We start from the raw sequence: 288,358 nt of genomic DNA on the forward strand, positions 1-288,358 counted from the left end.
TACAATTTGATTTATTTCCGGGCTATTCTTATTTCTCCGGTCAATTATCATCATTTTGGTATTTTCCGCGTTGATTTCAAGGTAAAATTTATTGCGAGAATTTTCTAGTAAAGAGAGAAGTTTGCCAAAGATGGCATCTTCATTATTGGCAAAGAGAGTAATGTAAATGTAATGTCATCTGGATATCTCAAATTCGATATTCGTCTTCCATTTATAGAGATGCCCTTGTCCCAATTCTCCAATAGGTACTATTATCATTATGTAGGTATTCTGTATAAATACGGGATACTCAGGGTGACAAAGTATATGTCTGACGAACTCCAGAGCTGGTATTCTGAATGGCGAAGTGATCGCTCTGTTAGCGTATATTTAGTATGTTAAATACGCTTTGAAAGTGCGTTTTCTAGGTGCGCGTTTGCGTTCAGAATACCACCCCTAAACTGGAGATGGGCGTTTTTGTTATTTTAAAGGAGTAGCAGTAACAGCTACTGTTTCACAAATTAAACTGTTGTGTGAAACGGTTTCTAAATAACTGTTTCGAGCAGTGTATGCTCGCATATCGAAATTTGAGACTAGGCCCCTCTGAATAATATCCTGACTAGTTGTTCTTTACAATATCATTTTTTTTGTGAATCTGTTTCAGCTGTTTCAAGAGAATAACTGTTTCATTTTTTACGACCTCTTATTTGAATGACCGTGAAATCTAAGAAATTTGATTATATCCCGTGTATGGCGCAAACCGGTCGCGAACAAAAATTTTGGTAAGCAATATTTATAATTACCTACTTACAAAGATCCAAGGCTCAACCCCCGCTCTGCCACAACTCGATTTCCATTTTGCAGCACAAGTTGTTTTTGACTTTTGGAAAATGACTTTAAGATTAAAATATTTTAGAAATAAAGAGAAAATAGAGACCCAGCTACCCATAAAATCTTCCGAGTGAAACTCAAAAGCGTGGCAGTTTTTCAATAATGCCATGTGACTAGTGCATCAAGTACTGACATTATATTGGAATACGTTGAAACGTATTCCGGTCAGTTACTACACGAAGACAAAATGAGCAGTCTTACTTACGCTTCAATTGCTAATCTTTGGATTTAGTATCGACCTTGTCGGGAATCGAACCCGGCTCCTTTTCCACTAGTTTCATATATGAGTATATTATTGTATGTATTTTATATAAAATATACAAAAATATTCATCGTTTCTCTATCTATACCCTGTGGTGCATATGACACCAAATTAGTTATCCAATTGTAGCGTATCTTGATTATTTTGTTACCTGAAAGGTAAGGCGATCAGTCTTACGCTTCCGGTTCCAGCCCAGGAACTATGGAATATTGCAGTGTAGAACCACTTTAAAATCGAATCGAACCCACGGCCTTAAGAATGGTAATCGAATGCGCCCAGGGTTTTTATCCGAGATTAGCCATCGAGTCAAATTTTATACATATAATTGAATTCTCCATCCGCCTAGACGTGGGCAATTTTAAACACAAATCTTTAAAATATTATCAAGTAAAATATGATTCCGATTAGCCGACTAATCTTACGGAAATTTTTTTTTTCACATTATTTTCTAATAAGTAGCCATATTATAGGTACATACCTACAACATGATAAATACAATCAGTATTATTATTATTGAGCTAATAAATTCACGAAATACTCAACTTGCGTTCTTTTTTACGATTCATCTGTAGTAGGTACCTATTAATTAACCTGATCTTACTTTATCGTATAACTTGTTATGCAACAATAGTTATTTGAGTAGTATAAAAAAAGTTACACAAAATTTACAATCCGCTACTTGTGAAAACCTGTAATTGGCTTATTTGTCATTTATTTTGTTTTATGTATAAAATAGTTGTTGGTTATCCAAATTACGATTAAAATTAAAAAAATAAACTATATATTTATATAAGAGTTCTCAAACAAACGATACATTTTATTGGGGGTGAAGCTTTTATTAAACTAAATACGCATACTGTGAAGTCAACCCTAAAACACAAAAAAACAAAATTAATACCTACCTAATGTTTACTTTATCACTCCAGCGCCAGCGCGCTCCATAACACGATATTGGTATATTCCATTAATACATTTTTGTGATGATTTATAATTATTGCATATTGTAAAATTTTATTCCTTACAGGATAAAACATATAGGAGTCCACTGTTTACATTTAAAAAAAAGCAGAAAGTATCGCAATAAGCTATTTTATACGTAAATGAAACATCAAAGATCACTTTCATAGTAAAAATGTTTTTTTAGGTTCATATAAAAATCTGAAGTCCACTTTATTTTAGAGGAAAAAACATCAGAAGTCCCAGATACGCTATTTCAATATGCACTACATACTATACTATTTTATGTTGAAAGTTCTTCATATATTATATTGAAATGATTTTATTTGGTTCAAAAATTATCATGTTTTGGAAATCGCACAATCACAAAATTTTTGTTTCCTAAACATTTCGTTAAATATGACTCCCGTAGTTTACCCTTTAAGGTACATAATATTTTATTAAATATTTAAATTCTTTGTGCATTATTCTTATTCACTTTTGTGGACCCAAAAGTGTTCAATGTTCTAGATGAACATGTTAAGTTCTCCAAAACGAAAGCCATTTTCAAGAGCAGTGTACACGTCTGGATTTTGTCTAAGGGAAGAGACCATTGCAGGAGACTGCTGCGAGATATTGCATAGATTTATATACTTTTAAGATAAATACTATTTACTATATATATAGCTATATAATATTAAGCATATACTATTAAGCCCTTTGAAATATATGCATGTTTATGTACTAATATAAAAAAAATATTTTTGCTATTATTTAATTATAAACGTGCTTCCACTTTCTATTGTGTGGTATTCCAACTCAAAACAGGGCCCTTGGCTTCATAGAGTTTGGGATACGTTATTATAGTATTTGTATAAATGAATAAATAAATCGAATAAAAAACTTAATCGATTTCAATGGACCAATTACAAAATAAAAAAAGGATTCGTAGAGTGAAAATTTAACATTAGAAGTTTGATCCGAAATCTGAGATGCGTATTCACAACTCACTGATTTATATTTGTTCATGTCAAAATCAAATTAATGTTCTTTCATAGTGTTGTTTCAAATGTTAATCAAATTGGGGATTTAAAAAATTAGGTGCATTTGTTCGGTTCAGTTTTTTTTATGTTGGTGTTTAGAATACAAACGTTTATGACGGAACCTCGCTATGTCCATGGTTTTTAATGTTTTTACAAAAATTGTATTTTTTTTGTTTTTTCCCATATTCTTTAAATTTTAAATTATTTGGCACAACTATGACAGTTTATCGGGAAGGAAAAATTGATATTGTTTATGGAAATTAAATCGATTTTGCACATGGCAACATTATTTACCTCTACATTCCCTCTACTCTATGGCAATTGAGAAATGTCAAATTAAGCACAAAGTAGTGTATTGTGAATTTATCTGTCAGAGATGAAATTACAAATCTAAAATAATATTTCTTTAAATTCAAGTCGCTCTGTAAAACTTTGTAAACGGAGATTTTTTGTTAATTTAACGAATATTCTCAAGTCGATTCTTAGTTGTGTCGCTGATAATTGCTTTTACAGGTACCTATGTTTTTTTTTTTTTTTACCATATTGATTTACCACTTTTCAAAAATAAGTTTTATCTTTCGCCAATATGCTTGCTAGTATACCTCTTATTTTAATATTTCGTTCAATGTTTTCAGTATGAAAACAATAATACTTTGTTTATATGCTGATCATTAAATAGATGTATAAAAAATAATTTTACCTATAGGTATATACAATCCTTATGTTTCCTTAACCCTACGTAGTAACAATTGAAACACGATATATCAATAGAATTGGCAAGAAAAATACGAAAAGTTATATTATGCTGAAAACAAGAATACCAAACACCAATGATGTACAATTAAATACACATTACAAGCTTGTAATACATGGTATTTTAATTAGTTGATAATTGGCTTCCTTGCCTTCATTCTTTGAAGAACTTTCATCGAGATAAAATGTGACACATGAAAACTGCCATTGTGTGTAGTGAAAAAAAAATGTTTTCATTATACTACAACTTTAAAAACTATATCGAATACATAGTTTAATTAATTAATACAATCCAATTTATTGAACAACTAGACAATTAGTTATAATTTTAAGTACATTTTTCACAATTTTAAAGTACATAAATAACAACAGTGACAGCTAGTGTCTTAGCTATGCTAAATAAGTACCCTTTCTCATGCAAATATTTGGATGTGTAATGAGATTTTAAATTCCTGTGGCAATATTTGTTAAATCTTAGAGCAATGTCGACAGAAACCAGCTGATTTCAATTGACAGTTCTTACTGCACCAAATCAATCTGCCTAATATTATTAATTTTTTACCGATCCATCATTGATCGATGACCAACAGCTCTCGCGTGGGCCTCACCTTGCACCGTGCTGATGGTTGATCAGTTGTCGATCGATGATTGATTATTTTACAGACCTGTATCTGTTGATCAGCTAATGCTAACTCACCAATCAATTCACATCAATTTATGACATTAATCGACATCAGTCAGGTGAACGTGGTAACACCCTTAGATGCACCTTGTAAGGGAATAATGTGTTTATTAATAATTATACATCAATAATTACACATTAATATAAACAGCCCAATGTTGCTTTAGCATATACAATAAAGACTACATAAATTAGGATGTTAATAATTCAAACTCAAAAAGGTTCTCCTTTGGAAAGAAATCCAGCACTTGTCTATAAAGATTTGGAAATAAGTAGCAAAATATTGTTGATTAAAATTAATCAACTTTATCTTTATTTAAAGTATTATGATAAATGAATTGCTTTCAGTGGAAATGGTTGATGGTACACCATTGAGCGTAATTAAAGTAAGTGCTAATTATTTCATGTGCCTGATAATATTATTCAGTGTAAACCATATGTGTTATGTGTATATAGTAACATTATTATTGCGGGGCTATAAATTTGAACATACATAATTTATCTACTGCATAAATAATATAAATTCATTTTCTTTTTTTATCGGATTAGTAAAAAATGATAGCAAGTATTTTGTCAGATAATTTTTTCTTGTATATACTAAGTATGTTTGTACTTGTACAACAGTTGTATCTTAAAATTTTCTTTGTTAAGAAGAGATTAAAAAAATAATTTAAATCACTATTTAAATAACATTTGCATTTTAGGTGTAACTATACATTTTATAATACATAAACGATCGTAATATATACTTTATTTTTCTGATTGTTATTCTGTTAAATCACATGTTATTATAATTTAATTCATTGTACTACAGTTGAACCTGGATATAAGAGAAACCTCTTTATAAGAGACCTGGCTTAAGGTCCTGTCATTTTACCCCCAAAAACCTTTGTAAAAGAAAGCGGGTAAAACTCTATATAAAAGAGTCATTCTATTTGAACTGACCTCTATGAAAGAGTTTTTGGTTTATAGATGTAGCCGCAGCGTCACTGCTTGTGTATGTGCTGAAAAGTTCTGACAGTTTGTACATGCACCTGAGCATAGAACCTCAGTACAGCTTGTGTGATGTATGTAAGTGTATCTCTTTACTTAACACATACCTAGTCCTGCCATAAATACTGTTACAAACTGTTTTTATTATAAAAAGAAAGCAATTAATTTTACAAAGGTTTTTTATTACAAGGCCAACATGCATATTCCACTAATTGAAAAAAAATATTTGATTCAAAATGTCCTCCTCTTGCCTTCACACAGGCCTTTAAACGTGACGGCCAATCGTCAATGGCAGCACGCACGAAAATTGGCCACTGCTTTTTTCAAAGACCGTTTCAAGCTCTCCAAATTTGGATGTCGTCTGCTACAGACCTTGATCTCCAACACTTACTACAATTTGTAGTCCAGCGGATTTAAATCTGGGCTTCCAGAAGGCCAATCTTCAGCTCTAATAAACTCCGGTATGTGATTTTTCAGCCATTGCTGGGTAGATTTTGCCTTATGAGCTGGAGCAGAATCTTGCTGGAAGATCCAATGACTCAAATTGAACATTGTGTCATTGAGAGGCTTAACAACCTTCTCTAGAATGTCATCTTGGTATGCTTTCGCACTTGTCTTCACACCCTGCGCACAAAAATGAAGTTCAGAAACCCCTACGTAGGAGACACCCCACCAAATCATCACTGCTGCTTGATGATGACCTCTTTGAACTTTAGGAATGACTTAAGCGGCTTCTTGAGAGCTATGGAAGTTTTCTTTGATGTTAAATATTTTTTCATCAGAAAACAGAATTTTGCGATGCAAATTATTCGCGTATTGTGAAATAAGTTTTTTGCTCTAGTCTTCCTAATGTCCCTTAAAGGTAGAGTAAGCAAATGACCAATGCTTCTTCGGTAAGCCCTCATCTTTAGGTCAGATTTGATGATGCGAAACGTACTTCAAGTCGATATATTCATCTCCCTGGATAAGATTTTTTATTTACGGAGCAGATTTCTATGAATTCTGCTTCTGACAGCCTTAATAGCTCCTGGAGTCCGCACAGTTCGAGGACGTCCAGATCTTTGTCGGTCTTCAGCACTTTAAATATTCTTGAACCAATTTATAGTTGGATACACAAACTGGCGACTTATACCTAAAAGTTTTAGGGTTTTAAAAATGTCTCCCGGCTTCTTCCCAAAATTGTGTTACGCGATTACAGCGATTCGGTTTTCTTTAACACCCCACTCCATGTTTACTCGTTGACGTTTAACAACTGACTAATTATAGCAATAGCATAAGGTTCAGTACTTTACCTGAAAAAAAGGTTACGGGTCTCTACCTGCTATTGTTTACATTTTATGAATTTTTGAACTCGTGTAACAGTATTTATGGCAGGACTAGGTACATATGTCATGTTCTTGCGTTTTTTTGTACCTGCTGTACATATGTACATAGTAGTACATACATAATAGGAATAGGAAGCCTAGTTATGTTTGTATACCTCTGTAAAAGAAAGCATGGATATATAAGAGACCTGTTTATAAGAGAAAAATGTACTGGCCCTTGGGCTCTCTTATATCCAGGTTCGACTGTATGTAATTTTTTTGTTAATTATTATGGTGTAATACGGGCAAAGCCTAAAAAGACATAATAAGCGCATGAATTTATAAGCAAATGTAATTTAAAATTAATAAATAAATTCTTACAATTTATTATTGAACTTTAAAACATGTGAACATACATAAACAGCAAATTAAAAAAAAATACCCTGGGAATTTTAACAGTAATACCAAGATCTGTTATGTCTTTTCCAAGTATGCAAATATCCAAGGAACTAAAATACCAATCGCCTGTACTCTGCAGCTGCAAGACATGTTTATTATTATGCAATGCCCCAGTTCATTTGAACAAAAAAGGCGCTTTATAAATTACCCTACCTTATAATAAATGTGACATTTTGAAAATTTGTACCAACACCTGTCTATTATAATGTATTTCCCATTTCTATTGTCATTAAAAATATTTTTTCTTAACTCCTATAGATATTTCAGAGAGCATAAATAACCTATTTTAGAGCATAAAAGTCATTTGCAGGGCTTATGAGCTATCTTTGGCTGAAGAAAATATAAGAAGAATGTTAAATGTTACATAGTTTGTAAACTGATTAATTAAACCATCCAATGGCAGGTCATAAACCCTGTAAATGCCTAGACTATATTCCCTCATCAAGGAGATTCTCCATATCTTGAAATACCGGTCAATTCGTATAAATTCACTAGTGTATTGAATCCAGTATTTGTTTATAAAGGTTTTGACATAATATATTGTTATTTTTGTATGATTACCTTGATAGAATATTGTGGTAGTAAAATATTTTTTTGTAGTAGTTCCACTATGAAATGTTTGTAGAATAATTCAATCCATTAAATGAAATTGTGTTAATGCATGTACCCTCAATACCTATAAGTTATATTTTATGTCTTCTGTTCCTGATTATCATGTAACAATTTAAATTATAAGCAAAGCATTTTACTAAAAATGTGTATGTTTTCAGTGAATTTGCATGATTGTTCTGTGTCTGTGTATGTAAAAAATATGTCAAATATTTTGTTGACTTATCGCATATTATCTTTTAAAAGTATTTTTGCCATGTGTAATTTCCGTACTGTATTGATCCTTACCCAATCTGAAGTTGTAAGCATAAAATTATCATTAAACTTGGAAATTAAGATTCTTGTTGTAAGACCTTTTTTAGCAGCAAATCTTGTTTTAGGAAAATGTCTGTGAATATTGATATGTTTATGTACATAGTTTCTGTAAAGAAGCATGATTTATGTGCATATTTATGGTGTTTTATTCAATTATTCTGTAATAATCTACATCCACCATTTATCAAATATTTTTAGGACTTACTTTGTAAAAGTATATGTACTTTGTATACATATAAATGCTTGGCAATCGCGATTGGAATCTTCCCCTTCAGGGAGCGTAACCTTTCTTTTTTCCCCTCAATCTGTTAGCGCCTAAGTCTCCTAAAATTATCCCCAATCACTGGACTACCCAGTTTTTATCATGGTAAATTGAATGAAAAATCATTTACTTTTAGTATTGTTGATTCCCCGTCATGCTGCTGCAGATATCCTAATCAATATTTTTTACACCCTGTGGTCTTATCACTTTCCCTCTCTATTATCTTTATATATTCTCACTTCTATCTGTGGCTCTTTTATAAATCCTGTTGGATATACAGATCTGGTGGCTTCCAAAAATAATTTCATGGCTTTTAAAAAAGTGTTGTAATCATTTCGGCGAAATGATCTTGTCCAATCAATTTAATCCCAGTTAGTGAAGAAATCACTTCCTTCTTTTCGTCAATCCAGTGAAGCTTCTGGATTACCATCTTTCAACACAACAACTGATGCCAAGGCTACCAGATTACAGAGAGCTCCTTCGAGTAGCTTTTCTTGTTTGGCAACAAGCAAATTTTCCTTGTATGTGAACACTGTCTAGGAAACTTACGTCCACAGATGCGTTGTGCGGTATATGGTAGAAAAGCTGTACTTCTTTCACGTCGCAGCGGAGTGACCGATTGACGTGATTGTTTGCATAGGGATAGCCAGAGAGCTGGAGCAAGTGCAACAAACATGTCACAAGCTACTTTTCATCCAGAAAAAAATCACTTCCTCAGGAAAAATGAATTCTTAGTGGGAAATGAATTAATATTAAAACAGATTAACGATGCTACGTCGCTATTGACTAACAAATCATTATTTTTTTTGCATAGCGTTAGTTGGAAGAGCAGCAATCAATACAGGCTATTTTTATCCCAAAAAATATATTGGAACATTCTTATTGTTTAATGGAAAAACTAATTAAATAACTAATTTCTCCATATTACCACACAAACGAAGCCGCAGGTAAAAGTTCGTAGATGATGAATGATAATGTCATGTAATAAACCTGCTGGAAGTCACAAATATTTTTATTTATTTTATAAATAAAACATTTTTTGGTTGACTAACAGTCTATATGAACTGAAGAATCATACTAATATTTGATATACAGTAGAACTTGGTTGTTATGAGGAAGATAGAACTGACTGAATTTGCTCGTTATATCAGAGAAAGGTTTTTTTTAATACAATCGCCATTGCATATTGTCACTAAGTAAACAAATAAATTTACTTATAATTCATACAGATAATAAAAATTAAAAGAAACTGTTAAGAAAAATTATAATTAATGCATACAATTACAATCATACCAGTTTCTCAATATCATCTTGTTAGTGGACATGTATAAAATTCAGGGATTAGTTTTTAACTGATCTGAAATCACTCACTTATAATGTTTATTGTGCATTGACCATAGAACATTGAAAAAACTGGAAAACCCCCGAAACAAGGGTGTCATTTATAAACTACAAAAGAAGTTGTAAATTATTATAACGTGGTGCTGAGCCGGTATTTACTGAGTTTACAAAGCTTGGATTTTTTACCCGCAATTTCAACCATATGTTTGATACTTTTTATTGATGTAGTTGACGAAAACACTAATTGGGTACTTAGACACTTTCATAGTGTCGCCCAGGGCCCAGCGGCATTGGTCCTAAGTTAGCCGACACGATGTTATTTTATTACTTAAGTTTTTATTTTCAAAATTATGTTTTTAACAATTGCTCAATTGTTGGCAGTATTTTTTTTCGGTATGTCTGAGAAGTATTATAGCTCGTTATGGATAATTTTGGATAATATGGATAATTTTTATAGCGCCATTTTTGTGAAAATCACCTCAAGGGCGCTGTACAATAAATAAATATCCCACCACGTCTTGCAGCTACAGAGCAGATGGACGGTTAAGATTCTTGTTCCTTGTCTCCAATTATGATATACAGGAGCTAGATTACAGCACGTCTTGTAGCTACAGAGCGCATAGACAATAAGAAATCTAGCCCCTATTCACATTTTTTATTTGACAATAAAGTTTAGAGATTTCGTGATATTTAAAAAAAAATAATAAAAAACAAATTTATAAAAATAGAAGTTAGATAACAACAAGTCTTGCAGCTACTGAGCGCATGGATGGTTGGAATTCTAGACCTCACTTACTAAATTTGGATATTTGATAGTTGATAACATTTACCTATTGAAGCTAGATTACTAATCGTCTTGCAGCTACAAAGTGCATGGACGAGTGAAATTCTGGCAACTTAAAATTATCAATAAATTTACAAAAACAAACATTGAGCATAATAGTAAATTTGCAAAGTGTTCATGCTAAAAAGTAAACAATAAAAAACTAAACAGATGAAGCACTTCAACACTGTGGATAACATTACATATAAAAATATCCGAAGGGTAGCTTTTGTAGTCACTGTCGCAGTATCGCACATGTGCAAACACATGTTTTTGCTGAATTCCTAGAAGATGGTCCGGTCCACGTGTAGTTGCCGGAGGGGTGGGGAGTTTTGAGAGTAGCACATCTAGAACACGTGTGCAAAAAATCAGCTGGTTATGAAGCATTTTTTATTTATTGCTATTTTTGGTCTAATATTCCTGGGCTAGTTGCAATTCTATTTAGTAATTAATATTTATAATAAAAATAATATTCGATTTATATGGTATAATATTTTATTTTAATGATCAATTAACTGTCACCAGCCAATAACAGGTCATAAACCTTGTACTTGTACATGCTCCCATAATACATATTCTCTTTTCAAGGAGATTCTCCATCTCTGTTGATGTAATGTCTGTGAAAATGAACTTTTAAAAATAAAATTATACTGTAGTTACGTATGTTTGTGATATTTTTATTTTATTTTCTCTTTTATTTTTTAAATAAAACTATTTATGTTTCACCACAAAATAAACAATACTTTTAACATTGAAAAAATAAATAAAAATATCAATTCTTATAATAATAATTAAATTCATATGAATTCTTTCACAGTTTTTATCTGACCCAATAAATTTTCCATTGCACTAAGATATTGACTTAGTGACCAATAGCTATACGCTTTACTATAACGGGTCACTGTTTAATCTAACATTTATGAATTTTTGTCACTGATTATGTCATTTGTAGTTGGTCTGTTAATACAAACACATTCTCCGGTAGCATTGAAATTATAAAGCATCGAATATTATTAGCAATTAAAAATGGGGTTTTCTGTGGTATGTTATTACTTATTTTCTTAAAACATATTTTTATCATTCTTTATTAAAACTTTAGTAGTATGTTTATTTAAATATCAATATTGTATGCAATTTTAAAATGTATTATTCACTTAGATGATGGAATGAGTAATGTTATTATTTTTACTTTCATTGTGACTAAGGGTCTACCAATGAACAAAATGACTCGCCTACAATCTGTATTGAATGCCGCAGCTAGACTTATTTTCGGAATCTCTAAGTTCAGTCATATCACTCCACTACTTCGGGAACTACACTGGCTACGTTTTCCACAAAGGGTCGAATACAAACTCTGTTGGCTTATGTATAAGTCACTGCACAACTCGGCTCCGGAATATCTAAGGGAACTATGCATTCCAGATGAACTAGCTGACAGGCGTCTCACGCTTAGATCAGCTACGTCTATGGCGAGAGGAAATGTTATTATACCTCTACTCTCGGAATGCTCTCCCAGCAGAGGTGCGAGGCTGTGAAAGTGAAGTGATGTTTCGGAAAAAACTTAAAACCCACTTGTTCTCTAAATCATTTGAATAAATCCGTAGCACGTGACAACAAAATAAATTATTTTAATTAAATTACAAATTTAAAAGCTTTAATTAAATTAACTTAACAATAGAATCACCATGTAAAGCGCCCTTGAGGTATTTTATTATGAAAATGGCGCTATATAAGTTATCCATAATAATAATAAGGGTTTTGTTTCATTTTTCATTATTATGTTTTTCTTTAACATAAATTTATTTTTAAATAATAATGTCTGAAATTTCCATGATTTCATGCATATTGCATGCTTGAGTATCGTTGAATTAATAGTTTTCTCTTGCGCTAAATTATACCAATTAAAACGAATTTATTTTTGTGATAAGATAAACTCTTTAACTCGTATTTTAAAATTGGTTGATTGTTAATAACTTATGTGCTGTAATTTGCACGTAAACAATGCTTTGAGATAAATCGTAACAAAAAAGTGAGTACAAAATCTGTAATTTTTTGCAGAGGCATTTAAAATTTCAGTCTTCTCATAAATGATAAAACTGGCAATCATAATTTAGGATAAATATTTTAGAACATGACATTATACTTGTTTGATAAGGAAGATTTTCTATAAACATTACCTATTTTTAATTCATCAGCAAATAAATGCAATATGTTTTAAATAATTCAGTATTTGTATTGTGAATCTTATTGTGGTCTGAAGATGCATATAAAAATACTTTTGCAAATTCCACATTCCATCATTTTTGTTGTTGGGGTACGAAAAATGATATCTCAAATTTTGGATACAGCTGTTTTAAGATATGCATTCATACATATTAGCAGCGCTTTTGGTTAAATGTTTAATACGCTTAAGATTCTGGATTCGATTCTCGGTGAGGTTAAAATGAATTAAAATATTTTTTTATTTTAAACCTGGGTGTTTTTTGCAGTTATTCAAATTAGCTCAAAAATAAAATATATTAATTAAAAAAACTGTACTCATTTTAGCTTCATAATACCTGTTAAAATTGATGATAATACATTTTATGTTTTATTTGTTCATATTCCTGTATAAATGTTACTTCCATAGTAAATTGGCCAAAAATGTAAAAATAAATCGTGCTGTGAAAAATAATTTCATGTTCATAATTTAGTGTTTTTCGACAGAGCAAAATGAAGGAAGAAAGACAACCCTTGCTTATTGGTCCAGGAGATCCCGAAAATCCAGAGGTTCAACCGTTTGATGGAATAGTTACCAATGATTCAACGACCGAGGAAAAGAAGCAGATTGGTGATTCCGATTCCGAGGCGTTCCAGAGCACATGTAAAAACAACTATAATCCAATATTGGATCGAAACTTGGAACATCCCACATCCAATTTGGATACTCTCATACATCTGCTGAAAGGAAATGTTGGAACAGGTATCTTGGCTATGCCGGATGCTTTCAAAAATGCAGGATTGGCTGTAGGTAAGTTACAAACATTTGAATTTTTTCCCAAGTCTTCAGAAAGTATAAATAGTCAAAAGTCGCAAATATGTGCTCTTTACCTAATCGACATTTTGTTATGATATTCTGTTATATTCTTAATGATGGGGTTCAGTGCTAAATAAAATCCTGATGTCACTGCAACCTGTGTAGATCAATTGTACATATAAATTAATCTTTACCCTCCAAGCCTAAATCGAGCCAGGCTACTGAGTGAATGCTCTCATCTCTATTCCTAAATCTCCTCCAAGACTAGGTCTTGAGTCTTTTTTATGGTAGTAATAATATGTGTTATCAATTTAAAAAAGAATAAATTCTGTTTTGTTGACATGAAATTGGTCTGTGTTAAATAAACTCTTGCCTGCAGATGGTTAATATGCAATAACTAGCAAATCGATACAATAATGAAGTCATGTTCATATAAATTTAAATCTCAAATTTGGTCAGGATAATCAAAGGGTATGATTGCCAAGATGCATGAAAGTAAAAGAAGTTAGGGTTGTGTGTCGAGATATTCATATTCCACTCTTACTACTTGCTGGTAGCAGAAGTAGAAAAGGGACATGTAGAGTAGTAAAAAATTGTGTCATTTTTTCGCTGGTCTTCTCGTCAGTAAACCGAATTTTTTGAAAAACAAATATTGAGTTTGTTTTGGACTATTCATACTCTAACACTGAAGGATTCCTGAAGTCATGCTCTTAGTTTCGAAGCTGATGCAAAATGATGTTTTAGGAAACGATAGTCACATTCTGAAGTGCAGCTTTTTAATCCAGTACCCGCTTTTCAATTTAAAGTACCACTTTCTTGAAATTTAAAAAAAAAAATCCTCACAGATGATTCATTGCACTGAATCTGATTTGCTTTATCAGTATTAGAATTTTTTTGTTTGGATAATGAAACAATCACAGATATTTTTATATAACGTTGAAGTTTTGTAGACATTTTTACAAAATAAATTTGAACACTGAGAAAATAACTACAAACAAACAAACAAACCATCACGCCGTTTCCTCGTAAGGGTAGGCAAAGAGGATAGAACGCCAAATCACTTTATCTTTGCATACAGATCTAGCTTCCTCTACATTTATACATCTTCTCATGCATGAGCGCTGATTATTCCGACTTTTAACATGTCCATCTTCAAATATTCGTTTGATTTGGTCGTGCCATGTCTTTCTCGGTCTTCCTCTATTTCTGCATCCATCAACATTTGCATCGTAAATATTTTTAGCCGTTCTTTCGCTGTCCATTCGCTCTACATGTCCAAACCAATGCCGAGCTCCTTTCTTGATTTTTTCAACCTCTCATCCCAGATACCTAAGTTTAGTCTAAATTTGAAATGGCGTAATCTGCGGGTCTTAAAGTAATTATATTTTAGTTACATAAAACTTTTAAGTAAATTTTTTAACAGAAATACCTTTAAAAAATATTGTTTTTATCTAATTTATGTTTTTTTATTATTGCGCTATTTAAAAAAACATTCTTTTTAAAATGACAAAATCATATGATTTCCTAATTTTACGTTCGTTTTACTAGACTACAGCCTTAATGGGGATTTTTGTATCTAATTATCAATTTGTTTTTTTATTATAGCCTGGCTGTATGTATAGAATATTATTCTTTATAAAACTAGTTCTAGGACATCTTTGAAGCTAATGATTTCAACAATGTTTTTATATTTAGTTCTATAAATAATAAATATAAAAGGAATGTAAACTTGGCCTACTTCAATAATTTCTTATCTAATTTTTTTTTTTTTTTAATGCATGATTAGATCATGGTCGCTTTGTCAAGTAATGTCAGTTTTACATTATGTAATACTGTTAGGTCACACAATATTCAACTAATTTATAATTCTTTATCACATGTATTTGGTAAAATATTGCATTTATTATACATGGCTTTTTATGAATAATCCAGAAGTTCTGAACAGAAAAAGAGCACTGAACAGACAGTAACCTGAAATAGCTATCAGATTTTTAAAAATTATTATACACTACACCTCGCCGTGCATATAGTTGAACTGTAGATAGGGGTGGCTCTGCAGCTGCTATTCCCGCTATATCGGATGAGATAGACTTCTCTGGCTGGGTCGGCGGTGATGTCCTCCAAAAGGGCAGGCGACGGAGTCGATGGCGGAGAGGGCGAAATTAAAATAAAACACACTTTATTAATAAAAAACAAACAGGTTTTATTAAACTATTTGTACCATGTCGCGGTTGGACACGGTGCGAGACAGCATAGATAAGCCGCAGAAGAGAGCTAGAGGGGGTCGGACTGTCCCGAATTAACTTGTAGCGCGCTCTCTCATTGGCGTAACATTTTTACATTTTGTTTCTTCAATCTATTTTAGAAACGGAATAACTCTGTTGGTAGAGTGTACATATGAATTAAGTATGTAGGCATCTTTCCCGTGTCTCAATTGACACAAAAATAACAAGGGGATTGATCCTACATACTTGGTAAAAGGGTAATAAAAGTTTTAGTGGGATCTGTGAGGCCTAATACCTCACAATCCTGTACATATTTGTGGCTGGAGTCTCAATATTCTAATGTCTGCCTCCGCAAGTGACATAATTAACGATCTTTATTTAAGGGGCAGCTTATTAGATTACAAAATCGAGACTCATAGCTGAAATAAACAAGAAAATCAACATATAAATTATTACAAAAAAACACTCGTATAGTTCTTTACGTTATAGCACAAAGCTCCAGCCGCTGCCGGGGGGTCGAGCTCTTTTCCAGGTGCAGCTATCATCTCCGAAACTCTCGCATCTACGAGCCCGAACAAGGGCCGCTAGGCTTGACATAATATTTCATGTTCGGCGCGCGTCGCTGCGCTGTAGGCAGCATTTCGCCTCCTTTCTCTATACAAGTGGCAATGTCCGATACAATTATTAATTTTTGTATGACTAGCTCGTACTTATTATTATGTTTATTACTTGAAAAATCTAGTGCTGTGTTCTAGCAAAAGCAATTCTAGAATTGGTTTAAAAATTTGTGTATTAGTCAGACATCTTTATATTACAAGTTTAGATATATGTTTGTATTGAGATCATCCCCTAAAGCCCTAAAATATTAATAGTAAAATTGTTGATGTGTGCCTGAAATTTATGTATGTTACCAAAGATTTAATAACATTGGCAAATTGTCTGATTTATTAGTAAGATATTTAGGAAATATTTTGAATTGACCCTAGCAATATCATTATTCTTAATTATAATATTATATTATAAATTTTATTCTTAATTATATAACTTCAAATTACCAAATAACTATAACAGTGTAAGTCACTCTCCAAGCACAAGAGCTAGTCTTACTTACTTATTGACTTACTCAAGCGAACTCTTAGTTTTGTTCAAGCATTGGGTACAAGTGATAATGAACTATAATTTTGATTTTTACAACTTTATTTTTTTCTTATGATAATTCATTCTTTTTTTCTTTCCTTACCATTTGTTTATTTTCATTTAATTTAAATTTATTATCATAGTTTAAATTCTTTAGGAACATTTTTTATTTTATTTATATAGGTCAGTTATTACTTTGGATACTGTTTCATGAAAATATTTTTTTTGTTGTTATATAGTAAAATTGGCTTTGCACTATTCAGCCTTATTACTGGAATAAAAAATATTATTGCTATTATTATGACTACAATAATAATGTATTATACATAGAATTAAGAATAGTTCAGAAACCGCACACGCACATCAAACAGAAGGCGACTAAACTACTCATAAGTGAGCAGATTTACGTTTTGACCCATTAGTTTCTTTGTAGACGTCGCTCAGTACGCAACTCCTGATTTGAATTCAACTATGCCGTGTTGTGTCCTTTTAAAGTGTAGAAATACAGCTAGGATCTTAAAGAAACAGAATGCAATCACATTTCATGTGTAATTAGCAAATGAATGTGTATGTAACAAATGCATTACTTAAAAATGGAATTATTTTTCCATCTGATAGATTGTCGAAGAAACAAAATGAACATTTTGTTAGTGTTGCCAGGGTAGTAAATTTTTTTTTACCCTACTTTGCTCATTTAATGAGAGAACTAATCGAAATTGGATCTCGGATTAAACAACTCTATCGTGGACATTTGACCGACATTATCTTTAAAACATCAAATATTATGTAACATGATATAAAAATATCAGTTTTATGTAAAATAAAATTTGTTTTAAGTTTAAAGTTTATTAATTTAATTACTCTTATTAAATGACCATTTACTTATCTACTCTGTTGTGTCAATCAATATTTCCGCGTGCACAATAAAACTTTAGAGAAATTAACAGATTGCTTTTTTTTAACCTTACATTTGTGTTATAATTATATTTTTTCCCATCGTGCAACATTACGCGACGGCATCATGAATGCGCGCGGCGAAAGTGAGGCATAGTGGGGGAATTATTGGACACAGTCCGATGTTTTCAAATATGATTCTACGCTTTCTAGACTATTCTTAATTCTATGGTATAATTTATCAACTGTGTTTAGGACAAAGGCTTCATACTACAATTTCCGCCAAAGTTGTTATTAGTTTTAATGTGTTTTTTTACCAATTACGTGAGTCTTATACACATTCTGGAAAAACAATTGTGCCAATAAGTGTTCGCAGTTTTTTTTTTTTTCTAGAATATATCTACAATATCTACATAATTAGCTAAAAAACATGTTTAAAATAATGAAACCGCTTTTCTGCAAGACCTACGTAATAAAGGTTAGAAAACACATCAAAAATAATGAAAACCCCTTTTCCATAATTGTGGTTTGAAGCTTTTGCCCTAAACACGGTTGATATGTTTACATTAAAACTTCAAGCTGAGAGCCAAATAATTAATCAAAGTACAACAGGGATGGAGAATACCTTAAAGAAGGGAATATGGAAGTCTAGGCATTTACAGGACTTATGGTTATAAGACTAGACTTCCATATTCCCTTCTTTAAGGTATTCTCCATCCCTGTTGTAATTTGTTAATCTTAACGACTCCCGAGGGGGTGAAATCCAGTCTTTTGTCAACAAACATTTGGACAAACTCAAATATTGTAAATAATTCATCTGTTTTGTTTGGTGGTTTGTCCTCTAGGTTTAATAGGGACCCTATTCATGGGAGTGATATGCACTCACTGCATGCACATGCTGGTAAGGTGCGCTCACGAGCTGTGCATCCGCTGTCAGATACCATCCCTGGGATTCTCTGATGTAGTTGGTGTTGCATTTGAAACGGGTCCTCAGAGCTTGAGAAAATATTCGAAAATAATCAAGTATGTACTTATATATATTTTGAACTTATTTACATACATAATTTGTGCTTTTTGTATATCATTTAATATTATCACTATAATAATAGTAGGTTTATACTTACAGATTTTTTGCTTCCTTGCTGTGTACTTTTATCAAATAATAAAATCACAGGCAGAATGATGAACACGTGTCACATTAGAAAGTGTAACACAAATTAAGCAATAACATGTCATTAACCCAGTAAATGCCTAGATTTTCACATTTCCTTCTCAAAAAAATATCCATCTGTTGAGAATTTATCTTAATCACTTTGTAAAATAGTATATTTATAAGCGGGAGGAACAACCACATAAGTCAAAATGTATTACCTTTCAGGAGACAGTTTTTTGTGTCTCAAACGTTGCGGAAATCAAATCTAACATTGAAAAAATGACACTTTTTTTCTCCATACTTATGGGAATTTGATTATTGCTCATAATTGGGAATATATAGTAAGGTGATAACTCTTCAATGTTACGTCGTTTAAGGCATGACGTTAGAAAATATTCTTCTTTGAGAAATCTTTTTTGTAGCAGATAACTAATAAATTTATTTTGTGCAATAAAGTACTTTGATAATATTATCCTTAATAACCTTATTTGACTTACGAGTTTTGGAACATGTGTGAATATAGTTGCATACTACAAGATTAGCAAATAAAAAAATAATTGAAAAAGTTGACTTATGTGATTGTTCCCTCCGCCCTTAGATATTATCATTGGAACAAAGTCCTGTGTTGAATTGGGATGAATAATATACTTAAATCTTTGAAGCTCAGTGGTATAAAAAACATACCACATATACAATGATTTTTTTTGGTACTAAAAGAGTTGTTCACCTTCTCACTGGCATGGTGGTAGTCAAATTTATATCACCTAGAAAAGCGTTTCCATTTTTTTATTTTACACTCAATAATCAATGAAATAATAGTAAGCTGTGCATCAAAGAGTTAATCAATATAGAACAATAAAAATATACGAAACAAGAACATCATAAAAAAAATAACACATGGCACATCAATGTAAAAAAGAACAAACAAAGACAATAAATAAATATTGATTGATAAAGCTAATGCTCCTATTGTTTTTTTGGGTAAAATTGAAATTGTGACATCAAAGTATAGTTAGTAAATAAAAAAAGCTCTATTTAAAAATATAAAAAAATTACATTATGTTATTATTTTATTTTTTAAGTAAATAATCAAGTAATTGAATGTTATTTTGGCCATATAAGATATTACTGAATCATTGATGACTGACTCCATTTCTAATTTGTGTTTTCATTTTCAGAAATGTGATAAATGTATTCTTGTGCGTGACACAACTTGGTTTTTGTTGTGTATATTTCCTATTCGTGGCGGCCAATATACAAGACGTGGCATCGCACTACCTGTCATATGATCTCGGTGTGCATTGGTACCTATTTGTGATATTAATTCCCATGATCTTACTTAATCTCGTGAAAAACCTAAAGTATCTGACTCCCGTATCTCTGGTAGCGGCCATATTGACGGTCTGGGGACTTGCCATCACATTCTACTATATGCTGCAAGATTTGCCAAAAATGAGCAGTGTTAAAGCATTCTCGTCCTGGAGCCAACTGCCTCTTTACTTTGGTACTGCAATGTATGCATTTGAAGGAATCGGCGTGGTAAGTAATTTATATGTAGTATCTATATATTTTTTTTAAGGCTTGTCTAAAAGATTAAATTAATTAATGTAGATGAAATAGATTAACTAGACAGGTGCCACTGTTTTGTAGCAATAATTCACGGACAGTGTATACTTGTAATGCCGTATTGAACAGACTTCATGAACTCGGCAATAGTTATTCTCACGTATCGGATATATTTAGTGTAGGGTATTGTTCCTATAGAACAAACCTTTTGAACTTTTTCAAAGACGGTGAATGGTAATTATATTTATTTATTTATACATTTCATAATATATACAATTTTTTGTTCACTTTGCCCAGCTGTATGAAACAGTACTTACGATTACTTTAAAATATTTTATTATTTAATTTGTTTTTTTACATTTATTCTTAAATTGTTTATACTTTCTACTGAATATGTTTTTAGGTTAATTTTTTTAAATAATTTTTTTTATAAATCTTGTATATTTTTTAGGTTTATTTTTTTTATAAATCTTAAGTAAAAGGAAATTTATGTTTTTAAAAATAAAAAAATTAAGCCAAATATGTTAATATGTATTGTAATTTTTTGTAAAATGCAGATTTGCCGTTTATGTTAATAAAATAAAATAAATAATTCAACTAGATGAATCTCACCCGCATAAATAAAGGTTTCCGCTGTTTTGCTTCACAAACATTAACAGATGAAAAATTTAAGGAATATAGATGTTCAAATATGAACAGAATGGTGAATGTTACACAGTGTGTAAAGTGGCCACTTAAACCAGCCAATGACAGGTCATAAGCCTTGTAGATGCCTAGACTTCTACATTACCTTCTCTAAAATGTTCTTTATCTCTGTTGTAATATGTTAATAAAAGATTAATACAATATCAATGTTTTTTTTAAATTTTCAATATGTTGTTCTTCCAAATGTTTATTTGAAAATATATCTATTTACTGCATATTTGAACTTGCAATTAGCTTTTGTATTTGTGCTCTTTTCATGCGATATTTTGGTGATTTTGCGTGGAAATGTTTTCTCAAAACGAATATAGAAATCTTAAAATAAAAGAAAAATATTTAAAATCGCTATAATTTGTTTGATTGTTAGTTAAAAAACTCTTCAAAAAAAATTGATTTTATTACGAAGCATTATTTTTTTATATTAAAACCATCTCAATACTTGGAATTAACCTGTTTTGTCAAAAATTTCAGCATTCAATAAAATAAATAATTATTCAGCATGTACTATAAATATAACAATTTTCAGGTCCTACCGTTGGAAAATAACATGAAGACTCCGCAAGACTTTGGTGGTTGGAATGGCGTCCTAAATACAGGAATGGTTATTGTTGCTTGCCTTTATACAGCTGTTGGATTTTTCGGTTACTTGAAATATGGAAATGCTGTGAAAGGAAGCATCACACTCAACTTACCTCCTGGAGATTTGTAAGTCAAATAATTTTCTTCGACAAAATATAAGTCCTGTCATACAATAACTATTTAGGTTCGGTTGTTTGACCATTAGAATATTATGTAGTTAAAAATCAAAAGCTAGTGACAATTTTAAAAACATAATACCTTTTCAAATTTAAACTACATATTATTGATCAAACAACTTTAAAATAAAGTTAATACCTTGATATTTATGGAATCGTAAATCAGTGGGTGGTTTCTCTGTGAAAACTCCACTACATTATGTTCTTATGACGAATATATATTATATAATTCCAAAAAAATAGTTAAATAAACTTTAAATGGTACACTTACTTTGAATGTAGGTATCTAGTGCCTTATTATATTACTATAGTGAAACTGTTAGAAGAAATAAAGAAGATAGTATGTGTGTATATTCGAATAGTTAAACATTGTAGTATTCATTTTAATTATAATAAATCAAGTTATTTGAATTATTATATAAAACAGATAAAAAATCTTTTTTTTCTGCTTTCAAACAAAATACAATAAGTGTACCGAGTACATAATTATGTAGCATAAAAAAGATAACTTTGCACATGCCTATAAGATTCAAGAAATTTTTATGATAAATTAATACTAACTAATTTACCCACTTTATGTTTGAAAATGAGTAGTAAAATAATGTATTGTATTTCAGTATGGCTCAAAGTGTTCGTGCAATAATGGCTGTGGCAATCTTCATGTCATATTGTTTGCAGTTTTATGTTCCCATGAATATAATGTGGCCTCTCTTAAAACCAAGGTTTGAATCTGAAAAATCTCAGAAATTAGGAGAAAATGTTTTGAGAATATCACTGGTATTATTTACATGTAAGTTTTTTTATTTAATTTAATTGTTTGCACACGCATCAATCTTAGCATGCAATTTTAGCTCCTTTCACATTTAAAATACATAATATTCTCAATTATATATCTATTTATATTTATGTATGCTATGCTTAAAGGTTTATCAATATTTAGCGCTCACAATATTTATTTTTAATTAATTAAATTTCCCTTGTTTCTATTTGTCTCACTAGGCAAGCCTGTATCAAAGGAGAAATTGACATATTATGAAATAATAATTTATATAACATTTAATTTGTGGAATGTGTAAAACTAGAAAAGAAGAAGTCTCGCATCAAATATATTAGAATATAAAAAGACAATTTATGTTTTTAGTTGTTTTGGCCGCTATGATTCCCAATCTCGGAGCTGTGATCTCTCTAGTGGGAGCTGTCAGCAGTTCAGCTCTCGCCCTCATATTCCCGCCGATCATCGAAATCATTACGTTCTGGCCGGACCGACTCGGGAAGTATGACTGGGTTCTATGGAAGGATATTGCTATTGTCATTTTTGGTCTAGCAGGATTCGGTTTTGGTACTTACGCTAGTCTTGCCAACATTTTGTACCCAGAAGTATAAAAAATGTTGCTTACATTTATCGTACAAATATATTTTTGTTTTTATGCTTACTAACTACCATTATGCACTGATTGGATTCATATTTTTTATGTTTCTTGTAATTTACACTAGCCAAGACTCTAAGCCATGTAATATTGTAAAAATCTATAGTTTATACGTGGAAAAATAAAGAATGAACAAAAATAGTAATCACAATACAATGAGCTAGTAGGACAAATTTTGTTAAAAAATTATCTGTGGCATTTAGGTAAAAAGATATATAGTCACTATTAGCTGATTGTGCAGAGGAGCCACTTTTCCAAGTTTCTTATTGATTTAATTCTAAGGAATCTAAAGTTAAGACTTTAGAATAAATTAGTTGAAGAGATACAAGTCATATTAAGTTTCTTCTCATATTTGCTGTTTCCATATGTTGTTGAAGGCAATTTTGATACAAGTTACATGTACTTGTTTACTTAATAGTAGGTACTTTAGAATTATAGGACCTGAACCAATTTTATTATTTGAATAAATACATTTTTCCCACTTGTACCTCTTCACCTCACTTAACTCATTTTCTCAATTTTTATTATATGTATGTAGATACCTCTTTACCTAAATATCACAAATATACCTATATATTTTTAGTTTTAAAAGGAAAAGAACCCTTGTGTGCAATTTGACAATAATTTTCATAAAATAAGGCAATCAATTATATTTTTATGTCAAAGTTTGTGCTTTATTTTCACGAGAATGTAGTAGGTAACAAAATGATGTTAAAATTCTACCCAATGTAACTAATGCCAAATGTGAGAGACAAAAACATAATTGAAAAATTACTTAATTGAAATGTTTAGTTTTATTTTTTTATGTGCTATTTTATTTATTTAAAAACAAAAACATATTATGTTTCATCTGTTTGACAGAATTTACAAAGATTTTTTTAGTTAAGATATTTTATGGTATGATAATTATGCATTTATCTTTATTACTTTAATAAAATTTGACCATATTAAAATTGTTGATATATTTACCAACACAATAAATTTATGTGATTCCGTGATATTTATTTATTTATTATTTGAACATAATTTACTTTGTGATGTTAAGTAGTATTATAGTAGTACCCATTGCCATAGCTTATTTTGAGATCGGAGTTTGGAAAAAAACTCTAGCTCGTAACACGTAAGATCAAAAGTTGTAAAAAAAACTACAAAATTAAGTTTTATGATTAAGTTTATAAAATCTATATAAAAATTAGTATAAATCTGGTCAATTCAGTTTATTCTTAAAATTGTTTGTAAATATTGGCCTAATAACAACATTTTTTAAATTGACAAGTTGCTCTCTTGAAAATATACACACTTGATTGATTTTTAAAGTTGCCACACTTTAAAAAAATACATTCTGTACATAATTAATGTATGAACTCTATAATATATAGCTCTGACCATGAAACTTTCTGTACTATTTATGGTGATGTTCAATGTACAAACATGTTTTTATTTAACCAATCAATAGGTTAAAAACGTATTGATTGGCATAATTTTCTTAGAATTGACTTAATATTTATTAACACATTACATATTAGCTCTCATTTTAAAAGTCATATTATTATCTAATCATATTTTATTATATATTAATACATTGTAATAAAATTTGCACAACTTTGCACCAAAAATATGTAAATTATTATTGTACTAACTATAAAATAGAGCAAACATTTTTGATTTTTTATTGTAGTCTCCAAAGATTATTTAAATAATATATTAAAAGATACCATTACTTTGATAGAAAAACACCACCAAAGTTATATCTGTTAGAAAAAAAAAAAAGTATTTATGAAATACTTAAATGCTACTTTTTGTTGAATTCAAGATTAAACAAAACAGATATGTTTAAAATGTATTATTAATACATATTTGAGTGCTGTAAGGTAAGCCACTATGACAAATTACATAGGTAAGCCAAAACTGATTTTGTTTATTATTTTTTACAATAGTAATTTTTTGCATATAAAAAATATGTTTATGTTAAACAGTTCCTGAAATTAACTCCATTTTTATGAACATTTTAAATTAATAATGAGGGCTTAGTAGATTTTTTCGTTGTGTGTATTTTGTTACAATTTAAACAAAAAAAAAATATAATAAGTTGCGGGTCAACTCTATCGGCATTTTGACAATTGATTTAATCATATTGCGGGCTCAATGTTATCAAATAGACAAGTTGTGCATTAAAGTCATCATAATATGATTTGAACACATTACAATTATTTGAAGCATTCATGGAGGATACAGAGATTTGTTTTTAGTGGTTAACTCAAAAACGCTGATTTTGAGGTTATGATAGTTAAGTTAGTTTGAGCCCAGGATTGTGTAATGTTTATCAATGTATGTTTAACTGTTGTAAATTTAAAATTAACTCAATGTGACTACAAAATGCTTTATGCATCCTCTATCGCATTTTAGTAAAGCATATTTTATTATGTAATAAATTAAAAAAAAAAAATTGACAGTAAATATTCTTCTATTTTAGTATGGACTCACAGAATTGATATATTTTTGCTACATTTGATGTAAATAATACATTATGTGAGTGTAACTTTAAATATTAAAACAAATTACACCTATTCGACACTGTTATTCCAATTTTCTCATTCCTTTATCCAAGTATTGGTCACTTAAACTGTGATAATCTGTCGGAAGTGTTTCCATTGATTGATCTTATTTAGTTTTAATCTTTACTTCCTCTTACATACATCAGTATTCCATTTACATGTGTGTGTTGTCAATATGTAGGCCTTTTTACTAGGCATATAAGGTACCAAACATTCTAAAAACAATTAAAAGAAACCAAATAAAATAAACCAAGTACTTCTGTATTGAACAATAATAATTATTGCTTGATTAGATTAAAAATCATTGTATTTCTTGAAAATATAATGAGGAAGTTCAGTGGTTTTTATATATATATATATTTATGTATTCTATTATCATTGCTATGATTTTTTTAAATTTTGTAACTTTAAGATTACAAAGAAAACTTTTTTTATACCCAATTTCCCGTAGCATTAAACTTCCTCATTGAGCTGATAATGTCCTGTAATTCGTGAGTCTAGGGCTAAAAAAATAAAAGCATTTGCATGTTTTACTGAATAATTTCTTATTTTTAGATATTATCATCAGTAATGAGCATAACCAGTTATGATAATAAATTATTTTCATAGACAATTTTTTTTAATTTTATGTGTATTGGTAATTGTTAGGAAACATTAGTTAATATAAATTATGCGCATAATTAATAATGATAATTTACGAAAACATTTCTTTATTGATTATAACTGCGTATAGTGAAAATAAATTAGGGTAAGTCTATCCTGAATGATCCTAAAAAGAAATATCAGAAAATTTTGAAATTCTTAAAAAGAACACAACTCCGTACAGGAGAAAAATCTGAATGCGTCATATGATTATTTTGTCCAGAGCTATTTATAAATAGATCGATCGGTTATCATTTTATACAGCCATCAATCAATTATGCGTATTACTCTAATCATTACAATGAAATTCCATTCATTGACATATATAATTTGGTATTTAATATAAAATAAGATTTTCAAATCGTATTATATTACAGTCATGATTATGAAGGACGACAAATTAATTCAAGTAAAATTTTCCTGATGAAATCTTGAATATTTGTGTAAAATTATCAAAATATTGCATTTTATTTTATCTTGCTGTTTTTTCATTATATAAACCAAAGAGTCATGTGTGCATAATAATTTCCTAATATTTAAATAAATATGTAGGTATGCCTCCTTTTTAAAGACTAATATTTATTTGTTTGAGAATACTATAGAAATCATTTCAAATATTATAAAATGTTGACAATATTATTAAGACAATAAAATATATATTAAATGTATGTACATGTAATTAGACTGGTGTAACTCCAGCAGGTTCTGTGTAGTTCCAGACATTACTTAATAATGATTATGTTTGTACTGTAAGTTGTTGTCTGCAAAAATATTATCATGTATATGTTTCGCAATAAAACTATTTATCTGCTAATATTATTTTATTTTCAAAAACTTGTCCATAATATCTTACTTCTTAATTAAAGGTGTTACCACACCCACCCGACCAATGTCGATTGATAGAAAAATGAGATCATCTGACATAAATCGACAGTTCTTACTACACCAAATCGATCTGCCCGATTACTTGATTTTTATCAATGTGTCATCAATTGATAACAAACAGCTCTCGCAGGGCCCTGTCGCCCCCCTCATCCCTCTCAACCAACTGACTTAGGTAGTGGCCCGCCAGCAACGGTCGATCAGTTGTCGATCGATGGTTGATTAATTTTCAATCAATTATTTTATCGATCTGTACGTCGATCAATTGACGTCGATCAGGTGAGTGTGGGACACCCTACTTTATTTTATTTCGCATTTACTATTTTAACTTGCAAAACATTAAAATGTGAAATTTTGAGGAAATTAATCATAAAATAGTTGTTACTCTCAGCAAAAGTTTAGTACTTTTTTTTTTACACATATGTATTTATTTTACATGGTGTAACTTTATTAATAAGTTATTTACATTTATTTTTATTATGCATAGGTACCTAACTAACAATATATTATAATCTCTGTGAATGTATTAATTTTTATCACAATCCAGCACAACCTTTAACCTTTCTCCACGAAGAAGGGAAGAAAGAATTAATCTCTTCTGGAACTTTAACCTAATTCTGCAATGTCACTTCACCACACAATGTTCTTATCTGACAAAATATCCTGTAAGATATTTTTTGTAATTATCCTGAAATAAGATATTTTTTATAATTAATAATAAAATAGTAAATCACGTTTTGTTACAGGTTTTGAGGTTTGCTTCAAATTAAATTTCCAGTCTAGGGACTAAGAAATATTACAGTGAAATAAATATTTCATGTCAATCTCGCCAGGAATCGAACCCAGGACCTCGGGCAAGATAGTCGAATGCTCTAATCACTAGACCATAAGGCGACACGTCTGCTATATAGTTAATAGTAATAGCTTTTAATAGTTTTTTTTTTTAAATTAGAAAACGAGACTACCCAATTCAAACCAAGCATTGCCTAATAGAGAAGAATAATGGAAATCTGAATGAAAATTACCTCATTGTGGGCATTGGAACAACCGAAGCATAAAGGACGCAACAAACATTATTGTCTTGTCTGTAGGCGTGACATTTGTGATATTCAGAGCACCAATATGTCTCCATCATATTACCATCTTCTTCCATATTCTTGGACACACTTTCATCAACTGCAAGATCTGGTGTTTCCGATGTTGGTACATCTTCATTCACAATACAGAAATCCTAAAATAAGTTTATATTTTTAAAAAACTATATCCTGCCTATAGTTAAGGCAAATACATATATTGAATTTGTTTTCACAAATTAATGAATTAAAATCACTTTATTGCGCAGCTTAGTGAGTTAGGCAAATAATAAACAAGATTTATAATTTGATTATAGGGTATTTCAATTTATTTGTGATTTTTTATATTTTTTAAATGTTATTAATTTATAATTTTATAAACCCGTTAGGAATAAACATATTATAAGGTGTCGTGTTATATCTCGTGTTGTAAGTATAGTAATCATGGGGTTTTTTTAAATGTTGATTTTAAATCTGTCTCCAATATAATTTTTCAAGTAGTCAGGTAGGTAGTGCATTGACTTGTCATTGTAGCGCATAGTATTTTTTACTGTTCTGCATTTGCCTTTGATTCTCTAATGTGGTAGTTGTTGTCTGGTATTATATTTGTGTATGTTAGCCTTTTTGTTACTTAACAGCAATTGTAATAACTGTCAGCATTTTTGGTTGCCGTTATGTTATTGTTTTGTATGTTTCCCATTGCAATTTTGTGTACAATTTTGACCATCAATTTTAATCAAATATTTTATTATTACCAAGTCAAACTGGTGTATTTTTCCATACGTAGTCATATTTAAACCAAACTTGCCATCAAAATAATTTTTTTCTGCAGAAATTGGAATTTTTTTCTACGACAAATTAATTTTTTTTTTTTTTATCTATGTATGTATTTTAAAATTGTTGTATTGCAATTTGCAATATTTTATTTATTTATGGTGAAGAAACATACATGCATATTTTTTAATCTATTTGATTCCCCAAACAAATTTCTATATTTTTTGTATATTGACAAAGGTGTGAAAAAAAAAAAAACAGTTCGTAACAAATAAAAACAGTTGTTTGCTCAGTTGCGAGGATGATGGTGGGTTCACGGACAACTTATCAATATGTTTCTTTTTTGGGTGATACCGTGTGTGTTGGATTTGTTTCGACGTTTCGGCTACCATTGCAGGAGCCATCTTCAGGGTAAACTGAGTGTTCACAATCCAACACACATGGTATCACCCAAAAAAGAAACATATTGGTATTTTATTGAGTTTGTAAATAAATGTAATTGAATATCTCATTTTGTGCTTTGATGCCTGGCTGTATCACTTTGAATGTACATATTAAATCACATTTACCTAACATTTATAAAATCAAATAGCATTTTGTTGGGGATATTTCAGCTCTTTAGGCACAACTATTACAAATATGTCTGAAATAATTAATGGGAGTTATGTGCAAGAAAGTCAGAAAGAATCAGCTTAAAAATGCAACAATCTTTTTTTTCAAAATACAGTATACATCGTTAAATAGATAATTTGGATTAAGTTTTTTTTACCTGTACAGCCTGCAAGTAGAAGGTCCTTAATATATCCAACCTATGAGCTCCACTAAGGGCACGGCGACCACTGATTGGCTGCACTGATCTTGATATTACATATTTTTTCTCATCACATTGTACTATCATTACTCTGTAAAAATAATAAATATTGGAAACATTTAATAGATTTATAATAATAACTTTACTTGTTAGATTTCTAACGCCTTCACTTTCAAGGAATAATTTATTGAATATAAAAATATTTGCATTTTTAGGATAGTCTAAATATTAAGAAGTCCTGGTCCCGACCCTGACGTATGAGAGCGAAGTATGGACTTGGAAAAACAGGGATGAAAGTAGGCTGAATGCTTTCGAAATGCGATATCTCAGGCGAATGTGTGATAAAGCTATGTACGATAGATGCACAAATGTTGAGATCCGTACATTATGTAAGGCTGAGACAAGCATTATTGACAAAATCAAGAAAGGAGCTCTGCGCTGGTTTGGACATGTAGAACGAATGGACAGCGAAAGATCGGCTAAGAATATTTACAATGCGAATGTTGATGGATGCAGAAATAGAGAAAGACCGAGAAAGACATGGCATGACCAAATCCAACAAATATATGTCAAAAGTCGGAATAATCAGCGCGCGTGCATGAGAAGATGTATGAATGTAGAGGAAGCGAGATCTGTATGCAAAGATAGTGATGTGGCGTTCTATCCTCTCTGCCGACCCTTACGGCGAAACGGCGAGATGGTTTGTTGTTTTTGTTGTTGTGTTCATTTTCAAATATTTGTCAAAAGATAGATGTCGGAAAATCAACATCAAGTTATGATAGAGTGACTGATCCAAAAGTCTACAACACAATGGGACCACAACACGACTCTAACCTTGTTGCTTGATGTAGATAAAATCTTACCCTAAAACACCTGATGGGAATTGTATACTCGGAGGGAAGTTTCTCGGGTAACGCTGGCGAGCGGCTTTCAGAGTATCAGAATGTTGTTGCCAACAGTTAAGGACTATTGCGTCCACCTCAGATAGAATTGGAGTAGGGCCACAAATAATTATCACATGAACATCTGAAAGAAGTTTACAGATAACAGCCCGAAAAGCCACCTAAAACACAATACAGAGTAATTATTATGGTGATATTTTAGCTATTTAATACCATCACCGATTATGAGTTAGTAAATCTAAGTAACCATATTTGTTGGATTATTATATAGGTCAGTTACATAATCATTCCCGTATTTGCACCGAATAGTAGCTGCACGTTGGTACTCCAATCGCAGCGTATCAAGCAACCATTTGTATCAGGCGCCAGTTCAGACTATGAAATATTGAACTGTAATGTCACTTGTCAAATAAATATTTCGCATCGACTGTGCCAGGAGTTAAACTCAGGACATTAGCACAGTAGGCTTACACACTTACTATTAGACCACGAGCGGACTTATCTCAAACCAAAATCCTTTTTGAGGATTTTAATGTAGAAATCGTGTCAAAAAAAACTAGACCACGGTTTTGATTCTCCTTCATACACAGAACTGTATTCTCCATTTTGCCAGACACAAGGAAAAATCAGTTACATTTATTTTTAAATAGGTAATGGAATCTGATGCTGACATTTTTGTATAAAAGCGAAGAATGAAATTGGAAAAAGAATTATGAAAATAGGCAGAATGCTGTCGAAATGTGATCTCTAAAGCATGCAAGTATGGTAAAACTACCTACGAAAGGTGGACAAATGTCGAGATCCTTGCATTATGGAATACGGAGACCAACATTACCAACAAAATCAAGAAAGGCGTGCTGCGTTGATTTGGACATGTAGAGCCAATGGACAGTGAAAGAATGGGATAAAAGGTTTCCGATGCGGATTTTGATGGATGCAGAAAACTTGGAAAACATGGCATGAATAAATATAACAAATACTTAAAGACAGACATGTCAAAAGTCAGAATAATCGGCATGTGTGCATGAGAAGATGAATGAATGTAGAGGAAGTGAGGTCTGTTTGCAAAGACAGACTTGTGTGGCGTTATAACGGCGTAATGGTTTGTTTAAATGCTTCAAAGATTATTTTAAAATATAAAGATATAAAAATAAGGGAAAAACAATTAATAAGAATTGAAAATTTGAACAAAGTCTGGAAAAACATTTGTATTAAAGAAATCAACACGATTGCATGCAAACTTACAGTTTCTTTGGAAACATAAAGGTTGATTGATTCAGTATCTAGAATCTGGGTGATACATACACTAGGACTGCGATGGCATAAATAGACGGGAGTGTCTCTCAGGGATGCTTCAGTGTCTAGAGAAATCAGTCTCAGTAGAAGTTGTCGCTCGTGTGAGGATAGAGATCTCCAGCCAGAAGTTCCACAGGCGTATCGGCCCCACACACATAGGCAACCAAACACACTTCCCATTCGGGCAGTAAACTGCTCAAGAACAGCCTAAAAGAATAAACAAATATTTATTCAACATAGTGGAGTGGAAATAGAAAAAACAAATGATGCCCAAAAACTTTTACAAAATTAAATAGTCATATTTATTTTTATTGTTCAATTTTAGGTTTTTATTACAGTTTGAATACATTAAAATCAATTCTTAAATTTACTCATAATATTTAAATTCACAGTCATTAATTACACTGGGTTATTTAGCTATTATTAATTAAATTACTTGGGTCATTTCAAGAGGACTCTTAAATATCTTGCTAATATAAAGCATATATAACATCTGTTGATAAAATATATCAATTCAGGTAAGAATCAACAATATTTAGCTTTTAGGTGACCATATAACTATTTTTCATTGTTTTAAAAAATTTAATTTGGTGAAGTCATTGAAAACATTTTTTAAATAATATTTTGAGTATGTCCAAATCCAAGCCTTCCACACAATAGCCAGGCGCTTTATAGCCTGGGCTTGGAGGGTGAGAACTATTCACGGGGACCCGTCACAATAGATCTTCACAGGTCGCAGTGACATCAGGATCTTAAAGCATAGCACTGATCCTAACCTCTGAGAATAAGAATAAAAATGGCCAAATATTTGTAGACAAATACTGGATTCAACCCCCAAGGGGGGGGTTACGTTTGTACATGCATATATCAATTTATTAAATTCAAAATTGATATATGCATGTACAAACGTACCTCTATGTTTAAATAAAGAATATATCATTTATACACAGTCAAACTTAAGAATGTTTTGTATAAACATTAAAATCAGAAAAATCATTGTATTAGCAAGTGAAATTAATCTAAATAATGTATAAATGAATACAAATTGTTGTATTAAAAATGTTTATAAAACAGGTAATTTTTTTAGCTAACGAATTTGAAAATGCGGAAACAGAGTGTCATGCATAGTAAGTATCTACGTATGTATTTGAAAACATCTCTGTTCTTCTGGTAACTCAAATCAGTATTATAAAATTAATAATTTACAGTGGTTTGCAATAATCGAGCATTGAATTTAAAACAAACAAAGCAAAGATTTTATTATTATACCTCAAGAACAAGACTTTCCGGACAAAGTATAGCCTCTACAGCATTGAGCAGAAGTGTGGGATGAGCAGCAGATGCACTTTGCGAGTCCAGAGACTCCATTAGCCGGTCCACAAGAGGGTAACATGGTCGCAGTTCCCTCTTCAACCGTTCCAGGTTCCGGGGGTTTTCCAACTCTTCCAGTCCCACAAACATCACCATCGCATTGAAGATTGAGACTAACAATGAGTTCAAGTCACTCTCCAGGCCGCCACTAGCGATGCCTATCAATGTTATGCTTAAAAAAATAACAAATTATAATTCAACAACCAGGTAAATTTTAAAGTAGTATTGAAAAATAGATGGTTAAATAGATGTATGGAGTTAATATGTTTTCACTATAAAAATAAATACGCCAATGTCTCAACTTAATCTCCATTAATTACCATTTATATAATGTTAGTTATACACATCCAAATTCCTCATCATCATCCCCCTTTCTGCACATAGTGCTGCATAGGGCACTACATTGGTAAATCAAATGCAGTGTAGTTCGATCATCTGTTACATGAAGGTAAGGTGATCTGTCTTACGGCTTAGGTGCTAGTCCAGAAACAATGAAATGTTGTAGTTTGAAAAACCATTAAAATCAATATTTCACATATACCTTTACAGGAATTAAACTCAGGACCTTAAAAATGGCAGGCAAATGCGTGGACCACTATACAACAAGGCGGACTTATTTCCACTCGATAACCCTATTCAGGGCATTTAGCTGAGAGCAGACACCGAAGCGAAAACACGCGTCCGGGGTTCTGGTTCTATTTCATACACATAACTGTATTCTTCATCTGCCTGGACACAGAGAAACTAAATCTTATGAGTAAACCTTTTATACGTAATTATCAATATGACAAAACATAGATTAGTAACAATTTTTTTTAAAGATACCATAGTACTGACAAATGGAAGTTTAAGTCTAGGCATTTACAGAGCTTATGATTTGTAATTGGCTGGTTTGAGTGATTACTTTATTTGCTGCGAAACATTTACCATTTTGCCTACGTTTAAACTACAAATTCTCCATTTGTTGATTTTTTAAAACTGTGTTGCATTTTAAATAAAGTGTCTTGATTGATTGGAGGATGGGCCTGCATACCTGGAGTAAGTATTATAGAATTGTTCTAATATCAGCACCACATTTTTACACCTTATACCTAGGTTTAAAAATCCTTGATAAATACCTTCCCAGGAACTCTTTCCAAACAATAATTCCATTTTGGATTTTCGTGTTTTTGAGAATGACATCCTGACATTTACTAAAAAGGCTGACTCCATTCAAGGATGCCATTGATGAAAAGGGTAACTAAAAAAAAATATAAAAAATACACATAAGCATTATAAATTTGCGGAAATGTCTTAAAATATTTCACAATATATATTTGATTTTTTTTTGCATCACTACAGGCCAGGAGAGCCAGGGCTTGTGAAAAATCACTGATCTCACCGGGAAGACAAAACAAACATTGTTTGAACAAAAATAAAACTTAGATAAAATGATTAAGTCAGAATAAACCAAGAACTTTTTTAGAAAATCATTTATTAATTTACAATATTTCGAATTTGTCCGAATGTTTGTAGACAAAAGTCTGGTTTTCACCCCTAAGGGAGTCATTAATATTAAAAAGTTACAACACAGATGAAGAACATTTTAGAGAAGGGAATATGGAAGTCTAGGCATTTACAGGGCTTATGATCTGTCAAGAATAGAATAAATATGGATGTTTAAACACAGGCAAAATGGTGAATGTTACACAGTGTGTTTGTAGACCACTTAAACCAGCCAATGACAGGTCATAAAGCCCTGTAAATGCCTAGACTTCCATATTCCCTTCTCTAAAATATTCTCTATCTCTGTTGTAATTAGTTAATTTATTGATTTGTTACAAAATTTTTAGTCTGCACAAAATCCGTTGAAGCTGTTGAGAAAAATTATTATTTGTAAATGAAGTATATATCATTTTCATTAATATTTAGAAATATACTTAAATAATTAAACACTTAATATACAGTTTACATACATAATGCATAAGGGCGGGCATTGCCTTAAGGCTATTTCTTCCCATCATTCTCTTCCATGTGGAAGTTTAGGCGTTTACAGTCATGGGCTGACTGTGTAACATTCGGAATATGGAATTCAACTACCTGTGTTTTAATACTCACTTACAGATTAAAAACTACTCTTACTCAAATGAAAGACATAACCCCTACAATACATCACATACAAATAATACAATCACTAGATCCTCAACACAAAGACAACTTAAACAAATACAAACTAATACCACTTTCAGACAAGAGGATTTTGAGTATTATTCAATTAAAATCCATAATCTACTTCCACTATCTATTAAAACAATTAGTAACGAGATTTTTTTTTAAAAGGCTATAAAAAATGGATAGTGGAGCTAGGTAGAAGTAAAATGAATTGTCTCATTCGCCCAAACCAATATTGAATCAACTGCTCCACAAGTGTATAGCTTATGTTAGGTTTTTGTTATTTTCATTGTACGTTTTGTAATATAAACAATATAGATGTACATATATACCTTTTTTTTAAACTGTGAATATTTTGTTAATTATCTCTGTTTATTAAGTTAGTCTTCTTTGTTTGTTCTCAAATGTAAAAATATTTCAAAAAAGTATATTGTTAAGTGTCCTCAGCACGGGTAACCTCAGTGAGGTCACATTATCTTTATTATTAATTATAGTTTGTAAGAGAAAAATATGAATAAATAAATAAAATAAAACTAAAATCTCATGAACTGAGTTCATATTTGAAATAAAAAGTTTTCGGTAAATATCAATAAAAGATCATCAGGCTAATCGTAAAGACAAGAATAAATATTTTTATATGCAAAAAATTGTTTTTTATGAAACAATACGAAATAGAAAATTACATTGTTGACAAAGTATTAATACTCACGCTATCGTGGTCACCTTTCTTTCTAGTAAATATAGGGAGACCGCTTGATGTTATTAAAGCTAAAATGTGAATAGTCATGTTGATAGTTGAATTTATACTAGAATACTACCACAAGATGAGGTATAAATCTTTTTTTTGTTCTTTAAACTGTAATTATTTTGAATATCACAACTCTGAACGGTTTTGATTGTCTTGTTTGAAATGCATAACTATCCTTCCAAAACTGAATTAATTTCTACAAACACATTCAGTTATTTCTTTTTCCTACATTTTCATGTTTTTCGTTATCACAACAAACTTAAGTCAAACGCACGTCAGAATGTACTACATAATCTGTGGTCAGAATCAAAAACGACCGAAACTTTAAAAGCACAGAAACAAAAAAACCGTATGATTAAACTATAGTCTCTCGATTAATCTTTGAACGGCATAGACAATCAGAATTTGTAAAAAAAAAATATTTACATTATAGACGCTTCATTATGCGTCAAATACTGGCAACATAACGTCCAAATACGCATTATGGTATTCCGCGCGTAAAAATCAATATATTTCCATTTCCGGTTAGAGTATTATGCAGGCAGTGCATTCTAAATAAAAAAATACATCGAAAAAAACATTTTATTAATACCCAGGATGAGTGAAATTACTATATCTGAAAAACGGAGTTAATAAATCTGATTGTTTATTATATTACATGGTAATTATTTTTTATTTGTTATTGATTCTTTATTTTCTATCAGTAATTTGGTATCAAATTTATTTTTTAAATGTGAACTTAATGCATCTTTTTAAACTAAGATTGACATTTCTTTTAGAAATAATAACAAAATAAGCTACTTTTTTCTTAAATCAATTCAGATAACAAATTGTTTATTTGATTAATATTAACCTTTTTTCCAGTCTCAAGAATTACTACCGATAACAATTTTTACTTTCTTCTGCTTCAGTCTACTTAGAATTTTCCATACCTAGAATTGAATTTCTTTTAAAACGTTTTGACATTAAATTTTCAGTACCTTCTCATTATTGGTTTCCAATAAAAAACATGACATTAAAAAAATAAGACGAGTAAAAAAATACATTTATTCAGATTAACAACTGTTATTATTTGTTTGTTGTAAAATTGTTTTCTGAAAAACTGTTCTAACAGTATCTGTAAAATATATTTTTAAACTAGTTATTATGATCACAACTTTAAGATTAATATTTTAAAGTCTCAAGATCCTAAATTAATTTGAGGATTATTTGTCTGTCCGGGCGAATGAAAAATGCAGTTCTGTGAGCGAAAAAGAACCAGAACCCTGAATGAGTGTTTTGAATTCGATGGCTACAAATACTGTGCTTAAAACTAACACCTTAAAAATATTATATAATTTATATATTCTTCATTAAAAAAAATACACATATTATTACAAAATTAATACATTATAAAGAGAAAAACATAAGGTATCAAAACATAAATGTTGTCCCGATAAACTATTAAATAACAGTTTGTCATTGGGTCCTCAGACATTAGTTTTAATTAAGATTAAAATAAAAGTAAAAGAGTACAGTTATAATTTTGTACTCATATAAAATAATGAACCTATATTATTTTGTTTTAGATGCTTTAGTATTAAGAAGATAGATAGAAAAAAAAACATAATTGAACAAAATAAATAAAGAATTTCAATTTTATAACTAAAAAACAAAAAATTCAAATTTTGGTATAAGTTTAGATATTTGTCTATCTAGATAATTAAATCCAGTAATTTTTTTCCAATATTCGTTTACGAAGCTCCATACATACTTAAAATTAACGTGGTTAAACATTTTGATATTTTTCACTCAGATATTATTTTGATTGTGACTGCGGAGACTTCCCCTGTCAAGGTGGGTGGTCCGGAGGGTGGGGAGTGGGGCGGGGGGAGCGGAGGCTTGGCCCTGAGCAGCAAGGTGCACCCCAGTCCAGGGGCTGCGCGAGGAGTGTGGGCGCTGCCTCCCCCTTGTGACATGGTAGCTGACTCGGAGCGCCTAGCTGCCCACGATGCAGATTGTGCTGAGTCACATCTGTTGGGCTCACAGGCGTCAGAGCTGGTGTTCGACGCTGTAAAAGCAGGGTAAATAATTGTATCTTTATTTTGAATCCAATGAAATTTCTTGTTTAAAAAAATATAAATAAGAGATACTCTGATGAATTTGGAAATCTAGGTATTTTCAAGACTTACATACTGTTATTATTAACATTTTTACCAAAATAATATACACTAGCAACATTATGCTAATGCATGTACATCTAATGCACAATAGTATTTCAAATATAAATATAGAAAATAAAAAACTACATTACACATATAATACAATACGAAACTTTATAAATTTATGTGCTCGTTTAGGCAGTTTTTTAATATATTAACCAAGCAACCACCGATCACATCCCCAGAAAGATTATTCCATCGCTTTATATGTTATTTGCTGGTTTAAATTGATCACTTATCACACTGTAACATTCTTCTATTATGCCTATATCGTACTGTTTCATTAATAAAATTGTAGTGCTTTCACTCTTACTTGTAAGTTACATAAACAGGATATAGTCTAAGTTTTACCGAGTTGCATAGTTTGAACTTCACAAAAATCAACTGATAGAAGAATTTACAAAATATGTCATTATAATTTAAGACAAGTGGCTACCTAAACCAGCTAATGACAAGGCTTGAGCTAGATATATTTATTTTCTGCTCAAAAAAGCTCCTGAGTATCACGAATCATATATTGTGTCTTATACAATTATGGATACTGTATTTAGCGCCATTTTTGTTAAATAATACCTCAAGAAATATTTATTATTTGCTGACATAATTTTTTATTTTTTACATTTCGATCATAATTATGTTGTATTCTAAATAAAATACGTCTTTTATTCCTACTATAGGTAATTTATATAGTGCCAAGATTAATAAATATTGGTTTTAATTAGTATTACGGATAACAAGTTGGAGGCCGATTACATGAGGCCTGAAAGTTCAAATTTTTTAGCATATGACTGCCGGGGATAGCTGACTGTTGCCTGCTAGTGTTATTTTTTAAAAATTTATATTCATTATGCATTATTAAATTCCTCAGCTACCTTTCTAAAGTAGGTAACTGTTTCATCTATAGATGAATTTATTATACATTATGACATAGCTTACAATTAGCACAATAAACGCAATTACAATATGCTTGTCAGAGTGTATTCCCTCTGTTCTCCACCCAACTGAACACCCAAGGAATGAAAGAAAGCGTATCCAAACCAGCCAAAGTCATATGTCAAGACGTTCTTCTCCCCTCTAAAGAATATTTTCACCTTTTTCGAGATGCCTGTTTATTAAGATATATTTTTTTGTAGCGATGTCTCTGAGATGGAGCGGCTGGTGGAGAAGCTGGGGGCGGAGGCGCTGTGCGCACGTGACCGCCACGGCTACACAGCAGCACATTGGGCTGCCCTAGACGGCAGCGTGGGGGTGGTGAGACTGCTGGTGGGCCGCGCCGCCCCCGTGGACCTGTCCTGCCTAGGGACACAAGGCCCCCGGCCCGTGCACTGGGCCTGCCGCAAGGGCCACGCCGCTGTTGTGCAAGTGCTGTTGCAGGCAGGAGTCAACGTCAATGCTGCCGATTTTAAAGGTGTCTCTTGTTCTTGATGAATTAAGAACAGTATTTTTCAGCCTATGGGTCATGACTCGTGACCCCCTGGGGGGCTGCAAAGCCTTGCTTGGGGTGGTCACGGTCGCAAGCAAATCAAAAGAAAAAATCAAGTACTTTTGGCCATACTGTACAATAAAAATACAATAATTTCTGTGCCCTTTTATTTTTTAACAATTTTGTCAAATCGTGATTCCATTTTTAAGATGCAAATAACCAAATTATTTTCTAGTTGGAGTCTATTTATATTTTCTATTTTTTTAAATATTTTTGGACTTTTGTCCTGAATAAGTGTGAACAAGTGGGGATAAGTCCGGCACATTGTATAGTGGATGATGTGTTCGTTTACCATTCTTGAGGTCCTTAGTTCCATTCCTGGTAGAACAAACGTGAAAGATTCATTTAAAAGGTTTTTAGAACTGCAATATTTCATTGTTCCCGGACTGGCACCTGAAACATAAGACCGATTACCTTACCTTCATCTAAAAGTTGATCGAACTAGGCTGCATTTTGGTTTACCAATACAGTACCCTATGCACCACTGGATGAGGAAAAAGGGATAATGATGTACGTTCAAACATATGCAGATTGGTGATAACTTTATCAGCCAAAGGGATAAGCTCTGTAGATGCTCAATTTCCTTTTTTCTTTTTTCCACTTTTCTAAAGGTTCTCTCTCTCTCTCTATCTTTGTCAAAAAATATAAGTACATTTATTAAAAATAATCAATATTTAGATACACAAAAAAACTTTAAAAAACCCAATCTCAAAAATAAGGCTTGAAGTTGGTGGGTTATATTGTTATTTTGAGCATTTCTAAATATTTGTAGGCAAGGCTGGATTCCACCCAAATGTTTGAGGTTGCAATAAATGTAAAATTAATTGATTATATTAAGCATTTTCAAAATAACTTTGTTGATTAGGCGAATATTGTTGTTAAATGTCACAATTCAATGAATAATGTTTTTTTCTCTCTTACAGGTTTGACTCCTCTGATGACTGCGTGCATGTATGGAAGAACTGCTACTGCAGCATATCTCCTTGGTATGGGAGCCCTGACTCACCTAACAGATATTAATGGTGACACAGCCTTACACTGGGCTGCCTACAAAGGTCACGCTGACCTCATCAGGCTCCTTATGTATTCAGGAGTTGATCTGCACAAAACAGATAATTTTGGCTCCACCCCTCTTCATTTGGCATGTCTTAGTGGAAATCTGACATGTGTGAAGTTATTGTGTGAAAAGGTAAAAACTGTAACTATATGCATTTTTTTTTTTTTTCACATTATAAACAATAATTCACAATAAAAATAATGTGACCTCAATGGGGTTACCCGCGGCGATATGATATAAACTATTTGAAATAATCATATTGCCACAGTCAATACAACTGAGCTATAGTTTTTTCTTGCATATAGTATACAAGTTTTTTTATTCAATTAACAAGTTCAGTTTTTATTTTAAGTGTGTTAAGCAGTCAATTTAGATAGTTAAAATATGTTTGTTAAGTTATTGTTCTAATGAAACACTTTCAGATAAAAACAGAACTGGAGCCTAGAGATAAAAATGGTAAAACTCCGCTTATGTTAGCTCAAAGCCACCGTCATACAGAAGTTGTGAAAATGCTTCAATCAGAAATGAAAAAGAAGAGTCGATGGTTTCCACCAATATCAGAGTTATGGGGACTCCTCTTTGGAGGTGCCGGAGACTCCAAAGGACCACTTCTACTCTTTTTAATATCTGTTCTTCTATGGGGTTACCCTATGTATATTATTCGGGTAAGTCACAGTATATATGCTCCTAACGCTTTGGGAACTAAATTATTATTATTTAATTTAACCATCTCGAATGTTATTTTTTATATATTATTTACTCATACATATTTTTATTTTTTCATCTGTTCATTAGTATGTCTACAATAAGTATTATATAGTCGTGAAAAACTTTAATTGGACTCATACACTATATTATAACATGAATTGTTTATAAATTTACTGTTGTTTTTCCAAAAAAATAAATAAAAAATATGACTGGACTCTGTAAATGTTTATACAAAAGTAAAATAATCTATTTATGACTGATGTTTTTATTTTACAGTGCATACCAATAACATGGAATAGCCTCAGGCGGTCGCATTACTGTTTTATTTATTGGAATATTGTCATGTGGTTAAGTTGGATAATAGCTAATCGAAGAGATCCAGGATACATACCTTTAAATTCAGATACATACTACAGAGCAATCAAACAGATCCCCTATTTTGACAAATGGAAGAAAAGGAATGTTACATTATCACGCTTGTGCCACAGCTGTCGATGCTTGAGGCCCTTGAGAGCCAAACATTGCCGAGTTTGTAACCGCTGTGTATCATACTTTGATCACCACTGTCCTTTCATTTACAACTGTGTGGGGTTGCGCAACAGAATGTGGTTCTTCTTATTTGTAATGAGCATAGCCATAAATTGTTCCTTTACAATATATTTTGCTTGCTACTGTGTGATGATTGAAGGATTTGGACTGTTATACATTCTGGGACTCTTCGAAGCAGTCGTTTTTTGTGGATTAGGTTGGATATTGACCTGCACATCTGTAAGTACATATTTGATCCATTCACACATCATAATATGAAAGTACTAATTTTATTAAAAAACTATTAATTTTTATTTTAATATTCCAGATCCTTCATGCCTGTATGAATCTCACAACAAATGAAATGTTTAATTATAAAAGATATCCATACCTGAGAGATAAAAGAGGAAGATATCAAAATCCTTTCTCTAGAGGACCGATCCTCAATTTAATAGAATTTTTTGTTTGTCTTCCGGATAAGTATGAAGAACAGGATGTTCTTAATGAGGACCAACTTTGATGAACCTCACAGTGAAAGTGTGGCTTCATGCAAACATAACGCTTTTCTAGCTACTATATTGCCTCACGCCAATTCTGAGCACAAATTGTGATATTTTAATGATATATATGAGGTTTGTGAAACATAAATTTGGGTTTGAATTACGTGTCTTATAACATAATATTACCATATAGTATAAGTGTTTACATTACACATTTTTTCTATTTAATTATGTACATTTATCGTTACATTATCTAACATACCCTATGTATTCAATATATTAAAAATAATATAAAGTCCAATCGATGTAAAAATGTATTTTTGTTTGAAATTATTGTAAAAGTAAAGAAATTATGTATTGCAAAATATTTTATAAAGTATTTCAATATTATGACCTAACTATGACTTCTTTTTTCTAGAAAATGCTAGTTTTAATTGATATATTTTCTCCCAACACATTGTATTGAATAGGATTTTTGGAAATAATCTCTGTTTTTAAATAAAAATGTAAAACAAGAAATAACTTTTAAGTTGCTTTTCATCAGACAAAGGTGGTTTTTTAAATAATTAGATATTACAAAATTGCTAAAATTATTTCATCCTCAGGTATTTTTGCTAAGCGTCAGCTTACAATTTATGATGATTGATCATTAAATAAAAATGATAACCCAAACATACAGCAATAAATATTTAATTCACTAAATTGAACAAAATCAATTTATTTCAAACAAACCCTAAAAGCTTTACAGTTTCTCGTTCCAGGGATTATTTTGATTGTTCAAATAAAAATAAATAATAGCAGAACCTATAACTCTTGTGCGGGATTTGGATTTTAGAAAAATAGTTAACAGTATTTTTTTGTTTTTCTAACTAAAACTTATGTGTATTATAATAAAAACAGTTTTCATATGCTGTAATATCATTATTTATGTTTCTTTTTCATTCATGTACCAAAACAACGGGCAAAAGTTGAAAAAAACACAAAATCTCCTCACAAGGAAATGTTTATTTTTAATGCTGCAATGCCTTATGTGATTTTTTCAAATTAATGAGTTCACTTATAATATTTTTAATATTTGAAGCACTAACTTTGTGGAACATTATTTTCTAATATATTACAATTAAATAACTTTGTTTTCTGTATGTACCACTTTATTTTTTATAATTTGATAACCAACTAGTTTCGACAAAATACAATGCCTTCTTCTATGTTCCCTCTCCCTAAATCCACACATAAACCCTCAGTTTCTACCCCCTCTCTTTTCCCTTAGCCACACCCACTCTACCCTCACCGTGTAAATTTTATATCATGTTAGTTTGTAATTAACTAGTTGGTTATTAATTTTTTTAAATAGTGCTACATTTAATTTTTTTTAGTTATTTCATTGTAATATATTAGGGTTTACTTTTAATTACATTAAATATGTACAATTAACTAAACCCTAATGGTATACATATCAATTTTTTTTTTTGTTGTTGCATATTTGATTAAAAGAAACTACTTATTGTGTTCCGATTGATTGAATGACCGTATAGATAGACAAATAATAATGAAGATAGAATTTACTAGGGAATTGTTTCTTTGCCTTTATTGTTTTAGTGTCAAGTTGAATGAGAACTGTGATCAGCTCGGTATTATGATAAGATATTAAATGATGGTAGATGTGAAATAATAAAGCTGACAATAAAATGAACCCCATTTTGTTTATTTTATAATTCAAATAAAATATAAAGCTTAACAAAACTCCTTCAGTAAGCTTAGATTATTTGCCTATTTGTTAATGTGAAACATTTTTGTTCAAATGTTTATATAATGCTATCCATCATTACCTTATAATAATAGCAATAAAGTGTATTTTATGCTCACAGATAAATATTTTATTTCTGCAGAAAACCACTCATGTCTCAAAAGATTTAAAGGCTGACGAATATTTCAGCCTCTGGATGGAGAACCTCTAAGAGAAAGGTATATGAAAGTCAATGCAATAAAGGGCTTATGAACTTTCATTGGCTGTGTAAAATTCACTATTCTGTTTATGTTTAAAGATCCATATTTCTTTAATTCTTACATCAGTTGTTTTTTTTTATAGTAAAAGAGCTAAAACCCTCACTGTTCTGGGTGAGACAACAGAATTTTATCACATATTTGTAAATGCCTGAAAATACTTTGAAACGTTTATACTGCTTCTTAGATCAGTTTAATTTATGAAAAATATTTCGAGTAAATATACATACATATATTCAAATCGTTAAAAACAAGTACTGGATTCAACTCTATAGAAAGGATAGATTGAAAGATAATTCAACAAAAACGGAGAACCTCTCAGAGAAGGGAATATAGACTAGGCATTATGACCTATGATGTTTACGGAATTGAAGATTATTGCCTAGTAAAACATATTTAATATCATATGTGTGATCGAATAACTGTTCTGTGATTTTGGCTTTGTGAAACAAAAAATACAAATAAAACACGAAAAATATTTCCAGAAAAAAATTTAATATAAAAATGTATAAAAACTGAATGTGAGAACATAATGATCCGACATTAAATATTATTTATATAATTAGTATACAACATATTTAACTGTAATACTACGTAGGCATATTACATAAATATGTATTATGGTTGGATCGTTATGCCATCAACACCAAAATAATACTATTTATAAATAAGAAAATCCAACCACGTCATACATACAAAGTAAATTAGATGTATAGAAAATGTCTTATAATAATAATACTTCACAACAGTAATGAATACATGATCATTATTTTTTTATGTATTTTAATGAACCTTTCAAAAAAGTTTTGAAAAAACACAAAGAAAAAAAGTGGAATACAATTTTTAAGTGGTTGTACAAAGTACCCAAGCTAAAAAACTAATCGGCGTAAAATATTTTGTAGAAGTTTGAGAAATTTTCCTCAAATAAAACATATTTAAATCACATTTCTATGGTTTCGGACATTTGAAACACATGAATAATGCAGCGCCCTTGAGGTGATTTTCACAAAAACGGCGCTATATAAATTATCTGCGATAATAATAAATACAAATAAAATAAATTATTTCAGTCTTTTTTAATTGGAGAACATAATTCAATAAAACTATAAAGGACACAATATCAAGTAGTGTAAATATACCTATAATAACCTGAAAATAGGATACAACAAAATATAAAAACTCACAGTGACAGTTAAATCATTATTATGTTAGATAATAACTTGATAAATGCATTTTTAATTATTTAATGACAATAATTAATTTCAGCATTATATGTTCCTGGTGCATATGCAATGATTTGCAAGTTATTTGGGTATTTCACTCATGGGCATTTTTTAAAATACTTGTATGATAATAAATGCTCATGTAAATAGTATTTTGCAAACTACTTTCTGTAAATTCACTTTTAACAATAATAAATCAATACCACAAAGTTTACTGTACAGTAAATTTCTAATGCTAAAATATGCACAAATTTCAATCATATTAGTGTATTTTAAAAGAAAATAAATAAGTTATAAAAGTGCCAGAGATTAAATAAAATAAATTTCATTGTGGCAATATAATCTGCATTTTTTTAAGCAATTCATAAGCTGTTATTGAAAGTTAAGCTTTATGAAAATTTAGGTATCTTCTTAATAAATTTATTTATCATTTTACAATTAATAAGTGCATTTAATTATTTGCATACCAATTACTATGATTTTAGGACATAGAATGTTCAATTGATAAGAGAAAACATTTTCCAAAAAAAGAATACCGAAGTATTTTGATAAAAAATAGTTTTCATATTATTTCAATTAAGGAGTATTTTTTAAATATTTTTCAATACAAAAAATATCTCAGTAAAGTACAACACTGCAAGTAGTATTTATTCAAAGGAAATGTAAAGAATATTATTAATTTACGATAAAAAGTTGAAAAATAGTTAATCCCATACAAACAAAAACATGGGTAATATTTTATTATTGGCTCATAATATTATAATATGTACATCATAATTGTGCAGTGTGAACATGTGTATGCAAAAAAAGAAACAATATCAATAATGATTAGTGGATATTGATATACTTGGGCAAGCTTATAAAATTATTGCACATAATGACCTCCTGCTTATTATTCCAAATCTTATATTCAAAGAATACAAAACACCAGCTGTATGATTACACAATACATATTAAACTTATTTTTCATCGCAATTATTTATATGCAAATAGATATTGCAATTAAAATATGGATATGTTGAACTTGAGCAATATTATTCTCTTCACAATATTGTGATATTAATTATATAGCTTCAGAATATTAAAATAAATAAAAACGTACTGTAAATTATTGATTTCCTTAACTATAGAAATAAAAATCATAACAAATTCAAAGATAAGATGGACCTAGTAAGGTTGTTTCTTTATCTTTTAATAAAATAATATTATGATCCCGATAAATATGATTTAGGAGGTATTTTTATGATTTCGAATATTACTAACAACAAACATAAAAGTTGAGGGATGCACATAATTTTTGTTTTATATATTTGTATACTGACAGGACGTGTTTTATGATGATTTTGTACAGGGATGGTGGTACGATATTTGATTAAACTAATCCAGAATGTATGCATCTTATTTTCATTAATTTAATCTCCCTGTTACAAACAATAGCTTATTTTATAAATTAATACTTAAAATAAATAATAATTTAATTAGGATTAATAATACTAACATAAAACACTGAGAATCTGCCTCTCACGAGTTATTTTCGATGGTATTATGGACATCAAATGTCACAAATTTTTGGTTGATTTTTACAATAATTTAAAATGCCCTACAAGTCCAAATAGAATGGCCGGTCTCAGATCTAAGTTTCTACTATATAATCTGGATTAATTTATACGCAATAAATAATGTGACAACAGTTTTTTTATACATTTAAAATCAGTCTTTATGAAAGATCCCTCACGTTGCATTATAAAATGCGCTATGCATATAGACAATTAAGGACTTGTAGGATATTTTCAACATCATATTATAAGATAAGTGATGTAATGATTTGAAGATCAATAACATCGGTCTCATTTCCTAATGAAACAAATTTGCACATAATACGAGATATTGCAAATATTTTTTTAGAAACACGCCCATCAAAATTAGTACTCAGCGCTACAACTCGCACTTTTTTAAAAACATCAAGATGTCTTATTATAATAGCCACAGACTAGTAAAAAACAACCTTTGGATCAAAAGTAGAATACAGGAATAAACTGTATACTCAATATATACAAATAGATATAGGTAATACCTCGGTTTTTATTATTTTTCGCTGACAATCTCTATCAGTCTATTTGATTAGTGTCAAGTTTAGTATGGCTAAGTTTTATTCATGAAATTTAATATAGCCGAGATACATGCTTATAATAAGAAAAAACTTTAGAAACACCAGAATATGGAAAGAAGTATTTAGTAACAAACATGCAAACACTTTTTTGAAGTCTATCAGTATAAATAGTCTCGCAGATACAAAACAACTTCTTTATATATCGTAGGGTTGAGACAATGTCGGTATTTTGACAATGGTATCTTTCTGTCCTCTATCGCCGGATTCCAGAAGAGACCCGCAGCTGGATTTCTTTAATTTGACATTGGACTCACAGTTGTCCGAGCTGGAGGTGACATCGGAACTGGACATCATGAGGCGAGCGGAAGTGTGGCTACGGACGGAGCCAGCGATGCTAAGCTTCCTGGGCAGCGTGGACAGGGAGCCGTTGGAAGAGGAGTGGGCCCCTATGAGGGGGACACGCTCCCGGGGGTCTCCTGGGCAGAGAGCCACACGCTGGCTGGAGGACGAGTCAGAAGTCATGTCACTGTACAGACCACCGTTGGGGCGTAGCCAGCCTGATAATCTGCAGATTTGATTAACGACTTTAAAGAAGTGTCTATTTATGATTAAAAGAAAGCCAAAATACATTTAATTAATTATGCATAAAAGTAGTAACATGCTACATGCTTTATCGTACCCCTATCCGCACCTTATGGTGCATAGGGCGCTGCATTAGTATACTAGATGCTTCGTATTTTGATTATCTGTTACATGAAGGTAAGATGATCAGTTTCAGACTTCAGGTGCCAGTCCAGGGACAGTGAAATATTGCAGCGCAAAACCATTATAAATGCAAATATTTCACGTTGAACCTACCAGAAATCTAACCTGAGACCTCGACCTCAAGCATGGTAGGAAAATGTGCCAACCACTAAACTATGAGGCGGATATACCTCCACTCGATTTCCTTTTCAGTACTGTATTTTTCATCCGCCCGGACACACAAATATTCATCACGATAAATGCTCGAAATCAGTATGTATTTTAATGTAATCTCGAATAGACTTTATGTAGTTGTAGGTATGGAGTTTTTGATATGACAATGAAGATGGTTAAGGTTAAAGCTAAACTCAGAATCTGACTTTATCAATGTGGATTATGTGAATAAAATACACGTATTAAGTAAGGCCACTCTGGCAAGAACTAATAAATTTTGGGATTGCGAACGAAATTAAATTAATGGAAAAGGTATTTTCATTATTTCTTCTTGACATTATTATTACCTTTGTGTTATTAAAGTAAAGTTCGGTCTTTTAGATGGTGTCTGGTGCCAACACTCCCTCATTAGAGCCATGACATTAGGTGGACAATCTGTAGGAGTTTGTAATAGATGTCTTCCTCTAACAAATGATATGACTTCTTGATTACTGTGTCTGAAAATGGTGAAAATATAATACAGCATACTATTATTTTGACTTTTTATACATTAAACTCTCAGAAAGCTTTTACAATATAGGTGGCAGTTATGCCTCTTACACAGTAAAGATTATAAAATATATAAAGATAATCAATTAAAAATATAATAAAGATGAATAGTTTTTAAAAAATACAATAATAAAAAACAACAAAGTTATTTAAGTGTGTAATTCACACACATAACATTTATATACATTACTTATACAAACAAAAAAAAGTACATTGACCAATATACATAACAATTGAGTAGTAAAAGAGTGAGTAATTTTACCATTATTTTTGTTGAATACTAATTATGTTGAACTTGACATAATTTTTTATTTGATTATGGCAGGAAAAGTATTAAATATATGAAAAAGATAATTGAATTTGTTGTCATTTAGGTGAAAAGGCACTAATGGAAAAAACTAAGCGTAGTTTATTTGAAAGGATTTTGTGTAGAAAGTATATCTAAGCCTGGTGGTCTTAAATGGAATCCTAAAGTGTATTTTATTTACCAAGCAAGGACAATTTATAACATTGTTCGCAATATTATGTAGTGTAACATCATCAGCTACGATGCATCTAGTTATTTAAAAGCATGTAAATAATTTTCTTTTCTACCCGCTTACAACTGTGTTAGTATAGCAACACTTTAGTTTGTAAGTTTTTCTTACTGGGTATATTGATTCATTTAAATGTTTTACAATATTTATATACATCATGTCGTCTTTATATTCTTACTAGTTATATGTAGGAATATGTATTTGAATGTATCAAATGCTATATTTTATTCCTTACTTTATATATTTTATCTATACTTGTAACCATACTTGTAAAAACCCTCTGGGCGTTTATATAAATTAAATAAAAATAAAATATGATATCTCAGAAAGGAGTAGACCTATTTTATAGTCAATGTATTGTATGAACTTTCTTTGGACCTCCTCTAAGTTATCTATATTTACATTATAAATAGGTATTTTAAATAGGTATAAATAGGTATATTTGAGATGCATATTCTGAGACCTCACTAGTGAGCAATACAATAATTTAATTAAACTAATTCTGTTAAAATATTTCTTAATCTAATGACAAACTCATTGTTCCAGAATTCGCATTGCCATATTTGAAATCATTTAACATTGCTGTGAAAATGAAAGTTTTCTATCAAATGTGACGTCAAGATCATTAATGAATTGAACCGCAATATTATTTATATAATTGTAAAATACTGGAAAGCGTTCGCGACTAAAAGACATGTGATAGCACTTATTAATATTCAGGTATAATCTATTATTAAATCCAATTATTAAATGTTGTTCATTGAAACAAAATTCACTTAATCGATCGGTATTCGGCTGTAATTTTTAATATCATTACAAGTGCCCCGACTCAACACGGATTTTCTAGCGAGTCGGAGCAAGTTAACAGACATGGGTCGTTCCTGATTGTGTCGCTATAAACTGTGTCTCTGTCCTTAACAAATGTATGTATAATGTAGTTAATAAATATATTTTTTTTAAATCATCAAGTTTTCACCGTTAGAAAATTTTTCAATTTAAATATATATTAAAAAGAAGGAGACCAAGATGACAACTCCGAGGAACTCTCGTATGATGTAATGGAAAACTATTAATTCCTGCATTATTTTATATACCATGTTCTGAATTTTATAAATGAATACGATGAGTGTATTCAGCGGATATTTTATTTAAACTCTCCAAAAAAAATTGTAAAGAAAGAATATCTGTATTCTGAAAAATATTTTCAACATCATAGCAATTTTTTGCTAAAGAAAGACAGATTTAAATTTTATAGTTGAAATATTATACATAGCAGGTAGGTAAATATTTATACATTCTTACCCATAGTATGGTTGAAGACCATAGCTATAAATTTCCCATAAAACGACACCGTACGACCAAACATCACTTTCAGTAGTAAACTTCCCATACAATATAGATTCTGGTGGCATCCAGCGAACAGGAAGAAGCGATTTCGATTGAACCTGAAATTTGCAATTGATGGTATTTTGAGTATATTTGTTTAAAATTATAGTATTTCCTTGGAGAATATTTGAAAACATGATTATATTTGAATAAAAAAATGTTAGTTTTAGATCTCACCCTATAATAATCGGAGCTGTATATATCCCTAGATAGACCAAAGTCTGATATCTTAACAATGAGATTATCAGCCACCAAACAATTTCGGGCAGCTAGGTCTCGGTGCACATAGTGATGAGCTGCTAGGTACTCCATTCCGGAAGCAATGTGCTTAGCAATCAGCAGAAATTGAGTTGGAGAGAGTCCCGATCCCATAGGAGGCGCTTGTTCCATTAAGAACTCGTGCAGATCTCCCTTTGCCATGAATTCAAAAAGCATACATAAAGGCTCTTCTCTTAAAACCACACCCAGAATACAAACAATGTTTTCATGACGCAATTCAGAAATCAGTTCTATCTCCCTTTTGAAATCCTGCTGAGTTTTATGGGATGCGTTTTCTTTTAAGGCCTTGACGGCCACAAAGATTTTTTCATTGTCTTTGGACAGCTCTCCTTTGTAAACTTTTCCAAAAGCGCCTTCGCCCAATTCTTCCACAAATTTAATCTGCGATAACGTAAACTGCGGTACGCGCAATATTCCATTAGATCGAGAATTTGGATTTTGCCCAGCGAGCAATTCATTTAATTCAATGGGTGAGTTTAACCTCGAGTTTCCATATATATTTTTATCAGCATTCGGTAGATTTATGTTTCTGATGGCTGCTGTGTTATGCTTGGAATTTCTCTGCCGACAACAAATAAAGATTAAGCAGAAAAATATTATCGAGGAAACTGCAACCATACTAAAAATGATATACATCCATATTTTTTTAGAACATTTAGGAATATCACATAATTGTTCTTGAATGTTGTCTTTTCCTGTAACATAACACCATGGCTGAGCTTCTTTCCCTCCGGGATTACGACAGTAGTTGTGCCCTCCAGAAAGCTCGGGATGAATGTCCATTTTAAGAATGAATTGGTCGGACCATTTGATGCATTCTTGGCCCGATTTAGAAATACTAATATTTCCACGAAACCGAATTCCTTTTTCCCAGTAACAAGTTTCTGAGCTGATTTCTTTGTCTATTTCAATTTTTAAGCAGTCTTTGGAATCATGAGGAAGGTCTTCGCATTTCTCTAAAGTCAACTTTTGTCCAATCTCAGGATGTCTTTTAGCTATAGCATACTCTTTTTGACAAAGTTCATTTTCTAAATGGTTACAATCCTCTCTGCAGACACGACGAAGAGGAATAGTCGATCGAGAGACTGTGAACTTTTTCGGGGGATCTTGAGGATTCTCAAATTTAACTTCGTGCAGCACTGTTTTTTTAGTTCTCGTGTCGATATGCATTTCCAATTCCGGAAACGCGTGTCGTTTTCCACGAAAACTTGTATCATAATTTCTATTAGATAAGCTCAAAGTAGGTTTGGCCGGACTGAGGTGAGGTGGTAATCCACTAGGAGGCAAATTCTCGAAATTTATTTTGAGTACAGAATCATCATCCTGTTCAATCGTTGGGTAAGTTTTTTTAATTTTATTTTGCGATTCATTTAGCTCTTCAAAATGCTGGAAAAACAAAGTGTTTGTCTCGTTTGGAAATTGGCAGATCGGAAATGTTGAAAAACAAAGACTAGGTAAAGCGTAACGCCTGCAGCTCGAACTTATTTCGTTAGAATAAGTTACTACCTTAAAAGCCATCGATAGTTTTTCTTCAAAGGCAGCTTGAGTAGCGGGATAAGGAATAAACACATACTCTTGGTATAAAAACTGGGCACAAGTGAGACCGGTATATGGCTGGCATATTCCTTGGGGAGGATATGAGATGGTAGCCTGTTTACTTGAATAAGTGTCGATATTTAAAATTTTTGTCATTGCTTCATCGGAATTATCTTCATCAATGGCGTGTGAAGTTAAATTATGCTGTTTTGTAAATTCAAATCCAGAAAATACTCCCGTAACTCCTGAGGGAAATGTTGGTTCTTGATTGGTTTCCATGTTTGTAAATAATGGCTTATATGGTGGAATAGTTTTGTCCTCGTCTTCCAGATTTTCCAGAATATCCAAATACCCATCGGACTGTATTTCATTCTTACCAATGGCAGCGATGCAAGAATACGATGATTTATCAACCATTTCCAGATTGCGAAACCGAAGATAGGAAGAAACTGTGCCATTTTCCACAATCTTTTTCTTAGTGATACGTTTGTTAAACACAATTGGTGAATTATTCTTTAACCACCGAATTTTGACCTTATGCAGCACATTTTCCGTAATATTTTGAATGTCTTCATACCTTAAAGTTGAATTCATCAAATCGGCATAATAATTTGACAGTACGACTTGACATTTGAATGTCAATGATTTAGCCACAAGTTTAGAATAGTTTGTCAACTTTTTGGTGAATTTGAGATAATACTCGGAATCATTACTCGAAACATGTCTTATATCCCTATCACTGCTCTCATTGTAATCCAATTCTGAATTCTCGCAGTAAATAAGATGAATGAATCCAATTATAATCAAAAGATAGTATTTCTTTTTAGTAGTCATAATAACTAGAAATAAATGGATAACGAGACTAGCATAACTTCATAAGATCATAGGGACTACTGATGAAACCCTTAGGAAACCATGATATTTAGAAATTATTACATTATGTATGTATCAAAACATATTGAATTTTCTTTCACAAACTATAGCAACGTTACACCAAAAACAAAAAGCTTCTACTGCTTTAAACGTAATTTCCTGAATATCGAAGCAGAACGAGAAGCACCGAAAACTAAAATAAATCGCTTTCTTTTTCACCTATTTTGTCAATAGAAATAGAAATTAGAAATGCATAGAAATCATAAAGTGAAGTTAGTGAAGGATGGCAGTGGTGGCACAAAAGATAATCAAAGAAGTATCATAGACTAGAATTGCATCATAATATTTTTGCAATAAACGCACATAGAAGTATTTGACCCAAAAAGTCGATCAAAATTATTTTTCATTTACATTTATTTTATTTTAATTTGAACTGACAACTACAAAAATTAACATTCAAATTATTAATCACGAAATAATTGAATTGAAAATAAAAAAGAATCAGGTTGTGGTCCCGTGGCTAGTGTCTCGGACTCTCGGCTCAGAGGTCCATGGTTCAAATGCCACTTTTCAACCCTAATTCCCTGATTCCCATTTTCTAATAGTGAGTTATTTACAACTCTTTGAAAATGGTCCTCAAAATGGAATATTTGAGTAAATAATAAGAACGCAAATATTTATTTTCACATAAAAAAATTTTTTTTAATGAAAAATTCTTCTAAATATTAAAAAAAAACCTTCTTTTTTCAAAAAATATTCAGAAAAACTATAAATGACAGAGCCTCCGTGCTTCATAATAGTGCATTATAAATCGTCATTCACAAAGTCATATTAAAAAATTTTAAAATCTTAAAATGAAACAGAAAAATATGCTAAAATAATATACTCTATTACAAAAATCACTCTCTTCAATCCGTGCCTCATGTCTAAGGATGGTGATCACGCCCGACTCTAGACTACCTCCATCTGGAACAGTCTTGTGCTGTTCTGTAGGCATTTGTCAATGAATTTTTGGATCATTCAGTGACCGAGCCGCTCTATCTTATCGGTTGACGTCCACGCGACCTTGTCCTTACAACATTTCCCAGGAGGCTAGTTTTCTCGAAACTATTAGAGTTCCCCTTAGAAATATGGCCAAAGAACTGCAGGATTCTTTTTTCGCACATTGATATTAATCTTTCTCTTATGTCTAGTTCCTGGATTTGAGATATATTCGTATATTCTGGCTGTCATGCGTCTTGCTTCATACAATTATTAGTTCAAAAGGATTGTTTGCCGAGAATGCGGATACAAAAAAAGGATGGACGTTATTTTTTTGCGTGTAAAAAAATATGGTTTTTGAATGTTTACAAAGAACATTCGTTTTTTTATGGATCCCAGTCAGATTGTTTCATTGAATTCCTTATAACTTTTATCTGTTTATTTCTTTTTACTGGATTTTTAGCTATACTAAAATAATGTCAACTAACATTTTTGTAAATCGCATTCCTGACTAAAATGCATCACTGAGCAGAGTTTGACATTTGTTAAAAGAATTCTTTATTTGAAAATAATAAATTCTTTTATGTTTTGGAATTCAAACATAAAGAATTACTTAGGTACCTACTTAATTTCAGTATTTGAAAATGAATTATTTCAAGCTCTGAATTCAATCATAAACAAGTACCCAGATACCTACTTACCAATGAAAAGTTACAACATCTTTTTCACGTTTATCCGAACGGTTTTTATTAAACATTTTTTAGTAAAGTTTTGGAAGTATACTTAATTATGTTTAATCTTAAAAGCAAACGCGGTCTGTATTTTCTCTCTGAATGGCACTAGAGAAATGCCTTTTTACAATAACAACAACAACAAACTATTACGCCGTTTCCCGTAAGGGTAGGCAGAGAGGATAGAACACCTCATCACTCTATCTTTGCATTCAGATTTCACTTCCTCTACGTCCAAACCAGCGCAGAGCTTTTTTTTTACACATTATAGATATTTACCATTGGCGTGTCCCTATACTGTTTCGTTTTTTAAAAAAATGTTTGCTATGGGAACTAGAACCATTCAAACCCGTAAAAAGCACAGTTTTATCTGCTGTCTTTGGGCACACGGTATACAAGTATAACTTTTTTTGAAAAACGCAAAACATACCGATACAGAAAATTTTATTCTGATACTCTGTCTAAAAAAATAACAAAATCTGTTCAGTTTTGAGGTGCGGAAAACGGTACAACGAAACGTCAATTTTGTCTATTCTGACGAAAGGTCTGAAATGCAGTTGTCTTTTTCGCATAGTATGGGGAGGCATCTGCAAGGCAGTGACAGGAAAACAATGTTCGAGCACGTATTCATCAAAATTCTCTGTTCTCACAATTTATTTAAACCGAAACACAAAAATTATATCATATTACATATCTAATTTCGACTAAATACAATAATTGATATCAAACTTTCGATTGTGTTTATTTAATCTATTTAGCAAGAACTTAAATCTAGCAATAGCAAAGCATTGCCGTGTTCAGCTCGTTTTATATAAAACTGAATAAAGAATCATTTATTGGATGAAATTTTATTCCGCCAGAATAATAATTTTATTGATAGAGGTAAAAAAAAAACACCGTTTTTAACAATCAAGATGTAATAAATATGGCAATTTAAGTTTTATTCTAATTTTATATGTAAATAAATAACTCATTTTTAAGATATGTACCTTGAAATATTCTATAAATACAAAATTATTATTCTTCGATCAAATATTGGTTTTATTTTTACTCGTTTATCTGGTTTGCCACAAAAAATATTGGGCCACTGAGCAAATGACAAAATCAATAAGTAATCGAATGCACTAAAAAATTTCAACCAAAAATATTATTTTATTGAGTTTTTCTACGGACATTTCTTGGTGGAACTGCATTTTAATTATAATAATAAAAATACTTTTATAGTTTTATTCCACTTTTTTCATATATTTTTTTTTACCAGTGACCTTGTTTCATCGTGACCGACATCGTCAGACTGGTGGGAGACGAAACAAATTTCGATGTTATATACAAGTGCAAGCAGGGGTTGTAAATCATGATATTATAAAATTATGGAAATAAAAGAATTTAAATTAAAATCATTAAAGTATAGGGTAAATACAATTATAAGAATATAAGTTTTGTTTGAATGTGTATAATAAAAACTGGTATAATTTTATGAAGTTTTACTGGGAAATTATATTTAAATTATATGTATTTAAATTGAATTAAAGCTATAACAGGGGCCGCTGGTTGGTAGTTCCATCGACAGCTATGTCTCCGGGCCCCGGGGATAATTAAGTGATTCTCTGAAAGTCCATTATTGCGTGCTAATGATTTAATTGTATTTAATTCAATGTTAAAGTTATTATTATTTAAAGGTACACGTAAAAGTCTATGTATAAAACTATGAAATACAGCGAGTTTATGAGAGATGTTATGTTGAGATGTTTTATGAATGAGGTTATCGCTGTATGTGGATATGAATATGATCTTATTGATCGATTAATAAGAAAATAAACAGAAAAAACTAGTCGCATCACAACTCAGTAAAGGACTTATTATAAAAGATTCAAAAGCTCGTAAAAAATGGGCAACGCTATCAGATCTCAGAGATTGTAGTAATTTAATTAGTAAAATAGCTAACAGAGATGAATGTTCTATTGCATTCTATAAAAATTCAAATATGGGGAAAATGTTAATTAATAATAACGATCAAAGGGAAAGGGATACTAACTCAGGCTCATATTTATTACGCTACGGTTCACGCGAAGCCGAGTACGTGGGCCAAACAGGAAGGTCGTTTAAAACTAGGATTAACGAACACTTCCAAAGTTGGAGAAATAACAAGGAAAACTCCACGTTTGCGATCCACTTTATTGAGTCAAATCATGTTTTTGATAAAAATACAAATGTTCAATTCCTTCACACATGCAGCAAAGGCCAAAAATTAGATAAACTTGAAATTTTAGAAATAAACTTATTTAAGAATTAACTGCCGGGAATTTTTTCTTTCAGAGAATCACTAAATTACCCCTGGGGCCCGGAGACATAGCTGTTGATGGAACTACCAACCAGCGCCCCCTGTTATAGCTTTAATTAAATTTAAATACATGTAATGCAAATACGATTTCATTATAAAACTTCATAAAATTATACCAGTTTTTTATTATATGCATTAAAACAAAACTTTTATTCTTATTATTGTAATTACCTTATCCTTAAATGATTTTAATATTTGAATTCTTTTTTTTTTTTTTTTTAAATAAATATTTGCGTTCTTATGATTTACCCAAATATTTAATTTTGAAGGCCATTTTCAACGAGTTATAGATAACTCACTATTAGAAAATGGAATCGAGTTGGGGTCGAGTGGGATTCGAACCACGAGCCTTTGGTCCGTGAGTCCGAGACACTAGCCACAGGACCACAACCCGATTTTAAATTTTAAAAAAAAAATCCTATCATGATTTACAACCCCTGCTTGCACTTGTATATAACATATAAAATTGTTTAGTCTCCCACCAGTCTGACGATATCGGCCACGACAAAACCCGGTCACTGGGAAAAAAATAAAAAAATATATAAATAAAAGTGGAATAAAACTATAAAAGTATGTTTATTATTATAACAAAAATATTATAATATTTCAATTTCACAAAACTTGCATTTAGACCTGACATTAAGAAAATAAATGAAAAACAATTACAAATTTGTTTAAAAAACAATTAAAGCAGGCAACGATTTTATGAATACATATTTATGTTAACAAATTACAACAGGGATGGAGAATACCTTAAATAAGGGAATATGGAAAAATTTATGTCTTTAAAAATATTTTAGAAATTCCCTTCATATTCACCCTAGTATTTTCCAATTGATAGAAATTGTTTTGTAGATGTGCTGATCAAATTCCAAGAAAACGTTAAAATCATTTTTTTTCTGTCTTCGAAATTATAAGTCAAGATAATTAAAATTGCAATTAGTCTCTATATTGTATCAATAAATTTGATGAGTACGAAAAAGATTTAACGTTTAAAGCTTGAATAATAGTAGCACTGATAATTTTTTGTTATACATTTAATACGACGCGGCAACAGAAAAAAACAAATTAATATGAACCGTCTAGGGGCGCTATTCCGAACCACTCTCGCGGCACGAGAAAACAATTTTTCTCGTGTATTTTGTACGTAAATACATGAGATAATAAGGGCGCGAGAGCGATTGAAATACTACCCCAGGTCTAAGTAATCCCTACAATATTTTGAAGATTGAAAAAAAAAGTTATTGAAAATACAGTGAATTGTTCATATAAAATATTTCCGTATAAACACGAAATATTGCTGGTTGCGAATTATGTTGGGATGCATTGTTCAAATTATTGTCACAACTTCAACACCTATAACAACTGTTCACTTCCCACCTTAGTATCCATTGATCATCCGCCACAATAAGACCTCGTGTCGTGAATCACGCGTTTATTTTGTTAAACTTGTGCCGCTTCATAGATTTTGTTTCCACCAACCACCAGCATTCAGCTCCAGATTGGGGGCCTGCTCTAGTGCTGGTGCCGCTCGCAATTGACCAGCCGGATCACCACAATTCCATCAAGAACGAACCAGATTAGTGGTATCCATTCCTAATCCATTTCGTTCGTTGAGGTTGTGACCGATTGACACTGCATACCATAAGTTAATATCCTCGATACATATTTCATTAAAATTAAAATACAATCCACTACGTTAAATAATATCGTAGAAGCCCTAAGACTTCACCCGCCGCAATTTCGCGCCCCGTGGGAATTAGTTTTCCCATTAACTGCGATGAAAAATCCCTTTAAATAAATATTTCATGTCAAACTCATGCACGACAACCAAACGCGTTAGCTAATATATCACAAGTTGGACATAAAAAACGTTAAATTTTTTTTACCAATAATTGAATAAAATATTATATTCAGAAAAGTAACATTCTATTTATTTATTTATTTCTCGTAAAATATATTTTTTATATAAACACCTCACTGGGCATAACCCGCGTCGAGGCATTCATTTATATTATTTTAATTTTATGTTCTAGTACATGAAAAAAATAATATAATATATTAAATAACACTATTGATTTAAACATAAAACATAAATAGCAGACGTGCAACAATAATATACAATATATGTACAAGCTTTAAATTTGTGCGAGTACTGTGATGGCTTCAACTTAAGCTCCGATACAATGTTACTTTTTTTCTCGTCCGAAGAGTAATTGGTTTTATTTTACAAATATTGTCTATTCTTCGAAAGAAAAGTAGAAAAATTAGTTACACATCTTTTTATCATAATTTTCTACTGATCTGTCAAATGTCATTGTCTTTTAATAATTCTCGTCGATTGTCAAATCGTTAAATCTGAATGGTGGTTGCTTGTCTTATTTCTATATAATTGTTATTTATTTAGTTTGTAACTTTTAATAAATTGCTACAAAATTATTGTAATTCTTATCGTCTCTCTTACGTAGCAATGGCGGAATCGATTAATTCTAACGTTTATCACGACAATGAAGAACAATACAATGAAGATTGTGAGATTAGAGAACTTGTGGATAATACGCCTCCTAAATCTGCAAGTGAACCCGTCGATCACTATAAATTGGTTTATTTCCTCTTTTACCTCTATGGAGTAACATCCTTGATGCCCTGGAATTTCTTTGTGACTGCTAATGATGTAAGACGTTTAACACATTATTTAGTCTTATTTTGATTACTCACATTCTACTTATTTAGGAAATTGTGTTCAAGGCAAAAGCTACCGTACATTATTCAAATATTATTTATAAAAAGTATTAAATAAATAAAAAAAAAAAATATTTACGGGAACATATTTATTACAATTTACATATACAATAGGTTTAATGATTAGTAAAGTAAACAAACCTATTTTTTAGTTTTTTGCTGGCGAGACATCTAAACTGCCTAATTAGGAATAGCTTCCCCATTCTAAGACCGTAAATATATTTTTATTAAATCAGTTATTTTTATCATAAATATTATCCACTTCAATTAACATTTTTATCCGTTTTGATAGTTTTCCCATTTTTATAATTAATATTCAAAAGGAGATGAAGTTAATATATAAATGTAAAATAATAAATAAGATAAACTGTTATAATATACAGGATGTTCTTTAAACCCTGTCACATCCGAAACCACGATGATTAGTATGGGCAAGAAGACATATAAGCATATTTTAAAAAATATTTAAAACAAATAAGAATTTAAAAAATAAAATATTGAAAAAAACAAATGGTTGCTTACTTCTGCAGGGGAGAAGTGAGGGGAGCGCGGCGCAGAGTCAGATTCCCCCCTTCCCCCTCCTCGTTTCGGCCCTGCAGAAGTAAGCAACTATTTGCTTTTTTTTTTTTTTTTTTAATTTATTCGTTTTATAACGCTATATACGCCAATATGTCTTCTTGATCATACTGATCATCGTGGTTTTGGATGTGACAGGGTTTAAAGAACACCTGTATACATATATATATATATATTCTGATTTTATGCAGTTGAATCATGAATTGTAATTTTTAATGTAACCTGTTAGAATCTGTTTAGAATCTGAAACATCATGATTTTCTCCAATTGAACAGTTTGGGTAGGTAGGAAGAAATTGCCTTAAGGCAATATGCCTGCCTTTATGTATATGCCCGCCTTTATGTATATGTAGGGTAAACTGTAAATGTGGTAAAGCAGTTTTAACTGAATTTCGTTTACTCGTGTTTTAGTTTATGATAAAAAAATTAGATCATATGTATACTATAGGATATATTGCCAAGAAAAAGGTTAAAATAAAAAAAATATTGGATGCATAAATGAGTGTAATTTGAATGATTTTTTAGTATTTATTTATTGATAGTACATGTATTATTATAATAAATGTAAAATATTTGTAAGGATTATTAAGATAATTCTACCTTAGTATTTTTAGTGTGATGTCTTTCAATAGTCTTATAACCGTACGAATCAATTTTTATTTTTGTTCTATATAATAAAATATTACTTAAATGTAACAGACGCGGCGGATCACTGGCTTCCGTAGCAATCGCGCCAGTCACAAGAACTGTATACTGTAGGTGCTGATGTCAAAGCAGAGTGGCCGGGCGTAGGCGGGCCTCGGCCGACGAATGATAAGCTCCGGGGGAGGTATCGCTGCCTAGAGATCCCTTGCTGGGTCGCTAGTGAGTAGCACTGGCGGCCGCAATCCTGAAGCAGGCAACCGGGTTGTAAGGCCGGTATCTCTCCGTCGGCGGGAACGGCGGGGTGTGTTCCGGGGAAGTAGCCAAGGGTCCAAATTATCCGGGGTCCAAAATCCAATCCAAAGAGTATCCGAGTTCCAAGTCTAGGGGGTAGCGGCGGTCGAATATTCCAGGTGGCGGTGAGGTCCGGTTTGAAGCGAGGCAGGGAGACGGGGTGGAGAGTAAAAGCCCTTAGTAGCGTGACGAGTTGACTGATTTATTATTTGCCCGGCGGGGCTATATATACAATACATTTTTCCGTGCGGCGGCGGTGCTAGGCCAATAGCGGGCGGTACTAGGTTGACCAATCACGTGGCGAGAGAGATAGCGAGCACATTTGCCTGCTCTATCGGTCTCTCTCGCGCCACGTATAAGGACGCCCCCCACCCGCTACCCGGCCGCAGTTCCCCACCGACCGCGCGGCGATCAACATTCAAACAGAATAATGAATAATTTTACACAGTAAATAATTTTATAGGCAGTCAGTAATATTTTATTAAATCCTATTCTATATGCTCTTCAGTATGGCGATGACCACCCCCGAAAGCGACAAATGTTAGTCTTTATTGGGGAGGTAGTACCTCGCATACACATACTGAAGTTCCTGATTAAATATATTAAAAGGCCCCAGGAAGGGCCGCCAAGTTGGCATATGCTGCGTTACGTTGGCAACATTAAATGTTTACAAATTTTGTAAAGTAATTAAAATTATTCATTTCAGTATTGGATGTATAAGTTTCGTGATGTAACGCCACATAATGAAACACTGCGCCTGGGGAAAACACAATTTCAAGCTGAATTCACATCCTACTTAAATGTGGCAGCATCCATTCCTAGTACAATATGCTTGATTGTCAGCTCTCTGTATAGTCACCTGTAAGAAAACATTTTATCTACTAAGTTACTCTCTTTTACTAGCAATGCGCATAGTCAATTATGATTAAACTATTGAATTAATTTCATTTCAATTACCTTGTATGAGTTATTCATTGGCAAATATTTGCTATTCAGTTGGAATAATAACTATGATCATAAACTTTTATTTAATATATTAAAATATTTTATTGTTTGTGTGTAATGGTCAGCGCGTTTGCCTACCATTCAAGAGGTCTCAGGTTCGATTCCCGACATGGTTGATATGAAATATTTATCAAATAGGGTATTTCCACACTAGAACATTTCATTTCATAGTCCCTGGACTGGTACTTGAAGCGTAAGACTGATCATCTTACTGTCATGTAACAAAAACGATTAAGATACACTGAGAGTCGTGTACCAATGCAGTGCCCTATACACCATTAGGTGCGGTAAGGGAATAATAAATAATAATATAATAAGAGTAAATTAATTATTCGGAGTATTCTTTCACAATAATATTTCTAATTATGAAAGGTTCCAATGCATAGTTCACACGAGAACAGGACAATACTGTCTTGTCCCAGCCCTGGACCTATTGTTCTAGTGTAAATAAAAATTTGATGAACAAGACATTGTCCTAGAGATAGATGGGCAGACTATCTCCGCAGAACAACCCACCACCGCACGCGATACCGTGTATCCATTTTTGCAACATTCCGCATCTGAACTACGCTAGGATTTTGTATTGTCTCACTCTTCAGTTATGCGCGATCGAGCCTGTTCACGGAGCTGGGTCAGGACAGTATTGTCTTGTCTGTTGTATTGTGCTCATGTGAACTCTGCTTTAGAGTTCTATGCCATAAAAATTGACAACTTGCTATTGATAAAATCATAAATATTTTTACACACTGCAGTAAGAAATGCATATTATTTGTCTATATAACTAGTGTTTGCACAATTTTGTAGGAATAACAAATACGAAAAGTGAACAGAGCTTTTTAGAGACTTTTATTGTTGTAAAATAGAAATTCATGATAATGAAGAATATAAATATTACTAATAATTCAGTATGTAGGTAACAAATATATAAAAATATACAGTCAAATTATATTGTAATGAAAAATTAAGATAGCTATGAAATAATTAGAATAATGTTATTTCTGTTATTAAAAGTGTAAAATGGTGCCACTGAATATTTGTATGTAATCACTATACAATTTCGTACTTCCAAATGCAACGTGACGTTTGATATATTTTTTTGTTAGTTTAAGACCTAGTTTTTGACCCGCCCCGAGTTTTTGATATTTTTCATTCAAATCTTAAACCATTACTAGAATAAAAATTGCTTTAAGTTTCAATGAATTAACTGTTCATAAATGTTTCAGGATTCCTTTGTCATTGCGTATGGGAGGATCTCTAATTGTCATAACCTTTTTATTTATTCTAACAACAGTGATGGTTCAAGTTGATACTGATGATTGGCAAAATGGATTTTTTATTATAACAATGATTACGGTGGTCGTTATCAATGGTAATTAATTTGTTCCCTTATTAACAATTGTCTGTGTTCAGGCGAATTAAGAATATATTTCTGTGTGTGAAGTAGAACCAGAACCCTGGACGATCATTTTCAATGCGATAGTTACTCTCATGAAAAAGAAAATACAGTGGAAATAAGTCCACCTCTTAGTGTAGTGGTTGACGCATTTGCCAACCATGCTTGAGGTCCCTGGTTTGATTCCCGGTAGGATCAATATGAAATATTTATTTTAAAGATGGTTCAATACAATATTTCGCTGTTCATGGATTGACACCAAAAATGTAAGACTGATTGCCTTACCTTCATGTAACAGATGATTGAAATACGCTATATTTGGTGTACCAATGCAGTGCCCTATACACTACTAGGTGCGGAAAGAGGGATAGCGGTGATGATGAATTAACAATAGGTACAATTTTTTATGCTTAGTAAATAAGTGAATTATGGATTTGTTGATTGACCGCTCTGGTAGCAGCCTTTCGCTAACAAAACAATATATTATGCTGAGTGAGTTTTTAAACTTTTATGAATTGTAAATGGGAAAATAACAAAGAGTCACAAATATTTCATCTATCATTATGCTGTCCGTAAAATTTAAAACTTCTGTAAACACTCGAAATAATTAACTATCAAATATGGTAGTACAAGAGGGATCATTTCATAGATAAATAATAATGTTTTAAAAATGCAGATTTATATTCATGCCTGAATGCTTTTAGGGAATGTTTTGTTAACAGGTTAATGGACTTAAACACTAAATTATTATTAGGAATCTTTTGTATGATTTAATAAACTTTGAGTGATCTGTCTAGCTTAGAAATATTCTTTAGTATTTTAAATTATAGTTATGATTGATTTTTTCATAAATATAAATGAAAAGCGTTATATATAAGTATTTTATTATAATAAATAACCACAAAGTTGGTGCTTCAAATATAAAATTTATTTTAAGGGCAATTTTGTTTCTTAATACTGATAAATATTTTCATGTCTTAATGTTTTTAGGTGCTGGTGCTATATTTGGAGGAAGTTTGTATGGAATAGCCGGAAAATTCTCAACAAAATATATGGCTGCCGTTGTTAATGGTCAGGCTCTTGGCGGTATCATTGCGGCTGTGGCGCAGATTCTTTCACTTACGTTTAAAGTTTCGGCTGTCCACAGCGCCATGATTTACTTCATCATCGGTGACATAATGATAGCAATATCGCTGTTATCATATTTGTTTATATCCAAAGTGGAATTCTTTACTTTCTACATTTATGGAGGTTGCAGGGATTTGGGAATATCAACCAACAACCGCGTCATGTTTATATCCAACACTCAGATATTGAAAAAGATTTGGATTTACTGCGGTTCTGTGGGTCTAGTGTTTCTTGTCACGACTGCAGTGTACCCAGGGGTAACGGTACTTATTGAATCTCATCACAGTGGAGCCGGGGGAGACTGGAACAGTTAGTATACGTTGTCACTTCTGTGAATAATATTAACTGCATTTTTTTTATTTATAAATATTTTTTTGTTCACATTTGAAATTGTTTATTCTCATAAATATGTATTTTTTGTAAGGTAAACTTTTTTTTTTATAGATATTTTCTTTGTACCCGTTGTAAATTATTTAATTTACAACTGTGGTGATTATGCAGGGCGGGTTATGGCAGGAATTCTCCTCAAGGTAATTAATAATATTTCACATCTTTTTTACACACACTGAATACATCACACAGGGAGACCTGGTATAACATCTAATATATTTTTTAACAAAAATATAGGAACTTTTCATTCTCTTTGTTTTTTATGAAAATATTCAATTTTATAAATATTATGTTTTCTTTTTCAATGCAAACACTTATAAAAATAAATGTAGGTAGTGTAGGACACCAAGTTCCTTGTATTTTTTAAAAAACTTCCTTGTTTTTGCTAAGGTATACTGAAATAAATCAATTAAGAAATCTTAGCAATTTTTTTTTTGCAAATAAATTATATTATTTATACTAATATAAACTATCACATCATTTTTTAGTATGTATGTATAAATTCGGATATAATTTTCCTTGCCATTTTAAGGAACCGGTATCTCAACAGAGAAAAAGGAATTATTGGGAATTCATATGACCTGTCATAGGCTTCCTTAAGTGATAATTTTACAAACTGTTAAATTTACCATTCTACTTAATGTTTGATTTTTACATTTCCACAATTTTCAAAAGTTGTTTATATATATCCAGTCAATCGTATATGCTTCCAAATTTCCCCATAGTCTTTATTATTACTTCTGAAAGTTGTGGAGATGTGGAAATCACAAACAATAGTGATCATTTTATACACCGTAATCCAGCTAAAGACAGATAATAAAACCTATAATATAAATGCTGAGTTTTCCACATTCCCCATTGAGATACTGTTTCTTTATATGAAAACCTGAAAAATTTAAATTCTACTATTATTCTAAATAGTATATTGTATTCGAATTTTAGCCTGAAAAGAAGTCTTGGATTATTGGAGCTGTGGCTGTTGTGAGAATATTTGCCGTCCCACTATTTATGATGTGCAATGCCCACCCAAGGACCTACCTTCCAGTTATTATACAGTCAGATTGGGGATTTATTATGTTAATGAGCCTGTTTGCCATGACCAATGGCTACATCGCTAATATATCCATGATAAATGCAGCCAGGTAATGTAAAATCATTTGAAAAAGGAAGTTTTATGATTGACATTTTCTAAGGCATTTTAATAATTTTTCTAATTACATTCGAGGAGATTAAATATCCTAAAACAAAAATTTTGAAATTTCTGATTTTGAGCCAGGAATTGTTATATAAAAATTGTATAAAATATTTATTTTTTACAATCACCAAAATATTGACATATTTCAATATGGATGTATCCCATTGAAAATGTTAGTCTTGGTGCAAATCTGGAACAAAATCAAAACCTTTATTATTATAGTTATATAGGTACTTAACAACTTTGAACATTTTGCATTCTTTGTAAAAAATAAAAATATATTGACTTAAATGCCAATTCATTTGGAAATCCGGATTTAACAGAAAAATCCGAATTGTAGAGTTTTCTGCTATTGGGCTTTACTTAATTTATGGACATATTCATAATTAATAAATATGTAATTAAAAAAAGGGAAACCTAAAACACAATGGATTTTTTTAGGTTTGTTGAACACCATGAAAAGGAAAGGGCTTCTTCTATGATGGCGGCAATGTTGGGAATTGGAATAAGTTTTGGTGCAGCCATTGGAATGCTTTTAGTTAAAGTTCTTTAATTTTTTTGAATAAATTATATTACAATCTCATTGGCGGGAATAAAATCTCCTCCATCAAAGTGATTACTGTCATTCCTATACTCTCCTATATGCAGATAAGCGTTTATTTGTGTATTATTATCAACATATCTATTTTAGAATTATGTACTTTATAATAATTTATCTCATAACAAATATTTCATCTTGTAACAAATACATACCAAAGGAATAAGGGTTATAATGCAAAATTTATCAATGATTTACATATAATATATGATAATGTATAAACACGATGACCATAGATTATTATATCAATAGGCATAATAATTTATATGGATGAAGTATATTTTGTCATATCGGACAATTAATTTTGGTACTAACTAAAGGTGTACATATTTTTATATAAAGTTGGCATCGCAACTCATTTTAATGTAATATTTCAACATATTTCAATGACTTATACCTACTATATAATATATTTTCCCCTCGAAATTATCATAAGGTATGAACTTAGAATTTTTAACCATCATAATATTGTATTATTATGTAAGGCCCTGAATTTGCCTCCAGACTGGATCAACATGAAGTAAAGTTTTTTCTCCATATTTTATATATTATTATACACAAGACAGTAGTTATTTTTACTTTATTTTATAATCAGGATGACACTGCTAGCGCTCTATGATTCATTAGACAGATTAGGGAAATAAAAGACAAGTAGGTTTAAGCCTCTATTTTCTTAACAATTGCATTTTATTAAAGTTACAATGCATTACTGCAGTGATGTATTATTTTGTTTACGTGCCATTGTTAATCATATTTTATCACAGTATAACATTGCACTTGTATGATCTTGAAAAAACCACAGTACAATGTGTTCAGATATACTCAATGTGTTTTTAGCAATTTAGTTTAATTTTTATCGAGTCAAATATTATGTTAGTTGATAAATTAATTAGCAAACTTAAACATGACAAATTTAAATACCCAAATATGACTATTATTGTAATGTATTATACAATTTAATTACTGATACCCAAATGCCACTAACTATTGGTACATGGATACATTTTTAGATCAAATCACACATTTATTTAAGAATATAAATTTTAAAATAAAACTTTTTTAACAAATGATGTTCACACTTAATTGAAAATGTATTCTTTTCTGTCTGGTTATTCACTACCAAGTTCCGACTTTGTATTTCAACTGTATGTGTTCTTTCTTGACAATTTGTATTTAATTCCTAATTTCATCCAGATTGAGTAGTGGGCCTACTTATTTGATTGGGAACTGTCATTATCTTTATATCATTTCTGTAATAAAATATAAAATAAATTGAGTTTTTAATTAACTAATTTAATAATAATTATTCAACATATGTAATGTATTTCATAATTAATCAACAAAATAAAACAAACATTTAATCTGTTGTTTGTAGAAAACATGTGTTGTTATAAAAGTATGTACAGTTCCCGGCATTATATATCGTACATCAGCATTTAGAGTCTGTCGGCCATTTCATCAAACTTGACATTGTAGAGCGTCGTCTCTGTTGCATGATTCAAAATCTAATCAGAGCAGGGCTGTTAAGGTTTTCATACGTAAAATTGTAAGCATTTTAAATTAGATAAATAACTGTAAGCATTTTTATAACTGATGACTTATGCAATGTCAAACATTAGAAAAGAAGTGATTGTTTATTTTTGTTCGATTTACAAATTAACAGGGTATTTTTAGATTTAAAAATTGGTAGGAACAAAAAAATCATTACATTAATATTCAATAAATTTTGGAAATCCCAAAATAAGCAATTATTAAAAAAAATCCCCGTTAAAGCAATTAAAATAAATTAATTTTCAACTAATAAGTCATTACTAAGACCTAGACGGTTCGTCATATTTGCACATAAAATGTTGTACCTAATCTAATAAGTTCTAAACTAAATTAATATTAATTGCTTTAATGCGGATTTTGAAAAATAATAGCTTATTTGGGATTTCCAAAATTGATTGAATAATTAATGTACCCACCTCTTCTATTTGTGAGGTGTTTTCACTTTCCATTTTTACCCTCTAATTAGGTTTTTTTTGTTCCTAACAATTTGTAAATTTAAAAATTTGTAAATCAAACAAAAATAAACGATTACTTCTTCTCTAACGTTTGACATCTCATAAGTCAACAGTTATAAAAATGCTTACAGTTATTTAATTATTGAAACTTTCGATAGTTCATTTTATTTTTTGTTTGATAGTTTTTATTTTTAGTTTGACAGTTTCTATTTTTAGTTTGATAGTTTTTATTTAAGTCTCGTAGTTAATTTAAAATTGTCCCAACTGTCACGTGACACATGTATGACAAAGGCGAAGCTCTACAAAGCCAAATATAGCCGAAGGTCTCTTTCTAAATGCTGACGTACGATATACATATATTGCCGGGTACTGTATACTATTTTACTTAGTCTTGCTAAAGATGTATTTAAGTTGTACATAAAATATTTATTTATACTGTTTACTATAAGATGTTTTTATGTAAGTGCTTTCATTTAGCTAAGAAAACCAATTTAAAAAAATAATACTGTGAAAGATTAAAGATTCAATATAGATGACCTATGTACATAATTTATTTTTTAATATTTTTACACAGTCTGTATATATTTAAATAATGAGATTTTTTTTTTTCTAAAAATAGTGAAGCTTTTTTTATCTTGTTTAGTCACACAATTTGCTTTTAAAATATATAATTTTAGTACATTTTAGCTTTATCAATTTACAAAGAAAATAATTATCGATTAATATTTTAATGAATATCATATCAAGTTACTTTAAAATTCATTTGTTCTTTTTTGTATGTAAGTAGGTAAATGTGTTTTATGAAATATAAGCCAAAAAAGAACAACCGTTCCTCTTACTTATATATATTTTTTTGTGGTCCAACATTATTAAAGGGTAAACTGATCTCATGCTATGAAATAAGATAAATAAATATTTTCATTAATGTACATAATATGAATTTGTATGTGTTTTACTGTAAGAATGTTTATAAATAGAGAATGATAACTTTATTATTTTGTTAGATAATGTTACGATAAGAAATTATAAACTTATCTGGGTCAAATGTAATTGAAAAAAATGTGGATGTTTATTTTTAAGTATTGAATATTCTATTTATAAGATATACTAATGTGTTATTTATAACTAATCGTTTATTAAAAAAATATATAACTAATTTTATCTGACCTATATTACAAAATATAATAAATATATGCATGTACTGAGATGCAAATACATATTATACTGTGTCCAAAATGTTATTCTTTCATTTTATTCTACTTGACAATATTTTATTTAATATTAAGTTTATTACACATAAAAATACTTACATTATGTCAGCGGGGAGATCATCAAAACTGAGTTTATGTTTCAAAACAGTTAGTATATTTAAAGTTTTAAGAGATGGATTATAATCTAATACATGTAGGTCGCTTTTGTCGATCAAGTCATTTCGATCGGGCAAGTTAGGATACGGGCTGTGAAAAATATATTGCATAGTTAAAATTGAATTATTGTTATATCAATATTTATTACAATTATTTAAAAATTGTTTCTTACCCAGTGCCACCGAAAAGATACATTCGATCATTAACCAGAATACAACATTGTCTTCTTCGGTTACATGGAACATTTCCTGGCACATGAAGGCGTGTCCATGTACAAGTTTGGGGAGAAAACTTATACAGGTCATTGAAATGCTCTCCTGTTTTACCATTATATCCGCCAAAAATATAGATTTCATTTTTATAAAGCCCTAAAATATCAAAGTATTAAAAAAAAAAAGAAATAATGATCATAGATATTATTAATATTTAAAGCATTAACTTTGTGGTCAAACATTTTACTAAATGTTATGAAATATTTGTACATAACCACTTACCAATTTTTCTATGTCTACAGTTTCGAGACATACCCGTCTCTTCGTCAGGACACCAATTAAACCAACATGCAAACCAACATTTTAAATCATGACTAATAAAAATACAGGAGTTAAAATCTTACATACAAATAATAAAGGGTTAAAAGTAAATGATATGGAAATATTTCACATTAGGAAAGCTTTAAAAAATAATGTTCCTTTAATCAAACAAACTTCCAATATAGTCCTTTATACGTTGTTCCACTGTAATGGTCACCCTATTAAACCTATTAAGCTTACCCCCTCCCTCCATCCCCACTACATTTTTTTATTAATTCTCAAACAATAGAATATTTTCATAATTTAATCAGTGCATGTTTGTTCTAATCAGTGCACGTGCTTATTAAAATGCATGTCGTGTTGGTTTTATATTTTTGTGCAACAACTATGGTGAAGGTGTATAGTGGGTTTTGCATGTTGATTTAATTGGTGTCCTGACGAAGAGACGGTTACGTCTCGAAACCGGTAGACATAGAAAAGTCGGTAAGTGGTTATACACAAATATTTAATAACATTTAGTAATGATCATAGACTTGAGAATACTGACTAATGATGCTTTGCAAATTAGTGTGCCATGGTTGTTCATCCTTGGCGATGTTTTAAAAATCATTTCGGCGTTTGTCACCTGGGCTGATGTTATTTTTTAAATTTTAATTAAGTCATCCTCATTGGCAGTTTTAATCAAGAATTACAAATGATGGCTATATAATATTTGCAACTATTGGGGTATAAATAAATGTGTTATATACAACAATAGTAGGAGAAAAGTAGATAAGCATCTTCAAATAAAAACTATATAATTTAAACATATTTGAAAACTTACATGCAGAATGACTACGTCTTCCTAGTGGGATATCACCCTTTGTTTCGGGGGAGAACCATTCATTGGTTGTTGTTTCAAGGTAATATACTTGAGGACAGTAGACGGCGTCATCTAATCCAAGAGTACTGCGTCCTCCAAACACATACATCCTCGTACCCACTGCAGTTGCCGAGTGGAAGTCTCTCGGAGAAGGAGGTGTGCCACTCGTGTGCAGAAAACTCCATTGTAAATTCTTAAGATTAAATGTGTGGACTTCCGAAGAGTATTCCACCGAGTAGTTATCGAACCCGCCAAAAACATACATGGTGTCATTTATAATGCAGGAGGAATGTCCATCCACGGGGTATGGAGTACGGCCCGTTGTTTCTAGTTTATCCCATTTCTGGTTCAATGTATCAAAATAATCCAAGTGTCTGAAGGCTGTGATGTTGTCTCGGCCTCCCCACATGAAGATCTACAGAAAATATATTTGAAAAAAAAACAGTTAAGCATACTCCTTTTATCACCTTTTTATGTTGATCTCTGTTACAGTTATGCAATACCTTCTAATTATTAAAATTTTAACAATTTTAAGTTTATTTTTCAGTACACTTTTATTACAGTATCATGTGTATACAGATAATAAATCTAGTGTAAAAAATAATATGATTACACAAAACTGTCATGAAGAATGGCTCGAGTATAGTTAATAACAAATAAAAAATTATATGAATCTAAGGTACAAGAAGCAATTGATATTGAGATATCAAATCGAAGAATTGAAAATCGGCACATTGGATGACTAAAGAACTAATGAAATTGATAACAATAAGAGACAACTTGTTCAGAAAATGGAAAAGCTGTCCAAGAAATGAAAAATATAGACAGATTATTGCAAAATTACTGATATTTATTTATTTATTGATGCCCAAAGGGCTTTTACATGTACAGAGGTTATACAATTTTTGCAGTGTGATAGGTAAAATCAATAATAGTATAATTTATGATAGTTAAAATCAATAAAACGTTTAGTGAGGAGAAAATATTAGGAACAGGAGTTGTTCAATGGTTGATTCTTGGAACAAAAGAGTATCTTATATATACCAATAGTCTCAAAAAGTTGTCTCAAGAATGTAATACATATTTATTTGCAGACAACACGGCCATAATAATATCAAGTGAAAATGTGACAAATGTTGAACATTAACTTCAAAAACATTTTATACAACTCTTAAAACAGTCCCACAATAATGGTCTGATTATAAATGTCAACACAACTAAGGTACTCTATATTGCTTCGTCTTATATTGCGAGAGAAAATAATAGAACTAAAGCCCACACTTATGTATGTCTTCATAATAAACACGAAGGCAGTATATCATGTATATGTGAGACCTTAGAAATTGTAAGCAATTGTAAATACCTTGGCTTAACATTAGATAGAAATTTTAACTATGAAAAACAGATCAACATTATTTGCACGGCTTAGAGTGTGTATGATAAAACTTTATCAGCTGAAGAAAATATAACCTTTTCAATTGGTTAAATTAGTCTACATATAAGTCTTGCAGGATCAATTCTTTTATACGGAATTCTGTCCTGGGGGGAACTCTAAGACATACGTTGATAGAATATACAATCTTCAGAAAAGACTCCTCAAGATAATTATTGTAAGTGATGAAATCAACAAGATTAGCAAAAAGACAATCGTATTTAAGCATTGTAGGAAACTTCCAGTGAACCAACTATACCACTGATAAGTTGATAATGAATTACTTTGGTGAGAAATCACCAACGATGTAACCAAAAAATGTCACCAACATGGTACAAGGTCGATTTCAGCTATGAAACTGGTAGAGTCTAGAGCACAAAACTTCTATGGAAGCAGAACAACATAATTTATTTTGCCAATACTGTTTAACAAGCTTCCCGCCGAGGTAAAGGACTCTACCAGTTTCGAGCAAAGAAGTCAGACTTCCTTATTGAAAATCAAAACTTTAAAGCGTAAAAATGCGTTTAACTTTATTTTTTCTTTTCTGTAAATTCGCAGAATAATTTTTTAGATTTGTGGTCCTTATAGTTTTATTTTTGTGGTTATTTGTTTTTTTATGCTAATTTCCGGTTATTTTTATTTGTATTAGAAACGCCAATTTATTATTAGTTTGGTGTGATCTATATCAATGATTTTTTTCTATAAATTTGAATAAATATATATTATTTTTAATGTGAAAAACTGGAAATATATACAAGTTCGTATAGAGTTTTTCAGCAGAAAATTAATATTATATGCAAAAAAGTATCTAGAACAATTATTTAAAAGAGATAATTCTTTTGAAAGGGAAAGATGGAAATCTGAGAATTTACAGAGGTTTTGACATAGACCACACATGGGCATCCACCGGATATGGATATGTGGAGTTTGATCGTACCAAAATTTGTTCATAGACTCAAAACACTGAACGTGTGGGTGATTTATTAAAGTATTTTTCCTCATAATTCCTAAATAAATAATATTATCTGGAAGCTTGAGGTGATTTTTCACAAAAATAGTTTTTTTTTTCACAAAAATAGTTTAAATATGGAGTTCTACAAAATAAACACCAAATCAATCAATAAAATAGTTCTTAATGAATTATCCTTTAATATTACCAAAAGATATCGTGTCATATTCAATAGTAACAAGATACGGCTTTTAAGTAAGTTTTATTACACATGATTGTTTTTTATCCAAAGAGTGAAATTTGATTTTAGAGGAAATTAGTAAATACAATCGGGACGTTAGAATAATTAGGATGAATAGGATTAATGATAAATAGGTTTTTACTGGACGAAAATTGAAGTTATATATCAAGAAAATGATTTCATTTCATTTATATTTGAAGCACTAACTTTGTGGTTATTTGTTATAAAGAAATACAACAACTTTGTTTATAATTTTGATTTAATTACTGTGATTTATTTTTATACGGTATTGCTGACTACTAGAACCTATACGTTTTTTGTATGTGTGGGTGGTTATTTTGATGTTCTGGCCCTGGAGGAAAATTGGCAATCTGGCCCAGACTAGATAAAGGTTTCACATGGCTGATGTAGAATGAGAAAATGGTTATATTTCTATAAACCCTGTTAAAGGAATTGAGTTTCTGTTGAGTTATCTATCTTTATAAGATTCCTCCAGAGTTAAATCCAGCAATTGCTAAGATTTGATACTCTCAAAATATGGCTAAAAAAACAAAACATTCCACCAAATATTTAAAACAATTTACCTTATCCCCATAGGCAACAACAGTGTGTCCATAGCGTTGCGGAGGATATTCTTTATCATTATCATGATTTATTGTAGACCATCTTAAAGTTTTAGTGTTCAAAACGTAGACAGGAATGGGTAATGGTCGATTTCCGAAGTTTTCCATTGAGCAGTATCCTCCGAACGAGAAAATGTAATCGCCAACACATGTTGCCGCATGATTAACTTTTTGAGGACCGCCTTCTAGATGAACGGTCCAAAGCATGTCGACTGCTCGAAATTTAATCCGATTATATGTAAATATTGAATGTATGAATATTTATAAAAAGCAGGGCGGCACGTATCGAAAAGAATAAAGACAGGGATTGGTTATAGTACAAACACCCTACTTCGTCCACCAAGACGTGAATGGCGTGGAAATAAAGCCAAAATATGAAATTTCAACTTGACTTCACAGCTGACTGACAGCTGACACTTCACGACCGACAAAAACTTTCTCATATATTTTTATTTTTGACAGTTCAGCCATAGATAAAAAAATAAATCTTTTCTAAACTCAACGTAATGCAGAGGCAATTTTTTTTTTTTTTTAATATTATTTTATTTTATTGATTATTACCATTTTGAGCAAATAAAGGAACTAATTTTCAAACAGCTAATGGAAAAAAAAATCTTTAAATTTTTTGTCTAAGAGAAAAACATGACGAAAACTGGTCCAATAATGTAAAAAGTAAGGTTATTAAATTCTAATCAAACGATAAAAGTAATAGAAATATAAGTAGAGTAATGTAAAATTAGGTTTGTCAGTTATTTTTAAGCACAAGACTTTAACGACAAGGTCATTTGAAAATACAAATAGGTATTTTGATTTTGGATAAGAAAAATAGAAAAATTGTTCGTCCCCGAAGTTTAAAATATATCCATTCTGTGATTTAGAAAATCTAAAATTATAAATAATTAAAAAGTCGCAAATTTGGGTGGTGTGAAAATATTTCACAACCTGCCCCGTAAATGTAATAAATAGTTCGCCTTTTCTCTGTTTTAGGATACGCGCTTTTGAACGCTTTGCTAGTGAGAGAATATGTATATCTTTGGAAATGTGTTTACAAAGAAAAGCCGCTCGCGTGTTGTTCGGTCGTGTAGTTCGTTCGCTGTCGGTTTGCCATACCCTCTCGGAGGATTTGACAGATGTCAATACTCTGTTTTGACAAATGTGCAAACTATTGTGAGAGTTTTAAGTGAGATCTGTGTTTTACGTCAATAAAATAACATGCCTAAAAAGTGGTGCTAAATATTTTTTTTGAATTTTGTAAAATGCTTAGGTTTTAATTGATTATCTTCAAAATGGTGGTGAAACGTGTATTTTTTATTGTAGAGATGAGTGCTAAAGAGAGATAACGATAGTATGAGGATGTGATCTCGGATATTTGAGCAACTGTCATTGTATCAGCCATTTCCTCTTCCGAAAGTGAGGTAGCAGCTATAAAGATGGTAGAAAACGGGGCCTCCAGCGGCGGGAGCGAGAGCCCGGGGGGGTCCATCGTGCACTCAGGGCTTCTGGAGACGCTGGTGAGAGGCACGTGGTACAGGGTCCATTGTTCCCTGGAGGACGACTACTTGAGTGTGTGCCTGGACGACAGCTACGACGCGTCCACAACGCTCAACGGGACCCTGAACAACAACGTGGAGACTCCTAACGGCGACTTCACAGAGGTCCCGGACTCGGTCGCTAACCAGAAGAGGTTAGTCCAAGTCATCAAGTCCGACAACAACGGCCTGGGAATATCTATCAAAGGAGGTGTGGAGAATAATATGCCCATTTTGATATCGAAGATATTTAAGGGAATGGCTGCTGATTTAACGGAGCAGCTCTATGTCGGCGACGCCATACTATCCGTTAACGGAGAAGATTTGAAGGACGCGACTCACGAGGAAGCCGTCAAGGCTCTAAAACGGGCTGGAAAAGTCGTACAGTTGGAAGGTGAGTTCATATTGTTTATTTGTGTGTGTTCTTCACGTGTTTAAGCTATTTCTTGGGTCATGTCTGTATCTCTAAAATAATAGAAAGTTGATAGTAGTAGAACCCACAGAATTAACGCTGAACCCGCAGAATTAACGGAGAACCCACAGAATTAACGTAGAACCCAACATTAAATTATAAAAGTAATTATCATCTCACATTTTTTTTAAAAGCGAGTAAACATTATTGAATTCTTTTTGAACTGTGTAGTTATGTTTGGATCTGTATAAAATAAACGTGTACCCAATCAATTAAATAATACTTATTTAAGTAAGTATCTTAAATAATTAGCTGGTCGGTTTTTATTGTCGTCCAGGGTCTGCCCTTCACAAAAAATATTAATTTATGATTTTTACATTATGGTTCATAATGCACTTACGTCTATCGATAAATTCTGCGTTGGTGAAGGGTTGGAACGTTTTATGTTGATAGGTAAATTAGTAAAAAATAGCATTACTAACATTATAAAACAATATACCATATATATATACACATTTATATTTAAGTACTATGCAAATAAATCCATTACAAGTACATACAATTTGAGCACATTTTTAATACCTGTGAAACTCTTTAATCTTAATTATCCTGTTTTCATAATATCAGCATATGTCAATTTTGTTTTTCTTTTCTTTTCATGGTCATGTCATACCATATATATATGCTATAAACTTATTAATAATTAAAAAAGGAATGGCCCACGCTAAGACGCTGAAGTCTTTGTGGGCATTTTTTCCCATTTATGTTATAGCTTAATTTTAAGGTGTATTTTTTAAGTGTATTTATGTAATTAAAATTCTATGTAAACATATGTATGGAAAAATAAACAAATAAGAAATATAAAAAAATTGAACATAAAAATCTGTTTGCCTGCAATTCTTTAGATTGCGCCCTCACTATTCCTTATAAAATACAAACTCATACAAGACATAAAAACTGAACACGAAATTTCATATATCGCACTTCCGATCAAATAGTTTACATAAAAAAGAGTTGAAAAATCCGATTTTGAGTTGAATATACATAATAAACTATGGAAAAAACTCTAATATGCTTAAAAATAGGTATAATTTTAGCTTTAAGGTCTAACCATTTAATTGCTTCATGACACCTCACTTATTTGCACGCGCACATTCTCAAACAGTATCAAGATATTTCAACTATTTAACGATTCTCTTTTAAAAATGTAGGAGCATTTTTGAGACAAAATCTTAATATAAGTTTATGACACATCACAAAGAAAAACAAAACACTAAATAAAGAAAACTATTTCTAGACATGTTATTTTAGTTTTTAGGCTCTCCTGAAAATTGACTTTCGATGGCTCTATTTTATCGGATGTGCGATATATACGAGGGTCAGTCAAAAACTAATGCCTCCTATTTTTTTCTACTTAAATAAAGTTAGTTAAGTGAAAAGTTTGAATTTGGCGCTATTTCTCAAACCTTTTTCTACAATCTACCGCAGTAGTAACTTTCTGCGTCAACAGGTGGCAGCACTGCAGTCGCTTGCAAAATGGCCGATATCGATGCTCGAATTAGACAGCGTTCTGTGATTGAATTCTTGAATGCAGAAGGTGAAACGCCCATTCGGATTCATGAGAGACTGAAACATGTGTACGGTGATGCTACAGTGGATGTCAGCACTGTTAGACGATGGGTTCGTCGCTGTAACGAAGCCGAAGGACAAACACCGTTGGCTCATGAAAAGCGGAGCGGCAGGCCGTTGACTGCAGTGACTCCACGCAACACACAAGCGAGTCGATGACATCATTCGTAGTGACTGCCGGAAAACTACATAAGAATTGTGTCGTATTCTCTCCCTTAGTAAAGGCAGTGTCATGACCATTATTCGGCAATTGGAGTACTCAAAAGTTTGTGCTTTTTACCACAGTGGAATACATGCCCTTTTTAAAGGATGGACCAAAACTATGGAAAAAGATGGAGATTATATTTCAAAGTGATAAATTAATCGTCAATAGTGTGGTTTTCCATCTATGTAATTGCATTTTAATTTCTTGACAATTAAAAGGAGAAAAACATAGGAGGCATTAGTTTTTGACGGACCCTCGTACTTAATTATAATTGCTACCAGTATTTCTATCTGTATACATCATGAAAACATGTAGCAATTGCCGTACCAATGTTGTGCCTCATGCCCCATTTGGTGCGGATAGGGTTAAGAAGAACAAGATGTTTCGTATTTCAGAGATGTCATGAAGCGGACAAACCACTTTGGATGATGGTCGTGTGTAATGTCCATTTTGTACACGTAAAAATGAAGTGTGTGCATGAGAAGATGTATGAATGTAGAGGAAGCGAGGTCTGTATGCCAAGATAGAGTAATATGGAGTTCTATCCTCTCTGCCTACCACTTCGGGGAAACGGCGTGATGTTTTGTTTTGTTTGTTTGAAAAATAATTATTAATATTCGAATTTATACTCATGTATCAGCTTCTGTCGTTTCTCATGTATTTTCCTCAATACATCCTACCCCCAGAAATACACTGTCGTATGTCTAAATCTGGCTGTTTTGAGTTATGAATGCAGTTTAACCATATTTTTTTTCTCTTAGGAGACCACTGACGTATCTCTGCGATTTTTTTGAGCGAGATGTACCACAAACTTCAGTATTCTTTGAAATCAACTGAGTAAAATATTGAGAAGTGCACTCAATAACCATGATGCAAGATGCTACAGTGTTCTTCTCATATCTTTACAGTCAAATAAGCAAATACTACTAATACAGTGTACTTCTGGGAGTGCGGCATACCCAATATTTAGAAATCTATGTCTCTCCCATTCTACCTGCATCTTACGTACTGCAATGTATGTGTATGATTGTACTCAAGCTAAAGCTACATTATTGAACTTATAAAGTATACAAGTCGATTTGATCACTGACTTAGTGCTAACTGCTAGCGCTCAACCCATTTCTTAGCCTTAATTTTGATAAAGAATGTAAACAATCGTTCAGTCAAAAGTGGAAGCATTAATATTAATTCAGAATGTCAGACTGCTAGTTACAGCTGTCATACATACAAACAAACTCATATGTTGTCCGGCGCTGTTGAAGTGAAATCATATTTCACAGATAATTAAAAAGAAAAAAGTGTCAAGCAGTGTCGTCTCGGACGTTTTTATTAATTTACTTAAATGGACCTGAGTCTCCGAGACCCTGTAACTTAATAGTAGAATAAATATTCTTATCGGTTCTTTTATAACTGTTTTAGAACCCGGTTTATTTTAAAGTTGTCAATTTTGATGATGACGTTAATAAATACGATAGTAAAGTATGTAATGTATTTTCAAAAAGTTAACGTGAAAATTCTCAATCGAAAAAATATATATTTTAGAATTTTACTCATTTATCGTCCGCTTCATGGTTTAGTAATTGACACGCTTGATTACCATGCAAAGAGATCTCGAATATTATTCCCAACAGAGTTGATGTGAAATATTTATTTAAAAAGGTATTTTTACGCAGTAATATTTTATAGTCCCTGGACACATAAAGCGAATAACTTTATGTAACAAATGAATTGATTATATTTCCTTTAAATATGTAACAAATTATATGTTGTGATCGCTGTACAAATGAACTGACCTATCAGGGCCCGTGGGAAGTTAACGTTTATCGTCAAATTTACCTAGAAAGTAAAATTGAGTTTTCTGTCTGAAAAATAGGATATGAATACAATTTTTTTTCCAAATATATTTTATTACAAGTTACCGACTAAGATACTTAAAATTTTCATACATAAATATGGATTTTACTTTATACCTATTTATTTTTTGAGTGAAGAAAAAAAACACACATAATATTTTATTTTTTATTTACAAATACGTAGTATAATTACATATGAATTACATTCCCAGGAGTTACTGCAACTTGATTCGGAACTTACATAATATTTTAAATTTTTCAATTCCCAACGATTCGAACGTGTATATCTCAGTTAGTGAGACAAAAAGTTTAAGTATTTTTTTAATATTAAGGGTTTAAAGTCTCGAGGCACAGCGCCCTAAAGTCCGAAGTGAGAACGTTAGAAAACGACTTGATGTCATGTTGTTTCGTTTATTGTTCATTGCATCAGTAGTTCGGGCACATTCGCTCGACAATATTAATGCCTTAGTCTGTTTTCGCGCAGATTTAAGCATTTTTATTTTTAAATATGCCGCGTTTGTTGGATCTGGGCACGGGTAGTACATTTTAATTAAGAGTGAAGCCTTTGAGTTCATGGCGGCCCCTTGCCGCCCGCTCCCCGCTCCGCCCCTGTTCACGCCGAACGCCGACATCAAAGGCGACATCAAGAACTGTTGATCAGAGCCGCTCCATCGGATATCGATGGTGTGTTGAACCATGGGTTGAAAGATCACCCACTATTGTCACGTATTCTGTGCGCTGCCGCTGCCATTGTTTGTTGCGAAAGTACTCCGAAACTTCACCAAAGCGGAAATCTGGAATATTGTTTTTGTTTGGTCGTTCGTTGTACATTTCTAGTCTGTTATTTGATATAACTATATAGTAACTTTGAGTTTGTCTAAATGTTTGTAGACAAGGATTGGATTTCACCCCTCGGAGAATTATTAAGATTAACATATAACAACAGAGATGGATAATATTTTAAAGAAGAGAGTATGGATGTCTCTGTTGTAATATGTTAATGTTATTGATATAGTTTTCCTTATTTTTACATGTAGTGTTTTGAAATGTTTTTGGTACTCCAGTTGCACGCATTTCTATGATATTTAAGTACTGTTATATATATATATGGTTTTAATGTGTGTGTTCAATATTTTGGAAGAGGGTATTAAATTAAGCTCTCAAGGACAAAAACTATTTTCAAGAAAGTAGTTAAGGACTAGATTTTCCTTAGTGGGAGGGGTTTGAGTGGGAAACTCCTTGATGATTTTCCGAATGTTTGAGTTTACTGTTAACCATATTGATGTGCCATATATATATGTATTAAAAAAAATGTTTCTGATTCTATATTTGTGGTGATAAACTCATGTGTCTGTGTCAACTAATTGCTAGTCCCATCTCAACACAGGACTTGTAGTCCCATGGAGTTAGGAACTTATGTACAATATACTTATGTAATGTGATTTTTCTCGTGTGGTTTATGATTGACATATTTGTAGAGTGCTTTGGTTGGATTTAAGTACTCCAGAATAATAGGAAATACTAATATTTATTACGTGGTTTGTCTATTTAAGCAGTTGGTTTTAGGTGTATGTACTTTATTTTTATGGCAGATCTTTCGAATCTCGTAAAATTGAAGAAAATCGCCTATTAGGGTCTATAATGTAATGAAAATAAATGTAATAAATTTAGGAACCTGAAGCTTGAAAAACTCATATCTCGTACGCGAGTAAAATTGTATGTTATCCTAAGTATGATATACTACCCATTGGTACATTTCGATTCGATTTAGAACCCTCAAATGGCCCAAAGTAAGTTAATATTATTGGCAATGAGAATATTGAAAAATGTATTTCGCAGTGTTGAATAAGTCGGCTTTTATCGCTTCTTTCGGTGGCCGAGTTTATAATAAAATTGATGATTCAAACGTGAATATTTCAGTGGATTCGACCCGAAAGATGATTGAAACCAACGGAATATATAGACAAGATTTATGCAAGTCATTTGAAGAGTATTAGCTGTGAAACTAGATAAAGAAATGCTCGCTATCTTTAGGAATTATATACAGCATGCGAAATTCTTACTGGGAAACTTGCGTAATTGATACATCAAAGTGGATTATTAATCATACTTTACATTCTCATACCGCTATATATTGTATGTGTGTCCAATTAGTTGAATGAATGAACAAAGTGCTTTAAATAAATTACATTCATACATTTATTAATATCATAATTAAAAATATAACTAAATTCTCCAGTCCAAATGTATTTAATTTGTCAAGCGGTCTATTGGTATTTTTTAAGACCGAGTGTTACGTACACTACACTCAAAACTGTTTGTTCGTATGTTTTCTGTAGCATTCAGCATTAGTATGAAGCACTATTTATCTACATAAAACACGATTGAAAGTTGTCACTAAAATATCACAAAAATTGCTCTACGAGTAAGTACTTAAGTATGCACTCACCTACTTTCTACAAAACTGAATTTAACAGACGTGAAAAGTCCCAATGCTTGACTTGGTAATGTATGCGTTAACTTCAACAGGCATGTTGACTCAACAAATATTTAATTAGGTGAAATGATTACTTAGGTGTTCATGTTGCTTCAAAGTTTGTACGTCTGTGAAGAAGTTGTATCTCCGTAAATCACCAGAGAGAGTCACACGTTCCGATACTTATTCCAATTATCCGGCCATTTGCTGCAACTTGGCTCCTTTGACCCGATGTAATTAGTGCTGCGAGTGTGACGATAATCTTCCGTGGGTGTGGTGGCTGGTGTCCTGCATAGTAACTAGTGACCAGATAGCACACAGCCTTCGGCGTTCCAATTAAATGGAATTGACTGAATCTTCCCCCCGCCACCGCCGGGTGCATTTGTCGTAGAAACGTCGGCTGTGTTCTCAAGCGTGGGTTGGGAAATCCGCTTTTAATTTGCATTCCGCAATCTTCTTCGAAAAAACTTAAGATTTTCTTCATCGCAATATTTTCGATATTTCTTCTACAGCTAGAGAAAAATTAATTTGCATTTTTCATCTCCAAAAAAATCCTGTGTTTCTTCAATTTGTCTTAATAATAAATATTTCTTAGGATAGTCAAACATAAATAGTTTTTTTTTATTTATTTCTTAAGTTAGCTTATATTAAAACTAATATAAACTATTATGTACATTTACATCATCTATATATATTTACATTTCCTTACAGTAACTTATACATTTATTTTTAAATTCTTTCAGACACTTTTCATTCTTCATACATTCAGGCATCTCATCATACATTTTTAAACCCTTATACATCAAACAATTTTGCGACTCAGCTCTTTTCAATAATGGTAGTCTTATTTTATCCTTTTGTCTAGTAGCATATTCATGACAATTTTTGTTTAAGACAACTTTATCCTTAAAATATTTTGGTAATTTATCGTGAAAAAATTTATGTATAAATATCAACATATTAAATTTAAGTCTCCTTCTTACAGATAACCATTTTAGTTCATCTCTCATTTTTTTTACATTGCCATATTTATTTTTCTTAAGAACTATTCTCATCGCTTTATTTTGTAAAATTTCTAGTTTATTTAAATTTCCTTCGTTTGCTAAAAATAATATTGTTGAGCAGTAATCTATATGTGGAAGAATGATTGTTTTGTAAATTAGTTCTGCAGTATCTTTATTTAATTTATTTCTCAATCTACTAAGGAAAAATATTTTTTTTGATATTTTTTTATTAACGTGTTCAAAATTTGCATTTAATGTCAATTTTGAATCAAGTATTATCCCCAAATATTTCATTTCATTAACCTTTTCTATGGTTTCATTATCAATAAGTACATTCATCCTTGGGTTTGACTTTTTCCTTCGTAACTCCATTGATTCCTTAATTTTCCCCGAAATTTGTTTCATGTAGCTGAGTATTTTTTTAAAACCTGTACTTTGAGTAATATATTTAAAAGGATTATTTTGATAGTTTTTAAATTATTTTGTTTGCATTTAAAAAATGCAATTACTTAATAATAAAATAAAACCATTCACATGTAATATTTTAGCATAATATCACCGTTACACTGAATTATATCATCATCATTCAATGTCCGCTTCCTAGTTGGAGCTTCCGGAGCTCCGCTTCATAGTGTCCACAATGAGCCTCACCGGAGTTTGCTGCGTCCGTTCTCTTATTATTTAATTCCTTACAAAGTCAAACCACCTAAGATTTTTCTGAGACACCTATTCTAAAAACTTAGTATTTTACTGTTTTATACCCAAGTGAGGTGCCACGATTCGCATCCAAAGAGGCTGAATTATATAGCAAGTTTAAATACAGTAAGTCAAATCTATAATATAAATATATATATATATATATATATACTAGCGGACCCTACAGACGTTGTACTGCCCGAACGTTGGCTTTCTTGATATTAGCTGATTGAACAAACGTTTTTTCGTAAATAAGAACACACGTTATTTATTTTGGACTTTTTTGAGCTGTTTATATATTCGTAATAAGGGTTAGTTTTTCGTTTTATCTCCTTATGTGATTGGCTACGAGTCTTCGTCGTGCTCAAATAAAAAATATGCAAAAATCAATGCTCTGGTGCCATAATCCAGGGAGAAAATATGAGAATACGTGTTCATGAAGAAACGTCGGAGCGCGATTTACCCTGAGCCCTCTAAAATTAAGACACTCAACCTATGCCCAACGTGAATTTAGTCATTCTTTAACCGCCAGCCGTGTTTGACATTTAATTCGAAACCAAAATAAATGAAAATAAAAATGTCTGATTGTGTCGTGAAAGCGTGCAAAATCTGTTCGGATAAAAGGAAAAAGACTTTTCATTGATAAGTTGGCACCTAGGTACTTGTTTATGATTGAATTCCAAAACTAAATATTAATAATTTTCCCGAACGTTGGCTTGCCTGCTATGAGCTGGTTCAGCAAACGTTTTTTCGTAAATAAGGACAAACGTTGTTTATTTTTGCCTTTTTAGAGCTATTTATGTATTCGTAATAAGGGTTAGTTTTTCGTTATATCTCCACATATAATGATATGTGGAGATAATAGGCTAGGCTAAGAGGCCTCGTTGTGCTCAAATCAAAATCGTGCAAACATTACTACTCTAGTGTTATAATCCATGTAGAAAATACGGGAATACGTGTCAATGAAGAGAAGTCAGACCGCGTTTTACCCCGAGCATTCTAAAATTATGACTCAACTCATACTTAACGCGAATTTAGTCATTTTTTAACCGCCAGTCGGGTTTTGACGTGAGCTTGATATTTAATTCGAAACCAAAAGAAAAGAAAAATGACTGTGTCGTGAAAGCGTGCAGAAACTGTCCGGATTACAGTAATTTTGACTGAGTTCGATAGGGATCATGTAAGGATCTGTGTTAGAATTTTGCCAGTAGTGTCTTGATAATTTGATGTTCCTTTGTGCTTTGGTATAGTTACGTATTGTTTTTCTTCTGTTACATACACATACATACATACATTTTTTTTTGCACCACAACAGGCCAGGAGGCCTAATTACAGTGGTGAATTACATCACAGAGTACCCAGGCTTGAGAAAAATCACATTTTAATTTTTGTGTTCTCACCGGGAATCGAACCCGGAACCTTCCGTGCGTGAGTCAAGCGTCTTGACCATTACACCACGGAGGCCGCCATGTTGTATAGGGCAAATTATTCTAATGTTTCCTATATGTATTTGGGTTTTGTGTCGTTGTTTAATTTTGTTTGTATTACTACTCGTACTACGCCGTAAACCTTGAGGACGTAAATTAGAAAGTTTTGTAAAAAACCGCACGCAAATTTGTCAAGCCATCTTAGAGTTTTTGCGAGACACGTAACGGCGATTCATTTATATATATATATATAGATTACTGTATTATATGAATGTTTTTTTTTACAGAATTAATTTAAGAGTCCTCCTTACTAAGGAAACCTGTTATAAGGAGGACTGTACAGTGTTCAAAATTTATTTTAACATATTTCACATGTCACTTAATTGTTATATTTTATAAAAACAAATCATTTGGACGTAAATGAAATGGTTGGATTGTGAGTTTAAGTAAACCCACGCTCCAGGTATCAAATAAATTGTGCCTACTTATTTATGTGAACAATTTGTTTTTCTTTGTAAGAAATCGAAACCGGAACATTTAGCACTTTCCTATTTAATCAATTATAAAATATGGTCAATCGTATTTACTTCCTACGTATTTCGTCATATCCGTTAACCGTTCGATTATTGACAATTTATAAATGTCTAACATAATATGAACAGTATGATACGATGTAAGATTGTACTGCCGTCATAAGCAAAAAGGTAATTATTGGCCAAAGTCATATTTTGAGCTACGACACATTAGTATTTGTCTACTTTATGCTAAATAAAAAATGGTAATAATCATAAGTAATAACACAGTATGTCAATTGAACGTAGTTATGTAGAAAGCAGCCAGCCGTAGGAAAGAGAAATTGTAAAGAACCACTTAATAAATTTGTTACACCTTTTTAAAAATGATTTCATTATGTGTTAAAGGAATTTTGGTGATTTTATTATGTCTGGCCGACCACTCAAACTTAAATATGCATTTTGCAGAAAACAGCCAGATCTAATATTGAATGATAGGTACCTCATTCAAACTTTGAATGTATGAGGTGACATTCTGTATTAAAACATATTTTTTAATTACAGGTAATTATAAATTATTGAATTTATATAATTAAAAACCTTTTGTATTTATCCACTTTAATTTATTTAAGAGGACTAGATTTCTGGAGGCATTAATCTTCCCATCAGCATCTATACCGCAAGATTTTTCTAGTGCTGTGGATGTTTTCTGAAAATTGAGAAACGCCGGTTTTGTGATCAACACTATTTTCAGAAGGTGTCGCCGTTTTCCGCAATGAAATATTTTTTTTTTACCGCTCATTGCGATATATCAAATGCTTCGAAATTTCTTGTAGAACATTAGCTTATTTTCTCTTGCTTATGATTATGACCGCAGTGTACATAAAGAAGGCTGTGTTGTAACACGACACTATCCTGAGAGGAAAATTCAGATATCTCGAAAGAAATTGTGTAATACTCGTACAATACTACAATTTATTTTTAATACGTTCTCAGTGAAAAATTTCAATAGTTCTCTTCTTCTTCTTATGGTTCCTCTCCCCGATGGAGGTTGGAAATCATCATTGCGATTCTTACTTTATTGGCAGCTGCCCTGAACAAGGATTGAGTGCTGCAATGGAACTAGTCGCGCAAGTTCTTAAGCCAAAAGATGCGCCTTCTACCTGCACTGCGTCTTCCTTCAATCCTTCCCTGTAGAATGACTTGTAAAATTGTATATTTTTCGCCTCTCATCACATGCCTAAAGTACTTAAGTTTTCTTTTCGTTATGGTCTCCAGTACCTCTTTATATTTTTCGTTCATAGTTCTCTATTTTGGGAAAATTGACTAATTTGTTCTTTGGTAACAACACAGACTTAATTAACGATTTCATATTCCTATCTATGTTTAATTTGATTTTGGCGAATCGGCGACAAGAAAATATGCAACGGAAATAAATAGTGTGGAAATGCGTCCATTACGGAGATAGGGTGAAATATATTAAAGGAAATTCCCAAGAAAAATATACAAAGGGCATCCGTGAAAGGGAATTATAGTCCGTATAAAGGAAAATATAAATAATGCTTCGGTGCCGGTTAATGGCTTAAGCCAAAGGATGTGCATTTTTATAAAGAAATAAATAATAAAAAAATATATCTGTAAGGTCATTTTTCTGAAAAAGAAATGTGATAAAATATCACTAAGCATGATAACTTTAATACCATAGATATAGATAGATAGATAGTTATAGATAGATAAACCATATGATAACTTATATTTAACTATGTCTAGCTATGTATGAAAGAACTATATTAAACTTCAAATCAACAGGTCATGTTATTTATGTCAATCTCTACTTTCTTCTAATTAGTCTAAATTTGAAATATTTATTTTTATATATTATATCCCATGTACATAAATATTGTAAGTCAGCTGTGCCGTGTCAATGACTTAGTTAGTTTTTTTTCGTTTCTCATTATCAAAAATAATTAGATGTAACGTCCTACAATAATTATTTTTATTTAATTAGCTTATTTATTAATATTTTTAATTTTTTTTTTTGTTAAGTATACCTTGATAAAAAAGCTTGTATAGCTTTGAAACTGGTCGGTAGAAAAAATTAAAAATAAGTACTTAAAAACAATATGTTTAATAAGCTTGTTTATAATAAATTGTATTTATTTTTTAGTTAATTGTATTTCTTTAATTCTCTCGAGTTAATTCTCTTAAGTTAATTCGCTTTAATTAATTCTCTTTAGTTCATTTTCTCGTTAATTATGATTAAATTTGTACAAAAAATATAAATTCAGTGTTTTCTAATAAAAATATAGCTTTGAAAAAAAACACAGTTTGACATTAAATTATATTTACACTTCAAATAGCACACCCGAATTACTATGATTATACATTTTTAATATATCTTTATTAATAATATTACTTGTATACAGTTGATGGATGCAGAAAACGAGGAAGACCGAAAAAGACATGGCATGATCAAATCCAACACATACTTGAAGATAGACATGTCAAGAGTAGAAATAATCGGAGTGCGTACACGATAAGATGTATGAATGTGGAAGCGAGGTCTTTATGTAAATACAGAGTGATATGGCGTTCTATCCTCGCTGCCTGCCCCTACGGGGAAATCGTGATGCAAAGCGTGATGGTTTGCTGTTGTTGTTATTGTATAAAATTCAATTTATTATTGTGTAGAAGGCTTAACTGCAACCATTATTCTGTAAATTTTATTTAGTAATTTACTTCTAAGCAAAATGTCATTGTAAAAGCCTTTTGGGCGTTCAATGCACAATATGAAAAAAACGTATTTTTTAGACGTTTTGCTATCCTGATTGTATTATTTATTTATTTCATTCATTTTATTAGATTCGTATCGTATTTTTATGCCAAAGTACCCGTAAAAAATATTTGGTATATACAGGTACTTTAGTCAGATCAATGATGACCGATATAAACCACTTGCTTTCTCATTAAGTATTTTAAAAATGAATTCTTGGACCCGTTTGATTCCTAAGCTATATTCATCCTTAAGGTCAAAACGCACTAGGGCGGCGCGGCGCGTCGCGGCAACACGAAATATTATTTTCACTGTTTCGTCTGAAACAAATTGTCAATATAAATACGTGGCACTCCATACAAAATGTTGTCGCTCCGCCGTAGTGCGGTTTGACCTTTTGATGCAAGAGCATGAATGGAATCATTTAAGAGGATCTTAGTCGAAGAGCGGTTTGATCAATAGACTGATTATGTCTAACTAAGATTGACAAAATCTAGGTCTCGTATTCCCGTTTTCTGCACCTCAAAACTGAGCAAAGATATTTTTTGTGCCGGCACGTTTTGTTTTTTCAAAAAAGTTATCATATTCCGATGACAGAAAATAAAACTAGTCGCTTTTAAAGATATTAGGACGGTCGAAGCACTTATAAAATACAAATAATAAACAAATTAAAAGCTGTAGGGACGCGCCAATGGTGGATATCTGTAGTGTATAAAAACATCATCGCTCTAGTTCCATAATACAAGGAAAATATACGGGAATACGTTTGTATTAAGAAAAGTCTGGTTCGATTCCCGACATGGTATAAAATATTTATTTAAAAAGGTATTTTTACACTAGAATATTTTATAGTCCCTGGAATGGTATCTGAAGCGTAATACTAATCGTTTTTCCTTCATGTAACAAAAATTATCAAGGTACGCTGCGATTGGTGTACCAATTCAGTGCTCTTTGCACCATTGGGTGCGGAAAGTGAATGGTGATGATGATAAAGTGAAAAGTGATTTTCGTTGTTTTTGTTGCAGTAAAATACCTTCGGGAGGTGACGCCTTACTTCCGCGCCGCTAGTATCATCAGCGAGGTCGGCTGGGAGCTGCAGCGCGGTTTCCTCGCCGCCGCGCCGCCGCCGCCGCCGGCCACCGCCGCCGCCCGCGCAGCGCGCCGCCCCGACGCCCGTCACGTGCCGCTCCTGCTGGCCTACGTGGCCAGGGGCCTGAGGCACCCCGACTCAGGTGAGACTTGATTAACTATATTGGTGTAATCAGAATATTTTGAGTATGTCCAAATGTTCGTGGATGCCTGTTATCGCTTAGAATTCTACATTTATTCCACTTTTGTTGTAATGTGTATCGATTTTGATAAAAACGTTTGAATGTACTCTTCTTCTTCGTCTTCTTGTAGATCTGACGATCTGTTCTTTTTAGACTCCCCGGTCTCCAGTGATAAGGCCCAACAATCCTTCCATCGTTTGGGGGTCTTTCAGGTAGGCGCCACGCCGTCCGAAAGGCAATTATTTGACTGCTATGGACACTAGTCTATCGCTGCTCATTTCGTTTATGTGGTCTCTCCAGAATATTCTACGGGATCGGCTCCAGAGTACTAAATCTTCGATTTCTCACGTTTCCCGTATAAAGTCTTTTCTGACCCGGTCGCGCAGTGTTTCCGATAATGGATCTGAGGACCCTGATCTCTGATGTTTTTAGCAGGTTCTTTGTTCTCGTGGCGTCCGTTTGTGTTTCTACAGCATATGTCAAGATAAGTCTCACACATGTCTTATATATTCTAACTTTCCTGTCAATTCGCATGTTTTTTTTTTTCATAAACTCAAAATATTATTTATGCTTTGAACAAAATATTATTTGAAAATTTCGATAAAGACGTTACACGAACAATTTTTAATTATAAAATTTTATTACTTTTTACTATTTATTTTTTTACATCTGCATAGGTATATATTTTTTCAAAAAATATTTTCACTTCCTGTTTTCCATTCTCTCTTCCGTCCTTGTTTTTCCGCCTCTTTTTCTTAAACTCCTGGTGTACTGTATGTTACGGTTTTTATAGATATGACAATATTGTTTTGTCTCAGCTTCTATAGAACGCCGGGAAAGTACAAAAATTCACTCCGCGTTATAATAACTCCGCGTATGTCAAAATATTATTAAGGATGATGGTTGAAATGAAAAGGTGAGAATCATATCCAATCTGTTACAACTTTAATGTCTCGCCAGCTTTGTACCTATTCTTTGAAAAAAAATAAAATAATAATAAATCCAAAATCTGAATCGGCTTGTGGTCCTCACGGATTAAAGGTCCGAGGTCAGCACCCCGCTCTACAACAATTTGATTCCATTAATTTTCGAATAGTTAGTTATTTACAACTCGTTAAAAATGGTCATCAAAATTGAAATATTTGGGTAAATCGCGAGAGCCAAAATATTTATTTTTCCTTAAAAATAAATAAATTTATAAGTGTTACGAGAAAAACGTATTCTTATAATAAAGCATGATATTTATAAATATCTTTCAATATTTTTGGTCCATACAACTTCCTGATTTCAGTGTTCTCAGTGACAGGTGAGCGGTTTATTTGACTTTGAGTAAGGTTCGGATTAAATCACTGTTAGTGGTCTACAATTCTCTTCGCTTTATTAAAGGATCTTTCTTCTGTACATTGTTGGTTTTGTCAGATGTGTTCCTGTTTATATAAATGTATTCATAAAGCGTTTTGTATAAATCAAAATTAATTCAATTAAAAGTGTCAGGTTGTATGTTGTATTGTCGCGGACTTCGGATCGGAAGGTCCGAGGTTCGAAACCTGCTCTTCATTTTCTAACACGGCTATATACGACTAATCATCATCATCCAGTGGTGTAAACTAAATGCGGCGTTTTTCAATTATCTGTTACATGAAGGTAAGGGAATCAGTCCTACGCTTCAGGTGCCAGGATAGAAACAATGAAATATTGGAGTTTAAATAATGTTTGTGAAAGCAAATTATTCTACCAAATCCCAAAAGGAACACTCCCACACTACCAGATGTCAAACTAGAGGATGGGTCATGGGGTCTACCACAAACTCTGAATTCGGGCAAAGAAATGTCAGGTTTCTAGGCCCCAAAATATTCAATATGTTACCCAAACATTGCAAAAGCATGACCCATATTCAATTTAATAAATTTGTAAAAAAATGGTTACTGGGTCGAGAAAAATAAAAAAAAAATACTCAAAAACATTCTTAAATAATAAATGGTATAAATTAATAGTGTATAACTGTATAGAAAATTAACTAGTACGTAGTAATGTTATTGTTTATTTTTGCATAAAAATGTCTGCCTTAAAACAGGTTGTACCTAGTTAGGCAGACTAGACATGATCCAGAGAAATCTATTACCTAAGTGTGTATGTAGTAGATATAGTAATTGTTAATTTTGTTAATAAATCATTATTATTATTATTATAAACCAAAAAACAAAAACAAAACAAACACTAATAAACCTCTTTTAAAATCAATATTTCATGTTTACCCTGCTAGGAATCAAACCAAAAAGACAAAAAAAATGCCTAGACTTCCATATTGCCTTTTCAAAAATGTTTTCCCTCTCTGTTGCAACAAATGTTTATTAATTATTTAAAAATCGTATTTAGGAGCAAACTATAAAATAATGTCTATGAATAAGCAATTTATTTGGAATTTTTCTTGGATACCTAATCAATTTCGCATGTTAATGAAATAAAATATCAATACTACCCCCCCTCACCCTCACCTCTTACACATAACCGAGCTACTCAGCTCCTGTAGGCTTCACTAGTCTCTGCTTTATTGTCCGGCCGCAAACTGACCGATCCTGTGGCGTGAAATCCTCCGGGACCACCTGAAATCCTCTCTATGTCAATTATTTTCGGATTTCATTTGATTTGCCCCTTTACCAATAGGTTTGGGGACCGCCCGCGTCCGCCCGCGCCCCGCAGCCCCGGCCGCCGGTAATAGCCGCGCGCGTGGCCTGTCGCAACGCGACGGCCTTTTATTGAATTGACAGTCGTTAATGGATTTTCTAAATTACTTCTGTTCTATCAATCCTTTCTCGTTGAAGAGGTTTTTTTCAAAATCATCTCTCGACCGAACAAACCACAGCCATTTTTTTCAGATCCATATTTCTTCCCACGGGCGGAGCTTTTACATGGGGCAGGTACCAGATAAATAGGAATCTATTGTTCACTTCGGTGTATTTTGGCATATCTTGTATATAGTATGTAGTTGGATAATTTATATAGCGCCATTTTTGTGAAAATTTTCTCAAGGGCGCTGTTCAATAAATAAATATTCCAGCACGTCTTGCAGTTACAGAGCGTATGGACGGTAAATAATCTAGCCCCCATTTACATTATGCTTTAATTTGACAATACAGTGTTCTGAATATTGAAATAAATGTTTGAAATAAATATTTTTCTAAATAAAAGTTAGATTATAACAAGTCTTGCAGCTACTGAGCGCATGTACTGTTGAAATTCTAGACCTCATTTAAAAAAAAATAAGTATTTTATGGTTTATAACATTTACATATTGTAGCAAGATTATCAATCGTCTTGCAGCTACAAAGTGCATGGCCGAGTGGAATCCAGCAACTCCATAAATCTACAAAAAAATAAACATTGATACAAACAAAAAATATATTTGTTTTGACTTATTAAATAATAAAGAAGTAAGAGAACGGATGCAACAAACTCCTACAACTGTCATCAAGCGAAGGCGATACGGTTGGCTGGGTTTTACAAAAATTACCAATTTCTCCAGTATCTTCCAGTATTCCCCCTCCCCCTTATATACGTCGTTGTTTCTTCTTCAGATTTCGTTTTTTTATGTACATATAAATATTAGCTTATATATTTTATTTTTTAACTTACAGTCTACTTTTTTGTGTCCATCTACGTCTATTTACGGCAATCTTTAAGGGTTAAAATAACATATCAAAGAGATCAGTTGTAGTACTTATCAATATGTACATATTTACTAGATCAACTTATTTATGTTAATAGGTACATATTTTCCCTCCCAGAAAAGGGTACATATTTTTCGATGGAGAAATACTTGAATAAAAAAATAATTTGAATGAAATATTTAAGTAAAATATTTTTATTATAAAGTGCTAATATTAGTATCTCACCTTGTAAAAAAAGCAATTCCTTGATTTCAAACCACTCCATCTACATCAACATTTCATCACAATTTTCGGAAGCCAGTTTAGTAATCTAACCCCTCGTGTACGATCTAAGCAAAGGTAAATAAATGCATGCGCATTATTCCGTATCTTGCGAACGTCAGCCCAATGTAGCTTACATAAGTAAGGGCCCAATAAATGTCCTCGGATATGTGGTGGGTTGATGGTGGCCGCGATAGAGGCCTGCCCCAGAAGGCCAGACCCGCCCCGTGGACTGTATTAATTTACAAAGTTGTCTGTGGAAATGCTGGCGTTTGCTCCGCAAGAGTACTGCGTTTATACCCGGATTGAAAAGGCCGGAAATAAATGGCCGTTTCCAGGCTCGTGATATTTTCTTTTCTCCTTGTAATCGGGAAGAATTCCGACGCGAAATTGCCGATAGGAGTCGCCCTTTATCTAATAAATGGAAGCGCTATGTCAAAGGGTTCGGAGGTTTTGTGTCCGGAGATTGGAGCGCCTCCTTCGTTAATATGCTTCGCAGAGTACGTGTACGAGAATCTGTGGCTCTTCAATCGGCTCCCAAATTAATGAAATTATATCGAACGGTTTTGTTTGTCGCTTGGTATTATGTCGAAACATATTCAATTAGTGGTATAGAATCCATTGGATCATGAAAGGAAACCGTATTGCCAAAAGCAATTTTATTTACATAAGTAGATACTGAAAATTACGTTCCGTTTTGAATGACATTAAACGGAATGACCGCCCCGTTTTTAATAACCTACGTAATGTTATAGCGGTATGGTATTAATCGGCCTCGTGGTGAAGTGGTCAGCGCATTTGCCTAACATACAAGAGGTCTCGGGTTCGATTCCCGACATGGTTGACATAAAATATTTATTTAAAAAGTTATTTTACCCTCGAATATTTCATAGTCCCTGGACTGGCACCTGAAACGTAAGACTGATCATCTTACCTTCATGTTAGCAAAATGATCAAGAAACGCTGCGGATTACCAATGCAGTGCTCTATGCACCATTAGGTGCTGAAAGGGAAGATTCATGATGATATTAATATGTAATTATTACACGTTTTTTTACTGAAATCGATATATATTTCCTCACTTTAAACACATTTAAAAAAAATTCTAGAACCCTAATTTGAAATAATCATTATAATTTAATCTAACTGTACCTACCTAATATTTAATTTTTTGGTACTCTATAATATTGTAATTAATACATTTGTTTGAAAGAAGAAAGGAGGGAGGGCTGATCTGGGGTTACTATGGATCCGCCGGCGAAAGGATTTTCCGATTAAACAAAAAACTTTTTCTTTTATTTTTTTTATTATTTCATTATTATTGTAACATTTTAATTATTTTTTACGTGTTGAATGATGCGGAGTGGCTTTTTAAAGGTACGCTTTTTTCTTCTTTTTTGACATTGTATTTAGTAATATATAGAAAACTATAATTGGCCTATAATTTTGGTTAATTTGTAAATATTTTTTTTTGTTATAATGGCTGTTTTCTTTTAATAAATAAAATAAAATATAAAATGTATTTATTTTTTTATATATACGCCTTCTCTCGTTTGCGAGTGATTAGAAACGAAAAAATCTCTAAAGCATGCGTACCTACAGAAAATACGAAAAATATACAAAGTCGTTTGACTCGATGAATAAATTGTAAATCTTTCCTTAAAATATGATTTACAATATTATTTATAACCATGTTTTTACATTTTGATAAGTTTTTTTTATAAAAAAATGTATGCTATAGAAAGTGAGACGAACTGTACCTTAGTAAATAACAGAAATTATTAATAAAAACCTCAGAGTAATAATGCGTCAAGGTATAGAGGCGCCCAAACGTAGGAAAACCATTCTTTGACTATTGGGTATTAAGTTAGCTACAGTTCGCAGCAAAACAATGGGCCGTATTCAGGTCGAGAATTGCCAAATGGATATTAATTTGCATTGTAAATATTTTAAAATATGTACCTGTGTATTTATTATTCCAGGGTTATTCCAATTTATTTTTCTTTAATTCGCCTATATTTATTTTGTAAAACTGAAAATACACGTGTGTGTTTATTTTTTTATTTATTTATTCATTTTATTCACAATATACTTATGTTACATTTATTGAGACATAAATCCACCTCCGTGGAACCTAAGTCCTGTGTTGAGTTTGTTTGTTTGTCCGTCACATCTCCGAAACAGCGAATCGTAGCGGCCTGAAATTTGGACACGTAATTTTAGATACGATTTAAAGGTTAACATTGCTATTTTCGAGTAAAATTTGAAACGACCTCTACTCGAAAAAAACTCAAACTTTATATGGATGCCTAGTGCGCCCTTCACATATTGCCCATAATTAATTGTCATTAACAACAGTAAACATACTTTAATTCACAAATGTATCCCCTAAATTGAGAAAAAATAGTATCTGAAGTAAATATGTCAATATAAGCAAAGTTTTTAAGCAACATAATACACGTGTCGGGACAATAAATGCCAAAAATCAATGTAAATCATGGGAAAATATTTGAAATCAATTACCTGTGAAAACTGTCTCCTTTAACACCTTTGACGCTCCTACTGCTGCATCTAAACATACTGCAATTCACCATAGTCAATTTTTATTTATTATAACGTAAATATCCAAGTTATTTACAAACAAATCCAAGTACAGCTACAAAAGCATCCAATCGAACCGTTTTGTTTATGTTGTCAAATAAAACAAAATGGCCACCAATTGGTTGTTAACCAACAAACCAACATCGCTTGCGTTCTATGAAACAGGTATAGGGCTTCTCTCTAGGTTACGCATTATGACTCTGAGATAAAAATATTTAGTTTTGTGATAACGAATAATTATTATATTATTGTATCTTATTAAGAATGTAAATTGTAGAAATTACACCTTCTCGCGTTAATGAATTGGCTCGTGTTTCGATGGTCAAGTGAATAATTTTCGTTATTACGAGTACCTGTAAAGATATAGGTAGTTAGCACCGAATGAGATTTAATGTATTTATTAGTAAATCCAATTGTGTAAGCAGAAATTTGATACTGAGAGGATGATCTCTTGGGTGCCGATCAATACACAAAATTACTGTATTTTTATTTCGTGAAACTTCAATATCTGTAAACAAAGCGGTAGGTGTCGTATTACCTTTGTTATCTAATAATAATGATAAAAACATTTCCTGCGTTATTTATCCAGTTCAACCAAACATTTTCTCCTTTCTTGTTGTTTTTTGACGTTAACAATAATCTTGCAGTTTTATTTAAACAAGAAATAGGTAGGAAAGGAAAATCTTCCAGATTTGACATCCATTATAGAAATAGATAGTGGTCAAACATTTTTCTAAATGTTATTATTTTTTTGTATCTAATCAATTACTGACTTTTCTATGTCTACCGGTTTCGAAACGTATCCGCCTCTTCGTCAGTACACCAACTAAACCAACTTGCAAAACTCACTATACACTTTCACCATAGCTGTCGCACAAAAATATAAAACCAACACGACATGCATTTTAATAAGCAACCCTTACATGCACTGATTCGGTCATGAAAATATTTATATTGTGGGAGAAATAGTTGAAAATAGAGGGAAGGGATGAAGGGAGGGGCGTGAGGTTGATTGGTATAGGGTGACCATTACAATAGAATATCGTATAACGGGCTATATTGAAAGATTGTTTGATTATTGATCGAAGGAAGATTCTTATTTAAAGCTTTCCTAATGTAAAATATTTCCATATTTTTTATTTTTTACCCTTTATTATTTGTATGTAAGATTTTAACTCCTGTATCTTTATTAGTCACGATTAAACTGATTAGGTGATTTGCGAATTCTGAGAAATTATTATTGTGAAGACACCTCATATTATGTTCCTTAACACGAAAATCAAAATTTATCGATTCCAACGTAAACTGAAGGACAAGAATAGCATTTTAATTGGTAAATTAGTGATGTAAGGCTTTAAAATGGTCGGCGGCGTAATCGTCGCGTCGTGAGATCGACGCGTTCATTTTGAGAACAGATTGGCCATTTTTTCAGCTTTGTAATCTGGAATACTACAAACTTTAAAAAAAAGACGCCTACTACATTTATTATTATTTTCAGATATTCTGTCAGTATTCATATATCTTGTATTTAATAATAATCACATTCGCTTAGTATTTTTTATCATCTTTTCATCTAATAAATTTTATCATTAACGATCTACGACAAACACCACTTTTTTTCGAACTTTAAAACTCTACATTTATATACAATTAGTGACCTGAACCAAGTGTTTTATAATTCAGTTTATAGCATATTTTAAAATATAGCACAGACGATGCATCATACTTATTTAGATGAAAAGTTATCATTATTCATAATCTTTCAATTGACTAAGAGCGGGGATTACCGTAAGCGTCATCAGATGTCTGAGTTAAGATGTATTTAAGCCGGATGTTAGGTATTAATTTCAATAGATACATATTCAAAACTGTTCGCAATAACAACCACCCATTTTTTAAATAAATAATCATAGCATCTAGCTAAGAATTAAATTAATGAATTGTTTCTTACATAAGTTAGTGTCTAAACGCGATTAATAATGTTGCATAAAAGTAAAGGAATTTTTTTAGAAAGGAGTTCTTCAGATATTAGAAAATTAAATAAATTTGAAATAACTCAAATGGCTTAAATCAATATGAACAATCGTAACAAAATACGAAACAAATATAAAAATAAGCTAATAAGAAAACATCATCATCATCATCATCATTTCCCTTTCCGCACCTAGTGTTGCATAGGGCACTCCATTAGAAAATGAAATGCTGCATATTTGAATTATTTGTTACATGATGTTACGGCTGTAGTCGGGAAAATCAAACGCAAAATTAGGAAATCATACGATTTTGCCTTTTTTAAATGAATGTTTTTTTTTAATCGGGCAATAATAAAAAAACAAAAACACATAAATTAGATAAGAGCAATATGTTTTAAATGTATTTCTGTTAAAAAATATGCTTAAAAATTTTATGTAACTAAAATATAATTACTTTTAGACCGGCAGATTACGCCATTCAAATTTAGACTAAACTTAGGTATCTGGGATCTCAATAAAGACTAAGTATTGAACATAAATTTGTTTCAATAATTTGAAGATAATACATTTAACATAAAAATGGTCGTGGCCAAATTTATTTTTTTTGTTTTTGAAAAAAAATACAAGCATTTAAATCATATACATTTTTGTGACATTTTCCTTTATTTTTACTTAAAATTATGCCTTAGGTATTAGGTACCTTTCAAATCAGTATTTTACGTCCGCCTGCCAGGAATCGAATACAAGACCTCGAAGAGGGTAGGCGAAGACGCCAACTATTACTCTACGAAGCGGAAATAAATCCACTTGATTTCCTTTTTCAGTATTTTTACCCGAGAAAGAGTGGCCATTTAGTAACATTCGTACAGCGTTCTACCGTATATTCACGGAGACTGGACCGCTGCGCCGTGTGCGTGCAAACCACGAGCCCACTGCGTGGATACCGCACGATTGATCCATTTCACACCACGGCATACAATACGGAGGCATACAATACGGAGGATCGATATTTATTGTTTTACAATTATTTACTTATTTAATGCTATACTTGTTATTCTTTCTTTTTTCTCTGCCGCATTGGCATGTTTTTATACTTTTAAACTAATTTTAATTACTTATATTATATATGTATATAAAATCAATATATTGCTGCTCTTACTATAAAGTGTCATAATTTTGAAGATGTTTTTTAAATTGGCTTAAATTTACTGTCTTATATTTCACTTAAATATTCTTCTCATCGTTTCTTTGAATCCCTTAAAATATGTATGTGTCTATTTATGTGTTTCCTCTTTTTAAAAAATGTTATTACTATTTTATTTTATTTTTACATCTGAGCATGTTTTTCATTCTTTATTTCAGTTTCAGTTTCAGTGCTGCAGAGCAGCGTTTATTTTATAATTAAAAAAATACATACAAGAATTTGTTACCCACTAAGTCTAAAGACTTTTCGGTGGGACAATTTTTTTTTATGACAGGTTTATATTACATTTATTTTATTTATATTTTACAAATTTATTTATAAACAGGCACTATAAAGTATCTAGAAGATATTTCTTCAGCTCTTTTTTTTTTCATTTGAAGATCTTCATGTTAATCAATCTTTAACTTTTAATTACTCTTACAAATTTTCTTCATTTTTAATATTATTTCCATTTGTAAATACTCACTACAAACTACAAACTTTAAAATATCTTTTTTTAACTTAAATTTTAATTTTTAAACAACTTTCATTTATGTTTTTTTTTCCTTCTCTTTTTTATACTTTCATAATTAACCTTACATATAATTGCTTTATAATATGGAAACTTCACTGGTCCATTAGAGTTAAGTCTAATTGTGTAAAATATTAAACTTTGCAACTGTACTGTATGTTTCCTAAATAAAAAAATAATAATTAATGCCTGGCAAATGCAATACACCATGAGACCGACTAATCTCCAGTCGATTTACTTTTGCAGGATTATTACCTGAGAGTACTCTGTCAATTTAAAAATGTCATTAAAATCTATTTTGTTAAGTTTTAATCTGATTGTGGTCCAGTGACTAGTGTTGCGAACTAACGGATCAGAGGTCCGAGGTTCGAACCCCACTCTACCCCAACTTGATTCCCATTTTTAAATGGTCACCAAAATTGAAATATTGGGCTAAATTATAAGGACGCTAATATTTTTTCTTTAAAAAATAAACAAATATATAAACCGACGCGTTTTTATTGATATTTTTATTAAAATCGTAGACTATGGAGTTTAATAAAAAAAACGAAAAATATAAATATTATCAAATTTAAGTAAGTACAAACGAATCTAATAAATGTAAATCCACTATAATTTTACTGTGCCGTTTAGATTAAGATGATATGTGTGGAATAGGCTATTCTCCGTCGGATATTTTTATTTTATTTTATTTTATTTTTCTCATAAAAACAAAACACATTATGGAATTTATACAGTGGTTTCAATATGTCGGTAGAAATATATTCATTAAATGTGTCTCAATTACATTATGAGTATAATTTTTATTATAACATAATAATATTTACTCTAAGTACTAGTTTTAGTCACAAAAAATTTAATGTATCCGTTTTATTATTGTACATGTTCGTGAAGGTGAGTATATGTATTTAGGGTGTGTGTATATGTGTATGGGTGTGTGAGTATTGTGTGTATGCGAGAGTGTGTAGTGAATATAAGTGGACTTATTGAACAATGATTATCAAAAAATATATGTTTTAAATATCACGCGGCTGGTTTGTTTATTTGGAAATTCTTGTAATAATGAACTGACTTCGAGTTCTATTTAACTCACAGAAATGTATTCTTCATCCACCGGTCATAGAGAATAAGAAAACAAATCGTCAAAATTTATTAAGCAAAGTTACGTTATTATTTATTTTCTAAGAATTATGATCTCACGGTGCCGGTGCTAATACATTATACGTATTTTAGAATATATTTTATTAGATGAGAATAACAGAGACGTATTGAATAAAACAAGATGAATTATGTTTCGTTGTATATTTCCCGTTCTGTGTAATGAGATATTATCATGAAAATATTATAGTTTCATTAGTTACACAATCTAACAAAATGAATGGGTGAATGAATTTTTCAGGAGAGAAAAGCTTTTTAAACGAAAAAAGAGCAAAACTTTTATTTTATTTTGAATTAATTCCAAAACAATGTAGCCACTTATTTATTTTTAGTTCACAAGCAGTAAAAGATATCGCAATATATAAAATAAAAAAATAATAACACTAAACATCTTTGACCAAATATATGTGAACACCAATAATCTCAAATATTTAATAGACCAAAATGAAATTTATAATTTACTTATATAATTAATGCAATTTATTAAAATTTAGATTAATTTAAAAAAAAAATAATTCACATCTAAATTTGTTGCAACCGAGATGGAAAACATTTTTGAGAAGAGAATATGGAATCTAGGCATTTTCAGGGATTATGACCTGTAATTGGCTGGTTTAAGTGGCCAATTTACACACTGTGTAACATTCACCATTCCGCCTATGTTTAAACATCCATATTCCATCTGTTGACTTTTGTGAAGTAAAAGAGCTGAAACCTTTATCACGCGGGTGAGAATCCTACTAGGCAACGCCTGAAAATAATTTTCTAACTTTTACACTTCTTCTTTTACCATTAAATTTGAAAATTGCTTTCAGGCCAGCTTTTTGCCGAGTAAAATCACCTATTTAATAAATATTTCACGTCGACCTTAGCAAAAATAGAACCGGATACCTCGGACACGTTATGCAAACGCACTTACCAGATTTTTTTATGTGTGATTAGTAGTAGAGAGGAAAGTAAAAATCCTGAAAAAGGAAATCAAAAGGGAATTAGTCCGTCTCGCGAGTTCGGTTAAGTGCGTATACCTACCGTGTCTGAGATCTCAGGTTCGATTTCCGGTAAGGTCGACGTGAGATATTTATTAAATAATTAATGTATCACTGCATAATCCATGAACTTGCACCTCAAGCGTAACAATTATATAATTTCAATTGAAATAATTTTTACGTATTACGATTGTAGATACCCCGCGATTGGTGTATCAATGCACCATTAGGTGTGGATAGGGAAAGTAACGAAAATAATGTTTTTTTTGTATTACACTTAACCAGTGGAAACTTTTCATTACATGCTTACCGGACCTTGCTTGAACTGATAGCCACTTTTATAAAATTGGAATAATTTTTCACAAGGAAAAAAAAAATACTCCGAAGAGTCAGTGAAAAATGTCTTTATAGCATTAAATTTCTCGACTCCCACTTACAGAACTTTTAAAGCGAAGGCATCAATCGAATACCATTAAAATGAAAAAAAACTGTGTGGATAATATTTGACAGCATTTAGATTTTTTTTTCAATAAAAAGAAATATTAGCGTTCTTATAATTTACCCAAATTTTTCAATTTTATGTTTTATTAATTCAATTGCGTACCCGATCAATGTATTTTGGCCGGTGAGTCACACTGTAGTGGACGATCGGGGTCAATTTCACTAATTTTATTTTACAATATCAGATTTCTTAAATATGTACTTTCCCATATTTTTATTCAAATTTTGTTAGTGATAGTTAAAATATTTTAATTTCTAACATTATATTTTTTTTGTTTATCACTCATGCTTAGATGTTCTTTGCTTTATTTTCGTATTTTTTTTTACCCATTGTTATTTAAAAAAAAGTTATCGCGTATGTGATTTCTATAATTAAACATCTGAGAAGACATTTGGGCGTTTGAAAATATATAATTTTTATACAAAAAAATTTGTTAGATTTTTCTATACAAAACGGAAATTTAACAGGTAGGCGGTAAGTACCCAACATCAGGATTTTCTAGATTCACCCAAAGGAAAGCTTTTAAGAAAAGATTTTTAAGAAAATACTGTTTAAATAAATGTTCCATATTTACAATCTATTAATTTTTTGCACCACAACACGCCAGGAGGCTCAAATACAGAACACCGAGCCTTTAGAAAATAAACATTTTTAATTCTGAAGTTCTCACCCCCGGTAATTGAACCCGGGGCCATCTATGTGCGAGGCATCGCCATATCGTTGAAATTCTTAATTAAACCTTGTCGGGAACACAATTCGGGACCTCATGAGTAGCTGGTTGTCAACCACGGTAGTCATTAATTAGGCGGATCGTAAGGTGAACAAATTAAGAGTGTGTTAAGCTTCCCATATTTACGACTCCGGTTCTGAAAAGTAGGTAAATTGGTACATTTTACCTGTACCTACGTACTCATATTAAAGTGGTATCATATTCTGGTTTGATGTTAATTATTAAAAAGGATGATACTTGACTGGAATTCCCCAATACAGGTTTGGGTATAGCTCAAATGTAACGGATTAAAAAGAGAGAAGATTCTCGGATTACCACGAATCTCGCTGGCCACTTGGTTCTAATCAGATAATTAACCTTGAAGGATCTCGGATTCATGTGGGTGACGTGGGTGTAAGTGGATGAACTTTTGTGTTTATTATACCTGCATGACCTAGCAACATGCGAGCCTTTTCATTCTTCGGTTTATTTTTTTTCTGAAGCAAATATTATTACCATTGCTTAGTAAGAATATAATTTATTTTTTCTAAAACAGTATTTGGCTATCATTTCTCATTAACGCTATACAAGTGTTATTTGGTTTTGATATTTATTTGTCTGATTTTTATAAAAATGGACATTAACAGTGTTGACTGTTGTTATGTATTACTTTTTTAAATGATCTGTCATTCGTCAGATAATTAAATACTCGTATAATGAGAAAGATTTATGTTTTTTAAAATAATTAGATTCATTAATTAATCTTTTAAAAGCACTCATAATATTTGGTAGCAAACAAACATGATATATTTTGGTTACAAGTAATAAACCATATTTAAATTCCACCCATAAAATAATGATTTTGTTAATTTACATTGTAAACAATTGTATACAGTTCACTAGTTTTTTTAAATCTGTTTTCTAAAAAAGTTTTTATGGCGTATCAATATGTTTTTATTGATATTTTGGAGTTATTTGTTTGTTATATTTGCTCCAAAACAAATGTATTTTTATAAATGAAATAATATGATCAATTATTATTATTACACCTTTATTCCATATCGGGCGGGTAGGTAAAAACCTAACATCTCATATTTATAATGATAATTAATGTTTCAATTTTGAATATTATATATTTTGTTTTCATACTTTTTTTCGTCATCTCATAAATAAATACGTTCATTGTTTTAACTGTTCATTAATTTAAAAAAGGATATCGTGTTGGTACTTATCTTGAATTTTAGTTTGTAATGTATATGTTATTTAAAATAACGAATTGAATTGAATTTAAAAATACACCTCTTAAATAGAATTTCATAAATAATTAAATATTATTTATGTTTAAAACATTAACTTTGTGGTCAAACATTTTAACGAATGTTAGTTAACATGAGTATATAACCACTTAATGACTTTATATGTCTACTGGCTTCAAAACGTGCCCTTCTCTTTGTCAGGACACTAACCACACCAACATTATTTTTTCACTATCAATTATTTTATTAAAAGCTCGATACGGTGTTCTCTTTCTCAGGATTCAAAGGTGGAAGGGAGATGGGAAGGGTAAGAAAGATATATGATTCTGCCGTACATTCACAGAGACTGGACCGCTCTGCACGTGCAAACCACGAGCCCACTGCGTGATTTCGCATGATTGGCTCATTTCACACCACGGCAAAAATCTACACGGCATGATAAAATCAATACGGTGGATCGATATTTATTGTTTTACAATTATTTACTTACTTAATGCCTGGCAAACGCAATAACCAGTACACCATGAGACCGACTAATCTTCAGTCAATTTCCTTTTGCAATTTTTTTACCTGAGAGTACTTAAGGAGGATTTTAATAATAATTTTATTTATTTATGTATGCTTTATTAAGTGAGTTCATAACATCTTAAGAACTAATATAAACTTTAAATAATATTACATTTTTTTTGTCAAAATTTCTCAATAACATATTTTTTCAAATTATTTTTTAAATATTTAGATTTTTTCTAATTCCTTTATTTCTTCAGGTAACTCATTGTACATTTTGATAAAATTGTCATTAAAATCTCCTTTGTTAAGTTTAATTATATTATTTGAATCGGGTTTTGGTCCTGTGGCTAGTAATGCGGACTCGTGGATCAGAGGTCCGAGGTTCGAACTCCACTCTACCCCAACTTGATTTCCATTTTCTAATAGTGAGTTATTTACAACTCGTTAAAAATTGAAATATTTGGGTAAATTATAAGAACGATTTCTTTAAAAAAATATATATATATTAATCGAAGCGTTTTTATTGATACATATTTTTATTAGTCATTGACTGTGGAGTTTTATATAAAAAAAAGAAAAATATTAATATTATTAAATTTAAATAGGTACTAACGAATCTAATGAATGTCAATCCACTATAATTTTACCGTGCCATATAGATTAAGATGATATGCATGAAATACGCTATTCTCCGTGGGGTATCACGCGGCTGGATTGTTTATTTGGAAACTCTTGTAACAATGAACAGACTTTGAATTCCAACATTGATGGTTTATATTTTGGTACCACACGTATTCAACGTTCAACTATCACTCTAAACCAGACGAATGTGTCAGAAATCAAAACAAGGAATTTTCGCGTATACCAATATTTATATAAATTAATGTGTATTGATAATATGGTATTATCACAAATGATGAATATTGGAAATAGTATATGTATAGGCGGGGTCTATGTTCAAGGCGCACGGAAGAAATGCGATAATGTGTTTTGACGCAGTCCGTTGAATTGGCGCCCCGGTATTCAAGAAAATAATAAATTCGGGAATATCGACTAGCTAATTTTCATCTAAACTCAACCGAACAGCGTCACAACACTCATTCCTTCCGTGTGACTTGAACATAGATTTCGATTATACCTTTTTATAGTCATTTTCGTCTCTACATTTTACTGTTTTTATCTATAAAACTTACAAGTTAAAAAACTCTGTTTTACTATGCAGGTATTGAAAATACTTTACAAGACGTCTTCATTAGGTTGGTCACATTGCACTGTGGCAATATCCTTCCCCTCGCCGCGCCGTTACCCCTCGCCATCTTTGCGGTCTCTCGCAAACATTCGACGGAAGTTATCTCAAGTATTTGATGGTCCATTTCACACCATGGCAAAATTCCACGCGACCCGATAAAATAACTTAGGTTGGGTTGACATTTATTGTATAATAATATTTTTTTATTGTATTTATTTAAAGCCTGTCAAACGCAATAACCGATACACACTGTGAGGCCGACTAATCTCTATTTCCGAATTTTACTCGAGAGTAGCCGCTGAATAAATTTTTAGTATAGACAAAAAAATATAATGAATGTCAATCCAACCTAATTTTACCGTCCCGTATGGATTTGGACAATGCGGGTAAAATAGGCCGATGGCTTACGTACAATATCTACTACTACGTCATACACATAACGTCACCGTGTCTTGCATTTTAGCGCAAATAAAAATGTTCAAAAGAACGTTTAAAATTATTTCGCTTGAACTGATAAAAAAAAAATCTGATGGTTTTAAGATTTGTTGTAATTTATTAGCTTATAAATATGTAGTAATAACACACTGAGATATAGTAAACGCATATATAGAGTATTGTTTAAACCCTGTCACATCCGAAACCACGATGATCAGTATGAGCAAGTAGACATATTGGCACATTAAAATCAATTTTTAGAACGACTAAAATCTTAAAAAATTAAAGATAAATAAAAAACAAATGGTTGCTTACTCCTGTAAGGGAGAAACGAGGAGGGAGGAGGGGGAGTCTGATACACTGTCAACCGCACGGCCGCGCCCCCCTCGCTTATCCCCTGCAGGAGTAAGCAACGATTTGTTTTTTTTAAAATATTTTATTTAAAAAAATTTTCTTCGTTCTAAATAATTTTTTTTTACATGCTAATATGTCTTCTTGCCCATACTGATCATCGTGGTTTCGGATGTGACAGGGTTTAAAGACCACCCTGTAGATAATGAAGGTATAGTAAAGGCATAGGGATAACACGCACAGATCTTGGCAAGATACTCGTAGCAAGCCAGCTTGCTATGCACATAAAGATCTGTATGTTTTATCGGATATATAAGTATCCATTACAAAACTTTATATATTTACTAAAATATTTTTTTATTGAAATACGTATAGGGGATGAAAAACATTTTTCAGTAAATAAAGGACATTAGTTTCCCCTTTTTAATACAAATAAAAAATCCGTACAAAAAATGATCAAAGAAAATTTAATGAAATGTTTGACAATCAATATAGTGTAAAATTGCCGCAAATCAAGTTTTGTAAAATTTCCATTGAAAATAAACGTAAAAATAAAAATTTTAATAAAAAAATACAAAAGCGCCATCTATGAAAAATTAGTTTCATATTTTCGTTTAGAATCCCCTTAATGCTTTAAATATGAATAAAATAGAAATATTAAAAATTGTTCCAGAGGGCCGCACTCTCGAGCTGCACTCCCCCGACGGCGTGCACACGCTGCGGCTGCGCGCCGCCGACGCGGCGGGCGCCGGCCGCTGGCACCGCGCGTTGGCGGCGGCGGCGCGCCGGGCGCAGCGCGCTGCGGCGGCCCACGCGCGCCTCGCGCTCACGCCCACGCTGGGCGACCTGCGCCACATGGGCTGGTTGGCGAGGCGGCACACGGACTCACAGGTCAGCTCCTCGCGTTGTATCCTTAGTCTGTAGGACCCACTCTTAAATACGGCGGTCAGCGTAGAAGCGACGTAACCAAAAAATATGTATAAATTGACTTAAACATTGGAAAGTTTACATAATTATGCGTATAATAAACTAGATTCGTCAATAAATGGACCTGCTTACTCCACTACCAGTTTGTATACTAGGCTATGTACCTACATGACTAAATATTGAATGCGATTATCTCAGTCTTCTGCGCTGACCGCCTCAAATATTAAGCGTTGACGTAAATAAAACACTGTTTCTTTTTATATGTTTTATTTAATTATTATTGTAATATTTGTTTTTTTTACAATTGTAATGGTACGGAGTGGCGTTTCACGGGTGCGATTTTTTCTTATATTTTGGTATTGTGTTTAGTTATCCATATATAAAAAACTATAATTGGCCCCTGCTTTTGGTTTATTTATTTGTTTTATTTTTTTTATTTCAAATACAAACAGATGTACAGGTAAAATGATTATTAATAGAAACTATAAAAAATGTATAAATATAAATAGTAGGGCCTGACGTCTAATAATATGTTTTCACTTAATTATACTAAAATAAAGCGACGACGGTTGTGAACTATATAAATAATAAATATACCATAAGAAATATGGACAAAACAAGAAGGTAGTAAGGAAATTAAGTAGGAAGAAAAAGAAGGAAATTTATAAGGAGTGGTGAAGGATGAATGAAGGAAAGTAGGAGTGGCAAATTGCATTTGATTTAATGATAAAGAGCAAAAAAAGAGACAAAACGTCTATTCTCTGTTATTTTGAAACAAGCCTATTAGTTCTCTTCTGTATATGGAGTGCTTAATATATAAAAACCATTAAAATTCTTGTTAAATGCTTCACGTATACGAGGGATGGTAGAATGTTTCCGATGATTAGTTTTAATGTACGAATATAGAAAATATTTGTAAACATTGTATTGTTTTTGTTACAATGGCTGTTGTTTTCTTTTAATAAATAAAAAATAAATTGTGTCCGTTTTTTTCCAAATTTACAAATAAGCACCAAAAGTATAACAAAATGGTAAAGGTTATATTATGTCACTCGAAAGAAGACCACGGAGGTCGCTTGTGTTTGCTTTAACGTTACATATTTTATTAATGTAGTATTTTGTTTTTGTGAGTGCGGGGGTGAGGGATGAGAGGAGTTGAAATTAGATCATTTATATTTCGGAAACTAGATAGAGTGGACTATAGAAAATATTATTTAAAAAAAATAAATTTTCATCGCTGTTTTTATCAAATATAAAATAGGTGGGTAAAAATCAAAGTCTTTTCATTATAATGAATAACCCCACGAAGTTAGTGTTTCAAATATACATGTGATAAAAAATGGCCTCTAAAATACATTATTATTATATTTTTATTCGTCTGTGTTATGAAGCTAGTTAGTAAATATTTTCATGTTTTTATCTTTTTAAAAAGAGCTAATTATGTTTGTTTTTTACTAGTTGAGATTTCAACGTTTCTTGTGCGCATGAATATTGAGATAAGGCTTAAAACGCAAATTAGCCGACAGGCACGTGCTCATTTTAACCTTAAACACTACTTAAACACATAATTTCCTATGGAAAACACAGGAAACTGTATACGGTAATTGGGTATTTGAGTAGTTTTCCTCGCGAAAACAACATCGCATTCGTGATTATTTAAGTCATTAAATAATAATTTACACAAAACTCTTTGTTTTTTTTTTACAAAGAATGTCAAATAATAGGAAAATGGAACTGTTTGGGTAAACACTATTTAGACTTAGTCTAAATTTTTTTTGCCAAAGGAATTTACAGGATTTATGACCTGTATATATCACAAGACTCTTATTCGCACCAGATGGTGCATATGGCACTGCATTATTTAGTCTGTCTTACGATTCAGTTGCCAGTCCAGGGACAGTGAAATGTTGCCGTGTAAAACTACTTAAAAAACAAATATTTCATGTCGGGATCTCAAGCATGGTAGGCGTATACGCTAACCATTACTCTATTAGGTGGACTTTTACCCGAAAGTAACCATCGAGTCGTAAACAGTCATCTTTTCATCTCTTAAAATATAAATATATCAATATTGACTGGGAAGTGTGGTTCACTAGGGATGAAATGACTGAGAAAGATATTGAAAGTAGGGTGAGTGAACGGCGCATTTAAATCAACCTTAGCAAACAAATGTTTATCGCAAGAGGCAAAATTAGCAGTTCACAATCGAGTCCCGGTGCCGACCCTGATGTATGGGAGCGAAGTATGGACTTGGTAAAACAGGGATGAAAGTAGGCTGATAACTGTCGAAATGTGATCTCTCAGGTGGATGTGTGGTAAAACTATGTACGATGGACGCACAAATGTCGAGATCCGTACATTATCTAAGACTGAGATAAGCATTATGAGAGGACATGGAGAGCGAAAGGACGCCTGAAAAGATTTACGATGCGAATGTTGATGGTTGCAGAAAAAGAGGAAGACAGAGAAAGACATGGCATGACCAAATCCAATAAATATTTGAAGTAGGATATGTCAAAATTGAATTGTGTCGTATTGTAAACTCGAGACAAGATCTGGAATTTTTTGGTGTAAGTCTTTATAGTTTTAAAAACTCACAAAGACAGACCAGATCTTGTCTTGAGTAGTATTTTTTTTTTTTTGTCCTAGCTTTAATTTTATTTTGTTGTATTTGATTTTATTAGTGCCTGTATCTATTATAAGAAATTGTATTCACCATCGTTAGAATGGACTGCATAAGTCCCTGTCAAATAAATAAATAAAAAGTCGGATTAATCGGCGCGCGTGCATGAGATGTATAAATGAAGAGGAAGCGAGATCTGTATGCAAAGACAGAGTGATGTGGCGTGCTATTATCTCTGCCTAACCTTACGGGGAAACGGCGTTATAGTTTGTTTAATTGTGTACGGTCAGTGATCTGTAAACGTTTTACGAAGTATACTTACAAGATACCCACGCCTCATAGCCAAAATTAGGGTTTTCGCCGATGATTTCCTGTTCTTTATTTGGGTGTAATAATTTATAATGAACAATGTATCGCGTGGAACGTTCGGTATTAGAATTTATTATTAATTTGTTCCGTGGGAGTAATCTGTCTTATTCTATGCAAAATTATTTCCCGGTAATTGGTAATGGAGGATGTAGGTCAGCTGGTAAAAACAGCTTACTTTGTAATATCGTGTATTTGATTTAATACACCTTTGTTAAACTTTTGACGTACCAAACTGCAAAGTCATTTGTGTTAAGGCCATATTTAAATATGCGTCATTACTGATTTGATTTTGATTTTGATATAAATAATGCGCCACTTAACAATTTTAAAAATAAATATAAACCCAACGGGGAAGCTTATTGCTTAGGAAATATGCATTTCAATGGTTTCTCAGACGTTATGCGAATATTTTTTTAACGAAACTAAAAAAATGTGGTGTAAAATTAAATACATACTTAAACATGTGTCAATGTTATTTTATTTGGGATTTTTACAGCTATTACATAAACAAAATAAGTAGAAAAATATTAACAATGCTAAAGCCAATTAAAAAAATCCACTGTAAATATAATGACACATGATATTTAAGAAAATAAGTTTCGTAATTGTATTTGTGTGACGTTATCATTATTAATGAATAAGTTCGCCGTTAATAAACGTCCATTTGCAATCCACAGAATTTGCAGTACACATAGACGGAAAGGGTTACGTCACAAGTTAAAACAAAACTTGAGATTTTAAAGATCTAAAAATCACGATGACGTTGATTTCTCACGAAAAAATGTTCTAGCTCAGTTAAATTAAATAGTGTGTATTGACTGACTGAAATAAGTTTTTCCGCCGAAACCGAAACAGAATTTCGGCATCCATTTTAGTTTCGGCCGAAACAGAAAATCTTTAAATAAGTTAGAATCCAGAAATTAGGCGTTTTTATTGTGTGTGTTATAATTACCCTTAGGGGTGAATTAATAAACATTATTTTAAAATAACGAAATAATAGGCATCAACTTAATGAGTCAATTAGTTTATTTTTAGGTCTTTCAGGTTCTTTGTTATGTTATACGTATAACTTACATTATGTAACAGTTCTACAATCTACGTCATATTAGCTTTAACTTTTTAATTAAAAAAGAATTACAAAAATAAAAATATGAAAATTCTTAAAACTACTATCTATAGTCAACAAATCACAAAATCAGTGTAGTTTTTATTTTTTATCTTGGTTACGTAATGGGAAAAGTTAAAATAAGTATGTATTGAATTTATATAAAGAAATTACATTTCGTTGTAATATTATATAAATATTTTTTTTTCTGAACAAAACTAGAAAAATAAAAAAAATATTCGAATGGACAACAATCCAATGCATCAAATTGTGCTCATTTTTTTACTCGAGCTCAGCCGAACATAATTCGACGCATCCCGACTGCAGGTTTCGGCTAAACCAATTTTTCGGCCAATTTTGGTCGAGGGCGAAACCGCTGCCGAAACTGGCCGAAACCGTAACCGAAACCTAAACTTCATCCGGTCACTAACAGAAGGTTAATAAAAAAATACGAAACTTGATAATTGCATTGATGAAATTCAACGCGGAAAAACCGAGTTTTAGAAAAACTAGTACCTACGAGAATTTGGGAATTATGACAAGCGTCTTCGCTAGTACAATTACTTTCTAAATCATCAAATAGACTGGCGGATTAAAATCCTTTCATTTTGTATTGTAGTTAGTAAAGGAAAATAATAATATAAATAATGAAGGAATAAAAGTTTTTTTCAAATAAAATTACAGCCCATCGGTATCTGAATAGCAACGTTATCCTTTGTCGTTGTATTGAAAATGTGCCGTTTATTTTCTTTATCATTTCGGTTATTATCTGAACAAATGCCAATAGTATGGACATAATCGTGAATAGTTCTTTTTTATTTGCGGCGAAATTTTCCCCGCGAGGATTTAATTTCCATTTGGGCACCGGAATGACTTTGTAAAATGTCAAGTCTTTATTGTCAGCGTGACAGTGTAGCTCCAATGCCGGACAGGTGTGGTAGTCTTTTATTAAAATTGCCTAAAATGGCACCCCTTTTGTGTTGGTGTTTCACCCCTACACCGTGGCTTATGAGATCGGGTGTCGAGAGCACCTGTACGGTTAATAATACTTTCTGTCATATTCCCAAAATGTTCAGCACAGCGATGAAGCCGAGTTTTATGAAATCAGTACCCATAAAAGTAATTTATGGCCAGTAATGATTTCGTTGTTCAAATAACTTTCCATACATTTATCACACAATGTTTAATAACGCTTGTAAATGACATGTACGTACCGTTGGGATGTGTGTGATGTATTGTTTAATTAAATTCATACATTTCTTTTTTGGGGCTTTATAAAATAATGAAGCCGAGTTTTGTTCCGTTCAAATTGAATATTTTACGCAGCATAACGCGCAGGTACTACGGAATTCCATTTTCTATTTGAATTGTTACTTTGTTTGGAAAATAAACTATTTTATTTCCTAACTGTCTCTCAATTTTTACTATTTAAATGTATTGCTGATGTTAATGTTATTTATTTCGTAGAATAGTAAAAATGATATTTTTTGTATTCAAATCAAACACTGATTTGAGTCTACTGATTTTTTTTTTAATAAAAAAATATTGGAAAATTGTTTTGCCTCATTAGGGCATTTTCAAACGAATGTGAAGATAAAGTAGACGGAAGGTACACAATTATACAAACCCAGGTACCTACTTGAACAATAATTTGACGCATCATGCTTGGCGTGTACATAGATTATAATTATGGGAAAAATCAATAGTGAAATGTAGGTCAAAGTTGTAACCTACTTAATAATAGGAAATTTATGTATTTATATTTGCATTTTAATGAAATGGGTAGTATTTTTTGAAACTAAACATTTATTGACATTGGAAATAATTATGAATGAATGAATAAACAGATAGATAATGACTTGCGGATTCTCATGCGTAATAAACGAAATTATTCGACTATAATCAGTTTTTGATTTTAATAATAAAATTTTAATATGGATGTCTACAAAATAAATGTTAACTCAATAAAAAAAGTAAAAATAATACTTTACACGCCATTCTATGTACTCATGTGTTAGAAATAATAACCTTTAACGAATATCATACAAATCAGTGCGTTTAAGCAGCCGTTAAAAAGATGGTGCTTAAATACATCAGGGGTGCTATTATGGATCCTATTGCGGGGATAGAGAAGAAAGAAATTTGGGGATTTTTATTTTTTGCATAATTATTAAACTTTAAATGATATTTATAAAAAAACTGTTAAAAAAACTAAAAACAACAAATATGGTTTGGTTAATTCAACCTAACAAGTGTTTTGGGTAATGCTTAAGGTCGCAGTAATGTTCTAAATAAAAATCATCATATTAAAATAAATAAAACAATTTTGTTTTTAACCACTAAGTTTTTTTTTTTTTTTTTAATAAAAATAAAACAAATGAAAAAAATTTTTTGTTAAAAACAAAGCTGTTTTATTTATTTTATTATAATGAATAACCACAAAGTAGTGCTTCAAATATAAAATTTATATTAGAAAATCATCATGTTTGATTCCACGTTTTCACATTTATTTAACGTTTAATTATCAGTGTGGCCATATATGAAGCAAAGTGTAGAATCATGCAAAATATAAAAATTCCAAAATTAATCACTCTAGGGGGTAGAGAAGATTCAGAAAAGCACGCCTGTAGTGTATAGGATACATAGGTTAATAACTTGATTAGGTTATGAACTTATCCAGCTCAAGAGCCCAAAAACTTGAAGGTCACGGGTTTGAATCCCTAAGCAAGGAGATAATTTGTTTTTAATTTAATAATGAAGTTAAGTAGTTTTTAAAATTATTTTTGACTCGGTAAAGACTACCAAACTAATCCATTTTTTCATATTCATATGTAAGTATCGTGTTATCATTGTTACGATTTTTAAAGTAAAGTTTTTTTTTTAAATTACTCCGCGCGTGACGTCACTAGTTTTTCGGTGAGTTGTCCTGATTGGTATGTTGACTTCCTGAAAACGGGAAATCTTTCACAATAATCTATTATTGGTTGATTCGGAAGAACTTGTGACGTCATTCAAAGTAGTGCGTTTTTATTTTTTTTGTAATTTAAAAGGTTTTCATACATTTCGAGAAACTTCGTCGTACAATTGAATTCTCTAATTTTCACCGCGTGAAAGAAAATTTTTTATTTCCAATTTCCTGTAGCACTGAACTTCCTTATTGATAGCTGTTGATTATGTGGTGCTGTCTCTTTACTTTTTAAAATATTTATAGTTTAAAAATACACTCGGTTTTAAAGTATTTTTTATTAGAAATAAGCCAACTATATATTTTTAGAATAATAATGTTTGTGAAAGCAAATTATTCTACCAAATCCCAAAAGAAAGACTCCTACACTTCCAGATGTCAAACTAGAAGATGGGTCATGGGGTCTACCGTGGGTCTACCACAAACTCTGAATTCGGGCGAAGAAATTTCAGGTTTCTGGGCCCCAAAATATTCATTATGTTACCCAAACATTGCAAAACCACGACCCTTATTTAATTGAATAAATTTGTAAAAAAATGGTTACTAGGTTTAGGTCGAGAAAAATTAGAAAATTTACTAAAAAACATTCTTAAATAATATATGGTATAAATTAATATTGTATAACTGTATAGTAAATTAACTAGTAGGTAGTAATGTTATTGTTTATTTTGCATAAAAATGTCTGCCTTAAACAGGTTGTACCTAGTTAGGCAGACTAGATATGATCCAGAGAAACCTTTTACCTAAGTGTGTATGTAGTAGATAAAGTAATTGTTGTTTTTGTTAATAAATCATGATTATTATTATTTCCTTAAAGGTTAAGTCCAATTAATAGTCTTAACTAATAGCTAACCTTTTAAGCAAATATTTGACGCCGGATTCGTATTCATTTAAAGTGATTTCTACGCGTTCTGTAAATAACACATATTGTTTTTACATTTTGAATGTGACCTTACTACGAAGTATATATGATGTTATGTATTAACTGTGAAAAAATAAACAATTCTGTTTTTCCTGTTAGGTTGTTCAATTTATTACGCTCACATTTGCTTTGCATGGCTAGGCACTAGGCATAGATAATTCTCACATTAGGTATACTTCCATAGAAATGGCACGTAAACGTAAACAAACCAACTATTAATATTATCCAATAAAAAAAATTCATTTTAAAAATCCGTCAAGTGTTGTGCGTGTATACCGACGTAAATCTTTTGAAACAAACGTGTTTTTATTGTGTACTTTGGATTAAAGATACTGTGTTTTGATTTTCACCAAGAAGACGACAATAGTTTCTTTTTTTTAAATAGTTCTAGTTAAAATGCAGAAAATGCATAGTATAAAAAAATGCATTAGTTGTATTAATTTCACATCAAAGTTAATATAATCTTTTAAATAAATAAACTATATGTAATAATAAAAAATCGTATTTAAAATATGTTTTAAACTAATAGGTTTATTTCAATACAGGTTTACACAAATAAGAAGGTTTAAGATTTAGACAATTTATCTTTAACTAACAATGTTTTGTGTATGTCTAAATGTTTGTAGACAGGCTAGCTTTCCTCCACAGGTAGTTATTTAGATCTTATTTTATTGCAACAGAGAGGGAAAACATTTTTGAAAAGAGAATATGGAAGTCTAGGTATTATTAGGGCGTATGACCTGCCACTGGCTAAGTAAATTTTCACACACAGAACTGTATTCTTCATCTGCCTGGACACAGAGTACTTAATATCAATAATACTGCTGATCATCAAGCCCTAAAACGCTTTTTATTTGACTGTGAGAATACTTATTCACTACTATAATGACGCTTGAGAGGTTGTGCGATTGGATTGTTTGATTCAGATTATAAAGAATTCTCTATTCATGTGCTGTGCATGTATTGGTAAATTTAGTATGGAGTCCGCAACGTGGGCGGGTTTCTTCGGGAGAGTTTCTAGAAAGGTGAATGCACTGAATTAGATGTTCGCCTAATAGCTTTGTTCTCGTATGGTTTGCAAATTTAAACTGTTAAACTGGTACCGGTACAAACTTTTGAACCAAACAAAAAAAGAGGTAAATACGCCGGTACCTCTTTTTACACGCTTTCGAAATAACACGGCACAAAAATTAAATGAAAGAACATTAATTTAACAATGCCTGACAATATCGGCCTCGCGGTGTAATGGTCAGCGCGTTTGCCTACCGTGCAAGAGGTCTCGGGTTCGATTCCCGACTCCCGTATATTTATGTTTTTACTCTTTGAAATTTTTTTATATCTGAGCATGTTTTTCACTCTTTATTTTAATTCTTACCTTTTAATTGCTTTAACAAAAAAAAATTCTTCATTTTAAATAATATTTCTTTTTGTAAATACTAACTACAAACTTTGAAATAACTTTTTTTACTTTCATTGATAACCTTACATATAATTATTATATAATGTGGAAACTTCACTGGTCGATCAGAGTTAAGTCTAACTGTGTAAAATATAAAACTATGTAACCGTACTGTATGTTTCCTGAATAATATTGAAATCTTATGATTTATGTTACAAAAAAAAGATCAAGATACGATTTGATTGGTGTACCGATTTAGTGCCCTATGAAAAGGAATTATTATGAGTTTAACAATGCATAATAGTAATCTAATATTATACTATAAGTTTTTAGAATTTCACACATCTCGCTTTTACTTATTAGGGGTATGAATATATGTAAATTGTTCTTCCTGGCACAGTCCCAACTCATTGCCTGGGTAGGCTGTTGGAGTCGTTATAAGGCTGTATAATCTTCGGTTCTGGTTGTCACATTCATCTAGGCCGTTTTTCTGCAGGATTTTGAAACATTTAGTCTTCCAAGAATTTTTTGGTCTACCTCTGGATAACTGTCTGAGAAGATCCATAGTCATTGCTTTATTTACTGTATGGTCTGGTGGTCTCCGTCTTATGTGCCTTACCATCTCTGCTGTCTGTCTTCCAGCTTACTGTTTATGCCAGTGTCACGCCTAATGAATTATTTTAATGATACTCCTGCCGATCACCTGAGCATTTTCAAGTTGCCTGGAGTAGGAGTTGTACATAGTCCAGCATTCGTAGCCATACACAATCGCCGGTCTAACAATAGTCTGGTATACTGATATATTCTTAACTGCTCACTAGTTCGACCCCATCTAGAATATGCTTCTCCAATTTAGTCTTCATTCTATAGGACTCATATTGACCATATCGAGTCTGTCCAACACCGTTTTATAAGAAGAATGACATGGTTGCTCGGATTACAAAGGGGTAATTATTCCTATTTTGAAATAGAGCAATCTCTTAATCTCTCTTCATTGGAGAAATGTAGAACTGATATGGACCTTATATGCACATTCAAAATACTTAAGTTTATAAGTAATGTCCCATCTCTGTTGCAATTAATTTCTTTTCATGTTCCTAAATTTCCTTTGACAGGCGCCGTGGCGCAGTTGGTTAGACAGCTAACTGTGAAACTAGCGTCGTGGGTTCGATTCCCGCCAGTTGCAAGAAAAAAATCTTAGAAAGATTTTTTCTCATTTAGTCTGGGTTTTGTTGTACGTTTTTCATAACTTCCTTCCATATTTTATTTTCCACCTGCTGACAAGCCTCTAAAGAAGAGGCTTAGCGGGTTATTCCTTTTAAAAAAATCCATGTCACCAAAAAAATAGGCTATTTATCAAATCTTCCAAGAGAAACTTTTGTTTTTATGCCTCAATGTCCAGAATGCGTAGATTAGTCAATTCGTCACATAACTTAGAATTTCTTGTGATAGATATTCCGGCTTTTCGTAGATCTCTTCGCCACTAAAACACTGTGGGATGAAGATGGATTGGCATGGTTTAGCTTGAATTCTTATAAGTTTATCGTGTTTATGAATATATTGTACACCAATATTTTATAAGCCTTGTTCGTCTTTGTTATATAGTTTTATGTTCTTTTTGTTCAGTTTCTTGTGCATATTTTTATTCGTATAAATGTTGTCATTAGCTTAGGCCGAATATGTAATAAATAAATCGTCATCGTCATCATCATCATCATCATCATCATCATCATGATCATGATCATTCACTTTCTGCACCTAATGGTGCATAGGGCACTGCATTGGTGCAATTAATAAATACCTTTTCTTTTAGCTTCAAAGGTATTTTCGGGTCACAGAAGATTGCTGTAACCGATCTGAATAGGGAAATATCACAAATAACGATTACGGATAAAGATATATGAAATGGATTTAGAATAATTCATTGTATTTTCAAAATCAGTATGGATATTGTGGAGAAATGTTCATACATATATTTAAAAAAGAACTTTAAAAAAATACATCGCTAGAAAAACGCAACTTGTTTGGCCTTGGCAGTGACGTCAAAATTCGTGATTATTAATATTTTAGTTTTTCATTGTGTATTATGTTAATTATAATTAAGTTAATTGGATTAATTACGTTTTTTTATTGTTATTATTATGTTCAAACAAACAAAACAAACAAATCATCAAGCCGTTTCTCCGTAAGGGTAGGAAGAGAGAATAGAACGCCACAACACTCTATCTTTGCATACAGATCTCGCTTCCTCTACATTCATACATCTTCTTATGCACGCGCGCCTATTATTCCGACTTTTGACATGTCCATCTTTAAGTATTTGTTGGATTTGGTTATGCCATGTCTTTCTCGGTCTTCCTCTATTTCTGCATCCATCGAAATTCGCATTGTAAATATTCTTAGCCGTTCTTTCGCTGTCCATTCGTTCTACATGTCCAAACCAGCGCAGAGCTCCTTTCTTGATTTTGTCGATAATGCATGTCTCAGCCTTACATAATGTACGGATCTCAACATTTGTGCATCTATCGTACATAGTTTTACCGCACATTCGCCTGAGAGATCGCATTTCGACAGCATTCAGCCTACTTTCATCCCTGTTTTTCCAAGTCCATACTTCGCTCCCATACATCAGGGACGGGACCAGGAGTCCGTTGTGTACTGCCAATTTTGCCTCTTGTGAAAAACATTTATTTGCCAAGGTCGATTTAAGTGCACCGTTTACTCTGTTCCCGGCACTCACCCTCCTTTCAATATCTTTCTCAGTCATTCCACCCCTTGTGAACATACTTCCCAGTTACGCAAATTCCTCTATTTGTTTTAGTATAGCTCCATTCACAGTGATTTCACATTTAGTCATACTTTCATTTCTTTCAAAAACCATCACATTCGATTTATCGACATTCATCAGCAAATCGCTTCTCTTGCATATATCGTAGACCTTTGTTACCAAGAATTGCAGTTCCTCTTTGTTGTAAGCAAGAAGTACAGCATCTTCAGCATACAAAAGACAATTGACATTTAAATCACCCATTTTTGCTCCTATTCTTAAGCCTTTCAGTTCTTTCATGCAGTTATCGATATACACGTTGAACAGCCATGGTGACATCACACATCCCTGCTTCACTCCTTTATGAATGTCAAACCACGATGTGTATGATCCGTTTACCCTAACACATGCTGTGCTGTCTTTATACAGAGAAGCAATAGCACGTGTTAGATTTCCGCTCATACTCCGATAACACCTTCCATATTTTTTCTCTGTCAACTTTCTGTCTGTTATTATGTTAACTTTGTTAAATATCTAATCTTAGGCATGTTTCACATTTTGTAAAATGTTTCCCTCGGCACGGGACACCCCAGTGAGGGGGAACATTATTCAGTATAAAAAAAAAATACAAACAATGTAAAAGTATAAATAAATAAATAGCAAATTTGAATGGCTGGAACGAATAAACATGAACCGTGACGTATTAAGTGCGCGGCTAATGAAATGACCGTTTTTGCGGAAATTCAAAATTACAAATTAAAAAATATTATTATATTTAAAAATATTATTTATGCTAGGTACTAATAATTAGCAAAAAAAATTTTTTTCCGACAAAAAACTGGACGGTATATCATAGACCTTTATTACTTTAAAAGTGTAAAAAAAAAACAACTTATAGTTCCCTATTGTATACACCCCTAACCTATTTCTATGGCTTACATCCGCTACGCATACTTTCATTATAGTGAATGAGAGAGCCCAGATACTTAAATGAGTCTAGGGTATAAATATATATAATGTTAGTGAAAAATCTTTATTACGATTTTTAGTATTTTGTTTTCATGTTATGTTTTTTAATAATATTAAGGTACAATAAGTAATTAACGATTTTTTTTTAAATTACAATATTATTTTTAAACATAAAAACCTATTCACCAGAGTTTTTTTTTTAGTATACTTTTTTTACACGGTATTGCGTGGAACGTATTACTTGTGTAAAAAGTGGTTTAAGTGTATCTTTTAATATTGTACCCGCCTTAAGGAAATTCACAAAAATGTACGACACAAACATAATTTTAAAAATATAAATACAGTGGTCTTTCCGTAATCTGGCAGAAATCGGACCAGGGTCCGTATTCTAATGGGAAGTAAATATTTATCAAAAATTTTATTAACAAAGTAAAATTAAGTTTTCCGACTGAAAAATTGAGATTTTCCTTTTTTTTCCTAAACATGTTCAATTACAGGTTATCAGTAACATTTTTAGATTTTTTTTCGTGTCCGAGTGGATGAAGAATACATTTCTTATGTGAAATATAACCAGAATCCTGGAGGAAATTTTCGGCTCGATGGCTATTTTTGGTTAAAATATCTTGAAGAGAAAAATCGAGTGCTTCAGGTCCCGGTGTTCGATTCCTGGCACGGTCGACGTTTAATATTTGTTTTGAAGGTTTGACTGGTATATATATATATATATTTTTTATTAAGAAAACATACAATACAATTACATAGTTTTATAGTATATACAGTTAGACTTAACTCTAATGGACCAGTGAAGTTTCCATATTGTATTATCATTATATCTAATCTTAATTCTATGATCTAAAGTTATATATCAACTATTTTTATTTTTTCAAGTGCAAAAAAGGAGGAAATTTTCTTTTCATGAAAGTTGTTAAAAAAGTTATTTTAAAAGTTTGTAGTTAGTATTTACATAAATGTAAATATCAGAACTGTACCTGAAACGTAAGACTTGTGGGATTCATAGTCCATGATCGATGACACACACGTGCTATATAAATTCACCTGAAACATAGAGTCAAGGCTCCAAGAAGCAAGTCAGCGTTTTCTATTGAATGCAATTCATTACATTCTGCGAAACACGAGATCAGCGTCCTGCAGTACATTAACATCGTCCCTACCATGGAGATATGAATAACAAAAGAACGTGGCCTATTTGAGACCGCAGGACGTAGTCAACGCCCAGTCCATTCTAGTAAAGTTCAGTCGCTCAGTTCCAGCATGTAGTTCAAGTGCAGTCTCTTCAACCCATCATCGCTCGCGCTACGCTCGCGCTGCGCTCGCGCTACGTTCGCGCTACACAATCAAGTGCTGTATCTTATTCTCCGTGTAATAAATACGCATGAAACTACAACATCGTTTCTTCTGTCCACCCCAGCTGGGGCAGGATCACTAAAACTCATCATAACTCCCACAGACTGAACACTTTACTCACGTAACAGACGATCGAGATATTATGGTTCACTTGATGTTCCACCGTTAGGTTAGTTGCAATTATATAATGTATTTTATTAATTCAGGAAATTGGAAAAAAATATTTATCATAATGTATTTTTCGTAGCATTATTTCAGACAGGAGTCATCAAAAATGTTTCAAAAGTTAGCTTTTAACACCTTTGACATTACAAACCTGCTCAGTGAGAATACCTACCTTGAAAAGTTTGTGGCTAATTGGACAACTTGAGTCGCGTTGTAACTAAATTTTTTCAAGTATCCTGCCATTTTCAGGTAAACAATGAAATAAAATTTTGATTTATATATCATCGGAGAAAAAAAAATACGGCTAGTAACCTCTCAAAAAATATTATAAACACGTATGTATCATTAAAGAGGTATACTATTATGGACAATAAAGACAGTTAAAGATTTATCGCTGTTTTTGATATATTTAATCGTTAACTTGATAAGTTCTTCATTATCATCAATAAGGTAATATGTTAACAATATTTTAAGTGTATCCAAATGTATGTTGACAAAGCTGGATTTCACTCCCTGGGTCCTTAGAAAGTTAATCAGATTGATATGTTTTATAAAAGAGAGCGAAAATATTTTTGCGAAGGGAATATGGAAGTCTAGGTATAACTCATTAAAGGAGTTAAATCCGATCTTATCTACAAACATTTGGATATACTTATATATTGTTGATTAAACAAACGCGTATAAACATTTAAAAGTATTTTTTCTAAAGTAATCTTACCCCGATTAACAAAGTTTTCAGCTCTTTCACATCAAAAACAGTCAACAGGTGGAAGAGTTGAAGACATGTGGATGTTTAAACGTAGGCAGAACGGTGAATGTTACACAGTATGTTAAATGGCCACGTAAACCAATGGCCAATAACAGGCCATGACCCATTATAAAAGCCTAGACCTCCGTATTCTCTTTTCTAAAGTTCTCCATCTCCGTTGTAATTTTTTTATTTAAATATATTGTGTCGTTTTCAATATTTTCCCAGAGTTATTCCTCCTCGTCGGCCTCGTGGTGTAATGGTCAGCGCGTTAGCCTGCCATGCAAGAGGTCTCGGGTTCGATTCCCGACATGGTTGATATGAAATATTTATTAAAAAGAGTGTTTCACGCTAGAATATTTCATAGTCCCTGGACTGGTACCTGAAGCGTAAGACTGATCATCTTACCTTTATGTTACAAAAATGATCAAGACACGCTGCGATTGGTGTACCAATGCAGTGCCCTATGCAGCATTAGGTGCAAAAAGGGAATGATGATTCCTCATTAAATTAAGAAAAAGTTTAAAAATTCGTTAAGAAGGTACCGTTTACACGGTTTTTAAGGGCCATATCTCGAAACTTCAGGGGAACATTTTTTACTATGTTCTTACTTTTAAAAATATCTCAATAAAATTATAAATATTTAAAAAAATAAAGATATAAAAAAGGGGGGGGGGTAGGGGATTGTATTTTTTTTATTAGGATTTGAAAAAAAAATTACCATGAGATGTTTCTATGACGTTTCGCGGTCTGGCCCTGAAACACTGCGTATAATATGAAAATTGCATTATTTATAACGATAGAATTAATTTTTATCTAAATATGTTGAAGTAGGGAAGGAAAAAAATTTTGAGAAGGGTATAATAGAAGTCTAAGAATTTACAGGGCTTATGGCTGGTTTAAGTGGCCACTTAACACACTGTGTACTATTACCTATGCCTATGTTAATCCGACAATGAGAGATCATAAGCCCTGTAAATGCCTAGACTTCCATATCCCGTTCTCAAAAATGGATTCCCTCTCTGTTACAATAAATTTAGAACTTAATAACGTGTGAAATCCAGCATGTCTACAAACATTTGGACATACACAAAACATTGTAGATTTAAAAAAAATATTTCAACCGTTTTCATTCAAAACATCACGTTAGTTAGGGTCTAAGTATTAAGTTAAACTGCCTTACATCTTGTTACGATAAATTATTAAATTAAACTGTAATTAAGATATTGAGTAAAATTAATTTTGAACATTGTTTTATAACTAACTTTTATACTTTTAAACACAATATCTACCGATCTTTAATCTGCTAAGTACTCTCCTAAAAGTCTTGACTTGAGCATAGTTAATGGTTATTTTGTAATCGCAAGATGAGCAATATTCATTACTTAGCTTAAAAGCTCTGATGCTGTCACTGGGGTTTCTGTTTTAATATCTGAGACACCCTTGGGCTTAAATGGAGATAAAAAGGGCTTGACAGTGCCAGGTGAAATAGTGGACTTATCAGAAAGGATGTAGTTCCTTAATATTAAACAAATTTTGAAATTTGGACGAAAGAGTATTTTTTACTGATTGGAATGAACGTTTGAAATATACAAAATATTTTGAGCGGATTTTTACGGTTTTAACTAAATAACTATCAATGCATAGAAACAAGTTTTTATTACCTTCATAATATGAGGCACCGGGATCCATAAGAGCTTAGGCGACAATTTACATTAATTTAATCCAAGAATGTAGTTAGATGTGAAAAAATCAAATGTTCAAAGTCCAAAACCAATATTAAAGCTGGAAGCTAAATAAACAAAACAAAATCTGTATGGTCAAATAAAAGTTTTACATAAATATTATACCAAATATAACTGCTAAATTTGTATGAGCTGTCAGTTTACATATTTTATTTTCTTTTTATTTATGTTAAGGAAAAATCGTAACATTAGCCATTATTTTTTTATGAAATGATTAAGACTACAATCATTTCATAAAAAAAAACAAGTCATATATGTTTGGGAGCTATTTTGCCAAAAATTGTTAAAATATCGCTTAATTTACTCTGGCTCTATTTTATTTACAATTATAAATAAGTTGTACGTGTGTACTTATTTAATTCCTGAGAGATTATTCGCAAAGGTTGGGAGAGTATCATGAAAACTGACAATTTTGCTATTTCGGCAGTATATATTATATTCCCGACACATGCAGGCCATACGTGTATGGTATGTTGCATTACTTGAAAACAAATGTAGCTTAAATATGTTCCGATGTCTGAGTGTTCTCGATCCCTCATTTATTTTTATTTTATTGAGGTGCTTGATATCTACCTTATAGATAAATTATATATCGAACACAACGCGGCGTTTTGTCAGGAAATCAAAATGAAAAACAGTTAGAAGTTACTCGTTATTTAAATTTGAACGTAGGTTAGAAATTTGGGACTTTATAAAAGGTACTTCAAGAATTTTTTTAAACAGAATCTTTCGAGTTTATATTATTTGACGAATATGTTCTTTATATATATAATTCCTCTGTACGCGTGATGTCACTGAACTCCTTCTAAACGGCTAAACCGATTTACGTGCGGTTTTCAAAGAAGTATAGATCTTTGCGCTGTGCGTGTTCGTAGACAATAAAATCTTCAATCTAATGTGTAAAAAAGAAGTAAACAGCATAAATGTTTCATTCATCGATCTACCAGGGTTGCATTCGAGGAGAATGCATTGACAAAAAAATGGAAAGATTTTGTTTTTTTTGTGTAGAAGAAAGTTTGTTTTTAAATGTTTACAAACAGCATTTGTTTTTTGTGGATCTCAATCAGATTCTTTCCTTGAACTCCTTATAATTTCTTTCCATTTATTTCTTTTTACTTGATTTTTGGTAATACTAAAACGTGTCACTAAATCCGATACTATAAGGCTGTAGAATTTTATATTTTTGTCAAAATGCGCTCAAAAGTCCTTATTTTAATAAGAATGTTAATGATGTTTAATAACCAAAGTGTATTTAATTGATCTGATTGCATGACTCGAGTCTAAAATCGTTTTGACATGTCATAAAAAAATAGCTTTGTCTAAAAAAACGGACCTAACACAAATAAATGTTTTTCTCTAAACGGTCTTTTTTGACTTTGGCCACTTTGAAAAATCACTCTTCAATTGTATGTCAGTGAACTTCTCTTGATATTTTTGATTACTTTCACCTGTGGGATCTCGCAATTTCTCTGCTTTTACCCTTCTGTCGACGAAAACGTTAATTTTGCAAATAATCTTGCAGAAGATGGAATTAACCTGAGTAACGATTTATTATACAACTTTAAGACGGTAAAACTATAGAATAGTAATTCAGTGAAGTATTGATATCTTTGTTTTGGGTATCTTTCTCGTGTAGTCATAAATTATGCAAGATGAATTATTTTGCCTATAAACTGTAATCGCTTAGCTCGAATTTATTAGAAAGTGAATGTTGATGTAGGATGATTATCCAAACGTGTTTTCCTTCGTATACATTCGAGAACATCGATGGCACTGATTGAAACAATACATTTATTAAAAAATGTAATATATTTAAGTAATTTGCATATTACTTAAACAATTAAAAAAATTAAAAAACTTATATTTGACGTGTTGCGGAAAATAACACTTTATAAAACACGCTCTAAATAAAATATAGTGTTTTTGTAAATCTTTAAGAAATATGAATAAATGAATGGTTATTTTATTCATTATATCTGTACCTTAGAGGCAGACGGATGCAAATCCAGACGTCAAATGTTTAACAATAACCTAACGAATCTACATTCTCTAAGTTATTTTTAATAATTTAGAACATTAACTTGTATGTTCAGTTTATTAATACATTGATTTTTTCATTATAAGACTTATATTTCTTCAAAATCAATGAACATGATCATAAACTGGATACGAAAATCGAAATGTCATTTTATCAAATTCTGGATTTGCGTCCGTCTGCCTCTGAGGTACAGATATTATTAATGTGATTAAATTACAAATGTAAAAGCTTCAATTAAATTAATTTAAGAATAGAATCACTATGTAAAGTGCCCTTGAGGTATTTTATTACGAAAATGGCGCTTTATAAGTTATCCATAATAATATTAATAATAACTCAGTGAGGAACTATTATTGTATCAAAATTCTTAAGTAAAAATAAATATACATAATATCTACGGTTCACAAAAATAAGTGTAGTGAGTGTTTTTGTCTCGTTTCAATGTTTCCACTTTTTTAATTGTCAAGGCTGAATTTTTGAGTAAAAGAATCATTTGGTTTCAATGTTTGTCTTATTTATTCCAATTTGTGATTATTCTGGATGAATTACTGTGTATTAGAATGAGTCATTGTTGATTTATTTGTTATCTACTGTACCCGACCTAGAGTGAACAGTGGATCATTCCCATGTTTTAATGAAACCGCCTTAGATCTTTATATCGTTAGTAAATCTGAAAAAAAACAATGTAGTCCGAAAATCATGCTACAGTTCGATTTGAAACCATTACAAAAATACACCCCTCTCGCCACCTTGACCCTTCACATACATTTTATTGTGTAGTAGTACATATAACTATGAATAATTAATGTATTAAAACAAATAATGCTGTAGTAAACCGGGCGTATTCTCTTTTTACCGAAAAAGCGACTGTTTCTTCATTCCAATAAAAGAAAATGCTCAGAAAGTTCGGAAAATACATCAATATTTTAACCAACTTCGGAGTTCATTTCTGGATTCTTTATCGAGTTTTTGCTGTTTCAAATATAATTATCTAACAATTTCGGTAAGCGGAAACGTGGTTGTACTTTCCAGGAAATGAATCAAATGAGAAAAAAATAAGAAACACGAACGTTTTACGTCATATAAAATAATGAAAAATTATATATCCTATTTATTAGGTCGCGTCCGGACGTCAAATTTATTACATGGTTTTACACTTAGGAAAATGCGACTTGTCCTTGCATGTCAGGGTCTCGATGGAAAAACGTGATCATTAAAAATACGCTTTTCTCTCGAGTACAAAGCAAGTGTGTAGAACTTTCAATTAATCGATTAATTTTTTTATATTTTTTAAATGTAAATTTATTTAAAATATTAAAATACGCGAAAAAATGTATTTCTTTTTTGAATGCTTCTTGCTATCTCCTCTCCCGTTAAAATTACAGCTTCTTTCTAGGTAAATATTTGCCTATCTGTAAATATATTATTTTACGGAATATTCTTTTGGGTTAAAAAAAATATTTTAGATCTTTGAGTAAGTTGTTTTTTGTACAAAATCTGTTATACCGTATTTATTTTTCTATATTATATAAATAGGAACTATACCATAAATAGGAACGTATTTATTTTTCTCTCGATTATAATTATATAATTCTTTTAATATAAAAATCAAACACTGATTTGAGTTTACTAAACTCTTTATTTTATTTTTACAATATTTTGTGACAATGAAAAAAAAGAAAAGTTTTCAGTATACTTAAATCAGTGTTTGATTTTTATATTAAAAGTATAAATATAGAGTTTACAAAATAAAAGTCAAATCAATAAATAAATTGCGATTTGACACCATTTCGTAAATTACAAGTCGTTTGGAAACATTATATTCATTAGAGACGTCAGTTGCTTAAGGTATGGTATGTAGTACCTATATATGTTTTGCGTGCAAACTAAAGAAACGGTTCTTCATAGAGCGTTAAAATTTACTGTAAATCCTACTAGCCCCTGTGAGCCTATGCCTTATTATTCTTTATCCGTATTCATACTCTCGGAGCCGCAAAGCCACCGCTGAAAAAGCGTCTTTGCAAATAACTTCAGTCGTTTTTATACTGAAACTTAAAAGGGAAGAGTTTCGTCTTGTGCCCTTTCAATGTATGTTTACTGGAATCGCTAGAAACGGGATTTTCCCGAAGCGCGTCCACAAAACACGGATAAGCATTTTTCTTCATTTTTCAAATCCCCTTCTAGTGAAAATGAGTTTATCGCGGGTTCGGTTTCTCTAGGTATTTGCGGAAGTCGCGAAAAACATAATCGGCACGTTTTGTATTGCAACTGAACGACGATCATCCAACGATTTGCATCATTTGCGAGCCTTAACACGTTATAGGAAGTCATATTTTGCTATAACATGCACTTAAGGGAATTTGATAACAAACGACCTGGTTTATGCCGAATCTACTGTTTTTTAAACCACGAGTTCAAACGTCCATGTTCCAATGTCCAACCCAATATTGATATATGTTTGAATTTTTAACTTTTATCATAATGTTTGCTTCTACTTTATATATTTACACAACTTTATTATACTGTGAACTGGTACATTACTCATGCAACTCGGAGATTCACCGACCAAAAAACAAAGTCTTGTTTTATGTAGGTCGTATTATAACAATAAAAACATAAAAGTACTCTAAAGACAGACATTAATTGATGTTTTCTTCTTGACACCCTTTTAACGTAAAATTTCGAGTGTTTACAAACCTCGTTGATAACCATTTGGAAAATTTAAAAGCACTTTAGTATTCACAGCATTCGACTTCAGTTTATTTTATCTTAAACTCTTACCAGATCTCGATTAATCACATTAAAATATTTATTTATTTATTCTAAAGAAACAAGCAGTCGACAATGATATAGTAACATTAAACAAAATACAGTTTAAAGACAGACCAGCAAAGTTTCTAAATAAGAATCATACATATTATTGAATTGTGTTACAACAAAAGGGTGTGTTTATGTGTATTTGTATGAGAGTAAGTGTATATGTGTGTTTATGTGCATTAGTGTAGGAGTAAGTGTTCAGGTGTGTGTAAGTGTGAGCATCATTAAATAGTAAGTGGGATCGTATCTCAGCCAGAAATAAGGAGTCTTAATTTATTTTTAAATAAATTAAGGGGCATGTAAAATATATCTATAGATGAAAAAAAAGCATTATAGTTAGAGCAAGAACGATAGAGTAAAGAGTGTTGTGCATAGTTAGTGCTACAGACTGGCAGATGGAACAAATACTCATTTCTTGTCACGCGAAAGGAGACATTGAGATTAATTTTGGAGAGTAGGTTAAAAAAGTCTACTTTATTATTTAATAATTTATGTAAATAGCATAATTCAGATGCAGTGCGTCTATTTTCAAGGGTAAAAAATCCATTTTGTTTGGCAGATGTAAGTACTAAGCGGCTGTAAATATTATGTGTTGATTCGATTATACATACAAAGATTAAATTATCAGTAAAATCGAATCTAATCTTCAAACCGTCTTCCATTTTTGATTCGTTTTGTCCTTGTGTTGCATAAAAATCCGCTGTAAATCTCAAATTTTATTGCAAACTTTTTGTACCTGTATAGTATACTATATCAACATGGTAGTAATATTCATTGTTGTTTTTTAATTTTAGACGAGTCTATCAGCAAGCTCCGAGAGTTCCGAGGAGTCCGATCGCTGGCAACCCGTGTTCGCTGCCATTACGGACACTGAGCTCAGGTGAGTGCGCATCACTTCTCTCCTTCATTCCTGTCTCCTACCTTCGTAACCACTTAAGCCGACTACCACAAGGTACTGCTTGCAACTCGACTCGGTGCTTAGTTTTCCCTCTACTCTGTATTGAATGCACTTAACTCACATATCGTTGACAGATTCAGCAAAAATACGGATATCTTTATGTATGCTTTATTAATTTGTTAAGTAAGTAGCACCTTAAGAACCAATATAAACTTTTAATAATATTACATTTATTATCAAGAAAATATTTTTTCAAATTGCATCAAAAATATATTATATGAATAAAAGACGAGTAATACTTTAATCCACAAATTTAGAATATCCAGTGACCGGTTTCATCGCTTTCGCGACATCTTCAGACTCTGTTTTTCTCCTCATTGGTTATCTTGGCTCATCTTGGCTGCTTAAATTTTATTATATTAATCTCAAATTATTTGATGAATAAAAATTACAACAACATTTTTTATTTGTTGTTTTACTGTGAGGAAGACAGTTTTGTTTATAAGTGCGTTCTAGATTAATTCGAATATACGTATTATATTTAATTTGTATTAAGTATTAATCATCATTGCCTTATTCTATAGAATTGAAATGCTTTTGATTTTCCTTTCATTACAAATGAAGGAGAAATCAATCCCAGATGATTGATGTACCGTCGTTACTGGAACAAGTGGCATTATATGTTCCGATCCTCCGGCTGCGAAATATTGATGTACCGTTTCTCGATCAGCAACAAACTATAGCTGGCACGCACCAATGCGCAATGTCCCGATTGCGTCGCACTGTAAACTTAAGACGGAATCTGGACTTTTTTGGTGCAAGTCTTTTTACATTTAAACAATCACTAAAATAGGTCTGATTGTGTCTTTGAGTAGTTTTTTTTTGTCTTAGCTTTAATTTTCTTTGGTTGTATTTTATTTATTTAATTATTTATTTATACATCAATGGTTCAAACAACCTTTGAAAATAAAAAGTTTTGCAGAAATAATTGCAGGAGTGAACAATTCATTCAGATATTCTATTATTTTCTTCTGCTATCGAATGAATGGCCAGAATTTTATGCGGACTTCGAAGGTTAAAGATCTAGGCATCACTTTTGTGAGTTCACTGACATTTCATGATCAGATCGAAACAGTTTATAGTACTTCGTTGAAGGTGTTAGGATTCGTCTTGCGTACAGCCAGGGTTTTTGGTAATACCTACACGAGTACTGAGAATTCTTTATAACTCGTTGTTGCGAAGTAGACTTGAGAGTGGCTCAACTCTGGGGACCGTGTGAGTTGAAGTACTTTCTTATGGTGGAGAGGGTTCAGAAGAATTTTTTTCGGTTTCTCTCCATGAGGGAGTGCGGATATTATCCATGGCTCTATCCCACTGAGTTCCTCCAGGGAATGCTCGGTTATAGCAGTTTGAAGACCAGAAGGACTGTGTATTTAACTACGCTCTTCTTTCGATTGTTGCGCGGTATTAATTGACAACCCTGAAATCATGCGGAGCATTAGCTTTTATATTTCGGATAATTACCTTAGACAGCATCAGAATAGACTCTTTCACATTCCAATATATAGGACCAACCCGCCAATGATTATGCCTGTTGGAAGGTCTATCTCTATGTTGAGCAATATTACTTTGGACATTGACATTTTTCACGTCTCTGAGAGAGTTTTTCGTTACAAGATTTTCTTACTTTTTTAACAGGTTATTCTATGGATATTATGTGGTATTTTTATATACACCTAATTTTACCTTATTATTTTAATTATTTCTATATGTATGAATTAAGATATTCCATTTTGTAATGGGCATATTTATAAATGAATAAATAAAATTGAAATTGAATAATTGAAATATATACCTAATACACAATATGAAATATAACAGAATAATCAAAACTAAACAATTAAGTGAATGAAAAATATTACTAAAAAAAACAAGAAAGTAAAAAGAAACATAACATAATATCTAAGATGACAAATGAAAGATAACAATTGAGGTAAGAAAATCTTATTTTCTAAATATAAATATAACACAGTAAAGTTGAGAATAATTTAACATAAAAATAATGTGGCTGGTATTTAACTAGTTAATAATGAAAAAAAAACAATACTACAATAATACTTTGTAAAAAATAAGTTTTTTAGAGCAATATAAAAACTTAAATTATCGAAATAACACCTATAACACGTCTGGTTATATTTTAAAGATATTTATTGATTCAGTTTATACTTTACAAGCACTAGGAAATCAACTTAATACAATATCGTTGGTTACACGGGTTGACAAGCACTGATTTTACAGATTGAGAGGCAGCGGAATTGTTGTTCACAACAGGGGGTGATCTCGGGTTCCGGGTGGCCAAAACACGTGTGTGCCTCGGACAACTGAACTAGCTCTTCCTAGTAATATGATGTCTCGCACCGTATTCAGAAGTTAGCGAAAGGGCCGAACAGCCAGCATTCGTACTTCACTGAGTAGGTACTCGGGATCAAATCCTAGAATCTCGATTAATCTAATTATATGTCGGACCAAAGAACCCGGATGAGCCAAATAAGGCAAGCAACTAGGTTAGCAGGGGTTGACAGTATAATATGACTGTACAAGATCTCGATTAATCAAATTATATGTCTGACCAAAGAACCCGAAGGTGCCAAACAAGACAAGCAACAAGTTAGCAAGGATTGACAGTATAATATGACTGTACGGGATGAGAGCCAGGGCATACCCTAGTACCAAAGAGTTCCAGAAAAGGAAAGCAAGCTGGTTCGCTAGGAGAGCCCTGAGTGGGTGTCCTTACCAAAAAGTACCAAGAAGTTAGGTAAGCAGAAAGGTTAGAGGACGACCCGGAATACTCTGACTTCTGGGGCTAGAAATCCGCCTTATAAAGGCCAAAATCGAGGGGGGGGTGAGAAATTTAGGGGTTTCGCGGGGCCTGAGGTAAGCGCAGGTGGCTGGAGGGCATCGCATTGGAATGCGGCCGAATATGCAAACCTATACCATATGTTAGAGGAGTTGTTTATACGTAACTATCTCGTAAGAAACGGATAACAATTTGCGAAAAAATGTATAGGGAAAAAGCGGGTGCTATGCACCTTTATTTTGTCAGTTGGTTAGAAGAAGTTGCCATTTGGCAATTAATCCACCAATATACAGTTTATATTCTGTACAAAAATAAAGAAATAAACAAAAATACGCATACGAGGAAACAAAGAAATTCATTAGTTTTCTAAAAAATAACGAGTGAGATTACATTTGAATTCATTACCAGAGTTTGTATTAAAAATATCAAATATTTGTTCAAACTTATTTCCATACCAATGTATCCTGGATTTAGGTGAATGCATTTCGAAGTTGGTTCGAGAATTGTTACAAAAATATTATTTTACTTTTAGTGCACCTAGGTATTTATTTATTTAACAATTTATATACATATACCATATATTATATACATATAAGGGCGGGCATATTGCCTTAAGGCAATTTCTTCCTACCTACCCCAACCGTTCAGTTTGAGAAAATTCCAAATACATGGACATATTGAATCTTACAATTTTACACAAAAAATAAAAACAAAGATTAACAAAATAAAAATATATAAAAAAAAATTAACACTATACTATGAAGGAGAGAGGACGGGAAGGAAAGGAGAAGGATAAAAGAACAATTTAAATATTTAGATAGTAACATTTTAATTTTGACTTAAATGTAAATAAAGAAGGGTCGTTTCTAACATTAGTAAGTAGATTATTCCACAATCGAGCGGCTACTACTGTGAAAAAGGAGGCAAGAAAATTAGAGCGATGACAGGGTATTAAAAGGTATTCGAATTTGAATTAGTTCAAGTAGAGTAGGGCCGTCAGTTATTGATTTCATTATTTTTATTCAGAATAACAAATCAGTTACAACTCCAGTTGTAATTTATTTTAATTGTACCTGTATATAAACAAATAAAATGTATTTTATTGTACAGCTCCTGCATCATAAAAAACCGAATGCATAAAAAATAATTAAATTTAGTGTTTCTGTGTTTTTATATTGAGTATTTCAACTGTGGAAGTATTTAAATGGTATTTGATACTGCAAAACAGTCAATTGTCGTTTAGCATTTATATGTGTATTGTGGGAAGATCTGATGTCACGGGAAAATGCTAAATTAATCTATACACTAAGTTTTTAACACTTACGAATGATATTACGTTTACGAGATAAACTGATTTATGTGACCATTCTGTTGTAATTAATGTGTGTTTGAGTTACGATCTTTCATTTCCACTTCCCGACTGTGCATTTGGTGTAGATGGCGTAATTAAAACTTTTGCGGAGTTTAGTATCGGCGCTCCTACGGGGTGAGACAGGGACGGGGGCCGGAATGGGGTTGTAGCCCCCTCCCTTCTACATAGTTGGCTTAAGTTTTCCGATCACATTTACCGCGACGGATCTGTAAATACCAAGATTAATTGTTTTATCAAAATTATAGAGCAGTTAAAAAAAAACAAATATTTTATTTTTTAAGCCTTGACAATGCAACCGTCATGTTCTAAAACCGGTCGGCAGATGAGGTTATTGAGTAATTTTACACAAAGTAAATACATAGTTATGTTTGCTATTTTTTTCAACTGCTCTATAATTTCAATAACATAATTAATCCTGGTCTCAATTGTAATACATAATATTAAAGCAACGAACAACAGTTATTGCTAGAAAAGTGTTTGCCAGGAATAGAATATCAATATTGTTTAAAAATATAAATTTAAAAACTTGTTATCAATACCGTTATTTGTTTAAATGTATGAACTAAGGAAAATATCTTATAAAAAAAAAATGTGCTTGAATGAAGAGTGAGGTTTTTTCTTATAGATTTAGGTAATGAACTACGAGTATAAATATAAACGATATATTTTCAAATTTTGAAAAATAATTTCTTAAATTTTTGTTCCTCAAATAGTGCACAGCCAATTTCACTGCAGAAAAAAACATATTTTATTTTCTCTAACAAAAATAACTGACATTAAAAAAAGGAAGAAAAAAAATGTTCTTAAAAGATAATATAAATCAATTGAATCGAAATTGAGGAATGTTCAAAAAAATAAAAGGTGGATAGTGAAAAATGAGAATTTTTAAAAAAGCATCCTGACAATATGCTGAAAGAATGAAATAAGTACGATTTCAATTGATAATAATCAAGAAAAATATCTATGAAAAAGTTTTAACTTCAGTTTTTATTTTCATTACTTGCTCTTTAAAGATTGGGGTTTCGATTTGTCGTTTATTCAATGCAAAGTTTCATAATATAATAAAAGACTGGTTAGTTCTCAATAAATTTGGTATATTATTTATGATTTTTATAACAAAATATAAAGTGAAGATACATTTTACAGAGCAAAGCCCCGAAAACACCAAGAAATATAAATGTTAGTTCTTTGTCAAACTATTAGAACTTAAATTAAGTTATAAATTTGTCTGAATAAATGGATAAAATCATTTGTAATTTTATTTATTTATTTGACGGACTTATGCAGTCCACTCTGGACGGTAAATACAATTTCTTATAATAAATACAGGGACTTATAAAATAAAATACAACTAAATAAAATTAAAGCTAGGACAAAAAAAATAAAAATTACTACCTCAAGACAAGATCCGGTCTATCTTAGTGATTTTTTAAATCTATGAAGACTTACACCAAAAAAGTTCAGATCTTGTCTCGAGTTTACAATACGACATAATCAGGACATTGTTGCATGCAATCCATTGTTTGTGCTGTGTTGATCAAGGAACAGCACATTATTATTTCGCAACCGGCAGATTGGAACATTGAATGCCACTTGTTCCAGTAACGATGGTACATCAATTAAGCCATTCAGTAAATTAAACATAAATATGAAGTCAATGTTATTTCTACGTTTTTGTAGACTTGAAATTTTTAACATTGACTCCATTTCTCCGTAAGTGTAGTCTCCCCCTCTCGAGGCCAATCATCCATGATATTTTTCTTAGCAAACGATGTTGCACCGATTTGATATGATTTATCCGGCTTACATAGAAGGTAGACCAGATCACGCATGCATATTCTAAAAGAGGACGAACGAGTGAGAAATGTAGTGTTTTAACCGTGAACATATTAGTAAAGTCACTAGATGTCGTGCTAACAAAACTCAAGAGTTTTAGTGACTTGTTAATCATAGTATCAATATGATATATTTGTAAATAAAATTGTAATTAACTGTGCCTTTATCGATTATGTTTTTATCGTCTTTTTGTGGTCAAGTTTCTGGAAGACTGTGGTACCTACTCCAAGATTATCATTAAATTTCAGTCGAATTCGAAGCACTTAACATTATTTTTTCCGAGAGGGTGAAAAGTAAATAATATTTTTAAGAGCTACTCAAAAGGGTCATTTCAGTACCTAGAGTAGGTACAGAGCACGTACTGTAGCCGAGGTCAATTGTTGCGAGTTCGATCGATCGTCTTGATGACATTTGAGAAGTGTTCTTAGAATTTTGAAGTGATCTTACAACCATAGAATGGAACTTGACATAGATTGGGAAAAATATCCACTGCCTGGTTTTGAAGATTTCATGAAATCATTTTATGCTTTATGTAGGTACTCGTATCTAGTACCAACTTAATTCGAGATATAAAAGCGCCCACCTCTTTTCCGAAACTGTTTTTCAAAAAACTATTGTCTTTATTCAGCTTCGTATACTTTCTATCAATTTTTTAAAACTATTTTAATTGACTGAAAATGATATATTTCTTTAGAATCAAATCGCGAAAATAACAAAGCATTTCGTGGGCATTCTGCAAAAATAGAGAAATTTGAGTTTAAAAGTTTGTTAAGCATAAACAAAAAAATTTATAACTAAACGTTATAAAGCCAATTAAAAGAAATGCTACATTAAAAAAAGGTTTATCAAGTTACATTTACGAAAAAGTTTTCATTAAAAAATAGCGTTTTTATTGTAATATTTTTTACTAAATAAAAAAGTCTCTTTGTGATATGGTTTTATTTGTCACTCTACGTGACTTGTTCAACTATTTTTTATATTCCGATATTTTGCTTTATTAAGTATTTTAAACGTTGGGTTAAATCAATAAAAACAAAGAATAAAAAAAAAACGATTTTCTGTTATTTTTTTTTTAGGATTATCAGTGTCCTCGATAAAAGGGATGCTAACAATATTACCTTATCATTAAGACAAAATAGCAAAATTTTTATGCAAATGCTTTTTCTCAGAATGCCCACGATTATTTATTCATTGTACCCCTCACTGCAGTGTTGTCATTTTAAATTACTAAATAAATGCCTAACTAAATAGGGCGGCCGTACTTCCCGGATCCTGCGTCGAAAGGGAGAACGTAGTACTTATTTGTATATATTGGTAAAGTAATATTTTTCTTCTCAGTCGTTTGTCGGTGCAGTCGTGGTCATAGTGGTGGACGAAGCACATATCCAGGATCTGCCTTCGTCCGCTTCTGTCTTCACCAATTCTCAACGCTTTCTGGCGAGAGACGCCAGTTGCCGTTGTGAGCACGTCTCCTCCTTCCACGAGACTGAAATGTTTCAATCCGTCCTTGTTTTACTAATTTCGCCATTGTTTATATTTGCCTTGTGACGCTGATAAAGTACCTAAGAACGGGAAGAAAGACGCTGTTTAATCCCGAATTCTAAAGAGCTCAAATGTTTGTCATATTAAAAAAAAAATGGTTACTTTACTAGAAGAGTGCATTATCAATTGAACTGGTAAAACCTGTGCCAAAGGACAACATTTTACAATTTTTGTTTAGTTTGGTTTATTTATTTTTGACACAAACCCAAACAAATAAAAACAAAACATCACGCCGTTTCTCAGTAGGGGTAGGCAGAGAAGATATAACGCCATATCACTCTATATTCGCATATATACCTCGCTTTCTCTGCATTCATATATCTCGTGCGCGCACGTCGATTATTACAACCTTTTGACATGTCAATTTTTCAGTATTTGTTAGATTTGGTCATGCCATGTCTTTCTTGGTCTCCCTCGTTTTCTGCATCCATCAACATTCACACCGTAAATCGTTTTAGCCGTTTTCTCGCTGTCCATTCGCTTTGCATGTCAAATCCAACGCAACACTCCTTTCTTGATTTTGTCGATAGTGCCTTACATAATGCATCGTGGGATCTCGACATTTGTGCATCTATTATACATCGTTTTACCACACATTCGCCCGAGAGATCGCATTTCGACAGCATTTCGAATAGTTTTTTACGTATGCAATAAATAATTGATTTGAAATTAAAATACATTGTCATAAATCTCGATTAAATGTAGGTATCCTAGATTATATGGTGGCTGTAGAGTTTTTGGTATCATTTCATTGCATTTCCATCTATCAATGTATATTATTTCTTGCTTGTATTTGGAGTATTTTAATATGTAGGTTGTCCATAAAATCCGGAACATTTTGCGCCAGCACCACATTAACCTTTTATAGGACACCCAGAACAAAGTATCGTAATAACGTACACTGGTAGATCAATCTTCCACTCAGCTTTTTCAAGTGCTTTATGTTTATTATCTTAAAATTAACACATTTTATTAGGTTTTCAAGACATAAATCAACACAAAATATGTGTCCTATAAAGGTTTAACGCGTCTATCTTCCTTCGTTGTCTTTCTATTAAGGTCCAAGTGTTCTCTAATTGAACGTAGTTATGCAGAAATCAGCCAGTCCATAATTTTGAAAAAAATGATATGTTATCGGAAGCAGTAAAGTCAATTCTGTGTCCTGCTGAAAACAGCCAGACCGCTTTCATTCAAAAAAAATATTTAATCATCTTCTGAAAATGGTGTCCATCACAAAAACGGCATTTCTCAATTTGCAGAAAACACCCACAGCACTAGAAAAATCTTGACAAATTTGATAAATCATTAAAACTGGTCAAATATATAATTATATTCTTGTTTGTAATAGTAAAAAAACGAATATAGTCGTGTTTATCATTTGTTAAAGTCAAAAACATTCCAACTGTTGTGAAGATTAGTTTATTCGCTCTTTTCACAGAGGTGCTATTATCTCAGTTTCATTTTTCTCTGATTGGATGCTTTCTACATAACAACGTTCAATTATAGCACACAACCTTTACTTTTAAGCGAGATCTTTTTTTCAGTTCACTTCATTATGTTTAAATAATTGTGAATTTTCTTAAATTAACTTTTTTTTTTAAATCGGCAAATCATTTCAAAATATTTGGACCCTCACACAATGTGCACAACTCGGATAAAATATTGTATTTCAAAAAGTAAGACGTGATATTCTCAACAGCTTCGTCTCTGTTGAAAAAATATCCAATATAAAAAATAATCAATACATGTTATTATATTATTGTAAATACCTAAATCAATCAGAGGGAGAATTGTGAAGAATCTCAAACTTATATCAGAGTTTAATATGAATGCAATTTTTATTTCGTTTTGATAAACCAATTTTAACTGAAACATAAACAAAGCTTTTTTTATAAAAAAGCAAAATTTATTAGTATTCTTTTACCGTAAAAAAACCATGCGTAAAAAACGTGTTAAAAAATACTCTAAAAGGTTGGTTTAATGAAAGTTAATTAAAATGTGTCTTCTCTATCCTCTAAAAAGTTGGGTCGTGTGATATTAATCAACCGGGCTTAATCCGATGCTTAATAATATATAAAGCCTTGCCTTTTGTAAAAACTTTGTGGTACGTACGGTAAACTTATTCTACGGTCGTTGAATATGTACGTTTTGCACGTATGTAAATTACATGTCAAATTATATGTTGTATCTCGCTCCATCGCAAAAAATATATCTATGAAAATACTTGTACCATTTAATTTAATAATAATGTAATAAATTGTTACTTTATATTTTATTTGGTAAACAAACAGTATGTACAAAATACATTATTTCCTTTTTTTGTAGCGTTAGTGTAGGACACTGTAGGACACTCTAATACCCACAAAAAATGTTTACGTCGAAGATATAATAATTACAATTATGATTAAAAAAACAAATATAGAAAACTAGCATATAAATACGTACTTCCTTATATATTACAATAATGACTTAAATATGTACACCTTTAATATTTCTAAGACTTTTGACTTAAATTTCATTGGCCTGAAAAATATCAACCTCGGTAAACCTATACTTATAATATTGCTCGCATGTTCTAGGTATTGTGGGTTGATTGAAATAATTAGTTTATTTATTTATTTTATAAGCTAATTCAACAAAGAAACATAGAATTAAAAAGTATTCGTCGGTTTTTTATTTGTTAATAGAATATTAAACTAAGATATAAAAAAAAATAGGTATCGTATTATCAGTGCTATGATTTTTTTAGGTTTTGTGTTTCTGAAATTAAGCCGCGTGTGACGTCTCAAGTTCTCTTTCGCTTCTTCTCAGTTGGTTCTGCCGATTGGTCCGTTGAAAATAAGTAAACCGGAAATCTTCCGCAACTATCTTATCATTGGTTGATTCATATGAACTAGTGACGTCGTTCAAAGTAGTTCGTTTTTTATAATAATTAAAAACATATATTTTTTCGTACATTTTCAAGAAATTTGGCCGTATAATTTAATGTTCTAATTTTTACCGTGCCTTAGAAATATTTTTTTGTATCCAATATCCCGTAGGGCTGAAGTTCCTCATTAGAGAATTACATAGATAGGATTACATTTGTTGTTTTTAAAAAAAAAAAAAAAATCGCGAGTTGACGCATTATCTGTGTAAAACAAAAGATTTTTTTGGTCTAGCTGGCTCTCGAAATGGAAGTCCTCCAAGGAGATTACGGGAACCTATTTTTTTATGTATTGGTTCATACAAAAATAATTGGTCTAACATATATCTTCCGATTTTTAAGAAATTTATACGCGGGTTTTCAGTGCCATACCGCGAAACTACAGAGGAATATTTTCTGATAGCTTTTTTTAATAAAAAAAAAATGAGATCAAAAACATATATGACCAACGCAACGAAGCGGTACACATCGACGCGGATTAGGGATAAGGCTGGATAGGGGCAGAGTACTTACTAGACAGGGGCTTACTAGACAACGCCTGAAAATACTTTTCAATTTTTATACTTCTTCTTGGACCAGTTGGTTTTATCAACAATATTTTGAGTTTTTCCAAATTTCATATTGTTTACAAGCATCTTAATACATCTTGAAATGTGAATTCTCCTCAAAAACGGCACAAGTACCCAAACGTTTTGTCTTTTTAGTGTCTTTGAAAGCTTTGTGAAAAGTGCATGATTCTGGTTTTTGTACAGAGTTTATCCGCTGTCTCTCTGGAATCCTTTACCAGCTGTTCCATTTGTTGGCAGAAAGCAGAAACAATGGCCTGAGTAGCAGATATTCGTTTCCCCATTGTGAGGGGATAGTCCACTTTTAAAGCTGTCACTGTAGTCGCTTTGTTCGCCCCCTCCAACACCCTGCATCCCGCACCTTCCTACCAATGCCCTTTGTACGGTTTTTACTATCGATGTACATTAGCGTTAGCATTCCGAATTGTGGCGATAGTTATATTTGTAAACTCATTGTTTTGAACTTTTAGGTCACATTTATATAAGTTCTGTCAGAAATTTTTTAACAATTTTTAAAACAAAACAATTTTGTACAAAAAAGGAAAACTTTTCGAAACTTTAACTTATTTTTGATTTTTAACCATTACTAATGATCGAATAACCCGGCCTAAACGATTAAATGATTTCATAATTATGTATGTACACTCCATTCATAAACTTTGCTTATGTGTACGTAACAATTATTTTTCATATTAATCATTTAAATTTGCGTTCTTACACCAGAAACATTGTGAAACTGAGATAATAGTACCTTTGTGAAAAGAGTGAATAATCAAATCTACACAACAATCGGAAAGTTTTTAACTTTATCAAATGATAAATAATTAATTCATTAGTTTCTTTTTAATATTACAAACAAGAATCTCATTATGTATTTGACCAGCTTTAATGATTTTTTAAGTACTGTAAGATTTTTCCAGTGCTGTGGGTGTTTTCTGCCAATTGAGAAATGCCGTTTTTGTGATCGGCACCGATTACAGTAGGTGAATAATACAGTTTTTTGTATGAAAGCGGTCTGGCTGTTTTTAGCAGAATATAGAATTGACCTTACTGCACCCGATAACATCAATATCGCATTTTTTACAAATTGTGGACTGGCTGCTTTCTGCGTTACTGCGTTCATTTGTATTTTTACTTGCCTTATTAAACATCCGAACGCTCTGTAATACTGTTTAGTATAGGCATTGAGTAAAGCAATAATATTTTACTTAACAATAGGTAATTATTTCAACAGTAGTTTTTGTTTGTCCAAATTTTCTTAGACAAGGACTATATTTAACCCCCTAGGGAGATATTAGAATTAATATATTACAGCCGAGATGGAGAACATTTTAGAGAAGGAAATATGAAAGTCTAGTCATTTACAGGGCTTATGACTTGTCGTTGGCTGGTTTGAGTGTACAATTTATACACTAACATTCAGCATTCTACTAAAATAATGACTTTGCTGTAAATTGTAATATTATTAACATTCTTAATTTTGTCGTTGCGCCAGCAATATCTGTCTTGTGATTTTTCTTTCTTAACTCCTTTAATCTGTCAGTCTAAAAAAATATTTGATTTGAAATTAAATAAATTGTTGTTTTTATCCCGTATAGTTTAGAAGTTATTGTTATGTAAGTAACATAGTTTATAAATAGTGTTTTTTTTGTATCACTATAGGAAATAAATACCAGTTGCAATATATAATAAAATACACGTTATTCGATAAAAATAACAATGATAATGATAACCTTTTTTAAAAATACATCAATTTAAACATTGGCCACAGGCCAGTTGGCATTTGACCTTAAATAATGCAAATAATAACGGCGAAAGAAATCAGGCGGTCTAACGAGAGTCTAATTGTCAAATGTGAATGCCATTTTCAGCGGGATTACGAATGGCAACCTACCGCGCAAAAGAAGACGCAGTAGAAAAGATTGCCAGCAATTAAAAAGCAAAAACCCGACAATCCAATTTGATTTATTATTGGAAAAATAAAATCGCAGGGTGAGTGTTCGTTTGAGCACGGTCTTAAAGGGTTAAGATATTACACAATATTTCTCATTAAGATTACACAATTTTGTTTACACGAAATATACTTAAATATGTTTTTAAAGTAAAATTACGAATTTTAATTTTAATTTTTGTTTAAAAAAAAAACATATAAAAACAATTAGTCATCATACGGTACATTGTTTTATTACAATATTTGAACCGGGTTGTGGTCCCGCGGTAGTATTGTGGACTCACGGGCCGAAGGTCCGAGGTTTAAATCCCACTCTACCTCAACTCGATTTCCATTTTTCCAGCACATTTACGACTTTTAGGAAATGGTCAAAAAATTTTAATATTTGTGTAAATAATAAGAACTCAAGTATTTATATTTTTTTACATAAAAAAAAATTATATTGTCACTAAACAGACATTGCCGTCGCAACAACGATTTGAGGGATATTATAGAATTTACAAAATGTATTTGATTAGGAACACCTGTTTCGTCCTTAATTCGCTGTTTCCATAACCGATCTAACAATCGTTTACGATTTCGTGTTCAACATTGAACAGATGATATTCATGTTGCTGTAGGTACCCTGCCTGTATTAAATTTATATTTACCATGCTAAATCAATTAAATGTAGTGCGTTACGAACTTAAGTTGAGATATTACTATTTTTTTATATTTTTTTTAACCAACTTCCGGCAGCCATAAAAAAACTCCACAAGTGCCAATGTATTTAAGAAAAATGTTTGCAATTGGTTGCTGCACATCGATAGGGACGAGATTGTCATTTTTTTTTTAAAGTTCGAGATCAGCAAAAATTTACAAATCTGCTTTCCTTCCTTACTTTAACTTTTATTTGCTTTTTATATATCTTGATATTTTATGTTTTTTTCATTATGTATTTTTGTATAATTTAATTTAGTACGTACTATTATTTGGCATATGATTTATTGCTCCTATTTCTTTATAGTATTGAGTGAGTTTCTAGAAAACATATCTCAATTATCATTTCAATTATGTTTTTATATATATATTCTTTTTCTGTTGATTTCAATGATACTCTTTTTTTTATTTTTTTTTAACTACTATATTTTACTATTATTTTGTTGATTTTAATGATACCATTATTGTGTATATTTGATTATGTGTGATTCTTAATTTGTGTTATTTATATTTTAAAAATAATCTCTGATTATCTTTTTTGCATCATATTCTTTGGAATTTTATTATTTATTACATTTACCTTTTTTTTCTAGATTGTTATTCATTATAATTTGTCATTATAATTTGATCTAATTAATTTTACTATGTATTTTTATTGTTATTTATTGTGGCTTGATACGGGCATAGTTTAAAAAGTCTTAAAAAGTTCATTAATATTTAAACTAGTGTAATTTTGAATGAATAAATAAATAAATTGCGATAAATAAGAAATCAATAGTGGCTGTATTATGACTATGTAAAATGCTGTGTAAGTAAGAAACATATTGTGTACCGTAATTTGAGATGCGAAGACCGGAGAACAATCTAGACAATCTATAGGTTATTGTAGCAAATTTTCTTAATTTTTTATTCTTATAAGTAGTATTTTTTATTCATTTTATTAGTGTATACGGCACAAATGCCTTTTATAAACCTAAACATAAATACACTTAACATAACAGTATTGTATTACAAAAATACAAAATAATACAAACATAATGTTATACATGCACTATCTATATTTTTGAGTTGTTCCTCTCTTACCCGTATTTCCTTCCCATCCCCTCCACTCCTCTCTTCATAGTATAGTGTTAATTTTTTGTTAATTTTTGTTTTAAATTTTTGTATAAAATTAAAAGATTTTGCATAATTACCCCGAATATGCCCATGTACTTGTAATTTTCTCAAACTTAGCGGTTTGAATAGGTAGAAAAAATTGCCAACAAATAAAAAAACTACATAAATATAGTAAAAAAAATAAAAGTAAACAATTTTTTTTTTAAGTTGCGAAAATTTAGTCATTCGTAAATATATTTTATTTCTTTATTTACTTATAAACGGTTTATTACACATTTTTTTGAGACCAAAGTCCTAACTCCATGGGACTAAAACTGTGTTGAGTTGGGACGAGTAATTACAATGTATTTATTTATACATTTCTTTCAATCTAAAAATCAACACAAATATTTTAACAGTAGTTAGATTCCTAAACTATTTCTTAGTTTAGGAATCTAACTACTAGCAAGTTCAAAATTATTTTAACTGGTGTGAAAAATGTCGATACGACTGATCTGGTTCCCTAGGCTATGCAATCTTGGAATAGGTGAATTAATAGGATAATTTCATTACGTTAGTATTTGACAATATTGTGGGATAATTGTATCAAAGGTGGTTTTTAGAGGCGATGCGCTGCGCGACAAAATTTTGTATGGAGTGCCGGGCGTAGTATGGTTTGTTTAATCCAAAAATGTGAAATAGTTTCAAAAATGAAATCATTTTAAATAAAGACTTACGTTTTCTTCTGAAAGTTATTGGTTGGTCAACGTTAATAATACTCGTTTTGTTTATGTAATTTAGAAGATTTCCTTCTTTGAATTTCCCCTTGTATTGTCTGGATCTTTATTTATCTCCGTAAACGACGACATTGTGTGGCAAACTAGGACGACACACGATGCGCGGCCGTTAGCTAAGACGGAGTGTGCACCGCTTGTCCAGGTAAGGGTGGAGGGGGTAAGGTCGCCTTGTGTGTCATCACCTCGGGCTACAGGTGTCCCGACCCTATTATTTATTCCTGCCCCACCACTCTAAGATCGCGTCATCATTTACGCCATCAAAAGGTCGACCCGATCCCCATAAAGATTCTTGCCAGAATAATTCTACTTTCTTTGTAATAAAGGGCGCCCTAAATGAATTCCTATCATCATCTGATGAGATCATGCGGTGTAATTTACACTGAAAAAAGTTTTGTAATTCTAACTTTTTTCCCCCAAATTTACAATACTAGATATTTTTTTAACAGAGATGAAACTGTTGAGAATATGGAAGTCTAAGCATTTAAAGAGCTTATGATCTGTCATCGGATACTGCGTACTATGTATTATTCTGGGTATAGGTAGTTGACTTCCATATTCACGTATGGCATTTTTCTATTCTGTTTATATGGTTTATTGAAATATGTTACGTTTCTATATATGTGGTTTATTATAGAGAATGGAAGTGTGGAGAAAACTAGAGACATCTATTGTTGGAATGGTTAAGTATTGTGCATCTGAAATCTTCATATATCAAATTGGTTTCCTATATAGCCAACGGCGAGAATTATAATTCTCTTTTTTTTACCTAGCCTATTTAAACCAGATGATTTATTCCATAATTAGAAATAATATATATTCGAATTTTGAATTTTATTTGTAAATGTCAAACTTTGCTCTTTTTGCCAACAAGGGTGCACTTAATGTAGGAATACGATTTTCAAAAATGTATTGAATGTCAGTTAATATTATTTTTGTATTATGAAAAATCTAGTAAAAAGAAATAAACGGGTAGAAATTATAATGAATTTAGGAAAATAACCCGACTGGGATCTACAAAAAACGAATGTCGTTCGTAAACGTTCAAATACAAACTTTTTTATATACAAAATGATAACCTACTTCCAATTTTTTAGTATATGCATTCTCGCCGAATGCATCCCTGTAAGTCGATAAATAAAACATTTACGTTCCTAACTTTTTTCTGCTGATTGAATTGAAAATTTTTACAGCTATACAAATGCCCACGGAAACGCTCATCATTATGCGAAAAACCGCACATAAATCGGTCCAGTAGTTATTTAGTCTATCAAGGACACACATACGAAAATTGCCTTTATACTCGTATATACTTGTATAGAAAACGTTTATTTTAATGCAGACAGGGATAATAAAAAATAATATATTATGTAGTAGGCCTATGATTTAACAGACAAAGGAGCTGAATAAATACCGATTACATTAGGCAGAATGGTGAATACGTAACATTTACTAGTGGATTAAGCAATTAGTCGAAAAAAATTTCGCTGATGAAATAATTTCTTATCTTTTTTTAATTGTATAATGTATACACGATTTATTAGTGACCGGTTTTAAATGTCCTAAGTCTTAAAATATCGGATACTCTTTCACCTAATTCTCGAACGTGTGTGGGAATTTTCTCACTATAGGAATATCTTGGCGGGTGAGTGGAGGGAGGTATCATCTGATACTTTTATATTAGAACTACTTGTGAACTTCCCCGGGCGAAGTTCATCTGAAGTATCGTGGAGGAAGGTACTCCGAACTTTAGTTTTTTTATTTGCAAAGGCTGACTGCAATATTTTTGACCCGATAGTAGGCGAGACTTTCAACAAGAATATGACGTCGTTTTATGGATATTTCCTCTGAATATTAAAGATTTTTAATCATAACTCCGCTAACTCTATGAAAAATGAAGCATAAATAAAACGTAATTAAAAATTACCAACTTCGACGTCACACGTTATTGCATCTCGATCAAAAAGTATTGAATACATTAATGTTGTAAAATATGATTACACAATACGAGTATATCAAAGGAAACGTCGAAATTAATTTGGTGACATGAATATCAGAAATAATTTATATTCACGCTATTTAAAGCAATTTACGCTGAATAGTAGAGCACAAAAACCTTTTTATTTTCCTGTAGTAATAATAGTTTTATCGCCTCCATACACCGTTAAAACTGAGAAGTACCAACACAACACTTAACGTTACGTTTTGATGTTTTTGTGCCAGCTTATGATTAATAGGAAAGCGTTAAATTTGTCAGTTTACGAGTTCTTTTTTCTCAGAAACAATGCCCTCCCAGTTTATTTATTATTTCCACCCAGTTATCAGTACTCGCCAGACAGGATCGTTATTTTTTATTTAGGCTTTGCGCCCGTGCTCACATTTCACTTTCATTAAAGAGTTACATTTTTCACGCGCCCAATTTTCTTTTTACGCAAGAGGGTCAGGAATATTACGACTAGAGTTTGGGGTAAATATAGGAATACGGATTCCGCCCGCTCGTGTTAAACTACAATTTCGGAATAAGCTTATTCAATCCACCGAACCGATTTTCTGGAATTCTCTTTTCGTTTAAGGTTTCGATTCGACGCCGACGGTAGTTGGTAGGAGAAATTGACCCGAAATGTGTCTGCACTGATGGCGATATAGGGGGCGCTCCGGGGAGTGTAAGTCAGGGGCGGGAACAAATGGGCTGCTAAACGGGGAAACGGCGCCAGGCGAGCTTTTTGTCCTCGTCTTCTCCTCTCCTGTCTCCTGTACTCCTGTCACATACACTCCTCCGCTACACATTACACGCCACACATTTCCCGAGGAGTGTGACACTTTCGGCTATTCAATCCGAAAATCAATTGCTTTTTAATAACACGATTAAGATTGCGTCTCGAGTAGAGGAAGGCGAATGAGATAATCTATCACATTTTCTTTGGTTCCTTTACCATTTTTATGTCTGTTTTATATTGCAGACGCGTCTACATCAATGTTTAGAACTAAATAAAATATTTATTTCAATGCTATTATATGTTTGGTGTTAGGATCTTTTAACTGGTATGCAGGAGATCTTAGATTCGATTCTCGACATGACGTTGTTTTTTTTTTTTACTACAATAGGATTTTTCTTAGTTTTAACGACATGTATCTAAAGCGTAGGACTGATCATCTTGCCTCAAAGTACCATATGATAGCGTGCAGATACCGATGCGGTGCCTAAGAGAAAGACAATAATAAATCTTTTAAAAAATGTAGACGCACGTAATCTTCTATAATTGTTTATTTTAATTCTTCCCGTCGTTTGTAGCATGGTTATTTTTACGTTTTATGTGCGCTCGGATAAAATCTAAATGATTAATCGTCATCATAAATAAATTCATATTTTTTATCGTTTTTAGTATGCCGGGCAGTCGTCGGTGGACGTGAATTTGTACCGCATTGCTACGTGACAATGTGTGGGATTCGTATATTGAATTAATTATATCTACACACAGAAACTTAAACTTTAGCGCTAGATATGAGGTCGCGATAGGTCAAGGGAATTATGTTTATTTCATATTATATATGCTGTCAGACTATGCGGGTTTGCCAAAAAGCAATTCACGACGGACGTACATTGTATATTGTATATACGTCAGCGTCGATTCGATACAGACATGTATTATTCCATTAAAGTCGATTACTTGTTTTTTTTTTCTAACGATTCTTGTCAGAGCCATTTGCGTCATTCTATACACAGATTGACACTCCTAATATCCACGTCCTTTAATATGACACATCAATTTAAACTCTTTCATCTAAGAATCACATTTCCTCGGCAATTTAGTCTACTTTCATCCATGTTTGCTTTGTAACTCGATGCTTGATTTGATCGGGAAAGATTTCACTCCGATATGTAGTCTATTTCGTTCAGTCGATCATCCTTTTATCAGATATAAAACACCGAATTGGGAAATACCACCGATTGAATGTCGGGGCTGAAGTAAGTATGGCTGGATTTAGAGAATGACTCTCAATTTGTACTCATCGAGCTTTCTAGCTCGCTTAATATAGTTTTTGGCCGCGGGGTCGGGTTCGTGGGTAATTGTCTACCAGCGATATGCACTTTAACTTAAACCCTTAAACCCGAAGCCGAGCCACTTCTCACCCGGTGATAAAATTTGCATTTTAAACTCACGCTATACGGGAATATTGTTTTAGTTTTTCATGGATACGACAGTCGTATTTTTACATTTTTCTTTTCTACGTTTTGGACTACATAAAATAATGAAATATTATTTTTACAAGCATCGCTTTCATATAGTATCATATATTTTTTTGTATTATGTCCACCTACGTATTTACTATAAAATAATATAAATGATCAAAAATAAAATGATTTACCTGGGAAGAAACGTTAATATGCTTATTAACTGTCCAGTTGATTTATACTCGTCGTTGATTCTGTATATTAAAATATTTTTCCTAAAATAAAAACATCTTAGGGTAAATATACGAGGTTCGTACTTGCTAAACCGACTGCTTTCACCTAAAACAAAATAAAATTGTATTTTAAAATGTGATAAATAATTGGCAAGCCCTGTTTTTCATTGTTTTTTAATATGATAATTTACTTTATTATGCTTTATTGTTGAGTATATTTAAATAAACCACATACCTACATTTTTTTTCTATTTGTTTCTTTCGTGATGAAAGCGTGGAACGAAATAAATAATTTTACATTCATTTTGCGCTAATTTTCTTCGCGTGTTCATTTGTCATGTTTCACTGACTTTACAAGATTGTGCCCAGTTAAACGAATGTGAACAAAAGTTTTGTTAGGACACGTATTACTTTTATTTGGTCTTCGATGGCGTTCTGCGTTCTTACGCTATCAGAGATAGAGTTCCACGTTTTTATGCTATCAATGCAACGGTTTATTGGCGATTGTGGTAGAGGGCGTAGGGGTTAACTTCGAGCAAGTCACCTTTTCCCCTTTTGTTTGAAGTGCGAAACCTCAGTTATGGCGCTACTCGTCGGGAACACTTTTTACATTGCTTGTACGTCTGTGACCCCACTCGTTACTTTGAAGTGCGTTTTTTTTTCTTTCGTCGGATGACATTTCCAATTGTTTGTTATAAGATAGAAATGCTGACAGTTTCTCACCTACCACACTCTGAAAACAATATGGCCTTAATTTTTTTCACAATGTTATTAATTGACGGTGTTTTGAGTTTGTCCAAATTTTTGTAGACAAGGACCGGATTCAACTCCCTGGAGAGCTGTTAACATTAACATATTACAACAGAGATGAAGAAGATTTTAGAGAAGGTAATATAGAAGTCTAGGCATCTAGAATGTTACACAGTGTGTCAAGTGGCCACTTAAACCAGCCAATGACAAGTCATAAGCCCTGTAGATGCCTAGACTTATATATTACCTTCTCTAAAATGTTCTTCATCTCTATTGTAATATTTAATGTTAACAGCTCCCATGGGAGTTTAATCCAGTTCTTGTCTACACAAATTTTTACAAACTCTAAAAATTATTGATTAATCCATCTGGTCCTTGTAGAAGTATAGAAATTGAACAAATTCAATTTTCAGGCTTCGCTTAGTGTGTAGAATAATTCAATAAAATGAATCTCACCCGCATAAATAAAGGTTTTACCTCTTTAACTTCACGAGCATCAACAGATGAAAGAATTTAAGGAATATAGATGTTCGAATATGGGCAGAACGGTGAGTGTTACGCAGTGTGTAAAGTGGTCACTTAAACCAGCGAATGACAGGTCGTAAGCCCTGTAGATGCCTAGAATTCTATATAACCTTTTCTAAAATGTTCTTCATCTCTGTTGTAATATGTTATTAATTGAGTAAAGAAGTCAAAATACGAGATTCTTAGGCGAGGTACTAATTAAAAACGAGTTTTATTATTATTAGGCTACCAACATCGCTGTGATAACTTGAAATGTCAACAATTATGTACGATGACCTTCATGAATATATTTGATGTTCCTTTTCGTCTTACCTAAACATTATGACAGTTTTTAAATACCCTATATAAAGAAATATTTATATCCTCTTTGTAGAACTCATATATTTGTAGGATACGATTTTGAAACATCTAATTCCATATTTCTCGGATTTTTTTCATTAAAGGAACCCATACCGTTATTATGGATATTGGCGTTGGGACATATTGACCGAATAAATAAAAATCTTATTAATTTAAACAAGTTTGTCAACTGCAAAGCTTTGGGGCGATTTCTCATTAAAATAAAAGTGAACTAAATACGATTATTTTTCGTATATTTTTCTGATAATAATGGCGATGAACAGACCCGTTTTGTTTGGATACGGAAGAAAATGATGATGAGACGTTCGGATTACTCGAACTAAGTGATATTCAAATTCCTTTGTTTGCAGTATTAATCCCTTGTTAAATAAAAGCGTAACTGTTTGCTTCAATAAATAAACGTAAGAAGCCCACCTTTCTTTATGGTGCATAATTTTCTTGGCAATCCTCTCTCTTTTTGCAACGATTGTCCACGTTTCAATACAGCAAAAATTTTCAAATTTAAACCTAAAATAATTCAAATTCTCTATTGTACGTACAAAAATATTCAATGCGGTACTTAAAGGTGTTTAAAATTCCACAATACTTAAAATATGTGAATAGACATATGTATAATATTTACAATAGCTTAACCGAGGTTGACATTTTTCAAGTCAATCTACTCGTACAAACCTTCAAGTCACGATTGATGGAAATATTGAGATAAAGATTTATTCAGGCTATTAAAAAAATATTGAACATAATTTGTATTAGGTATGTCATAGTGTAACATTTTTTTTAGTGTGCCCAACACATACAATTGTGTTAATTATTGATGCTGTTTGTTTACCTTATAAAATAAAATCAATATAAAATATCGGACTCCGTGGTGAGGTGGCAAGACGCTTGACTTACACACGGAAGGTTTTGGGTTCAATTCCCGGTAAGAACACAAAAAACAATTGTAATTTTTCTCAAGCCTGAGTGTTCTGCGATGTAATTCACCCCTGTAATTGGGCACCTTAGCCTGTTGTAGTGCAAAAATAATAATAATAAAATAAAAATATATATATATATTCGTTGTTCAATAGTAATTATATTCGTTTTGTTATGAGTTTCGATTCGATCAGGTTTTATTTTTTTATAGTTAATTGCCAAAAAAAACTATTTTCAAAACTCATTTTTTCATCGCAAATGCTTCAAGTTTTACATACTCTGTTCCCATCATGATATTTTTAACACAAAACTTTAATACTTCAAGAAAAAAAAGAACTTTTTGAAATACTTTATAACGAGATGGTTTTGCTTGCATGTTACTTCGTTTATCTTTAATTGTAATTCATCAAAATTAAATTCTGAACTATTCCTCTTTTTTACTTTATCTCCTCGACCTCCACCTTCTTGAAGTTCTTTTTTTTTACTGTATCAGTTTTTTATTACAACGTAACATGTTCTACTATTAAACTATTTATATTTGTGAAAAAAAATTACTGGGTGTACCTATATCCACTTTTTATAAAAAAATATTTATTTAAAAAATGAAATATAATTTTTGTTGTTTTTCATAATAAAATAAAATTAGGTATTACTCGGCACTTAGTCTCGTCTCCCGCCCCGATGTCCCGTGTCCTGGGCTGATGGACGTTTGACTAGTGGCAGTGTCGATATTGTTTCGGAATTTTTGCGTCTAGATTAAAGTTGATAATAACACGAAACAGCTGTTTTAAAACAGGTATTCTCACAAAACAGCTGAAACAGTCTCACGAAAATAAATTGAACTTTTTGAAAAAAAAAACGAAAACTATAACACGATTTTAGGTATAAATTAAGTAACATTTTGTGAATTTAAATGTATCTATTTGCAATAAATAAAAGTATTAAACTATAAATTACTTTAATATTATTATTTTGAATTAGGTTCCCATATGTACCGAGTAGTACCTATATTATTCAAAAACATTTTATCAAATTATAAATATCTGTTTTCTTACGATTTACCAAATATTTCAATTTTTGGTGGCATTTTCAATGAGTTGTAAATAACTCACTATTAGAAAATAGGAAATCAAGTTGTACTAGAGACACTAACTATGGGATTAAAACCCGCTTTAAATTGATAATTTTCTGTTTCTTAATAACAAAAATTCACCAACGGTTAAGACGTTTTATTTATTTATTCAGTACACAGAATACAAAGAGAATGAATACAATGAGCACAGCTTATAACGATACAACCAAAAATGACCAATTCCTGAGAATTTGCCCCGACTCACTAGAAAATTCGTGTTAATTCAGGATATTACCCTTAATAGACGGGAAGCCAAAAATAATGGAATTGAGTACTTAAAAAAAGTTACAAGTAAAAAACTAGAATTTAGCCAAACTGTTATTTTTTAAACTGTTTCACAAAACAGCTAAATTTGTGGAACAGCACAACAGATACTTTTTCAAATAACCGAAACGCCCACCTCTACATACCTAGTCCGTATTATTTTTTTCCTCTATAAAGCGACTTGAGCGTCTATTCTCGACTGTTTGTCCGTTATTATGGTTCGATTATTGTCGTCTGCCGGCTGTAAAATAGATTAAGCGTCCCTTAGAATCAATAATCTACTCACTTTTCAGTCTGCTTACGCCCAAACTTGAGATTATCTTAGTCCATATTCAAACTGAAATGAGACCGTTTTACAGCAAGGGTCTTTTTATAGAGGTTTGTATTTCAAATTATAATACTTTATCAACGTATGTCTTAATTCTGATAAATATTTTTTATGAAATATGTACGTAGTAGTTATTGAGCGTTTTTTAATATTATTTTTTATTATAGGTACTATATAAAATATTATTTATACAAAGTTAATTTACCTCTCCTACCTCCTCTGTTCGTACCATTTATATGCCGATGATTTGCAATTGTATATTCATTTCGAACCCGTCGACATTGTTGAAACACATAGAGTAATGTCACTTGCACTCGAGCATATCTCTTCATGGACAAAAAAATATGGACTTCTCATAAATCCAACAAAAACCCAAATTGTACTTGTTGGTTGTAAACAAATGTATTCAAAAGTGAATTTTTCCACACTTTCAAAATAGATGGTACAGAAATTCCATTCATGACTTCAGTCAAAAACTTAGGTATTATCATTCATAAGCATTTAGGGTGGCACGATCAGGTTAACGAAGTTAGTCGTAAACTTTATAACAGTTTGCACTCACTTAAAAGATTACAGAATTTCTTGCCAATTAATGTTAAGCAAACATTAGTCCAGAGCTTACTTCTTCCACTCCTTGACTACGCGGATGTATGTTATCCAGATACTAACTCTGAATTGCTTGATAAGTTAGAACGATTGCAGAATATTTGTATTCGTTATATCTATAATCTTCGCAAATTTGACCACATAACCGAGTATCGCACGCAACTACACTGGCTCAGTATCAGGCATAGAAGAAACATTCACATTATATCACTTCTTCACAATATTTTAAATAATCCCACTTCGCCTGTTTATCTGAGAGAGCTCATCCAACCTCTTTCACAACACGGACTATCTCTTCGTTCTAGTAACGAGAGAACCCCTTTAATACCCTGTCATCGCTCTAATTTTCTTGCCTCCTCTTTTACAGTAGTAGCCGCTCGATTGTGAAATAATATACCCACTAATGTTAGAGACGCCCTTTATTTTATTTTATTTTATTCAAGATTGAAATGTCACTATCTAAATATTTAAATTATTCCTTTATCCTTGTTCTTTCCTTCCCATCCCCTCTCATCTCTTCATAGTATAAAGTTAGTTTTTTTTTATTATTTATGTTAATTTTTGTTAATCTTTGCTTTTAATTTTTGTATAAAATTGTAAGATTTAATATGTCCATGTATTTCTAATTTTCTCAAACTTAACGGTTTGGGTAGGTAGGAAGAAATTGTCTTAAGGCAATATGCCCGCCATTATGTGTATATTTATTGGATATGTATATAAAGTGTCAAATAAATAAATAAATTTAAGAGTCCTCACTAAAGAAACCTGTTCTAAGGAGGACTGTACAGGTACAGTATTTACAGTTTTTTTTTCACATGTCATTTAAATATTTTATTTCTCCTATCCTAATTTTTTTCAGCCAGGTTTTGATTTCTCTTTTGAAATATTGTTTGTTATCAAATAGTTTAATTTTATGTGGAAGCATATTAAACATTTTTGCATGAAAATAATCCTTGGACCTTTGATTTGAAGGAATGAACTTGTTTAGTAACCAATTTTGACACATTATTGACGTTCTGTCATATGGTTTTAGAATACGTTAAATGTTGAATCGGACATTCCTAATTTTGTCGTTTTTTGTAATATAGACGAATAAAATTTAAATAATCTGTAATTACCGTACATCTAATGTAATAAACAATGACACAATTTGCACTTGCAATATAATATTAAACTAAGGTTCGTTATTATTTAAAACAATATTCCTTTAAAAATTAATGAAATAAGTTAAGTGTATCGTTTCCTCTCAATATTTTTTTTATTTTCATAAATACCTATTACGGATTTGGCTATGCTGAAGTTTAATTAAGTATGTATTAGTGTAGTGAGTGTCCTGACGAATATACCTTAAAACCGGTATATCACGTAAAACGCCTAAATATTGACTAGCATTGTGCAAGGGATAAAAAATGCACTAGCTGTTACCTGAAGAAACAAAAGAATTGGAAAGCTTTGAAATATTTAAAAATTATTTGAAAAAATACGTCATTGAGAAATTTTTATATGAAATTGTAAGTTTATTGAAATTATATTAGTTCTTAATATTATGTCATGAACTAATTTAATAAATTAATTAGTTGATAATTTAAGCCGCATCAAATTTGTAACGAAAAAATCGTGAAGTTTTTTATAAATCGCCAGATATTCGTAAGCGAGCGTTGCGTCATTGGTAGTAAGGATCCCATAATGTAAACATAAAATTATTTGAAATCATGTCATTGAAAAATTTTGATATGAAATTGTAACTTTATTAAAATTATATTAGTTCTTAATATTTGGTCATGAAATAATTTAATGAATTATTTAGTTTATAATTAAAGCCGCGTCAAATTTGTAACGAAAAAATCGTAAAGTTTTTTTTAAATCGCCAGATATTCGTGAGCGAGCGTTGCGTCATTGGTAGTAAGGATCCCATAATGTGAACATAACGATCAGGTAATCTACTTTAAATGGTTCTATACCAAAGTTTATCACGTACGATAAAGTTGAGCGTACTCTATCTTAAAAATACCCGTTTCGTAAAAAAAGTGTTCTAGCGACCGACGCGGTCGTTTAATGACTGGATTCCATTTTCCCCCGGTCCCTCCGTGTCCCGCTACGCGATTGGTTCACACGACTGGAATGGCACTGACAAAGAAATGAAAAGCGACTGGCGGGATTAAACCATTTATGGTGCGCATTGTCGTCGGGATTGAAGATTTTCTTTTCATCTCCATTTGCATCACATCCTCCTGTATTTTTGCCCCGTCTTAATGGAAAATCGATGGCGCCTAAACGTGCGGACGCAAAAGGTGTTTTGGACTTTGAGCATGCACGAAGTCGCGAGCTGGCTCTATCGCCGTACCTTTTCTTCGGCTCAGATGCAACACCAAATGAACGTAGTTATGCAGAAAGCAGCCAGCCGTAGAAAAGTGAAACTGAGATAATAGCACCTTTGTGAAAAGAGTGAATTATCAAATCTACACAACAGTCGGAATGTTTTTGACTTTAACAAATGATAAACGATGAATACACTAGTTTTTTTTTTACATTACAAACAAGAATTTAATTATGTACTTGACCAGTTTTAATAATTTTTAAAGTAACGTAAAATTTTTCTAGTGCTATGGGTGTTTTCTGAAAATTGAGAAATGCCATTTTTGTGATTGACACCATATTCAGAAGGTGATTAATACAGTTTTTTTGTATGAAAGCGGTCCGATTGTTTTTAGCAGAACATAGAATTGACCTTACTGCACCCGATAACATCAATATTACATTTTTTGAAATTGTGGACTGGCTGCTTTCTGCATAACTATGTTCAAATGCAATAGCTTGTTGTTTTATAGCTGCTTGCAAAGTGCGAGTTAGAAAAGTGTACTCGACCTTAAGCTCAAGCTTAACTCGAGTACTGAATTTCAAAACTAAATGTTGATGATTTGGTGATACTTCGTTCTACTTCGTTTGATAGACCAAAAATCCCGTTTTCGCTCTGCGATTTGTTTATTTACTTATTTGTTAATGTTGTAAAAGCCGGCCGTTACAGCGTTGAAATAAATAAATAAATTAGTGAAATATCAAACAATGTTGGCGCACTCAGTTTTGTGGGAAAAACACTGAATTATTATCTTGAAAACCACACAAGTAGTCTGACGATGTCGCGAGAGCAATGAAACCGGTTATCGGTTACCAAGCTAAGTGGATTAAAGTGTCACTTTATTATTTATTAAATTAAATATATCGAGGCTATACTGACAGAATGCATCATGTCAACAGTCTTTTTATATTTAAAATATTTTTTAATATAGGTGCAAGATGTTCAAATTTTATGCTATGCCTAGAATAAAGATTACTGTTCTTTGAAAATTGTCGGGGAAATAATGCGTTGAATAATTACAATGAGCTTCTACCAAAAATTTCCACTGACTAATTCAAATGTTTTTAAAATACTTTGGTTGTTTTATGGTTAGTATCATACCGTATGGTTGTAGGTACCTAGCTACATACGATACTTATTTTAAGCACATCTAAATAGAAAGACAAATATTGAATTAAACCCCGAGGGATTTTATCAACATAAAAAAATAAGCTAGACAAAAACCTACAAACATAGACAGAGCGGTAAATGTCACGCAGTCTGTAGAGCGATGACTTAAACAAGACTGACTTTTTTCATTCTTAAATAAACTCTCTTTCTGTTAGAATCAGTCTATCATAACGTTACTAATGTAAGTAAATTATGGAAAATTTAGCCGCTTGGACGATTCGACGTTTTCTGCGTGCTTAAGACCTACAAATACCCGTATAACTAACCACTGAAGTGTCTACTTTTTTGGCAATTTCGCTAATGTCGTTTCTGACGGACTTAAGTGTGCCGGAATAAGGGATAATTGACTTAAATTGGCCGCGCCAGAGCTGCGTTGGTCCATTCATTAATGGAATGCAAATAGCGTCTCGGGAAGGTACTCTGGGAAACCCTTTAGTTTCCCTCTACAAGCGCATGTCGCCACCAGATTACTTTAATGCCTCGTGATATATTTATTACCACTCATACTTTTAATCTAGTTCCTTATTTTACTACACCAACAGATTGATTTAAATATGAAAATATTTTTCTAATCAAGTTTTACCTACATCAAATATAGGCTGGGGGTACTCACTGTTATTCCTGAATCAATTCCGTAGTGGGTATTATTTTATGTTGGTATTGAATGTTGAGTAGGTAGGCCGGCGGTATTATAGTCTTGAAATAATAAAGCTATGGGTATTCTTGTTTAGTTAGTAATGAATTAAACTAATAACCGCTTTGTACCTCCGCAGGATATTATAAATTACGGTAATGGCGTATTTTCCATGTCAGAACGGAGTTTCCATCGGTCAAGAAAATTGTTCCTTTTCTGCACGAATAAATTAATAGCTGGAGTTCCGACACACGCTTATTTTAGCATCGTAACTCAGCCAGTTCACCCTGGATTAGTGCGGTGAATCTCACCTTACTTAACATATAAGGAAAGTATGTAATTATTGGTACTGAAGCTCGAATTTACTAGGAATATTATGTCCGATACTAAAGCACACTAGTGCGCGTGAGTGTATCATGTTATTATAATAAATAAAGCGAGTTCTTTCGACTGAACCACATAAAATATCCGTAGCACGTTTGAATGGCGAAGGTTTTTCTACGTTGAAAGGAAGCGAAGTGAATGAGAGTAAGTTATATGCAGGTTGTTAGCTACACGGCTCTATTTTTCACTCGCCCTAGTTTCGTGAACACGTAAATTTTCTATTTGAAAAGAAAAAAAATGCTGATAAGTCGGTGAATTTCTAAATCACTACCTCATTGCATGTACTTGGGTTGAGTTGTTGAAGCATGACAAATCGAGTTTTAAAAGTATATTACATCTTTATTTCACAAAGATCAACGTATAAAATGGAGTTGGATTCATATATATCAAATAGGTGTCAAGTTGTAATGGTTAGAGGTTATGAGTCACTGCCCTATTCTCCAACTTCCGGAGTTCCCCAAGGGTCTCACCTAGGTCCATTGTTATTTCTAATTTTTATTAACGACCTGTCAAATAAATTAAAATGTATGTCTCTCTTGTATGCTGATGTCCTGAAAATATTTAATAAAACTGATAGAGTGGAGGATTGTGTTAAATTGCAGACTGATTTGCAAACTTTATTGAGTTGGTGCCATAAAAACAATATGCAATTGAACATTAAAAAGTGCTACTCTATCAGTTTTACTCGTAAAATTAACCCAATATTTTTTGACTACTCTCTTGGTGATAAAATATTAAGTAGAGTTAACATTATTAAGAATCTCGGGGTTTATTTTGACACAAAATTAAATTTTGAACATCATATAGATTACATAACTCGTAAGTCACTTAAGCTACTGGGGTTCCTAAAGAGAGTAACCAAACCCTTTAAAAAAACGGAAACTGTTATATGTCTATATATGAGTTTGATTCGCAGTAATCTTGAGTATGCCTCATGCGTATGGAGTCCGCAATATCAAAACCATATAAATTCAATAGAATCTGTTCAAAAAAAGTTCTTAAAGTACCTTTTGTATAAGTTCCGAATTTCTAACCCACGTTCAAATCCAAATTACGAGCAACTACTAACTATTTTTCATTTTAATTCTCTGATAAAACGCCGCGTTGTTTTCGATATAAAATTTCTGTACAAAATATTAAACTACAAAGTAGATACTAACCTTCTAAATAAAATACAAATAAATGCAGGATTGAGAACACTCAGACATCGGGAAATATTTAAACTGCCTTTGTTTTCAAATAATGCTACATACCACACACCTATGGCCCGCATGTGTCGGGAATATAATATATACTGCAGAAACAATAAAATCGTCATTTTTCATGATACTCTCTCAGCTTTTGCGAATAATCTCTTAGGAATAAATCTTATTCAATAAGTACACACGTACAACTTATTTTTTATTGCATTGTATCCTGTATAAACAAAAATATTAAAAAATATGTATTACAACTTAACGTATAAATCTATTTTGTGTAATTCTATAATTGAAGATATATATGCATGTTAAATTATTTCGACGAATGCTTTTAAATTGTATGTTTTCTAGTATGTATCTTTGTTGAATTACCTAATAAAATAAAATAAAATAAAATAAAAATATAAGCGTTTCATATGTATTATAATGTATTAATTGAGTACTGAATTTGTCCAGCTTATGCGAAATAAGTGTGAGGTTTTCAGTTCTTTTTTCTGAAAATATATGAGAAATTGACCCGAGTGTGTTGTGTTTGTGACCAAAAAATATATTTTAACGATGAAATGAAGTTCTGCCTCTGTTTGAATGTTTGCAATGCCCAAAATTAAAACCATTTCCATCCCATTACTCTGTTCATGGTCTAGTGTAGCCTGAAATTGACGCCGGAGGAGATGTGGTCAAGGAACACCCTTCATAACACGGGCGTAGGACGTAGGTGGCGACAGAGAAACGTGAAATGGGAACCTTTTCTATAAAATCTACATATTTAAGTACGCGTACCTACATCGAAATTTTAGTACTCGTATTTTGTATTCAATTTAAATTCACCACACAAATGCTAATAATTACTGAAACACATGTATCATACAGAGATATGTTAAAATGCGCCACTGATAAATTAAATCTATAATTAACAATTTAGGTATTATTTATTTAGATAGCATAAAGATTACGTTATAATATCCATTAGCGTGTAATATAAAATAACCGGAGAAATAAATGAAAAACTATTTTATTAGTTGGAAAAAATGCTGTTTTGCAACAATCCAACGTCTAAATATAATTGTAAAAAAAGATAAATAAATAAATATAAGCAAAAGTCTAAGCTAACTAGATAAAATAAAAGCGCCCGCCCTTTACCAAAACTATTCCTAAAGACTAGTATCTCTCTTCAGATTTGCACATTTACTGTTATTTTTTTATTTACTAATTTAACTAAAATTTTCAATAAGATTCCCAAGCAGATCTTAAAAGAAAATATTGACGAAACTTTTAAGAAAAAAAATAATTATATGGCTTATATGTAACAAGGCTTTATATTGATTATTTTTTTATGTTAACAGTCATCTATTTAATTTTTTGCATATAAATTCTGTATAAAAATACGTATGCTTTTAGTTCTTAATAATGGTTATATTATTTTTTAAATTTATATAATTTCTCTAACGTAAAATAAGAAACCTGCTTACAAGCCGGTTTCGCGGTAAAGTGGGTTTCATTATTTTTTCTCATATATTTTTCTGTTCATGTTTACCTTCTTAAATAAAAATAAATACAAAAAAAGAAAGAACTAAAAAATTAAACTTTTTTACAATCAAACCGCAAAAAATAATAGAACTGGGAACTTTAAAAGCTTTCAGTGTACCCCTCACGGCAAATAAGTTATTTGTTGTCAATCAAACACACATGGTCAGTACATTCACCTTATTTTGTATTGCTGGGAAAGGTTGCGCAACTCCACTAACCTGGTGCTGGAACCTTCTGGTGAAGATGGATGTGTGACGCAGCTTGTTATTTGAGTTGGCGGTCTAGTGGACGCTGGCACAGCTCGGTTGTAGAAAATCTTTTAGCAACACTTTACTTGTTTAATATTAGATGGATATTAGCTATGTATTGTTTTGACAGGCGCTCACTCGCGTGATTATTGTTGCGTGGAGTGACAGTACTGGCAAAAGCCTAACATAGGTTATCCTATCAACCCTAAATTTCCTTTTAATCCCATTTAAAAAACCCTGATCATCCTAACACCATGTAATAAATGACATATAATTGAAATTTCAGATTATACGAAGTCGCTCCGTGGTCGGTAGAGGCGTGGGGCTCCCCCGCCGAGGCGCTGCCGCTGGCCGCGCTGCGCCTCGTGGGCTGGGCGCGCGCGGGCGCCGCCGCCGGGGCGGCCGCCGCGGCGCCCGCCGGCGCGCTCGTGCTCAGCGTGCGCTGCGGCACGGCGCGCGGCGTGGCGCAGCGCGCGCTGCGGGCGGAGACGCACCGCGAGCTGGCGGCGTGGGCGGGCGCGCTCGTCAGCGGCGCGCACGAGGCCGTCATGCAGCAGAAGGAGTTTGTGTTTCGTAAGTACTTTAAACTGTTTTCTTTAAAAAATAAAAATGATCTTTATAATAATGGAAGGAATCATTGAAAAAATATAAGATGCTTAAACTTTGACAGAATGGTGTGGAAAGTGATCACTTCATTAAGTCAATAATAAGGTTATAATAAGTTAGAATATAATAAACAGCGAAATATAAACGGAAAAACACAAAATTGTCTGAAAATGAAAAAAAGGGCTTTTGCGTACACTCAAGATGTCTTTAAATATTTTTTTTCTGGCAAATAAAATGGAGTACATACTTAAATGTTATTGAAAGTTTAAAAAAATATATGTATGCTAATATAATTTTTGGCGTAAACTCTATTACCTTTTTCCATTTACAAATAATGCAATGCAAGCTTTTGTTAGTATTTTCCGCTGATAAGAATGTCAAAACGCATATTTTGAGCCCTGTTTGAACTCGATACTAGAAAAATATCTGTTTTAAGAAGGGTTTCTTACCGGATATCGTCGACGACAATCCATCGTGCCATTTGGCGGTAAACATATTTAAACATTGCTTGTAAAAACAAAACATTAAACGTAACTGTAAAGTAAGATTTCAATCAACAATATTTTGAGTTTGTCCGAATTTTCGTAGACAAGGACTGGATTCAACTCCCTGGGGAGCTGTTTATATTAACATATTACAACAGAGATGAAGAACATTGGAGAGAAGGTAATATAGAAGTCTAGGCATCTACAGGGCTTATGACCTGTCAATGGCTGGTTTAAGTAGCCACTTTACACACTATAACATTCACCATTATGCCCATATTTGAACATCTATATATCTTCAATTCTCTTCAATGTTCTTCATCTCTGTTGTAATATGTTGAGATTTAAATGTTTTAAAAAATTGATTGCCATAATCTTACTGAACACGCATTGAAATTACCGCTATTTATATTTTGTAAAGTGGTCAAATTTAACTTACACGGTAATAGATTTCCGTCGCCAATATATATATATATATATAAATATATATATATGCCTTTATATTTATATTTCTTTTACATAGGTTCTCCTTGTTTGTTGAAATATGTGTGTTATTTTGAGTACGTACTTTTTTGGTCTATAAATATTTGAAGGTATTGCAGCTTTTATCTTTTAAGATATTGTATCGAGTTACGAAGGGTGATTTACTACAAGAGTCAGTTACAAAGTGAGAGTTATTGATATCTTTGAAGACTTGTTTTTTATATTTTATTAACGATATTTCTGCCCGAGCTTCGGGTAATTTTTTCTCATTTTAATTTTTCTTTTCTTTTCCTAGTGCCTCTTTATTTTTATTTGTCTGTGATTTCCATATTTTATTATAATGACAATGATTGCTTTGTAATAACAATGCAGTATATAGTTTTTCAATAAAATTCCAACCTTATATAAGTACCCATTGTATCAAATTAATACCAAAAAGTATATAAATTAATGAAATGAATGCAACGTAAGCATTACTCTTGTTTTGTAAAAAACTGCCTACGTAATAATTTTATAATCGCTAATACATATTAACAAAGTTAACACTGTTTTAATACTGCGGTTTTTATTCTTTTTTTCTTTCAAAAAAATTGGGTTATCCTGCTTTATGAATTGATTCGTTTACAAAAGAAACTAATTGAAAACCGCGATTATTTTTCTGTTAAATGGTTTCCGGAAATGCTTTATTAACGGAAAGGACCTTCCCGGTACCTTATTTCCCCTCCTCATCAATTGATTTATTTACTCACTGGCTCTTCTTATAATGCTCCCGCAGACATATTTTAGTAAACGATTTCCGTGTTTGATACTCAGGGTGTTCATTTCTCTTTGTTCCGTTCTTATCATTCATCCCTTATTATTATTATTAACCAAATTACAATAATAGGGATTCACGAATAAAAGCCTCGCGATCCGATTAATGAAATAGTGTGCTATTTCTTATTTTTATAAGTAATATTTTGATATCCAAATATTCTGATAATGTCTGTTTGATCTAATTTACTGTTGAAATAAAAAAAGCTGTACTTCGATCAAATAATGCACGCATAAGCACGGAAACACCCGTTTTATATTTCTAAAATAAATTATGTGCAAGCACAAAAGTTATGTATGCCTAGGTTTGTTAGTTTAGCAACTAATAAACTACCTACATGCGAAGGACATTGATAACTTATTGGGCCTTACTTATTAGATTTCCTTATACCAGGTTTATATTGAGAAATAACGATACCCGGTTTAACTATTTATAACCGATATAAAAAAAGCTTACTTATTAAAATATTTATTACCTAGAATAACCATTCACAGGTTATTTCATGTTTAATTTTTTTAAACAGTCAATACTGATATGTGCGCGTGCGCAGTAACTTTTATAACAACACAAACAAACGTCAAAGTCAAATCGAGACTGCTGTCAGTGTAATCGAGAACATGGAGAAAACCGTTAGAAAAAGAAATCAAAATTAGGAAGAAGAGGAGAAGTTAAATACGAATTGTATAGTTTATTCTTTATTCTCTTTTTATCACAATTAATTTAAACACATACAAACATTTCAGGTATTATTTAAACAAATAATTGAAAATCACTTGAATCGCATTGAGAAGGTCACAGGACTTCGAAATTGTTTAAAATATTTTTAAAAAACGGATTAACTATCCATTTTGATTACCGAAAAATATGACACTTGACAGATCGCGTGCTTATTCCAGGGTTATACCACATAATGTGCAGGTAAATGGTCGCTATCCCAGATTAAAACCGAGTTTAACTCTATGCGAGGTTTATAAGTAATACTTTCTGCTTTACCATCATTATCGCTTTATTACAGTATTATTTAGTGAATACATATAATTGGATGGCAGGCCCTACTATGTATACATTTTATATATTTTTAAAAAAAAAAATATTCATTTAACCTGTACATCTGTTTGTATTCGAAATAAATAAAATAAAATAAAAAAAATAAAATTATTCTACTATTATTCTCAAGCTTGACTTTATACCCGATTTATAAGTAAGGCCCATTTAGTGCATGTTGTGTGGGAGGATAGCTTCGAAGACAATTAATTGCTGGTGTAACAAGACTAAGCTTACTGTCAATGCCAGCAAAAAATCATAGTCCCAATCACCATTAGGAAGAAGCTAGCCGCTCTTAAGACTTTCTGGCGAGACTGTTTTTTTCTCCGAAGAAGCTAAATTTCTACGAATATAAATAAGTGAGCAAATATTTGTTGTGGTTGCTATTGTAAGTCAACGATGAATTTACAATAGTAATGGTGTTATCGCTATCTTGTTCCCAGGGTGCTCTCATCTGGGGCGGCCTGCCCAGCTGTGGCTGCACTACGAGGGCGGAGCCGCCCTTCGCGCCGGGGGCCGCGTGCTGTGGCGCGCCCCCTTCCACCGCTTGCGCTCCTCGGCTGACGACGGCGAGCGCCTGTTGTGGCTTGACTTCGGCGGAGACGAGGGAGAGATCGTAAGTAATCTAGAAATGTATAAACAATATATTAGGTATGTCTTTGCCTACCACTATGAGGAAATAGCTTTGTATTTTATTTTTTATTTTTTTTATTAGGGATATCAACAGTAATACATGTAACAAAAATATAACAAATAAAATATACGGAGAATAAAACCAATGACAGATATTCACAGAAATACATTAAATACACGTACAATACATACTAGTGTGTTTGTGTGAGTGTAAATGAGTAAGAGGGTGGGTGAGTGGGTGTTATATTGGAATGAGGGTGGACATGTATGTAAATATTGCACAAGTGTCAAGTGTCGAAAATATAACTATATATATAAAATATTAAGAATTAGAGATAAAATAAAATAAAATGAAATAAGATAAAGTAAGACTTTATTATTGAAACTAAGTATAAGACAAAAAAGTATGTTTTAAGACGCGCATTTTAAATGTTATTTTTTTACAATCAAATAGATCAATAAAGGGAAAGTTATATATTTTCGAGCAGAACGTATAAGTGAAGAGTTCTGGGCATAGTTCGTACGAACTGCTGGCACATGAAATAGAGAGCTTGACGTGTGACGGGTGCGGTAGCCGGGGACATTAAATGATAACTACTATCAAGGCGTCCACTAAGTATGTCATGAAGCACCTCTATGTCTAATAGTAGACGGCGATCTTCTAAAGTAAGCAAGTGGTGCTTTTATGGTATCTATATCAGTGATAATAGATTGCTTTATAAAACTTTTACCATCATCGATATAACAATACAATTTAAGCAATTATTTAAATTCAATTTTTTGTTTCCATTGCAAGTACGTGCCTACATTTTTTGCCATTGAAACTGAACTGAAAAACATACATTTATATAAAAAATCTTTTTTAGACATCTGGAACTTTGTTCTGGGTACTTATATCATGTTCACAATACTATAAGTGTTTTAGAGTGATTTGATGGTATCCAGGTTACATAAATCGTCATAAAATATATTTTCTTTTTTTATGACCCGTAGCTGTAAAATGTTATCCCTTGCATCTGGAAATTAGAGAGCCTGGCTTGTTTTGGGGAAAAATCAAAATGGTTGATCGATGTGATGTAGGGAGTAGGGAGCTCGCGGGAAAACTCGCTGAAAATCATGACTTGACGGAAATATAATAGTATTTTAGTATAATTTGTGATTCATTTGAAACGGTATTACCGGTATAAACGTACAATGTTAAAATATAACATTTTAACGCTCATTTTTTATATATATTAACGGTAACGAGCATTTTTTGTTTCTATTAAAATTCTGGTATACCGTTTCACTTGTTTAGTGTGATCAATTTATATTTACATAGCAAATTGAATGAATCTTCATTGAAATATTTGTGATGTTACGATGCTTTACGATTGTATTCTTAGTGGAAATGATGAACAAATAATGTTTAATTATTTATTATTTTACGATTCTTCCCAAACACTTGTAACACGTATTCTAGAAATTTGAATCCCTCATGTATTTACTTCCGTCATATTTATCTTCGTTCGCTTAATAACCTTATTTAATCAAATGGCAGTTGTATTAAAAAAAAAAATTAAATTAATTACGTTGACGCTATATGCTCTCAAAAATTCAAACAATTTATAGAATGATGAAAGACGAATGAAAGATAGTTTTACTAGGGTCAAAGCACCAGTAAATGACCACCCCCCAGTAAATGATCATTGGTTAATAAAACACAATATAATAAGAATTGCTTCATGTGTCCAGTCAAAAAAATTTTAACACTAGAAATTATGACAAAAGCAGTAGGCGGACACATCTTTTGTTAAGAAACAAATCTATCCGTTTTGGACTGTGAGTTGTCAAAAGGTAATAGTGCGTCTTCCCGTTATTGTTCTGAGATTGATAGTGTTTTTATAAGGAAAGGTGTCGTAAGTGTTTTATTTGATGCCATTTCTTATGCAATTATTTGAATATATCCATATTATAATGTGTTAGGGTGTTTTATAATGTTATGATGTAACTAAATCTGAGTATTATTTTTACTGGGGTAGTAGTGTGGTCATTCACTGTTGATTCTGCTATTTTTTTAGAGTTGTATTAATTATAATTGTAATACTCGTATTTCAATAAAAAAGTAAAAGTACTTAGAAAAATTAATGAGTTTTTTATTGTTTTCTTTTATTTTGTACGCTTAAATAATCAAATTTATACCTTTAATGTTGATTTTACTACAAGCTTTACCTTAAACGGCCATTCATTGGTTTTTTGACCCTATATTTATGATAGATATCAAAATGTTTGTCAATGCTTCTTTTCTATTTTTTAAATGTTTTAAACTATTCTTTTATCGTAATATTTAAATCCTATAAATTGTATATATGGACAATGTCCGTTAATGAATAAATAAATAAATGGAAAACTTCTCAAACGGCCAAATTATCAATGCGAACGAAAGGTAGTTTTAAGTTCTGTATCTGATCTGATCTGATCTGATCTGATCTGATTCTGATCTGATCTGATCTGATCTGTATCCACGAGTTCAACGGTTTGTTCGCATCGTTTGTTCGCAGTTTGAAGAGTTTTCTTTATTTGTCACTTGACTCATGTTCTGTAATAAGGTCCTAATACTCCCTAGCTAGTGCTGGGTGGCGTGTGTACAGTACTCCCAGAAAGCAAACATTATGCGGAGCGGACACCATAAAAACTTATTCCGATACATCATTTCCCAGTACTTTGACAGCTTATATAATGGATAAAAATAACGATCCATTTTCGACAGTCATTATGGTGTGGTGTTGCATTCGATGGATCGCAAGCTTACATTGTAAAATAATATCAATCACCTCATATTTATTATTTTCTGTATCACCCTTTTATGAATCAAACATATAATAATATATAAACAAATCTAACTCTCAAATGAACATATTTTGTCTAAAATTAATCCTTTTCATCTCGTACCTAGTTAAAATATTTTTCCTTTGAATTAAATAAAAATGTTCATATTTGTTTTTAAATATAATTAACCGGAGTTTTAATTCAGAGAATTTGTCGGAAATTATTTAAATTTCGTACCTTTCGTAGTCCACATAGACCGACAAGACTAATTTTTTTGTTTTACAGTCATCATCATGGTACTAATTATTCATTGAATTCACCAATTATTCGCATGCAGCGACTTGAATATCAATACAGTGGTGATTTAGATTTATTTTTTACCACGCCGCTGATGATCAAGTCCTATGTTTTGAAAAATAATTAATAATTGAAAATTCAAGGAATGATTAGTTCCTAACTTTTGTTTTAACTCTTTACTCTTGTGTCTTTAATTATTTTAAAAATTTATTATTGTTTAGTGTTAATATTCATATATACCATGATGTAAACTTTTTTACTTTCCTTTTAAAGCACTTTATTTATTTATTTTTATTCGCTTACCTTTTTTAAAAACTGCTATTGTATGTGTATGTTTGTTACAGATGTAATATTTATTTCTTTTTTTTTATAAATGCTGTTTACTATTGTACACTTTTATCGATGGTTTTGTTATTTTTAATATTATGCTTTTTTGTTGTATTTTTTTACTGGTTTCATTGTAATTATGTAAAGGGTTTATAGAACCGTAAATAAATAAATAAATTATAAGACTTTTCTTGACGACCGCGTCCTACTAATTTGACAAAAAACTGCTTATTGTTTTTTTTTTCATAGTCTTTATTCAATAAAATATATACATTATTACAGTATTAATACATTTGAAAGAAAACAAAGTATTAAAATCTATTTATGTGTTTATTGAATTTTAAGGGACGAGTTACAGCTTGTTGAACAAATATAAAATAAAAACTTCATTGTAGGTACTGTTACAGATGTTAATTATAAACGATCATCCCTTTTTAAAATTTTTTCATCAATTATTGTGATTTTGACTAATTTTTAAATATCATTAAAGTGTTTTTTTTAGTGGAATTAAATCGCTGTTATTATACTAAACGTGTTTCACGCTTTACACCATATTATTACGTATAACTGATATGTAGAGATTAGAAGACTTTTCACTTTTGACGTGTTATTCAGTTTTATAACCGCAATCGTTAATTAAAAGTGCACACTCCCGTAGATTTTACGGCAGTCGTAAATAATTTAGTAACACGAATGTACTCGTATATCCCCAGTGTGGTATATTTCCTGTAAGTCCTTTCAGCAGTCTAGAGAGACGGTTTCTCAACAGATATTTACACAGTACGTACCTACGTCAGGATGAAGTGCGTACTTTATCACTCAGCGCCTGATAGAGTAATTTATGTCGTCCCGGGGCTGCGACAGCGCCAGCGCCCCACCTGGCGACGAGACAATTGCTCGTATTGTTACTCCGGATTTCTCCAGTCTCCCGATCTTCACTATCTTCACTGAGACCGCCGCCGCCGCCATTAATTTGTCGTATTCAATTATTATCTCCGTCTGATGCTAGACTTTGCCAGAATCTGCGCGGAAAATGTCGTGAGTTCGGTTCAATCTACTTTATTTGTCGTGCAAGCGCTAAACTTTTATTTTTCTCTACTTGATGCTATTATCCGGCGTTATTATCATTTGAATACGCAGAGCGCTTGCTTGCGCGTTTTGTGCTGTTTAGACTTTATGCTGACTCGTTTTCTACTAAGTATGTTGAGTTTATGCTTAAAATTTACTTCTATTTATAATTTCGCTAAGTTTGTTTGTTTCGCTTGGTACTTTGTTGTATAGTAAATTAATTTTATCTCCGTATCGGCAGGTTATTCCTGTATATTGAAATATGAAACAATCTATGTTGACACTGTCTCAGGTAATAATCTACAAACCAATGGTCACCATAATTCCAGGATTATAGACCATACCGCGCAACAATCGATAAAAATGTGTAGTCAAATACGAATTTCTTCTAGTTTCTGTTGTAGCCAAACATACCCTGGAGAAACTCGGCCGGCTAGAACCAAGGATAATACCCGCACTCTCTCATGTAGAGATATCTTAGAAACTTCTTTTGGATTTTCTCTATCATAAGAGAGTACTTCAGAGAGGCCCCTAAATCATCGAACCACTCTCGAGTTTACTCCGCACCAAGGAGTTGTAAAGAGTTCTCAGCACGCGGGTATTGTTGAAAACCCCGGCAGTACGCAGAACGAATCCTAACATCGTCAATTCTTTACCAGTTGATTGCCTCTATTATGACATGGCACCAAATAAGCCATAAACACAATAAATTAAATTAAATTAGTAAATAAAGTGATGGCATAAAAGAGAATTCACTGCGAGAGCTAAAAGCCAAACCTTTGCAGGCCTATGAAAAGTGCATGGACAATTGGATTGGACAAAGCGTTGGGATCAACGTATCGTCGCAAATGGCGAGTATTTTGCCAAATTCCCATTTATTTTTGATTATAAGGTATACCGATGAAGATAGCCGTTCATAATCGCGGCCCTCAGAGTTTTTGTTTGTTTAATTAACTATTTTATTACTACTACGGAATCGAATATTTTATAAAACGCTTTCTAAGATTGTTTCATCAGTGAAGCGACCAATTATTAAGTAAATTAAACTATTCTTAATTTTCGTTTGACAGCGAATTCGAATTTAACTATATGATAAGGATATAATTTTCAAGCACCTGTCATTAGCTTATTAATATGCACACAATTAAATCCATTTAAACAATTTCTTGAATAAGGCAGTAAGAAGTTATGATATAATGTGAGGCGCTGATAGCCATAGGAGCTTAAGCGACATTTGACGACATCAACTTAATCCGAGTATGTAGTTTAGATGCAAAAAATCCCAAGGTTTATGCCACACGTACTCGAGCTCTAATAAAAGCTGGAAGCTAAATAAACGACAAAAAATCTGTATGGCCAAATTAAAGTTTCACCTAAACATTATAGCCCAGGCAAATTAGACTTTTCGAAGGAAAAAAAGCCCGGAGTTTTGATACTTGGCATGATCGTTTGTCGGTAGCTACTGCATAACATACTTAAAGTCCATGAGGGTTGCGGGTCCGCTAAGGGCAGGGGGGGGAGGTGGGTTAAAGGTTCTTTTTCACGGTTTTTCTCAAATATCTCCGAAACTATCAGTCCTAGCGAAAAATGTTTTACGAATACCCTGTAGTAATTAAAATAATCTATAAAAAAATTCACTTGTATTTTTTTAAAGAAGTAATGTTTCCGGAGATACAAGGCAGACAAAATACAAAAAAATCATGAAAAATCATATATTGAAGATTTTTCGTCCTAGTAGGTACACGGCTAAAACTTACTTTTTACATTAAATAGTAGGTTTATATGAATATAAAAACAATAGTACCCTTTCTTAAAATCTGAATAATTTTAAGTTCAAAATTCATCTGCTGGCAAAAAATCCTCATCGAGTTCCTCGTCTTCTGGTGGAATTCCGTTTGTACAAGTTCCTTGACAGGAAGTTGCCGCAGGCTTAAAAGCATTTTGTCCCGGCCTTTCGACATCCACTTCGTCCTTCACAACCAGACGCACATCCATAAAAAAATGGTGTTCAAGATAGTCAAGTGCGGCATAGTCCTTTGTTGATAGGGGCTCCAGTGTTCCATCGTTACCTGGTATCGACCCCCACTTTTCAGATGGCAGTCGGTTATTCAACCACTGCTGCACTTGCAAAAATACTCTAAAAGCATGCTGCTAGACAATTTTTTTGTAAATACATAGTAAAAAAACATAGTCAAAAATATAGTAAAAAACCATATTTAAAAACTCAGTAAAATACGTAGTAAATACAAAACACATAGTAAGAAACAAAGTAAAACAGTGCTTAAAAAAAAAGCTTAGTGTAAAAAGGTGCTTTTAAAACAAATATTTAACCGGTTGAAAAAATTCAAAAATAAATTATAAAAATTATTTTGAAAAAACCGTATACTTTTCCCACTGTTCAATTATTTAAAAAAAAAGGTTTTAGATATAAAATTGCTATAGAAAAATAATTTTTTGCTTTAAATACATAAAGATAAAATAAATAGTAGTATTTCTAGGTCTCAAAACGTAAGTACGAGACCTAGAACAGGTGGTAATATCTTAATTCCTAAATTAAAAACAACTACTGCACAACATCATTATACTTACAGAGGAATCTTTTTCTTTAATGAAATGAACAAAGATAATAAAAAGTACAGTCAGGAATACAATATATTTAAGAATGAAGTGAAAAAATACATCTATAATTCTTCTCTATGTATCACTGTTTGAAAACATCGTTTATATCTTTTTTGTAATTTATTTATGTTATTCTAAAAATATTATTAATTAAAATAAAATAAACTATTGTAAAACGTCACTCCCCATTATGTACACAAGAATTGTTTATTTATTTTACGTAATGGGAAACGTTAATGTAAATATATGTATTTGATTAATGTAAAAAATTGTATTTAGTTGTTATATTGTATTTTTATTTGTTTTTAATAAAAAATAAAAAAACAAATAAAAAAGACGCAGTACAAAAAAATATATATGTAGCAAAAACCATATAAAAAAAAGATAGCAAAATACCTTGTTCAAATAAAAAAAACATTGTAAAAAACAAAGTAAAAGATTTAATTTAAAAAAAAGTATATATAAATAGTAAAAAAACAAACCTTTAAAAAAACTTAAAATGTATAATTATAGTTACTAGTGCGTTGTTAGTACAGACTTCCCGCGTTATATAAAATGAAAGTTTCGACATCTGTTTTAAAGTGTTTTGTTCCAACATTGTTACTATACTTATCTAGTCTTCCCCGGTCGGCTGTTGAAGACGTTCTTAGCACCATTTACACCAAACTACGGCTCTGCGTATCTCGTACTATGTACTTGCTTCTTGCGAACTCAGCATTTAACGCCTTGTTATCTCGCTCAGAAATATCTCTTAGGGGTTAATGTATAATATTATTTGATGCTCTAATAAACTCGACGTGAAATTATTTCGTTAGTGAATTAACTTCATCAAAGTACTTGAGTATAAAATATTATTCATACTGGTTTTTTATTCACTATTATAGTAAAATGTAAGACGTAACTCACGTAACCATGTTTAAATCGTAATCACGTAACCACTTAAAAATTAACGTAGAAAAGTTAGAATCATTGCACCCAAGAATGAGAAGATTGATAAATGAAGAAATGAAGAAGATTAATAAATTAAGAAATGAAAGTGTGTGTTAAAATAGAGTTGTATGGAAATTAAATTAGTATGTACAAATAATATATTTTTTATTTCAGTAAAAGGCAGTGCAGAGCGAATGTTATTTATTTATTAATATACACGGCACGCAGTGCCTTTTACCTTAAAAAGATACACATTAAAAATAATATAAACATTTCAATATAATGTGAAAAACTTAAATATAAAAGTATTATTTTACATAAATACTATACATATATAACATAGCAGTTTTATATAAAACACATATTTAGATATAAAAAAATAATTAAACAATGTGTGCAAATAAAATTTTAAAAGGAAAATAATTTATGTATGTCATGAATAAAGTAAAAATAACATACTTCAAATATATAAACCAATACCTGTCTTATACGTATATGGGTGACTTATACACGGTGTTATAGGACCAGACCGCGAAACTTCAGAATAACATTTCTCAAAGTAAACTTTTTTTAAATCCTAATTTTTTTGTCCAAAAACTCTTTTTATGTTTTTTTTATAATTTGAAAATGAAGCCTCTAATAAAAATTTCAGATAAAAAACGTATTTGACCAACGTATCGCACCGGACGCGGACAAGGGAAGCGACTGGGTAGGAGAGGAGTAGGGGTTAGTGGATGGGATGCTAGTCAGAGAAATTAAGGATTTACTATGTTTTCAAATAATTAAAACAAAGAGTTTTTGGAAAACAAATATGAGGATTTTTTTTTTCAGTTTATCATGAGGAATGTTCCTCTGAAGTTTTGAGTTCTGGCCCTGAAACACGTGTATATAATATTTTTTTGAATGTTTATAAAAATAAAGACAGAATATGAATAGAAACAAAAAAATTACGCGTACTCGTACAGTGCGTTCGAAGCCTATGTTAGCGTGTTAGTGCCTGTCAGAGAACCAAGTAAACACAAAATCACACATAAGTAAAGTGTAATAAATATTTGAATTGACTGTACGATGCTTGAATGCTTACTATTTTTTGAAATTTCATACTGTTCATAAGTTTATAAAACATCTCAAAATTATGATAGCCTAGTGATTGTAATTTCCATTTATTCATATGTAACATTAATCTATTCCAAAATACTGTCGTCGTAAGTAGGACTAAAGTGCGCAATGAGGAAATTCAGTGTCTTTTTTAAAATTTTTTATATTTGTTAATAGACTATTAAACTAAGACAATTTTTTTTTTCATATATCCTATTATCAGAGTTATGATTTTTTTAAGTTTTGTATTTCTGAAATAACTCCTCATGTGACGTCAGAGGTTGTTCTCTGTTAGTTCTTTCCATTACTTCGTTTACGGTAAGTCAACCGGATATACTTCACAGATTTCACGTGACGTCTATCAAAGTAGTGCGTTTTTATTTAAATATTTTTATTTTTTTTCCTACATTTTTAAGAAACTTTGCCGTACAATTTAATGCTCTAATTTTTACCGCGCGCAAGAAAATATTTATTGTATCCAATTTCCTGTAGGGCCGAAGTTCCTCATTTCCAATTATTCCAAATCAAATTTTAAGAAGACATAAAGAAATATTTTTTGTTCAAATAAATAATATTATTTGGTTAAGTTTTATTTTGTTTGAAGTATTATTAAAAAAATATTTACAAAATATTACGGAGCTTCTTTTCTTATTACAACGGTATTATTTTGGAATAAATATCGAAAGTTATGCCCTTGATAATATTATTCGTGATAATATAACATCATATATCCTTATCGGGTATGCTATTTTTTTATTTTTTGGCATTGTATTAAGTTATATAAAGAAAACTATTATTGGCCTATAATTTTGGTTTATTTGTTAATATTTAATTTTTTTGTTACAATGACTGTTGTTTTCTTTTGATAAATAAACATTAAGTTTTTTAATATGACACCATTTCTTATGAATGATTAATTCATTATTAAACCTTTTTTGAATATCACAAAAGCATTTAAAAATCAATGAAACTGTAGTATCCAAACAAACAGTATTTTGTATCCAATATAGTTAATCCAAACATTTGTTCCGTCAAGTATTTTCATTCTAAATTATAATTATCGACCTATTGCTTTTTTTCACTATCTCAATAATACTATTGCTTTTCTTTATTTTTTCTGTATCTTCTTTTGCTTCTTTTGTTTCTTTGCATTTGATTTTGTAATGTTTCAAAAAACCCTTTAAGGCTCATTAATGTAAAAAGAAAATAAAACATAGTTTTAAAATTACTAAGGCATAATAATTATATTTGTATATATAATATAACGACAGAGCAGTGCGTAATGATTTTCATATTTTATTATATATGTATAATGTATATTTCTACAGGAACTTGACATGGACGGAAGCCCCAAGCCAGCCGTGTTCATCCTCCACAACTTCCTGTCCGCACGTGTGCACGGTCTGCCGCCCTAGGGGCCGGAGGGCGGAGCCTCCCCGCCCCAGCCCCCGTCCCTGCCACTGATGGTGAGACATTGTTCTTTCAATCGAATGTTACAAACTGTTACAGGTTCGACAAACATATAAATCCCCATCCAAATACGTATAATTAAATTGACGCGTTACAAGCGCGAAGTCGATGGCATTTCAATTCGTGGGTAATAGCCTACCTCACTTTTCATATCTAACGGACGACTTTCTCAGCTTTATCAGAAGTGACGCTACGAAGAAAAATTGCGGTCTGTATAATGATAAAATTCTTTAATTATTTATTTATTTATACTTTTACATTGTTTGTATTCTTTTTTTTATACATAATAATGTTCCCTTACTGAGGTGTCCCGTGCTGAGGGAAACATTACAAAATGTGAAACATGTCTAAGATTAGCTATTTAACAAAGTTAACATAATAATAACACAGCTTGCCCACCACATACCGCCCACCGCATCTGAGGACATAATTCTCCTTGGCAGTGCCAACATACACGGAAAATTTGCTCATTGTCAAACGAGAAAAGCTGCCCGAAGAAGCTCTCTGAAATCTGGTAGCCTTAGCATCTTTGTGCTGAAAGAAACTTTTTAAAAGACTTGAAATTCTTTTTGGAAGCCACAAGATCTGTATATCTGTATGCCACGGATAGTAGCGAGAAGCTCCATTCGGTAATCATAGAGAAGGGGAAAGGGACAAGACCAGAGGATGTGTTCAGAAGATTGGTTAGGATATCCGCAACAGCACGAAGAGGAGTCAACAATATTAAAAACAAATAATTTTTGATTAAATTTACCATGACCTGATAAAAACTGCGTAGTCCAGTGATCGGGGATAATAATAACAATAAAAAAACGTAATTAATCCAATTAACCTAATTATAATTAACATAATAAACAATAAAAAACAAAAATATTCCTAAAAAATATAACCAATTTATATAGACCAATTAATTTTTTTTCATAAACAGTGCATACATTTTACCTATTTGGCTTGATCCACTCATCGATCCGTGCGCTACCCACCTCCACCATCCATTTCTTAATAGCAATTTAATATTGTGAGAACTTACTAATTGTCCTTATGAATAATGGAAGTAGATTGTACACTTTTCGAGTAGTAGGTCAATCCTCTTTGACCGAAGGTTGTATTTATTTTTTATTCAATTGCATTGCATTTATGAGTATCAGAATAACAGAACAGAACAGAATGTGTTATTTCAATTTAATGAATAAGTCGCAAACGTGTTATGTTTAAAGTACACTTTAATTTTAAAGTACATAAAGAATAACATTCATCCAGTGTCATAGTTATGGTCACGAGCTACGCAGAAATATGGACTGAGGAACTATGTTTATCTCTCTTTCACACGATTTTTCCATATGTATCGTGATTTGCTATCTCTATTTGAGGGCAACGCGATATTTGCCAAATGAGGGCATTGGAAGCAAAGATAGCAACCTCCAAAAAAATATTTCTTTTGGTTATGACGTCATTCTGTAGTTTATCAACTTTATTTTTATTAAAATCACGAGTTGAGTTGCAAATGTAGTTTAAAATCATACTTCTGATGGTTTGAAAATAGTGTTTGGAAGCACAGCAATATCCATCAGCCATTTTATTTGACCAATGACAGGCTTGAGATTTAAATTTTCAAAATGGCCGTGCCATACAAATATTAAGAAAGTTTTTTGAATTCGTGTTTCTAATAAAGTTTGAGTTCAGTGGAAATAACATTTCTAACATGAAGACTCTCTTTGGCATTAGTGTAGCAGTTTTTATCATTTTTCTCGAAAACACCAAAACGGGAGCTTGCTATCTTTGCTTCCAATGCCCTCAAATATCAGATACGGCTAGGGTTGCCAGATGTCCGGTTTCTGACCAGACAGTCCGTTTTTTTTCCGGTCTGTCCGGTCAACAAAACCTTGGTAAACCGGACAAAAGATGGTTCGGTTTTAAAAAACTCGTGTAATTTTTGGCACTTGGGCTGAAAAAAAACCCGGCGCGGCGCGGCACCGCTAACTCTGGTGCTCGACGAGCAGATGCCCCCCGCCGCCCGCCATCCGTGTTCCGTGTTGAGTTATGGTCATTATCTCCATGGAAGCAGCAAACTCCCCCTGAAAATATTTATGAAGAACTGGCTGCACTTGAAAGTGTTTTTCCTTCACTCGAAGCCGAAGGCACCTCCATTAAAATGTAGTGCAAATTTTTCAATACGGAAGCAGCACCGAATTTGTTGAAAATCGTACAATACGTATGTAGCATACCCATATCGAATGCTTTTGTAGAAAGAATATTCAGCGCGATGAAGACTTTATGGTCAGTTGAAAGAAATCGTTTGGCCGTAAACACCGTTAGAAGTGAACTGTGCATTTTTCTCAATATTAATGCAAGTTGCACTGAATTTAGAGATGCAATCTCGGGCAATAAAATTGTATTAAAAGCAGTGGGCATCGAATGCAAAATACATTGAAAAATAGATTTATATATTAAGATTACTTTTGTGTAGTTTGTTCTTTTGTTTTGTCATTAAATAATATTTTTTTAAATCTTGTCCGGTTTTTTTTGTCAGAGGACAACCCTAGATACGGCTAGTAAGGCAACGCGTCTTTTAATTATACGTCTCTTTCCCTCTTATCCCTAATAAATATTTTAAAATCTCATTCAGAATTGTTTTCAAACATTTGCTGTAATGAAAAAGGGTGAATATTTACTACTTACTACTTAGGATATTATATTTGTTAATGAAAAAATGTTAACTTCACATTTTTTAACCTTTTAAAAAATTTTAAATCCAGAATATTTAAATTAATTCAACTTCTTTGTAAAAGTTAATTGAAATGTATCATGTCAAATTTCATGTCCAAATAAATTGGCAGAAATTCAGTGGATAAAGTATAAAGTTAATTTATTCATCTCATCATAGGCGGCCTCCGTGGTGTAGTGGTCTAGAAGCTTGACTCACATACGAAAGGTTCCGGGTTCGATTCCCGGTGACAGCACAAAAATTAAAATGTGATTTTTCTCATGCCTGGGTGTTCTGGGATGTAATTCACCACTGTAATCGGACCTCCTGGCCTGTTGTGGTGCAAAAATAAACTAATAAATAAATCACTAATTTCATATATGTAAATGATTGTAGATGTTGAAAATATAGGCCAAATTGAATCAACATATTCTAGTATTCAGTAAAGCAAAACCCATAGAAATATCGAATTGTGAAATAAATGTTGTTTTTAAATATTAACTGATATTATATAATAACTTATATTTGAATATAAGTTATAAATTAAAAATACACGGTACACTTCAACGCATTTATTTGACGACAAATAAGCGCTTTCACCCTCTAGTAGGCAACTTCAGACTGAATTCAGAAGATTAAATAAATAAGTGGAGGTGTACCGTGTATTTTTAATTTATAACTTATATTCAAATACAAGTTATTATTGTATACTTTCAATGGAATTCCATCAAGAATCGGCAATAAATAACATAAATCTAATTAACTGATATGTTTTGAATATGAAATAACTTACATCAGTAGATCAACTACTGATAAAAGTTATTTTGATTTCAATTATGATAACCCACCATAACCATTTCTCTTTGCATTTGTTTAAAATGTTTATATTATTTTTTTAGTCACTTGATGGTTTGCAGAACTCTGAAGAAATGGCACCGTGAAAACAAAGAATCTCCAGTTTACTAGTGAAGTAATGAAAACAATGTGATTTACACGATATTAATATTGTAACGAAAAACATTCGAACGGACTTATGATGTTATCCTTAAACACTAACTAATCATATGTGAGTGAATCTCTTTAAACATAATAGCTAATATTGTGGTTTCTCCCTCTCTAGTTTTTCTAATGCAATTTATCACAAATAATAGTCTAATTTAAAGGAATGTGCGCATTCAATGCGCCTGTATATAAAATCTCATGTAAATATGTCGCAACATGTTTCTATTATCTAATACCTTTCTCAGTTAAGTCCTGAAGATGCCAAATAAATGTTTTGCAATAGGTTTTGTAACTTTTTGCGTCTGACATTTTTGAACATGTTTTCGCCTCGCCTCCTTCGCTGTTGTCATTAAAATGTTTAAATTTTTGACATTTCTATCGTTTCACAATTTGATCATTCTTATAGTCTAAGCCATTTTCTATGCATGTAACGAATATAATTTTTCGATGTACTTATTCATTGGAATATTGGACAATAATGAAAACCTAATTATGTATGTTATATGATAAATTAACAGAATTTCATTAGATCCTATTGGTGATGTAGACTAAGGCGATGCCTTCACATATCTTTTCTATAGTAATAATAATCGTGGGAATAATCAAACATTTTCTACTTTCCATACAATGCCCGAACATATCTCATCCATTTTGTATAATAGAATATTATGTCAACAGGAACATTTTTATACATACCTAAATTTATGAAAAATTACATTTCAAAAGTAGTTATCTATTATTTTGTTTATACCATTTAGATTTTTTTTTAAATAGAAAATGATTTTTCCTTAACAGTCCTTTTTTAAAAAGATTTTTGGGCTAAAAGATTTCTACGGAAATAAAAACATTCCATTTTATAAAATTTTAGTAAAATTTAATTTTTATAGATTTCAGTTTCTTGTCTTCCCTTTTATCTCATTTATGGATATATTGATATTATTGAAGTTTTATAAAAATATACATCTATTTTTTAATTCTTGTAGATATGTAATATGTTTTGGTTGGAGGGTGAATATTGTTATAATTGTTTCTAACGTTGTAACCGAACTTGGAATGAACTAATAAAATGTAAATAATAAGAACATACATTGTGTTTTATTTTCCATAAGTTGTGTTCGATAAAATTAAGAAAGAAAGCTGTTGGTCCAGCCTAACAAAATGTATCTGATTATTATAAATGTAAATGTACTTTATATTACATGTCGTATTTTACGCATGTAATTCATTCCTAAGCTCTAGTCTTCCTATACTCTAAAGTAAAGTAAAGTTGCGGGATGCTTTATGGAATAATTTTCCAGAAACATAAATATATATATAAACGTTCCGCAGGTAGCTCCCGCATTCGTCTATAATCTCGAAAAATAATTCGCTTCGGAAATAATTAACTCTCCGCTTACTTATAAAAGAATAAACCAGAAAGGGCCTTCAAACCGTAGATAAAATGTTGATTAAACTTATCAAGCCTTCAGTACACAAGTATCAATTTTCTTCTTTATCGAGTTTTCAAGTTTGAGAATGTTCTTTATGCCAGTCTCCGAGATAGAAAAACATTAACAGGTAGCGACTCGGGAACATTTGGTCGCGAGTTTATTATAAATTGAACAAATAAATTTGCCGTATTTGATTTGAATTCAGCCTTGTGCGAGCTACGAATTTCGAGCGAGTGTCAATATTGATATAAACCAAGTTGGTTTGTAAAACTCCTTGCTTGTTTTATATTGGTATGACGAGTTTCTACAATATTAGCGTGTATTGATATTTCCTAATATTTGACATACGAAAATGATAAAAATTACAAAATTCCAGTTTTCAATGTTGATTTTAAATAGTCTTAATAATGATTTTGAATAGTCTTAATAATAACTTAATAATGATTAGAAAAATGGGATTTTGAAATTAAATTACAAATAAACAATAAAAATGGACGTTTGATTAATGCGTCTCTTATAAAGGTTTAGTTTTTGGAGCCGAAAATCAATTTCGGAGTTTTTTGACTCGTTTAGACTTTACGAAGAAAATGAATAAGTCAAGATTGACAAGTTTCCGACTTCCCCGGAGTTCAGAAGACACTTGTTGTAAGTTATCTGAAATGAGTTCTTCCTCAAGATAGATATATAATTGAGCATCAGAGATATCAGAAATGCTCGTAATCGAAGCGAATCGAAACGCTACTTTGTTTTATCTTTGCAAAGTTTCAGAAGCAGTTCCTACGACTTCATTAGAGTTAATTAGATATTCTGCGACTGTTTCTGGCGTTTCGTGGCTTTGGCGAGCAGAGAAACACATTTCCGGTCTTAAAATGCTTAATTTAATTTGCTCGACAATCAGAACTAATTTCCGCTTACTTGCCTTGTGTTTTGTAGCTACTGCTGTCTTTTACGCAGTCGCGTATCAAAAACAGTGTTCTCTCTAAAATTTGGAGAAATAATGTTTGTTTAATATTTACTTTACAATAATATTATGGTTCCTCGAGCCGGATTTCATATATATACCTAATGCTATACGATTGTGCCCCAAGTTTTGTTCAGTATTATTTTATTCGAGAAAGGATTTGCATTTCGTATAATTAACTTTTAATAACACGTTTTGGAATGTTTTTATGTAATCATTAAAATCAACCAATGTTGGCCACACGGATCATTGATTTAAACCCCTATGGGCCGCGATTACAATGGGCAGTTAAGGACGTTATGCCTTCACCATGACGGTATAGTTGAAGATAAATTCTCCCTAGCGATTACGAAGATACACTACCGATTTTCTACCTTTAAATTTGGGTAGGTACATCGATATGTACCAAGGGGACGTGTACGCCACGGTACATATACCTACACACTAAAGTGACATACCTTCATTATGACGTCATAGTTGAAGATAAATTATTCTTCCGAATGATCACGCATGTACCGAGGGTTCTACGCATTAAAAGTGACAAAAATGTTGTTACACCGAACAATTTTTGCTTAAATTCCGATTTATTTTAATTTTTTGTCGTTCTGAGGTGGCCACTTTTTTTCATAAAAGTCTATTTAAAATACGAAATAGAAATAAGTAAATTTTGAAGGCTAAATAAATTCTGACGTAACTGTCAGTTTTGAAATTAAACGTCTAGATGGAGAGACGTTGTGGCTATATGATGACATTACATATAGCGGCATCTAGCCGTTCTTTTTTTACCTTTAAAATTTGATAAAAAGATTGCCACTATGAAAAATAAATATAATATAATCATTATAATATTTGTTCCTATCTCTTTAAAAGCATCTATTTACATATTGGTAAAGCCGGCTTTATTATACCTCGGTAGATACAAACGGACGAAATGTTAAACTTACAAGTCGTTTAAAAATGAGGACGTTTTGCTTTAATTGTCATTTATTTAAATTTTAAATCGTTTCACAGTGGCTGCTTTTTATCACAAAGAAGCCTATTTTTAATAGGAAAGAGAAATACTATGATTTTAATTAAACATTGAACACGGAGTAAAGTTTTCGCACTTACCTTTTGGTTGAATTTGATCATGACGTAATAAAAACACATACATCCAGGTCGGTAGAGCATATTTAGTTAGAGATAGTAGGAAAGTTGAGATGAAGATAGCGTTTGTAATTGCGGCCCTGGCTTTGTAGTATTGAGTGTGCAGTTTGTTCAATAACTCATTTTAACGTTATGCTCAATTACTTAGCCACAATTATTGCGTGTTAAAATAAATAAACTGTGTGTTAATTTATTGCCAGGACAATAACGTACTGAACTAATACGCCAGTAGATATTGGCTTTTGAAAGTGACTGAAACCGAATTAGTTTGCGATATGATCAATCTTCTGTCAAGCTTACCGAGAAGAAAATGAACGCTAATGGATGGAAACAAAATGATGAAAAATGAAAAAAAATATTTTCAATGGCAAGTTAAATACAGACACAAGGAAGAAAGTCCAAAGGTGATGGCGATATTTGTATTTTCGTCATAGGTTAATAATGATGGATGGTTCTAGAAGTATGTTATTTACGCATATTGCACGTGATCGACTTTATTTTAATAATAGGAATAAACCATACTTTTGTAGTTTAACATGGCGATATATAATATCATAATTATCATCCAAGTGTTTTCAAAAAAATAACTATAAATTATCTTTGTTTTGTATCGATCCCCTTTTAGGGATTCGATTAACTTATACCGGAACAAAGGCAATAAATTAAATTGTGAAATTAATAAATAAGTCACTGAATAATGATTTTCAAGGAAATAATACAATAAACACGATGGAATTCAGTTTCTCGAGAACAATGATAAATTTCATGATTAAACCTAATTGTGGGTTCTGAGAAATCTCGGATTCGAAATAAAGACTCGAAAAGTTTGTAAACTAAAATTTAATAAGAAAAGTTTCACAGAAAATACACAACGTAGTGATGCGCATAGCCAATTTACTGAAATCGTTATTCTAAAACGCTCACGAGAATATCCGCTTAATTTGTTGATAATTGGTATAAAAATAAAAAGCATAAAATTTTTAAAGTATTTTCATGCGTTGCCTAGTAGGTGAAATAATTCAGCCAGATTAATCTCATTCACATCAATAAACTCCGCTGTTTTCCTTCACAAAAGTCAAGAGCTGAGGAAATGTTAGTGTTTTAAACGGCAGCGGCGGCTCGATTGTGGAATCATCTCCCATCCACCATCAATGATGTTACTACAGTATCTCTGTTTAAATCACCTAAAGAAACATCTCCTTTCTCTTCCTTAACTCTTAAAAGACGGTGGTAAATAATCCCTTTGCGCGTGGTGATGTAACATCGTGTTACTACAAGTAAAAGACGGAATATTCTAAAGTTCAGACATTTGAAAAAAAAACACGGAGATATACTGTTAAATAATTCCTTTTCCATAATTTATGCGAATAAACATATGATTTAGCCCTGTTGTAGCAAAATAAATTAAAAATCACAAATACGCCGCTCATGTAACGCGCGCGCGTGCCCATCGCTGTCATCAACCGACCGAAGACTTCATCTGTTTTAGACAACACCCGCCGCAGAACAGCGTCTCTGTCATCCTTGTTATGATTTCTATCTTCGCGCTCTCTCTTGTATAAGGTATCTGTAGAGATGTGTTGCAGAATTAGCGGACATTTATTCTTCGCATAGCAAGGATAAATATTTTTTGTATCAACATATAGCACAGTTATCCAAATCGGGTGTGAAAATGTCAAATTGAAGATTACAAAAAATATGAATTCATCATTTAAAAAAATAAGAGAGATATATAAAGTCTAGTGTCTCATGTCGACTAGTGTAACATCACAGCCACACAAAAGTTAATCTCTCGTCCTTTCCTCTTTTTCCCTTCTTTTTCCCCATTGAGTAATACTATTGATTTAAGATAATTTATTTGCAAAAACGGTTATTTCTATTTTTATATAGTATATCTTAAGTTTTTTGTAACTTGAATTATAAAAATAAAACCTTTATTTTAATGGTTGGTTGAAAGAAATTGCCATGTGCCAAAAAGCCCGCCAATGTACAATTAACATTATGTACAAAAAGTTAAATAAATATTTTAAAAAATACATTTGAAAACCAGCCAGAATATGGAATGTTACACAGTGTGTAAAGCGGCCTCTTAAACCAGTCAATGACAATCCATAAGCCCCGTAAATGCCTAGACTTCTACATCCCTTCTCAAAAATATTTCCCTGTCGGTTGCAATAAATTTTGATTACTATTAATATTATTCCTCATCTCGATTGAGATATTGGTCTATTCAAGTGTAGGTTTGGAAACAACCGAGGAATGGAGCAATGAAGCAGCAGCCGGGTAGCCGTGCGTGACGAGATAGTTCTAGAGATGAAGACGCCGCCAATAATTCAGGTAAAATGAAGATATTCCCCCCTGGCAGTGATAGCGAGTGAAATGTGAAATGGTAAGCGATTTAGGTAAGTCTAGAACAGTCTAGAATGTATGTAGAATCTATTCCCATCCCGGAATTAATCATCCGAGATTTCTTCACGAAATTGCTTTTCACGAAAAATGGATTCTAGTTTTATTTAACTACATTACAGCGATATTTCGAATTCTTCAGTGTCAAATAAAACATTTTAGATTTTTAACAATTTTGTCTGTCTTGTCCGCGCTAAGATACTATGCATTAGATTTCGGGTTTGATTCCAGTAAAGGTGGATGCAAAACATTTATCTTTAAAAGCTCATTTTTATTCATATCTCAATATTTAAAACGAACACTAATTTCAGTCTACTAATTTTATTTATTTTGTTAAAAAAAAAAATTGTTTTGCCCTTTCGGGGCATTTTCAAACGAATACTACCTTTTCACTAAACTTAATCTTTATTATTACTTAAATTGATTTTACACACTTATATTATATAATTTATGAAAGATGGTGGAGTTCTATATTTGAGAATATAAATAAAGAACGTTAGTAATGCTTACTTAAAAAATGTATGTATTTTATGTATTCTTGTTGAACTTCCAAATAAATAAAAAAAAAAAAAATTGATTTTGAAATGAAAAGAAAATTATTTTCTTCCGAATTTATCATACAATAAAAAAAAAAGCATAATGTTTTCATTTTATTATATTAAAACAACAAAAGACCTGCCCACTTGCCCAATTTAATTTGATAAACAGAAAAATCTGTTTGAAAAAACAAAAGATGTACGAGTATCTTATATTTACACTAGTAAAATAATCGGATTGCAACTGGTTTGAATTGTACTTAATTTCAAATTTGGATTGTTGCAACATAAAAGGTAGGTACTTACCACAAAATTGTTTTACGTATTCGGTGGGTATAAACTGTAAAAAATAATTTTGTTGAATTAAGTTTAAAATTAAGAACATATTATTCAGCAGCCTTACTATATAAATATTAAAAAAAAAAGAAAACCACGAAAGTACCAAATCTAAGGAAAATATTTATTTTGTTTATATATTTTGATCGGTTAAAATTGAAATGTGTTTTTGTAGTTTAATTGTTTGAATGGAGATTGGGGAATATCTTAAAAGTTTTATTGAATGCCAACAATAGAGTTTACTTAAGATTATGTTACGTATATTATACGTAGCAAAAGAAAATGCCCTGTTGTTTTCTGTCGGGATGTTTGAAGGTTTCGGAGTTGAAAATGATGGATGGAGAGGCAACTTATTGTTGAGAACAAAGTTCAAAAGCGGCCTTAAGATTTAATAAATAAAGTTGTTTTGTTTATCTAGAAGTTACATTCGCGTTAGCTTCCACTCACAATATAATCGTGCCATTATTCATGGGGTTTCATATGATTATCTCATCATAAACAGGCAAAACTTATATCTTGCTTGCCGAGTGCTTAAACTATGCGATTAATGTGAAATAAAAAAAAACAGTAATTACGTAATGTATTTCAATGCCTACTGAAAAAAAGCGTTTTAAAAGATTTAGAAACCATAATTTATTATATGAATTAATCAAAGTAGACTTAATTAAAGGATGCTTACCTAATATTTCAATAAATCTATCAGAAGAAAAATAAGAAAATGAAGGATCACGTCAACCTGTAAATCTTCTGATTATTGATTTAATAAAATTGTTATTTTTACCGGCAAATAGTCAAACGTATTTTTTTTACAATAATTATTAGGTTATCGAGGCTTATAAACGAAAGATTTAGCCGAAATCAAATTAAAAAGATGGTGTATACGTTTATGATTCATATCAATTGTAGTGCATTCACACTCATATATTACGCAGACAGGGCCGGGTTGTTGACTACCGCCAACAGGCCGGGTTCTTCTGAAGAGTTTTAAGTGGTTTCCTCTCCATATGAGCAAATGCTGAGAAGTTCATGATTGGCCCACATTCGTATATCCCTCCTGATCCCAACAGTTTAGATAAATTTAAAGAAATTTAGTTGCAGAAAAATCCACTTTTGAAATATAAACTTTGTATATTATAAGCAAGGTAAATAATTAAGCGACTCCTCTATAAAAAAAAATATTGAAAAAGTCGTAAAAATGAGAAATGATTTTTTTTTTTTTATGAAAAACTATAGATGTTAAAAAAGTGTAAGGTGTAAATCTTTAGGTACTATTAAAGTAGTTATTATTTGGATGCCATTTTACTGTACAAAGGTAAATGATTCGAATCCTACGCAATACAAATACATGAGAAAAAGGGTAGGGTGGTGTCCCTGGGCATAATTTGAATAAGTCCTATCGCTTAAATTATATTACTTTTACATGTTTTGACAGTAGATTTGTTTATGTTAAATACTGGACGCGTTGGTGTTTTAGAAATGAGTAAAATTTTGGACACTGTGATTTATTTGAAAGATTATCAGACATTTGCGGGAACTTTTCTGACAATAGATGTGTCATATTATTCAAGTTCAGACGGAAGGGACGGAAGAACAAAATTTTGGAATAAATAAAAAAAAACCCTAAAGGCTAACGGATTTAAATTAAAATGGCAAAATAACTGACCTGAATGAATAAAATTAAGCATCGAATACAAATTACTGCTCATTTCAATCCAATTAACCCAGTACAAAAGGCGGGCTCCGTGGTAAGAGGCCAGTAAAGTTGCGCTGCAAAAAGTTAACTTTAAAAAGTTTAGATGATTGTTGCGTTTTCATCAAAATAGGTAACATGAGTCGTTTTATCTTATTTTTTTCCCTAAAACTCATTTCTTCCCTTTTTCAGAAAAGGCAAGAATTAAAGTTAACTTTTTTGGTTTCGTGTAAAAATTTTCTCAAGCTCTCTTTTCAAAGGAAAGCATTTTTTCAGCCGTAGCCAATTTGTACAACATAGTTAAAAGATAAAGTAGAACAAAGTTAAGGGTAATAATAGTTAAAACGTAATAAATGTAAAGATTTGTGATTTCACACACAGAACTGCATTTTTGATCCGCCCGGACACGGCATTCAATGCACATATTGCAAGATGAAATTTATACTTCAACTTGTGCTGTGTGCTGCTATCACCGATAAAATTATATGATCAAATTACAACATAAATGGTGAACCTTTTAGAGAAGGATGTATGGGAGTCTAGCCATTTACTGGACTTATGACCTGTCGTTGCCTGCTTAAGGTTGCCAACCTACACACTGTGTAAATTACATTTAAAAAAATAATTAATTGATAAACCCTTACGGGTTACAGACATTTAATAAAATATTTTCACTTTTGAAATTCACATTCTACTGTTAATGATAATATTTTTAACATCTTTTGTTAAGGTTGTCTGAGTCTTTTGCTTAGTTTTTTCTGGTAGTTTATAACTGGTAGTTTCTGGTAGTTGTATAATTTCAGTCCATGGTTTATTAGACTGTCCTTGTCTCGTTTTAGAAGGTTGTATTTGACATTTTCCTGATATTCTCGTAATGTATCCATGTTAACTACATTTTTTTTCAAGTTTTAGGTCTTCGTCTACAATTATATCAGTGGCTAATTTATGAATATTTTTTTTATTTTAATTTTAAATAAAACTTTCATCATTTTGCCTATATTTTACCATCTATATTTCTTTGATTCTCACACTTGTTAATTTTAGCAGCTTATAAACTTTGTAAATGCCCTAGACTTTTATATTCCTTCTCTAAAATGGTCTCTATCTCTGTTGTAACTCGTTAATCTAAGTAACTCCCTAAGCGGCAAAATCCAGTATTTTTTCTGCAAACATTTGTGTAACCTCAAAAGATTGTAACAAAAATAAATGTACGGCAAATACCAATAACGGCTAAGTGATAAAGTTTTCCGACGCGGTCCGATTTAGCGATATTAAAAATCTTTCAGGCGGGCTCCTCCTTTCCGCCAATTCGCCCTCCGATATTTCTTTACCGATTGAGGCGGCTCATCACGCAAGCCAATACGTCGGCCAATACGCTGGCGCACGTATTGGCAATGAAATCGCTAAACTTGCCGCGCGTTAGCGAGTCGTTCTGCATCAGTATGTCCGTGCGAGCCAATGTGCGGATGTCAAATGCACGAAAAATCAAGTGCTCCCTCTACGGTAGTTCGTATTGTAGTAACAGCTAAAAAGCTGGGTCCTCGTTACAATGGTAAGTCAACATTTTTCTTCAACTTTATATACAATAGTAAAATCAAGTTTTCTGTATAACAAATAGAATACGAGTACATGCCGACGAAAAAACTTTATATTTAATTGTCAAACAAAAATACGTATTATCTTACATAAATATCGATTTCACTTCATATCGTCTCGATATGTACCGATAAAAATAGCGTTTGTAATCTTGGCCCAGGACCAACGTATGGACACGTTCACCACCGTTCCGCCAGCGCTCTTTGATCTGTGTGTGCCAGCGCGTGAACCAGCTTTAGCAGCTACAAATACCCCCTAAATTTGTAGCAACGGAGTGGGAAATCATTTTTAACAAGGAAAAATGGATGTTTAGGCATTTACAGGGCTTTTGACCTGCCATTGGCTGGTTTAAGTAGCCACTTTACACACTATGTATTATTATGGATGGAAACTTCACTAGTTCATTAGAGTTAAGTCTAAATGTGTAAAATATAAAACTATGTAACTGTACTGTATGTTTCCTAAATAAAAGAAAATAAAAATAAAAAAAATCCCCATTTTGTCTATGTTTAAACTTCCACATTTCCTCAACTCTTCCATCTTTTAAATTTTGTTAAGTAAAAGAACTAAAACCTTCATCGCGTGGGTTGACAAATACCCTCCTCTACACGTTTGCCAATACGTATTTGCCAACGTTCTGGCAAGCGTATCGGCCGGCGTGTAGAACCGCCCTTTACCGATTACGTTGCGGTCTGCAGGCTAACTTACTCAGGCCCCTAAACTTGCGACCTCTGATATACAGTTGTTATCAATCAAGGGACATTATCATTTTACGAGCTTTATGATTTATTTTTTATTAAATATCGTAAAATACTTTGTAACGGCTCAACTTTTTCTGCGTCGATACTTAAATTACTCGAAGTTATTACGAAGTTTTAAGTATTGAAATAAATTTATTTTTATTTTTATTCATGAACCACATTTTTTTAATTAAAAATTTTCATTTCTAAATAGAATAGAAATAATAAGATACATGAGCAGAATAAACGTAAAAATAATAAAACCCGCGAAACCGGTAATACTGAAATGATAAGCATCACGCCGTTCCTCCGTAGGGGTAGATAGAGAGCACACGCCATATCACATTCGGACCTCGCTTCTTCTACATTCTTCCCCCTTCTCATGCGCACAGGCCGATTATTTCTACCCTTGACGTGTCCATCTTCAAGTATTTGTTGGATTTGGTCTTGCCAAGTCTCTATTGGTCTTCCTCGTTTTCTACATCTATCAACATTCGCACCGTAGATCCTTCTAGTCGATAATGCTTGTCGTAGCCGTACATAGTGTACGGATTTCGACATTTGTGCACCTATAATACATCGTTTTACCGCACGTTCGCTCGAGAGATCGCATTTCGGAATGTTTTACCCACTAATGTTAGAGACGCCCCTTATTTATGTACATTTAAATCAAGATTGAAATGTCACTATATAAATGTTTGAGTTGTTCCTTTCTCCCCCTTCTTTCCTTCCCATCACCTCATCCTCTCCTCTCGTCATAGTATAGTGTAAATTTTTTGTTGATTTTTGTTTTGAATTTTTGTATAAAATTATGAGATTCTGAATAATTACCTAGAATATGTACATGTGCTTGTAATTTTCTCAAACTGAACGGTTTGGGTAAGCAGGAAGAAATTGCCTTAAGGCAATATACCCGCCTTAATATGTGTATAAAGTGTTAAATAAATAAATAAACCTACTTTCATAATTATTTTTCCAATTCACTCCTATACATTAGGGTTTGCACCATAAGTCAATAAAAATCACCTTTTCTCACAAAAATATGTAAATAGGTACCTACTCAACAATATTTAAAGTGTATTCAAGTTTTTGTAGAAAAGTATTGGAAGTCCCCCTGGGCTTTGATTATAATGAAAAGTTGATATAGTTTTCTAAAAGTTTAGACTGTCTATAAAGTAAAATAGAAATTTATGTACGAAAATGTTTATATTTGTGTGAAAATTTAAAGTATCTTCATCGGTACATCAGAGAAATAACGCTATAGAGCTGCCCATATAAACAATATTCATTCTAGGATAATCATCACGAAAAGAGTTATAGTTTACAGTTAAACAATAAGCCGTATGTACTCAGGTCTGTTGCTAAACCAAAAACGCTTTTTTTCAATGCAGTATTAGTATAGCGATAGAGCGTCTCTACAGCTGCACCGCATTATTACCCTGAGATCAGTAATCTGTAATTGAACATGTTTAGAAAAAAAAAAGACGCGTATTCTATTTTCCATACAGAAAAAAATATTTCACTTAATGGACAAAATAGAATATAACTGTCGACTTCCTACTGTAATACAGACCCAGAGATTTAAAAACTGAAATTAAAAAATGATACTTCACAAAAAGCAAAAGATGGAACAAAGTGTATTGTAAAGTTGAATAAACTGTTTGGATTAAATAATTTTCATCTTTTAAAGTAAATTTGTGGACAAACATTTCGACAAATGTTGGCAAATAAAATAGTATATGTTCAGTAGCTCAATCACAAAAAACTATCAACGTGCTAATAAGCGATGTGATAACAAATTCTCACCATGGTTTATCGTATTCGCAATCACAATCCTACATCCGTGAACATCTAATATTAAATGTCAAAATATTTACGTTTCGCGACGTATAATCCTGCTGCGTAATCACATATTTTAATTTCACCGGTGTAAATATGGAAAATATTCCAATTTGTATTTTTATTTATTTATTTGTTATTTATCATGCTATTTCTTGCATTTAGCCGGCGGTTGGCAAGCCAAATGTTAAGAAAAGCAGTGGTCATAGTGATTGTAATTTAATTTTTCACTTTTGTGTATAAGATACTCGTTACTATTTTGCAAATGCAATATATTGTATTATTTCTTACAGTAAACGCTGATTTTCTGCCAGTGAACTGTATTTATTAACGAGGAAAACAAAAATCAAACTGAAACGAGCGTTGACTTAAGAGATTACACACGCGTTGACTTGTGACTGCAATAACTTAAGCACGTTCATTATTGTTCATTGTAATCGCTCAAATGCTTTGCATGTTTTTAAGCACGTCAATAGTTATTTGTGATTGAGCTACCGATATCGACTTTTCTATGTTTGTTCACCAAGACATTATTTTCAGAAACCCCATAAGTCATTCAAGTAAACTAAATGCCATAAGTCAAGCCACTTTCAAATTCTTTTTTTAAATACGCTATTCTCTTTACCGTCTTAATTTTTGATAAAATAAAAATACCCATTCTTTTTTGTGAAATCTTAATAAAAAATAAATGCTTTCATCGAACAAAAAAGTCAATAAATAGTTTTTTTGTAAACCCTTTAAAAGTATTACGGTTGGCTTCTGAGGTTTCTGAATATTACGATTTATTTTATCTATTATTTCTTTATTTATTCACACACAGATAAACAGTACCAAAAAAAACATATCTCTACATAAGTTCATGAGTCCAAGAGCCCTGTTTTAAGTTGGGATACTACATAATGGTAAGTGGAAGCGTACATATTATCAAAGTATATCAAAAATAAAAATTGTTACACAAACATCAATAATTGTAATCAACAGAATTTAATGACTCGCAGCAGTATCCGGCAATGGTCTCTTTCCTTAGACAAAATCCAAACTTGTACTCTTCTCTTAAAAATGGCTTTCGTTTTGGCAAACTTAATATGTTCATCCAGGACATTGAACACTAATGGGGCCACAAAAGAGAAATTCAATTACACTAACATGAAAATCCTACACATTCGCCATAGTTGTTGCATAAAAATATATAACCATCGTGCTGATGGGACACATGTTATTACAAGCTGACACAAACATTTACTGATTATAATTCGAAAAATGTTTAATCTTGTGGGACGGTTGAATAAAAGCGAAGCAAAGGAATGGAGCAGTGTGAGTTCAATAGATAAAGAATGACCATTACAATTGAACATTGTATGGATTGTTTCTATATATTTTGAAATTATTAGTAAAATGATTTTGTTTTATTATGAACTATATTATGAAACATTGTTTTTTTTTTAAATATGGTAATTAAATAATAGTTAATAAATTTCATCATGCCACAGTTCTGTCGAGATTTAAATGAATTTTTTCGGGAATTATTTTTTTGTGAAGCTTGGGAAGGCCTGATCAGTCGAGTAAACAGCTTTGATGACGTATCAAAATTTACGATCACATACTCGTACCTATAATATTTCCAAATGCCAAACATAGGCTCGATATGGGTATATGTGTGTACGTCGATGTTAATATTATGTTAAGTTTACAGATATACTTTATGACATAAAAATAAACTACACATAAAAAATTATAATATGATGTTAAATCTAAATATCGTGTCAAATCCTACATTAGGTTCAGGGTTCAGGTTCAGGTCAGTTTATTTTCAATGTAGATATATATATATTAGTTTACTTTTTATTGGTCAAAGAATAATAAATTATCTGTGTCATTTATATAATAATGTAAAACTTGCCATATTTTTTTTAAAAGCTGACGTTTATCATACTTTTACATTACCAATCCCATCGCGTTTTCGATCAAAAACTGAAAACTGGTCAAACTTTGACGCTCAGTTCACTTATCAAATGGATCTAGAATGAACATTGGGGTTCAGGAAATAGCGTCATGTATAACTTGTGCAGATAATGCGCTAAGACGAACCTTCCTTCCTCTTTTGACTCGTCACAAATGGTGGAATTCCAATCTTTCGGCATTAAAAACAATTTTCAATCGTGCACGAAGAGCTCTCGAAAGGGGTCGACGAACTGTGATCCTTTAGCATTGTCTTTACTAGATGCAAATTTTAAAATGGCAGATAATAAATACAAAACTACAATAGATAAAGCCAAAAGACTTAGTTGGCGCCACCTAGTAAACTATCTATCAAAATCTGATCCCTGGGGTGCTCTGCTCTATAAAGATTTATTCCCAAAAATAATTTGCAAGATAAGCCTATTACTGGTATTAAACATTCTTTGACTGGTATCATTACACTCACTGCTGTGGACATGGCTTCAGCTCTGCTTGACGCACTTATCCCTACTAAAGACATAGCTTCTGATTCTATTCATCATATTCAGGTTAGAGAACATGCAGTATTAATTCTATTAACTTCGTTGTCACCACCTATATCCTCATTGGATGTTGGAAAAATCGTCTCCAATCTCAACCTAAATAAAACATCTTGTCTAGATCGAATTGATCCTGCGCTTGTAAAAAGGTGCTGGTCTTTAGCCCATTTGAACTCCTTACCATGTTTAATATATGTCTTTCCAAAGGTGTCTTCCCAGATTGCTGGAAAACGGGATTGATAAAAAGTATTCCTAAGCGCTGCGATCGGCTAAGTACTGATGCTAAAGCGTATAGACCAATCGCTATTCTGCCTATTCTGGGGAAAACACTGAAACGACTAATATGTAACAGACTTGCGTCTCACTTAAATGTAACTAAGCCGATAAACACTAAGGAATTTGGGTTCAGATCCAATATTTCTACTAAAAATGCTATCATTTTGACAAGAAATTTTGCTAAAAACACTAACAAAAAAAGAGTCTTCATTATGTAACTTGATATCTCAGGTGCCTTTGACCATGCTTGGTGGCCGATGATTCTTATCAACTAACAACTTCGACAAATACCTGCAAACTTATTTAAAATTATATTAAACTGTTTTTTAAATCGAAACGTTGTGTATCCCGATAAAAGTACACTTATATCACGTGAGATTTCATGTGGCTGTCTTCGAGGCTTTGTTTTGGGACCACTTTTGTGGAATGTGTTGTTCGATGATTTTTTCGAACTTTCCCTTTCTTCAACATGTATGGTTCAAGCTTTTGCTGATAATGGATGTATTTTGATTGAGGGCAATAGCTGAAGATCTCTGGAGGGTGGTGCAGCTTTCTTTCCTTTCTTTTTTTCCTTCAATTCGTCAGCGTATAAATTTTTCTTGGGTTATCCCCGATCACTGGACTACTTAGTTTATATCAGGTCATGGTAAATTTAATGACAAATGATTTATTTGATTGAAACTATTTATTGATAATTTTTTATGGAATTCCATTGTAATGATGTAATAACTTATATATATAAATATAAGTTACTAATTTTAAATACTTGGTACACTTCCACCTATTTGTTTGACCAATTAGCGCGTTCACCCTCTAATGGACTTGATCAAACCAGTGAATATTATACACTTTAAGGATAATTTATATTCATCAGTCTGAAGATGCCATTGGGGCATCTGTAGACTAATTGACAGACTGAAAAGCTAATTGAATTGTTAATTGGTAAAATAAATAAGTGGAAGTGTACCAAGTATTTTCAATTAGTAACTTATGGATAAATTATTTGTTTTCAAAATTGTTGATTCCCCTTCGTGCTGCTGCGGACATCCTATCAATCTTCTGAACAGATTCTGTGATCTTGTCCCTTTCTCCCTCTCTAAGATTACTGAATGAATTTTCTCGGTACTATCCTTGGCTCTGTTATTGGTCCTGTCGGATAAACAGATCTGGTGGCTTCAAAAAAGAAAATCGACGATTTAAAAAAGTTTTGTTATCATTTCGGCGAATTGATCATGTCCAATCAATTTAATCCCAGTCAGTAAAAAATTCACTTCTCTCTTTTCTCAATCCAATGAAGTGCATATTGTGTACTCCTAGATTACCTTCTTTAAGCACAAAGGTGCTTAAGCTACCAGATTACAGAGAGCTCCCTCGGGCAGCTTTTCTCGTTCGGCAACGAGCAACTTTTCCGTGTATGTGGTCACCGCCAAGGAGACTTATGTCCTCAGATGCGGTGTGCTGTATGTGGTGGGCAAGCTGTAATATTTTTTATTTTATAGCATTTCAATACACAGATTTTGTAGAATCTTGAACGAAAAATTTTCACAAACGAAATTGTTTTTAATTTGAGTTTTCTTGTTGAAATAGCGCAGAGGTATTTCACCAATGTTTTATCCTCAGACCTCATTTCCAGGTTAAAAGAGTTCTTTTCATGATCGAGTTTTATCGTTTTTCTGTAGCAACTGTCTTAAACCTTTATAGGATACATATTTTGTGTTGATTTACGACTCGCAAACCTAATAAAACATGTTCTTTTTTAAGGTGAGTGGAAGAGTGATCCACCAGTGCACGTTATTACTTTATTCTTTTGACATAAGACTTAATAATTAGAAAATAAATACTGATTGATTCTGGTGGTATATTTGTAAACCACTTTAGGTGTCCTATAAAGGTACTTGTATAAAGGGTAAATGCTACGCGTTGAACTACGGTACGCGCACCTGACTTGGAAAGACGCACAGAAGCTGGCAGTCAGCTGAGAGGGAGCGGCCATAGAATTATGATGCGGACGATTAAAACATTGTTATTATTGCTATTTTACGAATTGCGCTGTATAAATAATTTATTTTTTAGTATAATGTGAGCGTGGAATCACCACAAATCATCGTATGAATTTGTCCTTGATTCATCGTGTATCTCAGTTTTTTCACATACTTCCAACGGGTTTATTTGGAAAATGGTATTTCCTTGGCTCTATACATATTTCCCCCGAGTTCTAAGAGCTTTACAGGGTTACCCCAATAAGGCCTCTCATTATAGGGGTGTAATAATAAAATGTGGTGGTAATAGCGCTAATATTCAATAACCTCCTCCTTCGAGGCAGACCCACAAATTCAAATATCGGACTACGGACTAACGCGAAATTGTTCAGCCAGATGACGCAGACTAGCATCCATATATTTGCACATTTTATATTTTTATTGAATATGCGAGCGAGTCTCTTTTGTGAAGTACCGAGGGGAGGCATTAAAAGAGACTATAAAATTCCCATAAATTTTATGCAGAAAGGAAAGAATTTAAATCTTCGCATTTGATTTCTTAATATATGTATGAAGGCATATTTATATTACGCTTACTTTCATGAAAGCGCAAGAGGGTAGATAAAAGTCATTTAATGAGGAAATTCAGTGCTACGGGAAATTGGATATAAGAAATGTTCTCTTAAACACAGTAATATTTTGAGTATTTAATTGTATTGTGAAGTTTCCTTAAAATGTATAAAAAAAAAAAAAAAAATGAACTACCAAAGATCACTAGTGACGTCACAAACGGAGTAATGAAAAAAATTGGAAAACTGTGAAAAATCGTAGCAATGATAATACGATACATAAAAATAAAAAACAAAGCGTTCGGCCAAGTTTCATAGTCTATTAAAGAATTAAAAGTTTGAAAAACCATTAAACTTCCTAATTTTTAACAAAAACATACACCGCCATCATATTTTTCACGCGGAGTGGAGACGTATGCTGAAGATTCGTTCGAAAACATTTATTTTTTGTACATACATAATAATAATAATCACGGTCTATTAACATTACAATTTGTCTAGTCTGCTTAACTAGGTATAACCTGTTTTAAGATAGACATTTTTATGCAAAATAAGAATAACATGACTACCTACTAGTTAATTTAATGATACTTTTTATTATTGAAAAATATGTTTTTGTAAGTTTTTCTCTACAAACCCAGTAAATATTTTTTTACAAATTTATTTAATTGAATCCGGGTCACGGTCTTGCAATGTTTAGATAACATATTTAATATTATGGAGCCCAGAAACCTAAAATTTCTTTGCTCGGATTCAAAGTTTGTGGTAGACCCCAGGATCCATCCTCTAATTTGACTTCTGATAGCGTGGGAGTGTTCCTTTTGTAATTTGGTAGAATAATTTGCTTTTACAAACATTAATATTCGAAAGATATATAATTGCCTTATATCTAAGATCCCGAATTCCTCAAACAACTTGACGCTGGGGTACCTGAAGGGCTTTTTAAAAAATATTTTAATGATCGAATTTTGAGCAGATTCAAGAGGTTTTAATATTATTTGTGCCTCCTTTTAATATTATACGGTTTTAAGGTAGGTAGGAGATATTTTAATGAGATAAAAAAAATAAATGTTATCCCGTATTATTTCAGCGCTCTTGATGTGATTTTTACGTAAATGGCGCTGTAAAAGTTATCCCGAATAAATAAACAACGAATTACGTGGTTGCAATGTAAGAGTTGAGCTTTTAGTTAGTTCGTTAATATGTAGTATTTTTAAAACTTTTATTTATTAATACACATTTTTTTGCTTTTTATAATAAATCCTGCTGATAAAAAATACACCATCAAAAAACAAAACAAAAAAACCGACAAAGGCATGACCTGTATGTGGGTTTATGTGTATAAAAAAAATTATTTCAAGACTACTGGAAGAGCACAATAGATATTGAAAATTAAAAAGTGCTAATATAAAAAAAGGTACGATTTGATTTATTTTTGATTTTATTTATATAGTGTGTACGCAGATAATTGGTAGAATTCCATATTAAAATTTGATAAGGTATCCGCAATGAGAGATTTTATTGAGAATTCATTCAACTTTTAATATTTTTTAAAATTACATGTGACGCGTTTCATCTTGACATTATCAAACGTAAACTTTGGTTGACGTAAATTTTTGTTAATATGTTTTAAAAAAAGTTAGTTTACTTCACAAAAAACAACACATGGAAGAGTTGAGGAAATGTTTATGTTAAAACATAGGCAAAATGGTGAATATTACCTAGTGTTGTAAGTGGCCATTAAAACCAGCCAACGACAGGCCCTTTAAATGTCTGGACTTCCATATTTCCTTCTCAGAAATGTTTTCCCTCTCTGTTGCAACAAATTTAAAGGTGTAAATAGCTTATTATTTGAAAACGAGAATCAAGTAGGGGTAGGGATTCGAACCTTGGACCTGTGATCCGTGAGTTCCCAACACCAACCGCCGGACCACAATACGATTCAAAAGGTTCAAATTCTTCTTAAAGAAGTAAAGTCTTTATACTCGGTGTATCCTCCTTTCCCGAGAGAGCTGTGTTGTTATGTTGATGAGAGCAAAGTTTGTATTTTTAATTGTGTTTGTTTTTTCTGTGCGCTTCGTATAATCCGATATTTGTTTCGGTTTGCTGTAAATTCCATTTCGAAGTTTACTCATCAACTGGAAGATTCGTTTATTAAGACAGTTGCTTCAGAAAAACGATAAAACTCGATCTTAAGAGTTCCTCTTTTAACTTAAACAGGAAAACTCTCATTTAAAACCATTTTTGTTTGTTTAGAATTTTCGTTTAAGATTCTAAAAAATCTGGGTATCGTAAATGCCGTAAAATAATAATTATTTAAGCGAACAATTCAATATTTTAAGCTTCTCAAAGTAACAATTTGTATGCGTAATTTTAAGGGCGAGTATTATGAACGAGTTTGTCCCTTTTAAATAACGTTTCATTGAAAATAAAATCTAATGTTAAATACTTCTTTACTCCCAAACAATGCTCGAAATTGCTCTGTTTACACCTTTCAGAGTTTCACAAAGCCGTCCCATTGAAACCTTCCGGAATTTTTAATGACACGAATACTCTACGTTACGCGAGTTCTTATTTTAATGTTTACACTTTACACGTACTACGCGACTAGGGGTTGTTTGCGCGGGTCCACTTCACCCCCGGGGAGGGGGAGGGGAGAGTGATAGAGAGAGAAAGACAGATATAATGGGTTCACATTAGGGTGAGGCGAGGATCAACAGCGATAATGCACATGGAGATTTAATTCATTGTTAAGAAAATTCAAGCTGTCTAGAGAGAACATTGGATTTCGTATTCATAATATGAAACATATATCTCTTGACATGTTTTATAAATACCTTGGTTGGTTTAATTCATTACCTTGTAAACTGTGTTCCACAAGATAAACAATTTTGCCTCCGCTTAAACTTTCACATATTTCTTGTGAAATAAAAAAGCCGAGTAACGTCAAAAAGTGAACACGTCCAATAACAGAATTGAAACCACGGGGAAGTTCAGTACTACGGAAAATTGGATGAAAAAATGTTTTCTTATACGTGGTAAAATTGGAGTATTTTTGTAAGGCGAATTTTCTCGAAAATATATGAAAAAATGGATAAAAATAGTTTAAATAAAAATAAACAACTTTGAACAGCGTTACAAGTTTATCCGAACCAACCACTGATAGAAAGTTATGATTAATTTTAGGTTTCCGGGAAGCCCATTTACCAATCAGCAGAACTCACCGACCAGAACATGTGATGTCACGGGCGGAGTAATTTTAATATTTAAAAACTTTAAAAAATCGTAGTGCTAATAATACGATACATAAAAAAAAAATCAAACTTTTTGTCTTAGTTTTGTAGTCTACTAAGATATAAAAAAAACTACGTAACTTTTGCATTAAAACGAGAGATTTAACAAAACTCATGTAGGTTAAATTAGAATAGTTGTATTATATGAATAAAATGCGAAAAAAACGAAAATTTATTATTTTGAAAATATCAGTGACCGGTTTCATAGCTTTCATGACATCTTCAAAGCTTGTATATTTACTATAAAATTAAATGTCTTTAAAAAAATATTAAGGAAAGTGAACTCAAAATTATATAAAAGTAATTTAATTTAATTATTTGTACGAAATGTTATTGAATATTCGTAAATAAACACTTACCGACTTTTCTATGTCTACCGGTTTAGAGTCGTACCCGTCTCTTCGTCAGGACACCAATCAAACCAACATGCAAATCAACATGCAAAACCCACTATACACCTCTACCATAGCTGTTGCACAAACTTGTTGATCGGGTTGTAGTCCTGTGGCTAGTGTTTCGGACTAACGGACCAAAGGTCTGTGGTTCGAATCCCACTCTACCCCAACTTTATTCCATTTTCTAAAAGTGAGTTATTTACAACTCGCTGAAAATGGCCCTCAAAATGAAATATTTGGGTAAATCATAAGAACGCAAATATTTCTTAAAAAAAAAAAAACGTATAAAACCAACATGGCATGCATTTTAATAAGCACATGCACTGATTAGGACAAAGTTCAAACATGGGCAGAATGGTGAATGTTACACAGTGTGTAAAGTGGCCACTTTAACCAGCTAATGACAGGTCATAAGCTCTGTAAATGCCTAGACTTCCATATCACTTCTCAAAAATGTTTTCCCTCTCTGTTGAAATAATTTTTGATATAAGTTACCGTATTTTTCGGACTTCAAAACGCACTTTTTTACTTTGAAAATTCAACCAAAAATTGTTATGGGTCTTATGGTCCGATGCGTCTCATCGTCCACAAAATACGATTATTTGAAAAATGGAATTTCGTACACCGCAATTTAGATTTGATTTAACTTGACTATTTTCATTGCCCCTTTTACTGTGAGTTTGGCAAATTGTACGGAAGGCTTGTGTCGAAAATTGTCATTCTTACTTATGGCCATATTGCAATTACACGAACATGGAAGACAAGCACGTGCGTACAAATGTAGAAAATGCCTTCGCATTTTAGATCTAGATACTGAATTTACTGAATATAAGGTTCTACTAAATAGTGGACGACGCCGACGTCTAGTTAGAATAATGCACGAACTTTAGCTGAGGGGATGAAAGGTCTGCAAAACATCCTACAATAGGTACACAACAAAGCGTCAAACGGTCCCCCAAACAATGGACGGACGGACGGACGGACGGACCGGACGTTGATAACTTCATAACGTTTTAATGCATTGACATAATATATACGAGTATGTATACTTTCTCTTGGACTTTGCTGTTTGTCTTTTTCAAGATGGCAAATGCATTATCCTCAGTTTACTTTTACCCTTTTGATTGTATTCAGATAATAAGTACATTTATTATACAGTTTAGGTTTCAGCTCTTTACCTTCACAAAATCCAATAAACGTTTTAAAGTTAAAATTATTAAAGTCAACAGAAGGAAATCTAGATGTTTAAACTTAGACAGAATGAAAATAAATGTTACACAGTGTGTAAAGTGGCCACTTAAGCCGGCCAACGACAGGACATAAGCTCTATAAATGCCCAGACTTCCTTATTTCCTTCACGAAAATGTTTTCCCTCTCAGTTATGAATGTTTAAATGAATTGAAATAATAAATGTGTTTAAATATCACATATTTTTCAACCAATAATATTTTTTTTCTTTTATTTGTGTGGTTCGATTGATATATTTTTATTGATTTACTCATCATGGCTTAGGATGTATGTGTGTAATAAAAAAAGTTTTTAAATAAAACGTATTTTTTTTATTTTTGTCGTACGAAAGATGTCATAATCTCTGTAAATGCCCTCAAAATCATGTACATTTTTTTTTATTATGATGATATTCCCTCCTCCAAATAGTTTTTCCTCTCTGCTGCAATGAATTGAAATACATTAATATTAAATAAATATACTTTTAAAGTGTCCATGATGAAATGGCTAGTATATTATCATGTGAATTTTCGTAATTATAATAAATACATAAAAATATTTGAACGTCAAAATTCTTCAGTTGGTAATATTATATTATTAAATTTAAATTGGTTTACGTCCATTATGCGCTTTCTTACTAAGCGAATATGGCTGGTTAAAATTAAAAGTAACGTTTATCATAAAAATACATATTAAAATTTTTGTAATTTTAAAATTACTCCGCCCGTGATGCCACAAATTCTAGTATTAGAGTTTTGCTCATTGGTAAGTTAGCTTCCCGGAAACTGGGAATCTATCACAAAACTAATATTCGTTGATTTGGAAGAACTTGTCACGTCGTTTAAAGTAGTTCTTGTTTATTAAAATCATTTTTATTACTTTTTTTGGTACATTTTCGAGAAACTTCGCCACTTTATGTACCGCGCTTAGGAAAATATTTTTTATATCCAATTTTCCGTAGCATTGAACTTTCTCGCTGGGTTTAGAATACTTTGATTGTTTATTTATTGACATTATTCAACACAAAAAGATTTTTATAGAAAAGAATAAGAAAGTTTAGTAGTTTCAATTTAAAAATTAAAAATTTACAAGACGTGATTTACAATGATCTATGATTGGCTTGTATAAGTAACCACTTAACAAGTAAAATAAAACCTTTATCGATATATTAAGTGAGATCTTTATTCCTAAAATAATTCCTTATTTAGTTAATTTCTTCGTCCTTTTTGAGATATAGATCTGTTTTGATAAAATTGCAGAGGGTTAAAATGAATTTGCCTACATAATTTATTAATATTTAGCTTTAAAAAAAACAGTTTTATGCTTCATCTTTCAGTCTGTTAAGCGATTGAGAAAATTCTGGGTTCTGCGGCGTGAAGTGTGTACAATTTTAGAAATCAAAAATTGAAATACGTATTTGAATAATTGTGTATTCTCAATGAAATATTTCGCAATTTCTGGTCACAAAGGGTTGGCGTAACTAACCGAGGTAAAATTTCTGACGATACAATCTGAATTTCTTTTGAAAATTTACGTGATTTGTACACCACCTAACTCCGATGTATAAAGAGATAAAAAGCTTCAATAATTTAATTAAGCTTCGTTGGTTTCTATATTTCATAAATTAAGAAGAATCAAGAACAAAAAAATTATAAAACACACGTTAAATAAAATATTTCTGGGTTAGTGATCCTTGAGATACACTGTAAAACCATCTTTTAAATGAAAATTTCACGTTCAACTTGCCAGGAGTTTAACCTGGGACCTCGAGCAAACGTGCCAATTAATACGCTACAAGACGGAGTTATCAGCATTCGATTTCTTCTTTCAGGATTTTACCTGAGAGTAGCCATCGGGTCGAAAACGCTGGTTCCATTTCGCACACAGAACTGTATTCTCTTTTGCGCCCGAGCACGGATGGATCAATACTATCTCTCTTATAATACCTGTCTTGGCAAGTTCTTACGACTTGTTGCTAGTATAACATAAATATCCTCTAAATCATCATCTTAGTTTATTATTTCCCTGCGCCTTCAGTTTCTCTCGGAGAATTAGGAGAGTTTCTATCCTAGAAAATCTGAATTTTTAACGTTGGCCAAGGATTCGTATTAAACATTTTATTTGTGGACAAAAATATCAAAATAATTTTAAGGGTAAAATCAAATTACATAAAGTGAGTCAAATCAGATTAAATTTGCTAGGTACTGAATTTCCCCCGTTTTTGTTTCAATTCTGGGAGTTCATTATTAAATTATTTTAATGAATTTACAAAATACAAAGCACCTGTCCATCACGGGCGTGGATTATAATAATTACGATGTCCAACAGTGGTAGGGAGAGTGGCATGTTTGATGTCGCAACTTTGTGGCTAGGGAATTGGATTCATTGTTCTCCCGACTGACATCCGGTGACAGTTTTGCCGTCTTCTGTTACTAATAAACTGTAATTAACCTTCGGCGCGGCGTCTACCGAGAAGCAAAGTGAAATATTTTACCGAATGGTAGGTATGTATTTTACGCAATAATTAAAATTGACTCTTAGATATAAGCTTTTGATCTGCTTATTGAAGATCATATCTATTTTTATCCGTAGAATTTGTGTAAGTTTGTTTAAAAAATCACCTATGCAAGTGCTTTTTAACCCTACCACTTTTAGGTATTTCAGAGGGGATTTAATAGGAAATTATCGACGGCAAAACAATTTTTTAGTCTACTTTTATTTAAAAAAAATTAAGTCTTCAAAATATGTTTACAAAAAATTCAAGTCATTTTTCGGTCATTTTTTTTTCCTCAAAATTGATAGATAAATTTTGGACTGCGTCTGATCATCCGCAAAATACGGTACATCTCAATTAGGTAATTAGTCCAGGTGGATTAAAAAAAAGAAAAAAATCAGTGATATATGTACGCTTATGTATATTTATGCATTTAATTCTAGTTAGACAGCGCAATGAACAGAATTTATCTTTACTAATATGAATTATGCATCTACACAATGACAAACAGATTAAATGAATTGATTGTTTGTTCAACTGTAATTAAATCAATGACTGAATGCGATTTCAGCAAAATTGAGCAATGCATGTGGCTTAACAGTTTTTCAATCGGTGCGATAATTCACGCATTGTAATATCGCATATACCAACAAAAGCAATATAGAATAGTTTAAGTATAATCTATTCAGTGATTTAAAGTATTTCACAAAGTTTCAAATATTACGATGAATATTGAAGGAATCTTGGGGTATTAATTTTGGGCCAGATAACCTTCTGGCATCCCGGTGGTGCGTTGTGATATTTAATTGTGATATTTAATCATGAATGAACGAATAATGCGCACTTATCTTCCTTCAATATGATGGCAAATGAATTGTTTAAAGGGTTCCTAAAAGCGGTTTCCGAAGGTAGTACTCCGCTCGTACGTAGCATGAAAAGGCCGATTTATTTTCCTTCAGCCCCGAGAATACAGAGGGCCGCCGTTCTGGTAATTCATTACTTCCGCAGCAATATTTCATGGGCAATTATTTTCAACAAAACCTTTCAATTATTTATGGTGGACCTGTTATTAGAAGCTTATATATTCTACTTTTATTATGATGTATGACTCAGCGGGTAAAAATGCCACTAAAATGTAATGTTGAAATTACGCCTTCAATAGTCGATTACATTGTGCTATATTATACACTATGGCGTAGGCAAAGCGCCTAGAGTACATATTAATTATTACAGGTAGTTGATAACTTGTAGGTTAAGATTGTTCGCTTGATTTTAACAGTTTAGGTTGTATAATTAATAGAGTTGGGAATTTTATGACGTTTTCCTTCCGAATAGTGGATCATCCGAGATTTACGGTCCCCTAGGAACTCGTCGAGCCCATAACACCAATCGACTTGGTAATTGAATAATACATCTTAATTTGGAGCAAGTTTATAGAAACTTGGTGGAATCCTGTCGAGCCAAGTTAAATCTCTCTATCAGCTTCGTTATCTAACCTCCGCCTCTGGCAGTGTCAATAATATGCTTTAAGCTTGCGGTTCGACTTCAGGAGTTAGATCGTTAAAGAACGTAATTAAACATTTAATAATCAGCCTGATTTCATCTCCGAGAGAAGTTTGCCAGATACGAGATTAATTTCAATGAAAATTGAAACCAAACATTTATATTCTCTTTGAGGAAATAATTTGACTTCCATATCGGCATTTTGTAAAGTGTGTTACATAATCTATGCGAACATGTTAATGGCTGAGTTATTGGTAATGTATTCGAAAAAGTTGATGGAAATATGTCGGCGAATAAAATACATTTTGACTAACCTTTTTATACTCGTCGTGAATTCATATTTAAATCGACATATGTACTGTTGACGTTTTTATACGAATTTAAAAGCCAATTAATATTTAAATACCTACCTGGTTCACAAAGGTAATTAAAAAAGGCGATCAAACGTTTCATTACACGTGCCACTCGACAAATCAAACGTAAAAACAGAATGGCGTTTTATTTGATGTTTAAAAATACGTAATTGAGTTTTTATCGTATTTTTCTATAAAAGCGTATTTTAGGAGTTATTCTGAATCATTGAATTTGGAAAACGACAGAATACATTCGGCATACACGGATTTCATTTCAGTTTCAGTGCCGTCGAAATCTTCATGTTTTGTAATTTTGTAAACTTAAATCTTACAATTGATAAAACAAGTAATAGGGAGAAAATTAATTTAGTAATTGAAAGCATGGTTGCTAAAATAGCTATCTCATTACGGATGTGTGAGACGTGTGTGTTGTAAGTATTTCATTAGGTTACTTTAAACAATGTACAAAAATAAACACACACATCAGTTACGGAACTATCAGTCAACTATCAGTTACGGAATAATAGGATGGGGAGGAACAAGTAAAACCACATTAGAGCCATTAATAAAAGCACAAAAAGCCCTACCAAGAGTAGCCAACAAAAAGCCTTACCAATGCTCTACAGACAAACTTTTTACAGAATTTCCAGTACTAGACATAATACAAATATACATAAAGACGTTTTTAAGACATTTCCATCAAAATCCTGACAGACATAATGACGGAAATCAAATTTAAGACACTAGGCAAAGACAAAAGACAATATTTCTGCTCCCAAAGATAAAAACAAATTACGGACAAAGGCATTATACTTTTCTGCCCCCTAAGCTTTACAACTTTTTAAGCAAGGACTTATTGGTGAACAAAATGAAAAACAATATTTTCAAAGCTAGAGTCCATAAATGGATTGCTAAAAAGACTAGACAGGAAGCTGAGGAATATGTTTCATATATAAGAATATAATTTTAGTTTCTTGAAAGTCCTTTTTCGTTTTATTGTTGTAGGTATGTTTTAATTTTTAATTTCTTTTGAATTTTTCAACAATTGATGTGAAAGTATGTACAATTATGTATAAAATAAATAATTCACTGACACTCCAGAACGTGCCTGTGGGCCAGTGGAGTGGCTACATCCACAAATAAAATAAAAATTATATTGAATGTACCGTACCTATTGTACAAACATTTTTGTAAACTATGTATTTGTATTTTATATTGGATTAAACAAAAAATAAACATATACTCGTATACAAACAACAGTTATTATGAAAGAGGACCATCTAATTATGTTGCAAAAGTCGGTCGATTCCGAAGACAACGTTAATCACATAAAATATTATAAACCAATTTTTAATTTGTACTATTTAGAATTATTGATACCATATATTTATTAATCTTTTATCACATATAAGTATTTGAGAACTTAATGTATTTTTACATGACTGCATTATCCGTTGTTTAAACAAATTCATCATAGTATGTTCGATTTAGATGTATTTTCGTTTTCAGATTTACTGTAGTATTGTTTAAGAAAACGTATTGTAAAATAAATATAAAAATCCCTTAAAGCTGGAGTCTAAATAAAGGACTTCCCTGGGGAACAGAACGGCCGAAACTCGGGTCACTGTGTAGAGGGAAAGTTTAAACGTATTGAGATCATGATCACGTAGCCTTTCCAAAATTTCCATATCAGATTGACCTAAAATATTTGAATGTGACTTTTAAGCCCGCCATTGTAATGGCTTTCTTATGCCTCTGGGAGCGGCTTTCCCGAATACGGAGTGGAGGCGAAGTGGGGATGGAAGTGAGGACTCGTCCTGAGATTGTACCCCCCTGACTGCCAAAACGTACGAGGAAATAGATTTATAGGAAAACTCTAGTATTTGTAAAGATTTATACATTTTTTCAGTCGTTCACAAAGATAAAAGTCAGAGTACGCGTTTGGCGCAAGGAAGCACAGAACCAATCATGGTTTTCGTTTTTCCAATCCGAAATAAAATATGTATTAAAATAAATAGAAATCGTGCATTAATAAAAGTCATACATTTGAACCATTATTTCAATGAGAAAAATTAGACAATTCCGTTCCAAGTTTGTTGTTAAACCAAAAACTAAACCTATATTTTGAAACGCATTTGTTATATCGGTAGTCAGATGGCAGAAGGGACCATCTGTATTTTTGTCTATGTTTTAGTTTTCAAAAGTTTGAATGAATATTTCAGTAAATACACGCTAAAAACAAATAAAAAAATCAGCGTCATTTAAAATGGTAATTTACTATTGAAAAGCAACACTAAAATATTTTAGTTTGTGGATTAAAGTCTTGAAACTGAGACGTATTTCAGCTCTCCTGAACATTTTTGAAAATTACAGATGGTTCCTTCTGACATCTGACTACTGATATGCAAAAGAGCGAAAGGGCTTAAGCAAAATAATTATTACTCTGAGCAACCAATCCAATCTATTAGAAACACGTTTGGTGTATAATACAGACTTTTTTTCAATTAAAAATTAAACACGTGTAATATTTCCACGACTAGCTTGTGAAAGGTTGAAAATAATAAATTAATTGAACAGAGAAAGATATTATTTTAAAATATGAAATTATAAACCTGATGTAGGTACTCCAACCAATCAAATTCTAATTTAGAATTTTAAGGGAAAATAACGTTATTAAATTGAGTTCAAATCCAGATGGTAAAATACTTTATTTTACAAATTAGATAATTTGCAGACCGCTTTGTAAGAGTTTCGTATTTCAGGTAGGCAATTAATATTGCGATATTTCAGTGATTTTTAATTATTCCCGGTAATTATGTATAATATTTATATGTATTCAGGATCGGACCGCTCTTTGGGTAGGGATTGCTATTTTGTTAATTAAATCATGATATTTAAGTGCGGTGGGTCAGATAGAACAAACGTTGTAAAGATGGGTAAGTCTTGACCCGACATTAATGTTTGTAATATAGTTGTATTTTTAAGAAGACATTAAGCGTTAATCAAGCATTTTAAATTTATTGCCAAAAAAACTGTAATTTAACACACAATGTAACAAAAGCGAAATAAGAGAGCGGCTACTCGATCAAAAGTTTACATATGCACAATAAATAGTTATTAAACTGGTTTATGTGTAAAAAAAATATTTCTTGTATATTTACATTATTGTATATAAAAAAACCAAATTAATTTGTATTTTTATTACTGATCTATTCGACTGTTAATTATATCTGTAAATTCATTGTTCTTATAAATTAAGGTAAAATCATAAAACTTAGTATTAATATAAATCTCCACCAACAAGCCGCAGAAAGTGGTTTGGTGGGATCTTATTTACTAAATAATGTTAAAAGTAATAAAAATGATACAAGTGTCAAAATGTTTATTAATGTAAATATTTTTTTTTAAAAGCGTCAGTTTAGTCGGGAATCATTATCGGGTCTTTCTTTCTTGAACTTCAATGTACTAAAAAGAAAATTGTTAGTTTTTTGTTTCTGTACTTATTTATTTTTTACTTTTATATAAATGCCTAATTATCATCAAATTATACATTTATTATTAACATTTCTCAACTATATAAACTCGCAACTTTAACCAACGCACTAAGATGTTAACGAAAACGATTGCAGATTATTATCACTTATAATAATGATCAACAATAATTTGATTATGTTCGTCACTTTATCGAGATTGATAATTTATCAAGTTATATGAAAATTGGACAAAATTTTTAGGTATTTCCTCGTGGATAAAATAATTCATTTAATTGAAAGTTGATTAATTATTCTTAAGAAATAGAAACTTTATGCGGATGAATGAGCTTGAAAATTAAAAGAGAGAATTGAAAAAATATCAATGTTTAAATGTGTGCAGATCGGTGAATGTTATAAGTGATCACTTGAACCAGTCAATGAAGCGACAGCCTTGTGAGTGCAACTTTCCTTCTTGAAGAGGTTCATCACCTCTTTTGCAAATATCTGTTACTCTTGATGAATCCATAGAAACTTGTCTGCAAACATTTGTATATACTAAAAAAATACTCATACTTAGGCAGATTATTGAAAGACGTTCATTTTACGGGCCATATAGAAAGCGGATTACTGCGGAACTAAAGCCGGACCGCATTCCTAGAAACGATGGTTAGAACAACTTTGGACAATTTGCTGAAAACTTTTGGCGTTTCTCAGGCGATAACTTACGATGTACCCAATAGAAAGTTTCCGCCGCCCGCGCCGTTGCTATTATCAGCGGCTCGTTACCGGTTATCGGCTACCGGCTAATAGATACCGGCTGCCTTCGTTTTGTCATTCGTCTCCGGAACTTCGGCTCCATAAAATTGTTTTCGTATGCTAACCCCACACTTATGTTATTTATTTATTTATAAACGCCCTCATGCAGTTCAAAGTAACTAGTTGCAATAATTTATTTTTATTTTGATGCATTTTTATTATTTTATTTTAACACTTTATAAACATATACGTGCAGGCATATTGCCTTGAGGTAATTTCTTCCTACCTACCCGAACCGTTCAGTTTGAGAAAACTACAAGAACATGGACATATTGAATCTTACAGTTTTAGACAAAAATTAAAAACAAAGGTTATGAAAAAAAATACACAAAAAAATTAATACTATACAATGAAGAGAGGAGAGGGGATGAGAAGGAAAGAAGAAAAATAAAGGAACAACTAAAATATTTAGATAGTGACATTTCAATTTTGACTTAAATGTATATAAAGAAGGGGCGGGGCGTCTCTAACATTAGTGGGTAGATTATTCCACAATCGAGCAGCTACTACTCTGAAAGAAGAGGTAAGACAATTAGAGCGATGAAAGGGTATTAAAAGGGTTCTCTCGTCACTAGAACGAAGAGATAGTCCGTGTTGTGATAGAGGTCGGAAGAAACGTACCTACACGTACGAATACAACTAAAAAAATACTGCAACAAACATCAAAATAAAAAATAACGGCCTCGAGACAAGATCTGGTCTATTTGAGTGATAGTTAAAATCGAGAAAGACTCACATAAAAAGTCCAGATCATCTCTCGAGGGAATTTTTTGATAAGAAATGGAAAGTCATTTTGTCGATAAGGCAGCTGCTTACCGGTCACAGGCTGCTGGTTACCGGCTTCTGGTTACCAGCTACCGGCTGCCGGGTCTACACTCCACAGATGCAAGGTTGGACCTCCCCGTTTGTTGCGGTAGGAATTCGGTCTGAAAGGAATTTCAGCCAAGATCGGGAATGTTCGTTTAAACTTTCACGATATTACAATTAGGTACTGAATCGATTCGTTCGGATAAGAATCAACATTATACGGGTCACTGGCTCGGAATAATTACAGTGTCTGCTGTGCATAAATAAATTATATCAATTTGAGCATAGATTTTCCTTTATTTAATATAATTACAACTTTAAGTACAAGCTTAAAAAATATTAAAAAATCAATGCCCTTTAACGCACATAAGTTGCGGATGCCGAAAGTAATTGCAAGTGCTTATAATAAAACAATATATCTTTAAAATGTAATACTTTAAAGGTAAGTATATTAAGAATAAACTATTTTTCTCCATAGTCGTCAAATACACATGATAGAAAATAAATTTTATAGGAAAATCGCAGCGAATCTTGATATTTTTTTGTTACATGAAGGTAAGATGATCACATGATCAGTATTACGCTTCAAGCACCAGTCCAGGAAATACGAAACATTATGGAATGAAAACACCATTTAAATTCATGTTTCATATCAACCATGTCGAGAATCGAACCCGAGACCTCTTGCATGGTAGGCAAACACGCTGACCATTACACCACGAGGCGGACAAATATAATGTATTAGTATCAAAATGTTGAATTTATCCTTCCCTTTCCGCACCTAATGGTGCATAGGACACTGCATTGGTGCACCAATCGCAGGGTATCTTGATAATTTTTTGTTACATGAAGGTAAGATGATCAGTCTTACGCTTCAGGTGCCAGTCCAGGGGCTATGAAATATTCTAGTACGAAAACACCCCTTTAAATAAATATTTCATATCAACCATGTCGGAAATCGAACCTGACACCTCTTGAATGGTAGGCAAACGCGCTGACCATTACACCACGCCGACAAATGTTTGAATTAGCTGGTAGATTTAAAAAAACATATTAAATGCCACACTGTAAGCTTCCTACTTTATAATCATTATCAATTTTACTTTATACGAACTTGAAGATATTGTGGATTTTTATGAATAAATTGTGTTGGCATTAAGAATAATCTTAAAAAAACAACGAATTAAAATTTAGATGAATTTTTATTGGACCAAAATAACACTACAAATAAAACAAAATATTTAAGGATCTAAATTGAGACAACATACCAGGTCAGGAACCCTTGAGCTATGACTTGATATCATAAAGTCATTACACTCTCCGATTGGAAGAGTATTTGTCTTTTAGAAACATACCGATCTCCGAAGTGATCATGTTCAGCTGCCTGACTGTTCTACCTATCGGCGACGAGAGTAAAAGTCAATCTCTTGTACGTATTCAATACAACGAAACAATTTATGAGTAATTATCAAAGTCACCTCTTTAAGCTTAAACATTATAAAAAAAACGGGATTTGAATCATTGACGAACGAATTTCAATTGAAATAAAACAAAATGACGAAATGGGCATTTATATATAATACTAGCGGACCGACAGACGCTGTTCTGCCCAACTTGCATGCTATTAGCTGGTTAAACAAACATTTTTTTCGTAATTAATTACACACGTTATTTATTTTGGACTTTTTTGAGCTATTTATGTATTCGTAATATAAATTTGTTTTTCATTTTATCTCCTCATGAGATTGGCTAAAAGGCTTCGTCGTGTTCAAATCAAAATCGTGCTAAAATCACTACTGAAAAGAAAAATGCCTGATTGTATAGTAAAGCATGCAAAAAATGTCAGGATAAAAGGAAAAAGACTTTTCGTTGATAAGTAGGTACCTAGATACTTGTGTATGATGAATTCCAAAACTTTAAAATATTAATATTCAAATAATGAATCAAAGTAGGTACTTAGGTCCTTATTTATGATTGAATTCCAAAACATAAAATAATTTATTTTTTCAAATAAAGAATTGTCAAACTCTGGGCTACTTACCGACAGTGATGTATTTTGTGTAAGAATTCGTTTTTCAAAAATATACGAGTATCAAATATCGGTTAAAATTATTTAAGCATTACTCAAAATCCATTAAAAATCAGTTTTTATGCAGAAATTACGAATTGTAAGGAAATTATTCAATTTAGTATCCATTAAAAATAAAAGTTGGTTGTAAACGTTTAAAAAAAACCTTTTTTATTAAAAAAACAACATTCTCCAAATTTTTCAATATATGCATTTCAGTCGAATGCAACCCTGGAAACTCGATAAAAACACATATGTGCTTGTATCTTTTTTTCCACTCAATATATTAAAGATATTATTATTTGTGAACCTTGACGTAAATTAGAAAATTTTGCCAAAAACCGCACGTAAATCTGTCAAGCCGTTTTTAAGTTTTTGCGAGACACAACACGGCGATTCATTTATATATATATAGATGTATACACCATATTCGGCACTAAGCACCTGACTTGTGTTCACATAAGTATATCCCTCCTGATCCTAACAGTTTAGATAAATTTAAAGAAATTTTATTGCAGAGAAATCCACAATTTTATATTTAAACCTTGTATATTATAAGCAAGGTAAATAAAAAAGCAACTCCCATATAAAAAAAAACTAAAAATTGAAAAAAACCCGACTTGTGTTCTATTCAACATTGGTTCCAGAGTTAATCTTGTATTTGGAGGGAAATAGTGTTTTTCGTACAGCTTTGAATTCACAGTAAGCGGCATAAACAGTTAGAGCTTTTACTCAATGTTGTTGGATAATTTTTAGAATACGATTTCAAATTGCGTTATACGAAGCGTCATCTTTTTAATTATACCCCAGTGCGTTTTGGTGTGTTTTAACATTCCGGCTTTATTCTGACCAATAAGTTAAACATTCTTTAAAAAGTCTCTAGACAGTTCTAACACTTTTAGGAAAATTACAGGTCATGTTTTGGGTTTCAGTTATTGAACCTACGACAATATCAATTGTCTATTCCATAAAATAAATTTAAACACAAAAGCTACTCCAGTAAGTGAATTACGGTTATTGTTTGATGTGTTCTACTAAGGGAAAATAAATTATTTTACTGTTCACAGAGGCGTTATTTTTTTATGATGCGCTAGTGTCATATCATAAAAATACCAAATGAAAATATTTTACTGTCTACCTACCTACATTCTGTTGACGTAATAAAGTATTTAATATAATAGCGATACAACCATCAACGGATTAAATTTTCCCCATGTCAACAATAAATTAGATTATTTCATTTAAATTATTTATCGACAATTCTTGATGGAATTCCATTGTAATGATGTAATAACTTATATTTACTGACCAGAGGGTGAAAGCGCTAATTGGTCAAAATAAATAAGTAGAAGTGTACAAAGTATTTTTTAAATTAATAACTATATGTAAATATAAGTTATTATATCAATAAATTAGATGATTATTTTGTGAAGAGTCGTGATCGCTTTATATAGTTCAAAAGTATTTATTTCCTTACCTTCATCCGAACCAAAAGACAATTTGTTAGGAAAACAACAAATATTTAAGGTATTGTATGGCGACCATAAAATTAATACAACGCAAAAGAAAAACAAGTACATAAAAAAATATTTAATACTAGAAAAATATATTGTATTTTCAGATATACTGTGATTTACTGTGTTGTTCTATTGATTTTTAATTCTAAATAAATCATCATCATAGTTTCATAAGGACTCCAAATGCCGCTGCAGATACACCTATCTGGATAAATATTATTACATGGAATGTGTTGTGGCCAGCGCGCTGCACTATGGTTCGTCTAGAACATGCTAGCTAGACAAAATTCACTACCGAATTTCCCGGAAATACATTCCTAATATGATAAACAAAACCCATGAACTTCGAATTCCAAGAATTTTACTGCCCTATGGGCCGCGGTAGATGAGGGTAGCAGGTAAGTATATAAAGAAGGGGTAAGTGAACTAGTATTCATTCGCAATTTTGTATTTGATATTCTTGTTACACTGACTTTGATAGTAGTATTTGTTTATCTTAGTAATGAATTTTAGAGGTGAAGGTATGTACTATATTTTATTGTAAAACAAATACACATGTTGCTGCTTGTTTTTTTTTTACGCTATCCCAAAGTTCATTTTCACTTTTTTTTTCTGTAATTTTTACCTATTTTGAACCCGGAAAGACTTGTCAAGACAAGTCAAATGGCTAAAACTTACACAATATTGTAGCTTGAACATTTTTGTTTCTAAAACTGGAACTAAAAGTGGAACTATTTTATAGATTTTTTTTCCAGAGCACCTCTTCTCAATCTCACGATCAGAATTTTTTGAAGAGTGGCTGAAATACGGGAAAGAAAACCGGGATAGCGAATTGTTTGCAAAATATGTTTTTTCCGGTATTACCGAAGATTCTGAGAGGGCTCTAAAAAATACCATAAGAGCATTTTCCACTAATTTATGCCATATAATTTATATATTTTAATAACTTATATGCTGTATAATTTTTAGGTTAATTTTTAAATATAAATCTTGTATAATTTTTGGTTTAATTTTTTTTATCCAATCCAATCAAAAATTTTGACTAGTCCAGTGACAAAATAAAAAGGAGAAAAATTGAAGATCTGTTTAGTACACGCGACACAAATGAGTACGTGGCTGCAGCAGAGTTTTCAGCGCGATCGTCTGTGAACTGGAGCCTTGCTGTTGTTATTAGGAATGCAAATAAAAGTCCCGAAAAGTGCAAATTGATTAAAGATAGTGTCAGTAGTAGTGAAAACAGCAGTCAAAGGTGCTTATCGAGAGAAGCGGCTTTGGCATATTATTTAGACTCGAAGTCGAATTTGTTATTAATCACATCTGACCCTTTGATAAATGGCCTACGAGAGGTTCCCAAAAAAAACTCAGGTAGTCTGAGGTATTAGAATTAATTAGAAAGAGGTTATTAGGTCTAACATTTTAGAAGGTAGTTTACCTGTTTTTATATGTCGACGTTTTTTGTAATTCCTGTCTTGTACCTATTGTTTTTTAACTGTTACACCTTTTTTATAAGAGTTGTCACGTACCTACTACCTATTAAACCTTCTCATTTTCAGGAACCTATCGGTTTAACGTGTTTTCTACCAGTTAGATTTTTTGTAATATTTTAACATCTGTCAAATACCTACCTACCCAATTCAGGTTTATTGTTGTTCTTTGTCGTGTATTTTTTAAATATTATAAAATATTATTATTATTTATATTGTAGAATTTGAGTAAATATACATTTTTACCCACCCAATGAACACACTTCCTCTAATTACCCTAAAGATGCATCATGTAACCATAAAAGGTTACAAGAAAACAAAAATCGCAAAAAATCATTTTGTCTAGCCAGCATGTTCTAAACGAACCATAGTGCGCTGGTTCAATTTTGCGCGATGATTGTCCCTGTTAAAGGATAAATTAAATCGATTCATGATCTCACATTTAATCGAATTCGTGAATTAAATGTGTAGTTGAATTCCTCGCCCAGAGATGGCGGGCAACGTTTCCCTTGGTCGGTATGATCGCGCTCGGGGAAGATCCGGCAGTGGGAACGAAAAAACACGCGGACTTGAAAATTTACGCTTGTGGCCTCTCTGACTTGTTCCTCAAGATTTTCATCGCGCATTGTGCTCATCAGAAACCACACAAATCACCACATTGAAGTGTTCAACAAAATACGGATCAAAGATGCCATTGGATATTCAAAGGTCAGTTTCCTTTATCTGCTGGCAATAAATATTATATGACATTTTCTATTGAATAAAAACAACTAAACGCATCGCTTAAAAAATAAAATACTATTTACACGTACCGGAAGTTATTATACAGAAGGTAAGGTGAACAGTTCTTCGCTTTATGTGCCAGTCCACAATGAAATATTGCAGTGAACCACCTTTAAAAGCAATATTTTACATCCCCCTACCAGGGATCGAGACCGGGATCTCAAGCATGGTAAATGAAGCGACCTTATTTCTTGTCGACTTCCTTTTCCAGGATTTTTACCTAAGAGTAGCGATCAAATTAAAAAAGCTCGTCTAAGGTTCTGCTACCTGGTCACACACATAACTGTAATGAACTGAATAAGATATAATAACACCCAATTTAAAAAAACTCTCGTATTATTTTTATTATTTATTACTTTATATACATATACAATATACATATATACATATAAGGGCGGGCATATTGTCTTAAGGCAATTTCTTCCTACCTACCCAAACCGTTCAAATTGAGAAACTTAAAAATACATGGACATATTGAATCTTACAATTTTATACAAAAATTAAAAGCAAAGATAAAAAAAAAATTAACACTATATTATGAAGAGAGGAGACAGGATGGGAAAGAAAGAAGAAGGATAAAGGAACAATTTAAATATTTAGATAGCGTATGCTAGTTTATTTCATTTGTCACATTTTAAAATTTATTTTTGTTTTTTTTTGAAACGCATTTTGTGCTTAAAAAATATCTTTAGAAAAATATAATTCACATTTATTACAACTCGTATATAATTTTTACAAAATAATTTTACCATTGTACAAAAAAGTCAATAAACAAATAAACAAATAAATCATAAATTTTAAGTGCTTATATTATATAAAGCATCAAATGACCCTTACACCATGTCAATTTAGTTCTATTTGTCCAAATACTTTGTCAATAAGATATTATTTAATAAACATTTTCATAAGCATGGCGCCGTGGCTCAGTTGGTTAGACGGTAACTGTAAAACTGGCGTCGCGAGAAATATTTTTTCTCAATTGGTCTGGGTATTGTGGTGTATTTTTCTTCGACATTCTCTCTTTCCCATCTGCTGATTCTAAAATAGAGGCTAAGTAGGTTATTTTTTTTTTAATTTGACTAGAAACAAGAATAGAGTAAGGCTGCCATTTAAAAAAAAAACAGAATCCTGACATAATATTATGTAGGGGAGACGGTGATTTCGAGAAATCTATGATTGATTTATTGTTTTTTTGACGAGCCACTTAATGTAGTCAGCAACAGCAGTCTACAGGGAATGGTGGTGTGTATACGATATCTGGACGGAAAAAAATACCAAAAGTAAGTTTTTAGCCAGTATTTTGATAGCCTGTTATTTAATACGTATTACGTGAACGCTGAAGTGATATTATTTCCAATATGCACTGACTGTTCATATTTCAAAGCGTGATATTTTTTTATAGCTTGCCTCTAGTTTAGATAGTAAAAGCCATTATTCTGAACAAAGCGTGTTTTTTTGGGCCTAAAAAAGCTGTTTCAACTATCCTCTTTTATATATTATATTACGATAATGTTTTGTCGTGTGAATTTGGACACCGAATTGTTAATTGTTTTTTGTTTAAGAATGCCCAATCAATATGTACGAAATACCCTATTGCTTACTGCAAGGTAAAGCCTAACCAATATATCTTTATTGATGAACATACCAACGGTTGATTGCAGCAGTTAAATTTGTTTCACGCGTATTTTTAAAAATAAATATTAATATTTTTAAAAATGGTTTTGTTTTTATTAAAAATAAATAATTACAATCCCCATTTGAGGACAGAGGTCAAGGTAAGCTGTAACAGTTTAGTATATACCAAACTGTTACAACTTACCTTGACCTCTGTTTCAACTTACCTCGGTTCTAGGATAGTTGTAACGTAGGGAGTTTTTTCAGTTTTGGACAATTTTCTCATTGACCCCGATTATTGTTTCTTATTGTTTTATTTCAATTATACATTGTAAAAAAATTACTACGTTAAAATATAATGTACATTGAGGTAGGTCTATTTTAAGTTGAGATCTACTAAGTAATGTAAAAACTGTTTCAACCCTCCTCGGTCTCCCCTATTAAGGTTTAAAAATGTATGATGAAAAGCCTAAATGTACGAAGAATGAAAACAGTTTGCATGATATTTAAAAATAAATGTTTTATTTACTGTAAGAAGATATAAATATATTCGTTTTTAAAGTAAGTGATTATATTAGTTTATATACAAATTCTAATGTACTCGAACTTAAGAATTAATGATTTAAAACATTGACAAAATCAAATACACAAATGAATGCGCATTGGTGGAATAATAATAAGTTATAACTAAAACAAATATTTTCCAACCAAACGAAAATATAGTTTTTATCTGGATTAATTATAATATTGTTGTAGGAGCCAGATTAGGAGGGCTAAGCCTTATTACAATAGGAACTGAAACAAGAGAATATATTTTTCGTTTGACAAATACAACATTATTTCCACATCAGGTTTAGCTCTCGTTCAATCCATTTAATGGAAGTCGTCTCTCGCCCCCGGGAGCACAGAACTCGAATGACGGGATTTTCACAATTATTGTTGTCTGTGAAACAAGGGTGGCTTGAAAATCTACTCCCTTTAGCCGAGTGAATTAAAAAAGCGCGGAATAAAATTCCTAGTTTACATTTATTTTTTTGTTTGTATGATATTTTTATACATAGGTTTTGTAACTTTTCTTATTAGTTTGAATAGAATACTGCTCAAAACGTTTGTCAACGAGTTAGAAAAATCATAATAAAATACGAATATTTTACTAAAAAAAGTCCATTACACTTTTTATATCGTGGTAGTTATCCCTGAGCCCTGCTTACAGTGGGAATTCAAGTAGAGTTATCTTCAATTGTCTACAAAGTAAAATAATTTTTATAATGGAAATTTAAAGAGTTTTCATCGTCATCGTCATCAAACCCTTATTCACACATGATGGTGCGTAGGGTATTTCATTGTTAAACATAAAGCGTATCTCGATCATCAGGTACAGGAGGGTAAACTGATCAGTCTTACGCTTGAGGTGCTAGTCCAAGGACAGTAAAATAATTAAGTGTATTCAAGAATGATCATTTATTTTTCAAATATGAATATTCAATTTTTCATACTGAAAACAGTTTCGCAGACTTAAGGATCAGAGGTCCTGGGTTTGAATCCCACTCTCAAATAACTAAAATCCTATTTTGTAACGCCTATTTATTTACAACTCGATGTAAATGGCCCCCAAAAATTTAAATGTTTTGGTATATCACGATAATGTGAGTACATTTGTATTTTAATAAATAATTAGGTACAAATAATAATATATTTGAAGGCCTGCTGAATTGTAGGCATGCGTTTTCTCAGCAGGTTTTTACGTATTCTTTTCATATCTGATAATTTTAGGTGCACCAATATTTCAAATGAAATATTATATTTTTTGTAATTATATAGATACGTGCTGATGACAAGTAACTGCAACTACATTCCTAAAACAAGGATAAACGCTGCGTTTTTTATAAGTAGTACCTACCTACATACTCATAATTTGCTGGCGACTATCCAATACAATGAAAACATCCACCTCTTTCCCGAAACTGTTCGTAAAGACTTGTGTCTTTCTTCAGTTTCACATATCACTATCAATTTTTTAAAAACTAACCTTAGCTTACGAAAATGTAATATTTCTTTACAATCAAACCGCGAGAATAACAAAACAAAGAAATTTCAAAAACTTTTATTGTACCCCTCACTGCAGTATTGTCAATTTGTGATCAATCAAATACACATGGTCAGCACAATCACCCTTTTCTAATTTCCCAGTATGAAAGTAAAGGAATACAATGTAAGTTCCAAATTGAGACCGCGGCCGCACGCTCCAGATCCCGCATCGGAAAGAAAGAAGAACGTAGTAATACAAACAAATCAAACAACGACACAAAACCCAAATACATATAGAAAACAGAATAATTTCCCCTTTACAACGTGCACTCAAGCAACAGAAGAAAAACAATACGTATCTATACCAAATCACAGAGGAACATCAAATTATCAAGACACTACTGGCGAAATCCTAACACAGATCCTAACATGACTATCCAATAATATAAAATTAGTTTTTTTGGGTTTTTATTCTGTGTGCCGTTAATCGTCAGGGTCGATGTTGACAACATTATGTGCATCTTAACTTAATTTATCAACTAATAACATCAATTAAATTATTTGAAAATGCATTCACGAATATCGTAATGCTATAATTTTATACGGCGAAGATAACCAATATTCTAAATATATGCTTTTTTAAGAGAATAACTTATTAATTTATATTCATATCTGTTTCATTTCGATTACGCGGGATGAATATGATAGTTTATGGGGAAAGATAATACTAAAATTTAATTCCTTTTGAACTGTTCGTAAATATCAGGGCGATTGTGATTTAGGCAAAATGAGTATCCCCAATAGCCCGCTATTGCCAATGGCCAGGCGCCAATAGCGGAGTCATTACGACCACACAACCGAATCTCTGCACCGGTTTTAGGTTAAAACATCCACACGTACAGGCTTTTATGGCGTTGTTAGGGACTATACTACAGAAATGATAAGTGATGAGACCTTTGCTCTCTATGACGAGCGTATGGTATCCACAAATTATCTTCTGGCCTCCGTGTCAGTGGCTAAATTCCGTGCGTTCACCGAGTCAAGTCCGCGTTCCGCAGTTCAGACGAGAACTGCCTGTAAAATGTCTGCCGTGGGCGTCCAGGATCGCTAGAAAACTAAATACGATACGATAAGCCGCATCCGTAGTCACAAAACAGCCACCTTTGTCGCTTCCGCTTGATGGCAGCTGTCACCGGAGAATAAACAACTGTTAAAATTTTATGTATTTTATGTATTTTTAGTGTATTTGTATTTTGATCTTTATTTTGCTTGTTGTAATATTTTAGTTTTTACAATAATTGTGTGTTTTGTCATGAATGTATATTATAATAAATGTAATTGTATGTATGTGTATGCACATGGGTGTATGTACGTGTGTGTACGTACATGTGTATATATGTGTGTGTATATATATATATGTGTATGTGTGAATGTATACGTATCAAAATGTATATACGAGTAAGTTTATATTTTATTAGTCTGTGCTCTCTATTAATATGTTGACTATGATCATTTATAAGAATGTAATTGCCTAGCTTGGAACGGGGTATGTACCCTTGTTAGCTGGGCAAAGTGAACGTAAAATTGTATTTTTGACAAAAGGTGTAAATAAATAAATAATTATCTTAAGGACCAAAATGAGTTATTGTAACTCATGGGGAATACATGTAATGCATTTTGATATAAATGAAAAACTAATAATCAAAAATATTTATAAATGCCGTAAATGGCATTTTTTATATGTTAAAAACTGTACGTAAGTCGATGCTGGAAAGAAATCAGGCAAACAAGTAAGTTTATAAAGCAATGAAGTTAAATTGCAGTTAAAATAAATATGAAAATATTAAATTGCAAAACATGTAAAGAGTATAATAAATTAGGAACAAATCCGCTAGATTAAAATGAAATTTTAAACTAATGCTTTCAAGAACTAACATGTTATCTAACTACTAGTTTCAAAGTAGGCATGTATGTTATAAGCACATAAATGTAATAAGCATAGAAAGGCTAAAATATCAAAGACATTAAATAAAAAAACATGTTTTTTTCTACTATCCACTTTTTACCCATAGACAATTCTGAATTGCACGCTACATTGCGAAGCGAAAAAAATAAAAACAAAAACCATAATCGTTTTGATTTTTTTTTTCAGTTTTAATCACTTTTAATTCTGAATTCTTTTACCAGTGACCATCATCAAACTGGCAAGAGATAAACAACAGTTTTGCTATTTAAAAACTACATTAAAAGGGTATAACTGTGTAATGTTATAGCCGAGAAAATAAATTAATATATTTTCCAGTTTATCTGTGTTGTTGACATATTTTGACATGCTGATTATATGCGTATTAGGTAAAAGGTTTTCTTTATAAAATTTCAGATTGGAACCCAAAGATAAGACCTCTTTTATGCGATAAAGCCCATTGACAGTTTGTTGTAATATGAAAATAACATTCATAATAAGTAATACCAATATTTTACTCACGGTGAGTATATGAAAATAATAAAAGTTTTAACTTGTTAAACAAGTAAGTAATATCAAATTTAAAAAAACTAATTCCATAATTTCTAAGGATTTAAGTGAACCACCTTTCAAATAAATATTTCACTTTGAGTCTAACATGAATCGTAGCCGGAACCTCGATCATTGTTGACGCACGAGCCACTATACACCACGAGACGGACATATGTCCACTTGATTATTTTTTCATGATTTTTACCTGAGAGTAGCCATCACGATGGTTATGGTTTTCATACAGAAATGTATTCTACATCCTCTCAGACACACGTTGTTTCCAGTTAAGTTCGTCGTCCAGGTGTTTTACAGTTTTAATTTCTCTTTGGGCGATTTTAGTTTTAAGATAAACGTTTTTTCTTCGAAGAAAATAATATTGGCTTTCTCCGGAACGAATTGGAGTCTCACTTTGGAGACCTACTTATGCTCAGTATCTAAACACGATTTCCAATTAAACATTGATTTTTTAATCAGTTGTAATAATAATAACTATAAACCTGCACAAAGACACTCGAATATTTATTTTCCTCAATTGAGTCAAGAGTTTTTACTGGCTTTTGCCATCACGTATTGTCAAATATTCTCTTGATACCGAGAGAAATTTTATGTGAATATTCCTTAACTACTTTTCAAATGGTTAACAATATTATAGATCGCGTCTTCGGTAGGGATTTGAGGTATAAAAACAAAAATTGGATTCTTCCAAGCAAATCCCAGATTAGTCGATTACATAGAATTTTCTCAGAAGTTATCCCAAACACAGGCAAAAGACCAATAATAATAATAATTTTTATTCCAGTTCGATTGAGCGGGTAGTGCAATATACAACCCGCCCTATAACAAAGCATAGAAAAATCTAAAATAAAAAAATATTTATTGTATGATAAAATAATCGATGCAAAACAAATAAAACATTTAACGTAAAACCAAAAGAATTTTAAGATAATAAATCTGAATAAAAAATAAGATTAAAAAAAAAATTCGTAGAATAGGTAACTAAATTAGGAAGAATGGCACTTAAGCGACCTGTTCCAAATCTGCTACAATCTCGATTCCCATGAGTGTTTCACCAATTGGATGATTATGATGTTTGGGCTTTTCCCCAGCCGTTCTCCGAGGCTTGCTTCCAGTATCCCAGCATTTCATCACAGCGAGGAAGACAAGCAGCAGCATATATCCTTCTCGCGCTACAATGTCGGAAGAGCATTGTAGGGTTATATAACCATTGTTAGTACACGTTCATATCGTTGGATGTATTTACACCACAGCTCACTGGTGTTTTGCTGCGTATACTACCTGTAACAACCTGTTCTTCTCTTTCACGGAGCCTTGATAAAAATGAGCGTGGCTAATAAACATATCCTACCCTACGTTGTTGAAGTCATATATCCCTGTTTTTGGAATAATAGTACAAGTGCTGATTGAGATGTTTCACCCCTGACCTATTTTGAAGTGAATAAAAAAAAATATTCTTTATTTTTTGACGAAGACTCCCTGGGCTTGTATGCAATTTTTCCAGTGATGCTCCAATATTTCTATAGTTTCTTGGCAGAACATTTTTCCAACCCCTGCTGACCACCTATTTTTACAGCACGTGACAGGATTGTGTTCCAAAAATTTATATCTCAGTTAATTTCCAATTAATTATGGGAATAGTCGGTATTTACTTGGGGCTAGATTAGGTAAATGTAAGGAGTGATCAACAAATTCAATCCAAGCCTCGTGAATAGCAGCCATTGACACTAACGCCTCGTGTGCAAGAGCATAAGTGGTGTCATGTAAATGAATGGTTAGCACGAGTCGGACAAATGTACTTCCAAGAAGCTATAAAATATAGCGGCATCGCTGGAAGAATTCCATACGCGACTAAGGGCACTGAATCGAAAAATAAGGCACAATTTTTTTTTCTAATACAGGTCGACACAGATAAGGGGTGGAGCCGTATTGCGTATTTGAGTTTAAGTAGAAAATTTTTACTATTTTACTGACTGCAACAATTTTATAAGATGAGGTGAGCAATGTTTAGGAAGTAGAGTTATCTAAGGAGTTTGGAAAGAACTATTCATTAACAATCGAAGAAATGAAAGAATTAAAAAAATTAACACATGTAATTGAAAATTTGTCTTTGAAGATTAACATCAATGGTTCATCGCATCTTCGCAGTATATTTGGGGTCGTTTATTGGGGTCCTCTCATGGGATTCCCCCTGTGACGTGGCAGGGCCGAGGTAATAAATGGCCCCGCAAGACTGGCATAGCTCAGCAGTCCAAGGTGCTGACCGGGCAGCCGGGGGACGGGGCTGTCACGACATTCCCCTACCCTGCTCCCGGCGACTACCGCCCATCCGTTTAAGGGTTAACTCCGACCAATACTTACTCGAGACATCTTGGTAATTGGAAAATAGTTGGGAATTGAGGGTGTTAATCCTGTTTTATAGGCGAATTAAAAATAAGTACTAACCTAACGTTATCCTCAGTAAAATAACAATTGAAATCGTTTTATTTTATAATCGTGTTTATTTTCTAATTTGATAATAAACTTTATTTGCAATTTAAGAGTTTAATCGTATTCAAGCTGATAACTTCCGAGTCATTCAAAATTTTACTCACAATTATTGTTTTGTGAATACGACATTTATGTATTTTTAAATAAAACAGTATTACTTGTTTAATCACAAAACAGATGCTCAATCAAAAGTCTTTATTCGTACGTATTGTGTATAATGAAATCAAATTTTAACATACTGTAATTTATTATTAGTTATGTGATAGAATGTAGAATAACCGAGGGGAAGTAATATTGTGATGCCCAATGGCCCGGATAAATAAAACATGTAATATCGTATAGTCTGTACCAAACAAATAACATTTTTGTACCATAGCAGGCTAAGAGGCTCAAGTACAGTGGTATATTACAGTACAGAACACCCAGGCTAGAGAAAAATCACGTTTTTATTTTTGTTATCTTAGCGGGAATCAAACACGAAACCCTCCATGCGTGGCAAGTGTCTCAGCTACTCCACCACGGGAGCTCTGTATAAATATATGTTTACATATATATATATATATTATAAAACTATTTTCAAGAAAGTAATTAAGGACTGAATTTTCTTTGGGGGGAGGGATTTGAGTAGAAAACTGCTTGATGATTTTACGAATGTTTGAGTTTACTTTTACCATATTGATGTGTCATATATATATGCATTCTTTATAAAATTAGTTTTGATTTTTCTGATCCTATATTTGTGGTGATATATTCATGTGTCTGTGTCAACTAATTGCTAGTCCCATCTCAACACAGAACTTTTAGTCCCATGGAGTTGGGACTTATGTCTCAAATAATGTCCGATAAATTTATGTATGTAAATAAATAAATAAATCAATAAATATATACATGTAAGGGTGTGCAAGGGTGCGTATATGTGCATGTAATGTAATGTATATGTGTATGCATTTTTGTAAAAATGTGCATTAATTTATATGTTTAGGAACGCATTACAAGTGGTCCGTCTCAAAACGGATTTTTTAGCGAGTGAAGGAGAGTTCGCAGGCGTAGGTTGTTTTTGTTTGTGTCACTTTAAGCTGTGTTATTGTTTTAATTTTATTGATGTACCATGAGACTAAATTGGAATAACCCGCTAAGCCTCTGTTTTAGATTCTTGTCAGCAGGTGAGTAAAGCTAGCGGAAATCGAACCTGAGACGCAAGTTTCACAGTTGGTCGTCTAACTAACTGTGCCACGGCGCTTGTCATGATGTATAGATAATAAAAATTCCAATGAAAAAGTATTTTATTGGAATTAATGTCATTTAATTATTCAAATATAGTCAAATATCACTGAAGTTTGAGACAAGTAAAATTAAATATTCTGACTGGCAGGTTGAGAAACAATGAAGTACTGTTGGCTTATAATAAACTATGGCTTTAATTCTCCAATGACCCGTCTTTGTCGTATTGTTAACTTAAGACAAGATCTGGCCTTTTTTGGTTAAAGTTTACAACGATTTAAACGAGCATTAAATAAATAGTCCAGATCTTGTCTTGATGTCCCTTATGTTTGTCAATGCTTCTTTTAAAAAATGTTTTAAACTATTCTTTTTCTGTAATATTCAAACCCCTATAAATTGTATACACGGACAATGTCCGTTAATAAATAAATAGATACGTTTTTGAGAGACAAGATTTGGAACAAATTACAAAATAAAACCGACTCTTTACCATCTTTAAGTAAGCTTTAGTGAAGCAGGAACCTATACTATCTCTAAAACTAGTTTTAATACTAAGATTCAACAGTTCGAATATTTTGTATTTTTTTGGATATTTGTATCACTAACTTTATGGATCGTTGTTATATTTGAGAGATATAAAGAAATAAACAAAATTACTTTGTTTTATGTTTTATGGTTTTATAATAACTAAATATGTGTGTCTAGTTATAACGAAACCCCGAAGAGAGCAACGTGTAGTTGCTGAAACTAGTCGGCTGTGTCCATAAAAAGCAGAGTATAAAACAAAGCGATTTTATTTACATATCCAATAATTTTATATTATTTTTAAAATCAAAAACATTTAAGACATTTTAAACTTGTTTGTTTATAAATTTGTACAAACCACTTAAAACAGGTCGGCAGTAACCTTAAAACAGGTCGGCTGATATAGCTAAAAAACAAGATGGTTTTCAGGAACGAATGATTTTATAAACAATCAATATGTTTTAAAAAATAGTAACAACAAAAGGTTTTTTAAAAGGCCTATTGAGCTTCAAAAAAGAAGCGGAAGTTCATAAAACAATTGTTTTTCAAAAATCTTATGCGATTTAAAGTACAACGTTTTTAAAAACGCAACTTAGCTCATTTACATTGCTTGGATTCATATAAAACTATACGGTTTTATAATATTTTGTAAAAAAATACATATAACGGCGGTCTCCGTGGTGTAGTGGTCAAGACGCTTTAGTCCCGCATGGAAGGTTCCGAGTTCGATTCCCAGTGAAAACACAAACATTTAACGTAATTTTTCTTAAGCCTGGGTGTTCTGTGCTGTAATTTACCACTGTGATTGGGCCTCCTGGCCTATTGTCGTTCAAAAAAACACTCTTTTTTTTTTGTTTTGAGAGGGTCAATAAATTTCGTTTTAAAAATGCGTACACATTCTTTTCAAAGAACAAAGAAAGTAAATAGAAAAAGAAAACATCAAAGGAAGATATTAATAAATCTGGTTCAGATGTAACATGTTACAAACTGTTTGAAAGAATTTGAATTTCCCATTTTTCGTGTATGAAATTTGAGATTCTTTTCTAAAATATTTAAAGATTAAGTGGTAAGACAGATTTTAGGTGAAAACTCACACAAATAGTATTTTCGTGCCATTACTCACCCAAATTGCCACCGTGGAATACAGTCTTTCCTCTATTATTGTGTGAATTTCCTGTTTTCCTTTGCCATTAGCATATCTGGCTGGATAACAGCCGGATCAAAAGCTTCGCTTAGAAAATAAGTCCTGAACTTTGCCAGTAAGCGCGATGTATGGAAACCCTTCACAGTAGGTACAGCCCTTTAGCTATACCGCCATTGAGCCATTTGTTCGAGATTCGTCCGCTCCGCTGACTCTACATTGATGCATAAGGGTGTTATTGAAAACGCTCTTCTTACAAGCGTCAAACGAAGAATGCGAACATTTTGTAATAACTCAACATTGGTTCGGTAGACGTACAGCTACTTCTTTACCCTGTATGTGCTCCGGGGAAGCGCCCGCTGTGAAAATACTCAAATGTCAGACAAAATAAAGAGGATACAAAATAGTTATGAACTCCCGAGAATATCATTGTATGTTTGCGCGTCATTCAACAAATTTATTATTTATATAATTGAAAATAAACAAACTTTCAAAGATATTTTTTCTTCAAGACCTATGTAAAATGGAAAACTTTTTAAAATTGCGTTTTACTTAGTTGCTCACATAATGAGGAAGTTCAATCGTTTTTTATTTAAACAAAATTGTTAATCGACCACCAAAAATAGCAAAAAAAAAAATATAATCAGCGCTACGATTTTTTAAAGTTTTAAAATAATGTAATTATTGCGCCCGTGACGTCGCAGATTCTGGTCGGTGAGTTCTGCTGATTGGTGAATTGGCTTCCCGAAAACTGGAAGTTAATCATAACACTCTATTATTGATGAATTCAGATGAACGTAGTTCAAAGTCGTTATTTTTTTTTAAACTATTTTTTTTTTTTTTTATGCATTTTCGAGAAACTTCATTTTACAATTAAATGCTCTTTTTTATTTTAGAAAACATTTATTATATCCAATTCCCGTAGCACTGATTTTCCTCTGCCAAGGCGTAGGTAGGTATTAGGTAACGCATTAACATAGCTGGTTTCTTCAGCAGTTATAATGTATTTTTTTAAACCATTTTTATTAATAAAAGATTTTCTGTTTTGCAACAACATAATATAACAATTAACAAATGTAAAATTGTTATGTTTTTTAATTATGTTTATTCAAAAAAACAACAGCAATCCAAAAAAATATACTCACTATAATAAACATAAAATAAAACCAAATCAGTTTTCCACATATATACAATTATAAAAATCCAATTCAGTTAGATATTAATTCATGTAGAAGTGCATGTGTGCTAGTTATGTTAATGTTAATGGTTCAAAGTTTATTTTAGTGTTCTATAGGTTGCATATTATTGAAAAACATTTAAGTTTGTAAGTGAAAATTCTTGATGGAAGTTCATTGTAATTTATTATATAAATAAAACATGAGTGATACTTTAATCCACAAATTTGGAATATCCAGCCACTGGATATTCCAAATTTGTGGATTAAAGTATCACTCGTGTTTTATTTATATAATAAATTGCATATTATTGTTTTTTTTAAAAAAAAATTTATATTTGGACCCCTGTATTTAGTAGCCTTACGTGTCATGTACAAGGTTAAGGTACTCGGAAAAAATCGTTTTTTTTTTGTCTTGGAAATGGGATGTTCGATCACTGATTTTGGTTTATTACCTTTATGAGTCCAAACACCATTGTTGCAAAGTTCAAGAACAATGGCGCGTGATAACTACTTTTAACTAGAGTGTTGATATCTGTTACGGATATTCCATCTTTCCTGCACTTTTCTTCAAGATTATGGCGTTTCAAACTGAAAAATGGGCACTGAAATAACAGATGTTCGATACTCTGTGAAGAAATATCATCGCATGGACAATAGTCATCATTCCTTAATTTAAACCTATATGGATAACTTCTCATAGCTCCGTGTCGGGTAAAAATTTGGGTCGTTTCGAAAGTACTGTGGTGATGATGATGGAAGTTTGCTGCATCAGCCAGCGTTGGGAAAAACATTTTAGTGATTTTACCTGCAGAAAAAGTGCGGTAATGATCCTCCCAACGCTGCTGCGTATTTTGTTTTATACAGCGTTTAGCAAAGCTAAGGGGAAATTCTGAGAAGAAAGGTGCCATATTATTGTTATTATTACGCAATGTAAAAGCGGTGCAAAATGAAAATAAATAAAATAGAAATGTTGATTTGAGTCTTTAAAAATTATTACATTTCTTTGTGTATACTATTTTAAATTATTTATACTTTAACATCAGAATAATTTGACTAATCAATCATTTTTCCTTATTCTTAATTGACGTCAATGATCTTACTTAAAATCTTTTTTATTAGTTATTGTTATTGTGCGTAATTTTTTTGTTAATTATTTTAATTATTGATTGTTCTAACATTTAACAACAAAACCAACAAAAAGGTATCTTCACAAGTCAATAATAACGCAAAAAATATAATACACATTTTAAGCGGATTTTTACGGTGCTAATGATGTAACTATGAATGTATTCAAAACGAGTTTTCATTTATAATTTCCTTGTTCAAAAATGAGCTCTCAGCTGGCATTACGTCATTTTGACGTCACGCGTTACGACCGCCGACAAGGCTTCTACAAGTTTGAAGCCAAAACGTCACATGTGCCGTTTGTCCCACAGGGCGCATAACGTCTTGTTTTCGGGTAATTCAAAATATGCATGTTTTAAACCTTTGTGGAAAATTTATTCGACGTCGCACGAAAAAAATGTTAGTACTGTTACCATCGTATTTTTTTTGCTCATTTGAAAATAAAATTAATAAAAAAACGCAAGTAGACCCCATGGAACACCTTGCATGAAGAAGGGAGCAGGCCGAATTGGCAAAAAGTTTGGGAGATTATAAAAATTGTTTAAAAAATTAATCGTCATACCTTAAAATATACTTGATTTTTGCCATTCCTAATTAACTGCTTTATTTTTATTTATCTCAGTATATTAAGTATAATGTATCGCAAAGTATTATAATAAAGTACAATATGTTAATATCATTTTAAAAACGATGTAATATGCATAACTATATTGTTTTTGAATAATTTTATAGTTTCGTAATTGAACACTGTTATATTTAATAAACATTTGTTTTTTTTTCAATATTTTGAGTTTGTCTAAATGTCTGTAGACAAAAGACTGGATTTGTCCCCCTAGGGAGTCATTAAGATTTAAAAAATTGAAAGAGATGGGTAACATTTTAGAGAAGGGAATATGGAAGTCTAGGCATTTACAAGGCTTATGACCAGTCACTGGCTGGTTTGAGTGGCCACTTTACACCCTGTGTATTATTCATCTTTCATCTATATTCCTTAAATTCTGTTCACTACAAATATGGGCAGAATGGTGAATGTTACACAGTGTGTAAAGTGGCCACTTAAACCAGCCAATAACAGGTCATAAGCCCTGTAGATGCCTTGACTTGTATATTACCTTCTCCGAAATGTTCTTCATCTATGTTGTAATTTGTTAATATTAACAGCTCCCCAGGGAGTTGTATCCAGACCTTGTGTACAAAAATTTGGACAAAATTAAAATATTGTTTCTACTTATGTTTATGCGTTATTAGTATGAAACTATTTATTGTGTCCCGACACATTAAACGAGCAATTTTAAGGTGAACCGGGGTAAATGAAGGTAGAAGTGTTTGAAGCCTTAGTAGATGATAAAAATGCTATCTACATGCAAAGGAGGTTCTAGTAAAGGTTAAGGAATTCCTTAGGTGACATTCCACACGCCAAACCTTTTTATAGAGACGTCCTGTGAGCGTTTTACCGGAACATTCCAGAATCTTGAATTTTTACTTGCGAGTGTATCCTTCTCAAAAGAGAATGCTGAAATTTATGAACAACTTTCCTGACACAATATTATTGTTAATGAGCCTTAGACAATAAAAGACATTTGAATTATTTCAAAGATACAGTTAATCTGAAATAAATCCGCAACATTAGATAACATTTTAAAATAAAACCTTAAAGGAGCCTCCGATGAAACCAATGATCAGCCGTGTATCCGTGAATATAAAAAAATACTGTTCATATCAGATGTTTTCTTTTTTATGACAATTGGTCTCAAACTGACAATTAATCGGCAGAGTTCATGAAACAAGTGTTTTTATTTCAAAATAAATGTTTATTTTATTAAATTTGTCGGCCTCGTGGTGCAATGGTCAGCGCGTTTGCCTACCATGCAAAAGTTGGTACGAAATATTTATTGAAAAGGGTGTTTTTACATGTAAGATATTTCATAGTCCCTGGGCTGGTATTTGAAGCGTAAGATGATCATCTTACCTTCATGTAAAAAAAGATCAAGATACGCTGCTATTTATGAATCACTACAGTGCCCTATGCACCATTAGGTACGGAAAGGGAATGATGGTGATGAATAAAATTACATTCTTCTTCAAATGCACTTAAAACCTAAAACAGTCTAAGACGCTCTCCATCCCAAGAGCTAGTCTCTTTTTTGAAAAGTTAAGGCTTTAAAGCAACTAAATAAATTTGAAAGAAGAAATAGAAAAAATAAATAGAAAAAAATATACATTTATTATTTTATGTAAACATATTAATAAAATACATATTTTTTTAAACTGAAAAGAAAATTATATGGACGAAAGGAATTTGTTCCAAATAAAAATATTATCAGATCAGAAGCCAGCTATCCAACTAAAATCGAAATTTTTTGTGTAATGCCGACTACTAACATGACCGAAAAAAAGCAATGTTGTCATGAAAAAATAAATAAAAAAAGGAAAAGTATTTCCTGTTTTTTTAGACTTCTACGGGTGAGTCTGACTGGAACAAAAAAAACCTGTTTTGCAAAGATTTAACTGTTCAATGAATTTCCAAAACATTTAAGGAGAGCGAAAAACATCTCTTCATTTAGAAAATATCATGTATTTTTTACTCTAAACCATTTTATTAATTCGTGTCATGACAAAATACATTGTTTTATTTAAATTTGAGTTTAAATTAAAATAAATATTCACACAGTAAGTTTCGTAAAGCGCCCTTTAGGTTATTTTGAAAAGGGCGTCTAATAAGTTATCCATAAAAATAATAAAATGCGTAATATTGGTTTTTTGAAATTATTATTTTACGACTTAATTACGAAACTAAAAGACGCATCCTAACTTTCAAAAACGTCATGACCCGGCTGACTAAAGTTTGGCGAGATCAAGGCATCTTGAAAGAAACTTAAATATACATAGTGCATACCCTTGTGTTTCCAAAGTTCTCATATGGCGCACAAACGTGGATAGTTAAAGCACGTGAGCAGGAGAAAATAAATGCTTTAGAGATGTAGTTCTGTCGTTAAATGCTGAAAAAAATCATGGGCAGTGTACCAAGAGGAAGAAGCAGAGGGAGAGCTGCGGCTCGATGGATCAACCAGGTGAAAACAATGTCACGGGTGACCTTTTATGGAGCTGTGGAGGCAGCGCAGAGCCGTAAAAGGTGGAGACGCATTGTCAACGGAATGGCTGGGAAAAGCACCAACGATCATGACCCTCAGAACTGAGAAACGAAAGAGAGGAAAGAAAAGTAACATGTAATAATGATAATTAACAATCTTCGCTAACCATAATGTACAGTTGTAATAAATACGAAAAAATAAAGCAAAGGTATACTCGTACATTACTAAAAGACGGACTTTTTGCAGCTGGAAATTTCATAGTCTAACCAATAAAATATTAATTATGTTCAAAGCATTGACTTTATGGTCAAACATTTTAATTGATGTAAGTAAATAAGTATTTAACTACTCACCGACTTTTTATGTCTACCAGTTTCGAAACGTAACAGCTGAGGTATTATTTACTTAAACGCGACGGGTTGGTTGTTGTGATGTCAAGATTTGTGATAATGTTCTAAACCAATTTTAATGGCCAGGAACAAATAAACATGAATCGTTACGTATTAGGAGCGTGGCCAATGGAATGGCCATTTTTGCGGGAATCCAAAATTACAAATTTAAAAATATATTTTATGCAACTAATGAATAGCATAATGTTTTTTTACTGGACAGTATTTCATAGACCTTTGTTAGTTTTAAAATGTAGAAAAAACATAATATTTCCCTATTACAATGCAATACGTGTCCACCAAGGTACCAGTATTTTAGGAAAACGACACTTAGCTTTAATATTCGCATTAAAGAACACATGAGATGTTTAAACAAAAATATTTTTTTAGAGTTTCCCAATCACCTCATAAATTCAAATCACGATTTTAATAAGGATACAGAAGTTAAAAATTTACATTCGAATCGTAAAAGAGGACTTGAATAAAACAACACGGAGGTATTTCACATTGAAAAGGTTGAAAAATAATATTCCCCTAGTAAATAATAAAATATATTTTTAATTTAGTCCACATTTTGATTAAAAATTAACCAATCGAGTAACGTTCAACCGCTTAGCCCCTATTCATTCTGCGACATGTAGCTAAATATTATCAACCTGATTTTAGTGCATGTTCAGACATGGTGGTGGTTGGTGTAATGAGTGTCCTGATGAAGAGGCGGGTACGTCTCAAAACCGGTAGACATAAAAAGTCGGTAAATGGTTAAATACTAATATTCACTAACAATTTTCTGAATTTCATTTAAATTATTTATTGAGAATGTCTGAGCTTAATATTTACCATATTGATGTGCCATGTATTTGTTTTTATATTGTTATAATTATTATTGTTGTGTTTCTGATGCTATTAAATATTTGCGATGATATACTTATGTGTCTGTGTCAACTAATTGCTCGTCTCAATTCAACACATGAATTTTACTCCCATAGAGTTGGGACTTACGTCTGAAATAATGTGTTATAAACTCTTTAAGTAAATATATAAATGAATAAATACAAATTTAAATAACTCATTACCTAATTATAATAAGTAGAAAATCAAAAAAAGGTTTTGAAAAAATAAACGATAAAAATAGAATATTAATAATGGTGCTTAGTGCTTACATTATTTACATAAAATACATTTAAATTTACTATGTGTCATCTTCCAAAAACTCATTTATACCATAGTAACATTTATCGATTAAGAACACTTTTAACACTGGTAATTTTTTTTAAACAACTGATTACCCTTTTCATATATGTATATATATATATGTTTATAAAATATTTCTCTTTAAATAAACAATTTTTTTGTCGATTGAAATCTCAATTTTCTGTTATTTCTAGTGTATGTGTGACTATTTTTCTATTTGTAAAAAAAAAAAGTTATAATAAGACACAGTTCCATGATATAAATAATCTTTAATGTAAATAAATTTAGTCATAAAAACATTAATTATAAAAAAAACATTCCGCTCATTTATAGAGTTACTCAAAAAGATGGGTAGATGATGTGATCCCAGTCGCGGAAAGAAATTGGTCAAGAAAAGCACACGATAAAAAGAATGCAAAATATTAAGAATAACCTATATCCAGCAGTGCAGAAATGGCTAAGTAAGAAGAAAATGTAAGAGTTAGGACTATGAAGTACAACGAACAGAAGTTAGAGGGTGTGTGTGTCTATCCGCTATCTAATTTTGAGCCACTCAAGGGTAGAATAATTTTTAATATTTAACAAATTCAATGTAGTTATGTAAGTATTCATGAAATTGAAAGCATTCCTGATAGTTTCTACACAAAATCTTGTCGAATTAATTTTGCGTTACAACTAATTGAAAAGACTTTATTAACCCCTCAAAATGAAATTAAGTATCTAATATGTAATTCGCTATCATACGTATTTTATTAAAATAACAATTATTTTAGTTGAAATTTAATGCGAGGAAAAATATTTTTCGAAAAGAATATGGAGGTCTAGGGATTTACGTTTATGATCTGTCTTTGGCTGGTTTAAGTAGCCACTATAGTCAGATAAATCTTACACGCATCTATAAAGGTTTTAAAGCTCTTTTACATCATAATTTTTAATTTTTTTTATTTAAATAAGTAAATAATAAAATTGATTCTCCTAACCTACTTAAAAGACTTCCATTCCGTGTGCCATCTAGACCGACAAGACAAAATTTTCTGTTTTACACAGAAAACGCGTCAACAAACTATTTTAAACAATCTAGAATACCTAGAATAAGCGACCAATATAACAATATATTTACCAAGGCTGATATTTTTTGTGACAATGTATGTAAATTAAGGTCAAAAATTGAAGAAATTTCGAGAGAAACAGATATTTAACTTTATTATTATATACATATTTTTTCATTTCGTTTCTTTTACATTTAGCATATTGAACATTATTTAAATTATTGTATCAAGTGTAAACAATTTTTTTGGTGTGTGCATTAGTTTTTTACACTAGTACACAAAGAAATTGGCAATATTTGTGTACATACTGATTGTTTACCTAATAATAATGAAAAAAAAAAAAAATCAACTGTGAAAGTACAAACCTCCTACATTTATTATGCATACGTTCGTCGGCAATTTACGTCAGAACTACCTGACTTCTGAGGACGCACAGGAGCTGGCAGTCGATAGAGATGCACGGAGGCTCTTTGTGGACACCATATGCTCCAACTAGGCAGCGGACATGGAATAATGATGATGATGATGATGATGAGTACTAACATAAATTATTTAATAATTGTTCGCACTTTTAATATTTTTTTATACTTGAGAATTTTTTATTTTTTTTAACAATGGGTCTCAAACTGATAATAAAAAAAATAAATTATTTTAATTTTTGTTATTATCTAATTATATATGTTTATTCGATTTAATTAATTTAGTTTTATTGAAATATTTTTTAAACTGACCTTTATGAGAACGACAAGAATTCGTTCGAAAACAAACAAACCAACCAGAAATTAAAAAATATTTTTTTCGGTATAATCTTGATTATTGACGTATACTAAAAATAATCACGTACTTTTTTTATTTCAGTATTTTTGAATTTCTGTAGGTACGAGAGTAAAAATCACAAAATTCGCACGTATTGGAATGAACACCCGGGCTGAAAGAGTTAAACAGTTTAGGTGAATTTCTAGAGATGTTTTAAACAATTTACTAACTAAACATTTACCGAACATTATATTTAGCTTTCAAGAATGAAAATACAGCGGAAATTCATCAATAATTCATTACTTGAGATCTCGTTGAGTAAGAAAGTAGAAATTCATGTAAACAGAAACTTGCATTAATTTAAGAAGAAAATAAAAAGGTCAAGTTGTATTCATGTATTATTTACATAGTTGTATTTTTATATCATTTTCGAAACTTTCAAAATACTAGATGGTATTTTTCTATGTAGTGAGTTACTGGTATATCTTCATATTGTTTTGCAGAGTACAATGCTTGTATATTTCGCTACCAATACATAGAGAGGCTACAACATGGTTATCGTATACGTACTCAAGAAGCTTCAGCCTCACTTAATCCTAGGATTTGTAAGCCCAAGAGCTGTTTTCTTTTTTTTTTAAGAGGATCTGGATCTCATAAACTCTTGGAAAATGCCAAGCGTAAAATATTGCAAAGCCGAAAAAATCTCGACATTAAATAGCTCATGCTTGATTAGGAAAATAATATTAACAAATAAATATAATCTTATTTTCATAAATAGCACTTAAAGCTTCAGGAATATATTCGGATAAAAAAATGTAATAACCAATTTTGAATGTAATTTAGATATGGTATTAAAAAAAAGGAAATATTTTCGTTCTTATGATTAACCCAAATATTTAATTTTGAAGGCCATTTTCAACGAGTTGTAAATAAGTCACTATTAGAAAATGGGGACCAAGTTGGGGTATAGTGGGATTTGAACGACGGACCTTTGAGCCGTGAGTCCGAGACACTAGCCACGGGACCATAACCCGATTCAATATTCGAAATAATTAAATTTGTTGGTTAGTCTAATTAACTTACAAGTACTTTTTAAAACACAACATGATAATTTAACAATAGTTGTCACACGGATCCAATAGTCTTTTTTTGTAAGTAAGAATTAATATATGATATATCTTGCTGTTTTTTTACGGACTTTATTTTAAGTTTAAAAATAACCAGTTTCACCAACCGCAATGAATTAATATTCTTTTTAAGATTACTTGTACTTAAAGCCTATTAGAATGTACGGATGGGTAGTTAAGTTTGTTTATATTAAGAATATTTTTTTGTTTTATTTGATATTTATCTATTTGATAAAAACAAATATCACGTCAGACCATGAGTTCGTGAGCATTAATTGCATATACGGGATTTCCAATGCCTCACTACGTAGAACAATCTGTTTTCAAACTTGTCAAATCTTATCATCGATTGGTTATTGTATTGCCATATGTATATATATTGAACATCGGATGAAAATAAGTACCTATAGAAAATGAATATCTATAATCAATAAAAGGTGTTGTTAATTAAAATTGAATTTTTTTATTTTTTTATTTTCGTGTGGTTAAACCACCAGATCTGTAGCGAAAAAAATTGACACTGTAGATGGTGAACATAGTAAGGGATACGTTTTTTTTTGTAATATATATATATATATGTATAATGATCTCATTGTACTGTATAAAATTGTAAACTCTTTTTTTGACTACCAAAAATACTTGAATTGATTAATTTTAGAGTACCTGCTGTTTAGGAGTACTTTATTGATTCATTGCTCCAGTACTTCTTCCAACCAACAAAACAATTTATTAATACCGAGACTGCATAGGTTAGGTAACACTTATGGAACGGCTGCAGACATTCTGTCCAATTCTTTACTATCTTATAAGTCCACAATATCAAGTTTATTTGTAGCTGCTCGTCAAACTATTATTGACAATTTAATTCCATAAATTAAAAAAAATACTTGTTCATTTTTATTACCTTATACTTGTTTTTCATTTTTTACTATTATATCAAATTGCATTGTAGTATTGGCAAATACGCATTTCATATTTACATATTTTTATTTCTTCCTTTTTCGCGATAATATATGCTTGTTGGTTTATTAATTCAACTTAAATTTGTCTTTCTTGCTTACCGTAACACTTTATTTACTGTGTTTGCTTTACATAATTTATTTCATAAGCTTTGCATTTTTTGTTTAAATGCTTACTGTTTTTTCTTGCATACCATTGTTATTATTGTTATTTTTTTTACTTTGTAAAACTTTTTATTATATCCTTTCTAACTAATTTCACATATTTTTTCTGTATATTCTGTGTTTATTATTTAGTATGTTGGCATGTTTACCTCTTCGTTCTCATTTTCAAGGCACTCTCTTAATACCCATACACAATTCCTCTTTCTTCTCTAACTCATATAGTGTCCATGCGGCTCGACTGTGGAATCATCTCCCATCCACCATCAAAGATGTTATTACATTATCTCTGTTTAAATCACGTCTGAAGAAACATCTCCTTTCTCTTCCTTAATCTCTCGTCCTTTCCTTTTTCCTCTTTCCGCTTTTTTCCTTTTTCCCATTGAGTAATAGTTTTGATTTAAGGTAATTTATAAAAAAATACGTTTATTTCTATTTTTATATATTTTTAACTTTTTAATATTTTTTTTTTCTTCTATCGAATATGTTCTGTAACTTGAATTATAAAAATAAAACTTTTATTTTATTGGTTGGTTGGAAGAAATTGCCATTTGGCAATAAGCCCGCCAATGTACAAATTACATTATGTACAAAACGTTAAATAAATAAATAAATAAAAAAAATGTATTTTATTTTTATTTTTTGTAAATGCTTTTTGGGCGTTAATGAACAAAATAAATAAATAAATAGTGCCATGCCAAGAAATGGTTTTTAAAAAAAATAAAAAAGGAAAAAGCAGTATTGAAGTTGCTAATGTTATGTGTTAATTTTGACAATAAAGTTCTTTATAGACTTGTGGAGTTAAAGCCACAATTAACCATGGATCAGATTTCAGAAAAGAAGGATTCATCTCATGAAACAGTCTTTCGTCACTTAAAGGAGATCGGGAAAGTAGCTAAGCATGGGAAGTGGGTACCGCATGAGCTATCTAAAGCCAATGGCCAACAGTGAATAAACATCTGAGCTTTATTTTTATCTTACTTTAAACAAGAACCATTTAAGACCGTTTGGGGATGAAAAATGGATTGTTTATCACAATTTTATAAAAAAAAGACAGCAGACAGATAAAGATAAGCAGCCCACTCCAACACCAAAAGTATATTTGCATCCTAAAAAGATACTTATCTCATCTTTCTATTTTGTTGTATCCCGAATTAACACAGGGTTCTTAGCCTCACATAGTTAGGGGTTCGTTATTTTTTTAAATAATATGTATCTTTATATAATTGAATAAATAAAAAATAAATCTTTTTGAAGTATTTGATGAGATATGCATGGTGTTATTTATTATGAACTGTTAAAACCAAGTCAAACCATTAATACAGATGTTTACAGTAAACAACTTTGTTTAAACTCAGAACTGATTAAAAAACATCCGAATATCGAGAAAGCGTTAGTTCATCACGATGATGCTAGGAAAACGCTACTAAAATACTGAATTTAATTGGGAGCTTTTGACACATCTCGCTTACTCCCCAGACATTGTTCCAACTGATTTTCACTAATTTCGTTGGCTACAATTTTTTTACTAGGGAAAAAAAAATCTAAATGTGAAGTACAAAAGGATCTTTCAAGTTTTTTAAAATCAGAGTCTTTCTATGGAATAAAAAATCTACCTTTAATATACGATGGCGAGAAATTGTAGGTTATTCAAGAAAATATATCATTAATTAAATAAATAAAATGTGTATTATTTACATTGCTTAAAAATGCCCACGAACTTTTGAATTGTCCCGATACTTGCGTTCTTATGAATTTCTAGTTGTAAAATCAAGTTGTGATAAAGCGATGTTCAAACCTCGGACCTTTGATCAGTGCGCTCGTGGCAGTATGGTTTAATAACGTTTTTTTGCCCGTTTTTAACGATGAAGGGAAAATGAGAAAATGGCTCATAAGTATCTAATTTAGTCGTCCTTAAGACAAGATAACGTGACGGATAACGCTTATAAAACAGTGTCATAAACGGAGTACGATGAAACATTTTTCAGAAGAAAGTTATTTTATAAATAAATCCATTAAAACTAAGTAAAATAAATTGTAGTTTAAATACGTGCATTAAACTTGTTCATTGAAATTCTTTTTAATGGTGAGTAAAAATAAAAATTTTCAACCATTTTAATTGCTACAGATCGCACTCAACATTTGCGATTAGTATGACAATGACGAACAAAATGTTAAAAGGTTTAACTTGTTTTGTACATGGTACGAACATTACACGGGAATTTACGTTAAAATGGCGTTCAAACAACCCCATTCATCAGTTTGTGTCCGTAACAAGAGCTTTAAACAGATTCCATTAGGTGTGTTGAACGAATGTACTGTAGATTCGAATTTCAGAAAATGTACGGGGTTAATTTTGGATTTAAACATTTTAGGGTCGTCAACGCTCCGCTTAACGGAAATCCACTGGAGCTCTACCATGGTGCTATTCAAAAGAACGAACGTTTGTACGATAGTGAACACAATTTATCGTATTTGCTGCAAAAATAAATTAGTAAGTTTTACTTTAAGACTAAATAGAAAACAAAAAAACTCCTTTCAGGCTTTGGTTAGTCACCGAACATAATTTTACTATTTTAAATAATTTAAGACTGAATTAACCTTAAATTCAAATTCAATTCAAATAATAATCAAAATTTTGTTCAAATTGGCAAGTTATTATTTATGTCGACGAAGTTTAATGTTACAAACCATCATTAGAAGCATAATTGCGCAGTATTTGTCCTGTATATTTTATTAATAACAAGATTTTCACCATTTAGATTGTGGATTTTTAAAAACCTTTTAAGGTCTCTTTCCTTGAACCTTTTACAAAACTAAAACGCATACACTGAAGTCTTAAGTTCAAAAATTTTTAACTGTACGTACAAGATGTTTTTTCAAAGAAGGGAATTGGAATTGGACATTTTCGAAACGAGAAATAAACTTGTGAAAGTTACGGGAAGTATGTTAATAAACTAATGAATGACTTTTAATTTTTCTCTAAACGTTTCTTGGGGGAAATGTAGCCAAGTAAATATACGACCATTTCACAGATCACTTTGGCTCTTAAATAGTAATTATTGAATAGAGCTAGTATTGTTTTACCAGCAATTATTGTACAATGTACATGTTACGCATTGACATGTGGAAAACGGAGACACAAAAACACACGATATCTATTTAGTATTTGTGCTCGGCTTCGGCTCCGCAAACATTATTTTCGAACTAAAGCTCGCATGCTAAGGCAGCACGGATGGAACTCTGCGTTTAATTTAAAGCTTCAATTGACATGTTGTATGAACATTCCATTGAAAAGAGATCATTGGGCGTAGGGGTTGGGACTGCACGTTTACTTCTTTTGTGAGTTTTTTAGCTCACATGCGAGATACAGAAACTCTAGAGCGAAACCTTTTCACGAAGATGGGCTCATTAAAAACAGTGGGTATATCTTTAATTCTGAATGCAGAGAGACTTTTTGAGTTGTGGGTGAACTGCAGTCGCAGTAAGCAGCTTCCATTGAGCCCTGTTAAAAGCTTTTCAATTTTTTTCTCTCTCCTCCATTCATTATGAAGTAAAAAGGAATAAATTACTCGCTTTTTGCTGCGCGCTGAAATAACTCTGAAATATTTTAATGACATAAATCTAAGTGCAGCCGCAATGAGTGCCGTTGATTAATCCCCTGACTGAACTGCTTAATACTGTTGTAATTCAGTTATTACGAAAGCCCCGCGTTGCAGAATTTACGTTAAATGTGATTTATTTTACTTAACCCTTTTGGACCTAAATGAATTCCTGCGGATATAAAAAATATGATGCATTCTGTTTGTAGATACTAAAGGAATCATTTGAAAACTTTTGGTTTATTGGGAAGTGAAATAATACATATCTATATAAAAAAAATACATAAAATGCATATCTATAAAAAACGGGTATCAAACTGATAATAAATTGACAATATTCACGAACAATATCTAGTTATCACCATATGTTTATTGAATCAAATAAGTTTGATTTAAGTGGAATATATTGGCCTAATATTTATTTTATTTTATTTGGGAAATCAACAGTTCTAAATACATATGTATAGTAAACAAACAGATGTAGTGGATAAACTCAGAACTAATAACAGATTTCCACAAAGTATACAAGGTTCGAAAAGAAAATATATTATATATTAAATAAATACATATAAGTTTACATTTATAAAAATGTTATCTTCATGTACTCGTAAATATTTTTCAATAATCAAATAATATATATATATTTTTTTAAAACAGTAAGTTATTGTAAATTGGGCGGGATTAGAACAAGAATTCTTGAAAAGAGGGTGTGGAGAAGAACGATGTAATAACTTATATTTACATATACGTTATTCATTCAAAAATACTTGCTACCAGTCTGAAGAGTACACATTAGAGGCTAATTGGTCAAATAAATAGGTGGAAGTGTACCAAGTATTTTTAATTAAAAACTTATATGTAAATATAAGTTATTACATCATTACAATGGAATTCCACTAAGAATTGTGAATAAATAATTTTAATAAAATATCAATTATAAAGCCTACTGAAATTCGCCCTAAACAAAAAAAACCAGCCAAACTAGCTTGCAAACTAAAAAGCAAACTTTTTTATGTTATGCTGTCTACTTACATACAAAAAATAGAAACTTTCTTATGAACATCAGTAATTAAGAAATTAACTCGCACTTTTTTAATACATGGGCTGAAAGGGTTAAAAAAAGTATTGTAACGGTAAATATAAATTCGTCTTCAAAAATCAAATTTCTATATTTATTTTTGAAGTAATTTATTATTTATTATAAAACAAGTCATTACAAAAAAACACGATATTTACAAATTAACCAAAATTATAGGTCGTCTACTAGTAATAGTATTAAATGTATAAACTATACAAAACTATAGTTTTTTTTATTGGACACATGTAGCCTGTACATATAGACGTTTTAATTTTTATATATTAAGTATTTCATTGACATAAAAATGAAAGAACTTATGTAGTGGAATAGAGTGAATAGTTTAGAAGGGACTACAAATAGGTATTTTTTTATTCTTTTCAGGCGTTGCCTAGTACGTTTGAGATATAATTCAGGCATATGAATCTCACCCACTTTAGTAAAAGTTTTAGCACTTAAAATTCACCATAGTCAAAAGGTCGAAGAATTCAGAAATGTGAATGTTAAAACATGGGTAAAATGATGAATGTTACACAGTGTGTAAAGTGGACACTTAATTGTTTACGTGGAAGATCATCTAATATATAAATAAATGTCCGAAAAAATACTTTTTTAGTACCTTATACGAAATCTAAAATGTTAATAAAAAACCTGTTTTTTTGCGTATATATTTATGGATGTGAAAAAAATAAAGCTGTTTTTTAAACAAATCGAAAAGTCTCTAGACTTGGTGGGCAACTAAAATTATAACAAGTAACAAAATATAGTGATTTTTTGTAATAATATTTTATCTAACATGTTTAATAAGTCACAATTTTTTCACAAAAGCAATACAAGATAAGGAGAAAGTACACATAAAGAAAACAAAACGAAAACCACATAAAACTAAAAAAATAAACGATATTCTGCAGCAATGAAAGTAAAAACTAGCCCCATGATAGCTTCATGAATCTCTTATCATCATCATTATTCCCTTTCCACACCTAATGGTGCATAGAGCACTGCATTGGTACACCAATCGCAGTGTATCTTGACCACTTTTGTTACATGAAGGTAAGATGATCTGAAATATGCTAGTGTAAAAACACCCTTTTTTAAAATAAATATTTCATGTCAACCATGTCAAGAATCGAACCCGAGACCTCTTGCATGGTAGACAAACGCACTGACCACTGCACCACGAGGCTGATATCAATCTCTAGACTTCCATATTCCTTTCTTAAAAATACTTTTTTTTAAATTTTCGTTGCACTACAACAGGCCTGGTGGCCCGGTCACCGTAGTGAATCACAGTACGAATCATCCAAACTTGAGAAAAATCACACTAAATTGAACCCGGAACCTCCCGCACGTGAGTCAATTGTCTTAGCCACTACACGGCGTTGAAAAAATTTTCAATACTTGATTATTTTTAATTATTTATTGAAGGGTTTTATTTGATTAAAGCTTCCAGATTCGAATCATCTCGTTGATGTGGGGTTTGTAAGAGAGTAATCTGTCCGTGTAAGATTATCCTCGGCTGGTTGGGCGCCCCAGGCCACCCAATAAGACCTAAGATCGTTATCTTAATCTGAACTCCACTCAGCGTAAGAAAACGGCTTAAGATAGTGACTCCATACGGCCATCAATTAACCCCGTCAATCTGTATTCCAGGCTTCGATTACAGATCGCCGGAAAAGTTTTTCTCGATGTTTGTCGATAAATTCGATGAAAAATAAAATCATAAATGGCCCGTTTCACACTTATTGTAAAATTAGGGTGGATTAACATTTATTTTATTTTTTTGTATTTATTCGAAATTTATTCTGCGGTAAAACAAAATCGAGTAAGGATTAGTCGACCTCATGGTGTACTGGCTATTGTACTTACTTACTACTTATTACTTCCCCCTTTTCTCAATCTAATGGAGTACATATTATGTACTTCTGGATTTATTTCTTTAAGCACAAAGATGCTAAGGCTACCAGAGTACAGAGCTCCTTTGGACTACTTTTCTCGTGTGATAACAAGCAAATTTTCCGTTTATGTGGGCACCACCAAGGAGACTTATGTCCTCAGATGCGGTGTGCGGTATGTGGTGGGCAAGCTGTAGTGGTTATTGTGTTTAATATAACAAAATAAAATCAATCCACCTGTAATGAACTATTTTCGTGTAATGATGATTATATTGAATTGGACTTACTAGAAGTTTTGTTGAATAAGTTCACTTACTTAATATGTAGAGTTTTATTTACAAATTTCATGACTTAATTAACTATGGCAATAATTGTACTATAATAAATGAGAAATGTAAAAAGTAGTGATTGAATTTTGCCGTGTTTAGAATTGAATTTACGTTTAGGTTGAATGTCGTTAGCTATGTCGCGTCGTGTCAAAGAAATAGTACCAGCGCTAAACGGAGAGTCTGATTTTCGTTTCCGTTTCGCCGCAGTTGGTGACATGTTAGGTATTTAATGTTTCCAGTATCGATACGCCCTATGTATTTTTTTCATGCAGCATGAATTTTTGCCATGGAGTGAAATGAATCAAGCTGTACTTCCGATCAAAATATTCGCTGAAACAGTGGTTTGTGTGCTATTTTGTTGTATTAATTATGATATAATTAAGCTTAACTGTAACAGATAGAGAAAACATTTTTGAGAAGGGAATATAGAAGCTTAGGCTCAGCTACTCAAACTATTGTTAAGATAATAAAACCCCTAAAATAATATAAGTATAAAGTATAAGGTAAAACATATTTGAAAAATCATATTAATTTAAAGCTACCACGGTTTACCTTAGTTCATTGACTTTTTAGTTGCTGTACAAAATCAGTGATTTTTTAAAAATGGGCATTTCGAATTGATTGGCGAATTGATTTTTGAATGATGACAATGTACGTAGGATGGAACACTAAAAATGTATTCAATTTTCAACAATTTCAACATATACATGGATAAATGTATGAAAGAATTGAAAAGTATGGATGTGGGAGCAAAAATGAGTAATCTAACTGTCAGTTGCCTTCTGTACGCCGATGACGCAGTCCTCCTAGCTGACAGCGAAGAGGAACTGCAATCCTTGGTTACAAAGGTTTACGAAGTGTGCAAGGAGAGTGATTTGCTAATGAATGTGCAAAAGTCAAACGTCATGGTCTTTGAAAGAAATGTTACTATGACTGAATGTAAGATTGTAGTAAATGGAGATAGTTTGAAACAGGTGGAAGAATTTGTATATCTGGGTAGTATGTTTACTAGAGATGGAAATATGGACAAGGATATTGAAAGGAGGGTTAGTGCCGGTAACAGAGTTAATGGTGCCTTAAAGTCTGTCGTAGCAAATAAGTGTCTATCGCAAGAGGCTAAATTAGCAGTTCATAATGGAGTTCTGGTACCAACCCTAATGTATGGAAGCGAAGCATGGAGTTGGAAAAAAAGGGACGAAAGTAGACTGAATGCTGTTGAAATGCGATCCCTCAGGCGAATGTGCGGAAAAACAATGTATGATAGGTGCCCTAATGTCGAAATTAGAGCAGAATGCAAGGCTGAGTTAAGCATTATCGACAAAATTAAGAAAGGTCTTTTGCGATGGTTCGGTCATGTGAGGCGAATGAATGATGAAAGAACGGCTAAAAAGATTTATGATGCGAATGTGTCTGGTTGTAGAAGTCGAGGAAGGCCGAGAAAGACATGGCATGATCAAGTACAACAAATTCTTGAAAGCGGTCATGTGAAAAGTCGGAATAATCGACGTGCGTGCATGAGAAGATGTATGAATGTGAAGGAAGCAAAGGAAGTGTGCCAGGACAGAGTGGTGTGGCGTTCTATCCTCTCTGCCTACCCCTCCGGGGAAATGGCGTGATGGTTAGTTAGTTAGTTAGTTAGCTTTCTTTTTATGAAAGTTTTGCAGTCATAAAGGTTGCGTATTGTTATGTTTAGAAAATACAGATATTTTTAAAGTTAAATTTTTGGTAGCATTATAAAATATTTTTAATTTTTAAATAAAAATAAAGAAAACGTAGTACATACGTAAAATTTATGGAGCTTAAAACGGATATTAGAAAATTTCTACATAAAATTAAGTTTGCCTGTATTGTTCCATGTCCGAATGAAATGAAGCATACAATTGTGTTTTAAATAGATCAGAATTCTGACCGAATATTTTTGACTCCAGGGCGCCAGCCATACTCGTAGGTAAAAATACTATCCCAGGTTTAATTCCTGGTAAGGTTTACATGTAATACAGTCTGTCCAGCCTATTTTCTGTGGACTAGCATATCACGTAATAGATGATCGAGATATGCAGCATTTGGTGTACTAATGTAGTGTCCTTTGCATTACTGAGTGCAGGTGGGGAAATAATGATATTGACAAACGTTGACAAATTTCTTATCGTCTCATTGTAATACGGATCCCGGTCACTGTTTGTGAACTGAAGTACTTTCCTTTGAAGCCAATTTAATTCCAAGGCCTTATTGTGTATGGTAAAATGTCGTTTCTTTTTTTGTCTTAACGAGATGCTTTAAAATAATTGAATTCCCTTCAATTTACTAAACTTTTTATAGAAAATTCAAAGCTAGTCAAAAAGCAGATAAATCTTTAGTACCTAATCTGCATGTAATGGATATTCACAGAATGGGTTTAAAAAAGAAAATATTATAATCAAAAGTATTATGTAATCTATCATTGCGTTAGCTTTATAGAATGAGTTGTAATGCAAATAACTTATTAAATAGGTATACTTATCAATAAAAAACTAAAATATCTCAAAATATTACGCAAAAATGTGCATCTAAGTCAAATGTATTACCATACTTAAAAAGCTGACATGAAATGAATAAAAATATTTTTTAATTCTTGTCTTATATGTTTCTGAGAACAAACCCGGCCCTTGAAAAGATCTAAATCTTTGTTAACATAATGCGGAATAAACCAATTTTAAGTGAGTTCGAAAACTATAAACTTACACTGTAAGTTAAGGGTTCATTACAATCAGATTTGAGTTTTAACATATTCTTTCCACAACGGTAGATACAAAAAAACATTTTTTTTTGCTAAAGTTCATGAATATTTTAATCTCGACGGCTACTCTCGGCTAAAATCACAAAAAAAGGAAGTCGAGTAGAGATTACTGCAGTTTGTAGTGTTACGTAATGGGTTTGTCTGCCATTCATGAGGTCTTGGGTTCGATTCCTAGTAAGGTCGACATATATTCTTCTTCTTCCAAGTCAGTCCCTCAATGCTGAGGATCGTGATCACCATGACCACTTCTGATTAGTCTGTTCCACTCCAGTCTGTCCTCAGCCCGAGGAACTGACTCATCAAATTTTAGCCCCGTAGCCACCTTTATTTGGTCAGTCCACCTATATGGGATTCTACCCCGGCTTCTCCTACCTTCAACTCGGCCAGACATTATTGCCTTTTCTAGATTGTCTGGCTCCGTCTAGCAGTATGTCCAAAAAAAGTCAGTATCCTTCTCAAACACACCACTGATAGACGAGTTTTAATATGGAGCTCTTGCAATATCGATGCGTTCGTCCTTCTGGCTGTCTATTCTATATATATATACACAGCAATAATTTTCGTTTTTTCGATTTTTCAATCCATTTTAGCGAGCCAAAGATGATTTGGGAGTTTTTTTTGCTTTTCTTATTGCCATAAATCTAATACAACTTTTGAGACCAAAACGCCAATAACAAAAATATTTTCCATGTCTATTTTTTGTGTATGGACCGTGCCACACCCTAATGCACATATTGAAACATTGGAAGGATGTTATTTTTTTGAATAAACAAAAAAAAAACGTTCTAAATGTTTACAAACAACATTCGTTTTTTATGGATCCCAATCGAATTATTTTTTATTTCTCCACTATAAAGTCCTACCTATTTATCCGGATCTGTTTCAGAGGTCTTGCTGCCTCTTTTCAAATCCAAGCATTGCAAAAAAAAATCTAAGTATGAATAAACTTTAAAAAAACTTATTTTTGTTTATAAAAGAACAATGTTATTTTTATTATCATTTACATTTACTGGTTTCGATGGTGTCACCGTCAGTGCACCTCAAAATATATAGTCGATTTGTTTGTCACCCTCAATCATATTTACCCAATTCTGACGGCGATAGGGTATGTTAGTTCATTAGCTTGTTTGTTAACAGGAAAACCATAGCTGCCACCACTACTTCACTGGTCATTTTTTAACAGTTCGTACAGAGCAACCTTTTCACGTTATTTTACCTGTTTCAAAGACACCTTGATTCAAAAGACAGATTCAAACCTATCAAGCCCAAAAGAAAACCAAAGTGCATAAATTCACTCTATTCTCAGAATCAAAATATTCATAAAAATCACAATTAATTATTGAGTTGTCACCGGGAATCGAACTCGGAACCTGTCGTGCATGGATCATATATATTTTTACAGCGTAATTCCTTGTCACCTCATATCCTCACAATTTATGTAATCCGAAACACTAAAATAATTATGTATATGTACGTATCTAATTTTAAATAAGTACAATAATTGATATCAAACTTTTGATATACGAGTAGGAACTCAACTCTATCAATAGCAAACCGTTGCCAGGTTTAGTTCGTAAAATATAAACTTTAGTGCAAGCGATTATTATTAGGGTAACATATTTTTACTCTGGTAAATTGAGCATAAATTACGGTAAATTTAGGATGGGTACCGTTGAACATCCTATGCAAGCTGAGGTCAGTTTGCTTTACGGCGTTAATTCAAGTATATCGTACCCGTACGTAGCGAGAGGCGAGAGATGATGTGTGGGGGAGTGAGGTACGGTACACGAGTAACCGCGGGGATTTGTCGGCCAACATATTGGAAAACTTCTCGAACTTCGGGCGCTGAGGATATTACAGATTATCGTGAATTGTTTCATAGCTTTGTTCTACCAGCGAAACGATCTTAGCGAGTTCAGAAGTTTCTTGTTTCAGTAATACTCCGTAATAGAAATATGGGACGTATGTTTGCTTTACAGCCATTCTTCGTCAAACCTCACAAAGACTACATACTAGGTCTTACAAGTGTCAAAAAATATTCCAATTTTTTTGAAAACGGAATGCTGACAGTGTACATCATATTTATTCAACGAATTTTCATGTTATTTAAAACAACAATGTTGGAGTATGTCCAAATGCTTGCAGACTGGCTGGATTTTTTTCCCTAGGGAGTAATTCATATTTAAATTTATTAAAATTTATTTCAACAGATAGGGAAAACATTTTTCATTCATCAAAACAAATTCACAGAAAATATGAAATGAATTTTGAAAATAAAAGGATTTGTTATATTTCTCTAGCGATTTGTGTTTAGTAAATTGCAGGAAACAACAAATAAAAGTCACCGCTTACTTGAAAGTAGCTCCTTTGTAACAAACAGTATTGCCATAAATTTAGTAAATAAAATTCACTATCTTACACGATTCGTAATTTCTGTATTTTTAGTTTCCATTGTCTCGCAGAAGACAATTTGTGCCGGAATTAGGTATTTGTGTGAAGTATAGTAGAGAAAAAGGCGGGAAAGATAACATCTTAATAGTAATTACTATGGATTATGGCCGCGGTGGAATTTGCCATTTTATTTGTAAAGGAAGTAATAAAAAAGAATTTTTGACTTAAGAAAATCTTAAACAGTGTAATCTAAATGATGCTTTATGTATTTTTCCATAGTAAGTAATATTTATTTATTTATTTATTTTACTAGGTAAACAAACAATATGTACACATATATTGCCAATTTCTTTGTATATTAGAGTAAGAAACTCATGCACACACCAAAAAAATTGTTTACACTTAATACAATAATTTAAATTATGTTCAATATAATAAATGTAAAAGTAACGAAATGAAAAAATATTTATATAATAATAATGTTAAATGTCTGCTTCTCTCAAAATTTCAATAATTTTTGACCTAAATTTACATACATTGTCACAAAAAATATCAGCCTCGGTAAATATATTGTTATACTGGTCGCATATTCTAGGTATTGTAGATTGTTTAAAATAGTTTGTTGACGCGTTTTCAGTGTAAAACAAAAGATTTTGTCTTGTCGGTCTAGATGGCACACGGAATGGAAGTCTTTCTAGTAGGTTAGGAGAATCAATTTTGTTATTAATTAATTTGAATAAAAATAACTGGTCCAACATTATTCTTCGATTTTTAAGAGAGTTTATTCCATGGTACTGCATACTTTCAGCATGATTAGAAAGGTTAATGTTTAACCGGTAGTCGACCTGCTTAAAAAAATTTTGTTGGACCCTTTCTAGTCTATTAATACTTACATTATAGTAAGGTGACCAAATAGGAGTACAGTATTCTACCTGGGGACGAACAAATGTTTTGTAGAGTTTTTCATATGTCTCCGCATGTTTAAAAGGTTTTGATACTCGCATAATAAGTCCAACCATTTTATATGCTTTTTTTAGGACTGATTCAATATGAATATTAAACATTAGTTTTGAGTCAATAATAACACCTAAGTCGCGAATTTGACTATCTGTTATAGAGATCGGGGTATTATTAAAAGAGTAAGGAAAGCTGATTGTTGTTTGTTTGCGCGAAATACAAAATGAATGACATTTACTAATATTTAATTCCAGTAAATTTTGATTACAATACTGAAAAAGTCTGTCGAGATCTTCTTGCATTTTTGCACAGTCAGTGTGAGATTTAATATAAATATAAATACATAATTTTATTGATTGAACCAAAGTTCACTTCGATTATAAATACTTATAAAACCGTTATAAACTAAATAAATATTTTCTTTTATTTGATTAATTTTTCACGCCCATAAGGTTGAAACAAACATATAAGAGTTATTTTATTAATGTTTCAGGGCTGTTAGGACTTTAAATTTATAACAGTTATATAAAACATGAGTATATTAACTCTTTGTATCCCGGAGCCGTGTAACCACGTGATTATATAACCATGCGTTGTGTCCCGGTCCCGTGTTTTCACGTGTTTTACCAGCTGTTTAATAAAGCGCATTTTATTGACATCTAGTGACTTTTATTAGTACTTTTTTGCTGCCGGTAAACCACGTGAAAAAACGAGACCGGGATACAACGCATGATTATTATTATAATCAAGTGTTTACACGGATCCAGGATACAAATCACAAAAAAAGGAGTAAGGCCCTGTATATGTGCGAACATTGCAATGCGCAATGTGGCTCTCCATAAAGGACAATGTTGGCAAAACTATCATACAAAAATTACTTATTTAATTATTTCAAATAAATCTGTGATAAGTTTCAATTGATTTAACCCAGTATTTTCATAATTATGACACTTTTAAGAAACCCTTCACAGAGCATGCAATTTCATAAAAATGGGCCCAGCAAGGGGTAAATTCTATGTGTATTCGGCCGGTACTAAAAGTGTTAATAACATAAAATTTAAAAAATACAGTATACAGAAAACGTCGTTCCAAAAACGCGACATGTTTGGCCATAACAATTGTGACATCAAGATTCGTGACGATTTTTTATTTAAACTTTTTAAACGGTCACAAACAAAGTTTAAAATTCAACAGAATTTGGCGTTGGCGTTGCCAATGCAATGATCCATTTTCGCAAGTCAATATGTAAAAATTATCAACTTTCAAATACATAAATTTGGTAAACGGAGTCTAGAATTTCAATCGTTGATACGCTCAAGTAGCTGCAAGACCTACTATAATCTAATTTCTTTTAATGTTTTATTTTATTTACCTTAAAATCATTCACACAATAAACTTCATAGTCAAATTGTAAATGAAGGCTTGATTTCTTAAGAAATAAAACTTCGAAGAGTGCTTAGAAATATATTTCGTATTAAAAAAATAAGCAAGGTACTTAATATTACAATACAATAAAAACTATAATATATCATTTCTATTTGATATGCAACATAAATATTCCTACATTGATTTTTTAATTTAAAAGGCTCACGTTAAAGAGACCGATGTTGTTAGCTATATAATATTTAACAATTGTCTGGTCTTATAAGACTTTTTTATTAATCTGTTCATATTCAGTGGTGTATAAAGCACTGCACTGATAAGCCAAATGCAGCGTAGGTACTTCAATCATCTGTCACATAAAGATAAGAAAATCACTCTTACGTTTCAAGTGCTAAGCAGAAGCTGGGAAGTATTGCAATAAACCAACATAAATATTTCACATTGACTCTTGCAGAAACCGAACCCAGGGCCTAAAGCGTGTTTAGCAAACGTGTCAACCATTTTTCCTTACGAGGCGGAATTACTTCCGCTGAATTTTTTTTCGCTGTGAGTAACCATCAGTTTAGTTCAGGGCCGGAAAACGAAGTTTATTAGCAAAAAAAATAAAGTACATACTTGCAACACAAAAATAAAAGTAAGTAAGTATTCGACAAGTAAATTTGCAATAAAATGTTCCTAGCAACACTAGATACAAAAACGCCTTTTCTAAACATACACATCTTTATATATATAATTCCTTGTACGTGTGATGTCACTGAACTCCTTCTAAACAGCTTAACCGATTTACGTGCGGTGTTCAGAGAAATATAGATGTTTTCGCTGTGCGTGTTCGTAGATATTAAAATCTTCAATCTAATATGTAAAAATAAGTAAGGAGCGTAAATATTTTATTCATCAATCTACCAGGGTTGCATTCGAGGAGAATACAATTACAAAAAATGGAAAAATATTGTTTTTTTGTACATAAAAATTTTTTTTTTGAATGTTTACAAACAGCATTTGTTTTTTGTGGACCTCAATCAAATTTTTTCCTTGTAATTTCTTCCCGTTTATTTCTTTTTACTGGATTTTTTGTAAAACTAAAATAATATTAAGTTCAATAAGTTAAAAAAATCGTATTCCTACATAAATACACCCCTCCGGTAAGAAGACCGGAGTTTGACGTTTGCAAAAAGAATGCCATAATTGAAAACATATTTATTTTATGTTTTGGAGTTCAACCATAAACAAGTACCTACTTAAAATCAATATTTTATTATTAACCATTTTTAGTTTTTGAATTTAATCACAAACAAGTACCTAGGTACCTACTTTTCAATAAAAAGTATTTTTTCAAGGCAAGCCAACGTTGGGGCAAGACAACGTCTGTCGGGACAGCTAGTTCTATGTATAAATATATGCATATAATAATAAGAAGAATATTACTATGTTTTAAGAGAAATAAAAACACACACACAAAAATAAAATATTTTTAAATGTATAATTTAAATAACTAGAAACAAATACAGAAAATATTAAATCAAATTAATAAAATATAATAAAATAAAAATAGTAAATCATCAAAAAAATTGGCAAGTCTTAGAAACAATCTCCAAAAAGATAAACTAAGTAGTGGGAAAACAAATTCCCACGCGGATGCGGGGCGAGAAATTGCGGAGGGCGAAGCCCTAGGGCTTCAACAATATTATTTGGTGAAGTGGACTGTATTTTAACTTTACTGAAATAAGTTAATACCCTCGATATGCAGTATGCAGTGTCAATCAGCTACAACCTCAACGAATGAGATGAATTAGGAATGGATGCCACTAACCTGGTTCGTTCTTGATGGAATTGCGGTGGTCCGACTAGTCAATTGCAAGCGGCACCAACACTAGGATAGGTTTCCGATCTAGAACTGAACACTGGTGGTTAGTCGAATCAACGTCAATGATGCAGTACACGTTCAACAAAATAAACGCGTGATTCACTACACGAGATCTTATTGTGGCGGATGATCAAAGAATACTAAGGTGGGAAGTGAACAGTGGTTAAGGGTTAAAAGGATGTTGAAGTTATGACAATAAACATTGTTAACAGTGCATACCCACATAATTCGCAACCACTAAGTTTGAAGGAGATCGAGTTGAAAATGCTCGTTCAGGGTCCTGGTTCCCGCGTTTTTGGAAATATAGTTTGGAAAATGCAGTGTTAGAGTACGCCAATTGATCGCAATGCAAAAAGCAGCCAGCCATAGAAAAGTGAATCTAAGATAATTGCACCTTTGTAAAAAGAGTGAATAATCAAATCAACTCAACAGTTGGAATGTTTTTGATTTTGACAAAATGATAAACAATGACTACATTAGTTTTTTATATGACAAACAAGAATCTAATTATGTATTTGACCAGTTTAAATGATTTTAAAAGTACCGTAAGATTTTTCTAGTGTTGCGGGTGTTTTCTGCAAATTAAGAAATGCCGTTTTTGTGATCAACATTGTTTTCAGAAGATGATTATTACAAGGACTAGATTCAACCCCCTAGAGAGCTGTTAATATTAACATATTACAACAGAGATGAATGACTTTTTAGAGAAGAAAATGTATATGTTGAGGATTCCACAGGGCTTGTGACCTGTCATTGGCTGGTTTAAATTCTGCCTATATTTGAACATCTATATTCCTTAGATTCTTCCATCTGTTGACGTTTGTGAAATTAAAAACCTAGAACCTTTATTGTTATGGGTGAGATTCATATGATTAAATTATTACACATATACACTAGGCAACGCCTGAAAATATTTTTCAATTTTAATGTGGCCACTTAAACCAGCCAATGACAGGTCATAAGCCCTGTGGATTTATATATTCCCTTCTCTAAAAAGCTCTTCATCTCTGTTGTTATATGTTAATATTAACAGCTCTCTAGAGGGTTGAATCCAGTCCTTTTCTAAAAAAATTTGGACAAATTCAAAACATTGTGGAAAAATCCTCCTGGTCCAAAAAGTATGAAAGTTGAAAAATATTTTCAGGCGTTGCCTAGTATGTAGGTGAAATAATTTAAAGGTCCCGTGGTAGTGTCGTGTACTCTAAATCAGAGGTGTAGATAGTGTTTGAACCCCGCTCTTCGAAATGATTCATTCTCTTTGAGAAAGTTATCATGAATTAGAACTTAGTAAATACAGCTTTAATAGCTGTTTAGCTGTGTAGTGGTTGGCGTGTTCGTCTACCATTCCTGAGGTCTAGGGTTCGATTCCTGACAAGGTGGACGTAAAATATTAATTTTAAAGGTTGTTCCAATGGCAATATTCCATTGATTCTGGACTGGAATCTGAAGCGTAGGACTGATCATCTTTACCTTCATGCAACAGACGATCAAAATGCGCAGCATTTAGTTTGCAAATGCGGTGTTCTTTGCACCACTTGATGCGGATAGAGGAATGATGATGATGAAAAATAGTTACGTGTAGGTAATAAATTGTTTAGGTTGAACATATTGTTTTAAAAATTACCAATATGAGTATTTTTTTGAAAATCTCCCTGAGGAATAGCCGAACTGCTGTGGAAAATGGAAAATATTTCATGTCAAAAAGATCTTTATTAATGATGTAAACGAAGAATGTGATCGTCGAATTATAAAATAAGGGAAATATTTGAGAACCAGGAATGAAAACGAAAACTAACGCTGCCGAAATATATTTTTTCCTTAGCCCACTAAAAATTTGTTCGGGAACATTAAATTTGCATACAAATTGCAGTGATTATTTGGAGCGCAATACAAATATGAAAAACAAACTGCGAATCCAAGGATTTGGAGTATTTCAGAAATGACGGTGTTTGGTTCTGTTTAGGTAGTGACGCCCATTATTGCTTTTTTAAATGAAATTTTACTAGTGTGCGAAGCAAACTATCTTAGCATGCTATAAAAAGCTTTTGCTTTTGCATTTTGACACTTTTTGTATAGTCTGTGTCTGGGTGGATGATTATAACAGTTTTGTATGTGACAAGTGTTTTCGACTCAATGGCTACTTTGAGGTAACCTGAAAAGGGGATTCGAGTGGAGAATGATCCGCCTCTAAGTGTAGTAGTTGGCTTGTTAGCCTAACATGCTTAAGGTAAGTACGGGGTTCGATATCTGAGAGGGTCGAGATGAAAACATTGTTTTTAAGGTGGATTAAAAAAAATATTCAATACGGTTCAATTAAATTTTTGTAAAAATAAAACAAAATAAAAGTAATGGAAAAATCAAACATAAAAATTTTTTAACAAAAATATCGAGAATATACAGTAGTACAAAATAGCAATAAAAAAATAAATGTAACTTTTTTATTTTATTTATTTATTTAATTTGAACGCCATTGCGGGCTTTTTTATTTTTTTAAATACACAGATATGGTAATTATAACCTATAAACTACACAGTGATAGCGAGTATAAAATAAATTAATACAATTATACAAATTGAATGGAAAAAAATTGAAATAAATAAAACAACAGGGACTCACAAAATGGCTAAATGACCCAATAAATTATTCTATCATTAATAAAATTCCTTCTTTAAATTTGGATATTAAACAGTTAAAGATGTCAGTAAAGCTAAATTCATTGTCACGTTTATCTAGTCTCTGAATAAGCGAGTAAATATTATAGTTACTACTAGATTTGTTAATATAAAATAGCGTTTTGTTAGTCTGACGGGTCCAAGTTAAGGGTGCATTAAATGTTATGAGGTTCGTTAAACCAAGGACGTCCAAAAAGCCATTTAAAGTTTTACACAAAATCATCAAATCACTAATGGTCCATCTACTAGATTTAATTTAAATTATTTATTGACAATTCGTCTACTGGATATTTTTTTTAAGTTTAAGAAACACCTGTAACAATACAAACATTTTCTTACACAATAAATAATTCTAATAACTGATTTATAAATCACTTTTTAGTTTGATTCCATTATTTTTTACTCGGCCGCGTGGTGTAGTGGTCAGTGCGTTTGCCTGCAATGCAAGAGGTTTCGGGTTTAATTGCCGACATGGTTGATGGGAAATATTAATTTAAAATGGTGTTTTAACACTAGTTTCACAGTCCCTGGGCTGATTTGAAGCGTACGACTAAAAAAATGGTTTAGATACGTTGCGATTGGTGTACCGATGCAGTGCCCTATGCACAATTACGTGTTGAAAAGGGAATGAAGAAGAGTGATAATGTTTGACTAAATCAATACTATTATAAACAGTGACAAAGATTTATATCAAAGTATGATTTTTACATTTCAAACGTTATTGTTGCACTACAATATTTACACTGCAATATGTCACTGTCCGTGTACTGGTAACTGAGACTGAGAAAGACTGATTACCTTATCTCCTGTAATAGAATATTGAGAAACGCTGGATTTACTCATTAGTGCAGTGTCCTATGTACCATCAGGTGTGGATAAGGGTTTGATTACACGATGAATTTGTAGGTTTACACGAAAAAAGCACATTAATTTTTCTTTCTTGTACCAAACTTCAAACATATTTAAATACAAAACAAAAAACATACTTACATAATAAATGAAAAATGTCCGTTTCTTTTGAAAATTAAAAAACACACATTGTTGTAATTTTTTATTATTCATTTTATTTTTTATAATCTATGTGTCATAGTATTTATGTAACATAATACGTTAAATTATATTTAAAAGGTTGAAATCATAACAATGACTTTGGTAGGGTAGAATTTTCATTTTTTTTTTCTTTGTTTATAATTTGACTAACTTTGTGCTATATAGCAATAATCAAAATTAGCAAGTTCTTTTTTAAATTATTGCTATCATAAATACATGACGCATAATATGCTAATGCCAATTATTATTCCATCACAATGTGTACGTACAGTTGGTTTGACTGTGTGGTAGATATACATACAAGGTTGTTCAAAATTACGAACTCTGTTTCGTCCAGCAATTGCATAATAATACATTGTACGAGTATGTAAATGATCTTCATAAGAATTGAAAGAAGAGGTTCGAATATTTTCTATTTAAATATTAAATAGGAAATTAGTAGAAAAAAGTCAAGGAAATTTCATTGTTGCGTGAAAATCAGCATGAGTTTCATCAGCAATTCGAAAGAAAAAATAATTTTATTCAGTTAATGACTTAAATTTATAATCAACCTTTATCCCATAATGTTTGTCCATTATTTTTTTTGTCTTTGTTTTTTCTTTTATTGTTTCATTTCTAGTTTCATGATACTGTATATGTGTATACAATTATAGGGTAAATAACCTTATCCCAGTTTCGTGGTGGGATTGCCAGGCTGAGGAAGGTGTTGACTGCATTCTTAATCCATATTGGTCGGAGGAAGTCAGAGAATTTGTTGTCCGATCTAGAAGGACGTAAGCTGGTTGCTTGTTTTACTAGTAATGACTTAGGATATAGAGATATTGGTATTATTTATGTTTACTCTGAATATTCATTGTTTACCTTTAAGACTGAAAAAGCACACATTATGATAAAACTGTAAATACTTTCAAATATCATTATAAAATACATAATTTACTGCCTTAGAACGGGGAAGCTATCCCTAGTTAGGCAATTTAGATAAACCAACAGCAAAAAAAAATATGTATGTTTTCTTTTACTACTGAATTAATTTGTTGTATAAATAATTATTTGTATATTGATGTAATAAATATGTAAAGAAAAAATTAAAGAATAAAAATAGTTAATTTAAAAAGGAATTGTCTTTTTCGTTATAATATATTACATATCATCAGTTTTTGGCACAAATTAGTAACAAACATTTTCTTGTTCTTTAATTATTTATTTAAAAATAAATTATGAAAAAAAGAAATTTATTATTTTATTTTTTTATCACCTTATTACCGTCGATTTTGTCAAAAAAATAAGAATTTGGTTACACTTAACAATTTTTGCCTGTTAATTTTTTGACTTAGGTACCAAGTTTTTCTAGTCAATAATTTAACATTAAGAGCAAGTAAATGTAGGTAATAGAGTTATTGTCTTCGCAAAAGACGATGTACGAAAGACGGTTGGTAAGTGCTGCCCCGTATTAACAAGAAAGGATCATCTTGCGAAAGTATCACGCAAAAGTAAGTGTGAAACCCAGTGTGAAAGCAATTATTTATTGATATGCAAAATTGTAGCGAAGTAGTGACACTTGCTTGTCCTAAGATGTCGCTACTATGCTAGGTAAATCAACCAGATCAGCGTTCTTTAGCTATAGGACGTATTTCTTTATTGTCTCTACAATAACCACATTTTCGTTGATCACTATCAAGGTATTGCAAAAAATGATTTATTAATTTATCTATATTTATTTGAATTAACTACATTATTGGTTTTTATTCATTTAAACAAATGACGCCGCACAATTAACTTTTGTCTCGAGTATTATTTATGACAAAGAAAATATTTTAATAATATAATAGAGTATTTTTACAAATCGGGAAGAATGTTGTAAATGTATTAAATATTTAAAGCCGATTTTACAATTTTAATTATATTAACAATATTTCATTAATAATTTTCGGGTTTAAAACGAACACATACAAAACACATAATGCCCGCCAAGATCGTTTTTTAACAAAAATTGCGTACAAGTATGGCGTGGTAACGTAAACGCGGCAGCTTGTCCCATAATACGCAAAAAGTTTTGTTATCATGTAATTGAAAATATGAGTTTTTTAAAACTTGGAGAAAATTACCATATTGTTACCGTTTTAATTTTTTGGTTATTTAAAAATAATAATAAAAAAGCGCGAGAAAACCACAAAAAAGTGTGTGGGTAGTAAATTTCCTCATATTTGTCAGTAGGTTAGAATTAGAAATGTACAGTTATGAAATTGAGTTTGAAATTTTGAATAACCCTGTATTATATGGTGCGCGGTACTGGGAAACCGCGTCGCCTTGTCTACAGTGAAAACACGATAATACAAATGTGCGCGTTATTCCGCAAACCGCGAATATGTGAAATCGATAGGCGCGGACTCTATGGGGAAACTTATCTTTACATAGCCCGACCGGGAGGAACCAGCGCGTGTGTCTCAGTTCCGAGGGTGTTTTTTATTACCTATAAAATCCTTTGAAGCGAAATTGTATTCGGCAGCGGGCGAGGGGCGGGCTCGAGCAGCGGGGGGCTAAAGGAGACATTCATGTAAATGAGATTATAAAAAGTAGCGAGACGGAGGTTTTTCGCCAGACTTTGGTAACAAATGACTAATAAAATGAAAATTCATCTAATATATTCATGAATGCAGATGGTTCCGTGTAAAACGGAACGGATTAATGAAACATTTCTGATGCTTGTCAACAAAATGACCGTCCATCTTGGCTGAATATGAACAATGTACATGTTTTACGTGGGAATAAAAACATCAGGGCGAAAAATTAGCAGCCGTGTACGGTATACTTATACACACTTTGTACATGAACAGAAAACAAGTATTTGCAATTATTGAGTTTAAAAGGAATATATTTTATAAAGTTTATATTTGAAGCACTAACTTTGTGGTTATTCATTATAATAAAATAAATAAAACAACTTTGTTCTTAACACCTAATTTTTATTTTTCACCGACCGGTTTCAAAGCAAACAAGCTTCTTTGTCAAGGTTTACGTAACTAATGAATTGATTCCTTTTTATTTTATTTCTATCATGTTCACTAAATACTACACGTGGACCCAATAAATCAAGTGGTTTTTTCTTACACGGGTGGTAATTTGATATCATTATTTTCGAAGTAAGCCTGGAGAGGACTAAAAGAAATATTGTTTATTTGGTTATTAATTATTGTTTTCTTATTATGAATCGCTTTTTTAATTTCTAAGATTTCTAAGTTGTCTAATTTAAATATTTTATTTTCAACATGAAGTACTTTTGATCCAGTGTCTTTATTGAAGTTGTTGGATGCTCGATACCTTCGACCTCGGGACTGTAAACAAGGCCTGCCCTCTTGCGATACGCGTGTTCGAAGAAAACAGGGAACGTTTGATTTTAGGTAAACTAATTGACGTTATGGTTTTCAGTGTCATTCCTGGAATTAATGAAAGGAGTAAGGACTTACGGTTTCCTCCCTTTGGCACTGGTCCAGAAAGACACCGTTATCGTTTGCACTGGTCACTTTGCACGTTTTCTTATATGTTGGTGATTCGAAATCACTATCACGCTCGCGGTACGGTTTTCGTTGTTGTTCGCGGTACGGTTTTTTTGTTTGACCACAGGGCGTAGTTCGCGTTGCTTTCTTGACTCGCCGTCAGGGAGGTGTAGGTACATTGGGATTCAAAACAAGGACCACCGGAATCAAATGAAGAGCTTGACACTTGAATAAAAATAAAAATATTATTTTTTATCAAATGATTTGCGAATTCAGAAAAATTATTATTATTTAAGCATCTTAAGTGTTTTAAAATAGCAAAATCGTATGATTTCTTAATTTTGCGCGTGTTTTACCAGACTACAGCCTTAATGGTTATGTTTCCCCCTCACTGGGGTGTCTGATATATGATTTGATTTTGAAACATAATTAAATCATAGTAGTAATTACATATTAACATAATTAAAACAAATAAAACTCACAAATAAAAAAATAAAAAATATCTTTACCTATTTGGCCTGATCTACTCCGTGCGCATCCCATTTCCTTTTTAAACCGTGATGGTGGAATGAGAGTAGCAAATTAAAGGGAATTATACCAAATAGCATAATCCGTGAGGCGAAACATATGGGTAAAGGTGTATATTTCAAATTCTGTAATTTGCTGCTGGTGAAACAACTTTGTGACTATAAATTGATTGTAGATTACTTTGTTCATCCGGACTATAAAAAGACCGTCCAAACTCACAATGCTATATTAAAAACTAAAGGATCTCTGGTCGTTCTTCGAAATTACAACTGGCTTCAGAAAACGAACTTCAAATGGCAAACTATCAAAGAAGATCTTCAACTGAAATAAAAGGGCCGAAGAAATATCTTCTTAAAACTTTATTGTGACTGTTAAAAGGTGATGAATAAATATATCTTTCTATAGATAATTCCTCTGTACGTGTGATGTCACTGAACTCCTCCTAAACGGCTTAACCGATTTACGTGTGGTTTTCAGAGAAATATAGATCTTTGCGCTGTGCGTGTTTGTAGATATTAAAATCTTTAATCTAATTTGTAAAAAATAAATAAGGAGCATAAATGTTTTATTCATCGATCTACAAGGGTTGCATTCGAGGAGAATGCATTTACAAAAAAATGGAAAGATGTTGTTTTTATTGTGTATAAATAAAGTTTGTTTTTGAATGATTACATACATCTTTTTTTTGTGGATCTCAATCAATTTCTTTCCTCGAATTCCTTATAATTTCTACCTATTTATTTCTTTTTATTGGATTTTAGGTAACACTAAAATAATATTATATTCAACACATTTAAAAAATCGTATTACTACATAAGTACACCACTTTGTTGGTGAGACGAACGGAGTTTGACGTTTGCAAAAAGAATGCCATATTTAAAAATAATTATTTAATGTTTTGGAATTAAACCATAAACAAGTACCTAGGTAGCTACTTAAATTCAATATTTAAATATTAAAAAAATTCAGTTTTGGAATTCAATCACAAACAAGTACCTAGGTACCTACTTATCAATAAAAATTATTTTTTCAAACTAATAGCAAGCAAGCCAACGTTCGGGCAGGACAACGTCTGTCGGGTCCGCTAGTATAATATAATATTGCGTAAAATAAACCTGTTCTAAAAAAATTTGTCCCACCGAAAAGTCTTTAGACTTAGTAAATAAGTAACTATAGTATGTTGCTAAAAATATCAAATAAACGCGGTTCTGTAGTACTGAAACTGAAATAAATCATTCGTTTTCTTATCAACGGTGTTAAAAATTATCATAAGGAATATACATTATCTCGGGACGTAAAAGTGTCACATTTTATGGTAAAACACGGGCCGTCTTTGTTACATTGTATTTCTTGCTTTCACAAATTCTCGCTACTAACATTTTCACTTTTTATTAGCGATCTTAATGTCACACCCGAGCCCGTGTTGTGCGATTCTTTATTTTAAAATAATAAAACTCACAGTAATGGCGGAATCCAGAAGGTTTGTTATTGCTGACAGACTCTGTTTAATGGACTGCTAATGAATACAAATTATTAATGTGTCATTGTTTGATGTTGAACAAATATTTCAATATTATTATGCAGGAAAAACAAAACTGCATTTGTAACTTAGGGTAAAACGATAAAAAGTTAGACGATAACTTTTTTCACTCTTGATTTCCACTGAATAGATAAGATTTTGAATTTTTTTGTGTTCCTAATAATATCCATATAGGAATCTTTTTGCAAACAGCTTTTTTGGGGCTGTTTTAGTTGTGTAGCGAGTTTTTGACAAGATTCTTTTTGATCAGGAGTGGTTTATGAGTATGTGGGGTTCATAGTCCATTGATCGATGACACACACAAGTGCTTAATAATGTCACCTAAAATATAGTGTAATGACTCCAAGAAGAAATTCACCATTTTCTATTGAATTCAAAACATTATATTCTGCAAAACACGAAAACAATGTCCAGTACATTTACATCGGTTGTACCAGGGAAACACGAAGAACAAAGGTACGCGGTTTATAAAGAGACCACAGGGCGTATAAAGCCCAGTCAGTCCAGTCAGTCTAGTCAGTTCAGTCAGTATCAGTGTAACCAGTTCAGCACCCCATCGCCGTTACATTCGCGCGACATAATTTAATCCTTTATCTATTCATCATGTAATAAATCAGCATTAAACAGCGACCTCGTGTTTTCTGTCGATCTCCAATTGCAGTAGGAGCTCCACAACTCTTAACAACCTAATTTCTACAAGTAGTTGAGTTAGATTAACAAATTACAACCGGGGTGGAGAATACTTTAGAAAAGGGAATATGAAAGCCTAGGCATTTATATGACCTGTCATTGGCTGGTTTAAGTTGCCACTTAACACTCTGTGTAACATTAACCATTTTGCCTATGTTTATACATCCATATTTCTTCATTTCCTCCATTTGTTGATTTTAGTGAAGTTAAAGAGCTGAAACCTTTATTGTTGTGAAAAGATCTATCTGACTGAATAATTTCACATACTAGTCAACGCCTGAAAACAATTTTCACAAAACAATGACAGATCATAAGCCCTGTAAATGCCTAGACTTCCATATTCACTTTTCTAAGGTATTCTCGATCCCTGTTGTAATTTGTTAATCTTAATGACTCCCGAGGGGGTGAAATCTAGTATTTTGTCTGCAAACATTTGGACAAACTCAAATATTGTACTTGAGTTAGCTTTATTTGCATTTGACATACTTTAACATACAGTATTGGGTAATATTTATTATGCTAAAATAAGCATACGCATCTCTGTATACACGCGGAAGAAGAATACGATTTTGTGTGTGAAATAGAACCAAAACCCTGGACGTATGTTTTTGACTCAATGGCTGCTTTTAAATAAACATACTGAATAAGAAAATTGAGTGGAGATATGTTTGCCTTCTTGGGTAGTGGTTGACACGTTCGTCTACCATTGTTGAGGTCCTGGGTGCAATTCCTAGCAAGGTGGATGTGAAATATAGGTATTGAAGGTTTTTTGAATTGCAGTATTTCATTGCTCGTGGACCGTCACCTGAAGAGTAAGACTGATCAACTAACTGTTATGTCACAGATGATCGAACTACACTGCATTTGGATAAACAGTGCAGTGCTATAATATATACCCTGGGTGTCGAAAGGGGGACGATGATAAAGCATAAAATTACATATTATATATAACACGAGAACCATTTTCAATGGTGAACTTGATTTAAACTGGTTTTTTAACTAAACGCAAATCTGTGTTATCAGATAACATTATTTAAATACTGTATTATTTGTTTGTAATTTCCTTATACATAAATTAATAATGTTTGCTTAAGGTTTAATGAGTAAAATGATTTCGTTTTGGAAAAAGAAAAATGAAAAAGTTTTACAAAGGCGCCGAAATATTTTTCTTCATTTGGAAAATTCTCAACAAAACTTTTGCTATTGGGAAATTGTTTTATGAATGTTATTTGCTTAGGGAAAATTTATGAAAAAATACGTGGTTTATATTTATAATTTTGCCATTGTACACTTTTGATTCAAGGGTATTATCATTACAAGGGTGTTATCATTACAAAGGTGTTATTATTATTTTACAAAGAAAAAAATTACCGCTGGCCCAATTTATATAGCATATCTGAACAAACAAGAAAAAAATAGTGCCGAACCATAAAAGTAACATAAATGAGCTATCTTGTCACCTGGGCCTCGATTACTATGGAAAGTTATCATTTATCTTAAATTTTATCAACAAAGTGAAATTAAATTTTCTGTGTGAAAAGCAGAATACGCATTCATTTTTTTTACAGTAAACATGTTCAATTATAGTGTACCGATGAAGATATTTTAAATGTTCTTGCAAATATTTTCATTTTCGTACAAAATTATTGGTTTTTCTTTATAGACAGTCAAAGATAACTCTGTTAAATTCACATTAGCTTTGCTGGTATTCCAAATGCTCTCGTGGCCGTATTATCTCGTGTATTTACACGCAAAATACACGAGAAAAACTGTTTTCTCGTATCACGAGAGTAGTTTAGAATAGCACCCCAGGTAGTCTTGGCGTGCAGAAATAAGACAATCCTGAAGAACGTATTTTTAAACATTGGCAAACTGTATATTATACGGGTTTTTGCTTTATAATTATGGGTATATCTGCGTATCCAACCAAGGACCGTAAAAGTCGTATTAATTGTATGTAATATGGTGTTGTTGGATATGGTGATGCATATGCCAATATATTTAAACCTCTTAAAATAGTTCAAAGATTAATTATCAAAGTAATTTGAAGGAAACCTTGTACATGAAACACGAAAAATCCATTCAAATTATTTAAAGTTCATACAGTAGACACTATTTACAAAATAAATTCTGCCATACAAATTTTACAAAGAAGAAAAAATAAACGGATTTGAGATGAATAAGCCACTCAGATATCAACATTCCTAAATTCCACACATGGTCAAAATACTTTTGTTTTCAAAGGAATAAAAAAATACAATAATCTCCCCAATGAAATAAAAACAATGAAAACTAATATACCAGTAAACCAATTCAAAGTAAATTTAAATAAATTTTTTGAACCCGAGTAAAAAAAACTTTCTTTTTTAATTAGTTTCATTATTTTCTGTTTTGCTTTTAACTTCGTGCAATTTTTTTCTCTCATATATTTCAAAATTTTAATTACTAAGTAAATAAAATAGTGTAAGTTCCTCTCCAAGCACATGGGCTGGTCTCTTTTTTGGAAAGTAACTTCTTTAACATTTAAAAAGTTATAAATGTTAATTGTATGGTAAAAAAAAAACATTTATTAATTATATAATTATATTAATCAATAAAAAATAATTAAAACAATATTACTGTAAACTATGTAAACAATCAAGTAACTCTAACGTTGAACGCGCTAAATAAATTTCAATGTTTTTTAGTGATGATTATTTAAAATTTATAATTGATCCACAAATTTGTATGAAAACTAATTTGCGTATATAACCCGCAAAATGTGTATCATTAATAGAATCATATTGACATTTATTAATTTATTTATTTATTAACGTCCAAAGATCTTTTACATATTATTAAGAGGTTATAAGAAATTTACAACTATAAAAATACAATTTAAAAATATAAATACCTTTAAAAACAAATGGAAATACTAGAAAATTAATTGTTATTCAATGTTAAAAATAATAATTGGTTCTTGAAGTTCGACAAGTTAAGGCAAATACACATATTTTTTGGTCATCTGTGTGTTTGTTTCCGAGAGAGTGAATTCTCGGAAACAAAGAATTATTGTGGAAATTCGACATAGAAATATTTCTCATTGGCTAATTAGGCACACTAAAATAAATACATTTAACCAAATCAAGAATACCAAAAAAATTATTTACAACTTCATACAAAAAACAAATCAGATATTATTATTCTATCTGTAATATTATTAATAATATAAATTTAACTTCTATTATACTTTCTTCATCAAATGAAATTTATGAAACAACTTCAATTTGTGCTAGGCACATAATAAAAGTAGGTACACTGTATGATTAGCTATATTCGTAACATATTTTATAATGTGCAACTGTGCCACCGATATTCAAGTGGAGACTTTTATTTATTAATAATATAAATTAAATTTACTTATTATTTGGCGGCCTTAGTGGTGTAGTGGTCAAGACGCTTGACTCGCATATGGAAGGTTCCGGGTTCGATTCCCGGCGAGAACACAAAAATAAATGTAATTTTTTTCATTTACACCACTGAAATTGGTCCTTCTGGCCTGTTGTGGTGCAAATAAAAAAAAGAAAACATTACAAGTTGTGTAACATTGATTATTTTACATCATGTACGAGTATTATGTTTATGTGAAAATTATTAGTGTTATCAATAAATATTGAGTGCAATCCTCTAATCAGACCTTATGAAATGTATTTACCATATGCATCTTATAATTTTATAAATGTGTATTATGGATAGCTTTCCAATATATATCTATATATTTAATTATAAAAATTTCACATAAACTGAAATACTTGCATACCTTAAAAGTTTGTTTGAACTTTCTAAGCAAAAATTTAAAAGTATTTTTCAAGCAAACAATGCCAATGAGTAAAATATGATCCGTCTATAACAGTGCCAAAAGTCTTTCTTTGAATGTACCATTTCCATCGGGACAGTTGTGGCCTAATTAAAAATCTTACAATAGCGCCGAGTGCTTCTCAGCGAAAATTATATGGGAGAATATCAAACTTTCTAGTGGTTTCTTCCGGCCGAACTATTGTTCAGAAGCTACTTGTAGAAGCGCGGTTTTGTTCTTACGTTTTGTATCCATTTCGTGGCTGAATAAATTCTAAGAACTACTTTATTCTACTTTAGGTTTTGTTCTCAAATCGAGGAAACCGTTACTAGACTCTAATTAAATAGCTCATTTTAACTTGCTTCATATCCCCAATTAATGACTAGCTGATTCTTTTCAATTTGTTTAAGTGGAAATTTCAATTTGCGGTATTAAAGATTTTATTATTTTACAGCTTAATAAGAAGTTCGATAATGAATATTTGTTTTATTGATGTATATTGACGGATGAAAAGCATTTTTATAAAACATACGCTTTGAACTAAATCTAAGAATCAATTTTAGAAACAAATTATATAAAAAACAAGAGCATTCCAAACGAGTCATTTTGAATATTGTAATGTGATATTACTTTTACTCTTCTATAACTTTAAAAAGAAAGTAAATTTCAATATTACGCACAAAGAATCTATGACCTAAGTGCTATTTTGTCTCTCGTTGTCACTTCCCCGCAACCCACGTGTCGCTTTGCCCCAGGCCCCGTCCCCTTATCCTACATACAAAGCTTCTAGCATGTTCTACCCTCCATACTGTGCTTGCCAACTGACCTTTTGTCCAGCACCGTTCTTTGGCCGGCTTTACGGACTCATGGATGTAGGCGTCTGATTCACGTTTGAATTTGGCTCGCCGAATTTGTCTCGTGCCATTGGATCTTAGGGTCATTTTAGTTGTGACATCGTTTATAACACTTGAATATAAAGACTGACCAGTTATTGAAACGAAAGGGCTGCATTTATCTGTGCCTACCTGTCACAAAATTACACTGCACAATCTGATAAACGGTAGTTATCGCCGAGTTTAGTGAGTACAAACTAAGTTCGCATAATTTACTGGTATAATTTGAACCTAGCTGTGGTTATTTCCACTGATTGCTGGTATCTCCATCTCATATGTTCGTATTCAGACATTGTGACTTGATGGTAACTGACTATATTGCTAGAGTCAGTGACGCTATTCTTCGAACTATATGCCCAGAGACAAATTGCATAAGTGACTTGGAGACTAGACGCTTGTATGATAACCTGTTATTTTTATACTGAAAGTTGAGCCCGATCATGGTAAAAAATCAATAGACGTTCACCTGACTAGTTCACATCCCTAGCAACGAGACAATACGTTATTATCGATCTATAACTTAGATTTCCGTAAAGTCTTCTTCTGAAATATCTGTGAAAGGCGTAGTTACTTTCATTTAATTTACGCTACAAACGTGTTGATAGCTTAATGTTATTTACTTCTGCATCTCAGATTTCGTGAGCGGAAAACTATTTATAACTCGCGCATAATTCATCTGCCTAGTAACCAACTTCTTCGTGCTGAAGAAAGACTGACCTCGCGACCTTCCTTGACGTCACCGATACATTAAAAAACTGTATTCTTCTCTGGTCCCGTTATACGAGAGTCTACTCTGCACATCTTCAACTTTTCCCATTTATTAGTAAAAACAGAATAATAAAAACAGTACTGTGGATCTCTTAAACTACTCGTATATTCCTATATCTAAGCTTCAGTGATTTCTCATAAACCATTGTAGCGTTTGGTATTTAGTGATATATAAAGAACTTACTTGCATCCTTAATCATAACTTCTGGTTAATACAAAATATAATTCCAAATCAGAGTTTATTCCAGAGTATCAATCTGAATTTATTATAAATTATAAATTTATTGGATCTGTCCGGAGAATTTTAATGCAAAAAAAAAATCACCATTATTAACTGATTGATTGATATTTTCAAAGATCTTCATAACTTTTTGCTATGTTTTTTTCTTTTTACTAGGTATCTTAGAACGGGGTAAATAACCCTAGTTAGGTAGTCAAAGCAACCTCGTATAAACTATAATTTCATGTATATAATATATTAAAAAATAAATAAAATTTAAACTAACATTATTAAATTTATATTACATTACTTTTTTTAATTTGTTTTTTATTTTTTATTAATAAATTTCATAAAAGCTACATGTTTAAAAAAAAATCTACACATATCTACTTTTACACATCTAGTAAATGTGATCACTATAACTCTCCAACAAAAGAGACAAACTCTTGTGCTTGGAGAGTGACTTACACTGTTGTAGTTGTTTATTTTTAAGATTTTATATAATTTTAAATACGAGTACATGAAAAAAAAACATATGATTTATAAAGAAAAAACATAAATCAATAATACATTAATACTAATTAAAATTTAATGTGGTTTTTACACGTGTACAAAAAATTTCGTTAGATTTACTTTAAATTTATTTATTGACATATTATTTTTAATAGTTGACTGGAAAGATTATTATAATTTTTTATACCTTTGAAGATAAAACTATTTTGACCATGACTTGTGTGAAATTTAGAAATTTTAATATTACGTATTCGAGTGACTTATTCATCTAAAATTCTTTTATTTTGTCTTTTTTATAAATTTGAATAATATAATTTATTTTATAAAGAGTGTCTACTGTATAAACCTTAAATATTTTATATAGACTTTCCGTATTAAATGTTAAGGGTTTTTTATACCTATTGCAAAATATTGATCAAAACTTGATATAAATGATAAATTTATTGAACCAGTCTTGAGAGTTTTAAATTGAGTAAAGTTCAATTAACAACTAATTCTATTTTATCCAAATTCTGATATGAAAGATAGTAATTTGTTATTTATAAAGATAGTAATTTGTAAAAAACTCGGCTGCATCTCCACGCTAACGGGTGGCACGATATTAGATCAGTGCTGTTTAACATGTCACACTAAGAGCGGCACGATGTCATGTAGTATCCTCTCGCAAGAGTATTTACTTATGTGAATTTCGCAGAAATCGAGAAATATTACGAAACAGTTTTATAAACTCTAACATGACAATCATAATGACATACATATGTTGTATTTATAGAATTTTAGCTAGGGTATTTCTGGTACCCCGCACAGAAACTTGTGGATTTAACCGAATGTATATTACTGTTAAAATATGTAATATATACAAAATATGCATAAGAATAATAAATTGAGATTTCAAAAAACTTACAGTGCCATCTGCCACGATATTTAAGTTTCGTGACGCGATTTGGCTTCGTAAAAATTAATACGCTTGCCTAAATTAAGTGATTTAATTTTTTTATGGGGAAGAAATTTTTAGAAGTCACATGCATTTCCTGTTATAAAAGTAAGTATGTTTAAAATATGAAATCTTTACAATTTAAACTGAAAAACATTATAAATTATTAACGGAAATGTGGAAATCTTAAATAAGGGAATATGGAGAATTAGAGGACTGAAAAAAAGAAATAAAATCAAGTCGTTGTCTAAAAACATTAGGATAAAACTAAAATACTATTAAGTAATTGAGAAAATACAATTATACAGTAAGTTCGTGTTATTGTTTCTAAATTTATAGATAAAAAAACGTTATCAGTTAAAAATAATGAAATTGATGAAGATGATGATTAGACTTCTTAAAATATTCTCCATCTCTATTGGAATATTTATCAACGAAGCAGATGATCATCAAAACGTTAATGTTCTACACACAAGTTATACTCAATCGACGATTATATCATATTAATTTCAGGACGTAATATGACGTAGATGTACATTTCTCGTTCATAGTAGTAGTTTCTAAGTCTGAGCTTTATAATAATGCAGTGTAATACAAGAAGCCCTGGGTCCACCGCTTACCGAACTTCAGAACACAAATTATTTCTGAAGTACCATCTTAAAGCCAGTAGTATAGAACCACGGCTGTATAATGCAAAGCTGCAGGCATTATTTACCGTGCTCTGTTACTAAAATACCTAATATGAATTCAACAATTTTTAATCAAATAAATTTATAAGATTCTTAGACAAACAAATATAAAAACACGCGAATTTCCACAGTTAATATAATATATATATATGTATATTTGAATGCAAATACACATGAATTATTTTATATTTAAAACTAGCGGATCCGTCAGACGTTGTCCTCCCCGAACTTTGGCTTGCCTGCTAATAGCTTGTAAAAAGACTTTTCATTGATATGTAGGTACCCAGGTACTTGTTTGTGATTAAATTCCGAAACTAAAAATTGATAATATAATAATATTTAATTTAAGTAGGTACCTAGGTACTTATTTATGGCTGAATTCCAAAACATAAAATAAATATTTTTTCAAATATGGCATTCTTTTTGCAAACGTCGCGGGTTGTACTTATGTACGAATGCGGTTTTTTAAAATGTATTGAATTTAATATTATTTTAGTGTTACCAAAAGTCCAATAAATGGGTAGAAATTATACGGAATTTCAGAAAAGAATCTGATTGAGATCCACGAAAAACAAATGCTTTTTGTAAACATTTGAAAAACAAACTTTTTTTACACACAAAAAAACAACATCTTTCCATTTTTTTGCAAATGCATTCTCCTCGAATGCAACCCTGGTAGATCGATGAATTAAACATTAATGCTCCTTATTTATTTTTAACACGTTTGATTGAAGATTTTAATATCTACGAACTCGCACAGCGCATAGATCTATATTTCTCAGAAAACCGCACGTAAATCGGTTAAGCCGTTTGGAGGAGTACGGTGACATCACACGCACAGAGGAATTCTATATATATAAAGATATTGCATAATAAAATATATAAACGTTTAACATAGATTCGTTCAATATTGCAACGCCCTGGTAAATTCGCAACCGAACTTACAGCCACACTACATATTCCGTGGCAGATTATCAGTCGACTACCGAGCTTTGTATGCCTAATACAGTTAACTGTTTTATATTTTCTGTTCATGTTTACCTTCTTAAATAAAAATAAATACAAAAAAAAAACTAGTACATGAGTGTATTTTTTGATACTTAAGTTATATTTTTTAAAAATGATGCTAAAATTCACGGAGAAAATGCGGGAATACGTTTGCATTAAGAAAAGTCAAGCCACGCACCCTCTTAAAGTAAATCTCATATATTCTATCCTTCGTCGTTTTCCGATAATTTTGTTAGAATATATGCTAGTAGTTAGTATATTATTTAATTCATTAAAAAACTAAACCAGCAACCCACGTCACCATCTATAATATTATTCCCTTTCCCCACATGAAGGTGCATAGAGCACTGCTTTTGGTGTACAAACCGCAGCGTATATTGATAATTTTTGTTTCATGAAGGCAAGATGATTAGTCACAGGCTTTCGTATTTTACAATACATATAAAATCAAAATAACTCGAGTGTGATGTTTGTTGATGTTTGGGTTAAATATTTTTTAACGAAGGCAATTTAAATTTTGAGTTAGTTTATTTATTTATTTATCATAGTTTACAAACAATAAACAACAAATTGATTATGATAATAACAATAAGATATTCTTTTTCAATTACATATGAACACAACATGTACAAATAAGAATAAAAAAGTTTTTTTTTAATGAACCACTTTACTTCAATAATATTTGCTCGAGAAAATAATTTATTTTGACAAGTGCCTTATTTATGATTACATTAAAAGGCTGTGTGAGGCTGTGCTATCACAGGGGAGGCCAGACATTATGGTGTTGAGAAATTGGACAAAAAAAGATGTGATGGTCGTTCATATCTGAACGGATAGGTCTAGCCGTCCTCAGGGGTTACAATACAGCCAATCACAGACCTCAGACTTCGGGATCGTAGGGCCAATCACCTCGCCTACTTAAATCAATTTATTATTTAATAATTAGAAAAACTTTGACATCAAATAACAACCATAGAGAAAAAAATATGATTTGAGCCTGTAAATCCTGGAAATAGTTTTAAAAAATAGAATTTTATGAAAATAATGAAAATTTCGGAAATTTCAATTTTTCATAGATCTAAACAATAATTAAAGGAAGAAACATTTCAATTAATATTTGAATTTGGAGAAACGGCAATTGGTATTATATAAATAATGATGTGAAGCTTTCATTGTCTTAGAATTTCTTTGACGTAAAATTCAACAGTTTCTTAAGACCCAGAAAATAAATTGGCGTCTACCTATCAGTAAGACAATTTGTAATGTATGTATAAGTCTAATTAAATTGTAAATTCAAACCATGAACCGACCTACTAAAGCAAGCGTCAAGTCGTAACAAGGTTTCCCATGTTTTACTCGATTCGCTTGGCTTTCATCAATTCCATCCCCCGTATTCCCCCCGAGAATTCCCGCCCCTTCTCCCCGTGCCTGTGGAGAGGACGAACCCGGGCAATCAGTTAAAATATGACTATCAACTACCGTGACCGAGAATATTCATATGATTTACCGAATGGGGCTTGTTGAAATTACTTTTTGAATCATTTAAACTTTTGAATAAATAGTAACAAATTAATATATTGGAAATGATTAACCCTAGATCACTAACCATTTGTCCAAAAGACTACGGGCACCCCGCGCTTTTGCTGTTTTGCTAACACTTTGAGTACCGGCCGAATACACATAGAATTTACCATGTGGCCGGCCCATTTTTGTGAAATTTCATTCTTTGTGAAGGGTTTCTTAAAAGTGTCATAATTATGAAAATACTGAGTTAAATCAATTGAAACTTCTCAGATTTATTTGAAATAATTAAATAAGTCATTTTTGTTTGATAGTTTTGCCAACATTGGCCTTTACGGAGAGCTACATTGCGCATTGAACTCAACACTTTGTATCCCGGAACAGTGTAAACATGTGACTATAATAACCGTGCGTTGTATTCCGGTACTGTGTTTTCACGTGGTTTACCAGCAGCAAAAAAGTACTAATATAAGTCACCAGATTTCAATTAAATGCACTTTTTTAGACAGCTGGTAAACCACGCGAAAACACGGGACCGGGACACAATGCATGGTTATATAATCACGTGTTTACACGGCTCCGGGATACAAAGTGTTAAGTTCTCCCGCCCACTTCTAGTACCTTCCTAACTGCACGCATTGGCTGTGGATGCACGCTAATTGAATTGAGATATATCGCGTAATTATCGCTTTTTTATCCTAGTTATGCAAATCGTTATTTCAATTCTATTGTCCAATATTTATAATTTGAATTTAATTATTTTGTTATTTGTCTACGTAATATTTACTGCTAATGACCTTGTGTAAAATTTGCAGCTATTGCCTCATCAAAAAAACGTAACATGACGAAATACTTCTATAAGGGCTGCAAAATAGCAAATTGTGGCAAACATACTGTTTCTATGTGCAGTGACTGCACCACGTAGGTTTATTTCAAAACTATTTTAAATAAGGATGCCATGTAAAGTTATTTGTTTAAAAAAATAAAACTGATTAAATAAATATTGGTGTTTTGTTTCGTAGTTTGACAGACGAAATGTAAGTTATACCCCTTATTCAACAATAAGTAAAATGAGTTACGGTTATAGGCCAGAAAAATACCTGCATAGTAATCAGTCCATATTAATATTTTAAATTAATGCAAAAATATGTTTGTCTGTTGGTTTGAGTTTCTTTCATATTTCCACGGAGGAGGTATCGATCGACGCAAATTTTTCCATAGGAATAGCTAAAGAGCTAACAAGCGTCATAGACTACTCGAAAAGAAGTATGACTCTCCCGTGAAAAATGAATTAATATTAAAACAAAATAATAATGCTCCGTCGATATATACTAATATACTAACGGACCGTCGTATTTTTTGCATAGCGATAGATTTTTGTCCCGAAAAATATCTCACTTCATCGGACGGCAAAACTAATTCTTCTCTCATACCCCGCAAGCGAAGCCGTAAATAAAAGCTAGTTTATTATAAATATTAATAAATAAAGAGAAATATATAGATACATAGATACAACGTTAAAGTAACTAGTGTATTTTGTTTAATTGTTTAACAATAAAAAAATACTTGTTGGGAGTGTACGTTTAAAAGATGTACTAAAATTATAAATTAAATGTGATTAATTTCCTTATTTAGTTTATCCTATTATGGTGATTCCACCTCCATTGCGCCAACTTAGATTCATTTTATTTAGCAACGTATTTTTTTTCAAACAAACAAATCATCACAGCGTTTTCCGTTTCCCGACATTTTAATATGTATTTGCATACGGGCCTTGCTTTCGCCACATTCATACATCTTCACATGTACGCACGACGATTATTCCGACTTTTCACATGTCCGTCTTCAAGTATTTGTTGAATTTGGTCATATCAGGTCTTTCTTGGTCTTCCTCGTTGTCTGCAACATCAACATTCAAATAACTTTGACCGTTCCTTCGCCATCCATTCGCTCTACACGTAGCACTCATTTCTTGATTCGTCGATGATGCTTGTCTCAGCCCTACGTAATGCACGGGTCTCGACATTTGTGCACCGCACCTATCATACATAGTTTTACCACACATTCGCCTGATATAAAGTATTTCGACAGCATTCAGTGGCCTTATTATGTAAAAAAATTCGTTTCTTAAATTCATTCGCATCGCATGAGAGGGAACGAGAGCAAAATACGAGTTTGATTGCGTTAGAGTGAGGTGACGAACGAACAATTTTACGAAAAGAAATTGTGACAGAATAAGCCTGCTGCCAACTTTTATCCTTATTTTTCCGTTCGCCGCCATAAACGTATTTTTGTTGTGTAAAATAAAACTATTTATATACGGAATGAAAACAAAAGTGTTCTTAACAATATTAATACCATATAAAATAGTTTTTATGATTGTTCAGTTCTAAAAAATGTTTTAATTGATTTGGTGTTTATTTTGTAAAACTCCATATGTATACCCGTATGCAGAGATAAACCTTAAGGTGAGGTAGGTACATTCTATTGTCTTCACCTTCGGGTTATTCTATGCATATGAGATTAGAATGTACTTTCCTCACCTTGAGTTTTGTCTCTGCATACGAGTATTAAACTCATAAAATAAGAAATCAAACGTTTAAATGTTTTTATAAATTTCTTCGTAATATTTCAATCGTGTATTAAACTAATAAAGAACACCAACCTATAATAATATTATTGATATATTTTCCACAATATTATGTAAAGATATAAAACTATAAAGTTTCATCAATTATCTTACAATACATACGTGTATATTAATAAATACTTAGTCATAAATTTTTCCGAATTTCAAATATAAATACCTTAATTCACCATTACCGATTAAACACTTAGCCTTGCCCTTAACCATTGGTTTTTTCCCGCAATTATAATTAATGTATATTTTTTACTTAAGTACCTTGAATTATATAACTATATAAGGACATTCAATCCATCTAATCATCACACTCGTTTGAAAATGCCCTAACACGGCGAAATAATTGTCACGAAATTTTTGTTTTTATATTTGTAAAAATAAAATAAAGTGTTCGGTAGACTCAAATCAGTGTTTGATTTTTTATATTTAAGTCTAAAGAATTTACCCAATGTATTTTTTTAAGTTTAAATTTGTTGCAATAGAGAAGGAAAATGTTTTGAAGAAGGGAATGCCTTAAAAATATTTACAATACGTACAAGGTGGGTACCTACCAAAGAAAATGCAGAAACTCTATCAATCGAGGATGCCAGATATTTAAAATATTTATTTTATATCAGTATAAATAAATTAATTTGATGTTTTTTATATACCATTATAAATTGATTTCATTCGTTTTTTTTTAATCGTTTCATCAATAAACTCACCCTTTTACCTTTGTTTTTTTATTTTATTACCATTTTACGTAAGTTCTCAATGATTCTAGTTAGTAATGAAATTGGTCAATAACGTTTCCCCTGGTAGTGAAGCGCTTCTGGTATGATGTGATTGTGTGGATGATTCGCTGAGCAGAAATCGGTCAACTGACATTATAACATCCATCAAATACTCCAATCTCGTTATTGGGCGTTGGACCTTCAATTTCAGTCACACGTCACTATTTGATATGTCCATGACATTAAACAAAATTGCGTGTTACATAACATTCGAATATTGTTATCTATCTTGCACAGTTTTTTGTTTTTCCTCAGATAGGAGTTAGAAAACGATTAAATTATTAAATTACAACAAAAAATCTAACATCAAAGAATATGGATTTTTCAAAATAAATGTTTTATTTAGAATTCTTTTATCCGTACTCCATGAAACATGAAAATATAACTAATGCGACCCGGTCACTTTTTAAGGCTTTTTGTCTGATGATTTTTTGAAATCAGACGACTATTGAAGGCATAATTATTTTACCTAGAATTTACGATAATTATCAAAAAAAAAATATGGGACTCAAAAAGTTCTTTTTTAAAACCGAACATTTAAAAAAAAATTACTTACCTTCCAGGTCAATTTATAACCTTTAAAGATTTTTTTAATATACCAAAAAATATCAAAGATACAAAAGTAATTTAAGAATCCTTCTCACGAAGAAATCTGTTCTGAGGAGGACCGTATACTGTACAGTGCTCAAACTTTTTTTTTGATGCATTTCATGTCATTTAAAAATGTTTTATTTCTTCTATTCTAATTTTCTTCAGCCAGATATCAATTTCTTTTTTGAAATTTTCTTTGTAATCAGTTAATTTTATTTTATGTGGATGTACATAAAATAATATGGCAGAAAAATAATCCTTGCAGCTTGCAGCATTGTCTAAATGTTGTGTTAAAGAGAGGGATATTGAAAATGACATTATTTATTGTCCTTGTTATATATTAAATGTGTGTCCTTGAATAAAAGGATGACGATGTCTATCTCCAAATCTGTCGAGCAGAATAATTTTGGCGTATGTTGGGAACATCTCAGGTACATCAAAGGGTTTACATATTTCTGTAGATGGGGTTCTCATTGACGCCTTGAGATGAACTTATATGATACCATTTTATACTTTACTAATTCGTTAAAGATGTGTAGCTACAGCGGATCTCCATCATATAAGTCCATTTTCTAAATAAGAACACATATTTCATAACCTTCTGTTTCAATTTTGTTTTTTTTTTCCATAAATGTTATTTCCCATTTCATAATATTTTTTTACTGCCTTTTACAAAATTGAATTTTATGACTTCCCTTTTTTTTTAATGGGAGTCTGATTTTTACCTTTTTTCTGGTATTGTATTCATTTTCATGTTGGTTTCAATATTTTTTTTTCAAAAATTCTGTGTTTTTTTAAAAATAAATAATATTACACACAAATATCATCGCATCTTAAAACTTTCTTTGCTTATATGCAAGTCAACTTAATTTATTTAAAATCAAGTTCACACTTAAGTGTGTATCGGTTTTTTTCAAAATGATTCTTAAAGCTTTGTTTTGTATATGATTAGTTTGTTTAAATTTTGTTTGTTTGATAAAGATACTATACTGCTATAGTAGTTATTGTGCTTTGATAATTGTATTGCAAATAAATTTGCATGAATCCTTATCAACAAATCTTCTAACTGTTCCTAAAATTAAAAAAAAAAAACATTTTTTTTTTACCATGTTGGTATTTTGATGAAATGTAAGTTTCGAATCCATCATTACAATCAGATATTTCATTTCACTAATGTCAATAAGTTTTTCATTTTCTACTATAATTGACGGCGTTAGGTGTACTCTTTTATTTCCTATATTTTTAATTTTTTTTTTGTTTATGCTAAATTTTAATAAATTCTTTTATTGCCATAGAGAAACATTATTTAGGTCATGATTTGATTGAAACATTATTGTTTTACAAATTTCATCCGACATATATAGCAATTATACATATCCCTTACCAAATTACAACAGAGATGAAGTAATGAGGAAGGAATATGGAATTCTAGGTATTTACAGGGCTTATGACCTTTTATTGTCTGATTCAAACATAGACAAAATGGTAAATGTTATACAGTGTATAAAGTTGCCACTTAAAATAGCTGATGACAGGTTATAAGCCCTGTGAATGACTAGACTTCCATATTTTCTTAATTTACTTACTAAGAACACGTTAACATACACACGCGAGTGCCTGTCTATGTCAATTAGCGTTATAAGACTCTCTAAGGACATTATCAGTGTTTCTGGGGATATATTTATAACCATTTTAGGTCGATTGCGTTGGCAAATACTGGCTGGCTTTGGCATTATCATTAATTTAGTGTAATTAATGGGTTTCCTTAGCGTGAATAAATTGTTATTCAATTATTTATATTCTTTGAAAAAAATATATTTTCAATTAATAAATGCTCTCTATACAATAAACATCCAGACCAAACTAAACAAAAGATTCGAATTTTCACAAAAGACATTTAAAATATTATCATTATCATTATCAATAAAATTTGAAATTAAAAAAGGAAGTGTTTTGTTCAATAAATTATGTAATTCGGAAGGGTTTATAAATTATTTTCAAACGAAAAAAAACGTGTCTGCCAGTCTCCGATTAATCAATTCCAGATTTTTAAAATTGTGAATAAGCTGGTTCATAATATTTAAAAAAATATAAGGTATTTTGTTCGAAATCGTAAAGAAAGAGTCTTAGTATATTTTATAGAATTTAGAGAATATTAGTATTTTAATATATTTTAAATTTGTTTTTTTTTTTGCATTTTAAAATAAACATATGTTACAATTACAAATACACTATTCCATAAACACGAAAAAATCATGCGAAGGCATGGCCTGCGTGTGGGGATACATTTTTTTTTCATGTTAATAAAAGCTTCTGAAAAATACGATAGGTATAAAATTTTAAAAAATAAGTGCTAATATTAGAGTGCAAAAGTTTTTAAATGAAAATGAAAAACTAATTATAAGTATATGTATAAACTAATAATATGTATATCCATTAAAAAAAAGGGGTTTTTAAAACCTGCTTT

General features: G+C 31.7%; 7 protein-coding genes across 8 annotated transcripts; 4 read left to right on the forward strand and 3 right to left on the reverse strand.

Annotated features, from left to right (window-relative positions):
* The first annotated feature begins 3,434 nt into the window (after positions 1-3,434).
* Positions 3,435-24,522, forward strand: LOC148279860 (proton-coupled amino acid transporter-like protein pathetic). Of its 2 annotated transcripts, none has more exons than XM_088229317.1 (7): positions 3,435-3,624; positions 13,359-13,662; positions 18,770-18,947; positions 20,256-20,616; positions 21,872-22,050; positions 22,718-22,890; positions 23,242-24,522. In XM_088229317.1, the coding sequence occupies exons 2-7, from the start codon at positions 13,365-13,367 to the stop codon at positions 23,481-23,483; spliced, it is 1,431 nt and encodes a 476-aa protein (XP_088085443.1). In that variant the 5' UTR covers positions 3,435-3,624; positions 13,359-13,364; the 3' UTR covers positions 23,484-24,522. The 2 variants fall into 2 exon arrangements, with proteins under 2 accessions (XP_088085443.1, XP_088085442.1); XM_088229316.1 differs by lacking the exon at positions 3,435-3,624 and adding an exon at positions 11,588-11,693.
* Positions 24,523-27,532: 3,010 nt separating this feature from the next.
* On the reverse strand, positions 27,533-37,078 carry fy (fuzzy planar cell polarity protein-like protein). The gene is made up of 8 exons (XM_088229318.1): positions 36,694-37,078; positions 34,952-35,073; positions 33,732-34,005; positions 32,472-32,669; positions 31,128-31,327; positions 30,223-30,355; positions 28,632-28,837; positions 27,533-28,294 (listed from the first exon to the last, which is right to left on the reverse strand). Exons 1-8 carry the CDS (start codon positions 36,769-36,771, stop codon positions 28,237-28,239), a joined length of 1,269 nt encoding a protein of 422 aa, XP_088085444.1. The 5' UTR covers positions 36,772-37,078; the 3' UTR covers positions 27,533-28,236.
* Positions 37,079-37,964: 886 nt separating this feature from the next.
* On the forward strand, positions 37,965-45,076 carry Patsas (palmitoyltransferase Patsas). Its single transcript, XM_088229284.1, has 7 exons — positions 37,965-37,974; positions 38,528-38,795; positions 40,067-40,341; positions 41,340-41,605; positions 41,896-42,138; positions 42,458-42,949; positions 43,038-45,076. Exons 1-7 carry the CDS (start codon positions 37,965-37,967, stop codon positions 43,227-43,229), a joined length of 1,746 nt encoding a protein of 581 aa, XP_088085410.1. The 3' UTR covers positions 43,230-45,076.
* Positions 45,077-45,691: 615 nt separating this feature from the next.
* On the reverse strand, positions 45,692-54,926 carry Ror (Tyrosine-protein kinase transmembrane receptor Ror). The gene is made up of 4 exons (XM_088229287.1): positions 52,113-54,926; positions 51,852-51,994; positions 49,812-49,961; positions 45,692-49,111 (listed from the first exon to the last, which is right to left on the reverse strand). The coding sequence occupies exons 1-4, from the start codon at positions 54,582-54,584 to the stop codon at positions 48,742-48,744; spliced, it is 3,135 nt and encodes a 1,044-aa protein (XP_088085413.1). The 5' UTR covers positions 54,585-54,926; the 3' UTR covers positions 45,692-48,741.
* Positions 54,927-60,945: 6,019 nt separating this feature from the next.
* Ent1 (Equilibrative nucleoside transporter 1) lies at positions 60,946-68,656 on the forward strand. The gene is made up of 7 exons (XM_088229285.1): positions 60,946-61,350; positions 63,636-63,790; positions 65,158-65,303; positions 66,318-66,764; positions 66,900-66,985; positions 67,788-67,987; positions 68,482-68,656. The coding sequence occupies exons 1-7, from the start codon at positions 61,147-61,149 to the stop codon at positions 68,591-68,593; spliced, it is 1,350 nt and encodes a 449-aa protein (XP_088085411.1). The 5' UTR covers positions 60,946-61,146; the 3' UTR covers positions 68,594-68,656.
* Positions 68,657-69,290: 634 nt separating this feature from the next.
* Positions 69,291-77,122, reverse strand: LOC148279865 (kelch domain-containing protein 3). Its single transcript, XM_088229286.1, has 5 exons — positions 76,613-77,122; positions 73,368-73,821; positions 72,184-72,379; positions 71,955-72,101; positions 69,291-69,888 (listed from the first exon to the last, which is right to left on the reverse strand). The coding sequence occupies exons 1-5, from the start codon at positions 76,856-76,858 to the stop codon at positions 69,825-69,827; spliced, it is 1,107 nt and encodes a 368-aa protein (XP_088085412.1). The 5' UTR covers positions 76,859-77,122; the 3' UTR covers positions 69,291-69,824.
* Positions 77,123-77,709: 587 nt separating this feature from the next.
* Positions 77,710-185,549, forward strand: Syn1 (Syntrophin-like 1). Its single transcript, XM_088229290.1, has 8 exons — positions 77,710-78,574; positions 92,193-92,399; positions 110,486-110,703; positions 133,531-133,616; positions 166,364-166,650; positions 169,953-170,125; positions 180,618-180,755; positions 184,363-185,549. Exons 1-7 carry the CDS (start codon positions 78,082-78,084, stop codon positions 180,702-180,704), a joined length of 1,551 nt encoding a protein of 516 aa, XP_088085416.1. The 5' UTR covers positions 77,710-78,081; the 3' UTR covers positions 180,705-180,755; positions 184,363-185,549.
* Positions 185,550-288,358: the final 102,809 nt, after the last annotated feature.

The sequence above is a fragment of the Micrasema longulum genome, unplaced genomic scaffold (genome assembly GCF_059751315.1).
Source record: "Micrasema longulum isolate JH-2025_06_02 unplaced genomic scaffold, ASM5975131v1 h1tg000662l, whole genome shotgun sequence".
In the NCBI taxonomy this organism is placed as follows: Eukaryota; Metazoa; Arthropoda; class Insecta; order Trichoptera; family Brachycentridae; genus Micrasema; species Micrasema longulum.

Excerpts from the sequence above, each read along its gene's own strand:
- LOC148279860 (XM_088229316.1), top strand. Across the intron at positions 20,617-21,871 it reads CATTTGAAGGAATCGGCGTG|GTCCTACCGTTGGAAAATAA; the intron begins GTAAGTAATTTA and ends AACAATTTTCAG. Across the intron at positions 22,891-23,241 it reads ATCACTGGTATTATTTACAT|TTGTTTTGGCCGCTATGATT; the intron begins GTAAGTTTTTTT and ends TTATGTTTTTAG.
- fy (XM_088229318.1), bottom strand. The coding sequence starts at position 36,771 with ATGACTATTCACATTTTAGCTTTAATAACATCAAGCGGTCTCCCTATA. Across the intron at positions 35,074-36,693 it reads AGAAAGGTGACCACGATAGC|TTACCCTTTTCATCAATGGC; the intron begins GTGAGTATTAAT and ends ATTTTTTTTTAG. Across the intron at positions 32,670-33,731 it reads CGGAAAGTCTTGTTCTTGAG|GCTGTTCTTGAGCAGTTTAC; the intron begins GTATAATAATAA and ends TTATTCTTTTAG.
- Patsas (XM_088229284.1), top strand. Across the intron at positions 38,796-40,066 it reads TTCGACGCTGTAAAAGCAGG|CGATGTCTCTGAGATGGAGC; the intron begins GTAAATAATTGT and ends ATTTTTTTGTAG. Across the intron at positions 42,950-43,037 it reads GGATATTGACCTGCACATCT|ATCCTTCATGCCTGTATGAA; the intron begins GTAAGTACATAT and ends TTAATATTCCAG.
- Ror (XM_088229287.1), bottom strand. The coding sequence starts at position 54,584 with ATGACTACTAAAAAGAAATACTATCTTTTGATTATAATTGGATTCATT. Across the intron at positions 51,995-52,112 it reads ACAGCTCCGATTATTATAGG|GTTCAATCGAAATCGCTTCT; the intron begins GTGAGATCTAAA and ends TGCAAATTTCAG. Across the intron at positions 49,112-49,811 it reads TTTACTTTAATAACACAAAG|ATTATCAGGCTGGCTACGCC; the intron begins GTAATAATAATG and ends TCAAATCTGCAG.
- Ent1 (XM_088229285.1), top strand. The coding sequence starts at position 61,147 with ATGGCGGAATCGATTAATTCTAACGTTTATCACGACAATGAAGAACAA. Across the intron at positions 63,791-65,157 it reads AGCTCTCTGTATAGTCACCT|GATTCCTTTGTCATTGCGTA; the intron begins GTAAGAAAACAT and ends TAAATGTTTCAG. Across the intron at positions 66,765-66,899 it reads AGCCGGGGGAGACTGGAACA|ATATTTTCTTTGTACCCGTT; the intron begins GTTAGTATACGT and ends TTTTTTTTATAG.
- LOC148279865 (XM_088229286.1), bottom strand. The coding sequence starts at position 76,858 with ATGCTTTGGACCGTTCATCTAGAAGGCGGTCCTCAAAAAGTTAATCAT. Across the intron at positions 72,380-73,367 it reads AAGACGTAGTCATTCTGCAT|GGCTTTATAAAAATGAAATC; the intron begins GTAAGTTTTCAA and ends TTGATATTTTAG. Across the intron at positions 72,102-72,183 it reads TATCTTTTCGGTGGCACTGG|CCCGTATCCTAACTTGCCCG; the intron begins GTAAGAAACAAT and ends TATTTTTCACAG.
- Syn1 (XM_088229290.1), top strand. The coding sequence starts at position 78,082 with ATGGTAGAAAACGGGGCCTCCAGCGGCGGGAGCGAGAGCCCGGGGGGG. Across the intron at positions 78,575-92,192 it reads AAAAGTCGTACAGTTGGAAG|TAAAATACCTTCGGGAGGTG; the intron begins GTGAGTTCATAT and ends TTTTTGTTGCAG. Across the intron at positions 92,400-110,485 it reads CCTGAGGCACCCCGACTCAG|AGGGCCGCACTCTCGAGCTG; the intron begins GTGAGACTTGAT and ends AAATTGTTCCAG.